This window comes from Marmota flaviventris, chromosome 12 (genome assembly GCF_047511675.1).
Source record: "Marmota flaviventris isolate mMarFla1 chromosome 12, mMarFla1.hap1, whole genome shotgun sequence".
In the NCBI taxonomy this organism is placed as follows: Eukaryota; Metazoa; Chordata; class Mammalia; order Rodentia; family Sciuridae; genus Marmota; species Marmota flaviventris.
Genome location: NC_092509.1, coordinates 300,997 through 589,354, shown reverse-complemented (window position 1 = coordinate 589,354; position 288,358 = coordinate 300,997). Strand labels below are relative to the sequence as shown.

The 288,358-nt window shown below is 39.5% G+C and overlaps 1 protein-coding gene, 1 long non-coding RNA gene and 4 pseudogenes across 2 annotated transcripts; 4 read left to right on the top strand and 2 right to left on the bottom strand.

Moving 5' to 3' along the window:
* The first annotated feature begins 24,605 nt into the window (after positions 1–24,605).
* Positions 24,606–35,489, top strand: LOC114083926 (uncharacterized). The gene is made up of 4 exons (XR_011709281.1): positions 24,606–25,151; positions 29,688–29,830; positions 34,608–34,726; positions 35,254–35,489. It is a non-coding gene; the product is annotated as an uncharacterized lncRNA (long non-coding RNA).
* A 22,744-nt stretch (positions 35,490–58,233) lies between these two features.
* LOC139707865 (tyrosyl-DNA phosphodiesterase 2-like) lies at positions 58,234–66,013 on the top strand (annotated as a pseudogene).
* A 37,661-nt stretch (positions 66,014–103,674) lies between these two features.
* Positions 103,675–186,156, top strand: LOC139707864 (ubiquitin carboxyl-terminal hydrolase 31-like; annotated as a pseudogene).
* A 7,867-nt stretch (positions 186,157–194,023) lies between these two features.
* On the bottom strand, positions 194,024–204,997 carry LOC114083518 (protein transport protein Sec61 subunit alpha-like; annotated as a pseudogene).
* Positions 204,998–215,245: 10,248 nt separating this feature from the next.
* LOC139707863 (transcription factor JunD-like) lies at positions 215,246–232,771 on the bottom strand (annotated as a pseudogene).
* On the top strand, positions 232,770–272,306 carry LOC139707862 (kanadaptin-like). Its single transcript, XM_071619776.1, is given in 5 exon segments — positions 232,770–232,808; positions 233,909–234,015; positions 270,002–270,069; positions 270,072–271,796; positions 271,799–272,306. Coding segments are annotated over 5 exon segments (2,322 nt in total). The 3' UTR covers positions 272,182–272,306.
* Positions 272,307–288,358: the final 16,052 nt, after the last annotated feature.

Below are 288,358 nucleotides of genomic sequence, written 5' to 3'. Positions count from 1 at the left end.
CACTTCTTATTTGACTATTTATAAACTATAATTAAATGTCAACCTCAGTACCTCCAAAGAACTTAAGTCTCATTCACCTTTCTCATTCATAGTGCTTTATTTTTTAAGTAGGTAGCATAAATTTTAGTTTGAAGAAGAGTACGCGATTTAAAGCCATTCAGTGTACTTTAGAGGATCCCAAAAACCTATGGTTGTGGTTCTTAAACACCCTTACCACTGAAAGATCTAGATTACAATCCAGGTTGGACACTGATACTGTGCTTCCATGGGAAATGGTTTCTTGGTTGTGAATATTGTCTTTCCCTTTCCCCTATACTCTTGGAAATGTGTGCATTGTGTGAAGTTTTAGAATCACTATTTTCAACACAGTTAGCATGGACCCATTTGTTAATAGAAGGAATCTATATTCTGAAAAAAAAGACCTAAGGCCTAAAGAAGTGATAAAATAATCCCTGGAAAAAATAACAGTCATCCATTAGATTATTATTTTTTAAATACTAAGAATAAGTTTAGTTAGTAATACATTACCAAACTAGGAAAAGTGATATAAATGCAATTTTAATTTTTAAAGTTGTTTCTGATTACTACAAAGAGAGTATAAAAAGCTGGGTACATGGGCTGGAGTTGTGTCTCAGTTGTAGACTACTTTGCTAGAATGTGCAAAGCACTGAGTTTGATACTCAGCAATAAACATAAAGTTTTTTTTGTTTTATTTTTTAAATACATGAAAATGGAATGCATCGCAATTCTTATTACACATATAAAACAATTTTTCATACCTCTGTTTGTATATAAAGTATGTTCACATCAATTCCTGTTTTCATATATGTACTTAATTTTTTGAGAGAGAGAGAGAGAGAGAGAGAGAGAGAGAGAGAGAGAGAGAGAGAGAGAGAGAGAATTTTATTATTTTTATTTTTTAGTGTTCTGCGGACACAACATTTTTTTTTGTATGTGGTGCTGAGGATAGAACCCCAGCTGCACGCATGCCAGGCAAGTGCACTACCACTTCAGCCACATCCCCAGCCCCATATATGTACTTTAGATAGTAGTGTCTATCACATTCCACAATCCTTGCTAATCTTTACACAACACTCCTACACTGGCCACTTCACATAAACTTCCCTCAGGGATTCAATGCATTAATCAAATAGATTTTATTCAGCCTATGCAGTGCTGTTGGAATGGCTATTATAAAAATCTAAAATTGTCATGTGTGGTGGCATATGCCTGAAATTCTAGAAGCTATGGGAAATGACACAGGAGAATTGTTAGTACAAAGACAGCCTCAGTAACATAACAAGGCTACAATCAACTTAATGAGAGTCTGTCTCAAAATATAACATAAAAAAGAATGTGGATGTATCTCAGTGGTATGCAACTCTGGGTTCAATACCCAGCACCAAACCATACAAAACCAAGCAAATATCTCATAATTAATAGGGATTCAAGGGTACAAAATATGTAAAAATATTGGTGACAATATAAATTTAATAAATATATATATTTTTTTTATAAAAGTGTTAAGGTTCTTTAAAAGCCCCAATTAAAAATGCCACATAATCCACTAGGAATAATTTGGGGTAGCAGTGCAAAATCGTACATGCCTGTACTCCCAGTGGCTTAGGAGAATAAGAGGTAGAAAACTAGGGATTTATTTTCAAGTTAAAGACCAGCTTCAAGAACTTGGCAAGGTCCTAAGAAACTCAGTAAAACACTCTCTCAAAAATAAATAAATAAATAAAAGTGTTGGAGACTGGGTATGTAGCACACTGGTAAAGTGCCCTGGGGTTAACCTCCAGTATTTAAATAAATAAAAAATAATAATAATAATTGTCATTAAAAATGCCATACAATCCAGTAATAATAACAACTTTTGGTATGTATGTAAAAAATTTGGAATCCTTTTGCTAAATATATTGCCACACATCTATTTTTTTATTGCACCTTTGTTCACAGTATCTAATAAAAGGAAACAAATAAAGTACCTTTTAGAGAGAAAGTATATCAGAAAATGCCTTCCAGTTGCAAAGCATCCAATTAGTCCATCCCTTCAGAAGCTACACACTTAAAATTCAAAGTGGTCCCTAGAAGACAAGACTCAGAGAGTGGTGTTTTCTAAATACTCCAAAAAATTTGGAATCTCTGGGAACCTTGTTTCAGATATTCTAAAACTCAGAACTAGGTCATAAGGGAGGTCAGAATGAGAACACAAGACATAGTAAATTCTTTAATGTGGAATCTTAACTCAGACACTGACATAACCAAAAGCAGAGTTGCAGATAAAAAATAGATTCTGTTTCACTGATTTCTGGGTTATGGATTCAAATCAAATATATATTAGAAAAAAAGTTAAGGCTACTGGTTAAAATCTACATAAAACAGGTATTAAAAATGTACCAGGTGCTGGGTGTGTTAGTGCAAGCCTGTAATCCCAGTTGCTGAAGAGGCTGAGGAAGAATTATCAAAATTTCAAAGCCAGCCTTAGCAGAAGTGAGGTGTTAAGAAACACAGTGAGATCCTGTCTCTAAATGAAGTAAAAAAAAAAAAAAAAAAAAAAATCCTGGGGATTTGTCTTAGTAGCCAAGTGTTCGTGAGTTCAATCTCCAATATCCCCCATGAAAAATGTACCAGGGGGCTGGGGCTGGGGCTCAGTGGAGCTCACTTCTCTGGCACATGTGAGTCACTGGAATATAAGGTCTATCAACAACATTATATATATATATATATATATATATATATATATATATATATATATATATATATATATATATAACCAAGATATTGACATGGACTTTGATCTAAATTGTGTGTAATTTAGCCCTTAAGATTGAAGTTGGTTGGGGCTTGGGATGTGGCTCAAGCGGTGGTGGGCTCGCCTGGCATGCGTGCAGCCCGTGTTCGATCCTGAGCACCACATACAAACAAAGATGCTGTGTCCGCCCAAAATTGAAAAATAAATATTAATTTTTAAAAAAAAAAAATCTCTCTCTCCCTCCCTCTCTCTCTCTCTCACACACACTCTCTCTTTAAAAAAAAAAAAGATTGAAGTTGGCCAGGCATGGTGGTGCATGCCTGTAATATCAGCTGTTTACAAGACTGAGACATAAGGATCATGAATTCAAAACCAGTCTCATCAATGGTGAGGCACTAAGCAACTCAGTGAAACCCTGTCTCTAAGTAAAATACAAAATAAGGGTATGGATGTGGCTCAGTGGTAGAGTGCCCCTGACTTCAATCCCCAGTCTCCCCCCCAAAAAAATGGGGCTGAGTAAATAGCTCAGCTTGTAGAGTGCTTGCCTTCTAAGCATGAGGCCCTGGGGTCAATCCCCAGTACACACACACACACACACACACACACACAGAGAGAGAGAGAGAGAGAGAGAGAGAGAGAGAGAAAGAGAGAGAGAGAGATTGAAAGTGAATGTAATTTAAATTCAACTTAGTCCCACTTTTATTTTTTTCCTGTCACACCAGAATAAAAGAGTTTCCTGAAATATTTGGAATGTTTGTGTGGGTTATTTATTTATTTATTTTTTATTTACTTATTTTTATGTGGTGCTAGGATCGAACCCAGGACCTTGCACGTGCTAGGTGAGTGCTCTACCACTGATCCACAACCCCAGATTGCCTGACCATAAATAAATAAACAAACAAACAAATTAATAAATAAATAAACCCTCAATTGATGACCCATTACAGTTTTTAAAAATCCTTAATTGGGACACATAAACCTCATTTAGGAGAGATTCATTCTTTTTAATGTCACCTACTTTTAGTCTGCTTTCTTCTCATATGAAAATCTCAGAATAATAAATTAAAATCTTTTAAAAATGCCCTCCAGATCTTGAAGAAAAACATTATAAATGATGCATACATTTGAAATAAAACATGGGAAAATGATTAATAATGCTGAAAGTGGAGTTTTGAGATTAACCAAAATTTCTCAGTTTGCAAATTGAATCTGAGTGCTTGCCTCATAAATTTTGAAGAAAAAAAAATCCATTTAAGCAAGAAGAAATAGAACGCCCACCAGGTGGTATGAGGAATGATACCAGGAAAAACAAAAAACAAAACAAAAAAAAACCCTCATTTTTGTGTGCCATCTTAGATGGTTTTGGGCAGAACAGGAAGCATAATGCATTTAGAATAGGCTTTGGAAAAGGCATCCTGACTACTATATGGGTTCACTTTCATTCTTTCTATGACCCATCTTTTTTTCTTCAAATTCAATCAGGGATCACCCCTGGGACAAAGGACTTTGTTGAAGGTGTTCCCACAAGTGGGCTTCAAGGTCTTTTACATTTGAAATAGGCCTTAATGGTGCTCATTAACATCTTTAGGTTAGCCACCAGGTGTGTTTGAGTGAGGCCCATTATCCACATTACATGGTCATTATACTATCTATTCTATTTTATACTTATTTTCTGTGAACAGAGAACCCTAGTTTTGGATATGGGAACAGAGAGCTAGAAAACTAGGGGTTTATTCTAAGACCTATGGAGAGCTAAACTGAAGTTTTGGATTTCAGATTTTGGTTTTGGATTTGAGATACTGCTTCTGCCACATTTAAAAATCTCAGGACTCATGAAGAGAATGAGTTAAAAGCCAGCATCATCAAACTTGTGAGGCCCTAAGAAATTCAAAGGGACCCTGTCTCTAAATAAAAATATTAAAAAAGGGGTGGGAATGTGAATCTGTGGATGAACACCTCTGGGTTGAATTTATGGTGCCAAAAAGAAAACAACATACACTCAATAATAATAATAATAATAATAATAATAATAATAATAATAATAATAATAATAAAACAAACAAACAAGCAAACAAACCCTCATGAGTAACAAGCCCTAAAATTAACAGCCTCTCTCATGCATGAATACAATAAATGGATTTGTAGTTCTCTCCTGGTAATTATCTCAGTCTTCACTATGAAATCTGGAGACATGCTGGACTCATGGCACATGGAAGCCCACAAAGGGCTTTAGAAAGAAGCTGAAAACACCATACAATTATGGAATAAAATCCCCAGGTTTTCAACTGCTGATCTAAGCCTCACTAAACTAGTCAGAGGTGAAGGCTAAGATACCACAGAGAGACCCTCTGGCCACAAGACTCTGGAGAGGACCACGAGGAGTCCCTAGCCATGACTGCCAGTTTCCACCATTGCCACTCCTGTCAGCTTTAAGCCCCCTTCCTACACAGACTCAATATAACAAGGCGGGTTCCAGACACCAAGGGAACAGAAGATTGTGGAAGCCCTCCCCCTCATCACTGGCTGCATGAGGATTGGACAGTTCTCACCTAAGTGACTGATTGGTCAAGGCTTCAGGCACTGCCTCCAATCTGAGCCAAGTGGGCACAGAATCAATGTCTGAATGACAGGCTGCTCCATTGTCATTGTTAACCAACTACAGATCAGGACTGAGAATATAGCTTAGTCAGTAAAGTGCTTGTTTTGCTTATATAAGGCCATGGATTCAATCCCCTGCACTACACACATACACTTCCACCAAAAAAAATACATTAAGCAACGGACTTTGGGGACTAGGGTTATGGATCAGTGGTAGAGAACTTCCCTAGCATGCATGAGGTACTTGGTTGAACATGAAGCACCATATTAAAAAGCCACCCAAGAGGGGGATGTGGCTCAAGCTGTAGCACACTCACCTGGCATTCGGGCGGCCCAGGTTCGATCCTCAGCACCACATACAAACAAAGAAGTTGTGTCCGCCAAAAACTAAAACTAAATATTAAAAAAAGCCAACAAAGAAACTACTAATAATACTGTGTCCATCTACAACAAAAAAAATTCAAGAAAAAAAAAATTTGTATTGGACTTGTGCACCCTCACTACAGAACTCATAAACACTTTTTATAAATAATATATACATATATGTCTTCAGAAAATGTATAAAATTCTCCTGTGATGTCTTTTCAAGTAACTTATATTACAGGTATGCTTCACAACCTGAAATCCTCCCCACCTCACTTATTATTATTATTATTATTATTATTATTATTATTATTATTATTATTATTTAAGGCCTGTTAATTGCATTAAATGCCTCTGTATGGGGTTATTTTAAGGCAAAGTTTTCTTCCAATAATAGGACCTCGCCCAGCGAGAAATGTATTGACACTTATAACTGTTTATAAGGTTAAATCAATTTATGAATAAATATGTGTATATATATTTTTATGAAAATGATATCACAATTACTTTAATATATATTTTTTTTAATTTTTCTATTCTTTGTCTCATAAAAAAAAAAAAAACAGTTTTAACTTTAAACTCTTCAGCAATGTTCTTATATCCCTTCCCCCAAAAATGTGACTCACAAGTATAATTCAAATTATTGAGACTCATAAATTTTTGATCCTTTATTTTAACTAGTGAAGTCTAAAGATTTTCTTTTTATTTTCACCTTTAAATGAAGCCCACTTTTTATAGCTTTCTTGTTGTGTAACTGACATTTAATATTTTGTAATTTTTACCCCCATTCTGATCACTTTGGACTATTGATGTTTTGATGGAGGGGATCTCAAAGTGGTCATGCACAAGGTAGGAAATGGATATAGTAAGATATAAGACTGGTGATTGCTGAGTATGTAGATTTTGCTATACAAAATAAGTATTGGTGGATGATATGGGGGTAGGGAGAAAAAGAGCAATGAAAAAAAGAAGAAAAACTTGAACAATAGAGGGGTTCACATGCTACAAGTCTACAATGATAGCATGAATATAGAGGGTAGTGTCCTTGGAAGCAGCAATAAAATTTGAGGGAAAGAAAAACGTAATTTTTTGCACAGTTCCCAAGTGAGAGAGCCAGGTGAATGGGTTCTGTGTTCAACTCTTCCCACCTAGGAGTGGAATTTATAGTTCATAGGGTATGTCTCAGTAAGTAGTAAAACACCATTTCTATGTACCTTTACATTTTTTCATGGCTACAAGCTGACTTTGACAATTCCAGTCACATTACATCTTTGCACTTGTTAGCTATTCATTAATTAATTCATTCATTACATTATTTATTTGTTTTTTACTAATTCACTTTTTCTTTAGTTGTCATTGTTTTTACATTACTGGTGATTACATAATTGCATAAATATTCTGAAGGTTGACTTTTGGTTAAATATTGTTTTATGTGTTTATTCATACATTTACTTATCATTGAAATGTTTTTCCTTTACCAAGCATGCTTTATATTAGACCTCAATCTTCATTTATGAAGACTAGATAAAATCACATTATTCCAAATAACTCAAGGATTTATCATCTTTGCAGAACCCTAATCACCTGCTAAAGTTGACCCAGTCTGGGTCATCTAAAAGCTGTGTCAAAACTCCTTTTTTCTTATATACACTTTAATAAAGGATTTCTCTCTCACTTTTATATTTTGGAGAGTAGACTAACTTCCCAAGCAGTAGTTAATAACCTAGACGAGTTTTCCAACTAGCTCACTATTACGTTTAAATTATTTAATCCTTGACACTAACTGCTGAGAGCCATAGCTAAGTAAGAATGACTCATGGCAATTTCCTTGTCAGCTTACCCCATGTTGCTTAGACAGAGGACTCTCCATTGTGGAAATGGGCTTGCCTTGGACCCAGGTCATTTGCAGTGACATTGCATGTATGTTTGAGTAAGGTGACCCTGCTCAAGGACAAGGATGGATCCGGGTTTAGGGAGAATCCTGCTGGATTAGGGTGGGTCCAGGTTTAGGGTGTATCCTGCTGGGAATAGGGAGCATCCTGCTGCCTCAGGCGCCTACTCCTTGGGTTTAGGGCGGTTCCAGGTTTAAGGAGGACCCTGCTGGGACTAGGGCATATCCTGCTGCCTCAGGCCCAGCCCACTCCTTGAGTTCCCTTTGAGTTCTCACGGGATTCAGAGAGTATTTTGGGATGCAGAGCCCAGTGGAAGTGCTTTTTCCCCAGAACGTGCGTGTAGAGTGCTGGTGACAGTTCAGGAATAAAGAATTGCTGTTTGAATCTACAAGGCTGTGAGTGGCTCGTGATTTTGTGCCCAGGCAGACTGCGGCAACTAACAGTGCCACTGATTTTTTTTTTTTTAATTTTTGCAAGATCTCTCTCTCTCTCTCTCTCTCTCTCTCTCTCTCTCTCTCTCTCTCTCTCATATGACAAATTGAAATCAGATATGCTTTTTTACTAAGAAACACTCTCAGCCTTTAATAAAATATTCTATAAAAAAAAAATGGTTTCACTGATTTTCTTAGAGCCTCACTAAATTGCTGAGGCTGGCTGAATTTAATCTAATATTATAGAAGTTTGCAATATATATATATATATATATATATATATATATATATATATATATATATATATATAGAGAGAGAGAGAGAGAGAGAGAGAGAGGGTAGTGTTCATTTGACTCTTTCTCTTGGGGACTGTGCCAGAGTTACCTTTTTCTTTCACTTCTACCTTATTTCTGCCTCCAAAGAAACTACCCTTTACCCTCATACTACCATTGTTCCACCATTAGACTTTTTAAATCTGAACTCTTGAGTTGGTCATTCTTTCTCTCTTCCCTTCACAGCACTTTTTTCTCTACCCGTACCTATTCCACCAATACTTTTTCATGAATACTCAATACTACATACTCAGTATCCACCAAGGTCACATCTTGATCCATCCCTGTTCTGTCTTTTCCATGGATCACTTTAAGATCCCCTCCACCCAGATATCAATAGTCCAGAGTAAGGTCAGGGAAGGGTGTTATATATACAGGTTTTTAAAAGTCATTTACATAACAATAAGCCTATTAAAATTAGGATGTATTTTGTCTTAGGTTAAAAAAGAAAATCTACAGACTGCACTGTTATACTGAATTGTTTAGAATTTATTAATCTCAATAATTTAGAAAAAGAAATTCTATAAAAAGGAGAATAAAGGAAAGAACATAATATATAAAATTGACAAATTTGAGGACACACCAAGTGTACATATCAAGGAGTATCATATATCAGTGCTTTCAAAAGACAAATTAATTTGAAATAAATGTAGTTAATGTGAGATGTAGTAATCATTTTTTAATTATATATAATGGTAGTATACATGTATATGTACAAAATGCATCTCATATAATTATGAGTATACATTGCAAAAAATGAACTCTACAGTATTTATTTAATTTTTCTGACAACAGAATGCATTACAATTCTTATTACACCTATACAGCACAATTTTTCATTTCTCTGGTTTTATACAAATTATATTTACATATATTCACTTCTTCATACATACACTTTATATAACAATATACATCATATTCCACCATCATTTTTAACCCCATGATCCCTCCCCTCGCCTCCCAACCCCCAAAAGGTCATTTTGATAAACAATGATATATGCTATAAAGTTATAGAAAAGAGTATATACCTTATAATAATATGAAGAGATAAAGTTTTGTAACTAATACATAGAAAATAATAATAATAATAATAAACTTGCCATTTAGACATTAATAAATTATACACCTAGCACTATTGACATCTTTTCCCAAAAAATTGACATCTTTTCCAAAAAAAAGGGGGAGTTATTTGTGGGGGAAAATGGTATTCTATGCTTTCTTAGTATCAAGAATAAATTATTTTCAGAAGTAATATATATTTCAATATAAAAATAAAATAGAACCAGGTTCCATGGCACACACCTCTAATCCCAATGGATTGTGAGGCTAAGGCAAGATAATCCTGAGTTTAAAGCCAGCCTCAGAATCATAGCAAGGCCCTAAGCAACTATGTGTGACCCAGTCTCTGTGTGCCCCTGATTTAAATTTCCAGTAAGAAACAACAAAAAAAAGAATACAATGTTTTGATGAGGACACAGAACAAATTATCATGAACTAAAGATGGAGTAGAAATTGCTGTTATTTCATCATGAAAACTGTATATATATATATATCTCATCAAGCAGCTTAGACCTGTAGAAATTATAGTATGTGTGTACAACGACAGTGTACAAGTATGTGATAGCATAAGACTAGAGCTATACTTGTCAATACAGTAGAAATGTGCAGCCTAGGAGGAAAGAGGAGGTGATTCAGAAAAATAAAAATAATAAAGTTTGAGGAAAAAATGGTTCTGGAGCCCAGAAAGATTTTCGGTTTAATTAGAGTACAAAATACCACATAAGTATTATACTGAAGTTACATCTGTTAAATACATCACATGTATAATGGATTTCAAGGAAAATATGTGGAACTTATCACAAACAAAATAAAAATGTACAAAAGCACATAAAATAACGTGTGTAAATAAAACTAATCATTACAAAGACAATTATTTTAACTCAATTTAATATATAATATTTTCCTATCAAAATTTTAGCATGTTTTTCTTTAAATACAAGGAGAGAGCTGGACCTGTTGGTGCACAATTGTAATCCCAGTACCTTGGGAGGTGTATTGTGAGCTCAAAGCCAGCATCAGCAAAAGTGAGGCCCTAAGCAATTCAGTGAGATACCGTGTCTAAATGTCATACAAAATATGTTTGGGGCTGTGGCTCAATTCCCCTGAGTTTAATTCCAAGTACCAAATAAAAGAAAAAAAAGAAGGGACCAAAAAATTATCTTAGAAATAAAATATATGTAAAATACCCCAAAACCTTTAATAATAAAAAAAAATAATATAGTTATTGTTATGACACACATTTAATGTATATTATGAAACTATATTGCAATAATACAGACCAATATATCATAATATAAAACAAATCTGAAACCATATTTAGATCAATAATATTGTTAAGAGCAATAGAAAGGCATATGTAAAACCGACCATATGAAAAATAATATTAGACGTGAATGAATGAATCTATCCAACCTAAAGTTAGAATTGGGACATAGAGGCAAAGTTCACTGTTAGAGTGTGTGTGCAGAATGTGCAAGATAGTCAGCTCCAACCTTAGCAACACTATAAAAAGCAAATATTAACAGGGAATGATGTTGAAAATAAAGCAGAATATTAAATGAGACACTCTCCCTCCATCTATAGATAAATTTAAGGAAAAAAAAAACTACTGTGAGTATCTCTTTGGCAAAATCATGAATGAGTAGAGAGATTTAGATACACTGGATATTAGTCCGGTCTTAAGTAATGTACCACATTTGGGACAAAATTCCCAATTACCATCATCACCTCTAGTGAACAGAAATGTGAGAGAGGTTCTGAGGATGTTGCTCAGTTTTTAGAGTGCTTGCCTTGTATGCAAAATCCCTGGGTTCAATCCCTAGCACCACCAAAAAAAAAAAAAAAAAAGAAAAGAAAAAAAAGAAGGAAATATGAAAGAAATGATACAAAAAAATGGTGATATCTAGGAGCCATAAAATTTTTCACAAGTGTTTCATCAGCTGTGACCAAGACACAAAAATACCCAAATATCAAAGCTGTCAATTTATCTAAAAAAAAAATCTGCCAGCATATTTTCCCAATTGCTGTTGCTGACAGATGAAGTTCACTCCAGCTTGTATTATAGGTGAAATAGGGAGGAATCCAGTAAACTACTCTAAGCCTGACTGAGATTTTAGCACTTCCTGAATCCTGCCCAACCCTGATACACTAGTAATAAGGCCAGAACTACCAATTCCTCCTAGAAAAAGTTTTTTTTTTTTTTTTTTTTTTTTTTTTTTTTTTTTTTTGTGGGTGTGTGTATGTGTGTATTGAATGTTTCACATTTAACATATTTTGTTTATGTTACTATGTCCTGGATACACTAGTAATAATGCCAGAACTACCAATTGCTCCTAGAAAGTTTTTTTTTTTTTTTTGTGTGTGTGTGTGTGTGTGGATGTGTGTGTCAATGTGTGTACTGAATATCTCAACTTTAACATATTTTATTTACCTTACTATGTCCTGAAGTTCCAAACTCTAGAACAAAAGGTGACTGAGCTAATGTAAATCTCTGTAGATTTCAAACAAATGAATTTACATCCTTTTCCCAGCACTTTTATGAACTATGATACCAAACAGCTGTTCAGAAAGGAGCTTAAAAAACAATGATCCCTGTTTATTCCAACAAATCTTTACAGAATAGTCCTACATTGGCTACTTCATATGAACTTTCCTCAGGGATAAAATGCATCAGTCAAAGAGATTTTCTGTAGCCTGGGCAGTGTTGTTGAAAAGGTTATTATAATAATCTAAAAGAGCTAGGTGTGGTGGCAAATATACTAGAGGCTGGAGAGGAAAGTCAGGAGGATTGTGATTTGAAAGACAGCCTTAACAACATAGAAAGGCTATAAGCAACTTATTGAGATATTAGTGATATATCAAGGTCTCAAAAAAAAAAAAAAAAAAAAAAAAGAAAAAGGACTGGAGACATAACTCAGTGGTAAGCACCCACGGAGTTCAATTCCTAGCACCAAACCACACCAAACAAAACAAATATCTGAAAGATAGTAGGGACTCCAGAGTATAGGTGTATATGCATAGATAAAAATTTTGGTTACAATATAAAGTTAATAAAGATACTTTTGAAAAAAAAAATTCATGGTTCTTTTTTTAAAGAGGGAGGGAGGGAGGGAGAGAGAGAGAGAGAGAGAGAGAGAGAGAGAATTTTAATATTTATTTATTCATTTTAGTTTTCGGCAGACACAACATCTTTATTTGTACGTGGTGCTGAGGATAAAACCCAGTGCCACATGAATGCCAGGCAAGTGCACTACCGCTTGAGCCACATTCCCAGCCCCTATAATGGTTCTTAAGAGCTCAAAATAAAAATGCCATATAATCCACTAATAATAATTTTTTTTGAAGCAGGGTATCATTGTGAATGTCTGTACTCTCAGTGGCTTGGGAGGATGAAACAGGAGGAACTTAAATGCAAGACCAGCTTCAGAAACTTGGCAATGGCCTAAGTGACTCAGTGATATCCTGTCTTATTAAAAAAAAAAAAATAGGGATGTAACACAGTGGTAAAGTGCCTAAATAAGTAAAAACAAATAACAATAACAATTATTGGTTTTAAAAAATGCCCTATAACCCAGTAATTATGATTCTGGATAAATATCTAAAGAAATTGGAACACTTTTGTTAAAGATATTACTTCACTTCCATTTTTATTGTAGGTTTATTCACAGTATCTAATAAAAGGAATCAAATGAAGTGCCTTTTAGATGCACGGTATCGATGAAAAGGTTTCTTCTAGCTGCAGATCATCCATCTACTTGCCTTAAAGGCTGCATACTTACAATTCAAACTGTTCCCGAAAAGGCAAGACTGAGATATAGATTCTTCTGAATACTCCAAGAAATTTTGGTACCTCCGGAAAAATTCTGTAAGACTTTTCCAAAATTAAGGAATACGTAAATTTTGGAGTTTGGAATGTGGACAACATAGAGTAAATTCTTCAAGGGAGAATCTTAATTCAGACACTGTGATAAGGTGTCTGGTCTGGGGAAGAAAGAGGAAGTAAAATCAGAGTTTGAGATAAAACTAGACTTTGCTTCACTGATTTCTAGGTTATTGATTTAATCCAAACAGATATTGGAAAAGGGTTAAAGCTACTAATTAAAATTTATGTAAAACAGGTATTTAAAAAGTACCAGGAAAGAGCTGAAGGTGTGGCTCAGTGGTACAGTGCTTGCCTAGCATATATGAGGCTGTGAGCTTAATTCTCAGCGCCCCATATAAAAAAATTAAATATAAATAAATATTTTTAAAAATACCAGGTAAGGATTTAGGGTTGTTGCTCAGTAGTAGAGTACTTGGATAGTATGCATGAGGCAGTCTGTTTGATACTGGACCCACATTAATAATAATAATAATAATAATAATAATAATAATAATAATAATAATAATAAAAAATATATTTTGTTCATCCACAACTAAGAAAAAAATTATTTTAAACAAGTACAACAGCACTATGGCCTGTAACCTTCTAATTATTTGTGTTCTAATTAAGCCCTTGCAATTCAACTTTCTTGTTATTTAAATTAAAGTCCAGTTCCACTTTTATTTCCTGCCATACCAGGTCTAAGGAGTTTGCTTGAATATTAGGAATGCTTCTAAATGTCACTTTAATAAAGTCGTTTTACATATTTAAAAACTCAGTTGAAAGCAAACTTGGTGGCACAGGCCATAACCCCTGTGGCACAGAAGAATTATACATGGGTATCATGAGTTCAAAGCTACCCTCAGCAAAAACAAGGCACTAAGCAACTGAGACCCTCTCTCTAAATAAATACAAAAAAAGGACTGGGGATGTATCTCAGTGCCCCTGAGTTAAATACCTGGTACAAAAAAAAAGAAGAAAAATGAAAAAATTCACTTAAGGACAAATACATTAAAGAAACAAACAAACAAACAAACAAAAAAAAACACCTTAATTTTGGACAAATTAACTACACTATTGTGAGGATGGCCTTAGGCCTGGCCTAAAAAAACTCCATTTTAAAAACTTCAGTTTGAAACATGCAGTCCCACCAGGCATGCCTAAAGAAGCCCTGAAGTATTGCCTTCAGACATAAACAAATCACTTCCCCTCACCATAAACAGAGTGAGGCCTCTGGCAGGTTGTCCTCACCTAATAAGAGGGAAGGGTGAGAAGACCAAGGTGCATACCACCAGACCAGATGTTTCTGGCCCTAGAGTAAATGATGTCATGGAAAAATCTGGTGGTAACTAACAAGGATTGAAAAAAGGGTAAAAAAGCTGCAAAATTTAGTATAAAGAGTAGAGCAAATGAACAGATGTTCAGCCAGCTCAATAAAAAATGCACTTGAGCTGGGGAGGCTGATGAGGTCTTGGAATGACATCTCATCACTTCTCACCATTTGTATTTTCCTCGCCACTCTTAAACTCTACAGCCACACCTTTGTGAGAGGGGGGAAAGGTAAAAGACTATATGATGTTCTTCTCATGTGATGAAAACTCAATTTCAGTGGGGAGAAACCCAATGGGGAAAATAAAACCAAGAGGCAAGATCTCCCACACACCCAAAATATATACTTTTATGAATAAAAATTTTATCAAAATTACTTTAAAATTTCATTTAACTTTTGTGCTGTCTGGTCTTATGAGAAAGCAAATTTTATTTTAAACTTCTAAGCAATGTCCTAAGGCATTAAAATTTTCCCAGAGGGAAAAACAATATAATGCATTAGTATAATTTAAAAATTTCTAGTATTCATAATAAAAATTAAGAAGGACAGCTTAAATCAATTTAATAACTTAAACCACTATATCCAAAATATTATTATTTTTGAAAATATAAATTGACTAATAAATAAATGTATTTTTCAAGCTTCATCCTAAAATTCACTCTTGACGTCTCAGGGATATCTATGTTCACCACAGCTATATTATATGTTTGAGATTCATAAATACCCTGACCTCAGCAAGGTGAAAAAAATGGACAACTCAGTTCTGTGTCATAGGTTTTGGAATAAACATACCAAACAACATTCTCTCAGGGCCAAAGAACAGGAGAGACTCTGCACTTTGAGAGAGAAGCCATCTACAACTCAGAAGTGTACAAAAGTGGAAACTGTTTCTCACAGGATTCTGGGCATTGGTCCATTTTCATTTTAGAAAGCATACTTTAACCAAAAGAGGTTGATATCACTGGAGAGAAGACTCTAGGTATTCAGATCATCAGTAACCCAGAAACTAGAGTCTAAATATTTAAAAAAATTTATTTTGCAGTTTTGTCTTTAGCCTAATGCAGGGTTGTTATTTCAATTTTCTTCTTTAGTATGGGGTACTCTGAGAATATCATCAAACATTAAAGGCATAGAAGTCTATACATATTTCCATATAATTCAATAAAGCCTGTCAAGAGATTAAAGTTTAAATTTAAATTAATAAATATTTAACCAGAACCTATAAGGCACATTATGTTTTTCACATAACTTCTGTTCCACATGTGATTGAATCCTGGCATTCGGCCCATGTTTAGTGAATTAGATATCTATCACTGAATAAGAAGAAACCATATAAAATTATTGTCTCAAGTGTGGGCTTATCATCAATTAAGCCTGGGTTCATATGGGATCTTTTTACTGCATTAGGTGATAGTTGGTAAGGTTACTGAACTTCAGAGGGAGATATGGTTGTCAAAAAAAGCACCCTTCTTCTCAGAATCAAATAAATTAAGGTGGGCTCATTCTCATGGAGGTGACAGTGTTATGAAAGTAAAAACAAAGTATTCAAAGTGTTTCCTGACTAATACATTTTCATAGTCACAGATTTACATAAGTCACTCACAAAAAATAAGAGCTCAGATCCAAAATTTGTGAAATATACTCTGCACTTTGGCTACAAGAGGAGTAAAAACACATTGTCAACTTTATGTATACAGATAGGGCTAAAGAATTGCTAATATGTTGACACTCGGTATCATTCTGTTTTTTTGTAATGGATGAGGTTTACATAGCTGTTCAGTGTGAAAGAATATTTGAAAGGTCTCCTGAATATTAACTTTACTGGAATTCAGGATCAATTCTCTGTGACTCCAAAGCCACAACTCACATCCTCTAGACTACATGAATTATAAATCTTTCATTATTGTCTTAGAAGTTAGATAGTGGCACAATAAAGCAGAATATTTTTTTTTGTACCAAGGACTGGACTCAGAACACTTTATCATAAATCACATCTCCAGCCCATTTGTTTTTAAAGACAAGCCAAGTTCTTGCTAAGATGCTTAAGGCCCCACTGAGTTGCTGAGTCTAGTCTTGAACTTAAAATCCTTCTTCCTCAGCCTCTTAAGTCACTGAAATTGCAGACATACATTACAATATTGGCTCTTGTTTCCTGGTTTATGAATAGGCATAATTGAAATGATAAGCAGAGAAGCAGCTATTATAATCACCCCTTTATTCTGGCTTAATTCCTAAGGTTTAAATATTGAAACCCATATTTCAATGTATACTGAAGGTAACATTATCTATTATAGTCAACAGTCTGTTGATCTCCATCTTATCCAGACAATTATTTACTGCCTAAACTTGATTTAATTTGAAAATGTTACTCAATATGTTTGAACTTCTGGTTTTTCTTCTGGCATTATTAGGATACTAGGTTCAAACCATACAGCCTATGGAAAATTATGGTGTGCTTATAGCTAAAGAGAAGACTATATGATAAATAAAATTTTAAACTCATGAGGATGAGTTATTTTCTTTATTTTTATGTAACCTTGGTGAATAAGATACAGAGTACACAACCAAACCAAACCTTAAATATTTTAAAGTAGGCTCTAACTCTAGTTAATAAAGAAAAATATCAAATACAAAAAGTTGTGTTGCAAAATCACATAGCAGTTGGTTTGTTATCAGAAGCACAGGAATGGGTTTCTGCCATATAATAATATCAGTATGACTTCAATACATATGATATCTTTAGATGCAGCCACACAGCAGTTGATCAATGATAAGTTGCAAGAATGATGAGCTTGTTTAGATACCATCTGGAGATGGCTTTTAGTAATCCTAGACAGGGGGATTGTGTTCTAGTCATATCACAATACAGCATATTTTTTGAAGCCTGTGGATGCAGAGCTCTTACCTCCTTGCTAATAGATCATTGCAGAAGACTTCAGGTGTGTAGATTTTTTTGTGTGTGTGTGTGTGTAGATTTTTTGATGATGAAACCTATAAGAGTGGATCATTGGAAAGGCCAAACATGGCTATAGCTACTCTGTTGTTGATGCTTCCAAAAGGTTATTGTTATGATGATGATGATGATGATGATGATGATGATGATGATTATAAGTATTATTATCATTTATTTAAGTAATGAATACCTTGATTAAGTGTATACATTTATTGTCATAAACATTTTTTTTCTGAGCATGTCTTCACTATGTAAAATATTGATCATGCACCTTTGTTTTCTGGCCTATATATGAAAGGGCCTATGGAATGATGCAGGATTCTGAGGGCTGAATGCTCTGGGCTACCTGGAGCTATTGTTACCTCTGCATAAGCATGACTACACTGCCAACTCTTCCTCACATCTCTCAATTGCTAGAGACCAAAATTTTACATCCTGGGTCTCAACACCCACACAGCAACTCGCATAGTCTTTAGGATATTTGCAGGTGAGAGATATCTCAGTACTGATAGATTAATGGAGATTTTTAGGGGAGTAGTGGCAACTATGGACACGAAGAAGCATACAACACTTTGTTGCCTCAGTCCAATTACAGTGAACTCCTGTGGAGAGCTTTTACATAGTGGGATTAGTTCCTTGTAAACAGAAATAAGGATTCTGACTGCACTGTGTGCAAACACAAACCTTGGAAGTTGAACTATCAATGAACTGCTGAAGCCCAGGCCTCAGCCCCTGGCCAAAGAAAAAAGTGGCAGCAGTGGCATAGATGATTTGGAGAAGTAGTCAAATGAGTCATGTGCAGTTGCTGTGGCCATGGGATGAATGGTTTCTATAGATCTGACAGCAAAAACTGATGCAAGTGTATGAGAGACTACCAGAATGAGAAATTGCAAAATAATCAAGAAGTATAGGAATCCAAAGTATATCCAGTAGAGTAAGATCTCTGTATTTTGAAAATACCCATCAACCTTCTCCATTGTGATGATTGAGTCTGGGGAGAAGAAGAAGGATAAAGGCCTTCAAGTCCAGTCAATGGATGATGCATAAAATGAAACAACAGCAGCCAATGGCTCCAGTGAACAACTGGCATAGCCAGCCCAGGTATCCAAGTTTACCCCATTTTACCTGTTAAGCAGAACTGGTGGACTTTTAAAAATAATTTACCCAGGTGGCAAGAGAGCAAGATTATTATTTTTTGTCTGTAAGAATTAGAGATAAACAGCGTTCTGTGTTGCACCTTAAGAATGGAGAGGTTAGCATTGCTCCTTACAGTTGAAGTTGTAAAATGCTCAATGCCATGAGGCATTTAAGGACAAAAAAAGACCAAGTATGTTAGTACCTGGCCAGGCTTCCAGAGGGCTGTATTTTTAGCAAGTAACCAAGGTCATAAACACTCATATTCAATCTATGTACTCAAGGTCAAAAACATTTGTTTGTGAGCATGCTCTTACATCAGTAAAATGTTGTTGATATGCCTTCTTTGTCTGACCTGCATAAAAAAAAAAAAAAAAAAGTTGTATTTAATAATTTGGGGGGCTGAGGGATAGAAGCTAGAGTTTGGTTATGGGCTATTGCTGCCTTCAAAAGTAGCATGCCTACCATCCCAAAAGTTCCTCACATCTTCATTCAACTGCTTGAGCCCCAAACCTTGCTTTTTTGATATAAGCTCCTGCACAACAGCCACAGATGTGAAATCATTTTAAATTTGAGACTATCACAAATCCTCTGCTTTATGCAAGGGGTATTGTGTTGTTTTGTAGACATACTCTCAGATAAAATTCATATAGTGGATATTTAGTATATTATTTATTTTAGATTACACATATGGCCTTAATGTTGTCTCACCCTCACTTTTTTAATGTAGTGTTTCATATTGTCCATTTACAAAACTTTTGTGATACAGATACAGTCCTTTTGTTGCAGTTTCCATAGCATCCTGCATTTTCATCATGACTGAAATGAAATATGGCTGTTTTCAAATTTCTCCTGATAAGAAATTTTAAAAATATTGCTTGTTCTTGATTTTTCAATTCAATTTTCAGCAATTTCCCAAGTTTATTTTAAATCCTTGCTATTAGCTTTAGATGTTTTTCTCAAACATATTATCCCCATTGAATAAAAAGTTCATCAGATGTAAAAATTTTGGTTTTCTTTTTTTTTTAATTCTTTCTTTTCTTTTTTTTAAGGGGAGAGGAATGAATACTTAACCCAGGGTAGTTCTCCTAAACCCCTATATCATCAGGCTTTTTAAATTGTATTTTATTTTATTTTTAGTTTTCACACAAATTCTTGCTTAGTTTCTTAGGGCCCTCTCATATTATTTAGGCTGAATTTGATATTGTGATTCTTCTGCTTAAGTCTCCCAAATTATTAAGATTGCTGACATGAGCCACATATGTGTGTAACCCCCCTCCCCTTTTTTAATAAATGTCACTACTTAAAAATGTCACTACTTAAAAATAATGATGAATCATGGCTTCTTAGAGGAAGTAAGTTTTGCCTTTGGGTCAGGCATATTTGATCTTGATATGTACTTAAAAATTGTGGGCACACAACAAAGCATCTTTGTAAGATCCTGTTTCAAAATAAAAAAAAGAAAAGAAAAAAATTGAGGATATAGCTCAGGAATATTAATTCTCTCAGTTTAACCACCTGCACTACACTCATATAAACACACACACTCACACACACACACACACACACACACAGTACTTGTGGGATTTTGAAAATATTTTTTAACACTGAACAGCTGTATTAACCTCATCTATTACAAAAGGCAGAATTAGTGACATAATATCATGGGTCCTTTAGCCTTATCTGTGTACAGAAATTTGGTAATGTGATTTTACTCCTACTCTAGCCAAATGCAGAATGCATTCTACAAACTTTGGGTCAGGGCTCTTCTTCTTTTTTTATGGCTTTTATAAAGTTGTGGCTATGAAAGAGTACTAGTCAGGTACCTAGTCAGGAAATATTTTTTAATGTTTTTGCTTTTGCTTTTAGAATACTGTCTCCTCAATGAGAACAAGCTCACCTTAATTTATTAGATTCTGAGATATCATGTGAAGAAGATTCAGGGTGCTTTTTTTTTGGCAGCCAGATCACCCTCTGAAGTTCAGTAATCTTAACAGCTAAACATATGCAGCAAAAATATTGCAGATGAATGCAGTTCAATCCAAATGTGAACTAGTAAGTTTTAGAGTGACTTCTTATACAGTTATAGAAAACAATATACCCACTGGAGGGAGAATGTCAGGTTTTAATCATATGTGGTACAGTGAATATCTGGAAAACAGCAGATATCTTATAAGCAGTATTTTAATTTCTTTTATTTAAGTTCATATTCCCAGCCCTGATCCTTAGTCTTTTAACAATGAAAATGGACCAGCTTGCCTTTTGGACTTGATTCTGGGCCCACTTGGCTTAGGTTGGAGTCAGTGCCTGAAGACTTGTCCAATAGTCTCTTAGGTGCCATTCTTTTAATCATTTTGTAGGCTTTCTGTCATGGATCAGGAGCCTAAATTTCTGTGCTAAGAAGAAGCTGAAAACAAATCACAGGGAGAACTCTGAAAACCCTGAAAGCAAGAAAATGATAAGTGTGCCTTGTTATCTTGAGACTGGATAAGTATGTTGTTTGAAGCTGGCAAGAGTGGCAATGGCGGAAAATGAAAATTGTGGCTAGGGACTTGTTATGAGGGGGCAACAATTGTGGTATATGCAGTACAGGAGAGAAATAAAGAATTTCCATGCACTTCTGCCCCTTTCAATGCTTTATTCATTCAATTACTCAACATAATTTCACTCTATAGGTTCTTAATCAAGAAAACAACAATTCTTAATGCTAGGTACCACAATAGACATAATCCACTCACAGCTAACAATTATAAATTAATTCTAAGCACTGTAAAGCACACGTAATAATGACAGGCTAATTACAGACATTCCCTCTGCATGCTAAGTTCAAAAGTCTCAAGCCTTAGGCTTTATGTCCAGCATATGCACACTCACTCAGACCAGGGTGATCAGGACAAAAACCAAGGCAGGGCTTTCCTGGTGTGGAGCAGATGACTGGTTGAGGAGAGGATGATAGGGAGAAGTTGCAGCTCTCACCAGGGTCCAGACAAGGGCATAGAGTTGGAGAGTGGTGAGTATTATGCAGAGGATCAGGAAATGAAGACAACTAATGTGATGTCAGGTCCTCATCAGGCTATCCATCTCAAGTGCATCTTTGTTTTGGCTGGCTGAATCCCTGTTCATTAGCTGTATTATTTACATAAAATTTTGGGCTTTTTGACCCCCCTTGCAATCTTCTTCTGCTACTACCACGCTTATCATTATCATTTACCCTGGGGTCAGAAACATCTTGTCTGGTGGTCTCCACCCTGATATTTTTTGCCTTTCTCTCTTATCAGGCTAGGAGATCCTGCCAGGGGCTTCATTCTATTTATCAGGTTGAGGGGAAATAACTTGTTTGAGGCCATACTGGAGTGCTCTGTACGTGTGTGCCTGGTGAGACTGCAGGTTTGAAGCTAGAATTTTTAAAATAGAGTTGTGTAGGCTCAGGCCTGAGGCCATCTTCACAGGACTCCTCAGTGGGTCTCTGTGGCAGATCAACCTCCATCCCCCCCCCCTTACTAGTCTAGTGAAGCTTAGATCAGCAGTTAAAAACCTGGGCATTTTGTTCCATAATTGTATGGTGTTTTCAGCTTGTCTCTAAAGCCCTTTGTGGGCATCCATGTGCCATGAGTCCAGCATGTTCCCACATTGTGTGGTGAAGACTGGAATAATTATCTGAAGAGAACCCCAACTTCATTTGTTGTTTCCATGCACAAGAGAGATTGTACTTTTAGAGCTTGTTATGGAGGTTTTTTTTTTTTTTTTTAATGTGTGTGTGTGTGTGTGTTTTGTTTTCTTTTTGGTACCAGGAATAATTCAACCCAGGGGTGTTCTGCCACTGAATCACATTTCCCAGCCCTTTTAAAATATTTTGATATGGAGACAGGGTCCCTTTGAGTTTCTTAGGGCCTCATTAAGTTGCTGATGCTGGATTTTAACTCAATGCTCCTCATGACTCCTGAGCTTTTTTAATGTAGGGGAAGCAGTATCACAAATTCAGAACAACAATATAAATTCCAGAACTTCAGCTTAGCTCTTCCTAGGTCTGAGAATTAACCTCTAGTTTTCTAGCTCTCTGTTCACATATTCAAATCTAGGGTTCTTTTTTCATAGTGAAATAGTATAAAATAGAAGGGATATTAAAATTACAGTGTAATCAGGATAATGAACCTCATTCTAACACAGCTGGAGGCTAACTGGGAGATATGTTAATGAGCACCATTAAGGCCTATTTCAAATGTAAAAAACCTTAATGCCCACTTTTGGGAATACCTTCAACAAAGTCCTTTGTCCCATGGTGAAGTTGCAAGAGGAAAGATGGGTCATGGAAAAGATGAAAATGAACCCATATGGTAGTCAGGATGCCTTTTCTAAAACCTATTTTAAATATTTTTTTCCATGTCTGCTGCAAAACATCTGTAAACTTTTAAGATAGCACACAAAAATGAGTTTATCTGGTATCATTCCCCATCCCACATGGTGGGAGTTCTATTTCGACTTGCTTAAATAAATAGATTTTATTCTTCAAAATTTGTGAGACAAGCACACAGATGCAATTGGCAAAGTGAGAAATTTTGTTTCATCTCAAAACTCCACTTTCAATATTATCAATGACTATTTTTCCCATATTTCGTTTCATTTTTCTTCAAGAACTAGAGAGCATTTTCAAAAGATTTGATTTATCATCTGTGTAGGAATGGTGGAAAAGCTCCATAAACTCAACAAGCAGAACTGTAGAGGCCTGTTACAGAAGAGAAGGGGGAAGGGGGAAGAAGAGAGAGAGAAGGGGGAAGAGAGGGGGAGGGGGATGGGGTAGAGGGAGAGGGAGAGGGTGTTGATATTTATGAGCTCAACGGGGATGAGGAGGAGCAGGGGGGAGTGGGCTCTTACTTCTTTATTGGCTGAGAGTTCACGCCACTTTGGGGATTTGGAGGTGTGCCATTGTGCCACTAAAAGTTCACGCCATTCAGTGTCATGGACCTGAGCTCCTGGAAGAGAAATGCTCCAGGCACCATCTTTTTTTGAAGAGAGAGAGAGAGAGAGAGAGAGAGAGAGAGAGAGAGAGAGAGAGAGAGAAGAGAGAGAGAGAGAAAGAGAGAGAGAGAGAAGAGAGAGAGAGACAAAGAATTCTTTTATTTTTATTTTTATTTTTTTTTAGTTTTCAGCGGACACAACATCTTGTTTGTAGGTGGTGCTGAGGGTGGAACCTGGGCCGCATGCATGCCAGGTGAGTGCTCTACTACTTGAGCCACATTCCCAGGCACCATCTTTACCAACAATCCAAGCTTTTTAAATATGAATAAAGCAGAATAAAATTAGGTGACATTAAAAAGAATCTCTTCTAAATGAGGTAGTGTAGTTTATGTGTCCCAATAAAGGTCCTCAATTCATTTTGTTTTCATATGTAAGACCTTTTAATTAAAATGGCCCTGACCCATAGAAACATTCCAAACATTTCAGTAAGCACCTTTCTCTGGTGTGGCAGGAAAATAAAAGTGGGACTAACTTGAATTTAAACGACATGAAAGATCAATCTCTCTCTTTCTTTCCTTTTTGTTTTTTTGTTTTTTGTTGTACTGGAAATTAAACCCAGGGCCTCATGCTTAGACGGCAAGCACTCTACCAGCTGAGCTATATCCCCAGTCCCATATTTTGGGAGTCAAAACCAGGGATTGAAGTCATGGGCGCTCTACCACTGAGCCACATCCCTACCCTTATTTTTTAAATTTTTACTTAGAGAAAGGTTTCACTGAGTTGCTTAGCTTCTCACCATTGCTGAAACTGACTTCAAATTCAGGATCTTCCTATCTCAGCCTCTGAAGCAGCTGAGATTACAGGCATGCACCACCATGCATGGCCAACTTCCATCTCAAAAACTAAAGTGCACAGCAAATTAGGTCACAGGCTGTGACAGGAGTAAAACATCAGGAATGAAGGGTCAGCATGGATCAGCAGAGAAACTTGTCTGGACTTGTTTGGACTTTGCAGTAACTCAGTGACTTTTTAGTGCTGGTCACAAGATGACCAGAGAGTGTGTCTATGTTAGATAAGTAGATGATGTAACCTTTTTGAGTGTGGATGATGTAACCTTCTAAGTTGTGGTCATAGGATAACAAAGTAGTCAGGCAGTATGCTTATGTTAGATAAGTTAGGTATGAACAACTTGTAAAGTATATAAGCGCGGGGGAAACTCCATGTAATTGCTCACAACTAACTCTCGTCGCCTGAGAGTAAGATCGTGCAGTTGTGTGCCAGCCACCTCGTGTATTGCTTTGTGTGGTGTGCGAATAAACCAGCATTTCAAAAGGCAATCGAGTTCGTGCTTGGTGTTCGCGTACGTCGCGGTCCAGGGTCCAGTGCAGATATCCGGAAGGGAACTCCTGGTAACCAGACAAGGCTGAGAAGCTGCTCGTGACAGTTGGCGTAGTCGGCAGGATACGGAAGAAGAGCTCCGGAGCAGGTAAATATAACCCACATGGCAATGCACAATTTCTTCCACTGAAAACCTAGAATGACCGTGATCGTCCGGCGTCTAGGTTGAAGGTGGAATGAAAGGGGAGTGCCCCCACCAAAATCCTTAGGAGGACGGTGGTCCCTGTGCATGGGGTGGCTTAAGGAAAGGATAGAAAATTGGGCACTATATAGCTGGCATCAGGGAATAAGTCAGATACCTTATAAGATAGAAACAAACGGGTTTATTGCTTGGAAAATTCATATAGCTAAACTGAGGATCCTCTTAAAAATAGCAACATGGGCTTCAAGGAAGTAATAAAAAAATTTAGGCAGAAATGTAAAATAGGAGAACTAAAGCTCGAGCAAAAGGAATTAAAATCTCAATCGCCATGGCGAGGTATTGAAAGAATTGTTCAGGCAAAGATGCCTGAGTTCCAGAAAGGAACCACAGTTGAGGTAACATTAAGTAATCCTCAGACCGTCAAGCCCATAATGGAACAGGCTGACAAGAAAGAAATCCCGGGAATATTATGTAAAATTATAGATGATATAGATGATGACAGGCTAAGAGGCAAAAGGTTAGTAAAAGAAGCCCTTAAAAATGGAAGTAATAACCCATTTTTGAAAGATATATTGAACCAACTGGAAGTTCCTGATAAGGCCAGCATGCCAGTTTCAGTAATTAAAACATCCACACCCGGACGGGGACGCCCAGATGGGTTGGAACAAGTTATTGAAACTAGGGACTTAACTAGACCTGAAATGGTTCAGTTAAGGCAAGATTTTTCACAGAAAGGTCAGACCGATGGAGACTTTTTGTTTACAATTCATAGTAAGGGAGGCGAATCTATAAGACTCGCAGGCAAGGAGATGCAGGTGGTTAATATCCAGATAGACAATCCGAGTGTTGCGGACACTTTAGCAAAGATTATACAAGAAGAACCTGACAGGGTACGCACACTTTGGGATTGGATTGCAATAGCCTGGGCAGAGGCCATCCCACATATAGATTGGGGTGTCTTTGAAGGCCAGGTACAGTGGAAGAATCCCAGTGAAGGGATTAAGATAGTAAAGAAGTTAGCTATTTTTAGCAAAATTTATAATCAGTTTCAAGGATCCCCGTTAAGTGCTCACTTAACAGCCGCGCTTAGGAGAATAATTATAAAAGGAGCACCAGAACAGCATAGAATGATGTTGGCAACCATGCTAGCTGGAGCCAACACCCTATGGGATGTAGTTGAGTTCTTAAAACAGCATCGAGAATTACAACAAGAGCACAAAATGTCATTTCAAGCTGCAATGTCATTTCAAGCTAAAGCCCGAAACCCAGTCTGCTTTCCAACGAATAGTAACTGAAATATTAAATGTTACCAGACAAATGGGAACAGTCAATGTTTCCAGACAAAAAACTTCCGTTTGGGAGGCCCGTCTGGCCAGCGGAGCCTCCCAAGAAACAGAAATATGTTGGGAAATGGCAAAGACTGGAGAAAGGTGCGACCAGGACAAGCCTGGACACAAGGAAATGTTGCTGTAAACAACAGGCAGATAGGAAGCAGAATGAAGCCACAAAGGCCGGTGCCGCGAGGAAATCAGGTGCAGGGCCAGAGAGGAAGGTTTGGTTTAACAATGCCAAGGTTTGGAACATCCAGATGGCAAAACGGCCGGACACCCGGCCGTTCATACAATTAAAATTTATAGTTGATAATCAAGAATATACAGACTCCTTCCTGATAGATACGGGAAGCGAGGTAACAATAGTCAGAGATGATTTTGTAAATAATAAACCAGCTAAAGAAAAAGTTATAGTACAAGGAGTATCTGGACATAGGGCAGAAATGAGAAAAGAATGGGTAACATTTAAAATATATGATTTGGATTATACAATACAAGTGTTGGTAGGCAAAGTTCCACATGGAGTATTAGGAATTCAGGAAATCAGGTTATTATATGGTGAATGGTTACCTTTGAAGAGATTAAAGTGTTTTGAAACAAAAATTTTAAGTCAAGTAAAGATTGATCCAGTAAAATTGCCCAATACTCCACCAGTGTTTACTAAACAGTATCCTATTAAAGGAGGACACGAAGAGATTAGCGCCACAATAAAGGAAATGTTGGAAAAAGATATAATAGAAAAGGCATCATCATTTAAATATAACAGTCCAGTATGGCCTGTTATGAAACCTAATGGCAAGTGGAGATTGACGGTAGACTATAGGAATATAAATAAAGTAACCCCTTCTATGCCAGGTACTCTTCCAGATGTAGAGTCTATTTATGCTCAAATTAGGAATTTTTCACCTACTTGTTTTTGTGCTATAGATTTGAGTGATATGTTTTTCGCTATCCCATTAGATATTAAGAGTAGAGAATTGACTACATTCACTTGGGAATCAGTACAATATAGGTTTAAAAGGTTACCACAAGGATATAAAAATAGCCCAATTATAGCACATGTAACTTTACAAGAAACGTTAAAGGACTTTCAAGATAAAGGAACTACTAAGTTATGGTCATATGTAGATGATATATTAATTGCTGGGAAAGATATGACCGAATTAAATAAGGTAAAGGACGAGGTAGTTACATTATTGAAATCAAAAGGATGGTCCATCAATCCTGATAAAATTCAGGGTCCAGCCACGTCAGTTAAGTATCTGGGGGTGGTGTGGACTACAGAAGGACCTAAGGTTCCAGATACAGTGATAAATAAGATTTTGGCTTTACAGTCACCAAAAACCAAGACAGAGGCTCAGCAGGTGATGGGCATTTTGGGATATTGGAGATTACATATCCCATATTTGCAAATGATTCTGGCTCCAATACACAGGGTATGCAGGAAAGTTGCAGACTTTGTATGGGGACCGGAACAGAAAAAGTCATTAGATTTAGCCAAGGAATATGTTCAGACATATACCCAATTGTATGTACCTCAACCTGGTGAAGAAATTATAATTGATATAATATATGCCAATGACTTTGGAAATTGGGGCATATATACTAAAAGTAATAGTCAGACTAAACCAGTTGGGTTTTACTCCAAAAGATTTCCTTTTTCCGAAAACAAGTACTCTTTCTTTGAAAAAACAGTGTGGACAGCTTATACGGCAGTACAAAGCCTAGGTTTTGTTTTAACTAATAGAATAGTTACATTAAGAACTCAGATACCAATTTTGGATTGGGTACGAACTAAGGAGGAAGACTTTAGAGGTTTACCCATGGAACAAAAAGTGTTGAAATGGAAATGGTATTTGTTAACTATAATTAATGATGCAACAGTGTCAGGGAATAATAAGACATTAAGGTTATCAGAATTAGTTTTTGCTCAGCCTATGGTAGAAGTACCGGTAGAGGTTAAACAACCAAAGACACAACCTATTGGAAAATGGGGGGCAGTTGCTTCTCATAAAAATGCATGGTTCACAGATGGATCAAGTAAAGTAGTAGGAAATATCACTAAATGGAAAGCTGTGGCATATCGACCAAGTGATAAAAAGATCTTAGTAAAGGAAGGCTCGGATGCCTCAGCACAGTTAGCAGAGCTCTGTGCAGTAAAATTGGCCGTTGAACAATCTATCCATGAAAAGAAAAAGTATATACACGTTTTTTCGGACTCATGGGCAGTTTGTAATGGTATTGCCATATGGTCTGCAAAGTGGAAGGAATCTGATTATAAAATTAATGGAAAAGATGTATGGGGAATACATATTTGGAAATTTCTTGCGGAGGCACCTGTACATGTAAAGATAGCGCACGTTGATGCTCACACAGGACGTACAGATGAAATATCTAAATTTAATAATGTGGCAGACAAATTGAGTAAATTTGACTCCGAAGGGCTAAAATTGGTGAATAAGGCCCCTTGGAAAATATCAGATAGAACAGATACAAAGATTCGGTTGAAACGTGACCCAAATTGGCATATAAAACTTCCTGAATTGAATGCTGATATTTCGGATGATGAGATCCGACAATTGCATAAGGAATTAGGACATATTGGAACACATGGAATGTTCCAGTGGTTTCAAAGAAGAAATATAAAAGTCACCTGGGGAGCATGCAAGCGTGCGATATCTGGATGTGAATTATGCGCATCCTCGGTACAACGTTTCCGGAGGGATCCACCCCATAATAGGCCGTCACCAAGAGGATTTAATGAAAAGGTACAAATTGATTATATTGGTCCTTTGCAGAATGGAAAATATGTGTGTACTATGGTAGATTGTAGTACCGGATTGGGACATGCATGTGCAAGTAGACATGCAGATCAAAGCTCGACTATAAAAACTATTTGGAGCTGGTGTGCAGCATATGGATGTCCTTGGAATGTGACTTCTGATCAGGGTTCTCATTTTACTGGTAGAAATGTTCAGAAATTAGCTGACGTTTTAGGAATTAATTGGGATTTTCATTTGGCCTATAACCCACAAGCAGCAGGAAATATTGAAAGGTTCAATGGATTATTAAAGACTAAATTGTGGCAGATAGGACAAGATGTGCCATTTGACAAGGCAATACTGATTGCAGTTTTTGAACTTAATTCTAGGCAAAGACTGCACAGGAGATCACCCTTTGAGGAAACATTTCAAAAGGACATCGATGTGCAGGCAGACGGGGACCCAAACCCAGATAATATAAGACCATATAAGGTGTGGATACGTAACAGAAAAGATAACTCTGTGATTAAAGGTGAGATTGTATCACACGGACAAGGAAATACCCTATGGGTATCAACTGGAAAAGGGGACCTCAGATTAGTAAAAAGCCAAGATGTTGTCACTAGGTAAACGTTTGTGTGTTTTGTTTAACATATGCTTTGTTATCCTGATTGTATATTCTTGCTTGTTTTTGGGTGGATATTTTCATTGTAACGAATGGCAGACAGCTCTTTTGAATGGTTCTACTTGTTTTAATCATAAATTGTTGGTACGAGATTTGCTACCCTGTTATGTACTTAATTATACACTATGTTTCTGGTAATGGCACCTAGGACTTTGTTACTTTTGCTATTTTTGCTACTTTTGATAGCCCTACAGTTCTATCCAGTAATGGGAAATCAAACTACAACTCCCACTACTTTTACTACTACAACTCCATATTATTTTGGTATCAGGAACATTAACCTGACCAAGTATTCTTACAAAGATTGGATCTTCAATTATATTAATTTCACTCATTCACTTCAAGAGTGTAATAATTCTTGTGCAGTAATACCACAATATTGGAGAAGTAACAAATTCCTACAAAATTTTACTGCTATTAGATACCTGTTTTATCATAATTATGCATTTTGTCACCACTATAATAGATACATTGCACCTAAGGAGTGTAATAATTTTTGGGACATTAATACAACAAGGGTATATAGCCCAATGTTTAGATCTAGTGCTGATGGAGGCTATTCTAACTTGTATGAGATTAATCCCCTCCGTTGTCATCTTGTACCTGGGATTATGGATATGTGGTCTTATAAGCCACATTTTGTGTATTATTATAGGAAACTTGGAGGCAAACCTTTAGTTAAGAGCTATAATGCTACAGCAGCAGTGCTTAATAATCCAAACCTTACTGTATATACTTTTGAGGAATCTACAGAAGAAAATGACTTTACATGTATAAAAGCAGCAGAAAAGGATGTTGCATCACTGCCTTTTCAGGTTTGGGTGTCCAACAAACAGAATGATTATAATTTATTCGATTATGAATATGAAGAATATGACTATTCTTCATATGATGATGGAGAAGAAGGAGGTTCTGATGAATTTACAACTACAACCCCACGAACAACTACGTTGGGGATAAATTTGTTGCCATATAATGATTCTAAGGAAATGTTGGATGAGTGGAAAAGATTGCCTAGACATTTACAAGGAGCTAGGCCGTTGCCTAGATGGCCGCAAGTTTTAGTTGAACCCTACGGGACATGGTGTCCAAAAGAGTTACAGCAGTATCTAGATTCCATGAGCACTAAGCAAAGGAATATGTCTATATATATTGAAGATGTGCAAAGCAGAACTCATTTGAATTATACCCATTATGTTTCTTGTGTAGCGGATTTTCCTAATTTACCTATATATGGAAAGTTCGAGATCCTACAGAATCCTGATAGATCCTTAGAAATACGGAACCAATCTTATCTTACTATAGATAATTGGTGGAAAGTCAATACCTTAGGTACCGCCACTTGGCGATCACCTGTTGTATTGACCGACCCTTTACCACAGCCATTTACCCATAACTTGGTTAAACCAGTGGCCGCGCCTCCTAAATTAAAAGACAAAATCGGGTATGTTTGTATCCGCAGCATTTTTGGAGATATGCTTAACCGAACACAGGGACAAGCATTTATTGGTAGAGTTTGCTTCCCTGTTGATTCAACCTTCCTTAAGTGGTGCCAATATAGATATTATTATAAAATTGGTAATTATTCATCTGTAACTTATAAGATTCACACACAGGCCTGTAGGCTGGGCCCGACTTACAGGACGACTGGGGTATTACATCCTGAATTTGGAATGTTTAATCACTCTGGATGGCTATTATTTGAAAACAAAACAAGGAGGTATGTTTTTAAAAATGCCAATAATGAATGGGACCTCACAGAGATTGTGGGTATCCCGAAATTGGGACAGAGAGTGCATAGTCCAGGGTTACATGATTATAAATTCACCGTGGACAAATACATTGTTAACCAAACAGTATGGAAAAACTACACACAATATTATAATATATTTAATTGGACATGGTGTTATAATTTTAGTAGACAAAATTGTGTACAGAATCCTTTTCATGCTGTATATCTGAATGCCTCTCATATGCATCTTGAGGTGAATAATACGTGGCATAGGTTTGATAATCAGTCCTGGCAACCTGTATTGGTTATCACACCCAAGGATATTTTGAATAAATATTTTTATAATGTCACATTTTTGCAAGTAGATTATACTTATAATGGATCCAAAGGAGAGTCTTCAAAGTGGCCTTATTATAAATGCCAAGACTGTACCTTTAAGTTTTATGATAATTTCTTTGGGACTTTGATTCCCGTGTTTAATTTGAGTGATGACAAAATCAGAGTGAATGTCCATAATATGTCAATCCCGATGGGAGTTGATTCTAATTATGTGGACACTAAAAATGTTAGTTTAGCTATGGAAAGATCTATTTGCAGATGGTTTCCACATTCATGGCAATATGTGATTGGTATCCATAGGTCTATTATGCATAATGATTCCACGTACTATGATATCCCTCTTGATGTGAATATAACTGGAAACTTTTCCAAACACTCTGAAGGTGGAAAAGCTTTTTTGGATACTCAGGATAAACGCGAAAGAACCTATACTCTGAAACCATATGTATATTCTCTTAGTTTTGTACCACCAGATTTGGATGAAGTTACTTTAGTGAATTACAAAACAGAAACTTACCTGGTAAATGCTGATGACTACTGGTCATTGAAGACCGGGTGCCCTAGAGCACAGCTCTGGGATACTATAATTAGATACCATGTGGATATAGCAGATAGAAAAACTCTGAAATGGTGGTTGACACAAGGAATGGATTTCTCTACTTGGTCTAGTAAAATATATCCAGGAAAATTACCTTATTACTGGTATATGTTATTACCAGGAAGTGACAATGAATGGAATCTTTATGATATTGTAACACATGATGTTTTACATAATAATACTGATGTGTTTGATGCACATGCAGGTAATCATATTATATATAGTACAAAGATGGATATGCAGAGATGCTACATGGAACCGACCTCTTTGAATCCTTGTTTAATCGATAGAGGAGGATTTAATGGAACCAAGGGATGGGTTACTGCCCATTTCCCAAGAGCGGTCCTCTTCCCACGCAAGGAAAAGGACGGTAATTTTATGAAGACTTTAGAGGCTCCAGGATTTTTACCTTTATTACATCAGCCAGTTAGATTTTTGATACAACCACAAGTACAGCCAATTGTGTTACGATTGTCTGTTAGTGATTTGTTGAAAGGTGAAACTGTATGTCCTTCTTTTGAGTCTACTGTGTTGCCAGATTTGTTTTATTCAGTTCAAAGAAATGCAGCAGGACGAAGACCTTTGCAGTTCGCAGCGATTGGCGCTTTCCTGGCCGGAGCAGCTTTGGGGGCAGCGATCGCTGGAGCAATGACGGAGGAACTTCGAGTGGAAATTTCAGCTCTTCGAGGACTTCAGAATAAACAGAACTTTGTTATCTCACAATTATCTAAAAATCTGCACTCCGCATCTTTACTTATGGAAAGACTTTCTGCAGAACAGGAACTTTTGAAACATCATGTTGATTCACTAAGTAAGGTGATTGAGACTATGGATGCATCATGGAATGTACGTATGAAACAATTGGAGGCAACTCAGGAGTGTGAACATCTACAAGCAATGATCACCGCGGGATTAGAAGAAATAAGACTGTTATTTAGAACCGGCATAGGCATGGAAACTGCATCAGCTATAACCATATTAGATCCTACAAAGGATTCTTGGTGTGAAACTGGTGTTTGCATGATTAATTTATGGCAAATGTCGACATCTAAGGTTGTAATAGGATATCCAACTAAGGCTATACCGAAGAAAATTGGTAAAGATTGGATAATACCGTTTGATAAGTTTTATTGGTTAAAATGGAACAATATATCATATTATGTGCCTAGTGAAGCCACTTATGCTATAGGTAAAACAACTATTATAGCATATGATCTTTTCTCAGATGAACCTAGGACTTCTGATATAACTATATCTATGCCTCAGGCTACTTTGTTAGATCTTGGGAATTTTAATATGTTGTCTTGTTATCCTGAACCTTACACGGTTCGACGATGGCAAAACATTTCTTATAGTGATTCTTTAAGTTTGAATGCTGGTTGTCATGTACATACTAATGTTATGATGATGGAACATATGAATCTAACTGTTAAGAAACATCTATTTAGGTCTAAGAGTTTTACTGCTACGCAAAACTTACGAGTCCTGACTCAGGTGGTTTATATGTCTAATCATACTTTTGGGCTACATTCTTTTGTACCCCAGCCACCTCTGTCAGAAGAATATAAAAAGATGATGAAAGCAACAGAGGCAGCTAAGTCCATCTATGCTTCATTGGGAAAGGAAATTGAGACAGTACATAATCAAACTACTGAACTTCTCCAAAGATTTTCAGGTGAAACTCATAAAGTTAAAATGTTGGTTGATTCCGGATACTTGATTCCGCGTGACTTTCAGTATACTTATGATTGTAGTTTTGTAGGTTTCTTTAGAAAATTAGTTCATGCAGATGTGAGTTGTATTATGAGATGGAATCCTTTCCATTGGATTAAGGAAGGATTGCTATATGTATGTTGTTTTGTATTATTAGTATTATGCATTAAGGTTTGTTTAAAGATTAATAAGTCTGCAGGAAAGAAAACTTACATTAAAATGGATAAACTTCAACATTACAGAGACCATGAAGCGAAAGGCACTAAGAAAATTAAATCCAAGAAGGAGAAGGATGGCAAGATCGAGGAATTATTCTGAACAGTTGCACTATGCAAATTGTCATCTTTGCATCGAATTTCATGTAAATACATGGTTTTTATATAGTGCATATACACTGTTTGGGCAGGAACGTTTTTCTCTTTTATGTAGACTAGTAACCTTACGCAGTGGACCATGGTGTCCGCTGGATAATAATTTGGAGGGTATTGTACCTTCTTTATGTGTATTCTTAAATCATGTTTGGAACTGTATTCCTAATATTAATTCGCACTGTAATGTTTATTGTAGGTATGATGTACACTCGTGTGTTAAGGGTTTATTTGGATTGTTCACTGAAGTAATGAAGTCTGATCATGATTTGTTGACACAGCAATCTAATGCATTTGCTTTTTACATTAATGGGATTATTTCCCTTAGCTATGATAGATCATTGTTGTTTAGTGATGAGTTATTATGTAGGAGTTTTGCGCAATGCAGACGGAGGAAGACGTATAACCCTAGATCTTTGTTTGATATATGCTTAAGGAATATCTGTAAGCCTTATTTTGTTAAATTGTGGACTTATGTCGATTGTCACCAAAACTTACCCAGACTTGGTTAACGTTATAGAATTTCTTGAGGAACTATGTCTGTGGACCAGATAATCATCAGACGGATATTAGGACGCAAATTGAGGAACGACCTGTTGTTCCGGAAGGATCGCATGACTCCAATTCCGATGTTCTTGGAAAAAGATGTTGACTATCCATTTATGATAGTTCACAATATGGTGATAGATTTATCGTTAGTGAAGGATTTGAATTTTGATGTTTATTCACGACTGACACATCCTTTTGTGCCACATGTGAAAGCTCCCTTTTGCTGTGAGATTCGTACTATGATTGCACCTTTTCTACACTCCTGTGTGGTTGGTGGCTGCATGGATGCCGTGGATTGCATCTTCCAATCTGAAGATTGGCTCGAAGGGTTGCGACAGCCCATACGTCTCCCCGAGGACGGGCAACTTCCGAATGGACGACCTAAGACAGGGGACCGTACTTGTCGCTTTGATACATCGGCACCAGCAGTACCCTCGGCACCTCCGTATCAAGGGGGTGGAATGACAGGAGTAAAACATCAGGAATGAAGGGTCAGCATGGATCAGCAGAGAAACTTGTCTGGACTTGTTTGGACTTTGCAGTAACTCAGTGACTTTTTAGTGCTGGTCACAAGATGACCAGAGAGTGTGTCTATGTTAGATAAGTAGATGATGTAACCTTTTTGAGTGTGGATGATGTAACCTTCTAAGTTGTGGTCATAGGATAACAAAGTAGTCAGGCAGTATGCTTATGTTAGATAAGTTAGGTATGAACAACTTGTAAAGTATATAAGCGCGGGGGAAACTCCATGTAATTGCTCACAACTAACTCTCGTCGCCTGAGAGTAAGATCGTGCAGTTGTGTGCCAGCCACCTCGTGTATTGCTTTGTGTGGTGTGCGAATAAACCAGCATTTCAAAAGGCAATCGAGTTCGTGCTTGGTGTTCGCGTACGTCGCGGTCCAGGGTCCAGTGCAGATATCCGGAAGGGAACTCCTGGTAACCAGACAAGGCTGAGAAGCTGCTCGTGACAGGCTGTCAACAAATAGGTACACTATGAAAAAAACTATTTTTTAGTTGTTGATAGACCTTTATTTTATTTACTTATATGTAGTGCTGAGAATTAAGCCAAGTGCCAGACAAGTTAGCTACTGTTAGACCAGGACGCAAGAAAAGAACACCGACTCCAATTAAAATCAAATTAAAGCAAGCTTATTATTTCGACCGGCTGGGCTGCCTCTCCCTCCCAAAATGGTGGGAACAAGACACCACCCCAGCTTTCCTGAAGCCCAGCTTTATAGCCCAGAAAGTTACACAAAGGGGGGTCACAGATAACAGAACTCTGACAAGCATCACACTAATGGTAGTTTACATTTTTTTGCTGGCCCCAACATCAGAATTTATGAGGACCATTAGAGCCTCAGAGAGGGTCGTTGTCTGGCCAGGGAAGGCCAATATTTATGAGGTGTCACTAAGTTTCAGAGAGGGCTGCTATCTGGTCAGAGAGCCAGGCATGGGTGAGTTCAAGGCACGGGCAGGCATTTCAAGCAGGTTCAGAATTTGCAGTAATTTATAGTAAAGCTGAAATTATCTTTTCATGGTTTTGTGGCGAGATGCCCAATTTTAAGAAAAGATCAGGTTGGGTCTATCACTACCACTGAGCTCCAGCCCCAGCCCCCTGGTACATATATATATATTTTTTTTTATGGTGGATACTAGAGATTGAATTTAGGAACACTGGACTACTGAGACTCAGTCTCAGGGTTATTTTTTACTTCATTTAGAGATGAGATTTCACTGAGTCATTTAGCACCTCACTTTTGCTAAGGCTGTTTTGAATTTTGATCGTTTTGCCTCAGCCTCTCCAGCAACTGGGATTACAGGCCTGCACCAACACACCCAGCCTTTGGTATATTTTCAATACCTATTATAAATAGATTTTAACCAGTAGCCTTAAGTCTTTTCTAATATATGTTTGGATTGAATCCATAACCCAGAAATCAGTGAAACAGAGAATCTAGTTTTATCTCCAAAACTGTTTCTTCTATTAGAGTGTCTGAGTTAAGATTACCCATTGAAGAATTTACTGTATATTGTGGTTTCATCCTGACCTCCCATATGTACCTCGTTCTGAGTTTTAGAACAGTCTGAAAAAAGGTGCCCACAGATACCAAATATCTTGGAGTACTTAAAAAACACCAGTATCTGAGTCTTGCCTTCTAGGTACCAGTTTTAATTTTAAGTGTGTAGTTTCTAAAGGTATTAGTTGAATAATCAGCAGCTGGAAGGCATTTTCTGATAATACCTTCTATCTAAAAGGCACTTAATTTGTTTCCTTTTATTAGATACTGTGAATGAAGATACAATAAAAATAGAAGTGCAGCAATATCTTCAGCAAAAGGATTTCAATTGCATTACATATATACCCATATTTTTTAAATTTATTTTGAATTTAAATTACATGCAAGTTCAATCTATCTCTTTCTCTCTTTTATTTTATTTATTTGCTTATTTGTGGTACTGAGGATTGAACCCAGGGATTAACCCATGGGCATTTTACCAATGTGCTACTGTAAGGGTAAAAGAAATTGAAGTTAAAGCATAAAAGTTAAAGGGTAAAAGACCGGGTGTTGTAAAGTTTCTAAGCTGCAAGGTCTGAGTTAAAATGTAAAGGATTAGGTATTGTTAGGTTTCTATGCTACCTGCAAAACCTGAAATTTCTGTAGCTGTTAAGACAATGCTTGGAACTGCCCAGTAAATATTTCCCCTGACTATTTGGATTGTTTAATAAGGGCTCTGTGTGGTCGCACATAGGCATTGCAGGGCCTGGACCAATCAGTTTAAATGTAACCCCCTCCTTAGGAATGACCTATCACTCCAGCCTGACCTGTTCCCGCCAATGAATGAACCAATCATGTTTAGGAGTTGTTGTTCAATTTTCCCGCGCCTCATGATGATTTGTTCTGATGTATACAAAGCCATCCGCCTTCCCCAAAAAGTGTACTTAAGCAGTGCTCAGCCCCTGCTCGGGGCTCTGGGCTGCTTTCCCTTCTTGAGTGGGCACGGAGCCCCAGCATGCTGATTCAATAAATCCCCCTTCTGCCAATTGCATGAGTGGTCACTTGGTGGTCTCTTTCTCCAACGTTTCGCGGGACCCTTACACTACATACCCAGTCTCCACCACTTTTATTTGTTTATTTATTATTGAGACAGGGTTTACTGATATGCTTAGGACTTTGCCAAGTTTTTGAGTCTGGTCTCTAACTTGAGATCCTCCTGTCTCACCCTTCTAAGCCACAGAGAGTACAGGCATGTACAACCTTGTAGTAGTACCCCAAATTATTACTAGTGTATTATGTAGCATTTTTATTTTGGGCTTTTAAAGAACCTTAACACTTTTATCAAAAATATATTTATTAAATGTATGCTGTTGCCAACATTTTTTACATGTTTTTGTACCCTGAATCCTTATGTTTATTATTTTTTTTAATTTTTGGTTTGGTGCTGAGTATTGAACCCAGGAGTGCTTTCCACTGATACACATCCACTGTCTTTTTTATGTTATATTTTGAGACAGGCTCTCACTAAGTTTCTTGGAGCCTTGTTAAGTGAATGAGGCTGTCTTCAAACTACCAATTCTCCTGCCTCATTTTCCTGAACTTCTAGGATTCCAGGCATGTTTCACCACTCATGACAATTTTACATTATTATAATAGCCATTCCAACAGCACTGTACAGGCTGCAGGAAATTCATTTGATTCATGAATTAAATCCCTGAGGCAAGTTTATGTGAAGTAGCCAGTGTAAAAGTGTTGTGTAAAGATTCCTTGGGAATAAACAGGGATTTTTTTTCTAACCTCTTTTGTGAATGACTGTTGGAAACCATAGTCCATAAAAGTCCTAGAAAAAAGAATGTATATTTATTTGTTTGCAGTTTACAGATATTTGCACATGCCCAGTCACCTTTGCATCTAAAACTTTAAACTTCAGAACATAGTAACTCGAACAAAATTTGTTAAAGTTGAAACAGTGCACAAACAAAAATTTTAGGAGCAATTGGTAGTTGTGGAGTTATTACTGTGGTCAGCAGAGTTGGGCCAGGGCTCTGGAAGGTCTCACTCAGGGTATTGGTGATTTACTTTATTCTACATTATTACACCCACAATACAATACTCCCAGCAATAGTAATTGAGAAAATATGCTGATAATGTCTTGAGCTAAACTGGCACCTTTGATATTTGCCTACTTCCCTGCACTGATCCCAGCTGAGTAATTAACATGCAACCAGAATGTGAATAGGGTATTTCCTGGGCCTATTGTTTTGGGGTCAGCTCCTCCATTAGTGTGTGGGGGGGTCTGAAACCAGGCTGGTGCAAGTATTTTTGTATATGTTCCTTTGCTCTGGCTGAGATCTATCATTTTAAATGACAAAAGATTTAGAGTAATGTGCTCGGACATATTTTTCATACACTTCACAGTTTACATCAAGAAGAAGTGCCGCAGTCTGTCTGGGCACAAAGACTTGTAGGTTCAAACAGCAACACTTTATTTCAACTCTCACCAGCATTGCACACGTGCTTTTTGGCCAACACCACTCACATGGCCCTTCCAGCAACCCCCCACACTGCAAATCCCTCCTCCGGCACTTCCCCAAGCAATGGGCACTCTCCGGGAATCCCCAGGAGAACTCCAAAGTAGAGCAAGAACTTCAAAGTAGCGGGCGCCCAAGGCAGCAAGAGCCACAACATTGCCTGACAGGAAAGGTCAAATATACAATGCAATCAATCCAGCATCATAGCAATTGGATATAGCTTAACTCAAATCATCATCTCAATGGTTCCCTGGCATAACCTTTCAAACATTCCCTGTCACCTTTCAAACATTCCCTCTGGCAAATGCCAGGCATCATTCTGACTGGCTGTGGCTCTCAACAAAGAAACAACAGCTGGAATTTATCTCAACACCCCTTTACATACAAAATATAGGTTGTCATTGAATATGTTGGAAGTTTAATCAAGGATTATTAATTAGAGAACAGGCTGATCTAGAGAGAATGTAAAGTACCACCAAGTGCTATGTTTTCAAAACAAAAAGAAATGTGAGATATATAGACATGCAGAATAATTTTTTTAATTTTTTCTTTGTTTATTTTATTTCATTTTTAAATAGAAAGCAAATAGAGGAAAAAGGAGACCAAGGTGGGAAATATAATTACTGGCAGGACTATGAAACATTAAAAAATAGAATCTAGATTTCAGAAAAGAAAGATTTGACATATTGTATTTGGAGATGTGGATGGCATGAGTGTCCATGATAAGAATGTTGTAAGCTTCTGAAAGAAAATTGATATGGTGAAAGAAGCTTCTGTAACCCAGATCCTTACTTAAGCCATTTTCTGCCCCCCAAATAAGCCATGCTAGGTAAACCACTGTTTGACTCTACTGCTGAATACTGAATAAAGAAAAGATTGCCAATGAGAGGTTTGCTTCATACCTTCCACCTTTGTCATGTTTGTGTCATTTATGCTATTGTTAATCAATCCAAAATTATACAAACAGTAATGACATTTCAGCCCCTTTGAAATTTGTCAGTGAATTCCTGACCACTTTGATGGAGGCTCACAGCAGGCCTATCAGGTGCCCTGGAGAAGACTTGGACCTGAATGGCAGCATTAGAACCTTATTTTCCTCCTTCTGAAATTAATCAATATTTTGAGATGACTTTCTGGCTGGAGGCAGAAAACAGGAATCATTTCAGAAGAACTGAGTCAGCTCAGAAATGAGTCAAACCTAGCTGGGCACTGGGCTCAGTAGTTGACTGGTCACAAATATCTGCAGTGGCCTCATGATTGGCAGCCTTGCACAAAGAAAGATCAACCTTGGTGCTTTCCCAGTTTCCAGGTAAGTCACATGGATCCCAGGCATTGGGCACTCATCTGCCTTCCTAAAAAACCTGCAAAGCCACTATCCAGTTGTTCATTCTTAATAGTTGCTGAACACTCTGTGCTTTTCAAGGCGAATAAATAAATAAATAACAGCATCATGACTGCTCACCCCAGCCTGCTTGTTTTTATGCAAACAGAGTTGATCTGTTTCAAAACAAGCTAAGTGGGGCTGGGATCCTGGCTCAGTGGTAGAGCACTTACCTAGCATGTGTGAGGTCCTGGTTTCGATCCTCAGCATCACATTAAATAAATAAGTAAATATATTGTGTTCATCCACAACTAAAAATTATTTTTTAAAAAGAGGCTAAGTGTTCTGTCTTGCTCCCCAAGTGGTGCAAAAAGTCACATAATCATTAAGAGAGACTCAAGGAAGACGCAGGCAGGGGGAGCCAGCAGGAAGAAGTCCACAGCTGAGGAGGGTCTGACTCCTGGTGCTCAGGAATTTCTAGAGGGAAGAAAAGGAACCCAGCGCCTCTCTGTGAACCGTGCCCCGGGCGGCGGCGGCTGGGTCCCCTGTCAGCCAAACTGGACGGGTTTATAGAGGGTTTCTCGAGGTCCCCAGTCTTGGGAAGGCAGTGTCCCCCTCTTGGTCTTTCTTCTTCTTTTAGTTCACTTGGGTCTAGGGTGGGCAGCAGGCGAGCAAGTTGCCTCGGGAGTCGGAGCTCGCCCACACCAGGGCGGGGGACAGGCCCGAGGGCAGCAGAGCCTGGCAGCAGGGGAAGCTAGAGCTCCCAGTCCCCTCTGTGGAGAGGGCAGGAGGCCTGTATTGACTGTGGGCTGTGCTCCGGGCTCCATGCACCAGGCCTCGTCCCTGGATCGCTGGGCTCTGTGAAAGAATTCCCCACGCAAAGACACTTCGCCGGGAGAATTCCAATTTTATTGCAAAAAGCAGTGTGCTTATATAGAACTAAGGGGGAGATGGTAGGGTTTAGATAAATGGCAGGCAACCCGTTTATTGGCAAGTTCTTTCAGATATCAGCTCCAGAGCCCAGGAATTAGTTCTCATTGGGGCTAAGGTTCCCCGCCAGCGAGGTTTGAAATTGGCGCCGGTGGGAGAGTTCACACGGGCGGGAACTTTTTGCGCCACTGCAGAAAAGAAGAAGGTAGGAAGAAGAGGTGCTTAGGCGCCATGTTGGGTTTTTTTTCTCTGGGGTATGGCTGCCGTTTATACTTTTCCCAACATTCCTCCCTTTTTGTTTTCTTAGGAAGTGGGAAGCCGTTGGTCAGATCCGGCTGCTTCCTGCTGTGCGGGGGCGCTGTGGGGCCTAGAAAGGGAAGTGGAGGAATGTTGGGGGGGCAGGTCTGGGGATATCATGGCAGCCAGAAATAAAACCCAGTGGCTACAGACAGCTAATTCCGTAGGGGTGAAGTCTGTGAAAGTTCCCTGAAGCCACAAGTTGTCGATGGCATCGAACCAGTCCTGGATGGAGGAGATTGTTGGTATCAGCCACTGGTCCTGTAACAGAGACTCTAGGAAATACTGGAAGCGTTGCCTGGACATGGCGTCACCAGCACCTGAAGAAGATCAGAGCGAATAAAAACAGAATGAAGATAAAAATTAAAGCAAAGGTCAATTTTTGGCAGAAGTTCCATGTTGGGGGACTGACAGAGAAGAGGCCAAGGGCCATGAGGAAGCTTAGAAGGACATAAAGACTCATGAATCCAGGATGGCAGATTAAGAGGTTCTCCAAGCTCGTTGTCTCCCGCTGTCTGATGTCCATTGCATTCCATCGTGCCTGGTAGTGAGCTTCAGCACTGAGTGAACTGTTCTCTTGGAGATGTTGGGGGTTCATCAGTCATCAGAGGCTGGTAGTGCCTAAGCAGAAGCTGGTTGAAAGTTTTATTAGAATTTTTTTGCAATTGGGTTTGAAGTAAGTTCATTATACAGGGCAAGAGAGCACAAAAAAGGAGCATCCCAATAAGGGGCCCCAAGATAGGTAGTAAGTACGTGGCAAGAGAGGATTGGAAGAACCCCGTTATGGGATTAGAGGAGGTGGGTTTGAGCAGTTGGGTCGATAATTCCTGCAATTTAACAACATTTTTTTCTATTAGCCCAGACTCATTAACATAGTAGCAACATTCCTCTCTGAGGAACAGGCATGTACCCCCTTTTTCTGCAGTGAGAAGATCAATCGCCCTTCGGTTTTGTAAAGCCACTTGTGCCAATGAAGTAACCTGCCGCTGTAAGGAGCCCAGAGACTCAGCAGTGGTATCGAGTGCTTCCTGCAGTTTTTGTTGCAGGTCATTGGATGCCCACAGAGCATGACCTATAGCTCCACCAGAGAGTCCGAGACTTGCCACTGAGGTTGTTAAAGTGAGGCCTACCAGAACCGGCAGAAAGACTGCCCTACGGGTGCGGGAAGGTAGGGCCAGCTGCCGGAATTTGGTGGGAGTATACAAAGACAGCTGAGGAACTACAGTAACCAAGAAACAGGTGCCAGAGACATTGATTGTTGAGGTACTTAAAGACCCGTTACACCAGAGGAAATGTCCAGGTTGCATAAACGCAGGGCTCAATGGGGTGTTATAGCTCAAGGAACAAATGGGTAAAGGATTCATTGTTGGCAGGTGGAAACAGATGAAAGGACATGAAGTATTGGTGGAATAACTTTCCCACAGTGGGATACGTGTCACATGTAGGGGTTGTCCTTTCTTAGAGAAATTGTAGGTTTTTGCTGAAATATTTCCTGCCGCTAATGGGACTGCTGCTAGAAGTGGACGACTAAGTGAAGCACAGAGAAAGCACTGAGAAGTAGGCACAGAAAGAGGGGTGGAGTTTAATAATCGAAGAGTTTGGTGTAGCAAATTGAGCCATGTGGGAGGGGGGCCTAAGGGGGTTGAAGGCTCTGAATCTTCTTTGGATGGGCTATGGATAAGATCTCGAAGTTTTGATTCTGACTCCTTGATGTGTTCGACTACCTGGATGGTTGCTTTAGGTGGCGTAATCAGGGTGCGGCCAACAGTCATCCACCCTGTGGGTCTGGCTGAGGTTGTCCGAGCATAGACAGCAAACTCAACATAGTCCCAACGTGTGACCTTGGGGTCAGGTATATCTAAAGTATACCATCCATTGTTATCGGATGAAGAGCCTTTATGCCACTTTAGGTAACTAGAAGTCCACCCTTCAGGGTAACCAAGTGAGTGGTAAGAATAGCTACCACGTTCATCATGGAACCTGCATGACCAATAGGGGCACCCATTATATATCTCAGGCCACCAATGACAATAGTCTTTGGTTTGATCAAAAAGGAAGCAAATGAAAGGCCAGTTCCAGCTACCAGGGACGAAGGTCCTTGAAGGTGACAATTTTAGGGAAATAGAGGTGCAGTTGTGGATGAAGCAAGTAGTTGCATCCACTGCGCGGACCTTCTGCATGCCATGTTCTGAGTATCATTCCCGAAGAGTGAATAAATGCATGGTAGGAGAGGAGGGTAAAGGCCAGTCCCGACAGAGAACAGAAAATAAGCAGAGCACAAAAAACAAGCAGAGAGAGAAGACTAGGGTGTTGGGAGAGCTCATTGTGCCTTCTTTAAGAGGAATTGGGCTGTGGAGAACACCGTGTGAGCCGCAACTTAAAGGGGTGAGATGGGTGTGGAGAGCAGGAGTAAAGGGGAGGTTCAGGAGGTGATTCTTGGAGTTCCTCTGGGGTGGTCCTGTCGTCAGCAGGTGGGGCCTCCTGGTGATATTGCTTCAACCTAGAAATGTGAATCCAGGGAGTGAGACGGTTGTCTGGTAAGGAGAGTTTGGCGGCGGTGGGGGTACAGAGAATGACAGGATAGGGGCCTTCCCATTTTGGGGCAAGAGGCCCTTTCTCCTCTGGGGTGTTATAATAGACTAGACTCCCAGGTGTTAAGGGAGGAGTGTTTGGAGAGGAGACTGGGTCCGGAAGAAGCCAGTCCTGATATTTCCAGAGTTGCGAGCAGAGATGAAACAGGAGAGGCAAAGACAAATCTCGGGTGAGAGGTCCTTGTGAAACGACCAGCCCAGGGGGTATAAGAGGTCTTCCATACATTATCTCAAAGGGAGACAGTAAAGATGGTTTCTTAGGGAGAGCTCTGATTCGAAGCAAAGCCAAGGGAAGGAGTTTGACCCAGTCTAAGTGTAATTCCATTGTCAATTTGGTAAGGACTTCCTTTAGAGTACGATTTACCCTTTCCACTTTCCCTGAAGCCTGGGGGCGATATGGACAGTGGAAATGCCACTTGAAGGAGAGGGCTTGAGAGACCTTTTGTGTGATCCTAGAAATAAACTCAGGGCCATTGTCAGATTGTAAGGAAGTGGGCATACCAAACCTGGGGATAATGTCTGTCAGTAAGATTGAAGCTACAGTGGAAGCCTTTTTATTGGAAGTGGGAAATGCCTCAACCCAACCAGAGAAAGTGTCCACAAAGACAAGGAGGTATTTAGTGCGCCATACTGTGGGCATGTTGGTGAAGTCTACCTGCCAGTCAGCAGTGGGAATGTGTCCCTGGGCTTGGTGGGAAGGGAAAGGTTTGGGCCTTAAAGGAGTATGAGGGTTGGTCCGCTGACAGATCTGACAATTAGAGGCTATATTTTGGAGCATGGCTTTGTCAGAGGGGGTGAGGGAGAAGAAGCTCTGTAAAAAGAGGGTTAAAGACTGAGAATTGGATTGGAATAGAGTATGAAGGAACTTGAAAAGATCCTTGTTCTTACTGGAAGAAGTAGGGGCTTCAGATGAGCTGTCTAAAGTGGCCATTATATGTCCTCCAGGGGGGCCATAATTGGAAGTGGTAGCAGCTATTCATGCCGCCTGGTCAGCTTTGGCATTGCCCTCAGTGATGAGAGAGCCGTCCTTCTGATGGGACCTACAATGGACAACTCCCAACTGGGTGGGTAAGTGGGAGGCCTCTATCAGATTGGTTATAAGAGCCGAATTAGTGATCGCATTACCTTTGGTGGTAAGTAGGCCTCGCTCCTTCCATATTGCAGCATGGGATAATAAGATATGGAAGACATATTTTGAGTCAGTATAAAGGGTGAGGGATTTGCCTTGTGCTAGAAGGCAGGCACGAGTGGCTGCTATAAGTTCAGCCTGCTGGTTGGTAGTTCCTGAAGGCAGAGCTTTGGCCTCTATAATCTCAGTGGCTGAAACTACAGCATATCCAGAGTAATGAGTGCGTTCTGCCTAAAGGAACTGCCGTCAGTGAACCAGATAAGGTCAGGCTTGGTGAGTGGTCCCTCAGAAATGGAAGAATTACAGGGGAGGAAATCATCTAAGGTTTCCAAGCAATTATGAGTTGGTGTGTTAGACGTGGGAGTCATTGGGAGCAGTGAGGCAGGGTTCAGTGCAGAGCAGGGGAGGAAAATAATATTAGGGTTTTCCAGAAAGGAAGTGAGGAGCGACAGAACTCTGGATGGAGGAAGGGTTTGAAGGCCCTTATAAGCTAAAAGATCCTTCAAGTGATGTGGGGAGTGGATAGTTAAAGGGGCCCCAAAAGTCAGCTTAGAGGCTTCTTTGTGTAAAATTTGTCCAGCAGCCAGAGCTCTTAAGCAAGGGGCCCACCCACGGATGGTAGGGTCTAGTTGCTTGGACAAATATGCCACAGGTGTAAATGTAGGCCCATAGTTTTGACCTAAGACCCCAAGTGCTTGTCCCCCTTTTTCATGGACATATAGATGAAATGGTCTTGAAAGATCAGGAAGGTGAAGGGCGGGTGCCTTTAGGAGGAGTTGCTGAAGCCTGCAGAAGTGGTAGTTGGGGGAGGAGGCAAGAGATTCACTAGGGGGTGTGGTGAGCCACTTCTGCCGTTTCTGCAGGCTATGGTCGCCATTACAAGATGACGCTGGCTCCACTGTGGTCTGTGACAAACAACTCCTTATCTGGGAGAGTTGGCACATGATTTTTCACCACCCTGTGAGAAAGCTCCACGCGGCAGCTTTGCATTGGGGCTTGAGATGCTTTATTAAGGCTAGGAAGGGGCATCCGAGAAAGGAAGAAGAAATATCACGGACCTGAATAAACTGCTGAAAGAAGATTCCTGAGTTGCGTCTTCCTTGCGGGCAAGGGGTCGCGACAAGTGGTGCCAAGACCCGGGAACCAGAACTTTCAGCAGTCAGGGGTGGTGCACCGGTTAGTCCCAGGTAAGTGGGATCCGCGACCAAAGCGGGGTTAGTCCCTAGTAAGTGGGACCCGCGACCAAAGCGGGGCAGCTCCTCTGTAAAGAAAGAGAGCATTACATTTTATTGCAGCTGCACTGTGTACTTTCGCTTTTGTTTTTTGTGCTTCTTTTGTTGTTGTGTCATGGGTGCCGCATCTTCAAGTCCGCTTCTCCTGGCCCTAGATGGCCTGTTGCGTTCCAAGGGCCTGGAAGTGAAACATAGTACTTTACAGAGATTTTTACAGAAGATAGATATCGCTGCACCGTGGTTTGCATTTTCGGGCAGCCTTACTGTACCTAGTTGGGATAAATTAGGCAAAGATCTTGACTTTGCTTCTGAGCAGGACATATTAGAGGGTGGGGTGATACCCCTTTGGAAAATGGTCCGTAGTTGCCTTACAGATGGCAGATGTCAGGAAGCACTGACTAAAGGACAGGAAGTTTTAGAGCAATTACATGAGGAGAAATCGGAGACGGCAGAAAGTGAGGTGACTCGGGAGGATGGGAGTGTGCGGAGCGTGAAGCAGGGGAGGAGACGGTTGTATCCAGATCTCAGTACGCTGCGCACACCCCCATGCGAAAGTGGGTCAGAGGAGGAGGAGGATGAGGAGGAAGAGCTCGGGAGGCTGTCTCGTCAGCTAGGGAGTTTAGCTGTAGGAGAAGGGAACAGAAATAAACAGGGGCTCAAGAAAAGCGATCCCCCGGATCCACCGCCGTATGGTGGGGGTGTTTCGGGGAGAGCTTTCCATGCCCAAACATGGAGGGCTGTTAACACTGAGATGGGTCTTGCTTATCCAGTTTTTCAGGATGACAACAGGGGAAGAGTCCATGAACCCTTAGATTTTAAAATTGTGAAGACCCTGGCGGAGTCTGTGCGCACTTATGGGGTGGATGCCGCCTTCACGCTGACTCAGGTGGAGAGTCTGTCTAGATACTGCATGACTCCCTCTGATTGGGCTAGCCTTGTTTGGGCTTGTGTTTCCCCGGGTAAATATTTGGACTGGAGAGCATTCGTGCTAGAGGGCGCAATAGAGCAGGCCGCCCAAAACCATGCTGTGGGACACCCCCATTGGGACAAGGATATGCTCTTGGGGCAGGGTAGATTTGCAAATCAACAGACAGGATTTCCTCTTGAGGCATATGATCAAATTAACAACATTTGCATTCGGGCATGGAAGTCGCTTCCAAATAGAGGAGAGGTGTCTGGTAATTTGACCAAGATTCTACAAGGCCCTACAGAACCCTTTTCAGATTTTGTAGCAAGGATGGTGGATGCCGCTGGAAAGATTTTTGGGGATCCTGATAGAGCCATGCCCCTTATCAAGCAATTGGTCTTTGAGCAATGCACCAAGGAATGTAAAGCGGCAATCACTCCTTATAAAAATAAGGGCATAGAAGCATGGATGAAAGTGTGTAGAGAGATTGGAGGACCTTTAACTAATGCAGGTCTTGCAGCTGCTGTCCTTCGGATTGCAAAAGGGGGCAGTCCTGGTGCCGGAACATGCTTCCATTGTGGTCAACCCGGTCATTTCAGACGTGAATGTCCTAAAAAAGGCAATTTTACTGGACCCCCTCACGGTGGCCCTTCCAATGGCCTTCGTCAACCGGGGCTATGTCCAAAATGTAAAAAGGGGAAGCATTGGGCAAAAGAGTGTAGATCAGTGAAGGACATCCATGGACAGCCTATTTCAGCTGGGCCAAAAAACTGCCGAAGGGGCCCCCGACCCCAGGGCCCACAAATATATGGGGCAGTGGAGAATGTCACACCTGAACCCGAGACATGGCCATCTCTACGCCATCCCATGAGACGCGGAGAGCCACTACAGGTGCCGCGGGATTGGACCTCTGTTCCACCTCCAGACTCGTATTAACACCTAAGATGGGAGTCCAATTGGTGGAAACTGAGTTCAAAGGGCCTTTACCACCTGGCACTGTAGGTTTGCTAATTGGACGTGCATCCTCTATCTTACAAGGTCTTCATGTCTTTCCTGGAGTCATTAGCCCTGATACTGTAGGGGCAGTAAAGGTTATGGTGGAGGCTCCAAGGGGCATTGTGTCTATTTCCCCAGGAGACCGGATTGCCCAATTGCTAATTCTACCCAGTCTGCATACCCGCTTTCCTGCTGATTCCTTTTTAAGGACAAGTGATGAGATTGGAGTCACCGGAGGGAATTCTGTTTATTTGTCCTTAGATATGAATGACCGTCCTACTTTAAACTTAACCATAGAAGGCAAATCAATTTTGGGATTACTAGATACTGGAGCAGATCGTAGTATAATTGCACAAAAGGACTGGTCAAAGGGGTGGCCGGTGCAGCTCTCAGATCAATCGCTAAGAGGTTTGGGATATGCCCAAGCCCCTCAAATCAGCTGTAGACATCTATCTTGGAAGGACCCAGAAGGACACAATGGCACCTTTCAGCCTTATATACTTGATTTACCTATCTCTTTATGGGGTCGTGATCTGATGAAAGACATGGGGTTCACTCTTAGTAATGACTATTCCCCAGTGTCTCAACAGATTATGCAAAATATGGGGTATAGGCCAGGTCTAGGACTAGGAAAACATCTACAGGGGCGTAGGCATCCTGTGCAAGGTCATCAAAAGCTTAACAGATTTGGTCTGGGTTTTTCCTAGGGGCCACTGGGGCTCAAATACCCATAACATGGCTCACCGAGGAGCCTGTTTGGGTGCCTCAGTGGCCTCTTCCCTCGGTTAAATTGGCAGCAGCCCATAATTTAGTCAAAGAACAACTTGACTTGGGTCACATCCAACCTTCTACTTCTCCATGGAATACTCCCATATTTGTTATTAGGAAAAAATCAGGAAAGTGGCACCTACTGCATGATTTACGAGCAGTTAATGCTCAAATGCAACTTATGGGGCCCATTCAAAGAGGGCTGCCTCTGCTCTCCTCTATTCCTCAGGGCTGGCATATTATTGCTATTGACATTAAAGACTGTTTCTTTTCTATTCCTTTGCATCCTAAAGACTCACAGCGTTTTGCCTTCACCCTTTCCTCGTGTAACCACGAGGAACCAGATCAAAGGTTTGAGTGGGTAGTGTTGCCGCAGGGAATGGCTAATAGTCCCACAATGTGCCAGATGTATGTGGGGAAGGCACTCGCACCTCTCAGACATAAGTATTCCTCCATCAAGATCATTCATTATATGGATGATGTGTTATTGGCCGCTAAGTTAGAGCAGACAGTTAATGAGGCCTATAAAGAATTAGTAAAGCTGTTAGCTCAATATGGGCTACATATCGCACCTGAAAAGGTTCAAACGGGGAATTCTATTGAGTATTTGGGAGCAATACTTGGGTATGACAAATTGAAACCACAAAAAATCACTATAAGAACTCGGGATCTCCAAACGCTGAATGATTTTCAAAAACTGCTGGGAGATATTAATTGGATAAGGGGATATTTACATATTCCTAATGGTGTGTTCCAGCCTTTGTATGCTACCCTTAAGGGTGATCCAGATCTTGCTTCTCCTCGTAGCCTCACCAAAGAGGCTAGAGCGGCCCTTATAACAGTAGAAGAAGCTATACAACATGCTACTCTATGCAGGCTCCAGAGTGATAAACCTTTCCAGTTATGTGTGCTTGCCACTATGCGGCAGCCTACTGGAGTACTGTGGCAAGATGGGCCTTTACTATGGATCCACCCACATATATCCCCAGGAAAATCCTTAGAATACTATCCTGATGCTGTTGCAGCATTAGCACTTAAAGGGATTCAACAAAGCATTCAATTTTTCGGACAATCACCTTCTTCTCTTATTGTACCCTATACTAAGGCTCAACTTAATGTTTTGTGTGCTACTCTAGACAACTGGGCTATTCTATGTTGCTCGTTTCAAGGGGATATTGATAATCATTACCCTTCCCATCCATTACTCCATTTTGTTAAAGAACATCCCATCATTTTCCCTAAGGTAACTTCACCCAATCCAATTCCGGGGGCTGTTAATATTTTTACTGATGGTTCCAAGTCTGGAATGGGAGCTTATGTAATTAATGATTCTCCCCCTGTTCAGCATCAATTTGCTCCTGGAAATCCACAATGGGTGGAACTGCAAATTGTTATTGAGGTTTTTAAACAGTGTTCTTTTCCTTTTAATCTTATCTCTGACTCCATTTATGTGGTACAAGCACTCAAAGTCCTGGAGGCCGTGGGAGCTATTAGTAATGCCCATAATGTATCTGCTTACTTTAATCAGCTTCAACAGCTTATCTGTAGCCGCACTGCTCCTTTTTATCCAATGCACATCCGGGCTCACACCTCTCTTCCTGGTCCGTTATCACAGGGTAATGCCTGTGCGGACTCAGCCACTAGAGGCCAGTTGATATGCTTGGCTTCCTCCTTAGAGGGGGCTAAATTATTTCACCAGAATTTCCATGTTAATGCTTTAACGCTGCGCAGGCGTTTTTCCATTTCAAGAGCGGATGCTCGTCAGATAGTATTACAATGTCCCCATTGTGTCACATTTCTTCATCCCCCTACTTATGGAGTGAACCCACGGGGATTGAAGCCATTGGTTGTCTGGCAAATGGATGTGACGCACATACCTGACTTTGGTAACCTCAAGTATGTACATGTTTCTGTTGATACGTGCTCTGGAGTTATTCATGCTTCTGCTTTATCGAGAGAAAAGGCACGTAATGTTATTACTCATTGCCTAGAAGCATGGGCAGCATGGGGGTGCTCCTGCATCCCTAAAGACTGATAATGGACCTGCTTATACTGACAGACAATTTACATCCTTTTGTTCTACCATGGGAGTGCAACTTACTCATGGTCTGCCTTACAGTCCTCAAGGACAAGGCATTGTTGAGCGTGCTCATCGCACCTTAAAGGAAACTTTACAAAAACAAAAAGGGGGAATAGGAGCTGAACACACTCCTAAAGAACGCCTGTCCTTAGCTCTCTTTACCATTAATTTTTTGAATTTGGATATTCATGGTCGCTCTGTGGCTGATAGACATGTGTCCCCTCAGCCCTCTGTGATTGGCTATGTTAAGTGGAAGGATGTTCTTACGGGCCAATGGAATGGCCCCGACCCCGTGCTGACATGGGCACGAGGATCTGTATGTGTTTTTCCCCAGGATCGCACGGAACCGTTGTGGGTCCCTGAACGCCTGACAAGAAGAGTCTTGACATCAACCGACCAGCAACAAGAGATACCACAGCAATCCTGTGATGAGGATCTTCACTCTGCTACGTGCTCTGGTTCTGGTGCTGGTGCCGATGGCACAGACGACACCAATGCAGTGGTGGGCAGTGGCACGGGCTTGGCCAATGCCGATGCTGGTTCATGGTAGTTCTAGTGTCCTCCCCACTCTTTTCTCTACCTCATGTGAGATGTCTGCTCCCTGTGCCTCTCCTAGAGGGGACATGGAGAGCATTTTTAATCAATCTCAGGTTAATCTCACAGGAGTTTTTTGTTTCAGCCTTGGAAACGCTAATTGCATTAGCCTTAAGACCAAAAATTTGACTAACTGGGAGGACCCATTGCGGTCCAGTCAGGTCTCAGGGAGTATTACTAGTGCCGTACTGAGCCAAGTAGTTTCGGGGAAGCAATCAGGTTCAGGGACCCCTGCAAATAGCTCTGCTTTAAACATAACTACCTTGGCTATGATCTCCAAATTACTAATCCCAGTGCCTCCTTCTTCTAATAGTACTTACAATGCCACTCATTTCAAGGCCTCTCCTTACTGTACCCCTAATCTTGGTTTCCCCCCAACATTTATGCCTTGTCAGGATCATTCTTGGGAGAAACTTCAAGTTGCTAAAGGTTTCTCCTTTTCCCCCTCTCTTAAGAGGTATGTTTATAACTTTAACAACAGTGCCAACTCCTCTACAGGAGTAGGTTGGTCCTGGTTTCAATGGCTGATTTCCAATGAGAAGGGGGCCTCAGCCGATATTTCTGCATTGGCTCAATTGCTGGGAGCCAAAAGCTGGCTGGCTAATGTTTCTGACACTGTTAGGGAGAGTGAACGAGGTAGGAGACTTACATCTGTTTCGTTCAACTCTTTGCTATATAATGCCACATTGCCCCCTGCAATGGTCTGGGTCCAATCCCCGTTCTTGCTCCTTTTGGCTAATAACACCTCGTCAGGGATGCTGGATTGTTCTAGTGTTACCTGTCTCTTATCTGAATGTTGGAATGGTTCTTGGACTGTAGCAGTGGTTATAAAAATTCCAACTTTTGTCCCAATCCCAGTCTCTGCGGACCCAGATAAATTCCCCATTGTTGAGCTACTTAGAGTCCGCAGGGATTTTGGAATTACGGCAGCTATAGTGACAGCTGTGGCAGTGTCTGCTGCTGCAGCGGTTATGGCTGGAGTGGCCATGGCCAGTCAAGTACAAACTGCTGCTGCCATTAATCAAGTTGTTCAACAAACTTCCACTATACTTGAATCCCAAAATACAATTAATCAACATATTTTGTCAGGGATTTTAGCTGCCAACCAAAGAATAGATTTACTCCAAGCTCAGGTAGAAGAATTGGCCGACTTGGTGCTTTTGGGTTGTGTTGACCAACGTGCACATTTATGCATAACCTCTGTCAGATTTAATGATTCCAGGAATGCCTCCCGCATCATTGGCGAATATTTGGCCGGAAATTGGTCCATGGCAGCGGAAGACTTGATCCAGTCTCAACTAACCCAGATAGCTGTCTTGAACAGTACCCGTGTCGATCCCGTGACTTTGGGTCAATTCACCGATTGGATATCTTCTGCTTTTTCCTTCTTCAAAGAGTGGGTGGGGGTAGGCATTTTTGGTGCAATGTGTTGCTTCGGTATGTTCCTCTGTTTGTGGTTTCTCTGTCGCCTTAAGGCCCGCAGTGCTCACGATAAGGCTATGATTATACAAGCTCTTGCAGCTTTAGAAAATGGCAACTCACCTCAAGTCTGGCTTGCGCATCTTAAGCAGTAAACCTTTGACATGGTCGTTACACCCCAAGTTTTTATAACATTGCACTGGGATCAACATGACTTTCCTTGTTATTCTCTTAGTGTTGGAAAGCCCTTGCACTCTGCCGGTCTTACTGCCATTGCACGCAGATGGGTTTCCACACTAGTGCTTTTCTATCCTCTTGAAGTTCGTGCCTTTCTTTCAGGGTGCTGTCAACTTGTTTGTCATTATAAACAGCCACAGTTCAGCCTCAGCTATCCCCCTTTGTCCACCATCGTCACGATACAGGATGCGAGGCAAGGCACTGCACTTGAGTGATCCTTGACGTGGACCTCAAGGAGAGCATGTCCTATTGCATGCGGGTTAGACGCGTTCACGCCCCGCCCCACGAAAAAAGGTGTCGGCTGATATGGCCTCAGATCTGGGGAAGGCGCCTCCTTAGGACTGAGTCATACTATGCAGCCACTTCTGCACAGTGGGATAGGACCTCTACTCTCGCCTGTATTGTTTTAAGAAAACAGAAAAGGGGGAACTGTGGTGAGCCGCTTCTGCCGTTTCTGCAGGCTATGGTCGCCATTACAAGATGACGCTGGCTCCACTGTGGTCTGTGACAAACAACTCCTTATCTGGGAGAGTTGGCACATGATTTTTCACCACCCTGTGAGAAAGCTCCACGCGGCAGATTTGCATTGGGGCTTGAGATGCTTTATTAAGGCTGGGAAGGGGCATCCGAGAAAGGAAGAAGAAATATCACGGACCTGAATAAACTGCTGAAAGAAGATTCCTGAGTTGTGTCTTCCTTGCGGGCAAGGGGTCCCTTTGCTAGGTCATACAGGGGTTTGGCTAGAAGAGAATAATTTGGGATCCAGGCCCTAAAATAACCTGCTAGTCCTAGGAATGATAGTATTTCGGCTTTCGTATGGGGCACTGGAAGATTAGAGAGGAGTTGCCGCCTATCCAGTGTTATTTCCTTTTTCCCAGGTGTAAGACGAAAACCAAGATAGGTGACAGAAGACTGGGAAACCTGGGCCTTGTGGGGAGACACCCTATATCCCTTATCTGCTAGGAAATTGAGAAGCTGGGCGGTGTGGGATTGAGAGTGTTCCCAAGAGGGACTACATAGAAGAAGGTCATTGACATATTGAAGGAGAGTAGAGTCAGGACAGGTGGGGTGAAAGGATGTGAGGTCCTGGGCAAGAACTTGGCCAAAGAGATGGGGGCTATCCCTGAATCCCTGTGGGAGGATAGTCCAGGTAAGCTGACGAGAATGGCGGGTGTGAGGGTCAGTCCACGTAAAAGCAAAGATATCCTGAGATTCTGAGGACAAGGGAATAGAAAAGAATGCATCTTTTAAATCTAGGACCGAGAAGTGGGTAGTAGTAGCAGGGATCTGAGAGAGGAGGGTGTAAGGGTTGGGCACTAGCGGGTGGATGGGGACCACAGAGGAGTTGACAAGGCGAAGGTCTTGAACCAGCCTGTAGGACCCGTTAGGTTTCTTAACTGCCAGAATGGGGGTGTTGAAAGGAGAGTGTGTAGGCCTAAGATACCCCTTTCATAATAAATCCTGGATGATGGGTTCTAATCCGAGGAGGGCTGTGGTTGTGAGTGGATATTGTGGTTGACTAATATATCTTGAAGGGTCCCGTAAGACAATATGAATAGGACTGCATTTAGCCATAGAGGGTGTAGTTGTGTCCCAAACCTCAGGGTTAACTGGTTTAGATAGTTGTGGAAGAGTGCGTGAAGGAGGTGTATCTGCCCCTAGGAACATCATGAGGAAATGAGAGGTAGGAGAAGTGTGGGGTGATATGTGAATGGTGACTTTCAATAGTGAGAGTATGTCCCTTCCCAGAAGGGGAATGGGGCAATGGCTCATAACGAGAAAGGAGTGTGTGAAGGACAAAAGGGATCCCTGCATATAACATGATAGGGGGGGGGGTTTCGAGGGAAAATCTGTTTACCTCCTACCCCGACAATAGGAGTTTTTGAGGGTGTGGTAGGACCCCAATACGGCCTCAGGACTGAAAAAGCGGCACCAGTATCCAAGAGGAAGGTAATGAAGCGTCCATCCACCAGGAAGGTGACCCTAGGCTCTTGCTTTTTGATGGTAATAGTCGGGAGGGAAGGCCCAGGGCTCCGTCAATCCCCCTCTGCCAAGCCCAGGAGAGGCTGGGGTTGCCGGGCAGCTGACCAACCTCCCTTCCGGGTTGTTGGGCAGTCTGCCCCCCAGTGTCCCCTTTGATGGCATTTTGGGCAGGGGTTGGAGGGTGTCCTCGGCGAACGACAATCCCTGGCCCAATGTCCCTCCTTACCACATTTGAAGCAAGCTCCAGGGGGTGTCTTACTAGGACAGCGTGGTGATGACCTTCTCTGAATGACCTGGGCCAATATTTGGAATTTGGCATTTTCAGCCCTCTGCCTACGGTGTTCACTTTCATCTTCTCTACCATGAAAGACCTTGAAAGCGACAGCGAGGATTTTGGTCTGAGGAGTAGCAGGGCCCTGTTCAAGCTTTTTAAGCTTGGCTTTAATGTCAGGGTAGCTTTGGGCCAGAAAATATGTCATTAAGACATGACGGCCATCAGGGGTTTCTGGGTCAAGGTTTGTGTACTGTTGAAGGGCCTTGGTTAGTCTATCCAGGAATTCTGAAGGTGTTTCCTCCTTCCTTTGAATGATCTCCTGCACCTTTTGAAAGTTAACAGCCTTGCGGGTGGCCTTTTTTAGGCCCGCCAAGAGGCAGGATGTAAAAAGGTCACGAGACTGTAAGCCTTCAGGGGTGTTGTAATCCCATAGGGTATCCTGCTCTGGGACAGCATGAGGGCCCGTGGGGTGGTTAGGATTGGTCCTATGATTTTCATCAGCATGGGCTTGGGCTAGCTCCCAGACCCGTCGCCTTTCCTCAGGGAGAAGTGTATTGGCCAAGAGCATGTAGATGTCATGATGAGTGAGGCTATATGCTTGTAGGACCCATTGAAACTCCCGAATGTAAGTGGTGGGGTCAGTGGTGAATGAGCCTAACTTCCTCTCTAGCTGAGTAATGTCCGATATGGAGAAGGGCACGTGGACTCTGATGACACCCTCGGGACCAGCTACCTCACGAAGGGGTGCGATTGTCTTGGGGGTGGGAAGGAGTCCCTTAGACCTGGTAACAGGAGGACTGAAAGAGGCAGGCGGCGGACAGGAAGGAGAGGGAGGGGAAGGGAGTGTCTCTGTGGAGGAGGAGGAGGTGGAGCAGGCAGAATAGGGTGGAGAGGAGGGGGATGAAACGGAAGGCTGAGGATCTGTGGAATCAGGCAGAGGAAGAGGAGGGTATAGTGGGAGAGAAGGGGCAGATGGGGCTGGAGGATAACGTGGGGGTTCATCTGCTGGGTCAAATGAGGAAGAATCTGCGAAGTCAGGAGTAGAAGTAGGGGAAGAGAGGGATTTGCAAGCAAGGAGGACCTGAGAGGGAGGGCAGGAGGAGCAGAGAGCAGGGTGCTGTGCGAGAAGGCTAAAACCTTCAACACAGGGAATCTCCCTCAACTTTTTCAGACGCTGGCAATAGTTAAAAAGGTCCCAGAGGAGGTTTGGATCTAAGGAGCCTTCTGGAGGCCAATGATTGCCATTATCCAGTGGATATGTAGGCCAATCTTGGGTACAGAATTTGATTAGAAGTTTGGGCTTGATGTCTGGTGTGAGGGAGAGTGTCGCCAGATTTTTTATTAAACATTTGAGAGGTGAGGCTTCAAGTATAGATGAAGAGGTGCCCATAGTCACAGGGAAAGATGGAAGAGAGAGAGAGAGAGAGAGAATAAGAGTAAGCAAGAGAGACAAAGGGAAAACCCGGGCTGGACCGGCTTCCAGGAAGCCCAGGGCGAACGGGGGGTCAGGTGGGCGTCCCCAAAATGACCAGCCATCACGAGGAAATACAGAGGGCACTACCTGGTCATCACCAGTGAAGTGCGATCTGTGAGACCCAATGGGGTCGGAGCCACGGGCAACCTGACGTCAGGAAAGTTTTCGACCGCAGTGGAAGAAGTCAGTAATGAAAACAGAACTCCGGCTCCGGCAGAACGCAGTTCCAGGCCGGGAGTTCAGTTTTCCCGAGCAGAGAGGCAGCTTCAGCCAGACACAGCAGCCCCGCAGGAAACAGCAACTCTTAGCCGGCAGCGTCAGTGGCAGCGGAGGAGGGAAAAAAACCACAGAGCCTCTCGTGTAAACTCAGAAGCCTCATGCCCCAAAGGGAAACGGATCACCAGAGGGTCCACTTCAACCAGTAAAGGTCTTAGTGGGGTGGATTCCCTCTCCCCCACCGGGCGTCTGGAGTGTGCCGGACGATCACGGTCACAAATCCAGCGATAGCTCGAAGGGAGTTGGCGAGCCGGGGTCAGGGGATCCTTACCACGCCAGATCAGTGTGTTGAGTGCAGGCAGCCGAGTCTGAAAAGAGCGGACCAGGGCGGAGTGTCTCGGCAGAGCGGGGACGGGGCTCTTGTTGGAAAGAGCTCACCCGTATCCGAGTCACGGCACCAGAATGAAAGAATTCCCCACGCAAAGACACTTCACTGGGAGAATTCCAATTTTATTGCAAAAAGCAGTGTGCTTATATAGAACTAAGGGGGAGATGGTAGGGTTTAGATAAATGGCAGGCAACCCGTTTATTGGCAAGTTCTTTCAGATATCAGCTCCGGAGCCCAGGAATTAGTTCTCATTGGGGCTAAGGTTCCCCGCCAGCGAGATTTGAAATTGGCGCCGGTGGGAACTTTTTGCGCCACTGCAGAAAAGAAGAAGGTAGGAAGAAAAGGTGCTTAGGCGCCATGTTGGGGTTTTTTCTCTGGGGTATGGCTGCCATTTATACTTTTCCAACAAGTAGCTTATACATGTTTGGAATTTTTTTTTAATTTTAATATTTATTTTTTAGTTTTTGGCAGACACAACATCTTTGTTTGTATGTGGTGCTGAGGATCGAACCTGGGCCGCACGTATGCCAGGTGAGCGCACTACCGCTTGAGTCACATCCCCAGCCCAATGTTTGGAATTTTTAATTCAAGCCATTTTTTTTATTTATTTGAGAGAGAATTCAACATTATCTTTCTGTTTATTCAAAAAATAATAATCTTGATACATGTGAATTATATAACAAGAGATGCCGTAATGTAATTTTATATGTACAGACAGTCATTAATAGAAAATTAATATAAGCAATTTCTTGCCAAATTTCAGACTTAGATACTTTCTCAAGCTCTATTTACTAATCCTGAGGGATTACATAACTAAATTATAATACAAGTAGCAAATTGGTAGTCAATTCAGTGATTAAAACCACCAGCTACCAACAATTATCTTTATTAAATTTATACCTTATTAAATCTAATTGCAAAGTAGAGTGTCATTAAACATATAAACCTTTCCAAGTCATAATATTCACAGTGTTGTTCAACAATTTCATCACCATCTTGCAAAATAAGAATGTTAATTTCTGTTCTTTATCTGGTATGTCTATTATCAGAGAATACATAAGTTACTCTCTGAATTTTAAATTTATTCAAGTTAAAACTGTTTATTTAAATTCATCATTTAGAATATATTTCAAGTAAACAAATCTAACAAACAAGTGTATATAAAGCCTGACTCTTCTGTTTATTTTTTTTTAAATGAAAGCATTAGAAAATAAATTCCACAGATCCAGCAATGAGTGTCACTCAGCACCACAAAATGCTCTGCCTATCATGATAAATATGTTACATTGAGCCTAATATTCAACATCTCAAGAAATTTAAGCAAAAATGTCACAAATTTTTGCTTGGATATAATCCCAGATATCTTCCAATCATAATGTCTGAGGTGAATGTATTCTTTGATGAAATATCCATAGGTTGGTCAAAGTAGGTTTTTTCTATGTATCCAAGATATCCGAATCACAGGTTTCCATAGCAATTCACAAAATATACCACCTGAACTCTTCAATTTCAATATCAATTTAGTTGGTACTTGGCAGTGCTCAGTTTAGGCTTACTTTAAATATACATTTTAAATCTACAAGCATATTAGTAAGGAACCAATTTGTGAGTGGTATGCACAAAGATAATCTCTTCATAATCACTAATTAAGTAATATTTTTAATCTTCCAAATTTCATAATGGAGATTGTAGTCAATGCAAGTCTCTTTCATTGATTAATTATTGAATTACTGAATTTTCTTTGAATAGTAATAGTAAATAGCAGTAAATCACATGTGTTAATGCTTACATATAAAATCGTATTACCCTGGAAAACAAAAAAAAAAAAAATATTTTAACTATTTTTATATTGTTTTGTTACAGAATAGTTTTTCTTCTCAACAACATTATTTTTAGTGGACATACATATTGTTATGTAGGCTCTTTCAAATGAGTGGGACTGAATCCTTTTACTAGTCTGTCACATAAACTTTGTGACCTAGAAGCTAAATCTGCCCCCCAAAAAACCTTTTTGTCTAATTTCACAAAAACACTGCATGGACTAGAGGGACTATTTCTTTTTTGCCTGTACTTTACACACACACACACACACACACACACACACACACACACACACACACTGATATACCTAGCCTGGTTCTCTCATTAGATCAGAAGCCAGATGTCACAAGTTATGAAGGATTCATTTCTGTTTTCTGTAAAAATATCAGGATGTCTGTATGGCCTGGCCATTAGTTGATGTTGTAGCTGATTAGAATGACTGCCCATGCCCTGAACTCACCCATGTCCGGTTTTCCCTGACCATATAACAACCCTTTCCTAAACCTTAGTGATGCCTCATAAATTCTGGCCTTCCCTGGCCAGAAAACGACCCTCTCTGAGTCTCTAAGATCTCCATAAATTCTGATGCCTGGGCCAGCAAAAATGTAAACTTGTGTTAGGCTCCTCAGAGTGTTGTTATCCGTAACCTCCCCCCCCTTTGTGTAATTTTTTTTTTTTTGGCTATAAAACTGGGCCACAGAGAAGGCTCGCCGCTGTCCTTGGCTCCCACGATTTTGATGGGCAAGGCAGCCCGGCCGGTCGAAATAATAAGCTTGCTTTAATTTGATTTTAATTGGAGTCAGTGGTCTTTTCTTGCATCGTGGTCTAACAACACACACACGATGCATCATTTTAATTGCAATATAAGTACACAAACCTTAAATAAGCAGTTTATTATTTATTTATTTATTTATTTATTTTTTACAAATGAATATGCCTATGTAGATGCACAGTCAGGCTAGTACTTCACCATCCCCTGTGCTCTAACTCATCCAGGGTGCCTTCTCCCACATGCAGGCATTGTTCTACCTTTTATCCTCATATCTGTGGCCTGGACTTGAACTTCTGATGAGGAGATTAATAGTTTTTCATTCTTACAAATTTTATGGGAGGTATGTATTTGTATATCAACTTAAAAATATAATTATATGACAACAAAAAGTTCAACTTCATATGTTAAATTACACATATATATTTCAAACCAGCATTGTTTGCTTTGTGATCTAAAAGTTTTAGGATTTTTGTTTTATTCTTGGTCATTTGTTCTTAAAATAAACTCAAATTCAGAAATTGTTGTGAAGTTTTTCTCAGGAAATATCAAAGAAGGTAAACAGGAAACAATGTTTCTAAGGCCATCTTTTAAACTACATCAATGTGAGGATACTCTCAATAGCTGCTGTAGATAGGAAAAAAATTTAGTTATTCAGCAAAACTATTGAAAAAGTATAGCAGATACTAATCGGGTTTCTGTGCTCATTTCAGTTCTCAAAACAAACTGGCTTCAATATTTAAAATTAGGTTCTTTTATAGTCTAAAGAGGTGATAGTAATATTTCCCTTATCAAAATCATCTGAGCCAATATCATATTTACCATAACTTATAATAAAGAGCACTAGGAATTCAGTTATGTAGTTGATAAATTATGATAAATCCAAGCTGAGTTTTGTTATTTATAGCTCCAAGTATACTTCTGTGAAGACATAAAGCAAATGTTTGGTCATATAAGAATACAAGCTAAATCATTTTAGTTAATTGCAGAGACAACTTTCCCACCTATAATTTAATATAACATAAGCTCGTAGAGAGTATTGCTATTGGATCTGGAGGAAAGTTGTTTGAATTTAAATGTCAGCTTTGTAGCTAATATCCATGTGAACGTGTGCAATTTGCTCAATTTCTATTAGTTTCATCATCTTTTGCAAAATGGTTGCTATGTGAAAAATACCTATTTCATGTGATTGTTGGAAGCCTTCAATAATTCATGCAAATTAGCACCTGGCCTGAAAGTCATTAATATTAGCTATTATTATTTTCATTGTTGATTTTGCTATTATTACAAATATAGGGGTTTCTAACAATGTGCAACATCAAAACAATAATAATAATATTTTAATATTCACCAGAAGTCTCAATTTTGCTATATTCAATAACTAAGTTGATAAAAATTCCAGAGGAATTGGCAGCCTCTAGACATACTACCCATCTGTCTCTCTAGATTCTCTAGGCTTTATGTTGTATCAAGTCAGATCATCAGAATGGAACATACTCGGACTATAATACTTTTGCCCCCTTCAGAAATGTCTTCACAGAGCTCAATTTGGCACTATGCCCTTGGCTTCTTCTCGAAGGTCAGTGTATGAAATGCCTATATAAAGAATGCCTCTGCTCTTTTTGTAAAAGTGCTATTGAAGATACTGTCCATTCTCATGTTTAATGTTTCCTAGACAAAGACTTTGGTTATGAATTCTTCTTAGTGCTAAATTTAATGATTTCAGTATATCTATTATTTTGTTTTAAAGTACCTCATCCTTTGGGGAAGCAGGAAGGTCTTTAATAATAAATAGAAGATTTCTTTCAACATATACAGTTCTAGAAAATGTTACCAGCTATTTTTTTTTTTTTTTACCTTCTTCGTCAGGGAAGAACAAAATCAAATAAATTAATTCCCCCTTTTCTGTTTCAAACTTAAAATGTTATCCCAGTAGACAATATTTGCATGTAAAAGGAGAGTCTACTAGAGAGAGAAACAAGTTGTAACACTGATAAATTTTCAGGGCACAGACACCTCTGAAGGCAGAGGGGTTCTCAGATTCTATCAACTCACATCATATGAATCTGAGCTTGGAAAGTGGCAGACCTCTAACTGTTGTTTGCTCTGCACAGTGTTTTAGAAGACATTGTGTGGGGCAGGTGTTACAATTAGCCCAACACAAGCATTCAGGCACCTATTGTCAGTCCCAAGATCCTTTCCCTATTTAATTCTTCTCTATTATCAAGGTCATGTTCATCAATGGTAGAATCTGACATGAAGAGTCCCTATTGCATTACTTTAGGCATAAGAGTTTCTTGCACATTTGCATAAAAGCTTGCAACACTTGGAGCAAATATTTATGAAGAGCTAAAAAGGGCATAGTAAATAGGTTTATGCAACCATCCCTCAGTATTTTCTTGTTGAGGGCCACAGCGGAGTCAGGATGATGCATGGCATATTACCAGAAGGGAGTGGTTGAGAGGTGACCCCAGCAAGCCTTTGAGATGATGATGGTTATGTTAAGCTGTGTATTCATTGTATATTTGACCTTTACTGTCTGGCAATAGGGCGGCTCTTTCTCTGAAGCCATAAATGATGACTGCATCTGCTTAATAGTCTTTTGTGATTCATCAACCTTAATTTCCCATTTATTTTCTTCTTGCTCCACACTTCTCTGAAGCTTCTGTAAAATTCCTTCTGTTTCTGCAAGGAAAGATTTATGTTTTTCACACTCTAGCTGTAAAAGTGTGTGCATTTCATCAATAATTCTTCATGAGGGGGGGAAGAAGATACCTGTTAGTAATTTTGTTCCTTAAGCTGCTCAATCTGGGATGGAAACAATTTGTTTTCATCTTGTACCTCCTGTAACAGCTTTGTTTTGCTAGAAAGGTCGCTCTCCCTCTCTTTTAGCACAGCTTCTACTCTCTTCAATTCATTTTCCTTCTCTTTCAACACAATTTACAACATCAGTATTAAAATGTTGAATTTTACATTGTCTTTACCACTTTGATCTTCTGAACAATTTAATTGAGCAAAATGAGGTAAAAGATTACATGTTTATTTCATCTTCAGAAATGTAAAGGTCTGATCACTCAAACAGTTTTTTATTATAAAACTAAACTCTGAAGGTGTCTATAGAGTTGGCTTTTTTAATGTTTTTCTTTAAATCAGTAGTCTAACAAGGATTAGAAAAGACAAAACTCTGTTCAGTGTTTCTGACAAAGTAGAAAGGGTGAAAACATAAATAAGGCTTTAATAAAACATAAATAAGGCTTTAATAAGGTGTCGCTGCTGCTGGCCTGTGTTGACCTAACCAGTGAAGAAACAACTGATTCCACTAGTTCAAAAATCCACCCATCTGAAAGTTCTCAGCAAGAAGATGGCAGCATGTTCTTTCTCCTTACCTGGAATATTGATGGGTTGGATTTAAACAGTCTGCAGGAGAGGGCTCATGGGATGGGTTCCTACTTAACTTTGTACAGCCCAGATGTAATATTTCTACAGAAAGTTATTCCCCCATATTACAGCTATCTGAAGAAGAGAGCATGGAGTTATGAAATTATTACAGGTCATGAAGAGGGATATTTCACAGCTATAATGTTGAAGAAATCAAGAGTGAAATTAAAAAGCCAAGAGATTATTCCTTTTCCAAGTACCAAAATAATGAGGAACCTTTTGTTTGTTCATGTGAGTTTGTCTGAAAATGACCTTTACCTTATGACTTTCCATTTGGAGAGCACCAGAGGACATGCCCAGGAATGAATGAGTCAGTTACAAATGGTATTAAAGAAAAGGCAAGAGGCTCCAGAGTCACCACGGTGATATTTGCAGGAGGTACAAACTTACGGGATCAGGAAGTTACTAAATGTGGTGGCTTACCTGACAGCATCTTGGATGTGTGGGATCCTAAAAGGTCCATCAGATCCAAATTCACCCCGCATGTTAACACCTGAAGCAAGAAAGGCATTAAAAATCATTGAAACACATATGGAAAGTATGCATTTGGATAGAATTGATATCAGTTTATTTTTCAGAGGAGCAGCAGAAGAGGGCCCCATTATTCCCCTGTAAGGGCCCAGCTAACACCGGAGGAAGAGACCACCAAGAGACTGACTTTATGCAATAAGCAGGAGGGGGTTTATTGAGATTCCAGCATGCTGGGGCTCCGTGCCCACTCGAGAAGGGAGAGCAGTCCAGAGCCGGGGTTGAACAATGCTTAAGTATACATTTTTGGGGGGAGGGCGGGGACTTTACATACATCACAGTCTCCTTTAACAAATCACCATACACCACGGGAAAGTCAAACAACAATTTTTAGACTTGATTAGTACATACATTGGCTGGAACAGGGCAGGCTGGAGTGATAGGTCATTCCTAAAGAGGGGGTTACATTTAAACTGATTGGTTTAGGCCCTAAGGTGTGTACGTGCTGGACTGCACGGTTTCTGGGGAGGGGGTTGTTTTTACAGAGCAACCAGATGGTTAGGGGAGATTTCAACATACATTTCAGTGGCTTTTCCAGGAGTTGTTTTTAACTTCTACATGAATTGTAGGTTCCAGGAAAACAGAACTTAATTTCACTTCAGGAAATTGCAACTTAACAGAACTTTAAAAACTTCACAGAACTTAAAAAAAATCTTAATCTTATCCTTTACATTTTAACTCAGGCTTCGCAGCTTAGAAACTTTACCCTTTCACCCAAAGTTTGGACCTCCTTGGGTTGGAGAAACTGGACTGTGGTAGATTTCCTAGTGATCACGGGGTCTTCTGTGCAACTTAGATGTGATATTGTGAAATGTTTTCACATATGAGTTTAAATGTTTTGAGTAGACTTCTGAACTTTTTGCAAGTATTGTTTCTACCTATGTGGAAAGGTAAGTTTTATATAGATGAATTAATATACTGGAAAATTGTTTCAGAAAAAAAATAGATTTTATAGTATCTAATTGTTCAGTTTATTTAGATAATCTATTCTATTTCATTAATATTATACTTAATTCTTCTAAATAATAAAACATGATTTATTTGGATAATTTAATATAACCATCGTGCTATTAAATGATTATAGATTAACAGACTGTAAATATATTAAATCATCGCAGTGAGCCTTTGGCATGCAAATAGCCCTCAGCCATTCTCAGGTACTGGGGGCCTCCAGGACCTGCTGCTTCTTTTCGGCTGGACTCTGAGGGCCTGGGATCCATGCGGGGCCTGGAGTCCAGGGGGACTAACACACCCAGGTGCCCCTCGCTTGGCATCCAAAGGAAGGAGGCCCTTGCTGGCTGCCCTGGACGGGTGGCATCCTTGGGATTAGGAGCACCACACGTTGGGCCTCACGCCCAGCCACTCTGCCTGGTGCCAGGCTAGACCCACCCCTTCCCACCCTGGCGCCTCGGCCTCCCACCAAGGGCATGCAGCGGCCTCCCCAGAACCCAGGGTAGCTACAGAACCCAGTGCCCACCCTCCCGTAGGTCTTTAGGGCCACACGTCCCCTGTGACAGAACCAGCCTGTGCCAGCAGGCAGCCACGCCCAGCCAGGTGTGGGGACAGAAGCCAGGACATGGTCACTGTATTCACCACCTCTCCTAGGCCTTGTGCTGGGAACTGGACACCAGCTGGGCCACATGGGATGGGTGGCAGGGTGGACAGCCACCAGGGAGACAGGACAGTGCATGTGCGGTCATGGTCCCCCGGCCTGGGAAGGTGGAGGCCCATGTGGGTGGGCATTCCCCCGTGCCCTACCTCCCTGAGCGCTGGAGACCAGGCCACACATAGGACCTCCAGCCCCGTGAGCCTCTGCTCACCCCGGGGCCACAGCCTGTGCTCCAGAGGGAGGAGAAACTGTCAAACCCTGCAGCTTCAACCAGGAGCCATGGATGGGGAGGCTGAGGCAGGAGGAGCACAAGGTGGAGGCCAGCCTCAGCAACATTGAGGCCCTGAGCAACTCAGGGAGACCCCGTCTCTAAATAAAACCCAAAACAGGACTGGGGATGGGGCTCAGGGGTCGAGGGCCCCTGAATTCAATCCCAAGCACCAAAAAGAAAAAATATGCAGCTTTCAGGAATGCGATGCGGACCAGCCATATGCCACCCCTGTGTTCCTTGTCGGCCTGCTCTGGTCACCGCTTCTCCCTGTGCATGGGAAGAGGCCTGATAGAGTTATCAGGAGGCCACACATGGGCCCTGGGAAATGACAGCTCTGAGCTTTTGTTCAGAAGGGACAGAAGGACCAGAGGCGCCCAGCGCTGGCCCGGGGACCAGCTCTGACTCAGGGCCCTGCTCACGACAACTGTTCCCAATCTTCTAGGGAGCAGAGCAAATGTGGCCCACCCAGGGAACGGCCATGCCCGTCCCTGTGAGGGACCACGATTTATGAGGCCCTCTCCACCCCAATAGGCCCTGATGTCCCGTCCTTTAGGGGGCCGTCTAGTGACATCAGGCTCTGGGCCTTGACTCCCCTCAACCTTCATTTCCTCCAAAGTGGAAGAAATGTCCCTCCATGTCGATACCAAGACTATGGCATCTCCCCTGTGTCCTCAGCATACACACTGGTGACGGTGACACTCGGCTGCAAGGTCCTGCCTTGGTTCAGAGCAAGGCCTGGCCCTCCCATCGATCCTGAGTGGGGATGGTCTGCAGTCTCCAGCCTCCAGGAGTCACATATCTCAATTAAAACCAGACCAGTTGGACACAGACTCAGAAGAAAATGGGGCATCACACACCCTGTGCGTAAAGAGGCATCAAACCCCACCCGTGGGCATGGTGACAGGACCCAGGCTAGATCCTGGGGGACTTTCTCCTCTCCTAATCCTGCCGGCCAACAGATCTGGTGTCCCCTCTGCTCCAAAGCCCTTCTTGCCTTTAAAGGCTGGATACCTGTGGAGCATGATGGCGCATGCCTGTAATCTCAGGGGCTCTGGAGGCTGAGGCAGGAGGACAAGTTGGAGGCCAGCCTCAGAAACTCAGCGAGACCCTGTCTCTAAATAAAATAATAAGAAGGGTTAAGGATGGGTCTCAGTGGTTAGCACCCCTGGGTTCATTCCCTGGGGCCAAAAAAATAGGAAGGGGGAGTGTTTTAAGCAGAGAAAATAGGAGGCCTGAGAGAAAAGGCCCAAGTGGGGACATAGCACACAGGGCAGGTAGACAGGTCACAAGGATCCTTGCAGACAGGGGGATGAGTTTGGATTGTATACTCTTTTGTGGGTACCTGGGGTCCATACATACTGAGCCCCATCCCCAGCCCTTTTTTTTATATTTTATTTAAAGACAGGGTCTCGCTGTGTTGCTTAGGGCCTTGCTAAGTTGACGAGGCTGGCCTCCAACTTTCAATCCTCCAGCCTCAGCCTCCCCAGCTGCTGGGATGACAGGGGTGTACCCCCAGCCCACCTGGATTGTGTCCTTTACACACAAGAGAAGGTAGATGGCAGTTTAAGTTGGGGAGTGGGGTGGCCTGAAGCATCTTTTGACAGTTTGTTTTGGCTGTCTGTGGACAGTGAATTACTGAGGGCAACTGGGAGGCTCTTTGGGAAGTGGCTGTCACTGTGGCAGCGGGAGAGGACAGTGGCTGGGGGCACGGTACTGCGCTGCTCCAGAGTACAGGAGTGAGCTGGGCCACGGAGGGCGGCACTGGCCACAGGAGGACTGGGCCCTGGGCTTCCCAGGTCCTCAGGGCCGTCCTCCAGCAGGCCCCGGTTCAGCCTCCTCCCTCTGGGTCAGCTCCCTCGTCCCCGGGCCTGGGCGCTTGTGAGAGCAGGCTCTGGGTTTCATCTGCACAGAACAGGGAAGCCTGCTCTTGAGCGTCCTGAAGAGCTGGAGCCATGCCTACCCACAGCGGAGGAGGAGATGGAGGGGAGAAGTCTTACCCTCCTTATTAGGAACTCTATGGATGATGTCTAAAACCCGGCTTAACACAGAAAGCCTTACAACAAACATGTTTTCAAAATTATAGAAAAATGATCAACTAAGCCAGGATGATGGGGAGGCTGAGGCAGGAGGAACACAAGGTGGAGGCCAGCCTCTGCCACTTAGCAAGGCCCTAAGCAACTCAGGGAGACCCTGTCTCTAAATAAAATATAGAAAGGGCTGGGGACGGGGCTCAGGGGTTGAGAACCCCTGGGTTCAGTCCCTGGGACCAAAAAGTAATCACCAACGACCACCCCCTCAGTTGGGGGAGGGCTGTCCCCTCCATTAACATGGTGCCTGGCACCGGGTAGCCATTTGGGAAGCGCTGATACAACACAGAACAGACAGACAGACGCAGGCCAGAGCCATTCCCTCAGACCCCAGACCCCAGGCTCTGGCCATGTGCCCAGAGGATGCCCGAGAACAAGCTCCCACCCAGAGCCAGTGCCTGGGGAGGCCCCTCCAGCTGGAGGCCAGCCCAGGAAGGCGGCCTCATCTGTGGGTTTAAAGCAACTCAAACAAAATCTGCTTCAAGTCTCAGCTGGTGTCTGGGCGCTCCGTGGAGCACTTAAGATCTAGAGCTGATTGTTTTTCTGGCAATGACAAAGGCAGGTGGGGAGAGGGGGGTGTCCTGTTTCCAGCTGTTTCTGGAACCTTCTGGAAAGGTCTGGCGGGAGCTGGAGCCAAGGTGGGAGGGGGCTGCCGGGGCCTCAGGGCTTTGTCATCCTTTCCTCCCTGAGACCTGCTCACCTGGGTCAGGAAGGGCACAGCCCAGGGGACAGGCCCGGCCCCTCGTCCCTGCACATAGGCACTGAAGCACTCAGACAGGACACGTTCACCGGCCTCTCTGGCTCCACTAGGGTTTGGTGGGTGGACGTGGGAGTGGACCCAAGGTCAGCTCCTCTGGCCCTGCAGGGAGGCCTGGAGCTGGTGTCCCCATCCAGAGAACTGGATGGTAGAATGTGCCTGTGGGACGCAGTGAAAATCACGCCTGCACATGGCCAGCCCAGGACATAGTAGGTGCTCACTAAATGGAAGAGGCTCCAGATTTGGCTGGTTCTCCACAGGGACAGGGTCCCCTCCCTGGGGTGCTGTGCTTCCTCCTGTGGCCTGTGTCCAGGATGACGACCACAGCGAGGGTGAGAAGATTCAGCCAGAGTGACGCCTTGTGCACCCTGGGGGTGGGGACCTGCCACCTGTCACTCTCTCAGGGAGTCATCTCATCCAGACAAACTCCTCCAGGCTGCCCTGGTATAGCCACGAGCCCCCTTCTGTGGAGAGCAGGAGGGACATGACATCCTTGTTTATTTCTGTTGTGACAGTGATGCAGAGTGGTGGCCAGGATGCCACTTCTACCCCAAGAAGTTCCCACACAGGTGACCCTGAGTGACACGTACATCGGCGCTTTATGTACCTGCCTCATGGGCCAGGTGCCCTTTCACAACCTCCCTGGCCACTGCCACCTGCCTTCTGTCCCAAGGAGATGGGGACTGTGTCGCAGAACTGCTACAGGAATCCAGCCAGAGTGTGTAGAAAGCCCTCAGAGAGCAGCTGATAGGAAGCAGAGGCCACCAGAATGCCAGCTCTTGTCACTGAGATCTGTGGAGATGATGCTGTGGGTCATTTCTATCTTCCTCATTTTCACTTCTGTCCTCTTGGTTTCTCTGGTCCAGGGGATCAGACCTGAGGGTGCTGGGCACTGAGCCCCACCGCAGCCCTTTTTCTATTTTATTTAAAGACAGGGTCTCGCTGAGTTGCTGAGGATCTCGTTAAGTTGCTGGGGCTGGCTTTGAACTCGAGATTCTCAGCCACATCAATGTGCACAGCAGCTCAATTCACAACAGCTAAGCGATGGAGCCAGCCTAGGTGCACTTCAACTGATAAATGGATAAAGAAACTGTGGTCCGTATACACAGTGGAATATTACACAGCCTTAAAGAGGGATGAAATGATGGCATTTGCTGGTAAATGGATGGAGCTGGAGACAATCATGCTGAGTGAAATAAGCCAGTCCCCAAAACCAAAGGCTGAGTGTCCTCTCTGATATGGGGACAATGACTCACAATGGGGGGGGAGGATAGAAGTTCACTGGATGAGATGCAGAGGAGTGAAGGAGGGAAGGGGAGGGGACTGGGAGAGACAGGGGAATGAATAGATGTCACTTTCCTATGTTCACATAGGAATACATGACCAGGGATACCCCACAGCAGGTCCAGCCACAGGAGTGTGATGTGACACCCCATGTAGTTGTGACATGGCAGGATGCATGCTGCTGTCATGGATAATTAAAAAAGAACAAATATAAAACAAAGAAAAGAGATTAAATTTTTAAAAATAAAAGAAATCACAATCCTACTGCGTAAGCATCGCCGGCCACTGGGGTTCCAGGCGGGCCCAGCAGGCCCAACTCTCCTTTGTCTGTTATCTTCCCAACTGGACTGAGACGGTTATTTGATGATAAATTTTAAAAACTCCATAATAAGAATCATCGTGTCCTAAAATACTCAGGTAAGAAACCTGCAGAGTCTCCAACCCCCAGTTCACCGTCTCAAACCACCTCATAGATGAGCCTCGCCTGGTGACCAAAGAGTGTCCCCACCTGCCCTGTGAGGAAAGGACTCTTGACCTGTCTGTGGTCCCCACTGCCTGCCACCAGTCACAACTGTCATGATGACACTGGGTTGTCCCTAAGGGTGACCTGTTCAGAAACTAGCCACAGACAGGTGACCTCTGTGAGCTGGCTGACCAGGCTCCCTGAGGGCTTGGGGAGTAATTTCATGGGAAATGGGGCCAGCGGGCTGGGCACTGGGGTGAAGGGTGTAATCCCAACATCTGGGGAGCCCTGGGGACCAGTTATAGGTGTGAGTGGGCTGGTCCAGGAGGACACATGGAGGAGGTCAAATGCCTAGGCCAAAGCCAGGCACAGTGCTACACGCCTGTAATCCAGCAGTTTTGGAGGCTGAGGCAGGAGGATCGAAAGGTGGAGGCCAGCCTCGGCAACTCAGCAAAGCCCTAAGCAACTCAGCGAGACCCTGTCTCTAAATAAACAATAAAAAGGGCTGGGGACTGGGATCAGGGGTTAAGGGTTCCTGGGTTCAATTCCTGGGACCAAAAAAAAAAAAAAATCAAATCTGCGGTCCCCAAGGCCAGGCAAGGCAGGCTCCACAGGCCAAGCTGGGGAAACGCTAACCAACTCCAAGAAGTAATTTTCAAAAGAAGAAACAGTCAGGTTTATCTTTAGGTATCACCTGTGCACGCCACCAAATCAATATCCTCAGGAAGTAGGTTAGAGACAAAGGAAAGAATTTGACTCTTCCTGGGGGCCCCAGACTGGAAAAGCGATATCTCAACACCAGAGATATTGGGAAGATAAAGTCAATTGTCCCCACAGCCTAGCGGTTTTTCCTTCTGCCAAGAGAGGATCCCCCCATTCCTGGAGTCCTCCCTACCCGCCCAACCAGGGCCACTTCAAAGTGGCAGGAGCCTAATCGCACAGCACAAGAAAATAAAAGACCTAATTAACCAAAACAAAAAGTCAAATAATCCAGGGGAGAACAGAAGCAGAAATCTCTATTTTCAACCATTCGATTTCCTGTATGTGTATAAACTGTCCCTCGCCAGTGCCAGTTTTCTTCCAGTGCAGGTGTGGCTCAGGCCAGGCAAGGCCATGGCTTCTGGAATCAGAAAAGGTGGGCAGGGTGGCCCCCATCTGTCATTCCATCCACTTGGGAGGCTGAGGCAGGAGGATTGCAAGGTGGAGGCCGGCCTCAGCCACTTAGTGAGACTGTGTCTCTAAATAAAATAAAAAAATAGGGCTGGGGATGGGGGGTCAGGGGTTGAGGGCCTGTGGGTTCAATTCCCCCAAATCCTCAAGGTCAAGAGAAATATGGCATCAAGCTCTAAGGCAAGGGAGCCTCAGGCCCAGCCTGGTGGAGACTCCATTCATCAGGGCTTCAATTATGGGCTGTTTCCGGGGGACACCTGCCCAGATCCTCCTCCAACCTGCATGGAGTGATCTTGGAAAACCCAGGAGATGAGGATGGCAGACCAAGAAGCTGCTGGGGGAAAAGCTGAAAAACAACTAATTTTAAATGATCACAGCTTTGCCCCAAGTTGGGCCCATAGCTTCCGACTTTGATCCTGACCTTCCAGCCAAGTGGGGGCCTCCACCACAGAGGCTGTGCGTTCTTTTTGATTCCTAGCAGGACTCCAAAAATATTCTTTGATTGAACATTTGATATGTTCTGTTCTCAAGGGAGAAACCCAGGGAGAAGAAAAATAGGCTGCAACAGGATTAAATATGACTACCTGTGTCCATTTGTCTTTCCTGTGGCTTCCTGATGGAATATTCTGCAGGAATTGAGACTCAAGGCTGCAGTGGGGACATGGGGCTACTCCCACACTGTCACCCAAAACAAAGCAAAGCGAAGTCACCCGCTGTGCAGCGCCTGGAGAAAGTGCTGCCCAGGAAACTCGATTGCAGTCTCCTAGGGACAGTGGAGGACACCCTACATGGGAAGGATGACGGTGGTGGGCGGAGTGTGATCAGATGCCAGAAAACTCACTCAGGTTTGGAGGGGCAACTGCAGGAGGCTGCCTCCCGGACAGGGAGGCCCTGGAGCAAGTGACTCTAGGGTCAGGCCCTGTGACGCTTGATGGTGGAGAACATCACAGAAATGACACTGGAGAAAAGAAGGTTCTGGTTATGGAGGTACCTTTTAAAGATATTTTTTGTACCAGGGATGGAACCCAGGGGTGCTTAACCCCTGAGCCCCATCCCCAGCCCTATTTTGGATTTTATTTAGAGACAGGGTCTCACTGAGTTGCTTAGGGCCTCACTAAGTTGCTGATGCTGGCCTCCACCTTGCGATCCTCCTGCCTCAGCCTCCCAAGTCACTGGGATGACAGGTGTGTGCCTTTTAATGAAGAAAAGGCATCAAGTGTCCCTCACTGGGTGTGCACACAGGGACAGGGAACTCAAGCCTGCAGATTAGGAGCCAAAGACACTCAGATGAAGAGGGCACTTCCCCTTGACACACACACACCTTTCAATGTGCCTCAATATCTCAGGATGAACACGTGGTCAGCACAACTTGACACAGGTTCCTGCAGCCGGGGGCAGTGGCGCACCCTGGAATCCTAGACTTGGGAGGCTGAGGCAGGAGAATCACAAGTGGGAGGCCAGCTTCAACAATTTAGCCAGGCCCTAAGCAACTCAGCAAGACCCTGTCTCTAAATAGAATATAAAATAGGGCTGAGGATGCGGCTCAGAGGTTGAGTGACCCTGGGTTCAATCCCTGATACCCCCCTCCAAAAAAAGCCTACTGGCCATGGGAGCCCAGAGCACCCTGGGCTGCACCCCCTCCCTTGGTGCGTGGAACTGGCCTCACTAGAGTCCTGGGTATTTGGAGGTTGCGGTCTTCAGATCTGACATCTAAGGGCAGGTTTCGCCCCACTCGTCTTCTGACTCAGGCCCCAACCTTTCCCAGGAATAGGCCAGAGGCCGCAGTGACAGCAGGTCCCAGCTGTGGGTTGGGACAGAGGTGCCCTGGTGACCAGAGGGGTCCTCTCATTCCTGCTCCTCAGGTGTTGGGGAGGTGGCCCGCTGGCTCTGGGCAGAGGTGGCCCTGGGTGGGCAGGTGGGGTGGCCGAAGGGCCTGATGACCACATTCATCTCCCAGAGGAAGTTTTAACGAGTGACCCATCGCCCAGGGTGGGCAGTGTCTCCATCCATTACAGGCAAGACACAGCCTGGGGGGGGGGGGGGCAGGGGATTTGTCACATCTTACTGTGCTGACACGCCATCTAGCGGCCATGACAGCACCCCTATTTTTTGCACCATTTCAGCTTGACCCTGAAAAATGGTTGTGATGTTTAGGTGAAGGGGGGCTGGTCCCCAGAAGTGGTTGAGGCGGTCACAGCTGGGCCCAGGCTCTGGGGTGCCTCCCAGCACGGGACTGGATGGCCCATCAATCCCAGCTTCCTGCCTGCTCTCAGGGGCCCCTGTAGGAGTGGGAACCCAGAACAGGAAGGGCTCTTTTTTGGCACCAGGGACTGAACTCAGGGTCCCTTACCCACTGACCCCATCCCCAGCTCTTTTTATATTTTATTTAGAGCCAGGGTCTCACTGAGTTGCTCAGGGCCTCTCTAAGTTGCTGAGGCTGGCCTCCAACTTTCAATCCTCCCCCCTAAGCCTCCCAAAATGCTGGGATGACAGGTATTTGCCACCCAGCCAGGCTCCTTTCTGTTCTTGAGCCTCAGTTTCCCCATCTGTAAGATGGGCCTCTGTCTCCTATCACTGGAGTTGTGTGACCATATCCCATGGACCTGGGAGGTGATGTGTGACCAGCCACCCAAGCAGCCTGGATTGAGAGGAGCCCCCAATCCAGGTCCCTCCCAGGAAGAGGACTTGCCAGTCTGTCAACAAGGAGACCCCCTGGCCGGTTCCCCTCCCAGTGATAGACCCAACCTGATTTTCTCTCAAAATTGGGAGCCATCTTGCCACAAAGCCATGAAAAGCTAATTTCAGCTTTACAATAGATTACTGCAAATTCTGAACCTGCTTGGAATGCCTGCCTGTGCCTTGAACTCGCCCATGTCTGGCTCTCTGACAAGATAGCAGCCTTCTTTGAAACTTTAGTGACCCTCACAAATCTTGACCTTCCCTGGCCAGATAACGACCCTCTCTGAGGCTCTAATGACCTTCATAAATTCTGATGTCGGGGCCAGCAAAAAATGTAAACTACCATTTGTGTTCTGCTCCTCAGAGTTCTGTTATCTGTAACCCCCCTTTGTGGAACTTTCTGGGCTATAAAGCTGGGCTGCAGGAAAGCTGTGAGGCTCTTGTTCCCACGGTTTTGGTTGGGAGAGTCAGCCCGGCCAGTGGAAATAATAAGCTTGCTTTAATTTGACTTTAATTGGAGTCACTGCTCTTTTCTTTTGTCCTGGTCTAACTCCACGTTATTCACATGGCTTCTGACCTTCAAATTCCCTGTGTACTCTAGCCCTTGTGATTAAATTTTCCTGTAGTTTACAACAAGTCTAGTCCCTTTATTATTTTTCTTTACATCACCACATAAATGTTTGCTGGAATGTTCAGAATGATTCTACAGGTCATTATAATAAAGTGGTCTCACATAGAGGGGAAAAAATCTTTAATTGGGACACCTTAACTATACTATTTTACTTAGAAGAGAGTCATTATTTTTTAATGTCACCTGATTTCCTAATTTTTCCTTTTTTTATTCTTATGTGAAAGACTCACAAGGGTAAAGCAAAATCTTTTAAAACTGGCCTCCAGATTTTGGAGATAAAAACTACAAATAAGGCACTCCTTCAAAATTAAACATGGGAACAAATAATTGATCATTTTGAAACTGGAGTTTTGAGATGAAACTTAATTCCCCATATAACCAGTCTTCTCTGGGATCCTGACTCACAAATTTTGAAGAATAAAATCTATGGACACTCAATGAAAATAAGAGTAAAAAGAATATGATTTATTTAAGCAGGAGAAAATAGAACTCCATGATGTGAGAGAGGACATAATCGCTGAAACACCCATTTTTTTTGTGGCAGCTTTGGAGTATAGGTATGGTTTTGAGAAGAGCATGAGGCAAAATCTACTTAGAAGAGATATTGAAAAAAGCATCCTGGCTACCACCTGGGTTTACATCTGTTCTTTCTGTTTCTCATCCTTCTTCCTGTAACTTCCACCTAGGCTCATCCCTGGGACAAATGATTTGGTTGAAGGTATTCCCACAAGTGAGCCTCAAGGTTTCTTTACATTTGAAATAGGCCTTAATGATGCTCATTAACATATCTATCCATGAGCCTCCAGGTGTGGTTGGCAGCTCTCCATTATCTGCTTGATCATTTTACTATGGATTCAATTTATTTATTTATTTATTTTTAAATTTTGCTCTTTAATTGGTAACTATGTAGAGTAAGAAAGACAGGCTGGGGATGTGTCTCAAGCGGTAGCGCGCTCGCCTGGCATGCGTGCGGCCCGGGTTCGATCCTCAGCACCACATACAGACAAAGATGTGCCCGCCAAATATTAAAAATAAATATTAAAAAAAAAGACAGTTCACTCATGGGGTGTTGGAGAAGTAAACCATAATAATAATAACCCACTTGAATCAAAGTGTGAAATATGATATATCAAGAACTATGTAATGTTTTGAACAACCAACAATAAAAAATTAAAAAAAAAAATTAGAATAACTTAACTTGTACAATGACACCAGGTGAAGATATTATTCATAATTGGCTAAAGAGACAATAATCAATATAGGAAGCAGAAGGGAAATAAGTGACAGAACTTCAATTATTATTATTGACTCAATTTATCCTCAATCCAGGTGAGCAGGGAACCCTGGCTTTGGGAATGTGAAGTGAGAGCTGAAAATTTAGAGATTTATTCTCAGACCTATGAATAGCTAAACCGGAATTCTGGATATCAGACAGCTGTTCTGGACTTTAAATACTGCTCACCCTAGATATAGAGAATTCAGGTGGCATGAGAATGGTGAGTTCAAAGCCAGCCTTACAACTTACTGGGGCCCTAAGCCACCCAGTGTGACCTTGTCTCTAAATAAAAATATAAAAATGGGCTGGGGTTGGGTGTCAGTAGATAAACATTTCTGGGATTAATTACTGGTCACAAACAAACAGTCATATATATATAAACAAAAACAAACAAACAACAACAAAAAAAAAAACCCAAATCAAACAAACAAAAAAACTCAGGAGGAGCAAAAACATGGGTTCTTAAAATCACAGCTTCTTTCCTGAAGAAACACAGGCAATGGAGTAGGTCTCCTATCTTGATGACTCTTTCAGTCTTCACCACACAATCTGGGGTCAGGCCAGGCTAGTGGCACATCACAAGTGGCACAGAGATTCCCATGTAGGAATTCGGGAAGACCCTTAAAACACCATACAGTGATGAGAAAGAATGCCAGGGGTCTCCAATGCTGATCTGAGTTCCATAGAGTAGTCAGAGCCAACTGAAGACTGAGTTGCCACAGAGAGTCCTTCTGGCCACCAGACACTGGAGAGAACTCTGAGGAGCGCCTGGCCACCAATTCCAGTTCCCACCATTGCCAGTCCCACTGGCTCCATATAGCCTCCCTACCCAGTCTCAGAATGTGAACACACCCTTACCATTTCCTGGCTTCCAGTGTGCTTACTTCATTTTTCTTGATAGTTTCTTTCATCTGCTGTGCAGTGCTGAAACCTGGGGCTCCTGATCTAGGACTGGAAGCATAGAAATGGTTTCAAAAAATGGCAGCCTCCAGAAACAGGAGAAACAGAAGATGGTGGAAGCCCACCCCTCATCACTGGCTGTATGAGGACTGGACAGTTCTCACCTAAGAGACAGATTGGAAAGGGCTCAGGCAGTTCCTCCAAACAGAGCCTAGTAGGCCAACTGTTTGAGTGACATTAAACTGGATCCAACACAGAAACAATTGATGTCAGAAAGACAGGGTCTTGGCTGCTCTTTTTTTTTTTTTTTTTTTTTTTTTTTTGTAGATAAAAGACTGGGGGGGGGCTAGGGATGTGGCTCAAGTGGTAATGTGCTCTCCTGGCATGCGCAGGATGCTGGGTTCGATTCTCAGCACCACATAAATAAAGATGTTGTGTCGGCCAAAAACTGAAAAATAAATATTAAAAAATTCGCTCCCTCCCTCTCTCTCTCTCTCTCTCTCTCTCTCTCTCTCTCTCTCTCTCTCTCTTAAAAAAAAAGACTGGGGATCAACCATGTGCAGTGGTGCATGCCTGTAATCCCAGCAACTGGAGAGGCTGAGGAAGGAGGATTGTGAGTTCAAAGCCAGCTTCAGCAATGGTTAAGAACTAAGAAATTTGGTGAAACACTATCTATACATAAAATACAAATATGGCTCAGGATGTGACTCAGTGGTCATGTGACACTGAGTTAAATCCCAAGTAGTAAAAATGAATAAATAAATAACACTGGGATCAGAAACATGGATACTCACTACAGAGCCTGATGAATACAGATTGATGGATGGATTGATGGATGGATAGAAACATAGATAGATTCCTGGGGCAGCTCCTCTAAATCTCCTGAGATTGATTTTCAACTGATATTACAATAATGCTCCACAGTCCTGAAATATTTTTTTTTTATTTGTTGTGAATTGCAATAAGGGTCTTAGGATGGAATTCTTTCATGGCAGTGTTTTCTCACAATACACAGACCCACCTAGAGAGAAGTTCATTTAAATTTATCAATGTATATAAGGTTAAATCAATTTGTGAATACATATGTATATATTTTTATTTAAAATTCACAATTTCAAAATTTTCTTTAATTTTTTCTGTTCTCTGGTATTATGAGAAAACATCTTGAGATTTCTACTCATAAGTAATTCCCTGAGGCAGCCATGTCCCTACTCCCCTAAAAAAATGAGGCTCAAATAAATTTTAATGTTTCTAGTATTAATATTAAAATGAAAAAAAAGATGTGCGGTGCCAGGTCTCTAGATCTGTCAGTATCCCAGACTGTGGAGTATAAGCAATAAAAAAAAACCAAAAAACTTATTTGCAATTTTGCCTTGAGACTAATGGGAGGATAATGCTGTCTCCCCCCCACCTTTGGTATGGGGTACTATGAGAATATGAACACAAATTACAGGCATAGATATAGATATAGATAAAGATAGAGATAGAGATAGATATTTTTCTGTAGCTCAATACAGCCCATCAAGAGAGTCAACTTTAAATTTAAATTAAAATAAATTAAATCTGTATTTCTGGGGTCAAGCCCTAGCAGAGATCCAGGGGTCCTGAAGGATGAGTGGCTTAGGCGGAAGAAGAGGAGACAGGACTAGAGTTGCAAGTGACAAGGGGCCTTCAGAAGTGTGTGCCGCCCCTAGAGGGCCCTTTATTTTATACCTTTTTACAGGTGTGTTTTTTTTTTTTCATGTAGTTAATGGATAGCTTGAAAGCTCAAAATTTCTTTGATTTATATTATTTCTGAGAGTTACAATCTTTTCAGACATATATTAATTACCTAAGATGTTGAGTATATTGTTTAAAATACTTTCCTATAACATTTGACAATCATGATTAAGCTTTTATATTTTCACCTCAATCACTAGACTACACAACTGGACTACAGGTAACTCGATCTACTATTAATTTTTAACTTTAAAACATACCTATAATCATATCATTAACCTTTAACTTTAAAGCTTACCTATGACTATTGGTAAGATTTCTTACTTCCAAAGTCCCAATATAACACACTTAAAATAGTGAAATTCTATTACTTAAAAGCCTACTACTCTGAATTGCCTCTAAAATATATGTATATTAATTTTATATTATTCTATTTTTAATTTCCAAGACAATTTCCTTTTTTTCATATGACCTATTTAACTGCTTTCTTAAACAGTTTCTTTGATCCTTGATCAAAGTGCAATGATTCTTATGTCTTTGTAATCTTTAACAAAAGATCAGGGTCTTCACCTCAACCCATTTGCCATTAATATTAACTATGTGTTTCCCATTTTTATCATGAATTCCTGTGTAAGGCCAAGGGGGGTCTGTTAGTGGGGGGAATGTATGTTGCACAGGTTGTAGCTTTAGAATGGGGGGCTTAGTGTAAATTGTTAAGCTTTTCTCAAGAACCTTAATTTACAATGTTTCCTGGTATATTTCTTGAGGAATAACACTATCGTTTGTATCCTGAGAGATATCAAAACACATCTCCAGGCATGTCTTAATTGTATCCTTAGTCTCATTCTGGGAATTTTCCTGCAATTTCAGACAACACATGGTTTTATTATTGATTGATGTGTACCCTATTATCCATATCATGAGTATCATAAACAACACACATAACCGTCTCCATGGTTCCAATTTCCAGATGGTGTATCCCTGCCACAGTGTCCCCCATGCTGTGACCCTGTCAGATGGAGGGAACATCTTCACCACAGTATCTATGATAAATCATCTGTTTTCCATATGACTTCTGTGCAACTTGTGGTTAAATCTTGGCATCCAGTCTATAGTGAGTCAATTTGTTGTCACTGGATAACAAGTCATTCTACAACTTATTGGCTCACTCAACCCCTGAGCCAAATCCCCAGCAATACTTTATATTTTAATTAAAGAAAGACTTTCACTGGTTTGCTTAGCACTTCTCCCTTGCTGAAGCTGGCACTGAGTGCACGATCCTCTTGCTTCAGTCTTCCAGGACCCTGGGGTTACAGGAGGGCACCCCTGCACTCAGCTCTGTTCACATTTTTAATGCCAGCATTCCTTTTGCCTTATCAACTATTTTTTATGCTATATTTCAAATGGATGCAGTATTTCTTATTTTTCTCCAAGAACTCGATGGCAGTTTCAAGATTTTTTGCTTTCTCTTTGTGAGCATTACACATGAGAGAAAAGCAGATACGATGAGTTTATTAGAAGTGACGTGAAGGAGGGAAAATGTGACACTTTGAAGGGAGAGAATGTGTGCACTCCAGTTTTATTGGAGATCTAAAATAAAAAGATTCCAAAGAGTCCTGTCCAGATACACTTCTTGATTTTGGACTGACAGCCTCTCTCTCACCGCCCTGGTCCTTGAGCAAGGTCACCTTAGATGCACTGTCACTGCAAAATGGGGTGTGATGCTTGAGGCTGAATTTAAAGTTCTGAAACTCCTCAGTTTCTCATGTATTTCATCCTGTTGTTAAATAACAGACATCACATTGTTCCACTTGACTAAATGTTTTATGTAACAGTAAAACATACTACTGAGTAAATAATACTGTAGCATCTCTTAATTCTTTTACACATTTTAATAAAACTTAAAGTGGAATATAATTTGCATAAGCCAGATCATTATATTTTTTTCTGTTTGTATTTATGGTGAAATTATGAGTTATAAGAATCCCATGAGAACTCAGGCAGCAGGATACACCCTAAACCCGGATAGTCCTAAACCGGGAACACCCTCTGCCCCAGGAGCTGACATGGGCTGGGGATGTCTCCAGGCCGCAGAGGAGGCTGGGAGTCGGGGCCTGGCCGCGGTGGGGATGGGACCTGGGGCTTGGTCGTGTAGGGGGCAGAGAGCCCAGGTCAATCCGAGGAGGGGGCAGAGGGGGCGGGGAGCCGTGTCCTGGTGTGGGAGGGGAGCCAGGGGCCTGGCTGTGGTGGGGGCGTGGAGCCAAGGGGCCCACGCCACGGTGGGCCAGGGAGATGGGGCCGGTCACAGCGGGGGCGGGGAGCCTGGGGGCCATGGCTGGAGGGGGCTGTGGGGGCGGGGAGTGGGGGAGCCCTGGCGGAGGTGGGAGCAGGGAGCTGGCAGGGCCTTGTTGGGGGCTGGGAGCCAGGGGCCGGGCCGCCATGGAGGCGGGGAGCTTGCAGGGCCGTGCCCTGGTGGGCCAGGGAGATGAGGCCTTGCTGCTGTGTGGGCGGGGAGCAGGAGGGGACGGCCAGGGCCTGGGCTGGGTGGGGGCGGGGACTGGGGGCCAGTCCGCATAGGGTGCAGGGGCCTGGGGCAGCGCTGCAGTCGGGGCGGGGAGCCAGGGGGCGGGGCTGCTGTGGGGATGGGTACTTTGTTACTTTGCTGAACTCTTAAGATCTTTTCAGCTCAAAATTGTATTTATGGAGTTTTTGATGTCTAAAAACTGTTTCTTATGAAAAGAACCAATTACTCTCAACTTATCTTTTATTATAATTATTCCTTTTTACATGGGATAGAAAAAGAAATTATTAAACTTATTTGAAGACTTCCGAATAACATTTGGTTATGCAGTCTGCCTATTTTAATGTTACTATGACTTGCAAAATTGAAAACTGTGGAGGAATTCTAAGTTAATGGAAAAATCTCTAAACTTCTTTAAGGATGTTCATCTCAAAATGTGGTTTTAAAATTAGGCATTTCACCATCTGACACAAGAAGAGAAAGAAACCAAATTGTAGAGAATCAGATGTGATTACTGTCCTTGATGGCATCTGCCTGCAAATGGGATATTCTGTCAAGGTAACAGCGGATATGATTGAAAACAAGATGTCTGCTGCCCTTGGGAGGACTTACTCACAAATGGGATGTTCTGCCAAGTGCGCTAGGAGGGCGCTGAGAAAAATTTTATTATCTGTTCTTAACAAAGAGCAGAGTTCAGCATGCTCCAGGCCGAGAGTAGATTAGCCATGAAAAGGGGGTCACTTCTGATTAGAAAGTAAAACTTCTGTGTGCTATGTTTAATTAGCTGAAAGACCTGGTTTATTGCTGTTGGGAGGCTGCCTTCTTTGTTCACAATACTATAAAAAGATTGCTTGTGTACAATAAAGGACTTTTTTCTGCTGCTGCTTGGCTTGCTCTGCTGCTTCTTTCTTTCTCATGCTGACCTGCAAGTGAATTACTGCAACACCGAATAAAATACTAGCAAACTCTGACAGAAACTCTTTCCAAAATTAGACTTACTAATCTTCACATGAGACTCCATTTTCTACAGAGGGCTTATTCTTTAATATACAAGACTCCCTCTCCTCCCCACTAAACTTACTTATAAAATTACACTGGTTTCTTGGGGCTTCTGCCCAAGTTTCTTCCTTATGAACCACTGACATTTCTGCAAACCTCCTCTAAATATTGTGAGAGATAGAAGTGGCTTTTTATTTGGAAAAGTAGTTGTGATTTAGGATTATCAGTGAAAGCCCGTGGGGCTTTATTGAATCATGTCAACAGCTGTCTGTAATAATGCATACTTTGCTGGCCACAACAGAATGTATAAAACAATGTTATGAATTGGAAAAAAATATGTTTTTTTCATAATTTATCAGCATTATTATGCCACAGAATAATGCACTCTTATCAATAATACAAAGCTCTTTGTGAGCATTATGTGTTGTAGGTAATAATTCAGTCTGTTCTCTGGCTTGCCAGGAGAGTTGTAAAGCAGAATGTATTAGCTCACCTTGTGATAATAAATCACTTTAGTATTTCCGTAGGCTCTAGCTAACATTCACTTCTGAGGTCTTAAAGAACAGTGCTCTAAATGGTTCTGGAAGTGTTTATACTGGCTCTGACTCTCCTGGGTAATGTTTCAGTGAGTGATATGATCAGATAACAAGTGGCACTATTTCTCAAGTATCCATATTGTGATATCTCCTGTAGTTTTATTGCCTGGAGTAGTTGATTTTGTCTTAATTGGATCTGGAGTTCTTTGTGTCTATTTTTAATATGATTTTTTAAAAGTGGTTTATAAACTTGTGCACTTGTTCTAAGTGATATCACCCTTTTTTCTTAGTTATCTTTGCATGGATCAGAAATCAATAAGTCCTCACTGTTCTTGTTTTATCCTCTTGAAAAAATACAGACACCCGTATAGGAAATGTTTCTCTTGAAACTGAAATAGCCATCAATTCATCACCACTTCATGTGTTCCAAATGGTAACAAGACATCTGCATTGGTAGCAAATCACAATTGATTATATAAATAGAATTTAGAGCAACATGTTTACATAAACTTTGTGAGAATAACCAAGCTGTGTGTATTGATTTCTCCTATAATAACAGTAAAGGTGGTGATTTGTGCATAGGAAGAAAATCTCTGACATTAAATCATTCTTTTGGCTGAGAACATACAACTGAATTTTAACGTGTTACAATTTTCTCACAGGAAAATAAGAAATAAATTTATAAGAAGCACTTTATTGAAGGTAATAGCTTTTCTAAAAGAGGTAAAACATTTCATTTTGTTTATATTTTCTTAAAACTGCGTAGACTAATTCTGAGAATGTACTTAAGCACTTTCTTTTTTATATACATTTTTGGATGTTGATGGGCCTTTATTTTGTGCATTTATTTATATGAAGTACTTAGATGGAAACATGTGCCTCAAACATGCTAAGCAAGTGTTCTACCACTGAGTTACAATCCCAGCTCCAGGCACAAGCCCAGGTCTTTCAGCTCTTTCTTGATGTGTAGAATTTCTCACCCATGCCTCTGCTGTCTTGATCTAAGTATCCATACATTTACTTCACACTGATACAGTGATTGGATTCACAAACACAGTACCATTTACTGCAGCATAACAGCATGGTTTATAACTTAGTCCATTTTAAGCATTCAAGCTAATTAGAGTCACACAACTATTATAATAGTGCCTTTTAATCCACTGGTATATTAACCTATATAAGAGGGGTGGGCTTTTTATATACAAAAAAATCCTGAAAAATAGTTGGACTGAAACAGGTGGAAAATAATAGTTGAGGCCCACTGCTCTTTTTGTTGCACTAATATTAATGCAGAGACCATTAGGAGCAGCACACTAGCTGAGCTGAATAAAGTTGGCCAATTTCTAAGAAAATCAGAATTCATATAATACAGGGCCTTCTAGACCACATCAGGTTGACTCCTTTGGAAAGCAAATGTGTAAGCCATGCAGCTCACAAGACATGACATGGCTCATCCACATTCCACATGGCTTGTGTGGCCTCTGTTCAGCACCAGAAGACCCTCAACACTGGCTCCCACAGAAGAGATTGCTGCAGTGAATTATTGGGATTAGTAAAGTGTAGTGAACTATGGTGACAGCAATTTTGAAGAGAGATTCCTTCTGTTTGCTTCCAGCAAAAAGACAGTAAGGAAAATATGAGTGAAAAAGTCATTTTCCATGAACTCCTCCTTGTTTTGCTTTGTGAGCATACCCTATAGAAGAAAATAGAATTCTGACTGTGGGGGGAAATCTGGACCTCCAGTGATTGTTATAGAAGAATAGGAAATGTTGACACCAAGGGTATGCTATCGAATACTTAGCATAGAACTGCCTACTTCTTTGAGAGAAGGCTCTGTGGTAAATAGAAAATGCTGGTCATATCCTTTCTTTTGGATTCATGAAGCCTAGAGTTTTATTTGATGCTTGAGATCCATTGTGCTTTGAAATGTAATGCTCTTAGCATCCCTGCCATAGGTTAATATGAAAGGTGATTTAAAATACTGTGGTGGGCTAACCTCCATTGATTATTTTGATGGGAAACATTTTGTAATAAAAAAAAATTAAAATACAAATACTCTTTAGTAGGGAATTTTATACACCATTGAGTGGAGGCTTTCTTAAAATGATTTTTGTCGGACTGCCCTCCGACAGAAGTTGAGGAGAATCACTAGACCAGCTAGTGAGTGTCTATGGGCTGAGGGAGAGGGTGAGTGTCGCGACCCAGCCCGCCACCCTGCCTGGCAAAAATCACACCGAGTTGGGAGTTGAGGACTTATATAGAGAGAGGAGAAGGAGGGGGGGCAAAGGCAGGGGCCAATCAGAGATTGGAGAGTCCCCCAGGTTGGGGTAGCTTAGGCACCCCAGTTACAGAAACAGAGCCCCGTTACCCTAGTTACAGAAACAATACCCCATTAGGTATGTGTGCCCCATTGCTGGGGAGTTATTCTTTGTGTTTGTGGAAGCCATATCTTCGGGCCGTTCAGGCACGTATATGGAAGCCATTTCTCAAGCTCTAACTGTCATATACATGGAGAATCACAAAACCAGAATCACAAGACTGGGGATTTCTTTTTCCCCAGTGATTGCACTTCCATGGTCAGCAGAGGTCCCAACAGATTTTATTCAAACACATCTTTTATTTCAAATATATAAATAACTGGCTTTTTAAAGTCCGTCATGTAAAAAAATTCAGATACTTTAAAATAAAAGTAAACAGGTAATTCACACCATATTTTCTACAAAAAATTTTATTTACCATTGTGTTTAGAAAAATGTAAAAGAATTAAATTATTTCACATACATATAAAAAGTTAACCTTAGGTAAAACATATATACATTTATACATAGTGTTCTGGAGTGTACACACACATTCTAAAATATATAAAAGATTTCATCAACTTGGAGAAAAATTCCGTAAAGTATCTAGTATTGATATTATTTAATGAACTTTCATGGAAAAGTAATTACAAAATCATGTCTAAACTTATGAGAAATAGTTTCATGTGTTGATCTCTATCCCAAGAAAATAAGTTTTCAGAGGTTTTTCAGAGGATAAATAACCTGTGATTCTTCACAGTCTTATCATGCATTCAATACTTTTCTTATTTCTAGCCTGGATACTGTCTCTAGTACTTAAGACATTTTCTTCATATGTAAATTACTTTTCCACTTCTACCTATTTTGATTTCTTAAACACTCTTTGTATTCTGTTTTACTCTCTCTCACTCAAAAAATTGATTTAAATGAAAGAATATATTAGTTTTTAACAAATTTATATATTTTACTTGCTTCAAAAGTACTTGCTTTTTTCATAATATGTTACAGTTATTACAAACTCCACAGTGGGATATATAAAACGTTTTCAACATATACAAATATGCTTTTAATATATTTTTTGATTTTTAAATATTTTATTTCCTCTGCATTTGCTCACAGTCTTTTATATATTAACTTTTTAGATTTTATTTTAATTTGTTACATATGATAGTAGAATGCATTGTAATTCATATTACACATATAAAGTACAATTTTTCATATCTCTTGTACACAACATAGAGTCACACCATTCGTGTCTTCATACATGTACTTAGGGAAGTGACATCCATCTCATTCCTCCGCTTTCCTATTGCCATGGCCACTTTTTTGCCCTTCTTCCCCACTGCCTTATCTAGTGTTTGTCTATTCCTCCCATGCTTCTCCCTCCTCTCCATTACAAATCAGAAATTTTATTAACAGAGAAAATATTCAGCATTTGGTTTTTTGGGGAGGGACTTACTTCACTTAGCATTATACTCTTAAACCTCCATCCATTTACCTGCATATGCTATGATTTGATTCTCTTTTAATAATGAGCGACCTTCCATTTTGTATAAAAATGAAATTTTCTTTATCAATTCACCTACTGAAGGGCATCACAGCATAGTACAAAGATGCAGCTACATCAATGTTTATAGAATCACACTTCAAAAAATGCTTTTAACTACCAGGTTATATATGAATTTTCTAAAAATCTGATATAAAGATATAAAAATTCTACTTTACATGGTTTCTATTGAACATTGTGGATGTGTAACGTGTTGAATAATTTCTTATACATTTGTTATCAGAAATACTATTATTTCTTCTAATAAAATGCTTCTAAAATGAAAATACTAAATGGAGAAGCCAATAAAGTAATAGCCTTGCCTCATAACTTATTAGGTGTAAGACTTTGTGAATATTTTAGTATTTTTTAGGTGTAAAATCATAGCTAGATTTTAGTTTAACCTAATGTTAGCTTTTCTTACTTAGTAACTTTATAAACTATGTTAAACTCTGGGAATCTTATCAATTTGATCATCTATCAATCATTTATAATTGCTCTCAGATTTCCTGGAAAACTTGAACATGCCCAATATGATTTTCCTATCTTATATGTTATGAAAGGATTATTCAGTTTCCTAATATAAAGTAGCCTTTAAAAACAGCAAGAGCTCTATACCATGTAGACATGTAGTGGTCATAACTATTGAGAACAGAACTACATGAAGCTTGGTTTGTATACTCCATCAATTCAAGTTTTATTAACAAGGAATAAGACAAAGTTTTTGTACCATGAAGAAGATCTCATAGCAGGACAGGTAGACACTGCAGTCACTTATCTCCATGAAGTCGCAATATCACATCTGCTTATCACATCCACTACATTTGCAAAAAGGCATCTCATTACACCAAAACTGGTATATGAGATGTAACCTCACTTAGAGTCTCACCAAGCCCAAAAAATTTTGAACACCATACATGGGAGGGAGGAAGCCAGGACCAGATCAAACAGAAACTGCTGGCATTAAGACCTGTAACCACCCTGGTGATGTAGCTGAACCCAAAGAAAGATCAAAGCACGAGTATTAGGGTTTAGAGATAAGCCTGCAAAAGGCTTAATTGTTCTAAGGCAAGGAAGCAATGTAAACCATAATTGTAACTATGCAGTTATAAACCACAATTTTGAAGAGAAGGACAGAAAAACAGGCAGAAGAACAGAATTAAAGAACAGGATAGAGTTTTTAACTCATAATACAAGGCTTGACAATCCTTACCAAAGGGGTGAAGATGTTCCAGAAATTGTCCTTTATGAAGATAATTTGTGGAAGGAGTGAGTTTTTTTGTTTCTGGAGAAAATTTGGGCAGAAAGTGTAGAATAAGAGAAGGACCAGCAAAAGCACAAAAGTCACAGAAGGAAGTCTAGTAAGATGTTCAGTTATAGGGCTGGGGATGTAGGTCAGTTGGTAGAGTGCTTGCCTCACATGCACAAGGCCCTGGGTTCAATCCCCAGTACCACCAAAAAAGGAAAAAGATCTTCAGTTACTAATTTTTATTGTGTTTATCATGATGTCATGTAGAATTATTATTAGTATTATTAAAATCAGGAATTGAACCCACAGGTGCTTAACTACTGAGCCAAACCCCAGCTTTTTTTTCTTTGATACTGAATCTTGCAGAATTTCTGAGACTGGTTTTGAGCTTGCAATTCTCATGCCTTATCCCCTAGAGCCAACCAATATTACAGGCATTCGCCACCATATCCAGCTTAAAATTTTATTAACTGATTTTATTTTTATATATCAGGACTTCATCTGACAATGATTGTATTTTCTTTTACTAATGTTTGAACTCACTCTTTTTGTAAATATTATATCATCTTGGCATGAGTGGAATGACTCTACAGTTCTTGAAGTGACTCCCTAAGTATGGTCAAGCATAATATCAAATCTTTGATATTGTTCCTTAAGAAATTTGGAAAAGAATGTGGCACATTAAGTGAATATTTTAATAAAATTAAAAAGCCTTGAAAAATATGTCCCAGAGACTTGTGTTTCAATCCATTAGGAGTAATGTTTTAGATTGTATAGTTGAGAAAATAAATGCTGTTTAGAACCCACATCTCAATGATTTATTTAATCAGTGTTTATTTCCCACTCTAAAAAGTCTAAAGTGAACAAAATCTAATGGTCACACAGGTCTCCTGGGTGGCTTACATCTGAGGTAGTTCTCAAAACTCTGGGATTCCTGCATTTTATGGGTTTTATGGATCATTTCCCCTCTACAATTTGTTAGTATCACAAGAGTACATATCCCTATTAAAAATATCCATGTTAGTCTCCCAGGCCTTAGAAACCTTCACTTCCTGGTGGTGTGCTCTGGGAGAGGCATGCACCTTCAGGGTCAATTACAGCCTTCAGCAAACTTGTTTGTGCTACTTGCCATCTTGAAGCCTTTTTCCCATCATAAATTATACTCAGAAAGTTATTTTGTGTATGGAGAAAAACTTGAATTTTTCTTTAACTTGCCTCTTGGCTGACTGATGTCTCTTAACCAGTGATGAATTTCTATTAATAATTTACATGAATAATAAATGACAAAGCATATTTCATAAGATAAAATTATAAGAATAGAATGAGTCATTAAGCCTTCATTAAGATTGCCAAATGAGAAAGAAAATTAATGTGTTTTAAATATTTGTCATTTAAAATTATTGTACTTAAAATATTATAGCAAATTGGGTAATTTTAAAACTAAGTTTCTTTATCTTAATACATATGATTGAAACTTTATAACTTAAAGATTATTTTTTCAAACCTGAGCTCAATGAATTACAACTCACTAGGTGCAAAAATCAAAAATTAGGCAGAGAATTTGTATATTAAAAACAAGAATAGGGCTGGGGATGTGGCTCAAGTGGTAGCGCATTTGCCTGGCATGTGCACAGCACTGGGTTCGATCCTCAGCACCACATACGAAATAAAAGATTTTGTGTCCGCAGAAAACTAATAAATAAATAAATACTAAAAATTTCTCTCTCTCTCTCTCTAAAAAAAGCTTAAAAATAATTTAAAATAATAGATGGCTATTATAAAACCTGGAAGATAATGTTGAAAAGATTCTTCAGAGAGAAAACAGAAGATAAGTCCAGAAGAATAAATTTCCCTAACATATTCTAAAATGAGAATATGTAAGAGGGGAAATAAATCATGAAAAAGGAGAATTTCCTACTGCTGAGTGGAAATGTAAATCTTCAAAGAGTTTAGTCTTCCAGAAAGGAAAAAGTGGTCATGAGTAGTGGTGCCAAACCCACAGTTGTCCCTAAGTTACCACCAGTCTCCCTGTCTAAAGACACGGGAGAAGTTCTTTCAAGTTTTTTGAGATAAGGTTTCAAACTAAAATTCCAAGCCAGTCAACCTTTCTTTAAACTAGGAGCTAAACATAAAGACCATGGTGTCTACACAGACTTCATATCCTGTGATATTACTGTGTATGTGTTTTAAACAATTTCATCTGTTGCCTTATGAATTTTTAAAAATGACTGTATTCTGGGGCTGGGGATGTGGCTCAAGCGGTAGCGCGCTCGCCTGGCATGCGTGTGGCCTGGGTTCGATCCTCAGCACCACATACCAACGAAGATGTTGTGTCCGCCAAAAACTAAAAAATAAATATTAAAAAAAAAAAAAGACTGTATTCTGTAATGGAGTCCTTTGTAAATTACCTGATAAATATTGAATAAGAAAAAGTTATCCACCATAGCTAGAATATCAATTAGGACATGGTGAAAGGCATTAAAATTAGCTAATCTAGTGAACTAGAGGTGAAAGGGTCTCAGAAATGAATGTAAATATGCTAGTTTACATTTAACTTCTGGATTCTTACCATGTATCCATTAAAATATAAGATTTGAAGAAAAATATTTCCCTAGACAGTGTGTACTAGTCTGCCCTTTGTCTTGGCTAAGGGAGGTCAGACCTCATAGACCACCTCCATTCCTCCTTGAGATAGCCCTGCATGCTGTGTGGTCCTGCACTGGCTTTGGCCTTGTTCTTCAGTTCCTACTGCCCTGTAGCACTTTTTGCTCTGACATTATTCAAATAGTGCTTTTCAAAGCCTCATTCTGGGTGGTTCTACACATTCTATATTATGAGCAACAAACAAACGATGATCACTAATTATTGATGAACTTCTAAGGCAAATTACTACTAAAAATAGACAAAAAGAGATTTTTTTAAACTGTTTTAAGACCTAAATATAATTACTCAAAAACTTGTTCTTCATTGTTTTTGTTTTTGGTGTCACAGTGGAAAGATGTGAGAGAGACACATGGACAGACACAGGGGATGTATAAAATTTTCTGAGGTTAAACCTTGTTGTGCACACCCATTTCTCAAGTCTATACTTGGAATTCTGATTTCTTTTCTCTAATATACTAAATCATTAAGATTTGGTAAATTAGAATACTTATTAGTTTTGACTTTACATCAAAATTGATTCTAGATATTTTCTTGCCAAGAATTTATTTATTTCATGATCCTCAGATTTTTGAGGCTTACTTAATATTCTTATCATCTTTCTCTTATGCTTGCATTACTCAGAGACAAAATTGCTGTAGTCTTTCATATGTATTTCTTAAGGGTAAAAACTTCAGTGTATTTGTTGGGTATCAAAAGTATTTTAATTTAATCTCATGGTAAAGTAACTCTAAATACTCCTTTCAATGTTTCTACATTTTCAAATTGAGGTTTCTTTAGAGCATATTTTACTGAGTATTTATGTTTCACAATAACAGACTCAGAAATTTCAGTCACTAAAAGCCATTTATTTACTGAGATATGTACAATTTGAATTTTTAATTTTTGTGCAGCTACAATAATATTTGATAATAATATTTATGATACTTTCATGAATAAACATATATTACAAAAATAGATGTATTTCACTATTCCTTAATAAAAATGTACATTGTATCATTATTTAAATGTTTATTTTCACCTGAGTATATATTACCAACATTATTATAAAATAAATCATATAAGATTTATTATTTTATATTTATTTGTTTGTGACATATTTTGTTATTATGTTATTGTTATATACATATTGATGGTTAATATATTCTTAAAAGGAAAATGCTATGTAATAACTGTAGCATTCATACTTTAATTTTAAAGAGTTTTTTAACTACCCTTTTAAGACATATTTTCTTTTATCTTCCTAAAACCTTCTAGAATGTGTAAATTTATAAATATATACATTAAAGAACAACATTACTATGGCAATAAGTAATATATCAAAGTGACAAAACCTGATAAATTCAGTGCTAGAATTAACACTGTTTTCCTGAATTGTAGGTTAATGATGTCTCTAATGCAGATAGTAGGCAAAACATTAAAATAACTAAATAATTGTAATTGAAATGATTCAGCAAACTATTTGACATGCCCATATATGTCCTCAATTTTAATCAAATATATATTAGATTTACTTCATAATATCTAGGTTAATTTATTCCTTTATGATCATTATCTCTTCTTTGAGAAATGATCTCTAATAAAGATCCTCATTTGGCCTCAGGATATGTGTACAGTAAGAAAAAAAATCTCAAGAGTTCTCCCTATTATATTCATAATAAGTTTTTTACATATCCCCAAGCCTTTCACATACTGGTCAGTCACACACAGCAAGCAATATGAAAGAAAGATTAACTAAAGCGATTTCTACAGGCCAAAAAGAAGATGATTTGGCTCAAATCCATAACAACTGATATCCAAAACTCCAGTTTGGCTATTCTTACATCTGCAACAGAACCAGGATGCTTTTTTCAATATCTATTTTATTATTGCCCTTTGCCATATCATGAAGTTCTATTTTGTTTTTTGAGCTCATACAGACCTAGGTTAATGTTTTGCTGATCAGTTCTATTTTTTGACTATAGAGTTTTTAAACATTGCAATGGAGATTTCACCTGTAAAAAGTTAAGGCCTTTACTATAATGTTATGTGTTGTATGTATTATATTATGTGTGCACACTTGTGTTTTGTGTTATATGTACGTATGTCCATATATCATATATGATGAGCGCTCATGATAATATGGATCCAAATATTTTTTTTTCACGTGATTCATATGGTTTAATTTAAATTGGGTAAACAACTGTTGAGGATTGTTTTAATATGTAAACAAAAAAGAAGGTTAACAGATCTGTTTGTTTACTTTCACCTTTCCTTTTCATTATATTTAATAATTCTCTTAAAGATAATGTAAATTGTTAAGAAAATTGTTTTCTTTTAGTGCCTTCTGTAATGTTACATAATTTTTTCTTTAGCCATTATTGCCAGAATTCCTATCTTCATCCCAGTGCTGGTGAAGTCAAAGATAAAACCAATCTACAGCTTCTACAATAGCCATCACTGAACTGCTTGCAGAACTTGCCTGGACACATTGTGAGCTCACCTGTATGCATTTTGAACTATCTGTTGGTGCAGCGACTTGTGGTAGTGTTGGGGTATTTTTGCTGATGATGTCACCGGTGGTACAATTTTTCAAAGGAGCCCTCAATTGGCTTAATGTCATGGCATTTTGCATCCTCCTCTACTAGTGATGGTCTAAAATTTGGGGGCCAACAGAGGTGAGGCAAAGAACCTCACCCCCCCACTGGTGCAAAGGCCTATCCACAAGTATAGCTGTATGCTGGACCGGTAGTCAGTGACGGGTATGATCCAATTGCAGTGGTACCAACCTAAGACAGGAGGCTGATGCCTAGAGGTCAGTTCATCCGATGACGGGTAAGGACCATATGTTGAATTGGACTGCCTAACAGGCACGGTCCCTAAGCCACATGCTTGTTGTTTAAACAGAGAGGGGGAGATGTTGAGAGCCACAGCCGAAGGGGCCCCAGCAAACTTCCAGCTGCCAGCAATCCAGCTGCCGGCTGATGATTGGCTCACAGCGGCCCCAGCAACATCTAGCTGATTGGCTCCTCGGCCCCAGCAACATCTAGCTGATTGGCTCCTCTGCGGTGATGCTCATTGGACTGTTTCCCTGCCCTTTCAGACCACGGAGCTGCTCATTGGGGGACTTTTTGGCTCTGCCCACTTGACCCAGCCAATCGGCCTCAAGAGCAGGAGGATTGTGGGAGGTGGAGAGAAGCTTGTGGGGGGAGAGACAGGCTTGTGGAAAGCCGGTGGTGGCAGTTGAGGCTCTGAGGGGAAATAAATATGTCTTTTTAGACCCAGAACTTGAAATGACACTGGACTCAAGAGATCAAGTTTATGAAGACAAAAGTTATGTGTTTTGGCTTCTATTTATCTGCAGAATAGCTGTCAAGTTGAAAGGGATTGTGTGAGAATGGCCTTAGGCCTGAGCCTAAGCAACTCCTGTAATGCCAGATTCATAGGACCCCAATAGACCTGCAGGAGCTGAATCTGATGCAATCACACAACACTGTTTATAGTAAGCTCAAGCCTGGACTCACAACCATTTCAGATGCAGTGGTCCCAAAGAGTGAGTCCTGACCCTTTGTCCAGTGAGGATTAATAAGATTTTTGGGGATACCATATTCATCACAACATCACACAGCCAATCATTTCACATCACAGGAAAGTCAAACAACAACTCTTAACATTGATTAGCACAGTCATTGGCAGGAACAAGTTGGGTAAGGGTGATTGGTTAGTTCAAGTGGTGGATGCATTTGAACTGATTGGTTTCGGCCATGAGGGGTTGCAAGAGTGCATATGATAAGCTTGCCTAATCATGTTACTAATCACCAAAACTACTGGGAAGATCACCTGGTATTTCAGGTATTTTCTCTGTCTCACACGTTTTGTGGTAGCTAGGGGGTTGCTATGGGTCCTAACCTAGTGTAACTGAGTCAGGGTCACCTGGCATGGAAGTTCTCTCCAGTTATTTACAGACAAACAACTCAGCAGGGTGGGTATGTGCCTAGGAGCACTCTGGGTTTTTCCAAGGACAAGGGAACTCCCCCATTTGGACAGGCTTTGCTCTCAGGTAGAGGCTGATTTCTCAAAGATGGAGTCACATTAGTTTCTCACTCCATTTAAAAAACTCCAGTTTGAAACCTGAGGTCATTATTAGAGGTCATTTATCACCAGGCACACCCACAGAGCCCTCTAATATGGCCTCAGACAAATTACTTCCCCTCACCCTGATAAACTGAGTAAAGCCTCTGGCAGGCTTTCCTCTGCTGATAAGAGTGAAAAGTGAGACTATCAGGATGGAGACCACCAGACCAGATATTTCTGACCTCGGGGTAAATGATGTCATGGAGAAATCTGGTGGCACCTGATAAGAATTACAAGGGGTGGTCAAAAAACCCCAAAATTTAGTATAAAAAATAGAGTGAATAAACAGGCATTCAGCCAGCCTAAACAAGTATGCACTCGAGCTGGAGAGCCTGATGAGAACCTGCACTGACATCCCATCACTTGCTATCATTCTCCTGATTTCTCTGTGTGATCCTCACTGCTCTCAAACTCTACCACCTTGTCTGGAACTTTGTGAGAGATGCAGCTTCTCCCTCTGACCCTCTCCTCAACTGGTCATCCACTCCACACCAAAAAAAGCCTGTTTTGTTTCAGGACCTGATCACTGATTTCTGAGTGAGTATGCATCTGCAGGACATAAAGCTAAGGCTTGAGACTTTTGAACTTAGCATTCAGAGGAAATGTCTGTCACTAGCCTGTCATAATTAAATGTGTTTTTCAATGCTCAGAATTAATCTAAAATTATTTTCTGTGAATTAATTAATCTAGAATTGCTTGCTGTTAATTGATTGTCTCTATTGAAGTGCCTATTATTAAGGATTGTCATTTTCCTCATTAAGAACCTATAGAGTAAAATGGTATTAAGTAATTTGAGTGAATAAAGAATTGAAAGCAGCAGAAGCATGTGGACATTCTTTATTTGTCCCCTTGACTGCATATGTCACAAATTTGCCCCCCTGGTGATAGGTTGTTATTATTTTTAAAGTATCAAATTAAGGAATTCTTATCACTAAAGATTATTTTTATCTTCAATTCTAAATTTTGAGTTAATTTTTGGCATTATCTCTGTCCTTTTACTGTTATTGTTACCACTTTTTACTGGTAATGAGGCCTTGCTTCCCCCATGCTGAAATATAACACCAGAGAAGCACACCAAGGCATGTTTAGAGTGGAGAATTGAAGCATTATTAAAGGACAGCAGAAAACACTTCTCCCTGGAGAAAGAAGAGGACTCAATGAAGTGACACCTCCTTTCTCCACAGAAAAGCCCTCTTCACCATGGCTTATTTGGGGACTGTCAGCCAAAGAGTCTCTGCAAAAAAGTTCAATGTAGATAAACCCTATTTTTGTGTCACCCTGTTTACTTGGCCACTGGCCGAGAAGATACCAGCACTCCAGGTGCTGGACACCCCCTTACTAGTTTTTCACAAAAGTATCCAGTAGAGTACTTTGAATAAATTTGCAAACAAGGCATCTGGCCATTGAGCTGAGCTTCACAGAGATGTCTGCATTTTTAAGATAAGTTACAAATGGGCTCCATGGTAACAGCTGGTAGGGGAGGGAAGAAAGGGGAGAAGAAGCTCTCCCCTTCTCAAGTGTTGTCCTTGAAGGGTTAATTTGCCCAGAACAGTGAAAGAAAAAGCTGCTTTTATGTGAACTTCTGCAGACTGTGAACTTCTGAGCCCCTTCCCTTACATGCTGGGTATAAAACTCTGAAACTCCCTGAACTCGGGGTTCAGGGGATTGATTGATTACAACAAAAACTGTGCCCTCTGAACCTGGTTGCAGCCAAATAAAACTGTTTCCTGCTATCTTCAGTGCCTTGCCTCGTTTTTCCCTACAACAAACTGGGGCACAGTGCTGGAGGGAGTTCTGTCACGTGTGGTGAGTCAGGGTCTGCAGGAGAAAACACCAACTGGGCTGTTACCACATACATCTTTCCCATTTCAGGGTAGCAACCTGATTCTGAGCATTGCCTCGAAACCTCTTCCCACAACAAAATGCCTATACATATAAGAGTCTACAGGCTGCACCATGTCAGTCACATGTCATTTTGAAGCCAATGGCAGATCCACATATCCCCACCACAGATGTTTTATCACACACTTGCACTCCACTGCTCCAGGCCCAGTTCCCAGCGGGGTCCAACTCACTGGCATCTCTGTTCTACACCATTTTCATGAACTCCAGTCAAAAAAGGCACTCTCTGGCTCAGTCATGATGAGCAACAGGAGATCCTAAGGTTCTCCAGTGCTTCCTGGTAATGGGAATTTCAAAAATTTCATGGTGTCATGTAGCCATCATTCAGGGATGAAGTAGGTGGCACTGTGGGTTTTGATTCATTCAGGAACCAGTAAGTGGTGAGGAATCTCCTTTCAATGAAAGCTCTGAAGAAGTCACAAAGGCAAGGCTTCCCAAAAAGCAGCCAAAAGTTCACATGAAGCCAGGCCCATTGGGATCTAAAATGTGAGGTCCATGTGTGTTTTGGCTCTCAACTATGGCTGACAAGGCTTTCACAAAAAATCATATGATTCCCAGTTCTGTGGAGAAAGCCACCCTGGGCCTAAATCTCAGTTTCCAAGGGCACCTCTCATGCTTGGCCTTCCCAAATCCCAACACAATTCATGGCAATACTTCTCTGAGGTCAGTTCCAGAACTCAGTCTCTAATGGGAATCACACCAGACATCAAGCTGAGGTTGGCCCACTCATCTCTTCCAACCACCACAAAAATGATCACAATTCCAACAAAAAACACTCCCAAAAGTCCCTCATCTTCTTCCATATAAACACTCATCATAACATTCTGGCTGGAGGTTTCCATATGGGAAGCAGTCCTCGATGGTGTCCAAAGTAAGCTCCCATGCCCTCATTTGCCTAAAGCCATGGTGGGCTAGACACCCTTCTTGAGAACCATAATAGATAAAATGAGCCTGCAGTTAATACTGCTCTGCTTCTCAAATTAGATGCCTACTGACTGCTGGGGGTAGATTCTTTATGTGTACTGGAGTCATAGAATAAACCAACCACCTCTGTGCTAGCTACTGCAGGGCTTGGAACAAACCGTTTGACCCAAAGGATTCCTATTCTCACTTCAAGGAGGTCAGGAGTCTTACAAGAGGAAGGCAAGAGACTTCTTCCAAAATTACTGCTTTTATTTTGTCATTTTAGTTTTGCATGGACACATGGCATCTTTATTTAGTTTCATGAGGTGCTGAGAATCTAAGCCACAGCCTCACACATGACCAAGAGGCTGATTAAGACATATCCCCTTACAGAACACTTTACCTAAAAGCCACAGATGAGGCCTCTTCATTTCCGATTGAAACTGTTTTCTTGAGGATTCATAAAGGGGTGGCCTGAGACAAAGACCTTCCTGACATTCAGGGGAACAGATCAATAGGTAAGAAAAAAGCCTGGGGACAGACTTTTCCACAAGATGAACACTATGGCACTGATAGCTCCTGATCATGCTACTTGGGTTGCTATGTAGTCAAGCAGGGTTTCTCCACTGAGAGCCTTACCAGTCACAATGATTTCTGAGTTTTCTGAGATGCTTGGAATTCCATTCAGCAATCCAGTGAATGGCTATGTCACAGAGCTTGGAGGTGATACATATCTTGGACACAAACCACAAGCCCCTTCTGAAGAGTGGCCAAAATTCAGAAAGAATACAGAAACTTAGGAACATAGTAGGTGTTGCTTATCTGCAAGGCAAACAGCAATCCATTCATATATTCACCAGGAGGAGTTCTGGGAAGCTTTCATTTAGACAGGCACATCCACTGATGCATTTTTTTTACTGTCTACTACCACACACACAGTGGGATACATTGACATAGAAACACTCACCTTTAACAAAAGGACTCACTAGTAAATTCACTGTTTACTATTGAATACCAAACAAACTGTATTTCCTCTGTATTCTCAGAACATGAGACAAAACCAGAAATTCAAACACACACCCACAAAGACACACATACACCACTCTGGAGTTAGTCTGCATCTATCCAAAGTGTCCTCTGACTAGTGGGAGACAGTATGTTCCCCAAGAGTGGCCTGTCCTGTGTTAGCTCTGGTCTTCTTGGCCAACTCTGTGAAGTTGTCAGGAGCCAGCAATGAGCCAGTACCTTCCTTCTTAGGAAAGGCCCCTCTTCAGAGCTTTCCTGGTATTTGGCCATCCCCACATCAGTAGGTGCCAAGAAAGAATGACTCTGTCCTTGGTAAATCCAAACAAGTGAGCCCACAGGGATGGGACTGGCTCTGGGTGCCTCGCTACATGGATCCCAAGTAGAGAGTTCTATCACCAAGGAAGTGAGGTGAGGTCACTTCCTTCAAGGAAATAAATGAGGTCACTGCCTTGACAACCACTTTGTTTTAACAGTGGTTTTCAAGAGTCCCATGAGATGGAGGCTGCCCCATCCTCCTGTGACATTTTCACAAGTTATAAAAGTATATATACCATTAGCACCTGGGATCAGCTATTCCCACAGGCCTGGTTTGGTCCATATTGCCTTCATTGAGAAGAGAAAGGCTGATTCAGGCACATCCCTTCATCCTGACTGGGTTAATTGCCATGGAAGATGACTTTACACCTCTCAGGTCCTACATAGCTGCCTACATCCTCTCCAGGGATCATTTTTACATCTACCTTTGAGGTTCTCAACAGGTGTAGGATCTTGTACATACCTGTATTGCAAGATCAACTCTGTACTTGCTCTTACATGAAATTAGATTGAGGAAGCAGAGTATGTTTAGGGTTAATATCATGTTCAATTTGGGTTAGGAGTCATTCTGCTGGATGAGAATACTGGTATTGAGAAACTGAGATTTTTATCAGAATGTATAGGTGAAATGTAAGTACAAAAATAGAAAACTAGGTAAGATCTGAAGCACAGAAAGGCATTGGGCCCTTGATTTGGATACATAGTTTTGAATTCACTTCTGCACAGATATATCATATAAATCAATATACAATGGCATAGGATCTGGTAGTTTGGATTATTGAATATAGAAGAGAACATCCATTGAAATAGGGATAGTAGTGTTAGCATTGCAGTGTAGGTTTAGGATGAAGAGTGAGTTTAGCATTTGGAAAAAAATTTCTTTTGCAATAGGGTTTCTGTTAGAGAATGAATGTAAATATCAGCACACAGGAAGAGTCAGCCACAAGAATGGACTTGGGAAACTGTAGGAAAATAGATATCAATATAGACGTTAGGCGATCGGGAAAAGTATAAAGTGAGTGATAGGATTAGGGATATATTCAACAGGGGGGAGGTTGAATATATAATCTTAGGAAGAAACAAATATATAGTCACCATTAGGATTGAAATTTGAAAGCATTAGACAACATAGATATGGATGTTTTTAGTAATCCATGCTGTCATTAAAATTAAATCATTAAATCATTAAAATTCTTTGGTAGAATCATAAGACTGGATTCCCCCTATAGTACATATTCTTCATCTCATTTTTGAATTTCCCTGTGAAATGTTCCAGTGTCCATTCATTGTATTCAAGATAAAACTCAAAGAATTTATCTTGTTCTGAAAAGGTTTTCTGAGCATATTCCTTGACATGAACTGAATCATCCATTACCACTAGTGGACACCAGTGCTGAATTAGATAAGCTGGCTTCACAGGCTCTGACCTGGAGCACCCAGGCCTTAGACAATTTTGTTTGACAGCTGGGCTGGTTTCATCCTTTTTCTTCTATGTCTGCCTCTCAAAATTGACTCTTCATTTGTGACCAAATTCAAAATCCATCTTCTTGAATTGGCTTTGTAAAACTACAGAGGCAAAAGGAGCTTCCCCCTTTCTTCCCTCCTGCTAGCAGATTGCTAGAAACTCTGCTCAACAAATACATCCATTCAAGCCCCAAGTGCTTTGGGGATTTTACCTCTTAAGGCACAGGATGATTGTTGGCTCCTATTAAATGTTCACAAACTATTTGTTGAATGACAGGTTAATATGTTTGAAATTATGTTCTCTTTCCCCAAACTGACACTGCTGACAGGTCCCATCTTCTCACGTAATCACAAAACAGGTCCCCATCAGGGCATAAAGCCTGAAGTCTTTCCTCCCCTACACTGTTGTCATAATGATCTCTCTGAAACAGAAATCTGGATGTGCCATGCCATTTTAAAAATTGCCATCATCCCTCCCTCATTTAAAGGCTGAATTCCATAGGCTTCATGTGACTTCTAAGGTCTCATGATTTTCTCTTTTTTTCTGCAGCCAATTATCTGCAACTTGGAATTATGTGCTTCCCATCAACATCAGGGAGTTGCTTCTTACACAAGTGCCCCAAAGTCCTGCATCATTCAAAAGTTTCATTATTTAATAAAATTTCTTCCCTGTGAATAAATCTAAACTGTATAGATGTCATGGCATTCTGGAACAGTAGATTCACCTTGGAGGAACACATTTCACTCCACATGCCTCTGCCCAGAAGCTCTGTTATTAGTTCATAGCAGACATTTTCTTAAATCTACAGAAGAACATGTGATAGTGGATTGGTGAATTTCTTCCTTTTATTTTATTACATTCAAATCCTGTTTCAAAGTTTGAGATTTGGAAACATTACCCCAGACATTTGCCTGAGCCCTAGTAGCACTATTTAATAAAGATTTTAGTTATGTTTTTATAGTGTACAGGAAATTTGTAGAGTCGTGATTATGATTCATATGCCCCACCAAAATTCATGTTGAAATTTAATACCCATTGTGGGTTATTAAAAAGATAGAAATTTAATCCTTGTATGGGATTCGGGAGGTAATTAAGATTAAATGAGGTAATAGGAGTAGAATTGTAACAAATGGGACTCTGCTTTTAACAAAAAAGAGGCAGAGAAACCTGAAATGGTACATTCTGCCTCATCCTGTGATGCCCTACACCACTTTTAGAATCTACAAAAAGGCTCCAACAAAACGAATAACTTTTCCATTTGATTCCCAAAACCATGAGCTGGGAAAAAAAAAAAAAAAAAACTTTACTCTTTTTATAAATTACTTTGTCTGTGGTATTCAGTAATAGCAACAGAAAATGGACTAAGATAATTATGCACACTAAAATTATAGAAAAAAAAATCAACAAATGCATTCACAGAAGTTTGAAGATAAACTTTGAAAAAGGAAAGGAGAAATTTCTCTGAATCAGCTAAAGTGGTAACATGAAATTGTAGAAACTGTTAACAAGGTTAAAGTTAATAATCTTTTACATTTAGGAAATTTTTCACCTTTCAGTTTCTATACATAAAGTAATAATTTATTAATACCTCTTAAACTTTGTTACTTTAAGTCTGCATGTCTGGATTTATAGAAAATAAAATGGCATTGTGTTTATATTTTCCTAGTACTTCTTGCCGTGACGTTGTTCCCTACTGCCTGGGGTTCATCTCAAACATCCCACTATGCCACATGTCATCCACATTTCCTGATTCCTCTGTCACTCAGCAGGTTTTCTCCTCCATGCTGGGTCCGTTATTTGTTCTTGTGTAATGTGTCCCCATGCATAGCTTTGCCATTAGATTCACACCCACCCTACAGTGAGGATCATTTACTCCTTCTTGCTCTCTCCATGGTGAATGCAGTGTGTGGACATATGGATTCAGATAACACTGTTCCATAATGGAGGTCGCATGATACAAGTGTGTTAGTCAGATTTTCCTAACTGTGGAAAACCCTGAAATAGCGTTGCTTGCTGGCTTGGGGCCACTGGGGTGTGTGGGGCGCAGAGCCTCAGAGCCAATGAGGGCAGAGGGCGAGATGCGCTGGAGGCCATGGCGGGTCCAGGCGGGGAGGTGGGCGTGGTGAGGAGTGTCAGTGGCTGCCACCATGTCCAAGGTATGTGTGCTCCGGAGGGCCGGTGGTGGCAGGAGAGAATGAGAAGTGCTCCCTCAGCAAGGGGTGTTCTGGAGTGGCCGGCGGTCGCGCCCTCCTCGCCCTCTTTGGCACGTTTGGTGGGCAGCTTCCAAGCTGTGTCCTCAAGATGCTGTCCATGCTCTGGCACCTTTGCTCCCAGGGCAAAGCCCGGACCACAGCGGCCTTCACAGCTGCTTCCAGCCAGGGCCCACAACTCGCCCGCCAGCCCGCCTGCACCAGGAGCCAGTGCCCGGAGTGAGGGGGCCGCAACCACACAACGCCTGATCTGAACGCTGTGCTGCAACGCCTCAGCAGCACCGAGCTCTTCCCAACCACCTGGGCTAGGCCAGTACCGGGCGGTGCAGACTGAGCCCTACCGGACGTGCGCAAAGGGGCCATGGCGAGGTCACGGAGCAGCTGGCGCACCGGGTACACCCCTAGACTACACCCCGCAGCACAGCCGTGATGTCAATAGTACTAGGTCAGGGCTGGGGATGTGGCTCAAGTGGTACCGCGCTCGCCTGGCATGCGTGCGGCCTGGGTTCGATCCTCAGCACCACATACAAACAAAGATGTTTGTCCGCCGAAAACTAAAAAAAAAAATAAATATTAAAAAGTTCTCTCTCTCTCTTTAAAAAAAAAAAGAGTACTAGGTCAAAGAACGCACTGCAGGATTGGGAAATCCGAGCATGATGCCCAGGAGTCTCTGCTGTGGCTTTTGTACCTAGTTCATGAAGAACTTTATCCTTCTGTAAATCAGAGTGGCCATCCTCCTCTGAAGCCTCCATCAGAGACTGATGTCATACCCTAGGGACCATCTTTTCCTGAGTGTAGCACTTTTGTACAAGAACTTTTTCAAGCCCAGTGCAGATCTTCTTTGACATGTACTCATTGTCAGAAACAGAGCAACACTTTAGATCTTTTCCTCTGCATTTCTTTGCCAATTTCTCTAACCCACATAAGACCTCTCCATTTCACTGTAGTGTATCAAGGGAAATGTCCTCATTACATGAGGATTGCTGTGGCTGTGCCTCTGTTTGGGACTGTTGCCAGACTTCAGGAAGCAATATCTATGAAAACAAAGATCCCCACTGATCAGATTGTGTTGACAATCTATGATGGATTCCACCTTTCCTTTTGTGTTACAGATGACATGGAGACAGGCCATGAAAGTGAAGGCATTTTTGCTTTGAGACTCCAGAAATATTTTGACCTGAAGGAATTCTCAAATAGGAATTCACTTAAACAACAATCTCAACCACTTGAAGTTTGGCTTGGATCATCAGACTGTCTTCCTGCACATAAACAGCAGCAAAGCAGGGGAAATTGGACCTGCCCACCACCAGAGCAGGCAGTGACAAGATTGTCCTGCTGGTGTGTAACTGAGCCTGCATTGGGCAGCACAGGAAGACTGTCTTTTATGCTGCATTTAGAGAAGATGATAGCATGGGACCTTCTGCAGAAGAAAATTTTGGAGAAGATGAAGTATTTCCTGTTTGCACTCAAGTGTGTCCATTCAGTTTGCATGTGGTCAGTTTTGTGGGAATTACATACTTGCTGCCCCAGGAGGAACAGCCCCTGTGCCACCCAACAGTAGAAAGAGCATTAAAACCTTGTGGACCAGGTGTCACTGCTCATGTGAAGTTAGTGGTAGGATGGGACAAGGAGACAAAAATTTCTTATTTGTACACACTGAAGATGAGTATATCCCAGATGCAGAAAGTGTCTGCCTGCAGAGGGAGCGGCATCAAACCTCAAACCTGCACTTTATCCCAGTGTTTCCAACTGTAAGCCAAAGAGGAATGACTGGCCCCAGATGATGCCTGGTGTTGCCCACACTGCAAGCAGCTGCAGAAGGGGAGCATCACACGGAGCCTGTGCACTCTGCCTGATGTGCTATACACCTCAAGAGCTTTCGAAAGGAAGGAGACAGAAATGTGAAACTTCAGAACATGGTCAAGTTCCCCTTGACTGGCCTGGACATGACTCTTCATGTGGTCAAGAGAAGCCAGAGCAGCTGGAGTTTGCTATCCCATTGGTCCCCATGGAGGCAGCCCTATGGACTCAGGAGGGACCCTGAGGACAACATCTATGACCTGTATGCTGTGTGCAATCACCATGGCACCATGCAAGGGGGGCACTACCCAGCATACTGGAAGAACTCCATGGATGGCCTCTGATATTGACAGTGGCTTCAATGACAGTGATGTGCAGCAGCTCTTGGAGAACAAGGTGTGCACGCAGACAGCCTATATAATCTTCTACCAAAGCAGACAGCCATCCCATTATGGTTGGCTAACAGCTCAGTAGCCGGCTCCACAAGTTCTTCCCTGTGCAAGCACTGGGTGAGCCAGCTTCCAGGGAGCAAGCAAGCAGGTGTGACTTCAGCGGCCTCCTCCAGAGGCACCTCCCTGCCTCGCTCTTCAAGTCCATGGAAATGACCGGGGAAAGGAGTGAACATGATGGTGGCTTTTCAAGTGAGCCATTTTTGAGGAGTGTCCAGTGGCAAAGCTTATCCTCCAGATCATCTGTGACCAGCCCCTTGGCTGTTAATGAAAATTGTGTGACACCTTCTTGGTACCTGTCTGTGAAGCTGCAGATGTGCTCCAATTCTCCTTCCCACTTCTCAGGTTGAAGCCAGATTTAAAGATAGGTAGTTAGTGTAGTTAGGTAAATCGGGTCTAATATTGAGTAAAATTGAAAATGAAGGCCAAGTAGAGAATGGAGCCACAGAAAGCAGAGCAGCACTTGGGAAATTGAAATGTTAATGTTCCCAAGGCCCAGATCCCATCCCAAGGAAATGTTAATGAAGCAGCTCCAAGCAAACAGGGAGATGCTAATCCAAAAGTCCTTCCTGGCCAGATTACTCCTTTGGCCCACCTGCTCCCCACCCTTTGGGCCTTCCCACCTACAATCCATCACTGAAAGGTAATAGAACAAAGGACAGGAATGCTGACAGAAATGCGGGAAAGCTGAATGAAGACCTTAGTTATAAAAGAGGGAAGACCTCCCCTCTTCCATGGATTCCACCTCTTGGGTCTCCTTCTTCCTCTGGGAGAAGTCTTTTCTGCTGTCCTTATTTAAGCTTCTACTTTCCACTCTAAACTTGCCTCAGCGTGCTTCTCTGGTGTTATACTTCAGCATTGGGGAAGCAAGGACTCATCACCAGTAAACAGCGGTAACAAGGGGACTCTCCAATTCATAGCTCTGCCTCCACCTTAGAGAAGATCCGGGAGGCAGTGGATGACAAGGTCTCCATCTCTTGCCTTGGCAGCTTGAGGAACCTTTCCAGCAGTTATCAGGAAACAAGTGATAGTCGCAGTTGACAAGAGCACAAGGCTGTGAGCTGAGTCCACCTGGCTGTCAAGGAGGGCGTGTTTAGAGATGAGTCAGATACCCAAAAATTGAACTCCAGTGTTCAATTTTAGATACACAGAGCAAAAACTTAGCCCAAGGGGATCACTTACCACCTGTCTCCAATGCATTTGATAACAATAACCAGATTGCTTACATGGATCATAGTGATCTCATGGACTGCTCTCCAGTCAAAGAAGTGAAACCCCCAGGCCACCCAGGCTTACTCAAAAATAGAACCAGAGAGCACAACCAAGAGGTCTCCCAGCTCCAAAGGCATTTCTGAGCCAGGTCAAAGCTTGCAAAGGGGAGAGCATCTTTGGCAAGCCAAGAATCATCTCTTTCAAGTACATCCCCTTTTTCTCCTGTTCCTTCCAAAGTTTCTCTAAAGCCTTCTTGCTCTTGAAGCAAAGCAGGTTCTTCCAGGGCCCATGGAAGGCATTCATGCCCTGCTTCTACCCAGCCTAAAAAGAAGTTATCCCCCCAGTCCCATGATTCCTCATCATCTCCCTCACCACAGAAGCAGAAGTCAGCTTCTGCCCTCGATTACACTGTCTCCTCTACATCTGCCAAAAAAGCCTCATGCTCTGCCAGCAGGGGCCCCTTCCCTTCTGGGAAGAACAGGACTTCAGAGTGAACCGTGAGTAGGGAGGGCTCCAGACAAAGCCTGGGTTCCCACAGAGCCAGTGTCACCTCCATCTCCAAACCCAGCTCCTCTTGGGTGAGCCAGGCCAGAGCCGGGGAGGGCAGAGGTGAAGGCAAACATGTACAGAGCTCCTCTGTGGCCACCCTGCACCCTGCCCCCCCAGCCCAAGTGTGCAGTCTGGTCTGAATAGGGACAGCAAGTCTGAGGATAGGGGGCTGTCCTCCTTCAAGTCAGCCTTGAGATACAGGAGACTAGGCGGTCGATGGACCTTGGCAAGACAACCTTGCTGTCTAAAAAGACACGTGGGAGCCCTGTCAAGTCGGACAGTAAGAGTGCCAGGGATGACAATGCTGAAAAAGGCCACCAGCCTCCGGGCCCCCAGCAGCCAAATGCACATGCAGTTGGAAAGGAGCAGCTTGTCTCCAAGGACCCTGCCCCCACTGAACATTCTCTGCTCTCTGCTCACAAGGCCATGTCTTCCCAGCTATATTCCGGACTTTCCCATCTCCCAGCAGCAAGCAGCCTGATGAGGAAGCCTCCAAAAAGTTTCCTTCTAGCACGCAGACCTCTGCATGGACTTCTCAGAAACCTCAAGGTCGTTTCTGCAGCCTAAGTGTTCTGTCTGTAAAGATGTTTATTTATTTAGCAGCCCTCCTCTCCCACCAAAGCCCTCTATGCATTTGTTTTGTTACTTTTTGGTTATGTGCCTGATTGCGTGTGCATGCATGTGTGAGTGCGTGAGTGTATGTTTGTATACAAGAAGAAGTAAGTTGTAAATTGTTAAAAGAGTCACCTTATCCTGCCATTGAACCAAGTAACAGCCATAGACAAAACATTGATACCAGGCTAACTGGAGTCATTATAGACAATGCCTGGACAGTCCCTTTACCAATTGTATATATTTCTTTCTAAAGAACTCTAATGGCTCTCACTGGACACTAGGGTCTTGAAACCTGTGAACCAGTTAAGCTATCATTAGTGTTTGGAAGGGTGGATTATTTGACTTGGGTTTCATCTGAGCAGCATTTGTCCACACTGTGGATTGTCGAGTAGCACCAGGAGCACTAAAAACTGGGACAATAACATATTAAACAAACCGAGGGAAAAACTGTTGCTTTCAGCACTTGCACTCCGTTTACCAGTCTTTGTAAAGGGAAATATTTTATCACTAATGTTTCTCAGGTATTTACACTCAGCTAGTCCAGGATGGATGTGTATCAGTAAATGGATTAAAGAGAAAAAAACCTGAAATAAATCAATTTAGAGGAGAAAATTTTCAATGTGGTTCATGGTTTCAAAGTTGACAGACCATGGTCAGTTGGTGCTGTGGCTTTTGGGTCTATGATGAATCACAGAACGTCATGATATGGAAGACATCAGGAAGCAAAGCTGTTCATGGCAGCTGGGGAAGCAGAGAGAGGAAGAGGAGCCGTCAGGCTCCTAATATTTCCTTTAAGGGCTTGCTCCAAATAACCTGACTTTCTCCCACTAGGCCCCACCTCCTAAAGGTTCCACCATATCCCAATAGCACCACTGGCTGGAGACCTGTGGACATTCAAGATCCAAAATATAGCAACGGGTATTTTGTACTTAAATATTTGCTAACTCTAGAGGTGGAGATCATGGAGAAGAGGAACTGGTACCCTAGGTCTATAACGAAAAGCTTTGTACATAACTATGCCCAATGTATGTCAAAAAAGTGCAATTTGCCTTATGCAAAAAAGACCTCTTCATTTATGTCATACTTCTTTTAACTCCCAGGTTACATATCTTTGGGCTAACGTATTCAACCAGAAGAAAGTGGATTTTTTTTATGCTAGATTAGTTAAGAACTGATATAATTAGAATGTAAAGATATTTTTATTTGGGGTTCAGTTGTTTCAAGTTAGATGGCTTGCCCAGGAAAACAATGCAGGAGATTTTGTCCTCCACTTCACCCCAATTGTATGGAAAAAAATATTATTTTTTAAATTAAAAGTTGAACCCACAGGCAATCTACAGCAGGTATTGAAAAGTCATTATGAGACACCAAATTGCAGTTGTTTTTTTGTGGTTTTTTGTATCATTGATTACTGTGGAATTTGATTTGAATGTTTGAAATATAAAAACAATATTTAAAAATAAACATAAAATATTCTTTTGTATTTTAAGGTAATTTGAAGGCTCATAGCCTGAGGTCATAATACACAGTATAATTACCTCATATTTTTTAGCAGAATATATGGAGGATGAACCAGAAGATTTCTGAAATTGTGTATTTTTGTGGCTGGAAAGTCTTGATAGGTACATCATTGTTATTAATGGAAAAGACTGACTAAAAACAGCAATGTTCTGTAAGTTGTATGTAAGTGAACAAATCCTTTATTAACCAAAAATGCCCTGTGAAACCAGGGATGGCTGAAATACATTATACCGAGACTCTGGAAATCTCAGTTCTATTTTTTACCTTTAACTAGTAACTTTCTCTAGCTCAATAAATCTCTCTCTATTTTTTTTCTTGCTTTTCAAACCAGAGGAGCAATACTTCTTTTTTTTTTAACTTTCTGGATTGTTCTTCAATTTGACTGAAATAAAACATGCAGAAATCTTTCGGAATGTATTGCAAAGCATACAAATGGAAGTGAATAATCTTTGATAACTTTGACACTCTATTTCTTTCAAATGCTGTTCTAGCTCAAAGCGGGTAATTTATCTTTCTTCAATTAACTTTGGTTATATGTCCATTATCTCCCTACCATTCAGAAGCCACACTTCATCCATTATTGGTCTCTTGTTTAAGTCTTTAAAAGTTTTTATTTGTATATTGTTGTGTGTTGATCCAATTGATTTTTATTCTCATTTAGTGTAGTTTCATGTATAATTAAACTGTTATAAATGTGTCCATATTGGAGAGTGTACAATGTCCCCAGACCTTGTTCTTAGCCATATATTATTGTAAACTCAGTTCTTCATGAATTATATGTAATATTAATAAAATTGTGAATGATATTCAATATGATTTTTGTATGGATTCCATGTATAAGAATCCCTATTGTAGCTGGTAAGACAACATTTAATCATAAGAAACTTAATCTTTACATACAACCTTATCAGTTTACCTCTTATTAATTGGTCCACAGAAAATAAGACTATGAAACATAGCTCACTAATTATTTTGTCATAAGTATAAGACCTCACTCAACCTTGACTCCACATCCATTTCTCAGATTCCTGCCCTGAAATAACACTACCTATAAAATAACAGTGATGTCAGAAATTTACTAATGTACATGAAAACACTGATCATTGATCTCATTCAGAGAAAAATGAAATGTCTCCAATGAGGCTGATGTCTAGAAGGCTATTATGCACACACAAGAAAGATAAAGCTCTTCTCTCATGCAAGAGCTAACTTTAAGTTTGTGGAAATTCAGTCTATTCAAATCACTAGGAAATGTTAAAATGTTAAAAAATTAAAATGTTAAAATTTGTAATTCAAGATATGAAAATCTGGGGCTTATTTTCTTTATCTATGTCTTTCTTATAACTCATAATTTCACCATGAATACATACAGAAAAAAAATATAATGATCTGGCTTATGCAAATTATATTCCACTTTAAGTTTTATTAAAATGTGTAAAAGAATTAAGAGATGCTACAGTATTATTTACTCAGTAGTATGTTTTACTGTTACATAAAACATTTAGTCAAGTGGAACAATGTGATGTCTGTTATTTAACAACAGGATGAAATACATGAGTGTTAACATATAAACAAATATTCAGTTATAAGGACATATTGAATACATAACGTAAATATAGGTAAAAACAATGCACTATAAATTGGGAATGATGGTCCATGCTTGTAATCCAAGCAAATTGAGAAACTGAGGAGTTTCAGAACTTTAAATTCAGCCTCAGCAACTTAGTGTGGTTTCAAGCAACTTAGCAAGACAGTCTCAAAATTTGAAAAAGTGGGGAGAGGGCTTAAGAATGTGGCTCAGTGTTTAAAAATCCCCAAATATAAACTGAAATACAAAAAAAATACAGTTTAAAATGTTACAATTCAGTGTTAAACATCAAAAAAAAATAGATTTCATATAATTCTTTTCTCCAGTATTCAAAAATGAAAATCATAATTTTTTGATTTAGAAAACAAAAATTATATGCTTTCAAAGATGAGATTTCTGCACTATGCATATATGATATTTATGACTGATATTTCTACCAAATAACTTGATAATGCTTAAAAAATTTAAGCAAAAGTTAAAGACAACTACTTATTTTCTATATTTAAATGAGTAATGTCTTTTACTGACCCTCATATACATCAAGGTGTAATGTAAAATAATGACTTTACTATACTCTCACATTTGTCAAAGTGTTTATTATAAATGTTTCACTTTTATATAAGGCATACATTTTGGACAAAATCTGTTCAATGTTCACTACTGGTATGAGTTTTCAGATGTTCAATGAATTCAAAATTTGAATAAGTTTTCAAAATATTATTTAACTTTTTAGGGTTTCTGGGCACAATGAATTCTCCAAAAATCAGTAGTTTTTAATAATCATATGGTTATGAAATATTTTTTTCCATTTGTATTTTCTCTAACCAGTATGTATCCACAGGTGCTGAGTATTGGTGAATAAATTTTGGAGGCATTGTCACATTGTCAATTTTCACATTTCAAAACTTTGTCTCTTCTATGGTTATTGTGGTGAGGATTAAATGTTGACTCTTTCTTAGAGGAATGGTTTGATGGTATCATTTGTAAATCTTCTCTCCAGTGTGTTTTCTCTGATGTCTAGTAATGTATGATATATAATTGAAAATATTTCTACATTCTCTACATTTATGTCTTCTTTCCAGAATAAATAGCTTAGTGGTGAAAAAGAATTGATTTCTTATTAAAAGCTTTGCTACATTGTTTTCATTAGTAGGGGTTCTTTTCTGTATAAATTCTGTTGTTAATGAGGTTTAGTTTTTCTTTAAAAGTATTATCACTTTATTTATATTTCACATTCACCAGGGTGTCTTCTGCTGTGCTGAATAAAGTTTTATTTTTTATTAAATGTTTTGCCACTTATTCACATTTGTAGGGCTATTCTCCAGTGTGAGTTGTGATGTGGTGAATAAGGCCTGATTTATGGCTAAAAGCTTTGCCACATTCCTTATATTTATAGGGCTTTTCTCCAGTGTGAATTCTGTTGTGGCAAATAAGGGTTGATAATTGAGTAAAAACTTAGTCACATACTTTGCATTTGTGAGGCTTCACTACAGTGTGATTCTGCTGTGCAAATAAGGTGTGACTTTCGAATGAAAGCTTTGAAACATTCTTTACAATTGTAGGGATTCTCTCCAGTGTGAGTTCTTCTGTGGCAAATAAGATCTATTTTTTTGACTGAAAGCTATTCCACATTCTTTACATTTGTAGGGCTTCTCCCCAGCGTGAGTTCTCTGTGGCAAATAAGGTGATTTTCAACTGAAAGCTTTGCCATCTTCTTTATATTTGTAGGCCTACTCTCCGGTGTGAGTTCTCCTGTTGCAAATAAGGTGTGAATTTCTACTGAAAGCTTTGCCACATTCTTTGCATTTGTAGGGCTTCTCTCCAGTGTGAGTTCTGCTGTGGCAAATAAGGTATGATTTTCGACTGAAAGCTTTGTCACATTCTTTGCATTTGTAGGGCTTCTCCCCAGTGTGAGTTCTTCTGTGGCGATTAAGATGTGATTTTTTACTGAAAGCTTTGTCACATTCTTTGCATTTGTAGGGCTTCTCTCCAGTGTGAGTTCTTCTGTGTTGAATAAGGTATGATTTTTGACTGAAAGCTTTGCCACATTCTTTACATTTGTAGGGTTTCTCTCCAGTGTGGGTTCTCCTGTGGTAAATAAGGTCTGTTTTTTGACTGAAAGCTTTGCCACATTCTTTACATTTGTAGGGCTTCTCTCCAGTGTGAATTCTCCTGTGGCAAATAAGGTATGATTTTCGACCAAAAGTTTTGTCACATTCTTTGCATTTGTAGGGCTTCTCCCCAGTGTGCATTCTGCTGTGGTGAATAAGGTTTGATTTTCGACTGAAAGTTTTGTCACATTCTTTGCATTTGTAGGGCTTCTCCCCAGTGTGCATACTGCTGTGGTGAATAAGGTGTGATTTTTGACTGAAAGCTTTGCCACATTCTTTACATTTGTAGGGCTTCTCTCCAGTGTGAGTTCTGCTGTGGCAAATAAGGTGTGATTTTTCACTGAAAGCTTTGCCACATTCTTTACATTTGTAGGGTTTCTCTCCAGTGTGAGTTCTGCTGTGGTGAATAAGGTGTGATTTTTGACTGAAAGCTTTGACACATTCTTTACATTTGTAGGGCTTCTCTCCAGTGTGAGTTCTACTGTGGCAAATAAGGTGTGATTTTTTAATGAAAGCTTTGACACATTCTTTACATTTGTAGGGTTTCTCTCCAGTGTGAGTTCTGCTGTGGTAAATAATGTCTGTTTTTTGACTGAAAGCTTTGCCACATTCTTTACATTGGTAGGGCTTCTCTCCAGTGTGGGTTCTTCGGTGGTAAGTAAGACCTATTTTTTTACAAAAATCTTTGTCACATTGTTTATATTTGTAGGGCTTCTCTCCAGTATAAATTCTCTGGTGATGAACAAGCTCTGAATTTTTATATGATTTCTGGTGTTCACTCTCACTTGTAGTTTTCCATATTTTCTTTTGATGTAAATAGTCAAGATTACAACTTCTATATTTTACACTTATCACTTTATGAAATATATGTTTTATAACCTTTTCTGGTGAATATTCTTGGGTGTCTTGAGAAGCCATGACTGAAATAAACAAAAATTTTAAAAAAACAATACCTACTAGAGTGGGATAAATATACTTTGCATACATAATGTGAAATTAAGGTAAAATAAGTACATCAGGAGTGTAGCAGATTAGTATGTTCAAAGTCATCATGAATTAAAAAATATATCAGTTCAATAAAAATGTACAAACACAATTAACTTGAGAATATTACCCAAATTCTTTTAGAGACCACAGTATCCAAGAGGAGTACATCATTAAGAAGAGTAATATAACAAAGAGAAGTAAAGTATGCTATTTTTATCATCCACAGCCTTTTGTCCTCCATAAGATAGCATTACATATTTAGGAAATATCTAGCAGCTATCTTCACTCTCAGTAGAATAAGAGAAATGTAAAATGTATACAAACATTTGTGGCTTTTTCAAAGAGTGTCCAAAACCTGGTTTTTGTCTACCATGACATAGAAATGTGAAAATAACTAGTAAATTTTGAGTGATAATACCACAAATAGTCAATAAGGGTAAAGAGGCTATGGACTCTTAAAACCAAATATGAACAAATTTTACTAAGAAATATACACATACATGTCTATAAAATTTTCCATAAAAACATTTTAAAAGACTATAAAAATGTTGCATAGTCTATGCCATAATACTTGGCTGAAGTCAACACTTGACAATCAAGTGTAATAAATTGATTTTCATATTTGTAAATTCATGTGATATGACAATTTCTTTCATTGACAAATACAACTTTGTTTATTTACTAAATATATCATGGTATTTTATACTATATATAAAAGATAATATGACTAAACAGAATGAATTAACACAATCATTATTTCATATAATTATCAGTTTTGTTCTTACAAGGTATTGTATTCCTTCAACTAGTATTTATGAAGAACATAATACACTCACCATTTGATAAAACAAAACTCTTGACCCTCTTTATGATCAATAAAACAAAACTATGGAAACTTTGACTATAATATCAACCCTACACAAAACACAGTATCTGGTGAGCACAATTTTACTCACTAAATTACTGACTTCTACATGTGAATCAAGTGCTCCTGCAACTTAATCTCTGCCTGCCACATTTGACTTAATGCAAAGTCCTACATGTATTTCTTAAAACACTTTATGAGACAAAATATTTTCATTACTAACTAATAATAGTATATAAGTACAATATTTTTACTCATTTGATCATTGATGGGTACATACATTGAGTGCCTACTTTTAATACTGAGAACAATGTTTGCACTAAACACAAAAGCAGAGGTATCTCTTCAATTTTCTGATTTAATTGTTCATAGATACATATTTAGTACTGGCATTTCTGGATCTTTACATCATCAAACTTTTAATTTTTCATGTGTGGTGCTTGAAAAAATTCTATATCACTGAACTATAAGCCTTTTTAAAATTGTTTGAGTCATGCTGTTTCTAAATTTCTGTGACTTCCCTCAAACATGAAGTACTTTTGCATGGCCTCCCAATTAGCAAATATTACAAGGATTCAGCACTGTTCTTGTGTATTTTTATTTTTTTTAAAGTTTTTATACATTTTTTTCCCAAAATTTACTATATAATCTACTGTTGGCTCCTTTAATGAACAAATAAAAAACAGTACAGCAAATATAAACAAAGATTAGAATGGCTTAATCCAAGTAACAAAAGAAGAAGAAAAAAAACATTAAGAACTGAACATTAGGGTACTGACCATTATGAATTACTCAAAGAACACTAAATAACTATTTAAAGAAAGTTTAGAGAGTAAAATTGAGACCAAATAGTAATATAATTGGGCACAAATTGTGTATGTTTATAATTTTTAAGAATAAATGACATGGGGATTCCTAGTGTGCAAAGCTGAAATGTTACCAATATGGGAGAGGCTTATCAAGCAGGACCAATGTTAAGACAAGTCTAAGCAACTTGTGAAATACTGGAAAAATTCAAAACTTATAGGATATATAAAGGGAATATATATATATATATATATATATATATATATATATATATATATATATATATATATGTGTGTGTGTGTGTGTGTGTGTGTGTGTGTGAAAAGAATCCAAGCATACCACAATAAAAAACAATGATCCAGAAATTAAATCATTAATCAAAATAGAAAATAATAAGAAATATAGAAAACAACTTACAAAATAGAAGTATAATGAGCTATTCACTTCAAAATATTTATGATTATTAAAGCATTGTTGCAAGTCACAATACAAAAGAAAAAAATTGACTAACAGAATTGAATCTAAAAACAACAACAAAAACAAAAAAACAAAACAAAACAAAACAAAACTGCCAATTCAGTTCCAGCAGAGAGCATGGAAAGAAACCAAACGTAATCTGCTCCTAGAAGCCTTATTTGTTTAAAGATGGATAATGCCCCTGCCTTTACATCTCATCCTTTTGCACAATTTTTAGTCAATGAGATATAGTTTTAAATAATGAAATTTCTCATAATCCTTTTGGAGGAGCTATGGTTGAATGAGCAAATTGTATCCTAATACTTGCCTTTTAAAACAGAGACAAACAAAGATCTAGCCTCTCTCATATTAATATGTATTAAATATTGTTTTATTTACAGTTAAGGTGCTCAATATACAACATAAAGTTAATAATCAAAATTGGTCATGTGCATTCAATGGACATTTTATTCTCAAACAGCCATTACAAAAAAAAAAAAAAATGTAATATATAAGATTCCACCTGACCAGCATGACAAGATCCTATGCCTTTGATCATGTGGGGAAAAGCATGAACTGCTATACTTATGCCAACATGTCCTGTTTGACTCTAGCTTGATGTATAAAATATAGGAATGTTGAATGTACATCAGAGACTTCACAAGCTGATTCAAAAGTTTCATTTAACCCTGGAAGATAAGAGTCCCTTCAAAGAAGAGAATAATCATTCTCCTCAGATGAGGAGCAACATTAAAAGATGAACACAAGACACTATAATTCCACTTACTTGGAGGGATATAAAACCATTAACAGCCTTAGCTCAAAAGGTGTTGGCTCAAATAGGTTAGAATGTACTCCGGATAACTTAGTTACTGCTTTGATTGCTAAACTCACGCAAAACTCTGTAAATGTTTTGGTCTCAATAACAATGTTACTCATTTTTTGTACATAAGCTGTGGGAAATTCAGTACTGTCAGATCCTGGACTTCTACAACCCATTAAAATATCTTGACTCACTTGAATGAAATTGTTACTTGCAAAAATTTCTCACGGAATTCATTCTTTTCTTAGCAGAATAACTGTGTCCTTACCATCCACATAGTATTTAATAGGTCACCATCCTATGCAATTTATTTATAAAAGATCTATACTTCTTGATAAAAACTGTGATAATTCAGTAAACCTTCACACTAAGGCAGAATTTGATGCTTTGACATTCTCCTTAGAGGGTTTTCCTGGACTAGGTCTACGGGCTTACAAAACTATTATGAAACTCACCTATCCTATCATAAAAAGTATTAGCCATGCCTCCATGGCCATTAATATGCTTAATAAAGAATAAAAACAACATTGTCAAGCCATACTTGACATTCATGCTGCAATTGATTGTCTGGTATTGCTACATCATAATGGATATCAGAAGTTTAATAACATGTGTTCCTTCAATTTAAGTGATAATAGTAATTTTATTTCAAAAGAGTTAGATTACCTTAAAGATATCATTAATAAGGTCCAACATGATGATTGATGTTTAGCCTTGTTAGATTGGATAATTTCATGTTTAATCAATTTGATCTGGGTCAAAAAATATTCATAGGTGGATGTTTACTGATGTTGGCACTTGCTGTTTTCAATGGCTGCCTTATTTTTTGCCCCCACGAGCATTAAGAAGATAAGTAATATTATTTATTCAAAAGGCCTTAAAAAAGGAGGGGAGGCTGTAGGTATTCTGACTTTGGAAATAGGCAGGAAAGGGTAGGGGTGATGATAACTGGAACCCTGAGTTCCACAATAGTAATGCCTGGCAGTTTCTCCTTGAAGCTATTAAGACAACTCTACAGGTGCACTATCTAGTTTCTGTGGTAATGTCCTTAGGGAGAAGGGGCTCTATGTTTGTAGTAACTGTACCTTATCTTCATTAGCTAGCACTTGGGGTTAAAATAACACTAGGTTATAATGTAGTCATGGTAACAGAAGCTATGTAATTTTGGGGTATACTATGTGCAGCCATGAAGAGGAGTGGCAAGTTTTTTTCTTTGTTCCTTTTCACTGTGAGTGTGTCTCTCTCTTCTGTTTGCTTCTTTACAGGTTTCCTCACAAGATTTGTAACAGATCATGATGGCCCTCAGCACAAAAGGTAAGTTTTGGTGGTTAATCTGAATAAACTGGGACATCACTAAAGAAGAAAACAGAGGACTACAAAAAATTTGAAAATGTAATAAATGTAGGGCAGTATGTGTTCAATGATTACAATCAAAAGAAATAAAGCTAAGCATCTGAAAATTTTTTCTGCTGAATAACTACTCTGCCAACATTTTTTAGTTTGGTTTTCTCCATTTGAACGTCTCAGCTGTGTCCCCTGTTATGTGTAGACTACAATAGTTACATCACTAAATTATGCTAAGTACTACTTATCTAAAGTGGAGAATGTACAACACACCAAGAAAGAGAGAGATTAAAGAGTAAAATAATATAAAGAGTACAATATCTGTACTAAAAATGTCCTTTTTATTTGAAACACAAATCTGAAACTCATAGAGAAGTTCCCAGAAGATACAACAGAAGTAAATTAAATAATAATTATTAATTAAAAATTTTAAAGGGAAATTAAACTTACCAAGGAAGGCAAAGTTTCTATAGTTCTCTAACATCACATCTTTATATAAGTTTTTCTGAGCAGGCTGAAGGCATCCCCACTCTTCTTCAGTAAAATCAATGGCTATATCCCTGAATTTTAACAGGTCCTGAAATAAGAAAACATAAATAAATAACACATTGACCACATGAACATTTGCACAGTCTGTAAGGTAATTGAAGTTAAAATGAGAGTTAATATACTATCATGTAGGTGGTGTTTTGGAACACAATGATACTATTATCTACTTCTGCAGATAAACTGATTTAAGTTCAAAAAAGTATATATACTCTGCATTTATGAAACACAATATAAAACTCAGGCATTACCACAAAATATATATTTTGTAATTTTTTATATTATAATCTATATTACACACATTGTTCAGATGAGAAAATAATGGTAATTAAGAAAGGGAATGATCAAATTTTAATGCACAACCACTAATCAGAGATTTAATAAAGTGTAGAATCTCATTTCTTATTTCTCTGATGGATCTGGCTATTCTGAATATGTATTGAAATCTCTAGTAATTCCAATACCAATGACATAAGAGAAATTTTGAAACATAACAAGGTAGACAGACCACTTAATGGAAATATTTAACAATGAATTTAATTTCAAACATTTTATGGTATTTAGTATGTTATTAATATAAAAAATAGCAAAAACAATCCTGTTTGGATTTTCCTTTTTATAATTTTAACAATTTATAACATACAAAATAATAAATACATATATATAAAAACTTTGATTGATGTATATATTGTATGATGTTTATAATAAAATATACATGTAGCTTTACAAACAAATATAATTTTTTTTTTATTTTAATGGTTCTTTCTAGTTCTACCTGATAGTAAAATCAATTTTTATGGCATTATGCAAGCATGGGATACATCTTATACTAATTAAAATCCTGTTCTTTTTGGTGGCTATCATGGTAGGCTGAGTATATGTTAGAGGATAGAAATATTAAAGACATATATGTCTTTAATATTTCTATCCCTTTCCCTTTTGTTTATTTATTTATTGTTTACCATTGTGCAATCTACTGATCTTTTTTTCTTACCCTTCCCCACTTTATGAGCTTTAGATTTCACATATCAGCAAAAACTTTCAACCTTTGGTTTTAAAGAAATGGTTTGTTTTACTTAGCATAAAATCTCCAGATTCATCCATTTACTGACAAATGTCATAAAAGCATTCTTCTTTATGACTGATTCATAGTTTATTGTGTACATAAGCAACAATTTTTTATCCTGTCATCACTGAATGGACCCATTCATCATTGAATGGTTGTATTTATAGCTTAGCTATTGTGAATTGTGCTGCTATAATCATTAATGTGGCTGTGTCAATGTGAGTATGCTGATTTTATATTATTTGGGTATACACTGCAAAGTCGAAAAACTGGGTAAAATTGTGGTTCCATTTCATTAACAATATCTATACAGGATATTATATTTTACTTAGACCTCCATAGAGCTGGAAAAAAAATGGAATTCATCTAAACCTGAGGTTGAAATAAAACATACAGAAAAAAACTTAGTAAGCCATAAAATGACTAGAATTTATTATCAAATCATCCATTCCAATGAAAAGTAAATTTTATAAACTAAAAGTAAAGAAAATCTTAAGCAAATGAGCAAAATTAGAAGCTATTAAAGATGAACATAGCACAGAGAGAGTTACCAATATCAATGTTGGTGCTTTTAAAAAGCAAATGAGCCCGGTCTAGTGATGGACAACTTTAGTTCCAGTGACTGAGGAGGATAAAAAAAAGGATCATAAATTCTAAGACAATATTATATACAATATATATAGTATTGAACAACTTAGTGAGCATTTAGCAACTAAGCAAGACTCTGTCTCTAAATAAAATATAAAAAAAAGGACTGAGGATGTGGCTTCATGGTTAAGCACCCCTGAGTTCAATCTTCAGTACAAAAAAAAAAAAAAAAAGCAGATACAACTTAAAAAGCACAAGCAAATTTGAAAATTCAACAAAGAAAAATTATCTCAAATATACAGTATATAATTTCAAATATATGCATATATAATAAATTCTCACTTGATGGAAATACACTCAGGAAAATTTATCCTAAGAATCTTTTGCAATTTTCCAATTCTCTGAGTGTAATGACAAGAATCTAGATGATATAGACAAGTACATGGCTAAAACTTTTGATATATCCACTGTTGTACATAAAGTCTACTGCTGACCGAACTACCATGATGCCACATGATTGATGTTATGAATTTAAATCAATCAGGGTAAACCTCATAATAAAATAAATGGTGGAACTTCAGAAAACAACAACAAAACTCTTAATAAGTCTCTTGTTACTTAGGCAGTTATACATAATGAAGATTACTGTGCATAGAAGAGAAAAAATGGCATTCATTTCAAAGAAAGATGCTAGGATATTGGGAAAACAGTGTGATAATAAAATGCTATTTTATCCCTTAACTCAGAAATTATAACAACATATTTTGACACATTAAATGCTGAATATAAGTTATTAATAAATAATACTGAAATATGTAAGAAAGTACAAAGCTCAGGGTTTCATACAAAAGATAGGGTGCATATGGTGGTGCACACCTGAAATATCTTCTATTCTGGAGGCTAAGACATGAAATTGAAAACTTATGGCCAACTGAAGAAATTGAGCAAACCCCATCTGGAAATAAAATTTAAAATAGAACTGAGAATATGCTCAGCAATAGGACACTTTGGTTGAATCCCTAATATCACAAAAGAAAAAAAATAGTTTATTTGTTTTCAAAATTATACAATATAACAGTTTTAAACTTATGAATTACAAAATATTAATACAAAAAAAATCTATTCATCAAATTATTACGTTAAAGGTGCAAAAGTGACAAGGTAAAAAAAAATAATTTCCTCACATATAATCGAATGCTTATAAGAAGAAAAAATAAAACATATTGCAAAAGAAAAACAGAATAAATTCTTGAAGAGCCACTTTAAAAGGGATGTATCTAAGTGTTAAATAATGATAAAAACTCAAAATCATATCATATAGATGAATTAAATAGTATTGATGAAAATGTGGAATAAATACATTCACAAAAGAGGAAAATAATAATTTAAACTTTTATTATCCATTTGTAGAAACTATTTTGTAATGAAATGTATATGATACACTCACACAAGAAACAGAGACTAAAATTAAACCAACTGTAAATGAGAATACAGCCATATTCCTCCAGAGTTGGAACCAAGGTGCATGGTTAAAGAGAAAGAAATAATTATTAAATTTTATAAAAAGTAAATTCTAGGAGCTAGAATTTTTTTGATGTATTATATCCAGTTTGACAAATACTATAAAATACAATGTATGTTTTTTGCCGATGTCACATGAATATTGCATTTCATGAAAGTATAGTTATAAAAGGAATATGCAGTATTTGAGAAAATAAAAATACAGAAAATCACATAAAAGACTCAAATATTTAACATTTTTACAAAAGATAAAATTATTATAAAAGTGACCATTTTCCCAAGTTAATCTATAATAATAACTGGTCAAACTATTTCCATGCTTTACTTTTTGTTAAAGAAGAAATCAAAGCAAAAACTTCTAAGATTTTCCTGGAAATTTAAATGTATATAAAATATGCCTTATTACTGGAACAAAATGCCCAAATCCAGTGTTAATATGAACAGAGGAAGATTGATTAGGGTTTGAAATATATTATTTAACTCTAACAGAAAGTGTATGGTGTGTGTGTGTGTGTGTGTGTGTGTGTATGTTTTTTCTCCAGATCCAAAGATTTGAGTCTATTATTTAAATTGATTAATGGTATATTTCTAATTTTATGACATGGCCATAGACCCAACGGCCTTAAGAGAATGGGCTTGAAATCAAGATGAACTGTTTTGCTATGCATGATGTCATATACCTGTAATTAGGGTATTTGAAATTTTGCTTTTTTAAAAATACTATTAAAGCACAAGAAATAGAAACAAGAGTCATTAAATGGGATGAATTCAAACTTAAAACATTCTTCTCTGCAAAAGAAACAATCAGTGAGGCAAAAAGTGATACCAGAGAGTGGGAGCAAATTTTTACCACATGCACATCAGATAGAACACTAAATTCCAGAATATATAAAGAACTTAAAAAACTTAATACCAAAAAAACAAGTTTCCCAATCACTAAATGAAATGGGCTAAGGAACTAAAATAAGTAATCAATCAATCAAAAAAAATCCAACATCTCTAGCAATTAAAGAATTGCAAATCAAAACTACTCTAAAATTTAATCTCACTCCAATCAGAATGACAGTTATTAAAATACAAGCAAAAATATATTTTGGTGAGGATGTGGAGAAAAGGGCCCACTGTTACACTGTTGGTAGGTCTCTAAATTGGTGACACCAACCTGGAAAAGAATAAGGAGATTCCTTAGAAAACTTGGAAAGGAACCATCATTGACCCAGCTGTCCCACTCCTCAGTTTAGACCAACAAGAGCTAAAAACAGTATAATACAGTGGCTTATCCACATCAATGTTCATAGAAAAACAATTCACAATAGGCAAACTATAGAACCAATCTATATGCTATTCAATAGATGAATGGATAAAGAAAATATGGTTTATATACACAGTGAAATATTACTGAGCATTAAAATAGAATAAAATTATGGAATTGGGAAGTAAATGGATGAAGTTGGAGAATATCATGTTAAGGCAAGTAAACCAATCCACTAAACCAAAGACCTAATGTTTACTTTTCTAAGTGGATGCTGATCCAAAATGAGGGAAGTGTGAGGTAGCATGGAAGAACTGAAGAAACTTTGAATAAGACAAAGGGGAGGGAGGTGATGGGAGAAGGTATAGAGGTAAGTAAGATAGTGGAATGAGATGGAAATTTTTTGTACACAAAGTAGAGGTACACGGGTTTTGTAACTATAATTTCGGTATAAGAGAAATAAAATTTTGTGCTCCACTTGTGTACTATGAAGTTAAATGCATTCTGCTCTAATAGCAAGTTAGAACAAATTAATAAATTAAGTGATTTTTAAAAATTCAGGAGAGAGACTTGCCTTCCCCTAGACCTATATATAAACATATATTCTATATGTAATATGCACATTTTAATGTATATAATTTATAAACATTTTTTCATATTTTTATCATTTTTTTTAAATAAGTAACAACAGAAGCATTACAATTCTTATTCCATGTATAGAGCACAATTTTTCATATCCCTGGTTGTATATAAAGTATGGTAATACCAATTTGTGTCTTCATACATGTACATTTGATAATGAACTCTATTACATTTCACCATCCTTGTTAATTCCCTGCCCCCTTTCTTTTCTTCCCATCTCTCTGCTCTATCTAAAATTCATCCATTTCTCTCATTCTCTCCCTCCCTACCCCATTATGAGTCAGCCTCTTTATATCAGACAAAACATTTGGCATTTTTTGGAATTGGCTAGCATCACTTAACTTTATATTCTCCAATGCTATCCATTTACCTACAAATGCTAGATATGATTGTGAACCTAGAAAACTCAAAAAGCTCCACCAGAAGACATCTAGAACTAGTAAATAAATTTAGCAATGTAGCAGGATATAAAATCAACACCCATAAATGAAAGGCATTTCTGTATATTAGTGAAAAATCTTCTGAGAAAGAAATGAAGATAACTACCCCATTTAGAATAACTTCAAAAAAATAAGATACTTGGGAAGCAACTTAATGAAAAAGGTGAAAGATCTAAACAAGAAAAACTACAGAACCTTGGAAAATGGAAAGATCTACCTTGATCATGAATAGGCAAAAATAATATTACCAAAATGGCCATACTACCAAAAGCACTATACTGATTTACTGCAATTCTGATCAAAATCCCAATGGCATTCCTCATAGAAATAGAAAAAGCAACCATGAAATTTATCTCAAAAAAATAAGTGACCAAGAATAGCTAAAGCAATCCTTAGCAGGAAGAGTGAAGCAGGTGACATCACTATACCAGACCTTAAACTAGACTACAGAGCAATGGTAACAAAAAAGCATGGCATTGGCAAAAAAAAAAAAAAAAAAAAACAGACTGGAAGATGAATGGTACAGAATAGAGGACACAAAGACTAACCCACAAAATTACAATTATGATATATTAGACAAAGATGCAAAAAATATGCACTGGAGAAAAGATAGCCTCTTCAACAAACCACTATCTCTAACCATGCACAAAACTCAACTCAAAGTGTATCAAGAACCTAGGAAATAAACCATAGACTCTGCATCTAATAGAATAAAATGCAGGCTCTAATCTTCATCATGTGGGATTAGTCCCCAATTTCCTTAATGACAAACATATAGCACAAGAATTAAAACAAATGTTCAATAAATGGGATGGAAACAAACTAAAAAGATTATTCTCAGCAAAAGAAACAATCTGTGAGGTGAAGAGAGAGCCTACATCCTAGAATGAATTTTTTACCCTTCACACATCAGATAGAGCACTAATCACTAGGGTACATAAAGAACTCAAAAAGCTAAGCAAATAATAATAATAATAATAATAATAATAATAATAATAATAATAACAACAACCACCATCACCACCACCACCACCACCACCACCACCACCCAATCAAGAAATGTTCCAACAATCTTAACAAAGTATTCTTAGAACAGAATATACAATCAATCAACATTTTTTCTATATATTTGATTGGTTATGGTGCTCCCTCTACAGGGCCAAGCATAGTACTGGTGCAGTTTCTAAGGAAGGGAGACATGAGCAAGAAGTGTTATCAACTCTCCTTTATAAATTATCAAATACAATTTTCTATGTCATTTTCTAAACATTGCTGGACATGGGGAATATAGGCTTGAATCAGAGAACATTTTTATTAGAAACACAGTGTAAAAGAAAGAGAAAAAACAAAAACAAAATTATTTGAACCACATTGAACCATAAGAGAAATGGAACCTGGAATTCAGAAAAGAAAGATTCAAACTTTTGTACTTGGGAATGTGGATGACATGGATGCCTAAAGTGAAAAGGTTATTACAAACTTTTGAAAGAAAATTCATGTGAGTAGCATATAATGGTTAACCAATTAGAATCTGCACAATGTTTTCCAGGGGCTTTGTCAGCTGTGCACTATAGTGTAACATACAGGTATTCATGGCCTCCATGAAGAGCATTATTCATCTGTGCCTCTAAAATTATTCCCACAGTACAGATGAAAAAAATATGGGTATCTGGATAGTAAATGGCAAGTCAACAGCCCACAGAAAACTACCCAGAGACAGAACTGTATAAAATTTCTTCAAAGACCATCAAGGTATTGTTAGCTCCTGACACAGGAATGTCAGTCTGGGGAAATATTATTTTCTCTCCATTTTGAAGAGAGTGCATTGAGCATACATTTCAGGGGAAACATAAATACTTTTTTTTCTTTCATGTTAAGAAACTCTTCAGAAATAGAGCTTACAAGAAAGATTTCTTAGAGGGGTAAATGCCTGGAGATTACAAAAACAACAACAACAAAATATCAGTGGCCCTGAGTGACTCAGTAAGGAAATAAATCTAAAAGGATTATTAGAAACTGAAAAGCAAAAAATACCTATTTCTAAAAATAAATATATTCATTAGTTTCTATCTCCACAACATATCATTAAGTAAACAACAAATTATGTATGAATATTTCTAGGATTGGCCAAATTTTATTCCATATGATTTTATATTAAACCCCCAAATCCAGATAATAGAATTCATGATTCACTGCCAAAATATTACAGAAAAAAAATTTAAGGACTGGATGTTTAGTAAATATGTCATTTAACAATTTTATTACCATATGATTTTAAACAAATTTATTCATTTTCCTGCAGCTATAGTGTAGAGAAATTTCTTAATTAGTTTTCCTGTACTAATTAACAAAGATAAGCCCTATAATCCACTTTAAATTACCTACCCTTACAATCATACAAGAAACCTATAATAAATGATGAGGAAAAAAAGGCAATTTTAAAAAATAATTTAAACCTTTTTCTTGAAATCAATCTCTAGCTGCATTTTTGGATCCTTTTCTTATCTTTTAAGCCAAAAAGATATAAAGGACAGAAGTTTGAACTACAAATTTATACATGAGATATGTTTATTAACTATAAAAATTCAAAATCTTTATAAATTTAAGAAATACACAATAAAAACCTATCATGGGAAAAATTAAGTAATGTTGATGAACATTTAAAACAAATGAATAACAATTAACTCGAAAGGAGTTTAAATTAGTATCTATTTGTGGAAACTATTTTGCTATTGAACATATATGATACTCCCCATCACAGAGACTTACTGAAATTAGAGCATATGTGATCATGAGAACATAAAAGTACTCAATGGTACTCACCCAAACACTTGAAGCCCAAGGGCATGGCTCAATACAATATACTTCTTGGAAGGGATAAATAATAATCTGTAGGAAAAATGGTCACTAGGACCAGTCACATTTCATAATATATCCAGTTTTAAAAAGAGCATAAAACACTATGTATAAATTTTACATAGGTGCCTTATGCAAGTAGTATTTAACATGTGTACATTTTTAACTTATGAGAAAATAAAAGTCACAAAAAGCACATAAAAGACTGAATTATACATCCCATCTATAGAAGATAAAACTCATCATTACAAAGGTGATAATTTTCCCACAAATTAACCCACAATATATCTTACCAAAATTGCTATGTACAAATATGAATATATCACAGTGAAGTCTACTTTTATTTGTATTCTATGAAGCAATAATAAAAAAAGAAACTATAAATAAATATACGATAGAAGAATGTAGGAGAATAGGGAAAGGGGAACTACTGGATACTGAAGGGGAGCAAATTATATTTCATTTTTTATGGTTATGTCAAAATAAACTTGACTATTAAATACAACAATAATGCAATAATAATTTAAAAAATCAACAAGATTTACTTTAAATGAAGTAAGAAACCAAAGCATGAATTTTTAAAATTCATCTACAAAGTTATATGAAACTTTAGCCAAAAACTTTTTCAATTATAAGAGAAAAAAAAAAGAACTTATCATGACCTACTATTCATATTTATTGTGAAATTATAATATTACAATAATCATCAAAGCATCAAAATAGAAATAAGATCTCCATATGAATACATATGTATGTAACAACAGTATGCTTTATTGCAATAGCAAATTCTAGATAAATCAAACCATAACAAAAATAATCTCAGCAACATAAATATAAACCTGTTAGGGCAGTTTACTGGTGAAGAGTCCTTGCTTCCCCAATGCTGAAGTATAACACCAAAGAAGCATGCCAAGGCAAGTTTAGAGTGGAAAGTAGAAGCTTTATTAAAGGACAGTAGAAAAGACTTCTCCCCAGGGAAAAAAGGGGACCCAAAGGTAGAATCCATGAAAGGGATTTTTTTTAACTAAGGTCTTTTTAGCTTTTTTATAGCTAAGGTCTTCCTTCAGCTATCCCACATTCCTGTCACATTGTGTCCTTTATTCTGTATTCTTGCAATGATGTAATGTAGGTGGGAAGGCCCAAAGTGTGGAGGACAGGTGTGCTGAAGGAGTAATCTGGGCAGGAAGGGCTTTTGGATTAGCATCTGCATGTTTGCTGTGAGCTGCTTCATTAAACTTTCCTTGGGATGGGCTCAGGGCCTTGGGGACATTTTCAATTCCCCTTATCTTGTACTCCATTCTCAATTATGGTGTTCATTCTTGATTTTACTGGATATTAGACCCAATTTACCTAACTAAACTAACTACCTATCTGTAAACCTGGCTTCACTACCAAGGATATGGCTAAGAAGTACAGTATCCCTCAGTTCACCTAACTTTAACAAAATAATAATAATGAAGAAAGTAAAAATAAAAGAATGTCAAAATTAAAATTAAGGGAAATTAAGTACCCCAAAATGACAGCTCCTCTCCTGCAGGAAAATGGCCCTTGGAGATTTGATTTTGATAATTATTCCACCTGTCAATCTCCAGCATCTGGGCTGCAAGAACATACCTGCCACATAGTATTTTATGCAGATGCTAAGGATGCCCTTTGAGCATAAGGAAGACAGCAAAGAGTCTCTGCTACTGACATGTTCCCCACCTGGTTGGAAAGTAGGACTAAGGACATAGTGGCCCAATGGAGGACTTAAGCTTATAGACTCCAGAGACTGCCCAGAGTACCAATCTGTTAGCTCCTGTTTTCAACATAGCCAGTCTTGTGGTTCCAATAGTCTTTCTCCCCCAGCCTCCCTTGCTAGGCCAGTGCACACTCACCATTTCCTGGTTCTCAGGAGTAGGGTTACTTGGGATCCTCAGTTCCTGCACAACAGAACAACCTGTGACTCTGAAGTTTCAGGCTACAAATGGCAAAAATGGAGGACTCAGGAGATAAGAAGTGAAAGCCCACCCTCCTCCTCCCTGATGATAGACAGGATTGGACAGTTCCTACAAAATGCTCTTGATTGGAAGGGGCTTCAGATCATGCACACTGAATCTGAGAGAAGTGAGCCCTTTTTTTGTGACAGGGAATATTATCCAATACAGGCATGAATAAGGGCTAGAATCTCAGGTCGTTGAGTGCTGCTTTTTTTTTTTTTTAATCTGAGAAACATACCCCAGAGTCTCAGGCTGCTGTTATTTTAAGGCAAGGTTTTGTTTTTTGTTTTTTTTTTCCGTAAGTGGAAACTAACCCAACCAACAGAACATTTTCATTTAAATTTACATATAAGGTCATTTCAGTTTATGGATTATAAATGCTTGTATATTATTCAGGAATTAATATAAAATAATGATAATAACTATCAAATTTTATTTATTTTTTTGATCTCTGTTCTTTTTAGGTGACAAATTGAACTTTGAACTGGGAAGAAACCCCCTAAAGTAAAAATGCCCAATAAAAACAACACATAAGTGGATGGGATTGTGCCTCAGCAGTAGAGTGCTCACCTCCCAGGTGCAAAACCCTGGGTTCAATCCTCAGGACCACATAAAAATAAGTAAGTGAAATAAAGGTATCATGTCAAGCTACAGATAAAAAATACATTAAAAAACATAAGGTAAAAGATGAGAAACCAGCCTCTACCTCAGAGCAAAGACTGTCCAAGGAAGGGGGCGTGACCCTTTTTCTTTGAAAGTCACTCAGAGCACCCCTAGGCACATACCCATCCTGCTGAGTTGTTTATCTACAAATGACAGGAGAGATCTGCTGTGCCTGGTGTCCCTGACTCAGTCAGGGTAGGTGGGGAACCATAGGAACTTCCTAGCAGCCACCAATCAGCATGAGACAGGGAAAATACCTGGGATGCCAGATGACCCTTCTAGTAGTTTATGGTGGTTGATAACATTTTGGGAAACCATATAGTTCAGCACATACTCCCCTTGTGGACTAAGCCAATCAGTTCAAATGAATTCCTATCTTGTAGTAACCAATTACTCTTACCCAACTTGTTCCCGCCAGTGAATGTGCTAATCATGTTTTAGAATTGTTTATGATTTTCCCAAGGTGTGTGATGATTTGCTAAGAGATGCTATGATGTATGTGGGGTACCTGCCTTCCCCAAAGAGTGTATAAAACTGCTGCAAACCCCAGTCTTAGGGTCTCTAAGCCACCAGTTGCTGTGTGTGTGGAGGACTGAGCTAGCTTGCAATAAACACCTCTTTGCTGCTTACAAGGATCTTGGTCTCTGGTGGTCTTCTGGGGATCCTGCATTTGAGCATAACAGTCTCTCCTGAAACCAATGGGAAAAGAAGACAGGACTCCAGTTCTCTAGGACTGCAGTTTAATAGCACAAAAATGTTGCAAAAGGGGGGTGTCTTGAGAACTTACACAAATAACAGGATTTTGACAAGCATAACACAAGGCAGGTAGTAAGCTAATGGTCTAAGTGGTTCAGCACTTAGGGAGTAAGTTTACATCACAACATCAGAATTTATGATACACCACTAAAGTTTCAGAGTGAGTTGTTATTTGGTCAGGGAAAGCCAGAATTTATGAGTAATCAATAAAGTTTCAGGGAGGGTTGTTATCTCATCAGGGAAAACCAGACATGGGTTAATTCAAGGCACTGGCAGGCATTTCAAAGCAAGTTTACAAATCACAGTAATTTATAATGAAGCAAAAATTAACTTTTCATGCCTTTGTGACAAGATGGCTCCCAATCTTAAAAGAAAATTATGCTGGATTTTTCACTTGCTATAGCCATACAAGAATGAGCATTAAATTATTAATATTAATTACTATTTTTTAAAAGACTGAATAAAATAGAAACAATATATTTGTTATTAAATGCATAAAAATTTTGATTAATATATTGATAATATAAACATGGAAAATTTTGACAATGATAAAAAGAAATTTAATATAAGGGCTTCAATATTATAAGTTCTCATGTTCAGTGGGTCAGTCCTTCAATGACTTTTTCATTTTTTAGGTTATTTTGAATTATACTTCTGCAAATGTTTGTTAAGTATACAAATTTAAATTTTGTATTTTGTAAAGAAAAAAAATGGCAGGTTTGAGCTCCTGTTAGGATTTTAAAACTTATAAGCCATGTGGGGCATCTTAGCACTTTTTTATTTCATATTTGCACACAGTCCAATTCTAGAGAGGAATGAGTTGGAGATATAGTCTACTGTATTGAGCAAAAGATAAATTGCCTTAGGCTATTTCTAAACCTTTTAACTTTTCTAACTTTTCAGAATTTTTGGTAATTAAAAAAAATATTTATTTTAAGAAATGAATTGTTTGAAATTAATTATTTATCTTTCTGCATTATTTTTCACTTTCATTGATTTTTTAGAAGAAATAACAGAATTCCAAAAGTGTTCCATGTAAATTTAGAGGTATATTTCTAATGATCAAGATAGAAAGCAGAAGCAAAACATCTATTTTGATGGTTCTGCCTCAAACTAGAGAGTTACTTAGTTATTTATGCTATTATTCACTAGGTTCCTGAGGTCGCAAAAATCACCAACCAACAAAGAGAAAAGTCTTTTTAGTTTGTTTCTCACAACCAATTCAAGCTAAAATACACTAGTGTCATTGTAGTTTTAGACCAAAGTGTGTTTCTAAATTATATATACACACACACACACACACACACACACACACACACATACACACACATAAATATATAAATAAATATGAAATAAAATATGATATTAGATTTTTTTCCTGGATCATCATTTGTACATATTTCCCTTTAGACACAGTTCTGAGAACAAAGTGTCACAAATAAGACATGGATCCTACATTGCTACACAGAGTAATTATGGCACATACTAAGAGCTTGGTATAAAACTTTGCATACAGACATAAATAACTAGAAAACACCATAGAAAATTATACCTAAATGCTAAGCAGCAAATTCGTAGACTTTAAGTATATTAAGAGACAAGTTATCATAGCAAATTTTACAACTCAGTTGCTCCTAATATACAGAGATAGAGATATTTATTAAGATATGGTTTTATGAAGATTTTTGGTTTAAAAAAGAAAAGATCAAATAATGTAGGTGATTTAAACATGAGTAATAATATTTTTTCTGCATTCAGTACCTTTTTCTCAGATATATGAATTATAATTAATTCCAACCAGTAAACTGCAGAAATAGTGTAAAGATTAATCACTATGAATAAATCTACTTAAAAAGAGAACCAAAACTTCCATTCCTGTCCCAATGTTTATTCCTGACACAAAGACTGCTTATTTTGAACCATTTCTGTAGATATGATTTTTTTATAATAGATATTTTGGTGATTTTTTGCATACTACTTAATATATTTATGCTTTACATTTTCCCTTTTGTCCTAATTTACTACCTATATTCTGAAAGAAAAAATTTCTAACTCCTAAACTCCCTTAATATTTGAGCTATCTTTTAATTTTTAAGCTTATATCATTTTTATAATGAATACTGTGTCTTCAGTAAATAAAGACTATTATTATGCACCTGGCTCATTTACAGAAGTTTTGCTGTGTTCTTTGGTTTTATTTACAGTGAATTTAAAAAAAAGGTCAATGTTGAACCAAAACACAAAGAAAAGACCACCAACTCCAATTTTTAAATCAAAATTGTATTGTGTACACAAAAGCTGGCCAGGACTGTCTCTTATAATATCCCATGCTAGAGATCATCCTCCTGATCTTCAGGAAAAAGTTTTTACAGCACAAAAAGTTACAAAGGGGGTGGGAGTCTAGGGTACTTACAGCTAACAAGATTTTGACAAGCATAATACAAAGGCAGATAGCAGGTTAAGGATCTGTATGGCTAACATTTCAAGGTAGGGAATAAATTCAGTTCCAGACATTAGAATTTATGAGTTGCTACTGAGATTTAGAGAGAATTGTTATTTGGTAAGCAGTAGCCAAGATTTATGAGGCACTGATAAAGTTTTAGAGGGGGTTGTTATCTGGTAAGGGATATCCAGGCATAGGTGAATTCAAAACACAGGTAGAAATTCCAAGCAAGTTTAAAACATCAAAATATTGTCAGGCCAAGGAGAAATTTTAGTTTTCTTACAGAAAACAGGAATAAACTTTTTAACCTCTAAAAGCTCTAAGAGAATTTTTTTTTTTTTTTTTTTTTTTTTTGTATTTTCTCACATCTAATGGCTTCTGGCATTCCTTTGTTTGTGACCATAAATGCATATCTTCTGTGTTTATGGGACTCCCAAAACAAAAAATATATAGATAAGCCCTTCTCATAGGGAAGATGTTTCTAACATAACAAGTAACTACCCTTTAACCTCACAGGGTCTGACAATCATATTATAGAATATGAAAGACCCTCCAATATGCTTGTTCTTCCAATCATTTTTTGCAAAGATTGACAAAAGTCATTTCATTGCAGAGAATGAGTGAGGTTTGTCTCTGCTCTGCAGTCCAGAACAGGTGGTAAAAGAGCCCCCAAAGTGAGTTTAGGACAGGGCTTTATATGATATAGCTGACAAAATCCTAAAAACAAAAGAAAACATAAATTCAGAGAGAACCATACCCACATAATCTCATTTGACAGAATCAAATTCATAAGAAAAATAGATGACAGAGGCATATCTAAAGGGATTTAACTGTATTTTCTTTTTCTAAATTGCTATTAATGTCTCCCACAATTATAGAGTTCTGGAACACCTCAGTTACTACTTTATCATTACCTTCTACCTACAATGCATGAGGCACACTGAATTTACCCTCATACTCATGTACTTATCACTTGTTTTTTTCTATAGAAATGCATATGTATATGAATATATTTTTCCCACATTTCCAAGATTCTACCCTGAAAATTCCTGTGATATCACTTCCCTGAAATGCATTTTCATTATTTCATGTCACTTCATCTAATTATTCCATATTATGTGTTGGAAAAGATGAGACAACTCTAAGGCCCTTCTTATTTGAATATTTATAAAGTATAATTAAAGCTCAACCTCAGTACCTCCACAGAACTTAAGTCTCATTCACCTTTCTCATTCATAGTGCTTTATTTTTTAAGTAGGTAGCAGAAATTTTATTTTGAAGAAGAGTAAATGATTTAAAGCCATTCAGGGTACTTTAAGGGATCACAAAAATCTACGGTTGTTGTTCTTAAACAACTTTATCACTGAAATTCTGGATTACACTCCAGGTTGGACACTGATACAATGCTTCCATGAGAAATGTTTTTTTTTTTGGTTGTGAATACTGTCCTTTCCCTTTTCCATATAGTCTTGGAAATGTGTGGATTGTGTGAACTTTTAGAATCATTATTTTCAACACAGTTAGCATGGACCCACTTGACAATAGGAGACATCCATATTCTGAAAAAAAAGAAGACCCTTCACCAAGCCCCAAAGAGGTGATAAAATAATCTTTGGAAAAAATAACAGTCATCCATTAGATTATTTTTAAACAATACTAAAAATAAGTTTAGTTAATAACACATTGCTGTACTAGGAAAAGTGATATAAATGCAATTTTAATTTTTAAAGTTGTTTCTGGTTACTAAAAAGAGAGTATTAAAAAGCTGGGTACATGGGCTGGAGTTGTGTCTCAGTGGTAGACTACTTTGCTAGCATGTGCAAAGCACTGAGTCTGATTCTCAGATATACATATAAAGAAATTTTTTTTGTTTTATTTTTTAAAAACATGACAGTGAAGTACATCACAATTCTTATTACACATAGAGAAAAATTTTTCATACCTCTGTTTGTATATAAAGTATGTTCACATCAATTCCTGTCTTCATATATGTACTTTAGATAATAATGTCTATCACATTCCACAATCCTTGCTAATCTTTACACAACACTCCTACACTGGCTACTTCACATAAACTTGCCTCAGGAATTTAATGCATTAATCAAATATATTTTCTGCAGCCTATGCAATGCTGTTGGAATGGCTATTATAAAAATCTAAAATTGTCATGTATGGTGGCATATGCCTGAAATTCTAGAAGCTATGAAAAATGATGCAGGATAATTGTTAGTTCAAAGACAACCTCATTAACATAACAAGGCTACAATCAACTTAGTAAGAGCATGTCTCAAAATATAACATAAAAAGTAATGTAGATGTGTCTCGATGGTATGCTCCCCTGGGTTCAATACTCAGCAACAATCAAACAAAACCAAGCAAATGTCTCATAAGTAATAGGGATTCCAGGGTACATAAATATGTAAAAATGTTGGTGACAATATAAATTTAATAAATATATTTTTTATAAAGGTGTTAAAAATATATTTTTTATAAAAGCCCAAAATAAAAATGCCACATAATCCACTAGTAATAATTTGGGGTAGCAGTGCAAGGTTGTACATGCTTGTACTCCCAGTGGCTTATGAGTATAAGAGGTAGAAAACTAGGGGTTTATTCTCAAGTTAAAGACCAGCCTCAAGAACATGGCAAAGTCCTAAGAAACTCAGTAAAACCCTCTCTCAAAAATAAATAAATAAATAAAAGTGTTGGAGACTGGGTATGTAACGCACTAGTAAAGTGCCCTGGAGTTAATCTCCAGTATTTAAATAAATAAAAAGATATAAATAATAATTCTTGGTAAAAAATGTCACAATCCACTAATAATAACTCTGGATATATATGTAAAGGAATTGGAATCCTTTTGCTAAATATATTGCCAAACATCTATTTTTATTGTATCTTTATTCACTGTATCTAATAAAAGGAAACAAATGAAGTACCTTTTAGATAGAAAGTATATCAGAAAATGCCTCCCAGCTGCAAAGCATCCAATTAGTCTATCCCTTCAGAAGCTACACACTTAAAATTCAAACTGGTCCCTAGAAGGCAAGACTCAGATAGTGGTGTTTTCTAAATACTTCAAAAAATTTGGAATCTCTGGGAACCTCGTTTCAGATATTCTGAAACTCAGAACAATGCCTTATGGGAGGTCAGAATGAGAACACAACACATAGTAATTTATTTAATGGGGAATCTTAACTTAGACACTGTCATAACTGAAAGCAGTGTTGGACATAAAAAAATAGATTCTGTTCCACTGGTTTCTGGGTTATGGATTCAAGTCAAATATATATTAGAAAAAAGTTAAGGCTACTGGTTAAAATCTATGTAAAACAGGTATTAAAAGTGTACTAGGGGCTGGGTGTGTTGGTGCAAGCCTGTAATCCCAGTGTCTGAAGAGGCTGAGGAAGAAATATCAAAAGTTCAAAGCCACCCTTAGCAAAAGTGAGGTGCTAAGAAACTCAGTGAGATCCTGTCTCTAAATAAAGTTAAAAAAATAACCCTGGGGATGTTTCTTAGTAATCAACTGTTCCTGAGTTCAATCTCCAATATCCCCCATAAAAAATGTACCAGGGGGCTGGGGCTGGAGCTCAGTGGTAGCTCACTTGTCTGGCATATGTGAGGCACTGGGTTCAATTCTCAGCTCCACATATGAGTAAATAAAATATAGGTCTATCAACAACTAAATATATATATATATATATATATATATATATATATATATATATATATATATATATATATATATGAATGATATATTTTAAATAATGTACCAAGTTATTGACATGGACTTTGATCTAATTTGCTGTGTACTTTAGCCCTTAAGATTTAAATGGGCCAGGCATGGTGGTGCATGCCTGTAATATCAGCTGTTTACAAGACTGAGACATAAGGATTATGAATTCAAAACCAGTCTCAGCAATGGTGAGTCACTAAGCAACTCAGTGAAACCCTGCCTCTAAGTAAAATACAAAATAAAGGTAAGGAATGTGGCTCAGTGGTAGAGTGCCCCTGACTTCAATCCCTGGTCGCACCCCCCAAAAAATGGGGTTAGTAAATAGCTCAGCTTGTAGAGTGCTTGCCTTCTAAGCATGAGGCCCTGGGGTCAATCCCCAGTACAGAAGGAGAGAGAGAGAGGGAGAAAGAAAGAAAGAGAGAGAGAGAGAGAGAGAGAGAGAGAGAGAGAGAGAAAGAGAGAGAGAGAGAGAGAGAGAGAGAGAGAGAGAGAGAGAGAGAGATTGAAATTGCATGTAATTTAAATTCAAGTTAGTCCCACTTGTATTTTTTCCTGCCACACCAGAAGAAAAGAGTTTCCTGAAATGTTTGGAATGTTTCTGTGGGTTATTTATTTCCTTATTTTTTTTTTTATTTTCTCATTTTTATGTGGTACTGAGGATCCAACCCAAGACCTTTCATGTGCTAGGTGAGTGCTCTATTACTGAGCCAACCCCAGCCCCTTCTGTGGGTTATTTTAATAAAATGGTCTGACCATAAATAAGTAAACAAACAAGTAAATTAATAAATAAATAAACACTCAATTGATAACCTATTACATTTTTAAAATTTCTTAATTGGGACACATAAACCTCATTTAGGAGAGATTCATTCTTTTTAATGTCACCTAATTTTATTCTGCTATCTTCTCACATGAAAATCTCAGAATGATAAATTAAAATCTTTTAAAAATGCCTTTCAGTTCTTGTAGAAAATCATAAATAATGCATCCATTTGAAATAAAACATGGGAAAATAATGACTGATAATGCTGAAAGTGGAGTTTTGAGATGAGCCAAAATTTCTCAGTTTTCCAATTGAATCTGGGTGCTTGTCTCATAAATTTTGAAGAAAAATATCTAAGAAATAGAATTCCCACCATGTGGTATGAGGAATGATACCAGGAAAAAAACCTCATTTTGGTGTTCCATCTTAGAAGTTTACTAATGATTTTGGGCGGAACACGGAGCATAATGCATTTAGAATAGGCTTTGGAAAAGGCATCCTGACTACCATATGGGTTCACTTTCATTCTTTCTGTGACCAATCCTTTTTTCTTGGAATTCAATCAGGATTTACCGCTGAGAAAAAGGACTTTGTTGAAGGTGTTCCTACAAGTGGGCTTCAAGGTCATTTACATTTGAAATAGGCTTTAATGGTGCTCATTAACATATCTTTCAGTTAGCTACCAGATGTGTTTGAGTGAGGCCCATTATCTGCATTACATGGTCATTATACTATCTATTGTATTTTATACTTATTCACTGTGAACCGAGAACCCAAGTTTTGGATATGTGAACAGAGAGCTACAAAACTAGGGTTATTTCTGAGACATATGGATAGTTAAACTGAAGTTCTGGATTTCAGATTTTTGTTTTGGATTTGAGATACTGCTTCCCCTACATTTAAAAATCTCAGGACTCATGAAGAGAATGAGTTAAAAGCCAGCATCATCAAATTTGTGAGGCCCTAAGAAATTCAAAGGGACCCTGTCTCTAAATAAAAATATAAAAAGGGGTGGGAATGTGAATCCGTGGATGTACACCACTTGGTTGAATTTCTGGTACCAAAAAGAAAGCTACACACACACACACACACACACACACACACACACACACACAAAATTAAACAAACAAACAATCCCTCATGAGTAATAAGCCCGAAAATCAATAGCCTATCTCATGCATGGTTACAACAAATGGATTTGGGGTTCTCTCCTGATAATTATCTCAGTCTTCACTATGCAATCTGGAGACATGCTGGACTCATGGCACATGGAAGCCCACAAAGGGATTTAGAAAGAAGCTGAAAACACCGTACAATAATGGAACAAAATGCCCAGGTTTTCAACTCCCGATCTAAGACTCATTAGACTAGTCAGAGGCAGGTGAAGGCTAAGCAGCCCCTCAGAGACCCTCTGGACACAAGACTCTGGAGAGGACCATGAGGAGTCCCTAGCCATGACTGCCAGTTTCCACCATTGCCACTCCTGTCAGCTTTAAGCCACCTTCCTACACAGTCTCAAGATAGCAAGGCACACTTACCATTTCCTGGCTTTCAGGGTTCTCAGCGTTCTCCCTGTGGTTTGTTTTCAGATTCTGCATGGCACAGAAACCTGGGGTCCGGATCCAGGACAGAAAGCCTACAAAAAGATTGAAAAAATGGCCGGCTCCAGACACGAAGGGAACAGAAGATTGTGGAAGCCCGCCCCCTCATCACTGGCTGCATGAGGATTGGACAGTTCTCACCTAAGATACTGATTGGTCAAGGCTTCAGGCACTGCCTCCAACCTGAGCCAAGTAGGTGCAGAATCAAAGTCTGAATGACAGGCTGCTCCATTTTCATTGTTAAAAGACTATAGATCAGGGCTGAGGTTATAGCTTAGTCAGTAGAGTGCTTATTTTGCTTATCTAAGGCCATGGATTCAATCCCCTGCACTACACACATACACTCCCGCCGGGGTGGTGGGGGGGAATAAGTAAAGGACTTGGGGACTAGGGTTATGGTTCAGTGGTAGAGTGCTTCCCTAGCATTCATGAGGTACTAGGTTGAACACCCAGCACCACATTAAAAAGCCAACCAAAAAACAAACTATTAATGGTATTGTGTACATGCACAACAAAAAATATTCAAAAAAAAAGACTGTGTATTGGACTCGTGCACCCTCACTACAGAACCCATAAACCCTTTTTATATATAATTTATACATATATGTCTTCAGACAGTGTATAAAATTCTCCCGTGATGGCTTTGCAAGTAACTTATATTACAGGTATGCTTCAAAACCCTGAAATCCTCCCCATGTCACTTCTTCTTCTTCTTCTTCTTCTTCTTCTTCTTCTTCTTCTTATTATTATTATTATTATTATTATTATTATTATTAGGTCTGTGAATGTGGTTATTTTAAGGCAAAGTTTTCTTCCAATACTAGGACCTATCCCAGAGGGAAGTGTATTGACACTTATAACTGTTTATAAGGTTAAAGCAATTTGTGAATAAATATGTCTATATTTTTTATTTATGAAAATGATATCACAATTTTTTTAATTTTTTTAACTTTTCTGTTCTTTGTCTCATAAAAAAGTTTGAGCTTTAAATTCATTAGCAATGTCCCCACATCCCTTCCTCCCACAAAAGTGACTCACAGGTATAATTCAAATTACTGAGACTCATAAATTTTGGATCCTTTATTTTAACTAGTGAAGTCTATAGATTTTCTTTTTATTTGCACCCTTAAATGAAGCCCACTTTTTATAGCTTTCTTATTGTGTAACTGACTTCTAATATTCTGCATATTTTGCCACCAATTCTGATTACTTTGGACTATTGATTTCTTGATGGAGGGGATCTCAAAATGGTCATGCACAAGGCAGGAAATGGATATAGTAAGATGTAAGACTGGAGATTGCTGAGTATGTAGATTTCATATTACAAAATAAGTATTGGTGGACTATATGGGAGAAGGGAGAAAAAGAACAATGAAAAAAAAAAAACTTTAGCAATAGAGGGGTTCATATGCTACAAGTCTACAATGATGGTTTGAATGTAGATGGGTTGTGTTCTTGGAAGCAGCAATAAAATTTGGGGGAAAGAAAAAGGTAATTTTTTGCACAGTTCCCAAGTGAGAGAGCTAGGTGAATGGGTTCTGTGTTCAACTCTTCCCACCTAGGAGTGGAATTTATAGTTCATAGGGTATATCTCAGTAAGTAGTAAAACACCATTTCCATGTACCTTTACACTTTGTCATGGCTACAAGCTGACTTTGAAAATTCCAGTCACATTACATCTTTGCACTTGTTAGTTATTTATTCATTAATTAATTTATTCCACTATTTATTTGTTCCTTTATTAATTCACTTTTTCTTTAGTTGTCATTTTTTTTTACATTACTGGTGATCATATAATTGCATAGATATTCTGAACGTTAACTTTTTCTTAAATATTGTTTTATGTGTTTATTCATACATTTACTTTTCATTTAAATGTTTTTCCTTGGCCATGCATGGTTTATTATAGACCTTAATCTTTGTTTATGAAGACTAGATAAAATCACATTATTCCAAATAACTCAAGGATATATCATCTTAGCAGAACCCTAATCACCCAATAAAGTTGACCCAGTCTGGGTCAACTTAAAGCTGTGTCAAAACTCCTCTTTTTTTCTTATACAAAATTTAAAAAAGAATTCCTCTCTCACTTTTATATGTTGGAGAGCAGACTAACTTCCCAAAAAAGCAGTTAATAACCTAGATGAGTTTTCCAACTAGCTCACTATTACTTTTAAATTATTTACATCCTTGACACTAAGAGTGTCACTGATTACTTTTTTATTTTTGCAAGATCTCTCTCTCTCTCTCTCTCTCTCTCTCTCTCTCTCTCTCTCTCTCTCTCTGTCTCTCATATTACAAATTGAAATCAGATATGCTTTTTTGCTAAGAAACAGTCTCAGCCTTTAATAAAATATTCTATAAAGAAAAATGGTTTTGCTTATTTTCTTAGACCCTCACTAAGTTACTGAAGCTGGCTAACTTTAATCTAATGTTATAAGTCAGCAATATATATATATATATATATATATATATCATTGTATACTCACCAGTAGTGTATACACAATAACAGTAAAGCAAAACTGAATAAAAAATGGAATGAATGAATGAATGAATAAATAAATAAATAAATAAAACAGATGAAAAAGTACAAAGATTTTATGTGATTAGAATTGTCAAAGGTTGATTGTGGCCACACAAATTTTTAAAGCTAATTGGTAATGGTTTTATACTACCTACTGAAACATACACTATGAATTATCAATTCCAGTCTAAGGTGGGAAGAAATAAACACATAACCCATTCATCTGATTCTTTCTCTTGGGGATTGTGCCAGAGTTACCTTCTTTTTTTCTACCTTATTTCTGCCTCCCAAGAAACTACCCCTTGCCCTCATGCTACCATTGATCAACCATTAGACTTTTTAAATCTGAACCCTTGAGCTGGTCATTCTTTCCCTCTTTCCTTTACAGCAGTTTTTTTTTTTTCTCTACCTCTATCTATTTCACAAATACATCCACCAATATCACATCCTGACCCATCCCTGTTCTGCCTTTTCCATGGATTACTTTGAGATCCCCTCCACTCAGATATCAATAGTCCAGAGTAAGATCAGATTAGGGTGTTATATACGCAGGTTTTTAGAAGTCATTTACATAATAATAAGCCTATAAAAAGTGGGATGTATTTTATCTGAGGTTAAAAAGAAAATCTACAGACTACACTGTTTAATTGAAGTATCTAAAATTCATTAGTCTCAATAATTTGGAAAAAGAATTCCTATAAAAAGGAGTGTAAAGAAAAGAACATAACACAAATTTATATATCCAAAGAGTGTTATATATTGGTGCTTTCAAAAGACAAATTAATCTGAAATAAATGTGGTTAATGTGAGATGTAGTAATCATTTTTAAATTATATATAATGGTAGTGTATATGTATATCTACAAAATGCATCTCATATAATTAGGAGTATACATTTCAAGAAATGAATGCTACAGTATTTTTTTTTTAAGTTTGCTGACAATTTGAGTTTGCACACTGGTATCCTCACTGGGCTGGGAGCAACTTGAGGCCTTGTTTATCCTGTGTCTGCTGAGAAGCTTGACACCAAACAGGCCCTCCATAAACAACCTCTAATGGTAAATAAGAAAAGTCATGAAAGAAACAATGAATAAATTCTTTGCAAGAACAGCTGTGCTGTAGCAAGGAGTGGACCTGGGATGGCTTCAGGTCAGACCCCAAAGTTAAGGCCCTAAATAGCAGAAGAAAATCTTACCTACAATAATTAGATTGTAAAATCCTAGACTTTTTCAAACCAAGGTACATGCACACAGTTAGATCAGCAGCATACAACTTGTCTGAATATCTGCAAATTGTGGATTTTTCTACAGCTTAGTGTGGCACCAACTTCTAATGAATTATAATCATGAATCCTAACATGAAAATACAGACTGGACTAGTCTCTTTTAGAACTCTGTTTGTCCAAATGAAATATCTGGAAATATGGCAAAGCTTTTTGAATTTGATGAGCTGAGTGGCATTGGGGCTTTCTTCATCTTTCAGCTGCAGGTGGCTGTTCACCAGCACACTATCCTCATTACCATGTCTGTTAATGTTTGCTCATTTGGCATGTATTTATGTGGCATTTATTATATGTCATTATTATATGTCACTGACATGTTTTTGCAAATGTCATTTTTGTATTATATTACTTCTTTCCACCTAAAGATTGGAAAGAGAATAGGAGAGGAAATAAACCACCATATGAATTACCAGGAGTAGAACCACCATTATAATCAACAGAGGAATGATCTTGGTCTTCTTGTGGTGTAGAGAGTACAGCCAGCCACCAACCGTGGTGACATGAAAGGTTCTGGCTGCATATGTGTGGCCTTCCCTAGATTGCAGAAAGCATGATTCTAATATCTCAGATAGTCTTCCTGATGGCCAAGAGAATCACAGTCTTTTTTGTAAATGGTTTTATCAGAACATGGCTGTGCTCACCACAGATACTCTGTGCTGCTTCTGTAGCCCAGTCACACAGCACAGGCCACATGGTCTACTGAGACTTCATGTCCAGTACCTCAAGGAGACATTCATTGACCCACTTTGAAAAACAAAGCCCATCAACAGGATTGCTTTCCCTATGAGCCAGTAAAAGGCTGAGAAAAGAGCTGTAGCACTGACCTTGCTTGGGTGAGAGAGCCTAAGAATGGTGGAAGTGAGACTGAGCTGGAAGGGCAGCCCCCCCCCACGTTTTCTTTATTTATTATTTGCTTTTATTGTTTAAATGCATGAGAGCATAATGCATCACGATTCTTATTACACATATAGAACACAATTTTTCATATCTCTGTATATAAAGTATGTTCACACCAATTCATGTCTTCATACATGCATTATGAATAATGATGTCTATTACATTTCACTATCCTTGCTAACCCCCTGCCCCCTTCCTATGCCTCCAACCCCTCTGCCCTATCTAGAGTTCATCTATTCCTCCCAATCTCCCCTCCCTACCCAATATGAGTCAGTCACAGTCACGTTATATCAGAGAAAACATTTGCCATTTTTTTTTTGGGGGGGGGGGATTGGCTAACTTCACTGAGCATTATCTTCTCTGACTCCATCCATTTACCTTCAAATGCCATTATTTTATTCTCTTTTATTATGAGTAATATTCCATTATGTATATATGCAACATTTTGTTAATCCATTCATCTACTGAAGAGCATTTAGGTTGGTTCCACAGTTTAGCTATTGTAAATTGTGCTGCTATAAACATTGATGTGGCTATGGCCCTGTAGTATGCTCTTTTTAAGTCCTTTGTGTATAGACTGAGGAGAGGGATAGCTCGGTCAAATGATGGTTCCATTCCAAGTTTTTCAAGGAATCTCCATAATGCTTTCCATATTGGCTGCACCAATTTGCAATCCTACCAGCAATGTATGAGTGTGCCTTTTCCCCACATCCTCACCAACACTTGTTGTTGTTTGTCTTTATAATAGCTGCCATTCCGACTGGAATGAGATTACATCTTAGAGTAGTTTTGATTTGCATTTCTCTGATTGCTAAAGGTGATGAACATTTTTATATATTTGTTGATTAGTTGAATATCCTCTTCTGAGAAGTGTCTATTCATGTCATTCTGGGCCACCAGTCTTCCTAATGCAGCTCTGTGTTAAGTTATTTCAGTGTGCATCTGCCCTGTCCCCCAGGGAACCAGGGAAAGGTGCCAGACTGAGGGCTTTGGCATCCTGTGTTTTCATTGAAGGCTGATGTCTGGGTCAAGAAAACTACAGCCACAGGTTTGTCTGGGCCCTGTGTGGACCAACTGAGGGGTTTCCTTCAACAGGAATCACTGGGGCTTTCTCAGAGGCATCTGGTCATACATTTGTTCCAGTGGTGTTCCCACCTTCTGCTCAGCCAGATCATCCTGAGAGCCACAGGAGTTGGTTTTCCTACAGGTCCGAAGATATGGAGGGTGGGTAGCATAAGGGGCAGGGGCCCCATGTCAGGGACTAGAAGGAAATTCTCCTTCAAAGAATAGCCTGACAGCCCCCTGGGAGACATCCTGCAGCTACCTATCTCCCTGGAACATCCTGCGGTTATCAGGATCATCAGACATCTTGCAGCTGGCAGTTTTACCATCCACATCCAGCAATTGCTGATTAGAGAGCTTCCCCATCCCCAGCATATAAATACCCCTGTGTGAACAATAAAAATTTGTAGCTTGATCAGAATTCCTGTCTTGCTGTCATCCTTCTGTGTCTCTTGTCCCTTCATTCCTCCCCATCTAGGTTCGCTGCCCACGTGGATGTGTCCTGCTGGTCGGGACAGCCCCACTTGGAAGACACAGCATAGAGATGGAAAGCAGTGGAAGGACTCTTGTAGATGTGGCACCTGATGCAGCCACACCTCCTCCTGGATGGTGGTCTGGAAAAGGCAGGGGAGGCTCAGGGTCCCATTGCTACATGGTCAGAGATATAGAGGTGATAGGGATACCAGGGCTGGAAGGAGGGTGAGGGCCTGGGATGAACATGGAGTGGGCAGGGCAGGGGAGCTCAGAGCCTCATTGGAGAGGCATCATCTTCATGCATGTGGCCATACCTGCCTCTTGCTATGGCCTTTTTGAGGACACCTCATAACAGAATTCATCATTGTCTGGGAGTCCTAAAGTGAGAAAATCACAGGTGGACACAAACATATCACCTACTTGGAAGAGAACAGTGCCTCAGAAAACATTCATCATCTGGGTGCATAGTCCAGGGAAGTGTCCCCTAAAGAGTGTCCAGGGGCATGTGTCCTCAGATCCCTCAAGTGCCTCAATGCACAGCTGTCAGGCAACTGAGGACTGATGAACCAGAGCCTCCAGGCAGGGCCACAATCGTTCCTGTGACATGTTCTCTGGGCTGATACCATGTGCCCAGCCTGGAAGTCTGCTGTTAGGAGGGGCTTTGGACCTGGCCAGGGCCATTCTGGGGAGACACAAACACTTTCTTTTGTTTCAGTCTTCATCCTTCCAACAGAGTGAGTTTTTTTTTTTTAATTCTATTTTTTTTTCTTTGCAGCTTTGCTCACCTGCTGTTTCTCTCCATGTGGGATGGCCATCTGAGGGTTTGGATAAAATGTAGCAGAAAGCATGACTTTTGACCAGCAGCTTCTCTTCTTTGAGGGAAAACCTGAGCCTGGAAGTCAGAGAGCACCTGGCAAGCAGAACAGGTTCCCTTTGATTATTAAAGCTGTTCTTCCACATGGCTGTGGCTCCTGGCGTCCAGCAGGACAGGAGAACACAGGCTGTGCCCAGCACCAGATGGTTGCCTGCTAGCATGGCCTTTGGTCAAGTCTTCATGGACATTTGGTCAAGTCTGGTCACCTGTCGTCATTAGTTTAATTAACAAATAAATTTATTTGTTAATTAAACTTTATTTTTAAGCAGCATAGGCAAAAATTACCACACAGCTATCTTAGGGTTACCAGTGTTCACATGACACAGTGATCTCTGAATAATTTCTGAGAAATGAAGCCACATTGCTGTTATCAGAGAGATGGGTAATAGCTAGTTGTAATTATACTTTACAAACTCATTATTTGACTATATTCATAGCAAGGTCCCCAGAGAGTGTTTCCCAGATGTGGCTTCACTATATGAGTTCATAGCAATGTAGAAGGTGACTCCTGTCCCCACTGCCTTCCTCTTTGCAAATTTTCTCAGAATTTGAAACAGTCCATGGGCTTATATCCAGCACATGGTGAAAGAACAAGACGATGTTTGCCCAGAGCATGTCACCAATCACTGGCACCAGTGTAGGAGCAGAAGACACATATGGTTGGGATGTGTGCCCCTCCTTGAAACCATCCTTCCAAGAACCCACCAGGAGAGGGTGATATGGATGCCTATGCAGTTTCCCTGGCCATGCTTTTGAAGAGCCCAGCCTGCAGCAGCCTCGTGGAGGGGTGGAGACAGTGTTAATTCCAGCACTCTGCCAAAACCACAAGGAAAGCATGAGGATGGACGCTACAAGCTATGGGCCTGCACACTCTTGCATCAGGGATAAGGAAGAAGCACAGGGAAGTGTCCTGGTGAGGTGGCTGGGAGGTAGCAGGATGCTGCCAGCTTCCTCAGGTTTCCTTCATGGCCTCCAGCCCTTGGCCTGTGTTTTCAGTCACAATTCACTCAGTGAGAGGGTTTTCCTCTGGCTTTGTCTCTGATGTGCAGTCACAGTGTAGATAGAACCAGGAGGGGTCACAAATCTCTGGAAAAGAGCACCTGGGGTGGCTGGGGTGTACATGCACTGAAGAACTTGCCACAAGGCACACAACACTGGCCTCACATATGACCCACAGAGCCCTTAGTAAAGAATGAGTGCTGCTTTCTCTTTCTGCTTCTCAGGAATTGTTTTCGAAAAATCACATTTTGGGCTCCTACTGAACTTCCTGATTCTGGGATGACTATAACCCACTTCCTTAATGACACTGATGTGCCCAGCTTGTCAAGGGCTTCTCAGGGAGACCCTGAGAACTAATTTTAGAACCTCTCTCTGGCAGTACACTACATGATATCACCCCAGAGGGCATGAAATTGGAGTTCTGTGATGGCCTTGCATCCACTCAGCTAAAGGGGACAGAGGTGCAACCCCTGGCCCCCCTCAGTAGGAAGGAGCCAGGTCGCCTGGATAGGCAGGCAGGTAACCGGAGGAGCTGATCAGTGCCATGTAGTTAAGGTAAATTTTTCTTTGTAGAAACATCAGGGAAGGCCTCAAGAACACAGCATTTCTATGATATGATAAAACAGCAGCATAGGGTCTGAAAAGCATGGGCCCATCCTCCCCTTCTACCTGAAGGGGAACCACCATGTTCACCATGCAGGACCTGGGGCCCTCTGACTCTGTTCAGTGTAGGAAAACCCCAGCGAAGTAGGCTGTGAAACCAGAAATCTGCTTCTATAAGCACACAGGTTACCTCAATGCAGGAAAGCCCTGAACCCACTACATTGTTTAATAATAAGTGGTTTTCCTAAGGACTTATTAAAGTAAAAGCAGAAAACATAGAAGTGGCAAGTTTATGAGAATCTGTCTAAGAATTAGTTAATTCTGATGATCTTGGGGGAATCTGAGCATAAGATAAGGGGTTGGCATCCATGCTAGTGGAAATGAGGTTGAGGGGACTTGGGTATTTAAAGAAGATATTTCTGAGATTACTTTTAATATCTTAGTCCTGGAGCCTACTTAGCTTTCTGGATTTTTCTGACTCAGGAAAAAGCCAGGTAAGTATCTTGAGAGTGTCCTACATGTGGTACCACTGACATCTTCTGGAAATCAAAACTTTGTGAGATGGACTTCAACTCTACCACTCTGAGAGGAATCCACTCCATGACTAGGATAGTATATGAATGGCAAAACCACTGGGTCCTGCAGACATGACTGTGGCTGGTGGACTTTTCTGCCTTGATCCATGACTCAGGATAGCAAACAGGAAGCCTTCCAGAATCCTTCAGCCTATGTGCAGTAGTCAAACTAGTGCTATTTTAATCAAGGAAAAATAAAGTCATAATAGATTCAAAAGATAAATGTAAGCTGCTGATGTCTTAGGGCATCTTTTCAAGATTCTGCAACAAGCTTCTAATCTACATTAAGAGTGCCACCTCCGCCATACCACTGAGGGACCACAGAACCTGTCCCTCATCCCCTCCAGGGCATCCCCACACTGGGATGCTCCCACAGATACTCTTGTTTTTAAAACATGCTAGAAAAAGAACATGGTCATTCCCTGATCAAATAACTTCTTTATCAATTTTAAAATCTATGCTCACTATTAATTTTGGATGCTTTCCAAGGCCCCCCACAGGTTAAATTTTACTCTCATGTCTCTGAGAAGTGTACTAAATCTTTTCATATTGGGAATTTATTCTGGACTTTAAACTTGGGTAAATTAAAAACTAAAGAAAACTTTTGATAAAGCTAGCTAATCATGATGACAGAGGATGCACTCAGTACCACCCCAGCAGGTACAGGGGATCAAGACCAGGTCCTCCAGGCAGTCCCTGCATCACCCTGCCTCCTACCTTCCCTTAGCCCTGCCACCACAGAAGTCTTTGACATCTCTTACCTGGAATCGGTGGACTTCAATATAAGTAGAATAACCAGCGCTGTGATCCTCAGAGACTAGTGTGGCCATTCAGTGTCATGTTACTGTGTTTCCTTTGGTTTCTGCATACATTCAACTGGACATATAATGGTTGCTAGTTTGGGGCCACTATGAATAAATCTGCTAAGGACATTCACTTACAGAGGTTTGTGGAGAATCCATTGCCTTTGGACAAATTACCAGGAGTGCAATCCTAGGTCACATTGGTTGCCTATTTCATGTTCTTTTTTTTCCTTTAACTTCCCCACTGATATCCTGAGTGGCCACAGCACATCATGTTCTCATCATCATGAATACCAACTCTTGGTAGGCTCCTGATTTTTAACACTTCCCCAATTATTAGGTTACTTCCACTTTATTTGTGAAATGACAGACACAATCTTGCTATTGTGATATTTTCATCTTGTTTTGTTATGTGTCCAACTTACTTGTGTCCTAACCCTTATATTCATTTAGTAACATTCTATTGTAACCTGAATTATGCCACACTACTTGGCACTATTTAGGAATAGTGGACAGTCCAATATCTTTCCCCATTTATATGTAGAATTTGGGGAAATAAGAGCAATTTTTTTAGTTTATATTTAATTTTTGTGGTAACTGCTGTCTAACCATGTGATTTTGAATGACAAGTATTACTTAAAATACCTGTTTTTTTTTTTTGTTTGCTTGTTTGTTTTGTTTTTGTTTTTGAGGGTGGGTACCAGGGATTGTACTCAGGGTCACACAACTATTTAGCCACATCCCCATCCCTATTTTGTATTTTGTTTATATTTTCAGACAGGGACTCACTGAATTGCTCAGTGCCTCACAGTTGCTGAGGCTAGCTTTGAACTTGTGATCCTCCTGCCTTAGCTTCCTGAGCCATTGGAATTATAGGCATGTGCCACCATGACCTGAAAAATACCTATTCTTTACCTCAATGGCTATTTCCTCTGAATCAAATATTGAACATATTTTTGTTTGCTCAAGATAAGCTGCTCTCTCAAGTGTATTCTCAGCCACATTTTATACAAAATCTTATAAAAGAATTTCAAAAAAGCTCTGTATATCTTTTAGATTCAGCTACAAGTGATATGAACAAATGTCAGGTGTGCAAATTAAAGCTCACAAAGAACAAACAACATTCAGAAATCCAGATCTAGAATTCTTTTGACTATCTAATGAACTATCTACAATTTATATTATGTCTAATACAAACTAGTCATCATTTTTCAATTTATAGATATGTTTCCAATTTATACCATCTTGCTGCAGAACAGTTATAATTATCTCAGGTACGTTAAGTGACTTCTCCTGTAGAAAGTACTAATAATCTTGAAAGTAGGATTTCATTTGGTTATCTACCATTGATCCATAATTTACTGCTTCTGTGTGCACCTGGATGCCCATAAGAAGACACACTGAATAAAATCAGAAATAATGTAGTCACTCATTTATTTAAAGATGTTACTACATATTGAAAGTATTTAGTGTCTTTTTAATAATTTTTAATTTGGCATGATGTTTCCATTTTAAATTATTTTGGAGTTTTTAAAAATATTTAAGCAGTGCTTTTAAAAAAAATCTCTATTTAGGGGCTCGAACTGTGGCTCACTGGTAACAGACTTGCCTGGCATGTGTGATGCACTGGGTTTGATTCTCAAGAACACATATAAATAAATAAATAAATGAATAAATAAATAAATAAATAAATATTTAAAATGGGCTATCAACAAATAAAAAAATATTTTTAAAAATATCTAAGTAATATCAAATGAGGTTGTTATAATTGCTGGGTGAATGAAGCAAAGTGCTTCAGGAGACCATTGTATTTGTCATTTCCACACTGTTATTGAAGGCGTAGAGTGATTTAGACATAAATATCATAGGCATTAAAGAACTTTTTAAACATTAACTTCTAATTTCTACTGCTTTTCATTCTAGCTTTATTATATTATGTCTCTATGAATACAAAGAAACATGTACTTGGTACTAGTTTGCATTCAGTCCACCATTTCAAGAAAATTGTGACTGATGAGTATATTAAAACTAGTCTATTTCTATGTATGTCAAGAGAATGTTTACTTAGTATCATTGATTTTGGTGCAATTGAGTTTGTGTATTTGAATTTTCTACATTTGTGAACTCAATTATCTCAGAGTACTTTACGATAGTAAAAGACCATTATACTAGAGGTCTTTCTGCCCCTGCTGTGTGTTCTCTTTCTTGTTTGCCTATGTTTATCTGACACCCATGACCTATACCTTAGATGATTGTGATTTTGAATATATATATATATATATATATATATATATATATATATATGGAGAGAGAGAGAGAGAGATAGATATATAGATATATAGATATAGATATATAGATAGATATTATGAAAAAACATTTATGTTACTTGGATTCCTAGTTTGGTATAAATAGTTATTGGGAAGTAAGTATTTGTTTCCTGGTTGAAGAGGTGAGAAGTTTTTTCTCCCCCATGGAAACCTAACATGATGTTCTTCTCTTGCCAGAGACTTTAAGCAATAAGGAACTAGAATCTCCAGAACCACAGCCAATAAACTTTATACATTAATTGCTTTGGGCATTTTGTTATTTGGACAGACAGCTGATAAATTCAAAACTTAATTAAGCAAAATGGTATATCTCCAAAATAATTCTACTCCCTTCATTAGTTTACATTGTATTACTTTTTAAAAAGTACTTAATTATCATTATGTTTTCAATTTTGTTAATATAAAAATTTGTGGAAATTTGTTTTCTATTTTGTTATATAAATATATACATAATAACCTTGATTTTTCTCTTGGCCCACAGCATCTAAAATATTTACTATTTGACATTTTACAAAATGGTTACCCATGATCTAGCAATGGATGATATTCCATCTTAATTGGTGCCTGTCTGGAAACCACAAATTACCCCAAACCTGGAGAGCAATCTGTTGAATTGTAATCCATCTCCAGATAGTAGGTGTAGGCAGGGGAGCGCTAGGGAGAGGTGTAAAGACCATAAACTGAGCCACAGCCCATGGAGACAATGCTGCTTTTTCTGAATATTGTATGGAATGATGGCTTTGTGTAAGGATAGGACAGAGATATATTTTTCTGATGCCTGCATAGAACCACATGGAGACAAGCAGTTGAGTACTGTCTCACTAAGAGGTCAGTTTCTTAAGGGTAGGAACAGAGGGATCTTTTTATTGGTTTCTCCAAGAGACATAACCTGGAACATAGTGGATTTTTGTCCCTATTATTCTTGGTTTGGGTTTTTTGTTTTGTTTTGAATACTAGGGATTGATCCTAGAGAAAATTAACCACTAAATCAAATACCCAACACTTTTTATTTTCAGTTTTGAGAGGGTCACACTAAATTACTTAGGACCTTGTCAAGTTACTGGGGATGACTTTAAACTTGTGACCCTCCTGCTTCCAGATCCTTAGCAGGTGGTATTACAGGTACATGTCACCTTGCCTAGTGCACATTGTGAGTGTTTAACAAACACAATATTAATGAATAAATAAAGACTTGATGAGTTATTAGGTTTATATGACCTGAGTAAAGACCTCTGATACATACTCCAACTCTCTTTTCCAGACAAATTTTAATGGTATTGACCAAGCTGTGCTCCTCAAGATGCTAAAAGGTAGGAAAAAACCTGGTGCTCTGGTGCATGGTTGTAATTTCAGCGGCTTGGGAGGCTCAGGAAGGAGGATCATGAGTTCAAAATCAGCCTCATCAAAAGTGAAGCTCTAAGCAACTCAGTGAGAGAGACCCTGTTTTTAAATATTATAATAATAATAATAATAATAATAATAATAATAATAATAATAAGGCTGAGCATGTGGCTCAATGGTCAAGTGTCCCTGAGTTCAATCACTGGTTTAAAAACAGTAGAAAAAAAATTTGTTGGTAAATATATTTTGAAAATACTGAAAGTCATGTGCCACTAGTAGTTCAGAGTACATAAGGGCTCTAAGACTTTTTCTTATATTTTTCTCCTCACACATCTCTTTCATTTTTACAGTTTCCAAATGCCACTATTCCCAAAAATTTGGGGAATTAAGTAATGAAAATTAGACTGGTTCCCAGCTTGTTCTGCAACTGGTGCAAGATTAAGCTATCTGCATACAATTTAATCCAACTTCCCTCAGGTTTCCAAATTCCTGTTGTATGATGCCTCTTCTACTATGTTTCTAAACTTGTCCATTTATAATTTTGAATAAAAATCCTCTTCTTCTTGGGATTTTGGTTGAGGAGGTAGGAAAGTCCAATGTGCATGTGCCTGTCAGCCATTTTTATATGGAAGGGTAATGAACCCAGACTAATTCCATCTTAAGTTTGAGAGTCATCTCATCACAAAGTCATGAAAAGCTAATTTATCTTTTACTATAAATTACTGTGATTTCTGTACTTGTTTGGAATTCCTGCCCATGCCTTGAACTCACACATGCCTGGCTTTCCCTAATAAGATAACAAAACTCTCTAAAAACTTAGTGGCACCTCATAAATCCTGGCTCCCTTTGACCAGATTAAAAACACTCTCTGAATCCTCAGCAGTGCCTCATAAATTCTAATTTTAAGTTCTGAATTTACTCCCTACCTCGAACTATCATGTCATGTAGATCATTAACCTGCTATATGCCTTTATATTATGCTTGTCAAAATCCTGTTTTCTGTAGTTGTTAAGACACCTCCATTTGCAACTTTTTATACTAAAAATCCTTATTCTTGGAGAGCTAGGAGGCTGATATGTAGCTCAGGGTAATCAGGAGAGACAGTTGCTGGCCAGCTTTTGTGTACAAAAATACAAGCTTGCTTTAATTTGATTTAAAATTGGAGTTGGTGGTCTTTTCTTTGCATCAAGATTAAATATCTGGATAACCCAGTGGGATAAGACCACCCAAAATTATGAAACTGAAATTTCACTCTGGGCTTCCAGGACTGGAGTGCTGCCCCAGGGAGTGTGCATCTTGAGAAGTTCCAAGGCCCTGGTGTGTGCCTTTGGTGCTTCAGATGGATGAAGTAAACTTCCACACTAAAACAATTAGCAAACATTTGGTGAAGGAGGCCTTCATGGGTAAGTGGCTCACTTATAACATTTGGTATTCAGCTAAGAGAGATCTCTTCTGGGGACAGTGAGATGCCTGACGAGTCACATACACACTCCTGTTCAAGACAATAGTGAAATGTTGCACTGTTTTCGGATATTGGTTGGTAAGAATTTTTTTGGGGAGGGAGGGAAGACAGAGAGTTGTCTGATGAGACAAAACACACTCCTGTCTAGGACAGTAGCAAGATATCACACTGTCTTCTTTTATTGGTTTGGTGGAGACAGAGAGGGGTCTGATGAGGCACATTGGTGCTTCTGTCTGAAGCATTAGCAAGACATTGCATTGCTCCCTGTGTTTTGAGGTCTGCTTCTTGTACTCCTGTGATTTGTCATGTGTTCTACATGTTTTTTCTGCCCTTTCATTGTGCATCTTCTCTAGTAGAAACTTAAGAAAATTGAACAAAAAAATGGGTAATAAGTAAGCCTGATATTCCTTTGAGCTGTGTTTTAGGGAACTTTGATAAGCTTTACTCCTCTTTGTTAAGCAGGATTATGAAAACAATGTCTCCTTTTATTTCTCTAGATGGCTGCCCTTGAGTACACCCAGTGCAGGAGGGAGATGTCTTCTGGGAATGTAGAAAATCAATCTCTCCCAAATTAACAAGTAAATTCTAACATGCATTTAGGGCATGCTGGAAACACTTACTGAAATATAACTCTTGAAAATTTATTTGGAAACCTCTAGTCCCTCCTGATCAAGAGAGTCAGAGCCTTTGGAAAAGGAGTCTCCCGTGGTTCTTATTTGCTAGTAAAGCAATAAGCCCTCTATTTTCTTTTTTTCAAAAGTGTGTCCTCAATATTAATTTGGAATTTGTTGGCTTTGGATAGGGACCAAGCTTTTTGTTAGAAACTTTGACACACCAGGTGGGACTCCAGAACAGCTCCCACTTCCCTTACTAGGGAAAGCTTAGTACTCCAAGCAACTGTATTTCCATGCCAGAGGATGTAAGATGTTGAGAGCTGACTCTTGGAAAGGTGGGAGACAGGAAAGTGTGTCTGGGGTTAGATTGAACTTTAAGTAAAGAGAGAGACTGAGGAACTTCCAGAATCTGCCAAAGACCTTTTTGCTTCAGGGAACTGCCACCTTCTTTCCTTGTACTGTAAGGGTTGATCCATCTTGGACTACTTAAAAAATTAAAGAAAAAAAGAAAGAAAGAGAATATAACAAAATTGCTACACAGAGACTCCTGATTTTCCATTTCTTGTTTCCAATTGTAAGAGCATCTGATACACTCTTTGGGAAATTTTTGGTGCCACTGATGTAGGAGTTATGTTAATTAGGATTTGGCAACTTGAAGATATTTTTCACTCCCTGGTCTGTCTAATTTGTCTGTAATTGTGTTTTTCTTTGTATCTGTTTCTGGCCCTTAAGACATGGGTCATAATGTGTTTATCTTATAGATTGTTTTTTTGAAAACAGTCTTGGCTGAATGAGTCACCTACAGATATAAACATGTCTAAAATATGTTTTACTGTAACAATCTGGTCTTTGAATGGTTTTCTGAAATATTGTACAATCTTGCATTTGGGAATTGGTTTGCCAGAGGTAAAATAATTATTAGAAACACTAGCAATTTAGATTATAGGGCTAAAAAAAGACATGAGATAATTTGTAAGAAACATCCAAGTTCCCTCTGTTCACATAGTTAGACTTCACAAGACAGTTTAAAATCTCCCATTACTGTCCTTGTGCTCAGATGTACTCAATGTATTCTTTATATTGAGATATTTCAGAACTTGTGCCAAATGCTTGACATCATCTGAAAAGATGTTATGCTATTACTTAGCCAAACTTTAGCCTCAAATGCCCCAGGTATTTTTCTCCTTCTCTGTAGGGAGACAGAAGCCAATTTTCTCTTTAATACAAGTGCCAGGTTTACTCTCCCTCAGTTATGAATAGGTTTTGGAGAGAGATTTAACCTGTTTGACACTGAGAGAGAAAGACTAAACCTAAAAATGGTAACAAAAAAGTGGAGCTGCTCAACAGCAACTGGCTTATCTCCGTAAGAAGCTTAACATTGTAGTCTTGTTCTCAAAGGCAAAAGAAAGTAAGGTACCATAATTTTAGACATCCAAACCTGTCCAATTACCAACTCGGGGGTGGGGGGGGGGGAAATTCCTCAAATTCCTTAGGCATGAAGTTTCTGCTGAAAAAGGCAGTTTTTCCTAGCTCATTTAGGACCTCTGTTAGGACTTACATTGAAATGCAAATAGAAGCTCACTAGGAGACTGGTCTCAGACACTTGATAAAAAGTAAAAGTGTCTTTTACCTTAACTTTTACTAGACTAAACAAAAAGTAAATTTTATAATACTTTACTGATTCTGGCTGGTCTTTTTTTTTTTTTGGTTTCTTGTTTTTTCCTTACATTCTGTATTTTTTTTTTTTTTGGTCTCATGATTTTAATCTTAATGACTTAGGTTAATGTTTTTCCAAACAGTCTTATTTTTTTTTATTCAACTATGGAATTTTTAAACTTTGCAATGAAGATTTCACCTGCAAATAGCTACAAGGCATTTACTATTGTGTTATGTGTGCACACTTGTGTTTTGTGTTGTATACTTATATATGCATATATTTATACACAAAGCCTCTATTGTATATTTATTCAAACTCTATCTGAAGGAACAAGCATTAATCTTTTTCTTTAATTTCATTAATTCAGTTAATTTCATTAATTCAAATGAAAGTTAATCTGAGTTATTTTAAATAATCAATTATAGCAATATATCTTACAGTAATTTAAAAAGCTGAGATGCTATAACTGTATTTGAATTCTTAGAAATGTCTATTACAACTTGCTGAAAGACACTGGTGCATCTGAAAGTTCTTTGGCAAAACAAAAATTAAGTAAACATTTTTAAAAGGTGCACTTTTACTGTGGGGAATAGAAAGATTTGAGACAATAAACATAAATGTTAAAAATACATTGGTGGGCTGGGGTTGTGGCTCAGCAGTGGAGCACTCACCTAGCACATGCAAAGCCTTGGGTTCAATCCTCAGCACCACATGAAAATAAATAAAGGTATTGTGTTAAACTACAACTAAGAAAATAAATAAATATTTTTAAAAAATTGTTTTCAGTATTCCAGGGTTCTACATGCATGGATTTGACCAACTACAGATAGAAAACATTTTGGAAAAACACGCTTTTGTTCTGAACATGTACAGACTTTTTGGAGGGTAATTATTCCATAAGTAATTCAATCTCACAATTATTTACACCATATTTATACTATATTAGATATTATAAGTAATCTAGAGATGATGGAGAGTATTTGGAACAATGGGTATAAGTTATATGCAAATATTGCATCATTTTATATAAAATAGTTTAGTATCTGCAGATTTTGGTGTCCACAGGGGTTTCTGAAGCCAATTTCCCACATACACCAAGGGACAAACAAATATGCAACTTACTAGGATATTGTGTTATATGGTAGGGTGGCAGGACAAAAATATTTAGCCTCTAAGTTAATATAACTGTATTTTTGCCTTAATTTTTAAAAGAAACAAACAGCCTCTCCCAAGTAGGAGAGTAATTACTACTTTATATAAACACAATTATGTTTTTCTAAAATTTAAATTATAAAAATTATGGCATACCCAATCTAACAATACTTTGGCTTTACTGAATATGGAGTGAAGACAGAGTTGGGAGCACAGTCATCTCAAAATTAAAGAGTAAAAATATCAAAGTTGAGTTCTGGCAGAGAGTGTGGTGATAAAGAGGAGTGCGGCCTGATCCCCTGGGCCCTCTGTGCCACCCCTCCCCCCCTACCTCCCCCCCCCCCCCCCCCCCCGCGCCCCAGGCAGGCGGTTGAGCTGGGGGGCCCAGGGACAGGACATGGCCTCTCCTGCAGATCCCGGAGCTCCTGCTGCCAGTGCCCACTTGCTGGCCCTGGCTGTGAAGGACGGGTGAGCCTGCCACACAGGATGGATGACCTGATGGCGGCGACTTATCTGGCCTGGACTGAGGGCTGCGGGTCTCCTGGCTCAATCCTGCCCGTCCCAGCTGAAAGCCGTCACCAAGGCCGTGTCGCCTTTGGGTGGCGGGCGGGTGTAGCATGGGGAGAAGAATGGCGGCCGGCCCCTGGAACACTGCAGAGGCCGGCAGGGGCTTCAAGGTGGCAAGAAGGAGGATGGACACCTGAAAGCTGGGCCTCACGTTGGACAGCGGAGCCGCACAGACCAGGGCCCTCCATGAGCGCTCAGTGCCAGCTCCTCTAGACCGCACCTTGTCTGGGCCAACAAAGACCAGAACCGTCCTGGAAGGTGAGCGAAGCCCCAGAAGGCAAGGAAGGGTGGAACAGTTAGCGGACTCCGGCGGTTGGTGTTCGTTCTACCAAAGAGAGAAATGGTAGAGTCACAAGCCACATCTACCCAGTTGGAAACGTGCACCACCCTTTGGGAAGATTTCCTGGCCCTTTGAAAAAGGCCTGTGTATATAATATGAAAAAGCTGCTCTCAACTTGCCCCCCAACCTTTTAAATCTTGTGCTGCATCTGGACATTCTAAATGTAAAGAGGATGCCTGAAGTATGATAGAGTTAGAAAATAACGTCTTGTAAATGTCCATTTGTTTGAAAAAATCAGAAATGCCTTCTGGAAGTGACTTTGAAATGAATTTGTTAGACCACCTCTAGGAGCAACACTTGTCCACATTTGTTCAGTGGGTTGTTGGACATGGAGAAGACTGACCATGAGAAGGAGGTCATGTGCCAGACTGGTTTTATGTAAAAGACATTTTTTGTATAATAACCATTATTTTGTGTTTGCATTTTATTCCTCATTAGTGTATATATAGTTGAAAATGATAAATACTTTTTTAAAAAATATCTAGGCTTTCTAGATGTTCTAAAGTGTCTGATATATGTTAAAAGTAGAAGTGGTAAAATATATGACACATTTTGTAAATTTCTTTTGTTAAAATTCTTATGAAATGGTTTCTTTTTTTGTGTGGGGGGGTGTGTGCAATAGCCAAACCCCTGTTGAATAGTACAGTTGTGTGCTAGTCCTGGGGAGCACCGTGCCAGTGTGCTTACCGAGAGCCAAGAGTTGTCTATGGGTTTTGTTTTACTTTGCTGTGTATATAGTGTGTATATAAAGGACAAATGAATCCTCTTAATCTACATCTAGTCTTCTAGATGTTAAAGAGGTTGCCAGTGTATGACAAAAGTAGAATTAGTAAACCAGTTTTGTATGTTTTGTGTTAGAATTCCTAGGAAAGATTGTCTTCTGAAAATTTGAGCATTATAGCCCACTGGGTCGGTGAAGGGCCAGAATGCTCATATTTTGAAGACATTTTCAAATTAGAACTTTTGTTACATGTGTGCAGTGTATTCAAGACTGTCATGTACATAGTGGACAAATTGAGTCCTTACTTGAAACGTCTAGTCTTGTCTAGATGTTTAGAAGTGCCCGATGTATGTTAAACGTAGAGGTAGTAAAATATCACTTTGTAAATATCTTTTTTGCTAAAATTCATATGAAATAGTCTTTTGGGAATGGAATTATTAAACCACCTCTGTGAGCAGTATAGTACTGTCTGTATTTGCTCAGTGATGTGGAGGAGGTGGGAAGGAAGCAATTGCAAAAGTTTAGTGTGCTCATATTTGGATATTTTCAGATATCAGTTTTCTGTTTTGTACATTTTGTTTTTGCTATGTATATAGTGTATATAATGGACAAATAAGTCCCAATTTTGCAACATCTAGTCTCTAGATGTTAAAGAGGTTGCTAGTGTATGAACAAGTAGTTAGTAAAATTAGAAAATTTTGTACATTTTTTGTTGAAATTCATAGGAAAGCTTGTCCTCTGTAAAAAGACTTTTAGATATGGATTTGTTCGACCATCTCTAAGTGTTACATATGCCTGTACTTGTCCACTAGACTGAAAATAGAAAGAAATTAGGAGGGAAAGGTTCAAGGACAAAATGGTCATATTAGAAGATACCACACATTTAACCATTGCTATGCATGCAATTTTATTTACCAGGGCTGTTTGAATAGTGGACAGGGTCTTATGTGGAATATCAAGTCCTTCTATATATTTAGAAGTGCTTGATATATTTAAAAGTAAAAGTAGTAGAATTGAAACTTTTTGTAAATAGCTTTTAAAAACTGATGAGAAATATTGTGTTTGGAATTGTTAAACCACATCTTAACCGAATGCTGTCTGTTGTACTTGTTGATTGGGTTGAGGGAGGTAGGAGGGAAGAAGTTGCAAAAGGTGTTTAACATTTTTAGAGTGTACTAGAAAACTTCCTTGCCTTGTACCACCATGCATTTCATTAAACTTTGCTGTCCTGTATATATTGTACATATACTGGACAAAGGAGTGCGAATTTTATAGTATCTAGTCTCTAGATATTAAAGAGGTTACCAATGTGAAAAAAAAGACAAGGTCTCACTATGTTGCTTAGCACATCACCGCTACTGAGGGTAGATTTGAACTCATGATCCTCCTGCCTCAACTTCCTTGTCTCTGGAATTATGGGCATGTACCACCATGCCTGCCTCTCTTTATTTTTTGTTTTGATACAGGGTCTTGCTGAGTTTCTGAGGCTGGCTTTGAATTTGTGATCCTTCTGCCTCAGCCTCCTGAGTTTCTGGGATTACAGATGAACACTCGCACTTCCAGCCTCTCCTCTTTATTAGAATAATGCAGATGTTAGTTGGGCACATGATGTCCAACATGATGCCCACTAGAGTCCACATTTCTCACAATTTCTTTACAGTATGGTGTGGCCATGTGACTAAATTTCAACCAATGGGATGATGCTAAAGTTGTTTCAAGAAAATTCTAATGTCCCTCAGACTCTGTTCTCCTTGCCTTTGGCTAGATATAGGCTCACTTGGATGATTAAGTATCCTTGGCCATGGCCATGAAGATGAGGCCAAAATTTTACCAGATTCTAGAGAACACAATAGAAAGAATCTGGGTGCCCACACAAGCTCTGGAGTTTGCTCTGATTTTCTACCCAGTCCTGAACCACACGTGAGAAAATAATACAATTCTCATGTGTTCTAAGATCTTAGCTTATTGTCCATTAGCTCCTGGAAGGAAACCTGCTTGCAATCCCTCTGCCATAACATCCCAGCTCCTAAAGGTCTTTGGTTCATTCCTCCTGCCCCCACTCATCAAAATGTGGTCCAAATCCCTTTTGGTTTTCTTTCACAAAATTGAGAGAGAATGGATGAAAAAAAAATGTGAACTACAAAGAATAGTCAAAGGAATCCAAGAAATGAGGCATCAACTGATTAAGTTTATCACAGCAATGCCTCACTCCACCATGACCATGATCAGGAAAGTCTAATTGGGGGCTAGAAATTTAGAGAATATGAAATTTAAAACAACCATGACAAAGAATGGTAAAAATTTAAATGTTCTAACGTTTATATACATAGCATATGTGCCTCCAAATTGATAGAGAAAACAAAGGGTTTGGGATCTTCCCACAGGAGCTTCCAGGGGGCCTGTTGTTAACATCCCCCTCTTTGTGATTCATAGATGGAAAATCAAAGTTGGCTTGAGGGTGTGTTTCAGGGCCTCTCACATGAGGCAGCCCAAATTCCAGAGCTCCAGGCCCTACACTGGGGACTCATCCATGGACTTGCACTTTTTTATGGGCACTTGTAAAATTTCCAATTAGTACAGCTTTGTGATCACTTTATGGAGTTTCTTGTTACCCAGGATTCAGGCTGCTTCTCTCCAACCAGCATCATCGTATTTCCTGCCTTTTCTTACCTGGACTTATTGCCATGCTATTTCTTTCTTGATAAGAACAAGGAAAATTACCCCCAAGCTTTTGGAATTATTTTTCTTTATTCTGAGTTTAGTTAAGAGTGACTTGTGTCACCCTTAGGCCATTGCCAGAGTCAGGTGATGAGTCAAAGAAATAACCTGTGACCACATATGTCCCAGAATCCAGTGGGAATTTCATATTTTTAAATCTCAAAGTCTCATAATCTCTTAATTATAAATATCTTTTGCTTCCACAAGCATTAAAAAAGGAATTTTGAGGCTTCTCTTGCCTACAAAAGACTCAGATAATAATACTTAATGTCACTTTGCAGATCAGTGCCAAAAGTCACAAAAAGTGTGAGGCCAGGCAAAGTGGCCTGCAGTGATGTTCACCCTTTGTGGTCATGTCCTCAGTGCCTAGGGTATCAGGGAATCCTCAGAGTAAATTCAAGGCAGCAGGATGGAAACATTCTGGAGCATTGGAAGCTTGGGTTTAAATCCTGATTCTGTCCACACTGACAGCAGGACCCCAGGCAATGACCCCAGCCCTCTGCCAAGAGTTGTGTTTTCTCATCTTTGAAATAAGTTAACATTTCCAAATTGGTCAATGTCACTATAAGACATCTAATGCTCCACGAAGCAAGAGAGTAAATGTTTCAGGTTAGGAGATATATGATCTCAAGAATGGCCATTTTCCCATTTTAATTCAAAATCAGTGTTTTCTGACACTCATTCCTTCAAGTTCAGAGATGAACTGCTCTGTGAGGCATTATCTCCATTTTATACATAATGAAACTGAGTCTCAGAGAAAGAAGGGACATTGACTGAGATCAGATAGCTGGTGGCTTGATGTGATATTTTTCTCCAGAATGCTCACCACCCCTTCAGCCAGGCTTGGAAACCTGTTCTCTCTCTCTCTCTCTCTCTCTCTCTCTCTCTCTCTCTCTCTCTCTCTCTCTCTCTCTTTCTCACACACACACACACACACACACTCACACAAACACACACACACAAGCACACACACACACACTGCTTGGACTACAACTTCTTAGGGTTTTTCTATTCTCCTGTGATTATATGTATCATGTACACTTCTCACGTATTTCCACCCAAATATCCACTTATCTATCACCCACTAAACTCCATGAGAGACGGGGCCTCCCCACACTTTGGCATTTTTTTTTCCCCCAGGTCCTAGATGCTCTTGGCCAAGCAGCCCTACCCTGGTACCCAAGTGCTTTGGAGAGCCTGGAAAGCGATAGTGTCCTAAATTCACCTACCATCTCCAAATCTTTCCTGCTTCCCAGCATGACTCCAATGCAGAGCCCTTTATCCCTTACTTAACCACAACAAGATCAGAAGACCACCAGCTCCAATTTTCAATCAAAGCAAGCTTGTATTTATGTCCACTGACACTTGCCAGGACTGTCTCTCCCAAAAACCCCAGGCTAGAGACCAGTCCCCCAACTCTCCAGGAACCAGGTCTTATAACACAAAAGTTCCAAAATGGGTGTCTTGAGAATTGACAGTTCAGGATTTTTACAAGCATAAAACAAAGACAGGGAGTAGGTTAATGATCTCCATGGCTTCATATTTCAAGGTAGAGAGTCATTTCAGATCCAAACATAAGAATTTATGAGGTGTCACTGAGGTTTCAGATAGTGTTGTTATCTGGTCAGGGAAAGCCAAGAATGGGTGAGTTCAAGGCATGGGCAGGGATTATGAACAAGTTTAGAAATCACAGAAATTTATAGTAAAACAGAAATTACCTTTTCATGATTTGTGATAAGATGCCTCCCAAACTGAAGATGGAATTATGCTGGGTTCACCACTTTTGCACGTAAAGATGACTGACTAGCCCATGCACATTGGTGTTTCTTACCTACTCAACCAAAATCCAAAATAGGTGAGGATTTTAATTTTTTTTTAGTTGTAGTACACACAATAACTTTATTTTTTAATTTATTTTTATGTGGTGCTGAAGTTTGAACCTATGGCCTTGCATGTGCTAGGTGAGTGCTCTACTACTGAGCCGCAACCACAGCCCAAGAAGAAAATTTTCTTTAAAAGGTATAAATGCACAAGATTATGAAGATAAGAGAAGAGGCAACATACAACAGAAATTTCAAAACTTGAGGAAACGTGGATGAAATGGAATGGAGAATGTTCAATCTTGCATCAGCTGCAGGGCAACCTGGGAACCAGTCTGATTTTCATTATCTGAATCTCCAAACTCTTGGAAATTGTGGCATTGGGAAGATGTGTGAGGATGAAAATATTAGACTGTAACAGAGCCCACCTGTACTCTTAACAGCTAGTAGCACATGATTTATCAGGCCCATTAATAAGTGAGCATATTTATTGGGACTCTCCAGAAAAGGATTTCACTATGTAGTATTTTCAAAATATATTTACCCACAAAATTTTTATATTTATTTCTTCTTCCTCCTCCTCCTCCTCCTCCTCCTCCTCCTCCTCCTCCTCCTCCTCCTCCTCCTCTTCCTCTTCTTCTTCTTCTTCTTCTTCTTCTTCTTCTTCTTCTTCATCTTCTTCTCCTTCTCCTTCTCCTTCTTCTTCTTACCAAAGATAACTCAGGGGCACTTGGCCACTGAGCCACATACCAAGCCCTATTATGTATTTTAATTAGAGACAGGGTCTCACTGAGTTGTTTAGTGCCATGTTTTTGCTGAGGCTTGCTTTGAACTCATTCTTCTCCTGTCTCAGCTTGTCACTGGAATTACAGGCATGCACCACCACATCATGATTTTTCTACCTTTTAACATCTTGAGGAACACAGCTTGGGATATACCATTAAAATTTGTCTGGAAATTGAGATGGGAGTATTTATCATAGTTCTTTACTCAGGTCATTTAAATCTAATAACTAAGGGAGGCATCACTTATTCATTAATAGTGGGTTTGTTAAATACCCACAATGTGTACTAGGCATGGTAGCACACCCTTGTATTCCTATCTGCTAGGGAGGCTGAGGCAGGAGGATCATAAGTTCAAAGCCAATCTCAGTAACTTGACAAGGCCCTAAGTAATTTAATGAGACCATATCTCAAAAAAAAAAGAAGGGTTTGGAATCTGGCTTAGTGGTTAAGTGTCCCTGGGGTCAATTCTTGTTATGCAAAACAAAACAATATGAAAAAACCCTAACCAGCAAAAACAAACCACTATGTTCCAGACTATGTGTGTTCTTTAAACCAAGAACAAGATCACCCTGTTACCATGCTTAGAAAACTGACCTTCTAGTGAGAGAGTAATCAATGCCTGTCTCCATTTGGTTCTATTCACATAACAGAAGGATCTATGCCAGTCGTGTTCTTCTACAAAGCCATCTCTCTATAGATTTTTCAGGAAAAGTGCATTGTCTCCATGGGCTTTGGCTTAGTTCCTGGTCTCTGCACCTCTCCCTAGTGCTCCTCTGCCTCCACCTCCTATCTGGAGATGGTTAACAACTGATAGACTTGAACTCCAGTTTGAGGGCAAAGTCGGGTTCCCAGTCAGGCACCACTTAAGATGGAATATCATTGATTGCTAGATCATGGGTAAGCAGGCTCTTTCTGTAAAAGGCCAACTAGTAAATATTTTAGGTGCTATGGTCCAAGAGCAAAATCAAAATTATTATGAATAGATGTATGTAACAAAATAGAAAACAAATTTCTACAACTTTTTTTTATATTAACTAAATTGAAAACATAAAAATGATTGAGTACTTTTTTTTATAATACAGGTAACCTAATAAGAAGAGTGGTATTATTTTTGAGGTATAACATTTTGCTTAATTAATGTTTCCATTCACCAGCTGTCTGTCCACATAAGAAACTGGCCAAAACAATTAACTTATAAAGTTCATGGACTATTGTTCTAGAGATTCCAGTTTTTTATTGCTTAGGGACTCTGGCAAGAGAAGAATATCATGTTGGGATTGCATGAAGAAGCCAAACTTCTTACCTTTTCAGCCAGGATTCAAACAAAGAGCAAGAGGCCAGAATCCCACAATTTTTTAAGACCTGCTCCCAGTGATGTAAGGATCTCCTACTAGGCCCTTTCTCTTAAAGGACTTCTTACCTTCAAATGGTTTTATACTAGAGACCAAGACTTTAACACACAGACTTTGGGTGGACAGTAAATCACTGCAGGGATCAGTGTGGGTTTTTCTATCCAGTTGCAAACTTCATCTATAAAAAATTATTCTTAGTGCACAGGCCTTACAGAAACATACAGTAGACCATGGTTTATTGACTTCTGTTGTATTAGGTTATTTTGTGTTAACCATAACACAATTATCTGAGACTGGATAATTTATAAACAATACAGGTTTATTTCACTCATGGTTAGGAAGGCTGAGAAGTTCAAGATCAAAGGGCTGCTTCTGATGAGGCCCTTCATGCTGCATTATCCCATGGCAGAAGGCAGAGAATAATAGAAATCACTCAAGTCTTACTTCTTCTTCTCATAAGGACACTGATCCAACCATGGGGGCCCCATCCTCATGACCTCATCTAACCCTAATTAACTCCCAAAGACTTCATCTCCAAATACCATCTATGTATGAATTTGGTGAAGTTTCCAAATAATGAACTTTGGATAACACTTTCAACCCAAAACTCCTTGATTCACTACCTACCTGTCTAACATAGCTCTGGCTTATCCTCATGTCACTCCACCAGACCTTTCTTCTATCTAAATCCCTACCTTCTACCTACTCCCTCATGTCTAGATTCAACTCTGGGAACACTGTTCATTTAGTATATGGACATTTGACTTTTTTTAAAAAATCCAAGGACCTTCATTCTATCATGCCATGAATTCTTAGGCAACAGAGTCCAGCGACTCAAGCAATTTCCATTGATTCTCTCTGTCTCTCTCTCATCTGGGTACCAAGGTTGCACTCAGGGGTGCTTAACCACTGAACCACATCCCCAGTCTTATTTTGTATTTAATGTGGAGACAGAGTCTTACTGAGTTGCTTAGCTCCTCTCCTTTTCTGAAGCTGGCTTTGAACTCAGAATCCTCATTCCTCAGCTTCCTGAGCTGCTGAGATTACAGGCACCACTGCACCCAGCTCCATTGGTTCTCACAGAAAGTGCTGTTCTCGGTGGAGCAGACAGGGGTTTCTACTAAACACAGCCCCTTTCTCTTTTGTCTTCTTATTTTTCTTATCTTTTTTTCTGCACCCATTTCAAGAAGCTTTCTCAGCTCTTAGAGGGCTTAATGGGTTCAAGATAAACATTAATTTTTTAGGCAAGAATCTTGCCTTTAATTTTCTTGTCCATGACATTATGCACAGCAGGCAGGGTAATTTTATAGACTTTTCCAGTTTTACCACAATCACATTTGTGGGTCACTCCTTTTTGAATAGTAGCCATTCCCTAATGTTTGCTATATCACCCTTCTTACAGATTTGCATATATGTGACCAAAGGAATGACTCCACACTTGCTAGAAGATCTAGAGAACATCAATAATGTTCCTCTCTTTTTTCCCTTTTTGTTCTTTATACTGAAGAATTACTGGAAGATGTTGGTTCTGGCCAAGAAAAGAAGAAAGTATATGAATCTTGTTGATCTAAAATGTTCCTACCTGCTGCAGGGGTCTGCTAATCTCATGAACTGAATCTTACCTGCTATATGTGTGTGGTCTTTGAGCTAAAAGTGTTTTTGTTTGTTTTTTAGAAACAGCTTTATTGATATATATTTCACCCATTTAAAGTGTGCAATTCTGTGGTTTTTAGTGTATTCACAGATAAATGCATTTGATAATTCCAAGGATAAACTTCACCACCTTAACCTGTAATCCCTCACTCCCTCACCCTCCCAGGCCTAAGCAAATGCAAGTCTGCCTTATGGACCCCTGAAAAATGATTGAATAATGAAAAGAAGAGATATGTACAGTGGAGCACACCTGGAGTCACAGTGACTCAGGAGGCTGAGGCAGGAGGATCATAAGTTCAAAGACCTCTTGGGTATCTTAGTGAGACCCTAATCAAAAAAAAAAAAAAAAAACAGGTAGGGGGATATTTTAGAGGTAGAACATTTTTGGGTTCCACACTCAATACTCAATACTAGGAGAAAAAAACAAAAGAAGAATATTTTATGATGTGGGACAATTATATGAAATTCACATTTTAGTATCCACAAATAAAGTTTAATTGGAATACAGTTGTCCCATTCATTTACATGTTTGTGGCTTTCATGCTACAAGGCTAAGTTGAGTAGTTGTCCCAGAGATTCTATGGCCCATGAGCCTAAAATATTTACTAGCTAGCCCTTTGCAGAAAAAGTATTCTGACCTCTCTTTAGGCAAAGCCAAGGGTGGGGTTACAGAGAAGAAAATGGGCAGGATTTCTCCCCCAGATTAGTAGGCCCTTTAGGAGAGGTTTCTCACAGGGGAGGACAAGGAGGCTCTCGTGGGCTAGTGCTCTTAACCAGTAGTGTGGGGGGCCTTCGCTCTAATGCTCTTTCCTGCACCTCATTTAAGCAAATTTGGTTTAGTGGGTCTGAGGATGGACCCAGAGTCTGCCTTTCAATAAACACCTATAATTCAAAGGTGTGGGAGGGATCTCCAGGGCACACTGATAAGTGCTGTCCTCTGCAAATGCACCCAGACCTGTAGCTCCTCTCATGGGTTCAAGGACATTCCATTTCTGTTCTTGGAGGCAATGACCCTACAATGTGACAAATGCCACTCAGCTGTACAGTTGTGTGTGTAGTTGAGGGGAGCCCAGAAGAGGGCTGCTAGAGTGTCCTGTAGGAGCATAACCATGGGGAAGAGTGTTCTGAAGGGATCTAGTTGGTCTTCATGGTGAAGGTGCAAGAGGTGGGGACTAGACATGGCACAACCTTTCATGTCCTCAGCAGCCAGGCTATTGAAAGTGACTGCAGACTCTGATCAGTCATTGAGCACCTGGCTGGGGGCTGGTAACAGTTTTGTTCTTATTGAGGGTCCCAGATTTAAGGGTGTGGCCTACAGAGCAATGATTGTTTTTCCAGGGGAGAGGGGAATGGCATTTCTGAGGGCCAGACAGGGTCAGACTGACTCATCAGAAAAAATTCTCCTCCTCTTTCTTCTTTAGATTATATAAAATATCAAATATGCAGAAAAATAGACTGGAAAATTATACACCTATATATTTATAGCTTAGAAAAAAATAGTCAAATTTTGCCATTCCCTTAATTGTTTCTTTCAATATATCTCTCACTTTTTTAAGATTATTTATTAAGCCTGGCACAGTGATGCTTCCCTGAATCCTAGTGATTTGAAAGGCTGAGATGAGAGAATTGCAAGTTGGAGGCTTGTTAAACCATGATGCCAAGAAAAGTCCACTGACTCCAATTGAAATCAAATTAAAGCAAGCTTGTAATTCTGACCAGTCAGGGCTCTCGATCCTGAAAAATGTGAAAACAGAAGACAGTCCCACAGCTCTTTAGGAGCACAGCTTTATAACACAGAAAGTTACAAAAAGAATGGGGAATGTCTTGAGAACTTACAGATAGCAAAATTTTGACAAGTATGACACAAAGGCTAGTTAATGGTCTGCTGTCAGCACTTAGGAAGTGAATTAGATCTCAACATTGGAATTTATGAGGCACCATTAGAGCTTCAGAGAGGGTTGTTATCTGGCCAAAAAAAGCCAGGCCTGGGTGAGTTCAAGGCATGGGCAGGCATTCCAAGCAGTCATTTATAGTAAAGCTGAAATTAAATTTTATGCTTTTGTGGCAAGATGGCTCCCTATCTTAAGAGGAAATTAGACTGGGTTAATCATGCTAGCATCAATCACTTAGTGGAACCTCTCTCAGAATAAAAAAGGAAAAAGGCTGAAGATGTGCCTCCGTGGTTAAGTACTTCTAACCTAATGTCCCAGCTCCTCCCAATGTATATTAAAATTGGTGTGTGTGTGTGTGTGTGTGTGTGTGTGTTTGTGTGTACAGTTCTATGAATTTTAACACAGAATTTTTTTTAACACATTTTAGTACATGTATAATGAGGTTATGTAACAGCTTCATTACCCAAACAACTCCTGGGTCCAAGTCCTCTCCAGATATCCTGCTCCCATTGGTAACTCTTGGCAACCACTGCTTTATTCTTCACCCATATTGGGTTCTCTCTTTGGGAGTGTCATGCAAGTGGAGCAACACTGTATATCACCTTTTAAGATCAGGTCCTTACATTAAAAATAAAAATCTTGAGTTTAATCCAAGTTGTTTGTATCAGTAGCTCATTCCTTTTTATTTATTTATTTATTCTTTTACTGGGAATTGAACTCAGGGGCATTCAACCACTGAACCACATCTCCAGCCCTATTTGGTATTTTATTTAGAGACAGGGTCTCACTGAGTTGCTCAGCACCTCACTATTTCTGAGGCTGGCTTTAAATTTGCCATCCTTCTGCCTTAGCCTCCTGAGCTGCTGGGATTTTAGGCCTGCACCACTGCACCCAGCTTGATTCCTTTTTATTGCTGAATGTTATTTTGTTTTATGAATTGGTCACAGTTTTCTGTTTGTTTGTTTGTCTTTGTTTTAAGTTTCATTTGCCTCCCAGAGGAAATTTGGGTTGTTACAGCTTTTGGCAATTATTTATACAGATGAAATCAACATTTGTTTACAGGTTTTTATTTGAAGGTAAGTTTTTCTTTCTCTAAAGTAGACATCCAAGAATACTTATTAAAAACACATGGTAAACATATTCTGAAATTTATAGAAACTTGGTAAAAAAAATCTGAGGGTGTAGCTTGATGGCAGAGTACTTGCCTAATATACATAAAGCCTTGGATTGGATTGCCAGCACAGACAAAAAAAAAATGAATAAAAACAAAAACAAAAAAATAGCTCATGAATTTCAGGTTAGTGATTTCACAGAAAGAGGAAAGAGGGAGTCATTATTTAAGGGAAATGATGGAGAAGTTTGCAAATAGAGAGAGATCATAGTTGTATAACATTGTGAATGCAATAAACACCATCCATTTGTTCACTTTAAAATGGTTTTTTGTAACTGGGTGTGGTGGCACATGTTTATAAACCCAGCACATCTGGAGACTGAGGCAGGAAGATTGCAAGTTCAAGGTTAGCCTAAGCAACTTAGTGAGGCCTTTAGCAATTCTGCCAGATCCTGTCTGCAGAAAAAAATAAAATTGGCTGGCAATGTGGCTCAGTGGTTAAGTGCCTCTATGTTTAATCTCTGGTACCAAAAATAAAAATTAAAAAAAAAAAAGAAAAAGAAAAGAAGAAAAAAATAAGTTAATTATGTTATATGAATTACACTTCAATAAAATAAAACCACATTATTCTAACAAGAACTGCAGATTATACTTAATGGTTATGTCTCTCAACTTGCTTTTATATAAAACAAACTCTCCTCATGCCAACCACTTTATTTTCTTGACATTTATTTTTGTTAATTAATCTTTTAAAAAATAGTGTTCAGGGTTGTGGCTCAGTGGTAGAACGCTTGCCTAGCATGCACAAGGCACTGGGTTCGATTCCCAGGCACCACATAAATAAATAAATAAACAAATAAAATAAATGTATTGCTAAATAAGTAAATAAATGACAGTGGAATGCAATACAATTCTTATTACACATATCCAGTACAATTTTTTGTATCTCTGGTTGTGTATAAAATATGTTGACACCAATTCATGTCTTCATACATGTACTTTGGATAATGATATCCATCACATTCCACAATTCCTGCTAGTCCTGTTCCCCTATCTCTCCCACCCACTTCTCTTGAAATTGACCTTAAAGAGAGACTGGACCAGTTTTCCTTTGGAAATTGTGCTTTGTTTTCTTTTCTTATTTAACTCTCTCCCTCTTCCTTTGACCTTGTCATCTACTTAGGTGAATCATTTTGGACAAGGACGTTTTGGGGCCATGTGGGGCACTCCATGCAGCATCTCATCAGGAAGCACCTTATGTGGGCACCCTATGACTTTTGATGCAAAGTTGATCACTAGATTATGACAAGGGAGGCCAGATCACTTTGCAGGCAATGTAATTGTTTCTCTTTGGCACAGGCCAGAAATTGGGGGTGGAACTCAAATCATGTGAACATCCAGTTTCCTAGAAGAATTCTAAATCTCTTCAACAGCGCTACCATGTAAATTAATAAATGCAACTGATAAGTAAGGTTTCAGCTCCCTGAAACCTTACTCAATAATTTGCCCAGCAGGTGTGATGGCACACATCTGTAATCCTTGTGGCTCAGAGGCTGAGGCAGGAGGATTGCAAGTTCAACACCAGCCTCAGCAACAAAGCAAGGCCCTAAGCAACTCAGTGAGACTGTGTCTCTAAACAAAATTTTTAAAAAAATGGCTGAGGGTGTGGCTCAGTGTTTCAGGACCCTGGGTTTTATGCTTGGTACCCAAAAAAAAAAAATAAAACTTAAAATTAAAAAAATAATAATAATTTGCCCAAAGCACAGAGAATTGAGAATTTGAGATTCTTACTTGTACTGTTTTTCTTCTGTTTAATTTTCTTTTAGTAAGCTCCATCTGTTTACTTCACAGGGCAGACACAGTGTTCCTTTCTGAATGCAGGCAGTCCTGGAGGACCCTGCCCAAAGCATAGACCTCTGAAGGCTCCAGACACAGCCTGAGACCCTGAGGGGCTGACAGTAGCTGGGGAGAAGGGACTCCCTCAATGGGCATGATGGTAAAATCCCCTTTCCTCCCCCATCCTTCTCTTCTAGACTTGTGAATCCAGCAAGAAAATCTGACCAGATTCTCTCTAAGAGTGGGGGAATATAAGAAAAAAAGTTCTCACATCTGTTGAGAATTAATCTGTGAACTATTTAACCAAACGTTGGCTTATTCTGTCCTTGGATAAGGTGGATCCAGCAAAAAGATGAGAAAACTGGGAGGCTATTCTTTTAAATTACATCAGAAACGGGCTTGTTTCTACTGCAGAGCTCAAAGGGTTCTGTCTTAGAAATCACATTACCATCAGCTCACTCAAAGACAAAATTGAGTGCTTTCTTCTGACTGGGAGTTCAGGTATTCACAAGGATAGACAGATGATATATAGATATAGATAGATGATATATAGATATATAGATATGTGGATATATACATACATAGATAGATAAGTAGATGGTTAGATAGATATAGATATAGATATAGATATAGATAAAGCAAGAGGTATTTTAAAATAAAGTGCAAACATGGCAGGCTGTCTGACCTGAGCCAGGGCTATAGCAAGGATGATTATGGAAGAAGAAATGGTTTGTTTCACCATCACACAGAAGTTTCTAATGGTTCTTCTGCAGGGACATCACCTCTTATTTTTCCAGAGACCCTGTGTGAAGACTTCCAGAGCTGTTGAGGACATCCAAGGCAATCCTTCCTGCCCCAGCCCCCACTTTGAGTACAGAATTTCTTCTTTCTTGGCAGGATGGGCCAGGAAGAATTCTAGACAGATAGGGCTGGCCAGCCAGCTTCCACTGGCAGATCAGAGTCATTACAAGGCCACCAGGCCTTGGACAGAAAAGTTGGGGTCCAGGCTTTGGATACTGCCAATGGACCCACCTTCTTTCCTGTTCCTCTTCTGATCACCAAAGATAGAAGCAGGTTCTATCTCCCTTTCCATGACACAGGTAAGCCCTCTTCCAGTCCCACCCAGGCTGCATGGGAGGTGTCATGAACACCAGAGGGAGTTGGAAGTCTTCCATGAATGCCTTCATTGACTCCAATAATAACCTCTTCTTTTTGTGCCTCAATTTCCACATGGGTCAAAGGAGCTGGATAAGATGATCTTCAAAGCCCTATCAACTCTGCACATAATAGTGTTTGTTCCTAAGATTCCCTGGATTTTTTTCTTGACATAGATTATTTTCAAGAAGCAATTTTCCCTTCTTCTCCCAGAAAAATCTTAGCCATATGTTTCTGATCTTTTCCACACCACCTTCTCTGGACTTGTCTCACTGAATCTTTGCTTTTTTTACTCAAGTCCCTGGTGGCCAGAGCTAGTAAGGTCTTGTCTGCCTGCTCCCCAGGACCCACTTATCTTATATTCCCATGGAACACCTTCCCTGGTGAGGGAAAGACAATGGTGCCCCCTCTCTTTGAGCATTGGCTCAGTCCTGGGCCCCAGGCTGGGCTCCTTCATTTGGGTTTGTTAATTCATTAAATTTTGAAAGTATCTCAGAGCCACAGAGAAGTCAGTTCAAATGAGGAAACTGAGGCTCAGAAACCATGGCTTGTGCAATCTTCGAGATTAAGAAAAGGTGAAGCTGGGAATCCAACTGCATCTGTTTGGCCCTAAAGCCAGATTTTATCTTTTGCATCATGTAACCACCTGGCTTCTTCCTGGAGGAAATTCCTGTCTCAGGGACAGGGTGGCCAAATAGCAGAGAAGGCAGAGCACAGAGTGTTGCTCTGAAGAAACAAATACATCTCAGGTCAACAGGAAAGGGAAAAGGACACACTCAAGTCTCAGAAACTGGCAATAATCCACTTGAAGCCAAGGATCCTGGCATGGGACATCACACCCAGTCTGCTCCCCACCAAGCTTTGTCAATCTGACTCTTTAGGAGGACTTTGTACCAAATTCTACAAGAGCCCAAATGGCAGAGTGCAATGTGCCCTCATTTCCATCACAGAGGAGCTGTGGGAATTTGGATAAGTTCCTCCCATGCTCAGAAACCTTGATTTATTTTCATGAGTAATGAGTGTGAGACTCTGCACCTATCTCAACAGATTATGGTGGGCAGCAAAACTGAACAGACTTCTCTGATTCAGATGTAAAAACATACATATTATTGTCTTTCACTCATGGCACCCACACATCTCAAGCATCACCTGTAGCAATGCCTGACAGACATTTTTGAATCTCTACCTGTCACCAATGTTGAACAGTCCTTTAAAGCTTCATGAGTATTTCCATATTTTCTAGTCTGTAATTCTCCCCACAGACCTCTCAGTAGGCAGAGCTGCTCCTGTCCTTGGCTGTAGTTCACAGATTTAGAAACTAAGGCCCATCATTTATGGTTCCCAGCTTGTTGAAGGGTTGACTTGGAGTTGGAGCCCTCTGTCAACATTTCTCCATCTTCTTGTCATTTGGAGAGAGCAGGCTAGTAATGACAACTCTACAGCCATCTGTGGTCCAGATGTGCCCAAGAACCTCCTCGACCCCGTGTCCCTCCACACCGGCCACGTGCCTGAGTTCAAAGCCAGCCTCAGGACTGAGCATGGAGGCTAGCACACAGGTAAGCCCTCCTGAGGCCACCAACATCCTGAGGGCTTCTGGTCTTCTTTCCTGTTTTTTTTGTTCTTTTTTGGTGTGTGTACTGGGGACTGAACCCAGGGATGCTTCACCCCTAAGCCCCACCCCCAGCCCTATTTTTTATTTTATTTAGAGACAGGGTTTCACTGAATTGTTCAGGGCCTCATTAAGTTTCTGAGGCTGGCCTCCAAATTTTGAACCTCCTTCCTCAGCCTCCTGAGCTGCTGGGATGACAGAATGTGCCACCATACCCAGCTCTGAGGATGCATGGATACCTGCAAATGTACCATGACCCCAACTTGAGTGGGACTCACCCCCAGAGCAGTAGCCTATATAGGCATCTTCCTCCACAGCGCACTCACCAGTTTCCCTTCAGTTTCACCAGCTGGGCACAGTCCCTGGGGACATGACTGCTGGGAAACTGGCTGCAGAATTGGATGATTTGGAATTTGTTCCTCATGGTCATAGGATGCTGGCTTATTTTTGTGTCTTCAATGACATTTTGAAACCAAGGTGGTTCAGAGTTCTTTACAAACATCCAGTCATGAATTCAACTTTATTAAGGCCAATTAATCCTGGATTCATTATAAATTTGCCCAGAGGAAGTTATTATACTTTCCCCTTTGATTGGAATTTGGGCTTTAAAGATGCTTTCAGGAGTGAAATGGAAATTTCTCTTTTCTCAGAGGGGACCTACCTTGCCAGCAATTGCCATTAACCCTGTGTGTTCCTCAGTGTGTCATACACCAACCTCTGAGCAGACTGTCAGGCCTCCAGCTGAGCTCCCTGTCACATCCAGAACTGAACAGATCTGCTAATGCCACACTGAATCAAAGGTGGAGGAAGTCTGACACAGTGGCAGAATCTCATCCCAGCAGGGCACAGTGGTGCTCGTCTGTCATCCAGGTGGCTCAGGAGGCGGAGGCAGGAGGATGGGCAAGCAAGTTGGAGGCCAGCCTCCACACCTTAGTAAGACAGTGACTCAAAATAAAAACACCAAAGAGAGCGAGGGATACAGCACAATAGTAGAGCATCCCTGGGTTCCCTCCCTAGGACCGCAATCAATGAGATAACCTGCCGCTGAATTTGGTTTACTAATACCAGATTTTTGTTTGAAATTTGGTGTCTATGTTCATGGGGATATTGACCTGGGTTTTTGTTTTGTTTTGTTTTTCTTTGTAGAATCTTTACCTGATACTGTTACCAAAATGATGCTGGCTTCATGGGAGCATATTAGAAAACATTTCTTCCTATTTATTTATTTGGTAAGAGTTTGAGATGCATTTGGTTTCATTCTTGGTTTTGGCACCGGGGTTTGAACCCAGGGGCTCTTAACCATGGAGCTCCATCCCAAGCCTTTTTTTAAATATTTTATTAAGAGACATGGCCTCAGTGCCTGTGGTCTGCTGGCAGAGGCAGGGCAGGTGTGACTCCCAGGCCACGGAGTTCATCCTGGAGGCCGAAGAGAACATGCTCTGCTCAAGGGCAACGGGCACAAGAAGAAGGAGTTCATCTAGGACGGGACATTGCATGACCTGTACATGGCCCACGCCAAGGCCCTGGGAACCAGTGGTCAGGGCTGTGCTGTCCTCCTGGAGGCCCTCTGGGAGGCTCAGCAAAGAGCGACATGAGCTTTGGCATCTTTGTCCCAATGTCCAGATGCTGTCACAGCTGATCTCTGGGAGTTGTCTGCCCCTGGCCACCTGCCAACCTGCTGGGGGATGCTCTCCACCCCAGGCTGGGGGTTCCTGGTGGGAGCCTTCAGAGGGCCCAGACAGCCTCACGGAGGCTCCAGTCTCTGCAGAGCCCGAGCCCCGAGTCCTCCAGCTCCCAGCTGGTGCTGCTCTGGGCCCCGCTGAACAGAGAGTCAGGTTTGCTCTTCATCCTGAAGGGGGCCTCCTCCTCCTCCCCTCCAGGAACGGGCTTTCTGCTGGGAATCTGGTTTTGCTTTTTGTCCCTGGGAGCTTTGACTGGGAGAGGCTAGAGACTCTTGGGATTGGAGTTTCTTCCTGGAGTTTTTTTTTTTTTTTTTTTTTTTTTTTGTACTGAAGCTTAAACCCCAGGGGTGCTTACCCATGGAGCCCCATCCGCAGCACTTTTTATATTTTATTTAGAAACAGGGTCTTGCTGAGTTGCTCAGGACCTCACTAAGTCTCTGAGGGTGACCTCCAACTTGTGATCCTCCTGTCTCAGCCTCCCAATTGTCAAGATTTTTAAAGACACGAGCCACCATGCACGACTCTGCTTGATTCTTACAGGACAGGGGAAACCTCGACGGAATCCCTCTGAGTTCAGGAGCCCCTCATTTTTCCCAGGGGATCTGGAGTTGAGTGACATCAGGGATCCGCAGGAGGCAGGAGGATGGGCTTTGGTAGCTGCCTTAGAAAGTCCTCTCTCCTACAGGGGGGACAAGATGTCCTGTCCATGATGGGCCAGTTGATGAAGCCAAAGAAGACAGAGATCACAGGGAGGATGCGTGGCAAACCCTGAGCCCAGAGCCGAGTTGAGGCCCTGCCTCTGACATGCTCCTGGCTCTGAGAGCCCCCCACTATGTGGCTCTGAGCACCCCCCACTATGTGGCTCTGAGTCTTCACTCCCTTAGAAGCTGTGGCCACACTGTGTGCTCTGGCCCCACTGAGGTCAGCATCTGCTTTCTTTGAGGTCACGGAATGGTGCCCACTTTGACACCAGGCAGTGAGTCTCCCTTGCTCCTTTGTGGACTTATTTGTTTTTTATGCTGGTGATTGAACTTGGGGGCCCTCGACCACTGAGCCCCGTCCCAGCACTTGTATTTTTTATTTAGAGATAGGGCCTGGCTGAGTTGCTTAGGCCCTTGCTAGGCTGCTGAGGCTGGCCTCCAACTTCTGATCCTCCTGCCTCAGCCTCCCGGGCTGCTGGGATGACAGGCATGTTCCATCGTGCCCAGCTCTTCCCCAATTTTATGTCCTTCTTGGGCCCATTACCACTTTACTCCCTGAAAATGTAAGTTCAACATGAATCCACTGTTGCCTTGAGGCCTAGCAGCAGCCTAAGCTTCCTCCATAAGTGGCCAAGAGCAGATCTGTCTCTGAACTGGGTTCTGACAGCCCTGTTCTTTGGGAACAGCTCCATGACAGGGGGTGCTAGTTTGGAAGGTGAGGGCTGGGACCTGAGGCAGGTCTGCTGTTCTGCAGGGGCTGGTGGTTCTGGGGGCCGAGGCTGAGCTGGCTCTGACCCTCCTTGCTCAGGTTTCCTGGGAAGAGGATTCTAACTGCACTTGATGGAAAGTTAATTAACCTGAGCATTGTCATGCAAGGCCACCAAAAGGGCTCCTTGACTGAGTGCAGCAGAGGAGAATTTGCATATGAAAACACATCTCTCTGGGGCTCCCAAGTGGGGTATCTTGGCATCATGCTCAGGGCCCTGTGGGGTGGCTCCTGGACACTGCACCCCACAGCTCCACAGAAGGCTTTTTGTGGCATTTTGGGGCGATGATGCCTGTTTTCTTTTTTTTTTTTAGATGGGGGCACAGGGATTCAACTCAGGGGTTCTTGTACCCTGAGCCCCGTCCACAGCTCTATTCTGTATTTTATTCAGAGACAGGGTCTCAACTGAGTTGCTCAGGGCCTTACTAAGTTGCTGAGGCTGGCCTCCAATTTGTGATCTTCCTGCCTCAACCTCCCAGGCTGCTGGGGTTATATGCATGTGCCACCACACCTGGCATGATTTTTGTTTTCAAATGATGACACCAAACTTGGAATGGGTCCAGTACCCAGCCTGGGGTCAACGAGCCAGTAGGAGAATCAGGCTGCAGGGTTGGGTCTGGAGGGAATTGAGGCGGCGAGAAGAGAGCAGGTGACATTTCCCTGTGCTGGCTGGGACCCTGTCCGAGGTGGGATCAACAAGATGGTAAACAAGTACATCAACCAGGGCATGGCTGAGATGGTCCCCAGCATGCTATTCATGGAGGAGGAGCACATGCTGGACTTCAAGGGCTTCACCTCCCTGCACCGAGCTCTGGAATCTTCCATCCCCCCCATCATGATTTTTGCCTCCAACTGAGGCCACTGTGTAATCAGGTAAGTGCTGCCAGATGTCTCTGCTCCCCTGGTCTGACCCCACCCATGATGTCACAAGTCAGGATGGGACAAAGGGAGCACATGTTGCCCCTGGGAGGAGACAGCAGGGGGACTAAAGGCCACAGCTGCCCTATCCCTGATGGGGAGGATCTCCGTGGGCCTCTGAGGCTGGACATTCCTGTGGGGAGCAAAGGCCTGAGGAGGTGGGGCCGCTCTGGTTACCTGAGTGTCAGCTCCCTCACAATGGCTCCCAGAGGCCAGCAGAGCCCGGTTCATCTTTAATGAGGACACTGAATGACATTGCACCTTGTCCCTTGTCATAGGTGGGAACACAGATTTGTCTCTGAATTTGTTCTCCTTAGCTCCCCATGACAGCAGCGTGCATCCTGCCACATCACCTACATGGGGTGTGACTTTCATTCCTGTGGCTGGCCCTGCTGTGGGGTGTCCCTGGTTGTGTTCCTATGTGAACATGAGAAAGTGATGTCCATTCATTCCCCTGTCTCTCTCAGTCCCTCCCCTTCCTTCCCTTTGTCTTATCCAATGAAATTCTCTTCTATTTTCCTCTATTGTGAGTCAGCATCTGCATGTCAGAGAGGACACTCAGCCTTTGGTTTTAGGAATTGGCTTACTTACTCAGCACAGTCCTCTCCAGCTCCATCCATTGACCTTCAAATGCCATCATTTCATTCTTCTTTATGGCTGAGTAATATTCCACTGTGTATAGGGACCACAGTTTTTTTATCCATCCATCTGCTGAGGGGCACCTAGTCTGGTTCTGTAGCTTGGCTACTGTGAGTTGAGCTGCTTTAAACACTGAGGAGAATGCAGGTCTCTCCAGAAACAAAACCAGTAAGGACAGTGAGACCTTCCTAGAGACATAGTGGGGCCTCTGGCCCCTGCCTGACCTCAGCTTGCCTTTGAGTATAGCTGCTCCAGGCCGTGGGGACAGGGGGTTTGGTGCAGAATGGCTTGGACACATCTTTAGCACAGTGGCTCCACATGGATACATGCTCCCCCCCCCATTCTGGGGAGCCCTGCTCACAGCCCCCCCCCCCCCAGTGTCCCTGGCCTGGCCAGCAGGTGTCTTCAGAGGATGCTGCTCTGTCCACCCTGAGCCCCAGAGAAAGCTCCACAGGAAGGTGGCTCTGACCCGAGAACCTGCCTGTGGGGATGGAGCCACGTGGTCTCAAGAATAGGACTCTAGTGCTTAGTCCTGGGGCTGTTGTCCAGCAGCACTGAAGGATGTGGCCGCTGCCCCCTGAGCCCAGGAGCAGGGGCTGTGACCTGGTGTCCAGGGAGCGTGCAGCCCAGAGGCAGGCTGGGCAGTGACCAGGGCTGGACTGGGACAGGAGCTGGGGCTCCTGGCAAGTTGGGGTTGGGGCGGGGGCTGAGGAGTATCTGGGACATGGGCACACTGTGGACGACTCCTGACCTGCTGCCCTCAGGCTGCTCCCAAGGGGACCTTCCAGCTCCCTGCCCCGCAGACCCACATCTGACCCCGGGGCTCATGAGGGACAGGGGGAGAAGGGACAGTGTTGGCTGAGGGCTTCTTCTCATGGCTTCCCACATGGGCCCTGGGGGGCACTGGGACGTCTTGATGTGCTGAGAGCCTGTGGGGCTGTCCTGACTCAGGGACCTGCCCAGGCCAAAGCCAGCAAGTGTCCACCCCAGCACCACCTGGATTCAAGGCCCATCCCCCACCCAATGCATTTAGATACAGAGTCTTGCTGAGCTGCTTATTTAGCACCTTGCTTTTGCTGAGGCTGGCCTCCAGGTACGATCCTCCTGCCTCAGCCTGCCAAGCTGCTGAGATGACAGGCTTGGGCCACTGCAGCATCCAGTCTTTTTAAAAACTCTTAGGTCGTGAGTCTGGATGACAGCCTTGGCCTCCTCGTTTCCTTCTGTGTGGGGCTAAGGAGGGAGCCCAGAAGCGCCATGCCAGGCCAGCTCCAGGCCATAGGCATCAGGCCGTAGGCAGTGGTGTGGCCTAGTCCCAGTGGGAGCCTGTGGCCCAGTCCCAGGTGGGGCTTTGAACAGCCCTCTGGAGATGCAGCTCCTAGACCCTGGCAAACTCCAGTAGCACTTAGTGTGGCCACAAAATCACAAAACTGCCACCACAGTTTGTTTTAGAATGCTGCCACCCCCATCCCCGTCAGCCATCCACAGTCCCTCTGCTGCTGCGCCCTGTCCATCACCAGACCTCAGGCAGCAAGAGGCTGCTTTCTGTCCCTTAGCCTTCTGTGGCTGTGTGTGGGGTGTGACTGACAGGCTTCACCCCTGTCCTCCATGCCCTTGAATCCCCCGTGGCTAAGGAGCGCCCACTGCATGGGGCCTTCACCAGCTCAGGGATCTGGGCACTCATCAGCCCAAGCCCGTTGGGGGGGTTTGGCTGTGGGACTGACACTGCCGCAGACGTGTGGGGACCGCAGTTTCTTTCTTTTGGATCTGTGTGGAGGGGTGGAGCTGCTGTGTCACACGGCACCTCTGACCTTCCAAGGAACTGCCAGTAGGATGGCTTTATTGCCACACTCCTACCAGGAATGTCTGAGGGTCTTGGTTTTTCCACGTACCACTTGACATCTGTTACTGTCCACTGTATATGTCCTGGTGGGTGTGCGGTGGCCTCTAACTTGATTTGCATTTGCCAAGGGCCAGCGAGTCTGTATTTTTTGTGTTTTACTGGCTATTTTTATATCTTTGTAGAAATATATCTTTGTATCCTTGGCCCTTTTTTATTATGTTATCTTTTTATTATTGAATTGTAAGTGCTCTTTACATAGTGTGGATACTAGACCATTTCCACGTGTTTGATTCATGAGTATTTTTTATTCTTTGAGTAGTCTTTTCAGTGTTGAACAGAGTCTTTGACATAAACGAGTTTTGAATTTTGATCTAAAGCTCCAGTTGATTGTGCTGGAGGTGTATGTGGCTCAGTGTAGAGTGCTTGCCCAGCATGCCTAAGGCCCTGGGTTCCACATCCAGCATCACATACACATACACAGTTTATCTGCTTTTTCTTTTGTGTTTTTGGCCTCATATTTAAGATATCATTGTCCAGCCAGGAACAATGGCGCACACCTGTAATTCCAGAGGCTGAGGAGGCTGAGGAGGCTGAGGCAGGAGGATCATGAGTTGGAGGCCAACCTCAGCAAGGCCCTAAGCAACCCAGCGAGATCCTGTCTCTAAACAAAAATTAAAAAGGGCTGGATCTGTGGCTCTGTAGTGGAGTCTCCCAGCATCAAACAAAATCAACAAAGCAGGGGTTCTCTGGGGCCACCTGAGGATCAGTTTATTACCTGTCCCTGACTATGCTTTCCTTGGGTCACCCCCTAGCTCTCTGTGGCTGTCAGTGCCCCCTTCCCAGTTCCCAGTGTCCAGTGTCTTGTCTCAGACAAGCGTAGGTGACGGGACTCCTCTTGGCCTTCACAGGGGCACCGAGGATGTCCCCTCTCTCCACCGGATCCCCCTGGACCTGCTGGACCATGGGATGACCCTCTACACTATGCTCTGCTCCCCCGCAGGAGATGAAGCAGGTGCGCCCCTGCCGCTGTCCCCCCCCCCCGCCTTCACTTTGGGCCCCTCACCACCCTGGGCATCTCCTCTTACCCAGAGGCTCTGTCCCCTCGTCTGCAGGGTGGGTTGGTTACAGGGACATTGTCCAGTGTCCCAGAGCCTCCATTCACCTGGGTCTTGCCTGTTCTCACCTTTAACCCCCTTTGGTCAAGTTTGAGGGAGAGAATAAAAAACAGGGACGTGACAACAACCAGGGACTGAACCAGGGCCTTCGACTCGGAGCCCATCCCCAGCCCTGTTCTGCTTTGATTCAGAGACAAGGTCTCACTGAGCTACTCAGGGCCTCACTTTTGCTGAGACTGGCTTTGAATTCGTGATCCTCCTGCCCCAGCCTCCCAAGTGCCTGTTCTCTGAGCCCAGATGAAGGGCTTTGCTGGGGCACCTTGGAGCAGTGGTGGCCTGCATAGAGGGTCACTTCCTGGGGTGCTTGCTGGCCTGGTCACCTGGACCCCATCCTGATGGTCTTGCAGGGCCTATTCTGTTTGCAGGCCCCAGCATGCCCCGCATCCCTGGATCCCTGGCTCTGACCCTCTGGACAGCCGGTGGGTGGGCTTGGACATAGATGTCCCAGCACCTCTTGCGATAGCTGCAGGGAGGACTGGGTGTCCCTAATCCCTGCATCTCCAACCCTGTAGTGTTTTGATGGCTTTAATTGAAGCCAGGGATCCTTGAGAGTTTGTTCACGAAGCTGCCAGAGTGAACAATCCCCATGGTGGATGAGGCGCCAGGCCCAGGTGATCTTGGCCACACCACACGCCACCTCATCGCCCCGGCCCTTATCACCCAGCACCCAAGGGACCAGTGACAGGTGTCACCATGACAGATGACACGGCCCTTCTGATGCTGTGTAGGCTGCCAGATTCTGGGGACACCTTCTGATTTATTGGACTGTCATGTTCACCTCACAAATAAAAATGGCTCCTCTCGGTCCCAGGCTGTGGAAAGAGGCTGGAGCCTCAGGGACCAGTGTTCTGGGACAGAGGGGGACATTAGGTACTCTTTAGTCAGTGAGCAGGACACTGGCCGTGCAGCTGGTCCGCGTCCCCTGGAGGGTGCAGCCAACCTCCTGCTCCCCAGTCCAGCAGTACGAGATGCTGTACAGTGTCATTTTAAAGCACTGTATAAAGGAGACATTTGGGCCCTGTCACTTCTTTTTGTACCAGGCATTGAACCCAGGGTCACTTAACAGCTGAGCCCCCTCCCTAGCTGTTTTTCTATTTTATTTAGAGACCGCATCTCACTGAGTTGCTCAGGGCCTTGCTAAGTTGCAGAGGCTGGCCTCCACCTTGCGATCCTCCTGCCTCAGCTTCCTGAGCTGAGATTACAAGTGTGCTCCACTGTGCCTGGGGTCCGGTCACTGTGGATCATGTTTTTTCTCCTCTGAAGGATCATTAACATCTAAGCCCAGATGGAGGGAATCCACATCAGTAAGGAGGCACTCAACCACGTGGGGAAGATCGGCACCAAGACCACTCTGAGGTGAGGCAGTGGCCTCCTGGCCCCAGGTGGAGGCTGACCAGGGCTCAGGCTGTCTCTGGGCTTCCAGGTGTGACAAGTCCCAGGACACAGTGGCTTAGACTGCTGAGCGTCTGAGGTGGCTTGTGAAAGTTCGATTAACGAGAGAGGTCCCCCTTGTCCTGCAGCTGACACTCCCTCTGCAGGAAGTCACTAACTCTGCCACCGTCTTCTAGGACAGGAGATGGACAGAGCCAGAGCCTGGGCTCTGTTGGGGCCTTGCCAGCCTAGCCCCTCCCCTGGCCCCTGGCTCCTGTCCAGATGCACTAGGACAATGGGCTCTCCAGACCAGGAATTGTGTCCCCGACAGTCTGTGAGGCCCTGGGACCCATTTCCTCGTCCCCCATGTGTCCCTGGGGTTCAGCTGAGCCTACAGCTGAAGCCGCCTTGGCTGGGTGGTGGCTTCAGTGACTTTTAACCTTTCTGAGCTGGAGACACATGGGGCCTTGATTTTGTTGATTTATTGTGACATGGGGCTGAGAAACAAATCCAGGGCCTTACAAGTGCTAGGCAGGCGCCCTACCACTGAATTCCATCCCCAGCCCTCTTTTGCATTTTATTTAGAGATAAGATCTTGCTGAGTTGCTCAGGACCTCGCTAAGTTGCTGAGGCTGGCCTCCAACTTTCCATCCTCCTGCCTCAGACTCCAGAGCCCTTGAGAAGCCACTGTGCCCGGCTTGAGGAATTTCTAGACTAGGGTGAAGATGTGAGGACCAGAACTTATGTCACACTGGTGGCCTCCATGATGGGGCTGTGACTGTGATGTTCCCAGTCATGGAAGCTCTGTCCTTTGCTGGCTCCACAACAACCAGACAGAGCCCGGAGGGGGCCCAGCTGGCAGAGTCCTGCCATCCGTGGACCTTGGGGGGACCTCTGGGTCTGGCTGGACTCCTGGCCCAGCTGTCCACTGCAGGTCCCTTGGTGCAGCTGCTGACTCCAGCCAACCTACTGGCCAAGATAATCAGGAAGGACAGCATCGAGCAAGAGCCCATGGAGGAGACCAGCGAGCTGTTCACGATGCCAAATCCTCGGCCAAGATCCTGGATGACCAGAGGGACAAGTCCATGAAGGGACCCTGGTGGCACTCCATGGAGACTGCGTCCCCACGAAGGCAGCATGCCTGGCCTGGACCGGGCCTCCCCTCTCCCATGAGCTCTGAAGTGTGGTTAGTTCTGTCTGAAGAGATTTTTTGTTTTGTTTTAAATTCTAACTTTTGGGATTGCTTTCGTCGAATCCTCCCTCCCCTGAGGTGTTTTCAAATAAAATCTTAAATGTTATTTGGACGACACCACCACTACCCCTCCCCTCCCTCCTCCCCCTCCACTCCCCCTCCCCCTCCTTCTCCCTCCCTCCCTCCCTCCCTCTCTCTCCCTCTTTAAAACTTTTTTTTGGGGGGCAAGGAATAACTGGGATTAAACCCAAGGATATTTTTATTCAGAGACAGGGTCTCACTGAGTTGCTCAGTACCTTGCTGAGTTGCAGAGGCTCACCTCCAAATTGCGATCCTCCTGCCTCAGCCTCCCAAGCCACTGGGATGACAGGTGTGTGGGACCATACCCAGTTGGCCATATCTTAATTATCTACTATTGTGTGTGTGTGTGTATATATATATATATATATATATATATATATATATATATATATCAACATGGCTCGAGGCCAAAGGTGTGGGTTCTGGGCACTGTCCCCAGGAAGGTTGCCTCTGTGTCCCCCACTGTGCGCTTTTGGGATTTCTCTCAGGTCAGGCCCTGGGACAAGCTCACTTGTCGCAGGGTACAGTGGGGGCCAGGGTGAATCCTGAGCTTCACCTCCACCTCTGCCCACAATCTCCTTGTCCACTCCGTCCCATGTCCCCACACCCTGGCAGCTGAGGTCCTGCCCATGTGGGGGATGCCTCTGTGTGCTCATGCACACTGTACTCGGCCTATTGAGAAGGAACCTTCTGGAATGGCCAGCTGTAGGGGCTGCCCCCTCCCACTCACTCATTGGTTCTCTAACCCTGAGATGGTCAGTGATGGGGATACGCTGATGGGACCAGGAGCTAACAGAAGGCTCTCAATGGCCCAGCTGGACCAGTCTGAGCAACCAGAGAGAGTCATTTTGGGTTGTCACCCAGTGCACAGTGATACGAGTCATGCTGACATCAGAGGAACTTGGTCAACACAGGGGGCTGGGCTAGGCCACCTGCAGGTTCCAAGTCAATGAGGTAAATGTGCAGCCCAGGACACAGAGCCCATGACACTTCCCTCCACCGGTGGACAGAAAAGGAGGGACCATGTGGGTCTGAAGCATCCCCTCAACCCAGCCAGGAGGTGGCTGTCAATGTCAACTGGACACTTCCACAGCAAGCACCTTGGCAGACACAAGGGTACAGTGAACTCCCCACACCCAGGGTCCCGGTTACGCCATGAGCTCAGCTGAGGGACACAATCAGAGCAACCTACCAGTCCTCCCCCAAACTGTTGAGATCACCAAGGACAAGGGCCATTGAAGAAAAGGTCACAGCCTAGAGAAGCCTATAGAGATGGGACAATAAGGCCCCTGGCTGGGATTTTAGGACAGAAAAAGGGGCATCAGGTAAAACGGAAGGCAGTGGGTGCAGGTGGTGACTGGGTACCCACTACAAAAGATGATGGGTGACACACAGGAATGCACTGCCACTGTCACACTGCTCTGCAAATCTAAAACTGTTCTAAAATTTTAAGTACCCCCCCTTTGTGGCACTGGGCATCGAACCCAGGGCCTCACAAGGTCATCAAAAGTTCCAAGAAGGTGTGTGCAGTGGGGCTGGCCTGTCATCCCAGCAGCTCTGGAGGCTGAGGCAGGAGGATTGCAATTGGAGACCAGCCTCAACAATTTAGCCAGGCCCTAAGCAACTCAGTGAGACCTGTCTCTAAATATAATATAAAATAGGGCTGGGGATAGTGCTCAAGGTTGAGTGACCCTGGGTTCAATCCCTGATACCCCCCCAAAAAGATGGAAGCCGACTGGCCATGAGAGCCCAGAGTGCCCTGGGCTACACCCGCTCCCTTGGTGTGTGGAACTGGCCTCACTTGAGTCCTGGGTATTTGGAGGTTGCTGCGTGTCTTCAGATCTGACCTCTAAGAACAGGTTTTGCCGAGGCCCCTCCTCTGACCCAGGCCCCAACCTTTCCCAGAAAGAGACCAGAGGCCGCAGTGACAGCAGGCCCCAGCTGTGGGTTGGGACAGAGGTGCCCTCATGACCAGAGGGGTGTGTAGTCTTCTTGTTCCTTCTCCTCAGGGCAGGTTGGGTGGCCTGGATCTCCTCTGACTCCCCGGCCGCCAGGCCTGATGGTCACATTCATCTCCCAGAGGCAGTTTTTCTAAGCGACCCCTCGCCCACCGTGTGTGGGGGGAAGTCTCCCTCCATTATGAGCAGGACACAGCCGCAGGAGCGGGAGCAGGGGATTTGTCACATCTTATTGCGCTGACCGCCACCTAGCGGCCATGACAGCACCTCCATTTTTTGCGCTATTTCAGCTCTAGCCTGAAAAATGGTTGTGATGTTTAGGTGAAGGGGGGGCTGCTCCCCTGAAGTGTTTGAATTGGTCACACCTGGGCCCAGGCTCTGGGGTGCCTCCCAGTGCAGGATTGGGTGGCCCATCAATCCAAGCTTCCTGCCGGCTCCCAGGAGCCCCTGTGGTAGTGAGAACCCAGGACAGGAAGGGCTTTTTTCTTGACACCACAGACTGAACCCAAAGTCCCTTACCCACTGACCCCTGTCTCCAACCCTTTATATATATTTTTTTAGAGCCAGGGTCTCACTGAGTTGCTCAGGACCTCTCTAAGTTGCTGAGGCTGGCCTGCAACTTTCAATCCTTTCCCCTCAACCTCCCAAAATGCTGGGATGACAGGTATTTGCCACCCAGCCGGGCTCCTTTCTGTCGTTGAGCCTCAGTTTCCCTATCTGTAAGATGGACCTCCGTCTCCTATCACTGGAGGTGTGTGACCATAACCCATGGACCTGGAAGGTTATGTGTGATCAGCCACTCAAGCAGCCTGGATTGAGAGGAGCCCCCAATCCTGGTCCCTCCAGGAAGAGGACTTGGCAGTCTGTCAACAAGGAGACCCCCCTACCGGTACCACCCTCCCCTCCCAGAAGCTGGGCTTAGAAGAAAGATCTCTATTTCGGGGATAAGAACCCAAGGCCTGCAGAGGGCCTCAGAGCCAAGAGGAGAGGATAGGATCAGGAGAAGTCACCAACTCCTCCCAGTATCCCCACTGGGAGAAAGACCCTGCCTGCTGCCCCGGGGCTGCTCTGAGGGGAGGGAGCAGTGACCTCCCTCGGTCCCAGGCCTCGGGGAAGCAGAGCCAGGATGGAGGGCATTGGCCACCCCTCTCCCCGCTCACCCATCGGTCAGCATCGTGCCTTGTCCCCTCCCAGGGCAATTCACCAAACTGCCACCTCCCACTTGGAGGACAGCGGGGACAGCCAGGTGCAGGGGGCCTCTGTCACCCTCATCACGCGGTAGGCGGTGATCAATAGGCGGGGCGATAAGATGAGCTAATGGACGCCCAAAGATTGTCCGCTCTGTCACCTGCATTCACCGTCACCATCATGCCGCCTGCTTGCAGGTCTGTGCTGTCAGCCTCATGTGATTAATGGGGACACCAGCGGCCTTGGGGAGGGATGTCGCTGGATTCCGTGCGGAACACAGGGGATGCAGGGCGGATTTGGGCCTGGGGAAGCGCAGGGGGACCCCTAGGGCTCAGCTCCCGCATCAGGCTCACCCAAGGACCAGAGGGACTTCAGCAGGGGTAAGGGCGGGAGCACAATGACAACCAGGCAGGCTTCGTGACCCCACCCCTGCCTGCAACAGACTCAGCCTCTAAGGCCACCATCATTGTCCCTTGCGGACCCCTTTCAGACTGTCCCAGTCATTGGAGAACACCAGGTCCTAGACGGGCGCCTGTCATCACAGGCTGGAGGCTGTGGCTGGAGGACGGCAAATTTGAGGCCAGCCTCGGAACTTAGCAAACCCTGTCTTAAAAGTCCAAAAGGGCTGGGACGTGGAGCAGTGGCCAGCGCCCCTGGGTTCAGTTCGGTCCCAACCACAGGGGCGAATCCCACACCCACGGCACCCGCACTTGACAGACTAGGGGCAGCTCTGGCCACTGGCGTGCACTCTTCACCTTAAGAGGGAACTTGTCGCACTCAGGACGCCGTGGCAGTGGCAACAAGCTGCCAGGGTCCCCGGACTCCCGCATATCCCACCCGACTCTGACGCATTCCTCCAGGCGACCGGGTGATCCCTGAGGTGACCTGTCCCCTGGGCGGCGTCCCTGCAAACCAGCGGCTTGAGCCTTTGAGCCTGAGACCCATCATAAGGCGTTCCCTGTCATCCCATCAACCTCTGCGCTGTCCATGCCACTTCCAGTGTCCTGCATTTTGGAACTGCACATGCAATTCCTTGGTCCCCGAAGACTTCAGGATACATGCTGTCACCCAGTGTTCAGCACTTTCTTTTTAATTTGTAGGGACTGGAGATTTAGCCAGGGGTGGTCGATCACAGAGCCACATCCCAGCCCTATTTTTTGAGACAGGGTTTTGCTAAGTTGCTGAAGCTGGCCTTGAACTTGCAATCCTCCTTCCTCAGCTCCCCAAGTTACTGGGATTAAAGGTGTGCACCACGGGGCTGGGGTTATGAAGGCTCTTAACCAAGTCCTTGTAGGCACGATTCTTTTCAGAGTTGAGCAGAGAGGGCATGTGTCAGGGTTTTTAGCCCCCTGTTTTCTGCTGACCTGTGGGAGAAATGGGGAAAACATGCCCTGACTAGGACAAGCCAAGAGAGGCAAAGGTCGACTGGCTGCCCACACCCAGCCCTCCCTCACTGGAGGACAACCAGATTTGCCAGGGGACCAGTCAAAGCAGGATCTCGTTTACTGAGGAAGTACACACAGCTAATATACCGCACAGGAGCCAATCAGGATAAAGGTCACAGGGGTGGAGTGAGTTCACATGTCCACCCATCCCATGGTCTGTAAGAGAAGGCACAAGCTGTCCATGAGGGCGAAAGAGTCCTGGACCTTCCTGGAGGTGGTCTGTTTTTCCGTCACTACCCACAGCACTGCCTCCTGGCTGATCGCCAGGCGCCATCCCAGCCACATGTGAGGCCCCAAGATGGGAAGCGGGCAGCAAGTAATGCCCTACAGGCATGCACCTGTTCTGGCCTCATGGAAACTGCTAGACCTTTCCTGATTCTGGTCTATTTGCTTCTCATCCAGGCTTTAATGCTTCTAGAAAAGACAGATGGGTGATGTGGCCCCAGAAGTTTTGGGGCAAGGAGTGAGGTGGGTGCTGGCATAGTTAGGGCACCCCTGGGAGCCTCCAAGGAGACACATTGGTGGGTGTGGTGGGTGCTGAAGCTTGGGCCGGTGTTTGATGTCCCTTGGACGACAGTCCTTGGATGGTGCTACATGCTCAGGCACCGGCCCTCATCAGGAAGCTGTGCAGTTCACGTGGCCACCCACCTGGAAGCTGAAACTGGAGGCTCATGGGTACTATGCTTGTGAGGACCAGGCCAGGCAAGAGTGCAGGTGGGGGTCAGTGGTGGAGGGAGTCGTGGGAAGGAAACCCAGGAGTTAAGAGCCAGGGGTGGCAGCTGACGCCACCAGGACCCCTCATTTCTGACCTCTAGCAGGTCCCTGCAGGCAGGGGCCTGGGGTAGGCAGAGCCTGGAGCTTGGCCTCCCAGCTGCCTCCTGGCCTTCTACTTCCCTGGGCCTTACTTTTTTCACCTGTAATATGGCGACCAGCTGCTTCCTCCGGGGCTCCATGGTTGAGCAGGGATCACATGGAGGAAGTGGTGAGCAGAGTCTGCCCCAGGGGGGAAGAGCCACCTGGCCACTGAAGTCAGCGGCAGACACTAGGGGTGTTTGAAGGTGGGGCCTGAGCCCCAGTCCACTCCCCCCACCCCCCCCACACAGGTTACCTGACAATGGGTTCCAACTGCTCTGCTGTGAGGCAGATTTTCAGTGGCCCCAGGCACAGCCCCAAGTCCCCAGGGCAGAGAGAAAAGGCCAAGCGCTTCCCAAGGCAGGAGGTTCCTGACTTGGGGTTTTGATTTTTCCCTGTATCATGGACTGAACCCCAGGGCTGCTGGACCACGGAGGCCCACCCCGGCCCTTTTCACATTTAGACACAGGGTCTCGTGAGTTGCTGAGGGCCTCACTAAATTGTTGAGGCTGGCCTCCAACTCATGAACCTCCTGCCTCAGCCTCTCGAGTCATTGGGATGCAGGCGTGTGCACAAGGGGAAGCTCCCAGCAGGAGGAAGGCCAGGCTGCAGGCCAGTGCATCTCTGGGGATGAGCCTGAGCAGAAATGACACCGTGAACCAGCAGTTTGTAAAAATTTGCCTTTATTTATCATTTATCCATTGTATCTCAGTTATGCCATTTTGGTGTCCACAGTGACAGTCCCCTGGAAGCTGGGTCAGCCCCTGCCCAACAACCTATTGTGATCACTGCCCACGGACTGGAAGCCCAGGCCATGTGGGGATAGCAGAATGGCAAGCTCCTCTGAAGTCTGATGCTCTCCAGGCACAGCCTGGGAGCCAGGGACTGGGCCTACCTGCCAGAGGCCATGGAGTCCCTAGCAGTGGCCTGGGAGTCCCTGCTCTCTAACAGGAGCAGGAGAGGTATGGCGGAGGCCCCCTTGGGTTGGGAGGTAGCTGGTGTTGGTGTTGCCCTACTGGGGACTGGGTCTAGACAAGGCCACATGAGAGAAGGTTGCTGGGCCCTGGGCTGGGCCGAGGCTCCTCTGGTTCTTGTCCCAGGTCTCTGGGACAGTATGCCATCTCTACTGAGCCATGAGAGTGCCCATGGAGAATTGGGGCACCCTCCCAAGGGAGACAGCAGCTGAGTCTGAGAGGGGCTGCTGAGAATTCCAGAAAGGTCCCCAGCTTCATGTTCTACATCACCTGTCACCATAGACATCGTTGTCTTTCTGTCTTAGACACCAGAGCATCTTCCCAGAGACCCGAGCTCCTGACCCTGAGCTCAGGCCCTGAGCCTGAACCTCCCCTCCCAGCCTCTTTATGTGGTGAAGGTTGAATGTGGTGGTGGCCGAAAGAGCTGGTGGCATCTTGCTGTCCCCTTACTTGCATTTGGTCCCTAAGTGCAGTCAGAACATTCTAGAAACACAGGGAGAGACAGAATATGTCCCTTCCTAGGGGCGCTGGGGCAGCTGCACAGTGAGGACAAACCACGGCTGGAGTCTGGACAAATGGACGTGGCGGGGTGGTCCCCTGAGGGCACCGAGCTCAGCCAGGCGAGGGTGGAGATGGCAACCCCAGGCCTCCCCCGGACAAGGACAAAGCTGCCTGGCCATAAGGTGGCCATGAGGCGGCAGGGATGGCAGTCCTGTCTCTGCCCCAACATGAGGCCCATCTGGACACTTGGTGGGAGATCAGCTGCCCACAGTTGGGCAGGGAGCTGTGTCATCCGGAGCCCAGAGGACCCAATGTCCCCCACGGAAACAGTCTTCACCCAGATAGTGCCACCGCTGGTGATGATGGGGACAAGCTGGTGACGCTGTCCATGTCCCCAGAGGAGGTGCGACCACCCTAAGGCCACACATAGAGATTTTGTGCTTCCAAGCAGAGTCAAAAAGCCACCTTTGTGGGTCCAGAGATGCCACGGTGGCTGCACACATCACTGAAGGTGGGAGGGGAGGCCAAAACCAAAGTCAGACAGAAAATGGGGACAGCACTCCCCGTCCCTGTCACGGCTGCAGCTGCCAAAGCCAGAAGGAGGAGAGAAGCTCCGCCGAGGGTGGCCGCCCCACGGTGCAGAGGAGGGGCAGATGTCAGCCAGATGACGATGTCCCCATGTGCTGCAGCACCGCTGCCCCCGGCCACCACTACCTTCCGAGGCACTGCCGAGCCTCCTCCCTGGTCCTTGGGTAGGCATGGCTCTCAGAAAAGCAGGGTGCCCATACTGCCCACCTCGCTCAGCTCCTTGATGAAGATCTCAAAGGACTGGGAGATGTTGGTTACCACCAACAGGATCCCCGTCCCCAAGGAGATGGTGCCCAGGAAGGCAGCCATGACCGAAAGGCCCCAAGGCACAGTCTCCCAGAGGCCGCCACCATGGGGATGTATCTGGGGTAGGGCAGGTGGTCAGCCCTGGGCCACCACAGAGCCCCCAAACTGGCCATCAGTCTTGCCCATGACTGAGACCAGAAACTCAGGAGGCCCCACCACCTCCCTGAAGCATCATCTGCTAACAACCCTGTGTGCCCCACTAATGCTACGGGACCTAGTCCCTGCTAGGGGACTGCTACTAGTCCAAACTGAAAGGCTGCCAGATGCAGTGGTCCACACCTGTCACCCCAGTAACTTGGGAGGCTGAGGCAGGAGGATCACAAGTTGGAGGCTAGCCTCAGCTACTATCCAAGGCCCTAAGCAGCTCAGTGAGACCCTGTCTCTAAATAAAATTTTTTTAAAAAGGGCTGGGGACATGGCTTAGGGGCCAAGTAACCCTGGGTTTGGTCCTCAGTAAGGGGGTTGAGGGACTCGGACATGACTCTTGAAATGGCCACTGTCCCTACCAAGGACTCGAAAGCAACCTAGAATTTGCAACTGTGGCTTTTTCTGTCATTGCTTCTTTCAGGAAAGGTCACCAAGTGAGAGCCCACAGGACAACCTGGGCTGTCACCTGACTTTGTAGACACAGCCCTTCTCACTGTGGCTGCTGCCAAGTGGCACAGGAAGAGCTAAGAAAATGGCAGAGGGAACCAGGGAGGCTGGGGGCAGCCCTCAATCCAGGACGAGGTGAAGCTGCAGCGGGCACTCCTCCTGCCCTGGGCACCTGCACCCTGGGGCCTCTCCCACCCTCCCTTCTCTCCACCCCAAGGTGACGGCCACACAGGTCACCTGGCTGTGGCTCAGCTGGTCTCTGGATTCCTCTCTGCTGTGGTCTTGTCTGGTGGAACTGACCTTCCCGCTTCAAACATCACTTCAAACTCTGACGCTCTGCTAGCCTCTAAGCCACATCAACCATCTGTCTTTTTTCGGTCATGGGGATTAAACCCAGGGGTGCTCCACCCCTGAGCCCCATCCCCAGCCCTTTTTTTGTCTTTTATTTAGAGACAGGGTCTCATTGAGTTGCTTAGGGCCTCACCAATTTGCTGATGTTGGCCTCCACCTTGCCATCCTCCTGCCTTGGCCTTCAGGTGTATCCCACAGAGCCCGGTGCTTCAGCTCAGGTCCATCTGGAGACCCACTCTGTGCTCAGAGCCTGGGCACCTGCTCCTGGATGCCTAGGGCAGCATCCCACCAGCATGAGCAGAGGTGAGGGTCCCCTGCTGCCGGAACCACCTCTACAGAGCCCCATGCTGCGTCACCAGGCTGCATGCTCCCGGCTCCCTGCTGAGGGCGCCAGGCATCTTATTGCATGTCCCCAGCATCCAGCACTTAGCAGGTTCATAAATATCCAATGACACAGGGACCTTGCCTACCCTGTGATCCGAGAATAAGACCCATGGACACTGGAGACCCCAAGGCCCACCAGTGCTCGAGGCCTGGGTGCTGCACATGCCGACTGGGGGTGGGTACTACACTCACCGGTTGAGCTCATGCACCAGGATGTCTCCCGGTGGCCCCGCATCACCCTATGCTGTTCCTTCAGCTGCTTGGACACATGCATGATGCCCAGAGCAGAGGATGTGCTCATAGATGTGTTTGGAGGGAAAGATCTCGAGCTGCTGGACACTGAAAGGGCTCTTTCTGCAGCTCTACATCTTTACATGGACTTTAAAAATGCCCTAAGTGCTGGGGGTGCACCCCTGTCATTCCAGCAGCTTGGGAGTCTGAGGCAGGAGGATTGCAAGTTGGAGGCCAGCCTCAGCCACTTAACAAGGCCCTGAGCAGCTCAGCGAGACACTGTCTCCATATGAAATTTAGCAAGTGCTGGGAGGTGGCTCAAGTGTTAAGTGTCCCTGGACCAACAAGGTGTCATAAGGAGAAGACCAGACAAGATGTGGTTTTCCACTCTGGCTTCAGGTTCTCAGACCTGCTACTGATGGCTGAGCTTTGTCCATCTGTCCTTAATGCTCTGAACTGTCTAACCAAGGTGGGTGGCCCATCTGCATGTCACAAACCACCACTGTGACAAAGCAACAAGCCAAGTGACACTTTAAGAACCTCCATTTATACTTATGTCATTGGCAGAGGAGCCCGAGACCTCAACCTAGGTCTCAGAAAACAAGGCACAGGAGCCCAGCATGAACATGAGGTACACTACCACATGGACAGGGTCCTCCAACATGGAGCCAAAGGACTCCAGTGGAGACAGGTAGTAACACAGACTACCAACTGGGTAGGCACAGGCAGGGCCTCCAGAAGATGTGTCCTGGGAAGAAGGAACAGAAGGTCTGGGATGCTGAGTCTACTGAACCTGAGCTTCGAGATGAACCCAGAGCAGACCAAAACTGTGATTGCAGCCAGGCACAGTGACACACACCTATCACCCCAAGCTCAGGAGGCTGAGGCAGGACGATGGCAAGTTGGAGGCCAGCCTCGGTCTCTTAGAAAGGCCCTAAGCAGCTCAGTGAGACCCTGGCTCTAAATGGGGGTTGAACAGGGCTCAGGGGTCAAGTTCCCCTGGGTTCAGTCCCTGTTACAAAAAATGTCCTGCACAGAATTTGGGAAAGGACACAGGGGAGGAGATCTGTGCATGAGACATTTGGTCAGGAGCAAGACGCACAAATGCTGAGCAGCACCACCCACTCTGTGGCCAGGAGAGGCTCCCCAGGAACATTTGACTGACACACCAGGTGCCCAACAGGCTGACAAGCAGGTGCCCACTGAAGTGGCCTGACAGCATCTGGGAGATGATGTAGAGGTGGGGACCAGGGCGGACTGCAGCACCATCAGGACGTTGAAGATGAAGAAGAGCTCAATTGGGTAGGTGTGGTACTGGCCCTGGTAGTGCACAGTCTTGATGGGCAGGTCAACCCGGAAGCCCTGAGGACAAAGGCCAGAGGCACGAAAGGTGGCACCAGCTCTGGGGACCCGACTTCTGACAGTGCTGGAGAGCACCTGCCCCTTCCCTCACTCCCACTGTGCTTGGGGCACACACAGAAAAAAAACGCAGAAAAACTGGCTTCAAATGTACTAAAGTCCACTTTATGGCCATTTGTATCTAAACGGGAAAAAAAAAAAAAAGAAAAAGAAATTATAATGAAGCCAGAGACAGTGGCACAGGCCTGTCATCACCAGCAGCTCTGGAGGCTGAGGCAGGAGGACTGCAAATTTTGGAGGCCAGCCTCAGCAACTTAGTGAGACTATGTCTCTAAATAAAATATAAAAAGAGCTGGGGATGGGGCTCAGGGGTTAAGTGCCCATGGGTTCCTTCCCTGGTACCAAAAAATAAAGAAAAAGAAATGCAGACTTCCTGTGCTCACGCTGGACTCACTTGGAAATGGATGACCACAGCAAGGCAAAGATGGAGGCAATGAGGTTCATGAGGTCGGGGAGATTCTGGCAGGAGAAAGCCTCTCTAAGGGCTCAGTCTTTGTCTGTGTGCGTGGCCCAGAGATGGAACAGTGCAACGATGGCACCCTCCAATTCCATGCCTGTTGGCAGAGGAGGACACAAATGTGAAGGGAAGGACAAGGGGCTGGACTCTGCTGGGTCTTAGGCCTCCTCCTGGCCAAAGCAGAGTCAGGAGAACAGAATCAGCCAGGAGACTCAGCCAGGAGACTCACGGCACCCACAGTCACGGGGTCACGGTCTGGATTTTTTTGGCACCAGGGATGGAACCCAGGGGCCCTAGGCCACTGAACCACACCCCCAGCCTATTTGTATTTCATTCACAGACAGCATCTTGCTGAGTTGCTGAAGCCTTGCTGTAGCTAAGGCTGGCCTCCAAGTTGAGATGCTCCTGCCTCAGCCTCATCAACAGGCAGAAAGGTGCCTGGCCTGAGGAATAGGCAACACACTGACCAGGAACACTGAAGCACAGGGCGCCAAGTTCTGAGCACTTCAGAAATGGCATGAGACTGACTTTAGGACAAAAGCACAGTGGGAAACACTGTCACCATGGCCCCTGCTGACAGGTTGGTGCTTCCCTAGACATGGCTTTCGTGGGCAGAGTGGCTAATGGCTGGGGACTCAGATGTCCCAGTCTCTCCCTGGGACAGCATTTTCCTGTCACCCCAGAGTTGGGACAGCCGGACTTGCATCACCTTCTGGACGGCCACTCAGATGGGCCATCTGTCCTGTAGACCACATGGACGGGATGTCTGTGACAGAAATGCTGTCCTAGCTTTCCCTGGCCCCCTGGCATCCCTGTGGTGGTCTTCTGACAGTCGCTCTCCCTGCTGCCTCGCTGTGTGGGACAATAGCTTATGTCTCTGTGGTCAAAAATCTGGAGACATGAAAGCTTGAGCATTTTGTAAAGGAGAAAGTTCAGCAATCCCAGGGACTTGTCCTGGTTTCTCTTGCCACCAGTGACCTCTCAGAACTCTCCTCGCTTGCTCCACTGAGCCATGCACCGACCCTCAACACACAAGCTCATCTCTGCCCCAGGGCCTTTGCACCTGCCAGGTTCTCTAGATGGACCCGTAAGACTCTTCCCCAGTCGCCCCATCTTCCTTCTCTTCTCTACTCTGACCCAGGACCCTGGGATGACACTGACGCTCACACATCTTATGTTATATCCCTTTGTATTCTTAGCACCCACAGAAGAGCCTGGTGCTTTACAGCACCTGCCTGACAAGTGTCTGGAATGAAAGGTGGGTGACAGCAGTGGCAGGGTGAGGGCCTTATGAGCATTCTGAATGTTTAATGTGGTCATTTCTTGCAAATCACTACCCCCTTGTCTCTGGGAACTGGGTTGTTTCATGCTCTAGTGTCACCCGGGGGGCGAAAGCCATGTGATGTCTCCACCTCCCTCCAAGCCTGGACTGTCCCCCACCTCAGAGAAGAATGACCAACTGCACTCTCCACCCTAGGGGCCCTTCCACACCCCACTTTCCAGGTTGCAAGCTGAGCCGTGGTGGCACTCCTGGTAACAGGAGACCCTTCCAGCTGCAAGCTACCTGTGCCTGCTCCACCCTCTTCTTGCCCATCCTGGTGGTGTCCCTGTGGCTCCACCATTTTGGCTTCTTACAGCACCACTCAAAGCCCCCCAGGTAGACCCTCTGCCCCAGCCAGGTTCCGGAGGTGGCCAAGGGCAGCCACCTCCAAGTCTTGGTTGTCTGTTGCCTTCATCTCTCACTAAGTCCTAAGGCCCTCACTCTGATGTCACACTGGCTGGCTCAGGCTGGATGGCTGTGCCACCATTTTCTCAGCCTGTCTCCCAGGGACAGCAAATCATTCCTTCAAAAACTGTCCCCTCACTCACCATCCTGCTCCAGAGCAAAGTGATCCTCTGGCTGGCTGCCACAGCCCAAGCCTTCACTGACTGGTCCCCTGTGGCCACCACTGCTCCCACTCTTTTTGAAGGCAGCCCTCCCAAAAGCCAGGAGGTCTTGGCAGACTCCCTAACTCCTACCCAGATTTCACAACCACATCCACAGCTGGGGTCCAGCTGCTTTGCACCCCCAGATCCTCAATTCACCTTAGATTTTCTGAAATTCTAGGAAGAGTCTGGTGTCACCTTTGCCTACTGTTCTGTAAGTGTTCCCGACCCTCCTACCTGAGGTCCAGTCTTTCCCATGGGATCTTCTCAGGCACCCTGCAGGGACTCATCTTCAGTTTCCTCAATTTGATGACATGGCACTGGAGGCCAAGAACCAACTCCACAGTCAATTCCAAGAAAACACGAAAATGCACACAAATATTTTCCATGAGAGACTTCCCAGCAAAAAACCGATTCAGGGATCAGAGGCCAAAAGAAAAAGAAAAGAAAAAAAGTCAATTTCCCTCTCCTAAGAAGTCTCACATGTTTTTCAATTTTTATTTTATTAAGATTTGTAAGCCAGGTGTCATGGTGCCTGCCTGTAATTCCAGTGGCTCTGAAGGCTAAGGCAGGAGGATTGCAAATTGGAGGCTAACCTCAGCCAAATTGGGGCTCTAAGCAACTCAGTGAGACCCTGTCTCTGAGTAAAATGCAAAAGAGGGTTGGGGACGGGGCTCAGGGGTTAACTGTCCCTGAGTTCAATCCCCAGTGCCTTCCTCCCCAAATTGGCAATACTGCAGGGTGAACCCAGCAACAGTCATTCTACCCATAACTGTTTTGAGACAGGGTCTCACTTATTTGCCAAGGCTGTCCTTGAACTTGTAATCATCGAACTAACTGCTCCTTGACTGAACAAGTGGTTTGGTGTAGAAATGTCATTTTTAGAATCTTATTCGCTAAGAACAACTGCTAAAATATGTGCAGATGATTGCCCAAGGATATTCACTTAGATGCTAACTGTGACTGAGAAAGGACTGAAATGTCCACCAGAAGACAATTGGCTAAAATCAACACTTCTTTATCCTTGCAGTGCAGGTTCCTGCTAAGAAATTTGAGGCAGAATTACTCTGTGGCATGTTAACTGTCCTTGAAATATTCTTATAAGACATGAAAGTTTAGATATCATTTTGATTGTAAGTGTTGTTGTTATTGTTGTTGTTGTTATTGTTGTTGTTGTTGTTATTATTATTATTATTATTATTATTATTATTATTATTTGGTACTAGGGATTTACCTCAGGATCACTTAACCTCTGAGCCGTGTCCCCAGCCCTTTTTCTATTTTATTTAGAGACAGGGTCTCACTGAGTTGCTTAGGGCCTCACTAAGTTGCTGAGGCTGGCCTCCAATTTGTGATCCTCCTGCCTCTGCCTCCTGAGCTGCTGGGATGACAGGCTTGAGCCTCTGCACTCAGCTATAATTTTAAACATTTGCACACTGAAAATTCAGAAGAAATGATTATGAAACAGTCATTTTTCCACAGGAGAATACTCTGCATACATGAAAACTTCCTGCAGAGGTACCCAAAGGGAGGCAGGCCCTTACCTTGGTCGGTTTTGATGGTGGTGGGATTGAAGGCCTTCCCCAGGATGGTTTCACAGATGTTGTTTGAGGTGGAGAGGGAAAAGCCAGAGCCCAGGCCGTGCCCTTTATAATGAAGCTCATCCAAAAGGAGGACGATCAAGTCCACCACAAAAAAAACTGCAGAATTAAAATAAATTAATTAATAAAATTGGACTCTGCGTTACTGGCCCCAGCGCCCTGGTTCCTTCCATCTTCAATGTCAGGGTTCTCTGCTATGAGGGCCAAATAGGAGACCCTTCTCAATCAGCCTCACGGGAATTCAGAAGCCAAAGCCAGGGTCTTTTGATTCTCTATTATTTATTTAAATCTATTTTTTAGTTGGAGGTGGACACAACATCTTTATTTTATTTTTATGGGGTGCTGAGGATGGAGCCCAAGGCCTCGCATATGCCAGGTGAGCCTCTACCCCTGAGCCCCAGCCCCAATATTTTTTTTGTTTCTTAATTGTTTTGGGGTTTGCAGGTGGACAGCATGCCTTTATTGATTTCAATACTTCTCTTTGTAGATGGGCGCAATGTCTTTATTTGATTGATTTCTTTTTGGGCGGTGACCAGCCTCCAACCCGGGGCCTTACCCTGCTCAGGCCAGTGTTTAGCCTTGAGCCCAGCCCTGATCCTGGCCTGGCCCCAGCTCTGGCTGAGTACTGCTGAGGAGGAAGAGGGACAACAGGGTCACTCAGGAAGCGGGGCGAGAGTGGGGGTTCACCTGAGTGGTGATCAGAAGGCAGATCCCAGAACCCATCTTTGAGGGGTCCCTGTCCATGCCTGTCATCACATCCATAATGGACTGGCCGATGGTGACAATCATGCCAAACACTAGGGTCCTAAGAAAATCTTGAGCAGAGTGTGGCAGGAACACAGATGGCAAATACTGACACTGCCCACGGGAACCTTGGTGAGAAGTGTCCAACTGTCACACGTCAAAGCGCATGAGAACTCAGAGGCTTTCTAGTGAAAGCACCTTTCATCTTTTTTGTGGCTTTAGGGATTGAACCTAGGGCCTTTCGGACGGTAGGCAAGTGCTTTACTAAACCTCAGACCAGTCATCCTAAATTCTTTTTTTAAAAAATTATCTTGAATTCTTAATATGGAAAAACATTTTTAAAAAATTGTCAAGGGTAAGGAGAAAACTTCTGGGGCTGTAGCTCAGTGGCAGAGGCACTGAGTTCCATTTTCAGGTCTGCAAAAAAAAAAATTAAAAACAAAGAGAGAAAGAGAAAAAAACACCCAATTTGGGCTTTAGAAAAATAATGCAAATTTTTTGTTTGTTTGTTTTTATTTTGGTACTGGGGATTGTACTCAGGGGCACTCAACCACAGAACCTCATCCCCAGCCCTATTTTGGTTTTATTTAGAGACAGAGTCTCACCTAGCTGCTTAGGGCCTCCCTGTTGCTGAGGCTGGCTTTGACTCACAATCCTCCAGGATCAGCCTCCCGAACTGCTGGAATTAGAGGCGCGCACCACTGCACTAAGCCAAGTATATTTTAAAATGTCAAAAATAAAAATTAAAAAAAGAAAACCACTTATTAGTGTTTTAGAAGGATAATGCATTAATTTAAGGCATTGAATAATAAATGCATTACTTAATATTTAATAATGCATTACTTAATTCATTAATGATTAATGCATTAATACATAAATATATTCTACAAACTTGATTTGTGTCTGAAACTCACAATTTAAGTTAGATGGATTTCTCACTGAATTATTTAACCTACTAACTTAAGATCTCTAAGACATGCTGTATGGAAGATGGCAGAGTAGAAAATTGTAAATATTGTTTTCTAAATAGCACATTCCAGTTAACAGAGGCTAGGCTTGGCTGACTCTGAGGCTGGTCCCCATTATTGGGGCTGCCTATCATTTGATACAGCCAATACTCTTAACCTAGTTTAACAGCATGTAGAAACTGAGACTCCAGAACTATTATCCACATTTCTTCCACATCAAAAAAACTAATCAACAGCAGAGCTGGACTGAGAGGATCACCTTTTTGCTCATTAAATCCTTTTAAATACAGAAGAAAAATAGCACTTGCTAAATAACTACCATGTGTTAGGCACTGTGAGAGTGATTATTTAATTTAATCCTTTTTTTTTTTTTTGATACTGAGGACTGAGCAGACGTGCTTCACCCCTGAGTCTCATCCCCAGCCATTTTTTATTTTATTTAGAAACAGGGTCTCATTGAGTTGCTTAGGGCCTCACTACGTTGCTGAGGTTGGCCTCCAAATAGTGATCTTTCTGCCTCAGCCTCCAAAGCTGCTGTAATTAGAGGCATACTCCACAGCATCTGGCTTTGATTGAATTCTTATGACAGCTCTGAAGTAGATGTCACCTCCTTCGTGAGGTACGTAAATCATGGCTGGTGAAGGGGTGACCTCCATGCACTGATCCTTCAAGTCCATCCTCTGGGGCATTCCTGCCCTCCCCTGCCCTGCCTGGCCTTCCCCCATACCCAGCACCTCCCAGAAGTGCTCTCTCACTAACAGGCCATGGAGCACCTACAGGGTCGGCAGGCAAAGCACACAGGCCAAACTGGGCTGTTTTAATGCCCCCAATTTTGGAGCCAATTCAAATTCTCAACTAGACACCAGAAATGTACCCATGATCTTTCTTAAACTTCTGGGCTCCCGTTGAAGAGGGCTTGGTCTTTTGGGGTGTCACCCACTTCAATCATCTTGGTGCAAGCCAAGAGCTTCATGATGAGGCCCAAGGTGACCATTGCATTGATACCCAGCTCCGTGAGTGTGCCTAAGGAAATGGGCAGCCACAAAGCCCCTGTGAGCTCAAGAAAGCAAGACATTATTTAATAAAATGAACCTACAGAATTGAATGTGACCCCTTCTCCACTTTGGATGGGCTTCAGGTTGCTGGCAGCAATTATAGCATAACCCCCCAAAACCAAAGATAAGAACACAACTGAGTCCCTCTGTCGAGCCCACCAGACCCCATGTCATTCTGTTTGGAAAGTCACGTACCCCTCAAGAGCCTGCTGCATTCCCATCCCCATGGACAGATCCATTCTAGCTGGACAGAGGACAGAGAGGCCCGTCCTTCATCAGTTCATAAAACTGCAGAACATTCCAATGATGTCCTGAGTCTGCAGATGGGGCTGGCACATTTGGATCTAGTTGGGAATCAACCTTCCCTTTCCATCATGTTCAGATGAGCTCTGATTCTGAGTGACTGGAACCCCATTTTTAAACCGTGTCCATCAAATGCACCATCAACATACACAAGAAAATCGTTTCTAGACCCACAGGTGACTGGTTAGATTCGACCCTCCACTGTCACTCGTGGTTTTGATCCATATATTTCACCTGTAGATATGAAAAAGATGCAGCTGAGAAACCAATAGAGAGTTCTAGAGAGTATTCCATGTGGACTCACCATCTCATTTCAGGGATTTCAAACACTCTAGTTTTTTTAAGTTTTCAGAAATTCTCAAGCAGAGACTTATCTTGCTCTTCCAGGTTTTGTATTGCATTCAAACCCAATTCTAAAGAAGATGGTGTTGCCCAGGCTGAATGCACCATTGATCAGGCTATTTGACGTGGCACATGCAGACTTTCCAGGCCACAGAGCTGCCCATTCTCTGAGCTCCACAGAAAGGCTGTAATTCAACTAAATGGTGCTGGTCAAGCAGAGAAGAGGCAGAGTGAGTCTGAGCCTCCCTCTGTTGGAGGCCAGAATCCCTCACATCCAGTAGAAAGGGTCCACAGAATCTGAGGCCATAATACCAAACAAAGGATCTGGAAACAAGTAGAAACCAAAGGAGTGGCACATGGTTCCCCCCTCTCCCCCTTGCCCCAACAACAGCACAGGAGACCGGATTGACCTGACCGGAGACTAAGAAGATGAAAAGAGGGATGGCTCTCCACAGCACCTTCTCCTTCAACTGGATCTGCAGAAGAGGTAGAATCAGAGGACATGAAGTTTCCCAGTAAGTCATTAAAAATAGAGTCCCAGAGACACTTTCTCTGATCACCAAGAAAGGCCAAGGTGGGCTGGGGGCACAGCTCCATGGGGAAGCACTTGCCGAGCATGCATGATGTTCTGGTTTTAGTCTCCAACAGACAACCTCCCCCAAAAAAGAGAAGAAGCCAAACCGTGCACCAAGCAGAGTCCTGAAAGGTGAGTCTCATGCTTTCTGTGGACAAAGCCAATGAGAAGATGTCCGTAGGTGTCACGTCTGGGAATGCTCATATTATACAGCATCATGATCTTCCCACTGCTTAAGTGAGTTCAATGGCAAAGCTGTACTCTTAACCATTGATATGAACAGTTTAGATCCTCAAGGAGGGGCAAGAGGAAGGCAAGTTCAAAGACAGCCTCAGCAAAAGTAAGGCACTGAGCCACTCTATGGGACCCTGTCTCTCAATAAAAAACAAACTAGGTCTGGAGACATCTCTCAGTGAGTGGTTGCTACTGAGTTCAATCCTAGGGATAAGTAAGTAAGTAAGTAAGTAAGTAAGTAAGTAAGTAAGTAAATAAATAAATAAATAAATTCTTTCTGTTGTTGATATTTTTAAAATAATATTTAATCTTTATTTTATTTACCTCTTCTCTGATGTTTAGTATTTTTTCTTCTACTAGTTTTGGGTCAGGCATGTTCTTGATTTTCTACCTCCTTGAAGTGGAAGTCTTGGTTGTTTTCTTTTTTGATGTAGGTATGTACTGATCTAATCTTCTTAAAATTGCCTCTGCTCTATGCTATATGTTTTTTTTTTTTTAATTTTGTGTTTCTATCATCATTTTTCTCAAGAATCTTTAAAAATTTCCATTCTATTTATTCATTGACTCCTGGCTATTTGAGAGCTTGTTGTTACATTTGCAGACATGCAGGATGTTTCTGAAGTTCTGCCTGTTGTAGGTTTCCAGTTTTATTACATTGTGTTCAGAAAAAAAGTTATTTCAAATGTTTTTTAGCTTCTAAAATTTGTTAAGGTTTGTTTTTTGACTTAATCTGTTGTCTATTCTGGAGAATGTTGTTGGTACTGTTGTGAAGAATTTGTCTTCTTTTGGTTTTTGTCGGAAAGTTCAGTTAAGCCTATCTGCTCTTCAGTGTACTTTAAATCCTGTGTAAAGAAAGAAGAAGAGACAGAAGCAAGGTGCAGAGGCAGAATGACAGGATGGTAGAAAGTCTCCTTGTTCAAGCTGCCAGCTTTACTTATAGTAGTAGGTTACCTTATGGCACTGGCATCAGTAGTACACTGTTGTTCATTGTGCCATTAGACTACAGATTTAGCAACATTATGCAGCTTCTTAGATAGTTACCTACTAAGGTTGCAATAGGAGACTTGTGTGGCTCTCAAGTAAGTCCATTGTTTAAAGTTACTATTATGTGGACAGCTTCAGGTGCAGCAGAGCTTGGCAAAACAATGTGGTTGTCTAAAAAGAGAGTCCCTCCCCAAAAGCTAAGTGCCTAAGGTCAAGGTTGAGGCTGATAAGATTCTAGCAAAGAGCTTCCTCATGCAAGGCATTGCCACAACAGCTAGGAATTGCACATGTATTAGTTATCTTGCTGGTTTCTGAAAGAAACTGCTGAATATTCCAAACATAGGAAACAGGGTGCCTGTTACCTCCTGGGAGTTTGCTCACCAGAGGAATGCTGTCCTTATATTTCTATGGTCAAAACACTTACAATCCTGTGTCTCTTTTTTGATGTTTTTGGATGAAAGATCCATCCATTTTTCAAACTTAGAAGTCCTCTATTAATATACATTGAAGTCTCTCTCTCCATTTAGATGAAGTAGTGTCTGTGTTATGTCTATGTGTTGTAGTATTATGTGATTTTATATGTATACTTATATTTTCTTGCTTAATTGAAACCATTTGTCATTATATAACGACTTTTGTCTATTTTTACTTTTGGTATTAAGGTCTATTTTTTGTGATTTAAGAAAAGCTACTTCTAGTTTTTATTTCCATTTTCTTGAGATATCTTTCTTTTATTCTTCACTTTTATCCTATGTGTTTTTTTAGAGGTGAAATGAGATTCTTCTAGGCAAAATATAGATTTTTTTGTTCTATGTATTATAGAACTTTATGTCTTTTTACTGGAGAATTTACCCCACTAAGGTTGTTCTTGACAGGTGAATATTTACTAGTGCCATTTTGGTTAATGTTTACTCCTTGTGCTGTGTGACCATTCTTCCTCTCTTACTGTCTTCTATTTTTGTTATCTTGTAATACGTAGATTTGTATCACAACTCTTTGAGAGTTGAAAATTAAATGAATATGTAAATCTAATTGATATAGCATGTGCACAATCAAATAAATTAAAAGGTCTGAAGAGGCTTAGGCTTTTTACCTGTGACAATGTCTACCCTCCTGACAAATACTATTTACTCTTTTATGTTTGCATTTTCTTTGCTTATTATTATTATTATTATTAATATTATTATTATTATATTATCATTTTACTAATCTTTATACATCTTAATACTATGCTTTAAAGAAATATGCATTTATTTAAAATATGTTATAAGTAAATAACAATGGTTATTTAGGGATCAGAACACTAACCTATAAATCAGTTGAAATAAGAAAAATCTTATTTTAAAGCTTTATATATCAAAACAATAACATTAATATAAGAAGAAATGAACGTTTTGGTTATTGGGGTAACTGGATATGATTGAACACTTAAAAGAATTTTTTGTAATTTGATTGAATTCCAACTGCATTAAAAACTAAAGTCAGCCAAGTGTGGTGGTTCACACCTGTAATCACAGCACTTCAGCTGGCTAAGGCAGGAGAATTACTTGGTATTAAGGTGTAATTTTTGTGACATAAGAATAGCTACTTCTGTTTAATTTTTGTGTCCATTTGCTTGAGATAACTTTCTCTTATTCTTCACTTTTGTCCTATGTGTTTCTTTTGGAGGTGAATTGAGATTCTTCTAGGCAAAATATATATGGTTTTTATTCTGTCAAAAATCAGTACCTTTTGGTGGTTGATGCTTTTGGAAGTGCAAGGATCTCACATTAGATTTCTTGGTTCCTCTTAAGTAGAAGGGAATGGGGGACTTGACATCTCTTGGAATCCTAGCATGCAGAGCAGGAGGTCACAGCTACAGGGTGTGATGATCACCCCCCAACTCTCTGTCCAGCCAGCTGTCTCTGCACAGTGTTGACTTAGATGAGCCATTTGGAATGGGAGTCATACTGGGGGTGCTGGGATTTTGATTTCTCCTTATGTAGCTTAAAATTTTTATAATGAACACCAATCCTTAGAAATAAAAATATTAAAGACTATTGAGGGGAAATGTCCACTAGGTGTTCATCTAGCTGTTCCATCCAGTGGGACAGAGAACTGCAGGATGGGGACCCATGAAGGGACCCCTTGACAAGCATCTTCAGAGCCTCAGACAGTGGTCCAAGCCCAGGCTTTGGAGTCAATGGCTTGATTTTATATAAGTCTGTCTATATACATGTTTGTGTGTTTGTGATTTTTACAAAATCTTTTCATAAAATAAGTTATAGATGACCGAATCACACAAGATGTTCCTGAGAGACAGACTAAACCTTCCCTGTGTTCTTTCACTTTTCAGTTAACCCTTTAATAGAAGGAGAGGAGAAGCTAACACCAAATGGCGGTGAGGAGGGGCAGCTGCACTGGCTAGTTGCAGAGGTGCTGCATGGCCTGGTGAGGACCGGCCGGCAGCTGCCTCCTTCTTCTCAGCTCAGGTGTGAAGTGTAAGCCCACTGGGAGACACAGCCTGATTCATGCCTCATGAACCATGATGTGCTGGCTGTCTTAATCAGCATTGAGTTTTGGTTCCATGGCCAATGGCTAAATATTAACAAAAAGCAACTGGGTTCGTCAAATTGATTGACAGGGTGGCCCTCCCCTGTTTCATTAGTGATTGCTTCCATTTGGATCTGGGTGGTCCCTAGAGGCCAGGTGTTGATGGGGTTCCTAGTCTGGTGTTGATGAGGTGGGGAACCTTTGGGGACTTTGCAGAAGGTTCTAGATCATGGGCCTTGAGGGAGGCTGCAGGAAGCCAGCTCCCTCCTCTTCTTTGTTCAGGGAAAGAGTGAGTGGACATTTTCTCTACCCCACGCTCCCTGCCACAGGGTGCTAACTCACCACAAGCCCCCAAACCTGACCACAGTCTAAATCCTCAAAAACTATATGCTAACAAACCCCTTCTCTCTGCAAGTTGATGTCTCAAGTGTTTGTTCCAGCAATGGAAGCCAACGAACTGTCACCATGTTGTCTGGACTACAGCAGCAAAGAGAAACCCAGAAGGGAGCTGAGGATGGATTCCAGATTTCCAAACATGGTCATATTTCCCAGCGCATGTTGCACCAGGGCAACAGCATGGGGAGGGCCTGTCCTCTGCAGAAAGCCTGGGCTTTGCTTCCCCTCTTTTCTGTGGACAACAGAGCCTTCCTCTGCCGCAACCAAAGTGCTCAGAAAAGGAGGGCTTTGAACTATGGGTCCTGGTGGCTCACCTCCTGAGGTCTAGGTCCAACAGCCAGACAAGGCAGGGAAACACTTGCCCCCACTGGCCAAAGGCACGTGGCTTCCATGCAGAGAGCCATGTCCTCTGTCTTGTTCCCTTGGCTTCAGATTATGTGTTCTGAGCCTTTCCAATTTGCTTCTTTGTACAATCTTTTCTCTTTTGGCAATGCAACCATTTGTCTTCTGGTTTCATCTTTATTACTCACATTCCCTCAGGATGAGTATTCATTACAATATTTTAAATTAAGACCTGCACTGCCCTCCTAGCTGTGTGCATCAGGGCTCCCCACACAACACGTGTAATTCTTATCACAGGATTTCAGGCAGTTTGTACATGATATTCTATTAAAAACTCAGTTCCACTCAAGGTTGTCACAACCCAGGGATCACAGCTTCCTTCCGGATGATGTCCTGAGATACATTCACACATTCCTGTTAGCAGCAAGTTTCCTCCACAGGCCTGTGTTTCACATCTCATTTGATATAAAAATGCAACAGAAGGCATAAAAAGAAGCAGTTATTTATTTACATTATGGAATGGATTCTAGAGGGATACTAGATAAGCATAAATTATCACACCATAGCCACAATCCCTGCCCTTCTTCAGCCCGGGGGAGGAGGGTGAGGCCAGGAGCTGTCAATCACACAGCTGTTTCTCAGTCACTTCTAAGAATTGCAGACTTTGCTCTTAGAAAACAACAGTGACAACCACCTCCAAGAACTTGTGTGGTTCTCTGCATTTGAAATATTACCATTTGACCAAATATTTCAACAAAATTCCCTCTGAATGGAACCTGGACACCATCACCTACCTAGTGTCCCAGGATGCAGGGACAGATGGCACCCACAGCATGCTCTGCGGGTATCAGGACCCCTGACACTGTGGGGACTGTCTGGCTCACTCTCACTCAAGTCCCCATCAGAGTTCATGGCCCCCCAGATCCCCTCCCACATTCCATCCCAGGCCTTCAGCTGAGGTTGATGGGAACCCCTGACTTCAGTGTGGGCTATGGTAGTTGCTTAGGGGATCACATGTCATAGTTATATCCCCAGGGCCAGGGATGACCAGGACTTGTGCTGGGCCTGTCTGGGAAGAAAAGCTTCTATCAGAGTGACCACATCAGCAGATGGATGCAGATGTAGTCAGTTTCCATCCTCCTCCTCCAGGGTGCAGAGCACCTGAGAGGAATACAACCATGGGAAGATGGGGACAGACTCTGAGGAGAAGGTTGGAGCCCCAATCTAACACTCCTTTTGCCTGTCCACGATGAACTCAACCTGCCTGTTAATTAAAACAATCAAAGAAGGCTTGGTGGTTTTCCTAGCCTCAAACATGCCTGGCCTAGGACTGGCCCTCAACAATAAATTTGCACTGAAAATTAATAATTTCCAACAACATTGTTTTTCTTTTGTTTCTTTTCTTTTCTTTCTTTCTTTCTTTTTTTGTATATTTTTTTTTTGTGTGTGTGAAGTGGTGCTGGAGTTTTCCTACAAAAATCAAGAAAATCTATTTCTACAATTTTCATGATCTTTTTAGAGAATAGTGAACATAAGCCCTTAGTGAATAAACTAATATGTTATTAAAAAGATGTTTATACATCAATAAAAAATGATTATTTATCACTCTGCTCCATAGGTAGTAATTCTTTGAATACTAAGGAAAATATGTTCTAAACTTATTTCACTACAAATAATCATGAGAAAATTATCTGAGATTTTTTAAAGTCCACCTAACTTCCAGTATGCTACCTATAAAATGAGATTACTTTTTTTTTTCTTACCCAACAAATCTCTGGTTGAAATAAATGAAGATAGTCCAAGTAAAGAGGTATACTGATACACATTAAGGGGCAGATAAATTGTGGGTGATATTACTTAGAAACACAGTCCTATTGATCAGATAAATACTAGGCATTTGATGAGACTGAAAATTCCATATTCTTTCTCCATATTTTCTTTATAACTTAATCCTTCCCATGTAGATCTTTCATTTCTGAGCTATGGTAGTTACTAACACTATCCTACCAGAAACAGATAACAGGGTCCATGAGTCATTTCTGTCCAGATCAAGTTCCATTATGCTCACAACAATATTTAGTAGAGTTGGGATTGACCAGGGCCAGCCAGGGCCTTCTTTTACATTTCTCAGCCAAGGTTAACAGAAAAGAGGTTCTCATTTTGGTTCCTAGAATGGGAAAGAGAAAATCCTGCATGATTGGCATCTACAGTTCATTTTTTTCACAGTTCTTAAACTACCTGCTCATGGCTAAGCTGAACTGTACAGTAGCTGAAGAAATTATCTTCAAGCACAGATTGGTTCATAATGACAATGTATATCTGCGAAATATTCAATTTGATGAGGTCAAGAGAATCAGAAGATGGACTACAATGGGAAGGGGTAATTGGAAGAAAAGCTGGCTTCCTCAGAAAGAAGGTGCTTTAACCTGTCTTCATTCCCAAATGAGAAAAAAACATTAGTCAAATGTGTTCCTTCCTTTCTCTCTTCTCTACTTTCTTCCTTTCTCATTTTATTGGTTATTTCCTTCTTATCTCTCACTCTCCATCCCTTCTTTGATTTCTTTCTAAGAGAAGATGTCTCAGTTTACTCTTCATATTTACTTCTCACAAACTAGTCATTTGGAAAATAAAGCTCTATGGGAGCCATATACATTTATATTAGGTATCGTTACTCTGAATTTTTTTTAGTTGAAAAATATATTTTAAGAGTATACACACTCACATAAAACATTAGTGTTTTTTGTTTAATTTAATTTCTTATACAACAAATCATACATGTCCAGGGTCTGGTGAGAAGCCTTAGATTGTTTTGCTAGGAATACAACCAAAAACAAACAAACAAACAAAAATGGCAACAGTAATAAAGTCCAAATTATTTTCTATTACATTACTGACTTTTCTGTAATAAGAGCAGTTTATAATAATTTAGAGAAAGTTATTTTATCTTTTCCTGATAAGTATTCAAGCTTTCAAAGGAATTTTCACTGATTTTCTTCACCCAAATATCAAAAGATGATTTTGTTCACTGAAACTTTAAAGAAAAAATGCATTTCAAAGACATTTTAAATTCATTCAATGAATATCAACAGACTTTGGATGTTCAGGTAAAGTAAGCATTTTCTATAGAATTTTTTTTTTTAATTTTAAAAGAAAAAGGTAATTGGATCATCAGAGTACAGCTTTGCTCCAAATATCTGAATCCACACATTGATGTCAGGATGGCCAAAGCTGGGGAAAAAATGAAATTTTTCTTGAAGAAACTCAAAGCCCTGGCTACCTATTTCTTTGTATTCATGTGTCTTTCAGGCACTGAGGGACTATTCTGGAAGAGGCAGCAGAGTTAATGAATATTGCAGCATTATTCAAAGTGTAGCCACTTATCTGAAAAGACTTTCTGTTATTACTGAGTTTATTCATGGGAAATAGTCATTTTTCTTCTTGGTCATAGATGTGTCAAAAACAGTTTAACAAGTTGAACTTGACAGTTTTTTCTACCACAGCCTGGTTTATTAGTTTCCCTTGAAATGAAGCATTTTATTAAATTTATTAAAAATATGTGTGTAAACTATTATGTTCTACTCTGTCCTCAGCAGCAAGAGAACTGATGATCTATTTGCTTAACTTTGTTTCTTTCTACAAAACATCTCTAGGCTTCACATTTGGGTTTCCAGCTAAATTCAGCATGATGTTTATGATAGGGCTCCTTTTATTTCCCTATTTCTTAACACTGTAATAGTATCTTATATTCTCCTACTCTACAAATACCTAAATATCTTAGTGTAGTAATTATCCCAATACACACAAACACACACACACACACACAAACACACACACACACACATGAAAAATGTTGATTCCACCTTTCGTGGAACTTAGCTTTTAATTCAGAAGTATTTCATAATCTTCATCCTGCTCTCATGGGGGCTCTGTCACTTCCCTTGACTGATCCTCTTATGTTTCATTTATTTCAAAGGTTTTGACATTTATTTCAGGAGAATTATGTCAAGAGTATGAATGACATTACACTCCATTAGCAATAAATTGGATAATATTGGAGAGTTAGAGTGTTAAAATATTTTATCCCATCATTTCATACTTCCATGTAGAAACTCTGATAGAAATTATAGCTACTTTAAGTGTTGTATGGATCAAAAACTTAAGATGTGGACTAAAAATTTTGAGTAAAATACCCAAATTGAAGTCATGGCTGTGTTATTTAATGAAGTTTTAACAAGTGACCACAAAACACTGGACACACACACACACACACACACACACACACACACGTGTTTAAAGAAAGGAATCTTGGAGGTGTCAGTCCTCTTCTGGGGAAAACAAAAAATGTTTAAAAAATATTGTTATTGAGGACTAACATTTGTCAAAGCAGGCTAATGTTAAGATAGGCATTTCTCCTCTAAAGTTTTGAGTGTACTACATTAATTCTCTCAAGGAAGCATTTATCACAAGCCTAACAACTAAGAAAAAAAAAACATTATCAGAAGAATTCTCAGCCCAGTTCTACAAGAAATTGAAAAAAGAATGAACACCAATTTGTCTAAAATTATTTTATGAAATAGAAAATAGCAAAACTTTCTAACCTCATTCTATGAAACTAATATCAACCTGATGCAAAAACCAGACAAAGACACATCAAGGAAAGAACATTTCAGGCCAGTATTCCTGATGAACAGAGATGTAATAATTCTCAATAAAATTATGGCAAACAACATACAAAATCATATTAAAAATATTGTACAACATGATCAGTGGGCTTTGTCCCAGGGATGCAGGGTTGGTTAAACACATGGAAATCAATAAACATTTTTTAAGTAAATAGATGTAAAGACAAGAATCAAAAATAATTATCTCAACAAATGCAGAAAAAGCATTTGACTAAATACATGGTCAAAACACTAGAAAACTATATATAATAGAAAAATATCTTAACACTACAAAAGCTGTTTATGGTAAACACAAGGGAAATCTTCTTCTTCTTCTCCTCCTTTTTTTTTTTTTTTTTTTTGAGTAAGGAGATTTTACTGAAAACAGAACCAAAACCGGACAAAGGATTACAAACAGGAATGTGGACTCCTCACAAAACAAAAACAAAAACAAAGAACAAAAAGTGTCCGAAGGACAAAAGGGGGTAGCGAGAGTGAGAAAAAGGGTAATTTTTTTTCCTTCCCATTGCTTTTAAAAAAGCCAACACAAAGAAACACACGCACACACAACCCTTTGTTCCCGAGTAGAAACATAAATACGGAAGAATCTAAAACTCTGTTCTTCTTTCTTCCAAAGGCAAAAAAAAAAAAAAAAAAAAAAAAATGTAAAAGAAAAGTCAGGCTGAAGGCTGTGCCGCACAGAGCCCCTTCCGCAGCAGTGTGTAGAAGGGGCGGCTAGGCCCTGGGTTTGTGTGACACCTGGCGGCAGCGCGGGGAACAGAGGCAGTACGAGGGGGTGTCATGCGCTCTCCCTCAACCCCCCAGAAGCAGGGGGTCCAGCTTGTCAAGTCCAAGGCGCCCTCTCCAAGTCCTGGGCACCCTCTTGGAGAGGGTCGCCAGGGCAGCACCATACCAACTCCTGGGAGCTCATTCCCCGCCCCCTGCAAGCCCGCCCCTCAAGAGGAGGCGGGCGAGGATGCGCCCTGTCCTTGGGCTCAGTACCAGGGCACCTAGTGCTGGGGTAGAAGCTGGCGGCTGCTGTTGACATGGCTGAGGACTTTCTGCTTGAGCTGCGCCACCTGCTTGGGCAGCAGGCTCCTGGAGGAAGCCAGGTCCTGTTCTGGCTCTTGAGCTCTTCTCTTTCTTCTCCAGGTGAGAGATGCTCCAGCTTGCCCTTGGGGCACTTGGAGGCTGCGATATTGTTGAGCAGCTGCTTCGGCTCAGCCTTTATGAGCTCCTGCATGTCCACGTTGATTGGTGACAGCAGGCTCTCTCCGAAGCTTGGCAAGTTGGGCACCATCTGTGGCTTTCCTTGAGCACAGCTAGGCACAGCGGCCCCAGTAAATCACTGGGTGGCAGCGGCTGTGGGAAGGTAACGGGCTAGGAGGAGAAGGCGACAGTGGCAGCATCCCCAGCACCCCGGGCGCCATCCTTGTAGTGGCTCAGGTTTAGGAAGACTGGTGCCAGCTGGGAGGGTGGCGCGGATGCCGTGCCAGAGGGTCCTCCTGCGAGGCTGCAGCAGCAGCTGGGCTGCACCCAGCCAAGCTGGTGCTGCTTGTTCAAATCCTCCAGGGCCTTGACAACGTCCTCGGTGAACTCCTGCTTCTCCCTGGCCACCATCTTGGGTAGAAGAACTGCGTGCTCCTCAGCGTGGTTGTGACCAGCCCGTTGGTCTGGATGGTTGGTCAGCATGGTTGGACCAGCCCCAGGTCGGGCTGGAGAGCAGGCTGTCGTGGCGACTGCTGGGGGTGCAGTCTGCGCAGGGGGGCCAGAGGTGGTGCCACCACCACTTGTTTGCTCAGGCTCAGCGTCAGCTGTCATTCTTCACCACTCTGCCTGCGAGGCTGTTTGGGGCGCCCCAGTGACAAGCGGGACAGGCACGCAAAGTTGCTGCTGCTGCCACTGACGCCATTGCCCAGGCTGCTCAGCGCCTCATCACCTTAGAAGGGTGTTTCCAGCCTCCGCATCACCATTGCGCCCTGTGCGGGAGGACTGTCCATGGCCTCCCTGGGGGCTCACTCCCCTCCCCTGCCCATTCAGCCCTGTGCCCACCCAGGCAGTGGCCGCTGCACCTGGGCCTTCTGTGGCGGCTCCTCGGAAACATTATTCTTAAGGGAGAAAAAATTAAAGCATTTCCTCTAAAATTCAAAAAAAAAGGCAAAGGATGCCTTTTTTTTTTTTTTTTTTTTGCCACTTCAATTCAACATCATCCTTGAAGCTCTATCCAAAACCTATGTTTCTATTCATTTATCTTTATTAAATAAATGAATAGATAAATGAATAGAAACATAGGAAATCAAACTATCACTATTTACAAATGACATGATTCTATATTTACAAAATCCAAAAAAATTCACTTGAAAACGTTCTTGTCTAATAAATTCAGCAAAATAGCCGAATATAAAATAAACATCCATAAACCAAATAAATTTCTATATTCAAGCAATGAATTCAGTGTAATAAAAATTAGGAAAACCACCCCATTAACAATGGCCTCAAAAAAAGAAAAAGAAAGAATAAAATAAAATACTTCTGAATCAATCTAAAAAAAGAGGTAAAAATACCTCTACAATGAGAACCACAGAACACTAAAGATAGAAATTGAAGATCTCCCATGCTTTTGGTAGGAAGAATGATCATAGTCAAAACGGCAATACTAACAAAATACTTATACAGATTCAGTGCAATTCCTTTTAAAAGTCCAATGACACTCTTCATAAAACTAGAAAAAGCAATCGTGAAATTCATTTAAAAAAATAGGAGAGCCACAATAGTCCTTCTCAATAAGCAATTCTCAACAAAATGATTGAATCAATAGACATCATAATACTAGACCTTAAACTATACTACAGAGAAATAATTAAAAAAGAAAGAAAGAAAGAAAAAGGAAACCCCATATCAAAAGGCATATAGACCAATCCATACTAGACAAAGGTGACCAAAACATAAATTGGAGAAAAGATAGCCTCTTCAACAATTGGTGCTGGGAAAACTGGAAATCCATATGTAGAAAGATGAAATATCCTGCTGTACAACACAAGCAGATGAAGTTGCTATTTTTTCAATCTAAAATAGAAAAAAAAAGAAAGAAGAGCATAAGTTTGTGAGCAAAATATACAAAGAAAACACAAAAGAAACACTTTACAACATTGCTTTAGGAAATGTTCCTTTGGTTATGACATTAAAAGGACAGGGAAGTGAACCATAAGCAGACAAGTATAATTCCATTAAACCAAAAGCTTCTGCACAGCACAGTAAAGCATGAACAGGGAAAAGATTCAACTGTTGGAATGAAAGAAATTACTTACACATTACCTGAGAAAAGTATAAAATCTGAAACACAAAATAATCTCTATGAAAAATCATTAAGTGAGCTGGGTACAGTGGGACATACCTTGAATACCAGTGGTTTGAGAAGCTGAGGTGGGAGGAACACAAGTTAAAAACCAGCCTCATCAAGTTAGCCAGGCGCTAAGCAACTGAATGAGACCATGTGTCTAAATTTATATATATATATATATATATATATATATATATATATATATATATATATATATATATAGAGAGAGAGAGAGAGAGAGAGAGAGAGAGAGAGAGAGAAGCATGTTGTTTGCAAAGAAATGTAGCTAAGAGAGAGTTGAGTACAATGTGACCATGTCTTATTCACCAGTAAGTAAAAAAAGGGAGCATGATGAAACCCGGGGAGACCACACCTTAATGTTCAACCAGAATTAGATTCAAATACAGAAAGAAGACAGCTTTGTCACCCAAGGTACTTCACTGTGTTAACCCACCTCTCCAGCTGAGAATATGAAGGGAAAGGAAAAGTAGGGTGATCCACAGTCATTTTTCTTCCATTTCTTTCAAACTCATTAACAAACTAGCTGGAGAAATTGTTCACAGTTATCAAGTTGTAGTAAAAACAATTGCATTGGTTCTGTGTAACATTCACTGCTTTGGTATTAATGAACACAACATGGATATGTAAGCTCTCCAATGTGACTTGCTCATAAGTTTCCATATAGAATTGATATGGCATACACAAAGATGAATGTTAGAAGTCTTGATAAAAATTTAAAATTCTGTAATAAGGACAATTAAAAGAAAGACAAAATTTACCATGACATGTGAAGAGATCACAGAAGAAAGATATAGATTTCTGTGACATGATGTCAATTGTAGAGGTCACCTGATTTTATGCAGGGAGTCAAAGTTTTCATTTTGCATTGGGCCTGACAAATTACACAAGTTTCCCTAAAAATACCAGTAAAAATGTGTATATTTCCCTGGATAAAATGATGATTCTAGGATCTGGTAAGATAAATTAAAAAATGAACCTGAATATAGTAGGAGAAAAAGAAGGAAGAGTAAGAGGAGAGTCTCCCAAGATGTCCCACATGTGGATTCCTGACAAATGACATGAGAATTAAAGTAAAAGATCCTGAAAGAGTGAAAGCTGGAAAAATATGAGCAATAAAATAAAAACCATTATCAGTAAATTATAAGTGAAAGCAACAAATGAATATATATTTACTGATAAAACATAATTGACTTCATTGATAATAAGTGATGGGAACAGACAAATATTTCATATAGAAGAGTTCAAAACAATGCAGGAGAATAGCATCCCCTCCTGCATGTGGAGTTTAGTATCCTTGTCTTTTATGGGTGGGCAGATTCAGTGACTTGATTGCAACAAATAGTGAAGGAATAAGGAAAATATTACATTCCCAAAGGATGAAGCTGGCACAAACTACCTTGACAATGGATGGAATGTAGCGCTTCAAATATTTCAGTGACCATCAGATAAGCTCTTTATACTTTGAGAACAAGGCATTTCAAATGCATACTATTCCTTCCAAAATTATTTAATAAGTTCTCTTTATAGGTGACTAACAATAACCATTTTCACAAGCAGGAAACAAAACAAAAGTATACTCTCTCCCTCAGTGTTGAGTGCCTACCTTTCAGTGATCAAATAGAATAATTAGTTTTAATTTATTTTTAATTAACAAACATTTATTGCACATGTTAAGGAATTGAACATAATATTTCCAATGCAAGGCACACAGTTATCATATCTAATTATCCATCTTCTACTTTCATCCCTTGCCCTGCCCCAGCACCCTTCCTACTCTCCAGAAATCACTATGGGGCTTCTATATTACTTCTAAAAAATCAACTCTAGGGTGTAGGTGGAAAACATGGTAATAGAAAAAAAAAATTCTGCAGCCACAAACATTTGCAGAAATAAACTCTTCCTACATCTCAGAGGCCATTAATGTTAACACCTGGCTGAGTCTCCCTTTATCTCATTGTACACAATCAGAAAAATGATCTCCAGCTATTACCTTCACTATGCTGACCTTAATTTTTCCATAAATCTTCCATTTGGCTTCCCACCACCTGAGGACAGGGGCTCCACTGAAATCATCAGAAACCACTATGGCACCAAATCACAAGGTCCCTCCTTTATCACCCTGTAGTTCACTTTTTAGTGGCTTTTAGAACAAAAGGTTCTGCCTTTCTTTTTTAAATCATCTTCTCCAGAAATCCATGTCATTAAATTTCCCTGGTTTTCTATCTCCTTAACTGGATGCCCTCACTCTCTGTCTCCTTCATATAATTTTCTTCACCAATGCTAAATATAGGAGTGTCCCCAGCTCAGAGAAATGCTCCCTCTACTTCTATATCTTCACCCACACCTAGGGTCATGCTCAACCTCATTGCAGTATTTTGCACATTCCCACACCTTCCAAATATTCATTTTCTTCCCAGTCCTCTCCTCTCACATTCAAACATGTTCATGTGGAAATCAAGGAGAAATCACAAACATCAACACAAAAGCCTTCTTTGAGACTAGCCTCATGTGGTTTTTCTGCTCCATACAGGATTGGGTATCAGTAACTACCCTAGAGTGCTCAAGTCAAAAATTCAGCAATTGTCCTTGATCTTTTCACCATTACACTCACACCAATCCATCCCCAAACCTGCTTATACTAAAGACAATATTATAAGCATATATGTGTGAAAGAGTGATACATGTACTCCAAATTATTGCTTTATAAGTATATAATTATATGTACATTAAATGTCTATAAAATATATAATTATAAATAAATAAATCAGTTTAAGCCACTTTTATTCCTGTTACCAAGTCATGCCATCATATCATATAATACATATTCTATGGATAATCATATCCATGGGGACAAGTTCTGCTAAATAGGCACAAATCCTCCCCATATTGAGGGACTTAAAAGATGCTTTTGCCAAAAAACACTGAATATTTACTTAGGCCTAGAGATGCCCAATGGACAACTACAAGTGAGATAACACTTGGCATCTCTGAGATATATTTATTCTATTTAATGGCTTATAATATCCACAGCATAGAAAAGAGAAAAAAATACCTGCAATATTAGTAAGAACTCCTGAAACATCCCAGGAACAACAGGTGTAGAAAGAGGCCATGACTGAATTGAAACTCTTATTCCACTTCTGAATAAATTTTGAAAAAAAAAATATATGTGTGTGTGTGTGTGTACACACACACACACACACACACTTATATACACACACATACACACACATACATACACTGGATAGTTAGTGTACTCCCTTTCATAGCTGGATGATTAATTTCATACATACAATTAATGAATATTTGTAAGAAACAAAATTAAAAATCTGATTATAAAACAAATACTGAAGGGCTTTCTAAAATGTTTCTTAACCAAGCCAGCCAATAAGTAGGCAGATACTTTGGTGGACACTAGGAAAAAAAAAGTCAAAAGTAGAGTTCTGACGCCGTCTAGTGTCTCATTAGGAGTTAGCACTTCTAACAATGGGAAAGTACACACATTAAGAAGAACAGTAAGTACAAGTAGGGATGAGACAGGAATTCTTGAAACCTCAGAGAGGGGTGGGGAGATGCAACTCTAGAAGCCAGCAAGGGATGGATCCTTAAGGAGGCCTTTATCTCACAGGTAGAAAAGGATTGGGGCAGATAAGTGACATGGTGAGGGGTGTGTTTTAGAATAATTGAGAAGGTAAAACATTGCCATGGATGGTAACATTAGATCAGATGCCTAAAGGGTGTCAGTACTTCATGTCCCTTTAGTGCCTGAATTTTTGCTTCAGACCAGGGTAAATGGTCTGAAGCAAGAATGAGAGCAGAGATTCCCTGCTGTTTTGAACATATCTGTGTCCTCTTTGCCTAGAACAGAGCCTGGTACTATAGTTTTATTTTAAAATGCGAGGGGTTATGTTTCCATATATAAAACTAAATGAAGGCTGTGGTTTTTCATAGATGTAGAGTGTTCCCCTATTACACATAGGCATTGGGTTCAAGCTTAACCATCACATAAAAATAAAATAAATGTATTGTGTCCACCCACAACTAAGAAATAAATGTTTCAAAGAAAAAAAACCTAAATGATAATACTGTCAAAATAGATGCCCTGCCCCATCCACGCCAAACTGCATTTCAGAGAATCATGAAGCTGGACCAGCCTGAGAGGAAGGCATCACATCGTGTTCTACTTTACAGATTTAGGGAGTTTTCCAAAGTCGCCCTGGGAAAGGGTTAAGGCCTCCTCCCCCATCTATGTTTTTTTCACTGCCTAGGTGCTAGAAAACACTTCCTGTGCCTGAGTGAGTGAGTGAAGTGGGCTGTGCTATCAAAACTAGGCTCCAGCAAGTTATGGCTGAATCACAGGCTTACCCTCTCTGGACCTCAAGGTCTCAGTATGTACACAGCAGGCACTAAGAGAAGTCTCTGTGAACATGCCAGTAAAATTATTGTTCCCCAAAAACAAAGTGTCTCAGGTGATATCCCCAGGACCTCTTCCAGAAACCCCATGGAACCCAATCAACCTGAAATATAAAAAAGTGCACAGCATCCCATGAGAGGGAGGAACCAAGAAAGGCTGTGCTGTGGCATCTTCAGCCTCCCTCCATTGCCTCAGTGTGTAAGAGGGAAAACTGAGACCCCCAATGGAACAGACCCTGAGGTCACATTTCTATCTCAGAGCCCAAAGATCCTGCTTCCCCACTGGCTCCACAGTGTCTCCTGACAGAATTTCCAGATGCCTCACCTGACTCCAGTTGCCTCCTTTGGACACACGTACCATGCCCTCTGCTCCTGCACCACTGCGCCTCCTGGTTCCTAGGCTGTGCTCACCTAAGGAGTGCTGGATGGGGGTGCTGCCTCCCACATGCTTCCCCTGTCTCCTCCCCACCCACTGTTGGGTGGGCTCCACTCACTCAGCCTGACTCTGCCTCACCAGCTCTGCCCAACATTCAAGCCCCACTAGGTCCTCTCCACTTTATTTAAATGGGCTCCACCCAACATCTTGCCTCTTACCTGCTCTCTTATGTAGAGCCACATCCACTCCATCCACTTGATCCTCTGCATTCTGTCCACGTGGCTCAGCCTCCACTGACATATTTAACACTCTTGGATTGCAGGGTTTTCCCTTCAGTTCTGGAATATTTGCAGTCTGGCTTGGCCCAATTCCACCAATATCCAATAACAAAAAATGGCTCTGCTCTTCTTCATTAGCCATACATTTCCATCAAGTTCACTCCTACGGCAGCCTCCCTGTGTCACCTGGCCTCTCTACTGCTCCTTGAAAACTCTATCTGAAATGAAAAAATGGGATCTTGCAGAGATGCCCATGGTTGTGACATCACTGAGTCTAAGGGACAATTACCTTTGGGCTCTGGTCACCTTTGAACCCCACATCTTTAATGTTTGACCTTGAACAACTCTGCTAACCTAAGTCAGAGTATCTCCGTTTACAAAATTCAGCTGATGATAATACTTTATTTACATAAACGTGAGCACTTTTCAACACTATCTGTGTATTATGGATGCAGAAGAGGCACTGGCAAGCAACTAGCAAGGTCCATGCCCTATACGTGAAAGAGCCCAGCCAGAATTAAAAAAGCATGTTTGCAAAGGATATGGCCTTCTGCTCTTTAGCTCTGTGGCCTTAAGCACCTTCTCTTACCCTTTCAGCACAGGATGGGCACAGCTACTTGGCAGACAAGAGTCATCTGTGATCTCTTCTCCAGCCAGCTGGGGCATCTCAGATGGGGGAGCATAAGTGTCTGACAATGGCCATCTTTCTCAAGGTTGAGTCTCAGAAGAAAAGCCTCTTTATAATGACTTATGTATAACTATTGTTTATTCTGACAGCCTGACTCAATGCTGTAGAGATAGGGCAGCAGTTGGGGACTTGGGTTTCAAGCTGCAGAAACTAAACTGGGTGCTTTTAAAAAAATGCTCTAGATGACACTGGGGAGGTCAAGGGAACCTGATGGCAAAACTCAATAAAACCAGGAGCTGGGTTTTGCCAGATGATCTCAGTGCCCCAAACCCCTTTATAGTCTTTCCTGGAACCCACAGATATACAAGCACACTGGAAGCCTTTTTGCTGTTGCTTTGGTGCTGCTCAGATTCTTAGTCTTCAGAGAAGGGGGCTGGTTGGCTTGGTATAGGTATTGGCTGAGAGTATGAATTCTTCACATTAAAGTAGGTATTGAAGGATGAGTTGAAGTATGCTAAAGAACAAATGGAAGGACATTATAGGTAAGAACACCATTTGTGACCTCACAATGAAATTTGTGTCTTTTCAGAATCACACAACCACACCATGCCAGGTGCTTTTCTCATCATGTCATTCAATATCCACAAAACTTTCAAAAATAGTGCCATATTTTGGGAAACTGTTTGCATTGTTCTACAACAATGCTAAAAGCTCCTATAAAGAATTCAAAATATACAGTAGAATACTGAAAAACTGGCCAAAGATTGGGAATCTTGCCAAAACCCAGTGCCCCAAACACCAAAATTAACATTAGGTAGTATCATTTCTCAGGCCTTTTTAGTCACATACATTGGAGGGTAAATAAAAATGCAAGGGTGGGTAGAAAGAATGAAAAGAATTTTATTAAAATGGGGTTAAATGTGGGCTGGGTTTGTGGCTCATTGGGAGAGTGCTTGCCTAGTGCACATGAGGTGCTGGGTTATATCATCAACACCACATAAAAATAAATTAAATAATGGCAAAAATTATAAAAAAGTTATTAAATATGAAAATAAACCATTTTCACTTGAATTTAAGGAAAAAAATCAGTAAAAGAGAAGTAGTTGCTAACATGACATATTTATTTTGTGACCAAAGTGCTTGTTTGATATAAGAATACACTTATATTGTGTTTAACAATGTGTCTCAAAAGTTAAAAAATAACATTAAAAAAATATGAAGATGAGGCTCAGTGGTATGTGCCCCTAGATTCAAACCCTTGTACAAAAAAAGAAAAAAAATTGTAGTTCCTTTTTATTATGTTCCATATTGCAATTTTAGCATTCATTTTCACCTATAGTGGAGGCTGTGAAAAGTCAGTTTCTCACACATATGTCCATTTCCACACCTGACATTTTGCTGTCAGGCTATTGTTTTATGTCAAGGTCCATACTTTACCTGCCACCTCACTTTAATTGATTGTTTTTCAAATCCTAGGTTTCTCTGGAGGCAGTTTTCATCTTCAGTCCTTGGAACCTGGCTTCTTCCTTCTGTGTTCATTTAGATTCAAGTCTTTTTTGGAGAAGATCCACTTCAAAAAATGGGAACAGTAAGGCTTGCTTAAAATCATTTTCCTAATGGCCCATCAGTGCAGGAATTGAGATTGGGACCAGTGTTAGCCTGTTGTGGAACAGTTCTCAGGAGAGCCATGGGAGCCCTGAGATTTTGGACTTGAATGTTGGCATCAAAAGAAAAGATACTCACTCTCTGAGAACATTCTGGGGCAGGTGAGAGATCCTGGAGATGACTCAGGCCTAACTCTGCCCCAAGGGCTCAGATTAGGTAAAGTCAAGGTTTTGTCTTGTACTTTCTTTCCATCCCCAGAGACCTGAATAATAATTGGTGAAAAAGATGGCTGGTTCTCTTGGCATACATTACTCCTGTACCTGTCAAAGAAGCCCAGTGGTTGGTATTCTGGGCTGCTATGGCTATCCAGCTATGCCATCATGCCCCAGAACCCTTTCTGTTTTTCATTTTGCAATCTATTCAATACAGCAATCAGGGGAAAGGGAAGAAGGAAAAAACAAAGATCTAGAGGCCCAGTTGCTTCCACTGATATCTCCTTGGCCAGCACAGAATTATAGAGACCCCTACCTGCAAAGAATATTGGGGAATACAGTTTGTTTTTTACTTTTAGTTTGGGTTTGGTTCTGTTTTTGGTTGTGGGGACTAAACCTGGATTGCTTAAGCACTGAACAACCATCCCCAACCCTTTTTATAGTTTAGAGACAGCATCTCTCTAAGATTTTTAGGGCCTCACTACATTGCTGAAGCTGTCCTTAGACTTGGGAGCCCCCTGCCTCAGCCTCTATAGTCACTGGGATTATAGGCATGTGCCACCAGGCCTGCATTGCTTTTTTTTTTTACATGCTGGAATTGGATCCTGGGAGGCCATCCTTACATGTGGTTTGAGTTACCTCCCTGCCTGGGTGAGAGGTGCTTAAACACAGCCTGTGTTAAAAAGCCTTCCCCACGATTTCCTAGTCCAAGGGCTTGTCCGTGCTGAGCCGTGCCTGGCCACTGACCTGAAGACCCAATTTCCGGCCCTGAACTTGGGATGCTGCCCCCCTTATCCTTCATTGGATGGGATTTTCCCTTGAATTTTTTGTTCCCCAATAAAAGCTCACTCCCTGGCATGCTCTCACTCTCTCGCTAGTCTTTTCTGTAAACCTCGCCACCACATTAGGTGGCTGGAGGCGGGAACTAGGAGAAGCCGTCTTGGAGCTGTGCTAAAGGTAATGAGAGTCTCTTTAATTTAAAACTCACTAGCAATTTCTTATGCACCAAATCTTCTTTCATGAAGCTCACGCTGGTCACGTGGCAGAGGAACCCAGAGCCAGTCACATGGGAAACACTCGTTTTACTACTGAACTGAACTTTCAGCCCTAAACCTGTCATTTTGAATTATTAGAAACCCATTTTATAAAATATAAGGTCCCAGTGAAATGAATTAGTGATACCTGGACCTGGACCTTAAAAACCAGTTGTGCTCAGGTGGCTTAGTACAGGCTCAGTGCATAGTCACTCGGTGGCATGAAAGAATGGGCATCAAGTGAGGAATGGGTCCTCATGGGCTGTTAAAGGAGAAATGCTGGATAGGTGGCCAGGCTGAGATATTGTTCTTTCATATGTGTTAGGGTGGTCATCCCAGATAGAGAAGGGGTACAGGGTGAGTTCATTTGGGTGGTTACCCACTGAGATACATCACCAGTTTTTTAAATATTTTTTCATTGTTGATAGATCTTTATTTTGTTTATTTATATGTGGTTCTGAGAATCAAACCCAGAGCCTCACACATGCCATGCAATTCAATTGTGCTACCACTGAACCACAGGCCCAGCCTCATCCCTAGCACCTTTTATTTATTTATTTGATTTGGCCCTTCTGGGATTGAACTCTTGGATACTCCACCACTGAGCAATATCACCAGCCTCATTTTGTATTTTATTTAGAGTCTCACTAATTTTCTTAGTTCATCACCATTGTTGAGACTGACTATGAACTCTTGCTCCTTCTGCCTCAGCCCCTTGAGCTACTGGGATTACAGGTGTGTGCCACTGTGTGTGGGTCCCCTTTTCTTTCTTGTTTTTTTTTTTATTATTTTGATAAAGGGTTAAATTATTTCTCAGGAACTCACTAAGTTAATGAGGCTGGCTTTGAACTCTCAATACTCCTGCCTCAGCCTCCACATCCACTGGAATGAAAGGCCTGTGCCACTGAGCCAACTCTAATACAATTTTTAAAGTTATTTATTCCATGGTAACATGGATCTATTTAAACTTGCAATCAAAAAACATACATATAATATATTCACTTATTATAAATAATTTTTTAAGAATTAGCATATGCCATTTTTATAAAAATAGATGTCACAAAAATTACTCCCATTGACCAAATGTGACCCATAAAATCTTGAAAACATGGATATTTGATTTATATATTTTTATTCTTTTTACAGATTTATTATTATAGACAAGTTCAAAACACTGAATGAGTGAATGCAAAGAATTATGCCAAGTTCCAAAATTACTAATTGAGGATAATATTTTTTTCCTAGTAATGACATTTATTTTCCCACAAATACTGCATCTGGCATTTATGTGTTAAAGCTAAAAAGTTGATTACACAGAAACTGAAACAGAAATGCTTCCAAGATTTATGATAAGAATGAGAAAGAGATTGATTGTGTGTAAGGAGTGCCAAAATCAGTTAAGACCAGAAAGTAACTCTTAGGTTTTATGGCACAATAAGGTGATTACGTTCTATAATAACTTCTTAAACAAATCAAAATAGCCAGAAATTTGCAGATTTCAAACAAAGAATAATAATTTTAATTAGATGAAAATTACCCCGATCTGATAATTTCACACTATATACACATGTTGAGTTACAATAATGGGTCTCATATCCAAGTACAAATAGTAGATTCCAGTTAAAAATTAAAATAAACAGAAATCAACTCTTTGATGTTTTAACCAAATATCTACATCACCTCAGATTTTAAAATGGTATCCTATGTTCATAAATATTTTTTTCTATTTTGTTTTTTCTTACTATCCTGTCTTTTATATCTAAAAGGTCTAAAGAGTCATGGAATGATTTAGCCTCATCCACATGGTTTTCTGATGACTGCTATTTTTTTTCAAAACTTGTTTACACTTTATTTTCTTATTTTATTTTTTATATGGTGTTGAGGATTGAACACAGTTTCTCACATGTGCTAGGCAAACACTATACCACTGAGCCACAGTCTTAGCCCTGATGCCTGGTATTTAATAATATGTGGCTTGAAACAATTTAAAGTACATACCTACTATTTCAGACACTTGACTTAAAACACAACATGCCTTGTATAGAAACTATTCTATCAGATTAACATCAAATTTTCTGTATCAATTTTATGTGTGTTTTTTTTACTGAAGAAATACATTGCTTCCTACAAGCAGATGAATATTGGTATTTTATGGAAGTTCATCTTTTAGGCTTGGGCCCAATTCTTGTTCTTTAATTAATAACATTACAATGAAATGACTTTGAGTCTATCTGAACTGTGACTTTAATTACAATCCTTTATTCCAGATGATTGAGGAGAAGACAATAATAATATATTTCTACTGATATTCAATAGCTGGACTTTGGTCACTTAAGATATTTTTTCTGGTCATAATAATAACATATATACAAGGAAGATAGCTACATTGGGGATTCAAAGACAGGCCTAAAATACTGCCAAAGAGCTTTCTACACATATTGCTATAATATTTTAACATTATGAAAACAGTTTGAAGCAAAAACATATGTAGCCATTATTAAAAGAAAAAATTTAAATCTATTAAATCACATATATGAGGAATTGCATAATTAAAACATAATGGCCAGCATTTCTACTGAGGACTTTTTATTTCAGAAACCCATCCATATTTGATACTTGTTATTCTTTCATACACAATATCTCTAGAATATATGTAATGTGACTCCTTATATGTCATACACGATGATCAGATTTAGCATCAAGGTAACACTTTAACTCAATAAAAGATTATAAATACAAATTAAAAAAATCACTAGAGGGCATGATTTTCAGTGTCATATTAGATAATTTATTAAAGGCATTAGTTCTTGTAATAAATGTCAAAAGACAGCACTAAAAAATACATCCATGTGCACACCTACTACATTAAGATGCATTTTTGAGAAGGCTGCAATTCTTTACTTTTGTGCAATCCTTACATTTCAATTCACTGAAAATAATAGAGTTTTCAATATGTTCCTACTGCTTAATCAAGAAGAGAAAGATGAAATCAAAGTAACACACTACCACAGAAAACCTCAAGATGAGATTATATCAAGAACTATTTTGATAATATATGGTAATTCTGAATCTATAAGAAAGCCTATGTACAGTGGGAGCACAACTACCATTACATAATCCAGATATAATTCGGTAATAATATTGGAATGGCACCTGGAGGATATTAGAGGGACTTGATAAACGAAGTGAGAAAATGTGTTTTGGGTGAATCCACATATATCCCTGGTAAGAGGATAGGCTGAGCTTGATGAAGATGACACTATTTGAAACAAAGGCTTCTTCTTCATTTTCTCCTAAGATATATACTATTAATATGGAATATGAAAAAAATGAAAAAGATCAACAAACTATATTATTTTATTAATAAAAGAAACATTTTCCTCTGAAGTTTATTTTGAGATTTCAGCTAACACCATAATTTTCTTCTGAAACTTCACATTCCTTTTCTAGCACAAGATCTAGCCCAAGAACTTTACCATTGGTTTCTTGGCCCTAATACATCTAGGTTTGCTAATAATTATGGGGATCATAGTTACAGATGTTTTGTCTCATAATTTTTGAGATGACATCAAATAAAAATTAATAATCTACTTTCACAGTTTTTTGGGGGGTGCTTCTCCATTTGTACCACCTTCCCACTGAGTGTTCTCTATGACATCACCTTCAGCCCCAGAAGCTTCTGCTTGGCAAAGTTCAACCATCAATTCTCACATCAGAGCCTGTGATTCCTTGTTCCTTGTGGGTATTCTACATGTTTTTGAATGCTTGATTCTCATTGTCTTCTACTGCCATCATCAATGTGACCAAACATGATCTTGTATTCACTAGTGTATGCTGAACAATTGTACTAATGTATTACTTTCTAAGGCATTTATTTTCAATATTGGGGGTGTTCCAGGAAGTCTTTTTTCTAAGGCTTATGTCCTCAGGTCTTTCTAAAAGTCAATAAATAGATAAAACTCTAACTAAAAAATAAATAATGTTATCACTATTAATACATGAACATTAAAATAAATAAACAATATTTTAAACTCTCAGCCCATAGGTGTAAGGACTTAGATAACATAGATCAATTTGGTGGAAGACACAAAATACCAAAATGCATTGTATCCTTGGTGATCTTTGTACTGGGAAGAAATTATTGTTTTCAGCATTGAGTAGGACACTGCTGTTTTCTTCTGTAACCATGACATGGTATAAATCATATGTAAAAAGAAAAAAAAATAACAGAAATAGGAAATGGTTCTCTCAGGAAAAAAAAAAAAGAAAGTACAAGCACATTGTGATAATGCACAGAATATCCAAAATGTGGCCTCTGCATATGGGGCATCTACAGAAAGAATGAACTTGTATACCTGCTGGGAGAAAGAAAAATGTTGCAACCCTCCAGCGAATTGGGCTTTATTGTTTGAAAGTATAAAAAATAGCCATTGATAAAGCAATATTTCTTGCAGGACTGAACATTGAATGTACATTTGCAAGAATATAAAATAGATTCCCAGAGCTATTCAATACAGAAATATTGTTAAGTAATGAAATTCAGAAATAGCCCGAATGTCCATCATTTGTTTAGTTCCAATTTCATCTATCTATTTCATGGAAAGTTAAGATTTTTGCATATGTGGAGTGTTTTCCAGGTTGTTTCATTGAGTAAAAAATAAGGGGCAGAAAGCATATACAGGAACACTCCCTTTTGGGTAAGAAAGAAATTTACATAATAACATATTACTGTTATTACCTCCTACCCAAAAAAAAGAAACAGTAAGAATATATACTAGAAACAATTAAATCAGTTGTTCATGAAGGGCAATGTTTAAAGATTAGTGGGGATGGAATATAGGTGAGTCTTCAGTGTATTTTAATATGGGTTTATATTTGAGCCACATAAACAAAAAAACATGTTCAAAACAGAATTAAATCAAAGGACAAAAATCAAGCCCAACAGACAGGTAAGAGTCTGACAACACAAACATGAACCATCCTATTCTGTGACTAATTAATTTCTTAAGCTTGCATGATTTCCAGGATCTTTTCTCCAATGTGAACAAAATGTTTACCTAAAGTAGCAATGCTTGCTGTGATGTAACATTTACTGATCAGTAATTGGCAATAAAAGATCACAGGATTCATATGCAATGTTTAGTGTCAGCAGATCAAGGGACAAGATGGGTTTTATGCTTTCTCCATTAGACTGGAGTTTACAAGAGCAGTGGCCACTTCTTATCTAGTGTGAGCAGCGTGGTGAATATATAGATATGACTATTAATATACATTGAAGAATTCTTTGAAAGTTTAATGCCAAGAACACAGAGAGGACTTGACAGTTACTTTCCGGTCCAGGTTTCAGAAGCTTAGCTATACACACTTGGGGGAAAATGACCAGTCCTAGACCCTGTGTGAGTATGTATTTTAATGTTGTGGTAGTTTATCATGAGCCTAGGCAGACAAAGGTGGGGTCCTGCAGGTTATTAAGTCATGGAATAGGATTATTGTCATTTATTAAAAGAAAGTTACAAAGAAACTTCTCAATTTATCCTGTGAGGACAGAGATGGTGTACTTCCTTACTCTCATCAAGCTGCTATAATAATCTATGGTAGACTGGGTGGTTTATAAGCCACAGACACTCATTTTTCACAATGTGTAAGATCAAGGCACAAGGCAATTCAAAGTTTGGAAAGGATATTTCTAATGGGTAGAAGCTTCTGGCTGTGTCATCATTTGGTGGAAGAAGCTAGCTAGCCTGTAGCACTGTTCATTATAACATTAATTCTACTGATGAAGTCTTCAGCCTCAGGACCTCAACTCCTCCCCAAAGACTCACCTTCTAATACCATCACCTTAATGGGGAGGAGTTCAACCAAGTTACCCAAGGGGACACAAACCTTCAAATTAGAGCTTTCTATGAAAAAGCAAGTTCTCAATAGTCAACAAACCTGTTAGAGACTTGATCTTGGACATCTGAGCTTTCAAAAGTCCACAAATGAATTTTTTTTTTTTTTTGCTTGTAAGGTATATGTTTCTAGTACTCCCTTAGAGGAGTCCAAACAGACTAAAATATATTTAAAGTGATAATTCTGTCTTTTCAATTGTTCCTTCAATATGAACTCTTCCCTGAATTTACACAGGTTATCAACTCTCTGGGCATCCCTCCATGTATGTGCCTATGTACATGCACATACAACAGCAAGGAGCTTGGGGCTTTCCACCAAGCCCAATCCTCATATTCTGCATTTCTACATGTCAAATTTGGGAACCACCCACTTGGCCCCATCCCTTCAAGGCAGGCAAAGGCCTTCTGTGGTGTTACTCTCTGAGCTACCTCCTTAAGATAGGAGTGAAGCCTCCTTCTACCCTGCACTCTGAACTCTGCTCTCACCTCCTCACTGGCCCTGCCTATATCCTGGTTAGAGCCAGGCCTTCCATTGCACCTGTACATCATTTTCCTGCTCTATGACCTGATCATTATGTGCCAACACTTTACCATGCTCATCTGTGCATTTTGTCCCTCTGTTCCCACAGCAACAATGAAGCTGCCATTTGCTAGCTGTGTGACCTTAAGCAAGTTAACTCGACACAGCTGAGCATTCCTGTCCTGCAACATGGGTGTAAACATGGCTTCAACTCATGGAGTTCTTATTGCCAGTGAAGAGGTCAGGGATAAAATTCTCAAAAACAATAGTCCAGTACATGGTCATCAATTGCTCCTGATGTCATTAAGTGTCACCATTACTAGCTGTCAATCCCACTTCACAACATGGGAAACATGAATCCTTTAAAAGGAAAAAAAATAAATAAATAAAATAATTAAGTTCATGTGGCCAGTGGGCCCAGGTTTGCTCTGACTCTAGATTCCCTACCCCCAACCAGAGCTCAGGGCAGAATAAATACAAAGGTGCCACATGAGGAGAGGATTAATGTAAAGCAGATAAAGGCAGTTTCATGAATGGACAAAAGGGAAAGAATTAAGGGAAGGAAACAAATCCTATATCTGACACTTGGAGAATCAGGAGATTTTACCTTCACATTGACTCCCTCCTCTTGAGAACAAAACTGTAATGAAAACAGACCACTGAGACAGGTTAGTCATCAATGCAGACAATAAAGGACACTCTGGAAGTTACCAGGCTGGTTGGTGCATGTACAAATAGTCAGAGCCATGGATTGGAAGACCTCAAATGGTTCACATGAGACCTTTTGCTTCCTCCATCTTCATTCCCTGGTTCACACAATGGCAGGCTGAGCTTGGACCCTGAAGGTCCTGTGTGCTGGCAGGTGATATTCCCAGAAAATATCATCTACACATATTTTCACAAGTTTACTCATTCTACTCAGCCATAAACAAGAATGGAATTATATCATTTGTGGGAAATGAATGAATCTGGAGAATATAAAATTAAATGAAATAAATCAGATGCAGAAAGTCAATTGTCAAGTCTTCTCTCTCACATGTGAAAGGTAAAAGAAAAATGGAGTTGAAAAAAGAAGTGGATCTCAAAAAAAATTGGAGAAAGAATAGTTGAGTTTAGACTGATGGAAGAGAGGATAATAGAGATGATTCAGGCACTGAGAAATGAGACTGGTCAATGATGTTATGCCCATATATGTATAGGTCACAATTGAACATACTAAGAAAATAATTACAATGTCCTAAATTAAATGACATTTTTGGTACCAGTGACTGAAATTCAGCAAGCTTCACCATTGAGCAATATCCCCATCATAAGTCCTATTTTTGTATTTTTTTAAACAGGGTTTTGCTAAGTTTTTCAAGGCTTTGTCCAAAGACCTAAAGCTGGGTGCCCACAAAGCAAAAATACAAAGGACTGTCATCCCCCTGGCTTATGGAACACTCACTAGGCACTAAGTGCTAACTATCTATGACTTCATTTAATTCTCACTATAGTCTTGGGAAGCAAGTGGCATTATCCCCATCTTAAAGATAAATAAATAGGAGAGAAATTAAAGATCTAAGGAGAGAAATTAAAGATGTATTCAAGCTAAGTGAGGTGGCACATGTCTGCCATCCCTGCAGATTAGGAGCCTAAGGCAGAAAGATTGTGAGTTCAAAGCCAACCTCAGCAAAACTGAGGTGCTAAGCAACTCAGTGAGACACTGTCTATAAATAAAAATACAAAGTAGGACTGGGGATAAGACTCAATGGTTATGTGCCCCTGAGTTCAATCCCAAGTACCAAAGGAAAAAGAAACTATTCAAGCCTCCATAAATATATAAAAGCCAGAATACATATGTATGATATGTACTCAGGACCTTGGTCCATTAAAATTTATATTATACTAGTCATAACATCTAGGAACCTCCCTGCAAGCTTAATAAATCCAATGCTTGAGAGTACTCAGCAGAGATTTTTTTTCTCTGACTGGAGCTAAAGTCCAGGTATCAGGGTGATTGACTCTACTGCTCACAATTAGAGATGCAATCACTTTTATGTTAAAAATCAGGGAAACTTAGACAAAATGATTGGATTCACCTGCTCAATGTTGTGCATCAAGTCCACAGGAAAACCAGGGTGTGTGTCTGTACTTCTGTAGTTCTCCAAAGAGATCTCTGTGGCTCCAAACAAAAGAAGACTCCACAAAGCTGAGGGGACACAAGCCAACCCCTCTGCCACAACTCACCCCACAATACTCCCAGGGAATAAGTGTACATAGAGGAGAGAATTCCAGGTAGTAACTTGGTGATCAATGGACAATGCCACACAAGGAAATAGGGAATAATCCAATCCAGCAAAGGCAGAGGAGTGGCTGGGCCAGGATGGGGGCTGGCATATAGGATAAACTTTTCCAAGGCACATGAAGCCCAGGGCTTCCTCCTCCACAAATGAGCCTTGCCTTATCACACATATGCTTGTTCAACTATTTATGCCCTTCTCCTATTTTATTTTTCTTTTGCACATGGCATTGAAGGTCTCAAGATTTGGCATTTCTTATAAATTTTTTTCTGCAGCTTTCAAACTACTCCAAATTCAACCATGTGGAAAATTACCTGTAGGCCTTACAGGTTTTAATTGATTTTATTATCATTTAATTCAAGTTTCCAAATCTCTCTCAAAATACATTTTTTTTCATTTTTATGATACTTAATACTCTTCACACATTGACAATGGTTGTGATAAAGCAGTATCTTCTGACTCCAACACTGGAATTTCAGTGACCTGCTTGAAATGATTGTACTTTCTTTTGATTCTAAATCACAAGTCTCCATTTTATTTTGTATGCTTTATATAACTTTATATATAGTACAGACAAGACTAAGCTAATATTACATGGTTTGTCTCAGAGAAAGGGCAGGCCTCCCTTCTACCTCCGTTAGTGAATATGATGGCTCATCACAGGTTCCTTAGGGTTGCCTTTCAGCATGGGCTCTGACACAGCTCCATGTTCAATCTTCCTGTGATCTCCTCAGCATGTAGCCTTCTGTTGTTGTTGTTGTTGTTGTAGTTCTTCTTCTTCTTCTTCTTCTTCTTCTTCTTCTTCTTCTTCTTCTTCTTCATCTTCTTCTTCTTCTTTTGAAATTTCAGATTAATTTATTTAATTAATTATTAACTTTAATTAATTAATTATTAATCATTGATTAATTATTAATTTTAATATTTTACACAGAGCCTGAATCACAAAAAAAATCCATTTTAGAAATGGTGGCATGCAGAAACAACACTACCCAGAAACCAGGTGCTTCATGTGAGAAAAAGCTAGGGAAGAGGAGCCTATCACACATGATAGAGAGAGGACCCTCAGAGCCATGGTGTAACCATGGGAGATGCCAGAAATCCCTCACCCCAAATTGGAGGCATTGTAAATTGTTTAATTTGACTGGACTAATTTGATATTATGATCAGAGTAATAGCAATTTTGTTTGGACATGATTCCAATTGAGATGCCTTTCCAAATATGTCCAGAAAAAAATTTGGAGACCAGCTCTCCCAGGATTGCTGTTATCCACAAAAGAAGAAGTAAAATTAAGAGACAGCTTACGTGTTACACTGGGAAAGCCACAGTTCTGTGTTTTCCAGGGAGATTTTTGTCATATTTCTCTAGACAATAATATTATAGGCCTGCAGAGACAGAACTTAAAGATGTCTTTCCTTAAAACGTGCAACTCTTTAGGCTATTACCTGCAAAACATCATCCTTTGCCTCATCCATCTGGATAAGTGCCTCTGCATTCTTAGATTCAGAAGTAGTGTGCAGTTGGGTCATGGAAAGGCTGTGGAATGAGGAAATTTTAGCATACTAGTGAGGTTTCTTGTAGATGCAGGAGAGAGACTTCAGCTCCAATAATTTTACTCAATCCAGAGGACTGTGTTCTGTATGGCACATTGAGGATATTTTCTTCTAACAATGTTTGCTTCTTTAATTTTATATCCTCCTAAAATGAGTCATTTTTAATAGGTAATAATGATTAATTTTAGTTTTCCATTTGTTCTAAGTTTAATGAGTTCTACTGATACAACTTACGTATGGAATGTCATCTACAGATTTTAAAAATTACTTATTTGTATACATATTATAAAAGAAGACATGAGTTTTAACTTGATATTTTATAAATTTTTATTTTATTTTATTTTCATGTGGTGCTGAGGATAAAACCAAGGACCTCACATATGCTAGGCAAGTGCTCCACCACTGAGCCATATCTCCATCTGTAATTTATCATTTTTTATAAACTTGCTTCTGTAATATTAAAAAAATAAAATAGAACTACTATTGATGTGAATTCTATAATTTGAGTAATTATATATTTTTTTAAATTTTAAGAATGAAATGATATTCTATGTTCAAAACTTCATTTCATAGAGGGCAATATAACAATGCCATAAACTAATTATATTTCTCATAAAGTCTTTGGATCCAATTTAACTCAAAAGATTAAAAATTTCCTGATCCTGTACTCTTTCAGTTAGGAAATGACAAATGAGAGAATCATGATAAAAGGGTTTGGAAGCACACTAAATATTTTTGAAAATCAAATGAATGTACTAGTAATTTCCCATTCCCGATTAAAAATAAACAGGAATATAATTTCCAAGTTTAGAGGAGGAATATTTGTGTTCATTCATTCTTTATGTATTAGTTTCATGTGTGTATATATATGTGACTATATACATACATATATACCCTTTGCCATTTCTGTCACAATGAAAATGTCTGAATCTAATTTTTCTTAAAGGAACATTTAGGTCAGTAGAATCCCATTCTACCCTGATCACTGTACTTAAATTTCTGATTTTTTTACAAACTCGGTTGTTTGTAAGTTCTTTTTTTGCTTGTTTGTTTGTTTGTTTTTTGTCTTTAGCATGAACAAATAAGTGTAAACATATCTCTTTCTCTGGTCACTGAAACACAAAGAACAAAATGACAAAGGAAAGCCAAAGTTTTGGGGAAGTAAAGCAGGACTTGAATTTTACATAACTACATCAATCAGAGAGACAGACTGCACTTTAGGACTCCTTGGGTTTCCCAGTAATGACAGCTTGACATCTGTGAATAAGCACCTGTCTGGCTTCCTATTTCTTTACTTTAAGTTTAAACAGATCTTAACTTTATGATCCATATAAATTTATTGATCTTCAACTATGAGAAAACTCTAAGGCTAGACTCTGGAATGAGGAGTTCTTTAAGCCACTGTGCATTTTCTAGCTTGCATGGTAATTGCTCTCTAATTTAGAAACTGTATGATTACCAAGAGTTTTTTTTTTTTTTTTTTTTTAAATTCTATAAATAGAAAGAGGCATATAACTCATATAAGCATATATTACATTAATACATCTAAATACATGAAGCACGTGAGATCACAAAACAAAAATATAGAACTAAAACTCCTCACAAAGCTATAAAATGTGCTGCAATTACAAAGCAAAATAACTGTCTTTTAGGTCCAAAGCATGTGTTTTCAAAGTCCTGTAGCGAATAAATGTCTATACCTTCTTTATTCCAAATTTATTGCTGTGCATGCATTATCGTAATTTGTTTGAAGGATCATGTGTTGATATAGTGTTTCATTTCAAAAAACTCTCTTAAAAGAACTAAGAATTTTTCTTGTAACATCATCCATAACTAATTGTATTAGTACCATAGTTATATGGTGAATTTTGAGCCTATTGGAGAAGTTTGATTAAAATTTAAAAATTCTGTGTCACTGAAAAGGTAGGAGATATATTATATTAAAGCTGACCTTATTGTTTAGGAAAGAGAAATCTGTCAAAGGAAATATATCCAGGTATTTGGTCATTTTTGCGGTACTGATCTGTGTATAATAAGTAAAATTTAATTTTATTTGCAGATTTATGGAACTGTGCTTCAAAATAAATGTGCCTTGAGAAATAATATTAGTGTATTTAACCTCTACATCTATGTCTAGAAAATTTACATAATATCATAAAAATATATGTTTTGTGTATAAATGCTATTCACTGTATAGTGTTTTGAGGAGATTCATGGATTTGGTATTTTTGCTTCAAATATGTTTTGTCAAAAATAAACAGAACTTGGTTATAAAGCTTTTTGTTTTATATTATATCATCAATTTATGGTGAAATTTTTATTCTCTTTCAAGCACAACTATATATAAAAAATAGTGATTCTTTTTTTTTAGTGTTATGTTATCTTCCAAAATTCTTATCCTTTGTGAAAAAAAGATAATTTTGTAGTGCAGAATTACATCCTAATAAAGCCTATTTTATTTCCTCCAATTTTAATCATGGATCTAAATTTATATTTAAATGTATTGAAAATTTTTGATTGTGTATTATAAGCCCATAAACTAACTATTTTACATAGAGATCTGGATCTTCAAATATACAAGTCTATTTTACTGACAATGAATTAAAGTAACAGTAAAAGAGAAGCATAAAATGAGACAAACCTCCACAATGAAAAGAGGAGGTAATCTTCAGTGACAAAAAGACTTTAAAGAACTTCTGGAAATGTTGTGCATCAAGTCCACAGGAAAACCAGGGTGTGTGTTTTTATCCAGCCTCTGATGCTGCACAAGATGAATGAGGACTGAGTAAAATAGTGGTTTCCAGTCACCATATTTTATCTATCAATTAAACACCTTCTGGAAAACAGAAAGTCTGGAAGTAGATGAAGGATGCATTTGAGTTCTAATTAGGGCTTTCCAGGAGGTGGATTAAGACCATGACTAGGCACCTTGGAAGTCCATAAGTTAGTGTGCTTCAGATCAGCACAATGGAAATAAAGGGAAGGAAGCACATTTGCGTACACAGACTCTGGGGTTGCAGTCTAATCTCAAAGGAGGCTTCTGCTTACTCAAAGTGAAATTATGGATCTGTCTTGCACTCTTGGATTTTCATACTTGAGACATGGAGTGTGATTTACATGAGTCTCAAACGGTCTTGAGTTTAGGAAACCTTAAATGGTAATAGCCAGAAAAACTATCTTCTACTAATGAAAATATTTTGAAAAGACCACTTTCAGCAATTGTCTGGGAAATGAATCCTTCAGTCCTAATGGTGCCATAAAGCATAGTTCCCTGAAGTAACACCACAAAAACTCACTTTTCAGTCTAAGTTCTGTACTTAGTTTATGGTACTGGTGAGACTCTATTCCTGAAGAAAACTTATAAGAATGGAAAACAGTGCAATTAATTACAGTTTTGACAGCTGTGTAGACTGAATGTCAAATTAATAGTCATCTTTTGTCTCTTCCTCTGTTCAATTTAGACCCACTAAACATACTTCTTTTGGTCTCTATACTCATCCCCAAATCATTTGAGGCTCCTCACTATAATTTTCTCAAGACACAACTACTGCACTGATCCTTTTACAATTCATGTATGGAAAGTGAATACTAAAAAATAGAGAATTGGATCATCTGTTTTCAAATTGAATCATCTGATTTTTATCTTCAAATATACAATAGATTTTTATATTTGGATACAGTGGATACCATGGTCACAGACCAATAGTAATATTTTTATTTTTGTTAAGTGTGGTCTGATTCAATTTTAGGCATGATGTATTGGCACTTTATTAGTGGTACTTGCTTAGCATTGCAACATGGAATCAATGTCCTTCTGGTGAGGAGAGTGAATTGACCTACCTAGGATTGTAATTTCTCCTCTTGCTTTCTGTTTTCTTAGTACATAGAATTTAGAGTCCTCAGGTGCAGTTTAAATTTTAGTTGGAATTTTGTTAAACATCCTGTTGGTAAAGGGTCCTCTTAAATAATTAGGATTTCTAAAAGTGGAGGATGCAGACGCATGATGTAAGAAAATATGATTGCCAAGTGCATTAATAGGAGTGATGGTGAGTTAAGACTCTTAAACTTTGACACTCTGGTTCCTGGATCTATATATTGTGTCTCTTGGTAGCACAACCTGATATAATGATGTGAAATTTAAGAAGTGTTAGCAACACCATCACCTGTTCCAGAATTCTACCAGGCCAGCAGCTTTTTGTTTCTATTTTTTAGATGATAATACAGTGGATACCATGGTCATAGACCAATAGTAATATCTTTATTTTTGTTAAGTGTGACCTGATTCGATTTTAGGCATGATGTATTGACACTTTATTAGTGGTACTTGCTTAGCATTTATTGTCTGTAAAAACAAAATTAAAAAAAAAATGTTTGGGTTTTTCTGGTTAAAATTATTTCTGGGTTAAAAGACATCCACTTGTTAATTTATTATGAGAAAATGAAGAAAAGAATGATGCTTTAACAGGAACCTAGAGATAGATCTCTCCTCCTAGCTGGCTAGATATTTGGAAGAAGCATTTGATAGATAAAATATGGTGACTGGAAACCACTATTTTACTCATTCCTCATTCATCCTGTGCGGCATCAGAGGCTGGATAAAAACAACTAGCCAAGTCCAGTTGTCGACTAGGTTGTCTTGTACAATGTCCATGATGTATGTGCTTTGGTATGTGATAGCATGAAATCCCATTATATTTACACTTCATTGTCTCTCTCAGAGATCCGTCCTTATTACTGTACCCCCCAAATTTTATAGTCTTCAAAGTTCCTTCTAAATCCTTGACCAAGTCTTGATTTCTTCTTATTATTTTATGTACCTTCTTATGTACCTTCTTACCTGAGGTAACTTATTTTTCCACATGAAATTAAGGATGAAGTGTGCTGCCAAGTATTATGCTCTTTAGAAAGAGTTTTTTTTTTCATTTTTTATTTTTCAAGGGTAATCCTGAAAGATACTGTACAATGGTGTTATTTTATTTCACTTCACTTCTAAATGAAGATAACTCATATTTATTTCTAGTAATATTTTGATAGAGGTTGGCCAATTTCCTCTTCTATCTGATTCACAAAAGGGACCTTTTCCCAAAGAAAGAAATGAATAGGTGTTGTATCACACCTTTGCTCTGAAATTGATTGGGGTTTTCTGAGAAAGAGTGTAACTTCAGTGACTATCTTCTTGGTTAGTTATTTGCTTAGTTATTGGTCACTATCTACAAATGTGACCTCAGGTGAAATGCCAAGGAAGATAGAGAGTAAAATAAGTAGAAGTTATCAATTGATTATACTTTTGTAACTGAAGTAAGGTTTGTGAAGTACTATATGACTTGCATATTTCTCTGCCTTCCATTTAAAATCTTTATTTTTATGTATCACAAATAAACTTCTAAAAATATAATTTACATCTATTATTTTTCTAATCCTGTTCATGGTTTCTCTAATTTCATGATTATATAAATTTTTATAACTGACACTAACTTGATAATCTGTGTCATTTCCTGGTTTACAAACACTTATTGATTTTTGTCTCTTTTTAGTTATAATTGGCCTCCAGTGACTAAGGGAAGCCTGCTCCTTAGTCAGACTTCCAGTCTGCTCCCCCCCAGCCCTGCTTCAGCCTCTCAGCTTCCCAGACCCTCATTCAGTTGGTTGTAAATTTTTCCAGAAGCTGTTTTACTGTCTACTTTTCAGGACAAAAAATAAAAATCATAACTTAAAAAAAGATACTTTAGGGCTGGGGATATGGCTCAAGTAGTAGCGTGCTTGCCTAGTATGCATGACACACAGGGTTTGATTCTCAGCACCATGTGAAAAAAATAAAGATATTGTGTCCACCTAAAACTAAAATGAATATTTTTTTTAAAAAAAGATACTTTAAAAAGTAAAATGTAGAGGGAGAAAGTAGCAACATTTTTTTTTGTAATTAGGCTTTTTATTTATTTATTTATTTTTATTTTTTTTATTATTAGTTGTTCAAAACATTACAAAGCTCTTGACATGTCATATTTCATACATTTGATTCAAGCAGATTAATAGGCTTTTAAAAAAATTTTTAATATTTGTCTGATTTCAATGTGGGTCACCCACTAACACTTCATCAAAATAACAGTTTCTTTTCTGAGTTCAGGTGACCAAGGAATAGCCACACCCTTGGAACAAAACAAAACACACACACACACACACACACACACACACACACCAAAAAAGAGAAAAAAAAAACAAACAGAATTATCCTTAACCTAACTTTTTATATGATGTCTCAGATCCCCTTAACTTTGCACATTAGCTTCTTTGTTCAGTTGAATTGTAACTGCTTTTTGTATTTGGAACGATTGTGACTATTGAACTTGAAACATTTTATTCTGGGCATCTTGGTGGTTTCTGGTGAGGTTACGTGGGTGAGAGGGTGAAGGGAAAGTGAGGAATTCTTTCCTATTATAACATGAAGTTCCCCCCACAGTCTGTTCTCAGGTGCCAGACCTCAATTATTTCTTACAGTGGTATACTTTGATTATTTTTACTTCCCTTTACCCATAAGTTTTAACAGCATTTTATCAAACTGTGCTTATTAAGATTCATTTTTTAAAATAAAGTTATAGTTTGCCTAACCAGTCTGCACTTATTGCTTATGGTTTCACTCACCTGCTATGCCTGTTTTTGGTCTGAAAAACAGATATATTATTTTCCATATTTTATCCATTTTCCTACATGTATATACTGAAAAGAAAATTAGGTCTGGAAATATTCCATTTTGATTGAATACAATAATCAAGAAAATAAATTTTAAATATGCTAAATATATCTCCAGATTTTCTCAAGTAGCTATGCTTAAAACAAAGAAAATATCCTGAAATGAAAAACCATGGTCAGCTTCAAGAAAGCAAGAATAAAACCCAAGAATTTATCCTTAATGATGGATTATGTATGATAAATACAATATAAGCACAAGAGTTAAAGGAAAAATAGTATTCAATCTGGTATTCTAAAATGAAGCAGATCGTCCATCAATGATAAATAAAAATAGATTTTCATAAATAATAAAAATCTAAAAAGCTATTTCCCATGCCTCATTTCAAAGAGAGTTACTCAATATAGAAGAAAAAAATTTTAAAAAGAGAGCAGAGTTGGTGGACAGAAACAGTGGCTCTAACTGCAGAGCTCAAGAAAGTTATGCTTATTCTGCAGTAGACCTTGAAAATAGTTTTTTAGCATACCTCAGTCCTACCTTTAAAATGATGGTTTAATAGAAATATTAGCTAGTGAGTAGTCAAGTGATTGAATGTAGCAAATGTTAGAAGATTCTAGTGGTCTATTTTTTCTCACCATAAAAAAAATGTATATTAGAAAATACAGGAAAAACAAATGATGAAAAAAAGAAAGTAAAAACATACTAAACACAAATAATGGAAAGCCAAGTTCTGTATATGAAACACAGTAAAATGTGCACTTTTTGTAAAATTTAATGGGAAAGAAGAAAGTAGTACTGATTGTTCTTGATGGTAAGAACATCCCTCCATGAGCAGCATTCATGTCCTGATATTGGATGTCAGAAAGGCTAATAAATTCGACAAAGAAATCATTCTTAATTTTGGTGTGTGTTTTGTGATGAAAAGTATCTTAAAGTCAAATTTGTGAAAATGCTTATGGGTTTTTAACCTTCATAAATTTTCTGTAGACAAAGAATGCAACACATAATTATTTTTTAAAGAGAATAACTGAGGAAGCATGAACACAGGGACTTGTAACTATTAAAAAATAGAGTGGGTGTGGTGGCCTGTACAGATGCTGATACTCAGAAATAATAAAGTGTCCAATGTAAATTAAGCAAGAAATCCCAGAACACATACCGTAAATGATAATCAGTTAAATGCTAAATCCTTTTAATATTTGATTAATTAGGCCTGAAGAAAAAGAAGTGGCCCCATAAGTTAAATTGGTTTTCCTCCCTCTCTCATTGCAATTATAAAAAAATAATGGGAACACCTAAAACATTGTGTAGGGTCTTCTATTTATATTTCAATATTATGATCAATATAATCAAACAACTCATAGTAGATATGGCTAAATTTAGTTTCCTTTTAAAACTTTACATAGTTGCAGATAGAGTGTAGGCTGCTGATCTGGGTGTAAATTTTGGAAACTACTGTTTTATATGGCACTGGGGATTGAACTCGGGGTGCTTTATCACTCATATATATATATACAAAATTATTTGATATTTTATTTTGAGACCTGGTCTCACTTAGTTACCAAGGCTGGTCTTGAAGTTGTGATCCTTCTGCCTCAGCCTCTATGATATTTAGGATTACAGGTATGTACCACCACATCAGGCCTGGACACTACTTTTTTTTACATGCATCTAATAATCAAAATTATTTTAAATATTTTTGCATTTTCTTTGGTATAAAATACTCAATACTATCTTACTAAATTGGTTTTGACACTAATATTTTTTTTGAAAAGGCAAATATTCATGTTGAGTAGTTATACTTTTTTTTTTCTTACCATAACAAGATTTACTCATTAGATTCTATCCTGAGTTAGCAAGTCAATTTCATCCGTGTTTTAGAAAAAACAAATTGCTATAAATTTTTCCGGTAAGTGTTTTAATCGAAATACCTTCCTCTTAGTCATAATCAAAAAAAAAAAAAAAAAAGATAGGAGAAAATTTAGTAAAGTCAAAAGCTAAGATCCAACATTTGGCCAGTTCTTGTTTCAACCAGATGTTTATGATTTGATTGTTTCTCTTTTAAATTTCTTCTTCTGATTTCTCTGATGGCCTTTTCTATGATATTTAATAGTCAGCTTCATTTAAAAGCACTTGCTTATGTGAAAAGTGGATACTAAGGGAAATAAATATCTGAAACAAATTCATAGTACTCAATATGTTTCTCATGATTATATACAGTTTCCTCCCACCATTCTGTGATTTCAATTTATAGAGCTTTAAATGACTTCCATTCCTCACTATATTTCACTATCAGCACATTCAGAAAGAATTTCTCAACAAATTTATATTAAATAAGTAGCAATTTCTAGAAAACCAGATATAATTTACACCTGTGAAATTAAACAATATATGTGGAAGTTTGCTAAAGAATACTTGGCATATTCAAAGAATAAAATGAAGAAATTTATCAGAATTATTGCTTTCCTTTAAGTGATAGGGCACAGTTTATTGACATGTTGTTTCAAAAAGACATTAACATTTTCCTCAAGAAAAAAATAGTTGTGATTCTTTAACATAAATTTTACTTGATTTTTTTTAACTTTTACCCATTTATCTTGCACACTGAGAAGGTTTCTGCTGGGGTAAAACACAGTGAGATACTGATCAATCAATTGTATTTTCAACTAATGTTGTAAAATGCATCTCTGACACATTTGCTTGTTTTCATTTTATATAATAGCATCATGCACAATCAGCATGAGAAGAGTTTGCTCATTAATTTTGGTATCAATAGTGGGTTAGGTACATTGAAAAGATGTTGAGAAAATTACATCTACAATGGTGGAATCTCCCAATTCTTTGTTTTCATCTTTCCTGTGGTGCTTCTGCTCTTGATATTAGTATGTTAACTTTAATTTGCATTGTCCATACAGTTTCTTAAAACATAAGACACTTAGAATTGAGGAAATCACACATAGTAAGTTTATTTCATAAACTGATATAAGACTCAATGAAAGACTTCAGCATTATTAATGTACATTTTATCAAAATTCCATTATATTACAATGGTATATACAGTATTAAAATTTTATATAGCTAAAGGTTTTTTTTTTTTTTTTTTTTTTTTAAACAATGAATGACAGGCACGCTAAGCAAGTACATAGTTCGAATTATTCATTTACTGAGCTTCATTCATTCATAATATAATAGTTGACAAAAAACACATCAGAGTGTCTGTTTTTGAAAAAAATTGTTTGGTGAATTACTAACAATGCAGCACGATTTTTAAATTTATTATTGGTTCATTATACCCGCATCTTACTTACATAGTAAGATTGTTATAATATTCAATAAGTTGTAGCTAAAATCATGAAATACCACATACCATATTGTACAGATTATATAAATGCTCTTATTATTTCTTCATTCTTTTTCACAAATATTTGTCAGGCACTTACTATATGCTAATTTGAAATAAGTTCATGATAATTATTTCAGATATTTTTTAAAAAAAAAAACTGCAAGACCTCATTTGAAAAGAGCAATATAGATTTCAGAAGTAACTACTGCTTCTCTAGTGAATAATGTGTATAGAAATCTGCTAAGGTCTCGGGGTATGCAAATATATTTGAGATGCATCAGAGAGTACATATGAAAAAACAGTACTATTTATTATGTTATTTAAATAAAGTGAAATATCATACCAAAGGTTAAAAAAATTAACTTTTGGGAAAACAAAAGCAAAAGGGTGCACTAGTATTTGAAATAAGGTAATAATAATTTTTACTATAATTTGTTGTTTCTGAGTCTCATTTCACTCTTTAATTATCTATCCATTGTGTTAAGAACCCCTAGAGGTGTTAATCTATATAAGGTACATAAATTGTGGTGTGAGGTGTTATTGGAAAATATTAGCATTCAGTGAATAATGTTATCAATTTTCTGTTTTGCAATATTAAAGAACTATTTCATATTTATTGCAATGGATAGTTTTGTTTAAAGGGAACAGTCATTTTTCAATGTAGAAATTACTAAGAAAAATTTAGGTGTTCTCTAAAAGTCTGTAACAACCATATTTGATGAACTTTGTGTCATAATGTATAAGAAAAGTTGCTTCCCTACCTCAAACCAGACATCATTGGAATAACCTTGTGTAGTATCAGCACATTCAAGTTTAGATGAGGACTTTTGCTTCTTTTCTCCTTTTACTTCCCACCTACAACATGGCTTATATTTCATAAGCATATTTCTATCTTTGTTCAACCTCTCACACATCTCAGAATTCACTAGAAGGGATCCCTGACAATCTAGAAACAAACATATCTGAGATAGTGTATAGATTAATATATGAAGAAGTTCAAGAAAATATTGATGTGGCCATGAGATGGTGTGGTAACTATATAGAAAGCTAAAAATTGAAATTGAAAGAAATATATTACTCCTGAGAATTACTATGAATCATGTAGTATTTGGAAGCAGATATTTTAAGTAGGAAACTCTTGAGACTGATGTCCACTGCATCTTTTATATGAATATTTGCTCTGCTTTTGAGGGCCACCAGATTTTAGCCAGTAAACTTTTGGCTTGATATAGCATAATCAGAAAGCCCAGCATTCTGTTTTTATACTTAGGCATGGTTTACTAAATATTCATTGAGTTTTTGCAGACTTTTCCCTTATTTTAATATAACTAGCCTATTAGTCTTGTCACATTCAAATTCATTCATTCTTCAAAAAGTAATTTAATTAAATTCCCTATTCTCTTTAAAATAAAAAAAAATCAACCTAAAATAATTTCTATACTGTAAAGCATTTTATTGTAGTATCTAGAATCTTTATAACTACTAAGAAATGGCATTCTATGTCTCATTTTTACCATTGTCTCTCTAATATTACTTTCATTATAATTTGAGTATGTCCCCCAAAAGCTCATGTGTTTGGAACTTAGTTTCAAGGGGAGAGAGTTGGAAAATAGTGGAATGTTTAAGAAGTGAGATCTAGTAAATTGTGGTTAGATCATTGGGGGAGATGTTCTTGGAGAGGGTTAATGTAACTTTCATGGGGCACAACATAGTTCTTATTAAAGCCGGTTGTTATAAAAGAGCAAGTCTTTTTTCTGAATTTCTCTGACTTCCTGTCTCATTATGTTCTCTCTACCTCTCAGATGAGCCCTCACCATAATTCCACCTCATGTGTAATGCAGGTGAAGGAGCTGTCACAGGAGCTGAGAAGTTTCTAATACAGTGCACTTAAATCTTCAGAACTATGTACTCAAAACTATATTTTTATTTATTTATAAGTTGTAGTTGGACAAAATACCTTTATTTTATTTATTTATTCATTTTTATGTGGTGCAGAGAATTGAACCCAGCTTCTTTCATGTGACAGGTGAGCACTCTACCACTGAGCCACAACCCCAGCCTCTCAGAAAATATTTTTATGCATTTATATCTCTTTTTATACATTGACCTGCTTCTGGTATTTTTCTATAACATTATAAAACAGACTAAAATAACCTCTGTGTCTTATTTCTAAAGAAGACAGTTGAGACTTTGCAATGTATTATCAAAAAATTTGGTAAAAGCTTTAGAATAAAAACTGTTATACATTCACTAAGTGACTTTAGTGAGTGATTAAATATCTTTGTGTCTAAGGCATCTTACTATGAGAGTGAGTAGAACATCTAAGATTACATTTTAAAAGCTCTGGTGTAGTTTAGATGGTAATGGCTTAGCATTTCTGATTCTTATTTGTTTTTATATTTCAAAGGTGATATCTTGTATTTCTTATATTCCTCATGGTGCTTAGGTTAATGTATTGCCATTTACTTTGTGACTCAAATATGTGGAATTTGTTTTGTTTAGTAAAGCAAAAGCAAGAGTGGTACTTCAGAATATAGCAAAGACTATTTGAGAATGTTTTTATTTTTAATGGGAAGAATTGTCTCATTGCTAATGATTATAGAGGGAATTTACATCTTGATGACACCCATTAATCAGAAATAGTCTGAATTGACTAGATCAAAACCATTAGAAAACCATGAATAAAGAGGCAGATTAAAAAAATAGGTTTGTCCAGCACCATTTTGAGTCTCCTATTAGAGTACAAATTATAGTATTTTTTTTCTTCTTACCAGTGAAAGGACTTAAACACATGTAGCTGCATTTTACGCCTCCTGTAATCATACAAGTCACCATCAATCATAATACCATTGTAGGAAGAGAAATGTAGATCTTCACAGGCAGAACAATCAAATACAAAAAAGCAAAATTTGCCTTATGCAAAAAAAGACCTCATTATTTATGCCATACTTCTTTTAGCTCCCAGGTTCCATATCTTTGAGCTCAAGATATTCAACCAGAAGAAAGTGGATTTGTTTTTTGCTAGATGAGTTAAGAACTGATATAATTAGATTGTAGAGTAAACATATTTTGATTTGGGATTCAGTTGTTTCAAGTATGATGGCTTGCCCAGGAAAGCAATGCAGGAAATTTTGTCCTCCACTTCACCCAAATTGTATGGAAAAATTACTATTTGTTTAAATTAAAAGTGGAAGCCACAGGCAATCTACAGCAGGTATTGAAATTTCATGATGAGACATCAAACTGTAGTTGTTTTTCTCATGTTTTTGTATCATTGATTGCTGTGGATTTTGAATATTTTAAATATAAAAACTATATTTAAAAATAAACATTAATATTCTTTTGTATTTTAAGGCTCATAGCCTAAGGTCATAATACCCAGTATAATTACCTCATATTTTTCTAATGTAATCCCAAGACAAAGGAGTTGGGATATATTTTTCATGAAAAAAAATTATTTTTACTAACTAAAATTATGTTGTTCCATGTATCATACTTTTCTATGCAGTATATGTTTGGCCTTAAAATTAATAGAAGTAAATGCCTTGATCTGACTACCAAAAGGTTTATATTATCTTGTCCTGGTGAATATTGTGGCAGAATATATAGAGGATGAAACAGAAAATATCTGAAATTGTGTATTTTTGTGGCTGGAAACTGTTGAAAGGTACATCATTGTTATTAATGAAAAAGACTGACTGAAAACAGCAATGTTCTTTAAGCGTACATACGTGAACAAAGTCTTTGTTAAGCAAAAATGCCCTGTGCAGCCAGGGATAGCTGAAATACATTATACTTAGACTCTGGTAATCTCAGTTCTTTTTTTTTTTTAAACTCTAACTAGTAAATTTTTCTAGCTCAATAAATTTCTCTCTATTCCTTTTCTTGCTTTTTAAAACCAGAGGAGGAATACTTGTCTTTTTTAACTTTCTGGATTGTTTCCCCAATTTTACTGCAATAAAATATGCAGAAAACTTTTAGAAAATATTACAAAGCATACAAATGGAAGTGAATTATCTTTGCTTACTTTGTGACTCTTTTTCATTCAAATGTTCTTGTAGCTCAAAGTGGGTAACTTATCATTCTTCAATTACCTTTAACTGATTATATGTCCATTATTGCCCTAGCATTTGGAAACCACACTTCATCCACTATTGTTCTCTTGCTTAAGTCTTTACAAGTTTTTATTTATATATTGTTGTGTGTTGACCCAATTGATTTTACTTCTCATTTAAAGTAGTTTCATGTATAATTAAATTGGTATAAATATGTCTATATTGGAGAGTGCACAATGTCCCCAGATCTTGTTCTTAGGCTTTTGTTGCTGTAAACTCAGTTCTTCATGAATTATATGTAATGTTAATAAAATTGTGAATGATATTCAATATGATTTTTGTATGGATTCTGTGTATAAGAAGCTTTTACCCCATTGTACCTGAAAAGCCAACATTTTATGATAAGAAACTTAATCTTTACATACAACCTTCTCAGTTTACCTCTTACTACATGGTCCTCAGAAAATGAGACTATAAAACATAGCTCATTGATTATTTTGTCATAAGTATAAGGCCTCACTCAACCTTGACTCCACATCCATTTCTCTAATTTCTGCCCTGAAATAACACAACCTATAGAATAACAAGGACATCAGAATTTACTAATGTACATGAAAACACTGATCATTGACCTCATTCCATGAAAAATGAAATGTCTCCAATGAGGATGAAGTCTAGAAGGCCATTATGCACAAAAGAAAGATAAAGCTCTTCTTTCATGTAAGAGCTATCTTTAAGTTTGTGGAAATTCAGTCTATTCAAATCACTAGGAAATGTTAAAATGTTAAAAAGTTAAAATTTTAAAATTTATAAATCAAGATATGAAAATCTGGGGCTTATTTTCCTATATCTACATCCTTCTTATAACTCTTAATTTCAACATAAATACAAACAGAAAAAAATAATGATCTGACTTATGCAAATTGTATTCCACATTAAGTTTGATTAAAATGTGTAAAAGTATTAACAGATGCTAGAGTATTATTCACTCAACAGTATGTTTTACTGTTACATAGAACATTTAGTCAAGTGGAACACTATGATGTCTGTCATTTAACAACAGGATGCAATACATGAGTGTTAACACATAAACAAATATTCAGTTTTAAAGACATTTTGCATACATAAGTTAAATATAGGTTAAAAAATGCACTGTAAACCTGGTATGATGGTCCATGCTTGTAATCCAAGCAAATTGGGAAGCTGAGTAATTTCAGAAATTTAAATTCAGCCTCAGCAACTTAGTGTGGTTTCAAGCAACTTAGCAAGACAGTCTCAGAATTTGAAAAAGTGGAGAGAGGGCTTAGGAATGTGGCTCAGTGTATAAAAATACCTAAACTTAAACTGAAATACACACACACACACAAATAAAGTTTAATATTACACTTGAGTGTTAAACATCAAAAATAGATTTCATATAATTCTTTTCTCAGTATTCAAAAGTGAAATAGTAATTTTTGATTTAGAAAAACAATTATATTCTTTCAAAGATGAGGTTTCTTCACTATGCATATATGATATTTCCACAAAATAACTTGATAATGCTTAATAAATTTAAGCAATATTTAAAGACAACTACTTGTTTTCTAAACTTAAATGAGTTCTGTATTTTACTGATCCTCATATACATCAAGGTGTAATATATAGATAATAACTTTACTATACTCTAACATTTATTATAAATGTTTCATTGTTATATAAGGCATACATTTTGGACAAAATCTGTTCAATGTTCACTACTAGTATGAGTTTTCAGATGTTCTATGATTTAAAATTTAAGTACATTTTGGAAATATTATTTAACTTTTTAGAGTTTCTGGGCATAATGAATTCTCCAAAAATAAGCAGTGTTTAAGAACATGTAGCTACATTTTTTTTCCATTTGTATTTTCTCTAACCAGTATGTATCCACAGATGCTGAGTATTGCTGAATAAATTTTAGAGGCATTGTCACATTGTCAATTTTCACATTACAAAATTTTCTCTATGCCATGGTTATTGTGTTGAGGATTAAATGCTGTCCCTTTCTTAGAGTAATGGTACAATGGTCTCATTTGCAGAGCTTCTCTCCAGTGTGTTTTCTCTGATGTCTAGTAATATATGATATAAAATGTTTCTACATTCTCTACATTTAGATGTGTTCTTTCCAGAATAAGTAGCCTAGTGGTGAAAAGAATTGATTTCTTATTAAAAACTTTGCTGCATTGTTTCAATTTGTAGGGGTTCTTTTCTGTATAAATTCTGTTGTTAATAAGGTGTAGTCTTTCTTTTTTTAAGTGTTTACTTTTAAGTTGTAGTTGGACACAATACCTTTATTTCACTTATTTATTTTTATGTGGTGCTGAGGATCGAACCCAGGGTCTCAAACATGCAAGGCTAGCACTCTACCACGGAACCACAACCCCAGCCCCAAGATAGTCTTTCTTTAAAAGTATTATTACTTTATTCACATTTCACATTCACCAGGATATCTTCTGCTGTAGTGAATAAAGTTTTATTTTTTATTAAATGCTTTTCCACATTATTCACTTTTGTATGGCTATTCTCCAGTGTGAGTTCTGTTGTGGTGAATAAGGCCTGTTTTATTGCTGAAAGCTTTGCCACGTTCCTTATATTTGTAAGGTTTCTCTCCAGTGTAAATTCTTCTGTGGCACATAAGGTGTAATATTTGAGTAAAAACTTTGTCACATACTTTGCATTTGTGAGGCTTCTCCCAAGTGTGAGTTCTGTTGTGGCAAATAAGCTGTGATTTTTGACTGAACGCTGTGCCGCATTCTTTACATTTGTAAGGCTTCTCTTTAGTGTGAGTTCGTCTGTGGCAAATAAAGCCTGATTTTTGAGTAAAAGCTTTGCCACATTCTTTATATTTGTAGGGCTTCTCTCCAGAGTTCTGCTGTGGTAAAGAAGGTCTATTTTTGACCAAAAGCTTTGCAACATTCTTTACATTTGTAGGGCATCTCGCCACTGTGATTTCTGCTGTGGTGAATAAGGTTTGATGTGTCACCAAAAGCTTTGCCACATTCTGTACATTTGTAGGGCTTCTCTCCAATGAGAGTTCTTCTGTGGTAAATAAGGTGTGATTTTTGACCAAAAGCTTTGCCATATTCTTTACATTTGTAGAGCTTCTCTCCAGTGTGAGTTCTGCTGGGGCAAATAAGGTGTGATTTGTGACCAAAATCTTTGCAACATTCTGTACATTTGTAGGGCTTCTCTCCAGTGTGAGTTTTTCTGTGGCAAATAAGGTTTTATTTTTCACCAAAAGCTTTGACACATTCTTTACATTTGTAGGGCTTCTATCCAGTGTGAGTTCTGCTGTGGCGAATAAGGTTTGATTTTTGACCAAAAGCTTTGCCACATTCTTTACATTTGAAAGGCTTTTCTCCAGTGTGAGTTCTGATGTGGCAAGTAAGGTATGATTTTCGACAAAAAGCTTTGCCACATTGTGTACATTTGTAGGGCTTCTCTCCAGTGTGAGTTCTCCTGTGGCAAATAAGGTCTGATTTTTGACCAAAAACTTTGCCACAATCTTTACATTTGTAGGGCTTCTCTCCAGTGTGAGTTCTGATGTGGTAAATAAGGTGTGATTTTCGACCAAAAGCTTTGCCACATTGTGTACATTTGCAGGGCTTCTCTCCAGTGTGAGTTCTTCTGTGGAAAATAAGGTCTGATTTTTGACCAAAAGCTTTGCCAAAATCTTTGCATTTGTAGGGCTTCTCTCCAGTGTGAGTTCTGATGTGGCAAATAAGGCTTGATTTTTGACCAAAAGCTTTGCCACAATCTTTACATTTGTAGGGATTCTCTCCCATGTGAGTTCTCCTGCGGCAAATTAGGAGTGATTCTAGACTGAAAGCTTTGCCACATTCTTTACATTTGTAAGGCTTCTCTCCCATGTGAGTTCTGCTGTGGCAAGTAAGGTGTGATTTCTGACCGAAAGTCTTGCCACATTCTGTACATTTGGAGGGCTCCTCTCCAGTGTGAGTTCTGCTGTGGTAAATAAGGAGTGATTTTTGACCAAAAGCTTTGCCACAATCTTTACATTTGTAGGGCTTCTCTCCAGTGTGAGTTCTGCTGTGGCGAATAAGGTTTGATTTTTGACCAAAAGCATTTCCACATTCTTTACATTTGTAGGGCTTCTCTCCATTGTGTTTTCCTCTGTGGTAAATAAGACCTTTTTTTTTACTAAAAACTTTGCAACATTCTTTATATTCGTAGAGCTTCTCTCCAGTATAAATTCTCTGGTGATGAACAAGGCCTGATTTTTTATACGATTTCTGTTGTTCACTCTCACTTGTAGTTTTCCATATTTCCTTTTGTGGTAAATAGTCAAGATCACAACTTTCATATTTTGCACTTATCACTTCATGTAATATATGTTTTAGGCCCTTTTCTGGTGAATATTCTTGGATATGATTAGGAGTCATGGCTGAAATAAACAAAAATTTAAAAAAATAATACCTATTAGACTGGGATAAATATATTTTGCATACATAACATGAAATTAAGGTAAAATAAGTACATCAGGAGTGTAGCAGATTAGTAAGTCCAAAGTCACCATAAATCCAAAAAATATATTAGTTCAATAAAAATGTACAGAAAAAAAATTACCTTGGGAATATTATCCAAATTCTTGTAGAGACCACAGTATCCAAGAGGAGTACATCATTAAGATGAGTAATATAATAAAGTGTAGAAAAGAATCTTTAACACCCTTTTGTCCTTCATAAGATAATATTGGGTATTTAGGAAATATCTACCACCTACCTTCACTGTCAGTAGAATAAGAGAAATGTAAAACATATACAAACATTTCCGGGTTTTTCAAAGTGTGTCCAAAAAATGATTTTTGTCTACCATGACATAGAGACATGAAAATAACTAGTAGATTTTGAGTGATAATACCATAAATATTCAACAAGGGCAAAGAGGCAATGGACTCTTAAAAAGAAATATGAGCAAAAAATTTACTGAGAAATATACATATATGTAAATAAAATTTTTTGTAACAACATTTTAAAAGACGATAAAAACCTTGCATAGCCTGTGGCCATAATATTTGGATGAATTCAACACATGACAATCAAGTATAATAAATTGATTTTTATATTTTTACATTCGTGTGATATGAGAATTTCCTATATTGACAAATACAACTTTGTTTATTTATAAATATATCATGGTAATTTATACTGTATATACAAGGTTAAATGACTAAATAGAATGAATTAACAATCATTATTTCATATAATTATCAATTTTGTTCTTACAATGTATTGTTTTCCTTCTACTAGTATTTATGAAGAACATAATACACTCACTATGTGGTAAAATAAAACTCTTGACCCTATTATGCTCAATAAAATAAAAATATGGAGACTTTTACTATAATATCAACCCTACGCAAAACACAGTGCCTGGTGACAAAATTTTGCTCACTAAATTTCTGACTTCCACGTGTGAATCAAATGCTCCTACAACTTAATAATTCAAAGTCCTTCATATATTTCTTATAACACTTTAAGAGACAAAATGTTTTATAACTAAATAATAATAGTATATAAGTACATATTTTTAAACATTTGACATTGATGGGCACACACATTGAGTCCCTAGCTTTAATACTGAGAAAAATGTTGGCACTAAACACAAAAGCAGGGGTATCTCTTCAATTTTCTGATTTAATTGTTCATGGATACATACTTAGTACTGGCAATTCTGGATCTTTATGTCATCCAACTTTTAATGTTTCATGTGTAATGCTTGAGATTACCCAAAAAATTCTATATCACAAACTACAACACAAGTCTTTTTAAAATTGTTTGAGCCATGCTCTTTCTAAATATCTGTGACTTCTCTCATACAAGACGTACTTTTGCATGACCTCCCAATTAGCAAATATTACAAAGATGCAGCACTGTTCTTGCCTATTTTTATTTATTTAAAAGTTTTCATACTTTTTTTCCCAAAAATGGAGTATATAATCTACTGATGGCTCCTTTAATGAACAAATGAAAAATAGTACAGCAAATATAAACATAGAGAAGCATGGCTAAATCCAAGAGACATAAAAACAAAAATAAAACATTAAGAATTTAACATTAGGATACTGACAGTTATGAATTACTCAAAGAACACTAAATAACTATTTAAAAAAAGTTTAGAGACTGAAATTGAAAAATATTAACATCAATGAGCACAATGTTTATGTGAATAATTCTTTACGAAAAATGAGAGGGGCATTCCTAGTGTGCAAATCTGAAATTCAACAAATATGGTAGAGGCTTATCAAGCAGTACCAAGTTTAAGACAAGTCTAAGCAACTTGTAAAATACTGTAAAAATTAAAAATCTATAGGATATATAAAGAGAAGTGGGATATATATATATATATATATATATATATATATATATATATATATATATATAGTGTAAAGAATCCAAGCATGCCACAATAAAATAACAATGATCCAGAAATTAAATCACGAATCAAAATAAAAAATATTTAAAAATTACAAAGTAGAAGTATAATGATTTATTCACTTCAAAATATTTATGATTACTAATGCATTATTGCAAAACACAAAACAAAAGAAAAAATTTAATAACAGAAATGAATCTAAAAAAGAAAATATCAAGTCAGTTCCATCAGAGAGCATGGAAAGAAACCAAGCATGATCTGCTCCTAGAGGCCCTATTTGTTTAAATATGGATAATGCTCCTGCCTTTACATCTCATCCTTTTGCACAATTTTTAATCAGTGAGATATAGTTTTAAATCATGAAATTTCTCATAATTTTTTGGATGAGCTTTTGTTGAGTGCACAAATTGTATCCTAATACTTGCCTTTTAAAACAGAAACAAACAAAGATCTAGCCTCTATTATATTAATATGCATTAAATATTGTATTATTTACAGTTAATGTGCTCAATATACAACATAAAGTTAATACTCAAAATTGGCCATCTGCATTGAATAGACATTTTATTCTCAAACAGCCATTACGAATAAAATTATGTAATATATGAGGTTCCACCTGACCAGCATGACAAGCTCCTATGGTTTTGCTCACATGGGGAAAAGCATAGACTGCTACACTTATGCTAACATGTCCTGTTTGGAATCTAGCTTCATGCTTGAAAAATAGCAATTACAAATGTACATCAGTGACTTCACAAGCTGATTTCTAAGTTTCATTTAACCCTGGAAGATAAGAGTTCATCTTCAAAAGAGGAGAAACATTAAAAGAGGACCCCACAATACTTAAATTCTAGTTACTTGTTGAGATATAAAACCATCAACAGCCTCAGCTCAACAGGTGTTGGCTAAAATGGGGTTAGAATGTACTCTAGATAACTTTGTTACTGCTTTGATTGCTAAACTCACACAAAACTCTGTAAATGCTTTGGTCTTAACAACAATTTTGCTCTGTTTTTGTACACCAGCTCTGGGAAATTCAGTACTGCCAGATCCTGGACTTCAAGAACCCATTACAATATCTTGACTCACTTGCATAAAATTGTTATACACCTGCAAAAATATCTCATGGTATTCATTGTTGTCTTAGCAGAATAATGTGTCCTTACCATCCACATAGTATTTAATAGGTCAAAATCCTGTGTAATTTATTCATAAAAGATCTATTCCTTTTGATAAAAACTGTGATGATTCAGTGAAGCTTCTGTCTAAGGCAGAATTTAACGCTTTGACATTCTCCTTGCTGAGTTTACCTGGACTAGCTCTATGGGCTTAAAAAACTACTATGAAACTCCCCTATGCTATCATAAACAGTACTAGTCATGCCTCCATGGATGTAAATATGCTTAATGAAGAACAAAAACAACATTGTCATGCCATACTTGACAATTATGCTGCAATTGATTGTCTGTTATTGTTACATCATAAAGAATATCAGAAGTTTAATACCATGAGTTCCTTCAATTAAAGTTATAATAGTAATTTTATTTCAAAAAGCTTAGATTACCTTAAAGATATCATTCATAGGGTTCAACAAGATGATGGATTTTGGACTTGTTGGATTGGTTAACTTCATGTTTACTCAATTTCATCTGGGTCAAAAATATTCATAGGTGGATGTTTACTGATGTTGGAACTTGCTGTTGTCTATGTCTGCCCTATTTTTTGCCCCCACCAGCATTAAGGAGATAAGTAATATTATTTATTCAAAAGGCCTTAAAAAAGAGGGAGGTATTAGGTATTCTGATCTTGGAATAGACAGGAAAGTGTGGGGGTGATTGTAACTGGCACCCTGCGTCCCACAATTGTAATGCCCAGCAGTTTCTCCCTGAAGATATTAAGACAACTCTACAGGTGTACTATCTAGTTTCTGTGGTAATGTCCTTAGGGAGAAGGGGCTCTATATTTGTATTAATTGTACCTAATCTTGGTTAGCTAGCACATGGGGTTAAAGAAACACTGGGTTAGAATGTAGTCATGGTATCAGAAGCTATGTAATTCTGGGGGATTATATGTGTAGCTGTTAAGAGGGGTGGCCAGTTTTTTTTTTTTCTTTTTTCCTTTTCACTGTGTGTGCGTTTCTCTCTTCTGTTTGCTCCTTTAAAGTTTCCTCACAAGAAGATTTTAAACAGATCATGCTGGCCCTCACAACAAAATCAAAGTTTTGATGGTTAATCTGAATAAACTGGGACATCACTAAAGAAGAAAACAGAGAACAACAAGGAATTTGAAAATGTGATAAATATAGGGCAGTATGTGTTCAATGATTACAATCAAAATAAATAAACCTAAGCTTCTGAAAATTTCTTCTGCTGGGTGACTACTCTTTCAACATTTTTTAGTTTGGTTTTCTTCTTGACATTTGAATGACTCAACTGTGCCCGCTGCTATGTGTAGTCTACAATAGTTTACATCACTAAATTATACTAAGTACTACTTATCTAAAGTGAAGGATGTGCAACACACAAAGAAAGAGACAGATTAAAAAGTAAAATTATATATATATATATATATATATATATATATATATATATATATATATATACACACATATATACAGAGAGAGAGAGAGAGAGAGTAAAATATCTGTACTAAAAATGCCCTTTTTTTTGAAACACAAATCTGAAACTCATTTTTATAGAGAAGTTCCCAGAAGATACTTTGCAACAGAAGTAAATTAAATAATAATTAGTAATTAATAATTTTAAAGGGAAGTTAAACTTACCCAGGAAAGCCAAGTTTCTATAGTTCTCTAGCATCACATCTCTATATAAATTTTTCTGAGCAGGATGAAGGCATTCCCACTCCTCTTCAGTAAAATCAATGGCTATATCCATAAATGTTAACAGTTCCTAAAATAAGAATAGGTAAATAAATAACATATTGACCACAGGAATATTTGCACAGTCTGTAATGTAAATACAGTTGAAATTAGAGTTAGTAGACTATCATGTAGGTAGTTTTTTGGAACACAATTATACTATTATTTACTTCTGCAGAAAAAGTAATTTAAGTTCAAAAAAGTATACATAATCCACATTTATGAAACACAATATAAAACTCAGGCATTATCACAAAAATATATATTTTGTAATTTTTTATTTCTTGATCTAAATTATACATATTTTCAGATGAGAAAATCATGGTAATTAAGAACGGGAATTTTCAAATTTTAATTGTACAACCACTAATCAGAAATTTACTAATGTGTAGAATCTTATATGTTATTTCTCTGATAGAGCTGACTATTCTGAATGTGTAGTGAGATCTCTAGTAAGAGAAATTTTGAAATGCAACAAGGTAGGCAGAGCACTTAATGGAAATATTTAATAGTTTATTTAAGTTCGAATATTTTATGGTTTTTATGTATGTTATTAATATGAAAAATAGCAACAACAATCCTGTTTGAATTTTTCCTTTTTATAATTTTAACATTTTTAACATACAAAATTATATATATATATATATACACAAACTTTGATCGATGTGTATATTGTATGATATTTATAATAGAATATATATAGAATATATATAGAAACAAATTATATTTGTTTGAAGATATATATATATATATCTTCAAACAAATATAATTTGTTTGTTTTTTTTATTGGTTCTTTCTAGTTCTACCTGACAGTAAATTGATTTTTATGGTATTATGCAAGCATGGGATATATCTTATCCTAATTAAAATCCTGTACTTGTTGGTGGCTACAATGGTAGGATTCACTTACAGATATATAATATTTCTATCCTTGTCCCTTTTATTTATTTATTTATTTATTTATTTATTTATTTATTTACTTATTTATTTTTGTTTACCATTGTGCAATCTACTGATCTTCTTTTCTTACCCTTCCCCACTTTATAAGATTTAGATTTCACATATCAGCAATAACTTTCAATATTTGGTTTTAAAGAAATGGTTTGTTTTACTTAGCATAAAATCTCCAGATTCATCCATTTCCTGGCAAATGTCATAAAGTCATTCTTCTTTATGGCCAATTCATAGTTTATTGTGTACATAAGCAATATTTTTTATCCTGTCATCATTGAATGGACCCATTCATCATTGAATGGTTGGTTTTATAGCTTAGCTATTGTGAATTGTGCTGCTATAAATGTTAATGTGGCTGTGTCAATGTAGTGTGCTGATTTTATGTCCTTTGTGCATATACAGTGCAGTCAAAAACTGGGTAAAATTGTGGTTCCATTTCTTTAACAATATCCATACAGGTTATTATGTTTCACTTAGACCTCTATACAGCTGGAAAAATTGGAATTCATCTATACCTGAGGTGAAAATAAAACATACAAAAAAATTATTAAGCCATAAAATGACTAGAATTTATTATCAAATCGTACATCCCAATAAAAAGTAAAATTCAAAAACTAAAAGTAAAGAAAGTCTTAAGCAAAAGAGCAAAATTAGAAGCTATTAAAGATAAAGATAACACAGAGTTACCAGTATCAATGTTGGTGCTTTTAAAAAGCAAATGAGCCCAGTCTAGTGATGGACAACTGTAGTTCCAGTGACTGAGGAGGATAAGAAAAAAGGATCATAAATTCTAAGACAATATTATATATAATATTGTCTTATATATATATATTGTACTGAGCAACTTAGGGAGGCACTTAGCAACTCAGTAATACTCTGTCTCTAAATAATATATATATATATATATATATATATATATATATATATATATATATATATATATATATATATAAAACGACTGAGGATGTGGCTTTATTGTTAAGCACCCCTGGGTTCAATCTTCAGTACAAATTTTTTAAAAAGCAAATACAATTAAAAAAGCACTAGCAAATTTGAAAATTCAATGAATAAAAATTATATCAATTATACAGTATATAATTGCAAATATAGGCATATATAATGATTTCTCACTTTATGGAAATACACTCTGGAAAATTTATCCTAAGAATCTTCTGCAATTTTCCAATACTCTGGGTGCAATGATAGAATCTAGATGGTATAGACTAGTACATGGCTAAGATATTTGCTAGATCCATGGTTGTACATAAAGTCTACTGCTGACCAAAATACCATGATGCCACATGATTGATGTTATGAAGTAAAATCAATCAGGGTAAACCTCATAATAAAATAAATGGTGGAACTACAGAAAACACCAACAACAAAACTCTTAAAACACGCCAAGATATTGGGAAAAGAGTGTGATAATAAAATGTTATTTTATCCCTTCACTCATAAAACATAACAACATATTTTGACACATTAAATGCTGAATATAAGTTATTACTAAATAATACTGAAATATATAAGAAAGTACAAAGCTCAAAAGTTTACATACAAAAGGTAGGGTTCATATGATGGTGCACACCTGAAATATCTACTATTCTGGAGTCTAAGGCATGAAGTTCAAAATTTAAGGCCAACTGAAGAAATTGAGCAAACCCCATCTGGAAATAAAATTTAAAACAGAGCTGAGAATATGCTCAGCATTAAGACACTTTGGTTGAATCCCTAATATCACAAAAGAAAAAAAAAATAGGTTTGTTTGTTTTCAAAATTATACAATATAATAGACTTAAACTTATGAATTACAAAATATTAATACAAAAAAATCTGTTCATCAAATGATTACATTAAAAGCTGCAAAACTGACAAGTTAAAAATAAGCCCTAATTTCCTCACATATAATCAAACACTTATATGAAGAAGAAATACAACAGAATGCATAAGAAAAAAAATTCTTGAAGAGTCACTTTAAAAAGGATATATCTAACTTTTCAATTATCATAAAAACTCAAAATCTTTAGAAATTAGGTAACATTGAATAAAATCACATCATATAGATGAATTAAATAGTATTGATGAATATGTGGAATAAATGCATTCACAAAAAAGGAAAATAATAATTTAACCTTTATTATCCATTTGTAGAAACTGTTTTGTAATCATATGCATATGATACACCCACAGAGGAAACAGAGACTAAAATTACAGCAACTTTTCATGAGAGTACATCCACATTCTTCCAGAGTTGAAACCAAGGGGCATGGCTAAAGAGGAAGAAATAATTATTAAATTTTGTAAAATGTAAATTCTAGGAGCTAGAATTTTTGTTGATGTATTATATCCAGTTTGACAAATACTATAAAATACCATGTATGTTTTATGCTGATGTCACATGAATGTTGCATTTCATATGCAGTATTTGAGAAAATAAAAATAAAAATACAGAAAATATTCAACATATTTACAAAGGATAGAACTATTATAAAAATGATCATTTTTCCCAAGGTACACTTTAATAATAACTGGTCATAATTTTACCATTCTTTGCTTTTTGTGAAAGAAGAAATCAAAGCAAAAACTTCTAAAATTTTCCTGGAAAGATGAATGTATATAAAATTAGACAAGTACTCTCTCACATGTAAGAACAAATGTACTAGTGATCATTACCTGACACTAATACATGTTATAATACTAAAACAGTGTAGTAATTTTAAGATAAAAAAAAAATCACAATACAGAAAACTACATAGGGCAGTTCATATGTATGCAAATATCTTTTTATTGTTCATTATTATAAGTATATAAATCAAAACATATCAATAAAATATTTAATGTTAATGAATGCTACAATCCAACTTCAAGGTAGATGTTAGAATAAAAGGTATAGATTAAAAAAGCGACTTGTGTGCAGAATGTGTGTGACACTGGAATTATACACAAGCATCCACCAAAGAGCAGATATAAAGAGAGATAATTTTAAAAAATAAAATAAAAATAAATAAAAGCAGAATATAAGCCTACCTCCATTTATGGATACACCAAATAAATATATACTCCTGTTTTGAGTCCTTCTAAAAACTGTAAAGGAATTAGAGGCACACAAATTGGAAAACTGAAAAAAAAATATCGACCAAGATGAGATAAGTAGAATGCACTTGAAGATTTTTCTGATTTGAGCAACATGCAAAATTACTGGAACAAAATGCCCAAATACAGTGTTAATATAAATAAAGGAAGATTGGTTTGCATTTGAAATATATTATTTAACTCTAAATTGCCTGTAGTTTAAATGCTAATTTATCTGTACACACAGAGGAAGGAATAAGATATACATGAGTATTTACTCCAGGGGGAAAAATAAGTGGTTTTCTATGGCCATGCAAGATCTATGGGCTTTATTCCATTAGGCCAGAGTGGAAGAGATGTTAAATCTTAAGGTAATCCCTTAATTCCTTAGAGGGATTTGCCAACATTCTCTAAAAATGCAAATAGCTGTTGCTGACAGTTGAACTATATCTAGACAGTACCAAAAAATTAACAGGGAAATACAGACCACCACTGAAAGCCAAAGTGGCAGTTCAGCACTTCCTGATGTCTCTCACCCAGCTCACTTTACTAATAACACCAGACCTAACCAATTCTTTCTGTAAGTAATTTGTCCCAATATTAACTTTTTCCATTCAATGGACTACATCTGAAACCTCAAACATTGAAAGCACTGGTAACTGTGGAGGTGCAAATCTACCTAGATCAAAAAGGAGTGTTCTCACATTTGTGTGAAAACATTGCAATGGGCTAAAATCTCAAATATTAGTGCAGAAAAAATGGTTACAATCACAGATCCCTCGTTATTTCTAAAATAGGTGCACATCAATTTTTTTTTCCAGTGAGCATAAGGCACCCTGGAATCTAAAAAGCTTGCATCAGAATTTTAGTGCACCATCCAACTATAAGATCTTCTGTATGAGCACAGCTGTTAGAATGGCTACTCTCAAAAAGTGGAATAGTAAGTAGTACTTCAATTATATGAATATGGAAGAAAGAAACACTGTGCTAGACTATAAAATTAGTGAAGACATTTTTAAAAAATGGAAGTTGAGAGTTCTCTCAGTTATTTATTTGAGAAACTAAGCTCTCTACATTTATATTGCTCTTGAACAAGAAAAGCCCCAAGTACTGGTCTGGACTTATGAGAGGCATTAGATGTGCCAGCTGAGGGATCCTCATATTACATAGTTCTGAAACACAGTTCCAGGAGAATACCAGAGTAGGGAATGAGAATGCTCTCATATACATTCCACAAAAGGAAATCTGAGCATAAAGACACTCTGACAGGTTGTCTCCCTTTGGAGACACAAAGGAAGAATAGAAACACATGAGTTTTCCAATATCAAGTGATTCTTCTTTACTTTTCAATCATGTAAAATGCTCATAAACAACAACAAAAAAAATTTTGCTTTTGATATTTTTCTATGGTACTGGGGATTTGAAACAGCAGCATGTTAATTCTGGGCTACATACCCAGCCATGTTTTCAAATTTTGAGACAGTTTTTTCTAATTGTCTAATTAGTCTACCTAAGTTCCTGATGTTTACCTGGAAATTGCAATCTTACTGACTTAGCCACTTGAGTCTCTGGAATTAATATGCATGAATCATTGCACCCAGAGAGAAAAAATACTTTAAAATCTCATCCAGTTTTTGGTATAACAATTGAAAATACCATGTTCATTTGAAATGTAATATGGGTAAAGAAACTGATAGTACTGCAAAAAAGTAACTGATAATACTGGGAAAGTGGGAAGTTGTCATTGAACAGGAAGCTAAAATTTTATGTATAAATACAACTCAAAATACTGGAGCATAAATTTAAAATCACACTCAGCAACTGTTTGAAGATAAAAAAAAAATTAAAAGTACCAGGTATGTAGCTAAGTGGTACAGTACCTCTGGCTCAATCCACAATACCACAATCTCCAAAAAAAAAGGAGAATGAATTAAGGAAGAAAGAAAAACTGAGATATCTATAGAGTATCTCACCCCACTCCTAGAGGAAAAAATACATGGAGTTGTTATTGGGATGATCTCCTCACTCCAGAATCCACAACACAATGTGAGAAGATTCGGAAATATTGCCACAAATGTTCTCACATAGAATTTAAGGTAGGGGCTGAAGATATTCTATAGGATACTATAGAACTTCCAGTGTCTACTGTTAATATATGGTCCAGTTGACTGGCCAGTGGAAATTCATGGCTGACCTTTCTCAGGAGAAGACACAGGATTGCAGAAACTAAAGATTACACCAGGGATTCTAGTCAACCATAGCCAGTTCCCACCATAGTTAGTGCAGCCAGTTTCAACCAGACTCACCATCCAGTCTCAGGATTTCACTGCACACTCATCATTTACTGTATTTTTAGGAACCACATGTCCTCTCTATAAATCACAAAGTACGTATACAGGAGAAAAAATAAGGTTCACTGAACATAAGTGAGAAAGCCTAGAAATGGATACCCACTCTGGCAGACTTCACACCAGATGGTCCCAACTTGCTTCTCTTTACTGAATATGTGTACATTGGTCAATGCTTATATAAGGGGTCCCGATTAGACACAACTTATGTCTTCATATGCTCAATCTGAGCCTAGTGAGTTTTTTTGAGAGTCAGGAGATAACCTCAAATCCAGAAATAAATGATGTCTAATTGTAGGGTCTTGTCTGTACATTTATTTATTTATTTATTTTTCTTTTGAGGCTCTGGGAATTGAAATCCAGATCCTCAGGCTGCAGCGAAATTAAGGCAAGGTATCCTTGGAGAAGTAAAATCCAGCCAACCCAGACAAGCATTTGCATTTAAACTTCCATATGAGGCCTTTTGAATTTGAAGATTATATATGTAAATATATTATTTATTGATGGAAATAATACAGTGAAAATCTTGTAAAATTTCAGTTAACTTCTCTTGTATGGAAACAGAGTGAACATTAAAATTATATGAGGTGGAAAGATAATTATTTTTTAGAATTCATATAAAAATAGTAAAAATTGAATTTTATAGTATAACCCATAATTTCCACTATGTGAAAATTACCATTGTGAATTTAAAATATTACTAATAAAGTATATGTAATTTTGGAACAGCACCCTCAAAACCATGTCAAGACTCCAGAAAATCTCAGTTCACAGAACCATATTTGAGAGTTATGCTTGTCCTGAGTTCAGGAAGATGAAGGACATGATCACTTCTTTTATGCTACAGGTGAAAGATACATTTATTTTTTTTAACCAATATTTCTTTTGACATATAAAAACTAGAGAGAAACTGCCCTGAGTGAGGGCAAGGAGATTTAACCAGAAAGTGTATGGTGTGTGTGTGTATGTGTGTGTGTGTGTGTGTGTGTGTAATAATAATAATAATAATAATAATATATGTTTTTCCACAGATCCAAAGTTTTGAGTATATTATTTAAATTGATTAATGGTATATTCCTTATTTTATGTCGTGGCCTTAGACCCAGTGGCCTGTCTATAACATTTTCTTTTTCTTCCTAGGATGAAAGCCCCTTAAGAAAGTGGGCTTGAAATGAAGATGAATCGTGTTGCTATCATAATGTCTTACTGTAATCCCAAGTAGGGGATTTGAAATTTTGCTTCTTTAAGAATAGTACTAAAGCACAAGAAATAGAAACAAGAATCACTAGATGAGATGAATTCAAACTGAAAAGATTTTTCTCAGCAAAGGAAACACTCAGTGAGGCAAAAAGTGATACCAGAGAATAGGAGCAAATTTTTACCACATGCACATCAAATAGAAACCTAATTTCCAGGATATATAAAGAAGTTAAAAAACTTAATAACAGAAAACAAATTTCCCTATCCTTAAATGAAATGGGCTAAGGAACTGAAGAGACACACTTCTTAGAATATAAACAATCAATCAATAAATAAAAAATGTTCAACATCTCTAGCAATTAACGAATTGCAAATCAAAACTACTCCAAAATGTAATCTTATTCAAATCAGAATTGCAATTATTAAAAATACAAGCAAAAATATATGTTGGTGAGGATATGAGGAAAAAGGCCCACTGTTACACTGTTGGTAGGACTCTAAATTGGTGACACCAATCTGGAAAAGAATAAGGAGATTCCCTAGAAAACTTGGAAAGAAACCAAAATTTACCCAGCTATCCCACTCCTCAGTTTAGACCAACAATAGCTAAAAACAGCATAATACAGAGGCATATCCACATCAATGTTCATAGCAAAACAATTCACAAAAGGTAAACTATAGAACCAATCTATATGCTCTTCCCTAGATGAATGGATAAAAAAATATGGTCTATTTACACAGTGGAATATTACTGAGCATTAAAAGAGAATAAAATTATGGAATTGGGAAGTAAATGCATGGAGTTAGAGAATATCATGTTAAAGCAAGTAATCCAATCCTCGTAAACCAAAGACAATAATGTTTTCTCTGCTAAGTGGATGGTGATCCACAATGAGGGAAGTGGGAGGTAGCATGGAAGAAATGAAGAAACTTTGAATAAGACAAAGGGGAGGGAGGTGATGGGAGATGTTATAGAGGTAGGTAAGATGGTGGAATGAGATGAAAATCTTGTTGTACACAAAGTAGAGTTACATGGGTTTTGTAACTATACTTTCTGAACAACAAGATAAATAAAATCTTGTGTTCCATTTGTGTGCTACGAAGTGAAATGCATTCTGCTCTATTAGCAAGTTAGAACAAATTAATAAATTAATTGATTTTTGAAAATTCAGGAAAGAGACTTGCCTTTCCCTAGATTTACATATATATATATATATATATATATATATATATATATATATAATGTATATAATTTATGAACAATTTTTTTCATATTTCTATCAATTTTTTTAAAGAAATGACAGCAGAAGCATTACAATTCTTATTTCATGTAGAGAACACAATTTTTCATATTTCTCGTTGTATATAAAGTATGGCGATACAAATTTGTGTATTTGTGCATGTACTTTTGATGATGGTCTCTATCACATTCCACCATTCTTGATAATCCCCTGCCCCCTTTGTTTTCCTCCCACCCCTCTTCTTTATTGAGAATCCATGGATTTCTCTCATGCTCCCCCTCCCTACCCCATTATGAGTCAGCCTCCTTATATTTGGCATTTTTTGTTTTATTGGAATTGGATAACATCACTTAGCATTATCTTCTCCAATGCTATCCATTTACCTTCAAATGGCAGATATGATTATATACCTAGAAGACTCAAAAAACTCCACCAGAAAACTTCTAGAACTAGTAAATAAATTTAGCAAAGTAGCAAGATATAAAATCAACACCCGTAAAGCAAAGGCATTTCTGTATATCAGTGAAAACTCTACTGAGAAAGAAATGAAGAAAACTACCACATTTACAATAACTTCAAAAAAAAAAGATATTTTGGAATCAACTTAATGAAAGACGTGAAAGGTCTATACAAGGAAAACTACAGAAACCTAAAGAACAGAATCAAAAAACACCTTAGAAGATGGCTTTCCATCTACTTTCCATCTACTTTGCTCATCAACTATCAAAACTATAATTATTATATATTAGACAAAGGTGTCAAAACATGCACTGGAGAAAAGATAGCCTCTTCAACAAAACACTATCTCTCACCATGCACAAAACTCAACTCCAAGTGTATCAAGATCTTGGAATTAAACCAGATACTCTGTGTCCAATGGAATAAAATACAGGCTCTAATCTTCATCATGTGGGATTAGGCCCCAATTTCTTTAATAAGACACTGAAAGCACAAGAATTAAAACAAATAATCAATAAATGGGATAGAATCAAACTAAAAAGTTTATTCTCAGCAAAAGAAACAATCTGTAAGGTGAAGACAGAGCCTACATTTTAGGAGGCATATTTTACCCCGCACATATCAGATAGAGCACTGATCTCTAAGGTACATAAAGAACTCAAAAAAACTAAACAAATAATAATAATTGTGATGTTTATGATGATGATGATAATAATAATAATAATAATAATAATAATAATAATAATAATAACCCAATCAAGAAATGGGCCAAGGATCTGAACAGAGAGTTCTTAGAAGAGAATATACAATCAATTAACTTTATATATATATATATATATGATTGGTTATGGTCCTCCCTTTTCAGGACCAAGAACAGTTCTGGTTCAGTTTCTAAGGAGGGGAAACACGAGCAAGAATCATTCTCAACTCTCCTTTATAAATTATCAAATAAAGGCCAGAACTGAGTGGCGACTTTAAGAAGCCAGCCCTGCCGGCGACCCCAGCAGTGCGGAGTAAGGCTCCGCAAACCCTGAGGAGGTGAAGAAGGAATGGCCCACGGAGCCGCGGGACTCTGACTCTATGGAGCCCGATGTTCCGCCTCGGCGGGACAGCGGAGAGACTAGAAGTGGAGAGACTAGGAGTGTCCAGGAAGAGCAGCTGCGTCCCCCCACCGCGGTTTCCTACCCTGGTGGCCCGGCTCGAGCTCCGCGGTACCGAGAGCCGCCGTGGGGCAGCCCAGCCACGGCCCCCTATAGCCTAGAGACCCTGAAGGGCGGCACCATCCTGGGCACCCGTAGCTTAAAAGGGACAAGTTGCTACCTTTTGGGGAGGCTGTCTAGCTGTGACATGTGCCTGGAGCACCCTTCGGTGTCTCGGTACCACGCGGTGCTCCAACACAGGGCGTCCGACCCGGACGGAGAATGCGACGGCCACGAGCAGGGCTTCTACCTCTACGACCTGGGAAGTACCCATGGCACGTTCCTCAACAAAACTCAAATCCCTCCCCGCACCTATTGTGGAGTCCATGTCGGGCACGTTTTCCGCTTTGGTGGTAGCACCCGGCTCTTTATCCTGCAGGGACCAGAAGAAGACCGAGAAGCAGAATACGAGTTAACAGTAACACAGTTGAAGGAACTGCGCAAGCAGCAACAGATGTTGTTGGAGAAGAAGATGCTAGGAGAAGATTCAGATGAAGAAGAGGAAATGGATAACACTGAAAGGAAGAGGAATACTAGTAACCAAGATGATGATATGGGTTGTACCTGGGGAATGGGAGAAGATGCTGTAGAGGATGATGCAGAAGAGAATCCCATTGTCTTAGAGTTTCAGCAGGAAAGGGAAGCCTTTTATATAAAAGACCCAAAAAAGGCTCTCCAAGGTTTCTTTGACCGAGAAGGAGAAGAACTAGAATATGAATTTGATGAACAGGGACATAGCACTTGGCTCTGCAGGGTGAGATTACCTGTGGATGATTCAACTGGGAAACAGCTGGTGGCTGAGGCCATTCACTCAGGAAAGAAAAAAGAAGCAATGATTCAGTGCTCACTGGAAGCTTGCCGGATCCTTGATACTTTGGGATTGCTGCGGCAGGAAGCAGTATCTCGGAAAAGGAAAGCCAAGAACTGGGAAGATGAATATTTTTATGATAGTGATGATGACACATTCCTTGATCACACTGGCCTTGTGGAGAAGAAGCATCTTAACCGAATGAAGAAGGCTGGGAAGATTGATGAGAAGCCAGAGACCTTTGAATCACTGGTTGCAAAGTTAAATGATGCTGAAAGGGAACTCTCTGAAATTTCTGAGAGGCTCAAGTCCTCAAGCAAAGCTCTGTCAGAGTCCCCACCTCAGGATTCTTTAGATGCATTCATGTCAGAAATGAAATCAGGGAGTGCATTAGATGGTGTGTCCAGGTAGAAACTTCATCTCAGAACTTTCGAACTGAGGAAAGAACAACAGAGGCTTAAAGGGTTAATAAAAATTGTAAAGCCAGCAGAGATTCCAGAACTAAAAAAGACTGAAAGTCAGACTACAGATACAGAAAATAAAGCTAAGAAACTTACACTGCCTCTCTTTGGTGCTATGAAAGGAGGAAGCAAATTCAAGTTAAAAACTGGAACAGTAGGGAAATTTCCCCCCAAGCGTCCAGAACTCCCTCCGGCTCTAATGAGAATGAAGGACGAGCCTGAAGTAGAAGAGGAGGAGGAAGAAGAAGATGAAGAAGAAGAGAAAGAAAAGGGGGAGCACGAAGAGAAAATGGAAACAGCAGGTTGCCACAGGAGATAGAGCCAGAAACTTCAGTGCAGGAAATGAGTTCTCCCACAGATCTCACATGTTCTAAGGAAACAAAAAACCATGAAAATATGTCTCAAATCAGCCACATGGAACAGAAGAAAAATTATCAAGAGATTAATGAAACATCTTCATCCTGCAAAGAACCATCAGCACCAAAGAATGAATATGAGAAAAGCAGAGATGAATTGAAGAAAAAGAAAGCTCCTGGTCCAGGCAAGTTTCCCCCCACACTTTCTTCTAAATATCCCGAAGATGACCCAGACTACTGTGTGTGGGTTCCACCTGAAGGCCAAAGTGGAGATGGCAGAACTCATCTTAATGACAAGTATGGCTATTGATTACATCAGAGTCCCAGAGGAAGATCTTGTGGACTATGTGACATAGAGTATTTGGAATAATATGTGAAGTTGAATGGCCAGAGAAGTTCAGATGATCTTATGTAAAATCTGGTGACTGACTTTTTCTTCCATGCTCTTGGCTTCTTGAATTTATCTTGTTATCCAGTTCTCCTGATTTGGGAATTTATGTTTAAAAGTATTTATTTTTGTATATATATATATATATATATATATATATATATATATATATATATGTGTGTGTGTGTGTGTGTGTGTGTGTGTGTGTGTGTGTGTGTATGAAGGGAACCCTATATTTTGAGAAATAGTAAAGTGAGAAACAGGGATGCTATTATAAAATGAAAAGTCAAAGTGCCCCTAATACTGATTGCCTGTTTGATTTAAGATTTAGGGACTGTGGGTTAGAGGTGTAGCTTGTCTAGCATGCTTGAGTCCTTGGGTTCCATCCCCAGAAACACAATTTTAAAAAAAAGATGGAGAATTGTGCTTTCCTAAGCATTAGGCTATGTCTGGCAGTTAGGGTGTAGAATTCACTAATATTGCTTCCTCAGATGTGAAATATGAATATTTCATGGATCTGACTCTGGATGTCCTTGTCATTCTTAGAACTAAATTTAGATTGACAGTGAAAGTTTCCTACTGCCTCCAACCCTAATCCTCCCTCTACATTTGAGAATAGACCCTGACTTATCAGGACAAGGTTAACCATAGAGAGCACCATCTCATATACTCGGGCCCCAGTCTGATAAAAACTCAGCCCATTGAATATCTTGGCTCTGACTAATCAATTAGTCATCCTCCTCTTACAGAAGGGTGCAAATATTGTTATGGAATGAAAAGTTGAATGTGTTCCGCCCAATGTGTGTTTTCTCACCTCTGTGTTTTCCTCTTGGGAACAAAGAAATGTAAAAAGATGTCTTACTCCACCCGTTTTCCCCATGATTAATGCCTCACTTTACTTCCATAGATAGAAAGCGGGAAAGTGAAGGGATGCAGCAAGGTAGAGAGCATTTGGGTTAGGCTTAAGGCAGACATTGGGGAGAAATGCTGTGGCCCAGCCAGAGAGTGAATGAGACTGGTTGCTTTTTTATTATGCATTACGCAGTATATACAACAGTAGGCAGGAAGAAGTAATGAGCCATTCCAGTTACCATGACAGATGGGGGAAGTTCTGGTCTACTAAAAGTAAGTCCTTCATCTTTCAAAAGAGAGTGTTGGTACTCTGAGAAACGTACTTTGGACTTCATTCAGACCAATAGGGAGAACTGATTGATGATATAAGAAGTGTCAGGAATTTGGGGGCAGTGTTCATGACATTTCGATTAAAACAATGGACAGAGGTCTGAGCCACATCAGTGGTCTTTGCATATGAAATTCTATTCAAACACAGTTGTATGTGTGAGCCTAATATTTGAATGGTAAAAATATATCTGCTCTGGGTGAAGTGAAGGTGCAGGGATTGGAGCTACTACACACACACATCCTCTCCTCCAGTGACCCTAAGGAATCCCAGGAGCTATAGGAGGATAGACAGCTTTAGGAGGACAGATTTCTAAGGTTCTGGGAACAGTAGGTATGCTTTCGTGTCTACAGACACTGAAAGCAAGTGGGATTCCACATGCCAAAATAAAATTTAAATATGTAATTTGTGGGCAGTGGACTTGATTTAAATGACCTACACATGTTTCTTAGCTGCCTTTTACTAAATAGAGACTGGGAATAGGACTAAATTCTCTGAGTCTCAATTTTGTTATCTCAAGCAAGTCTAGCAAAGCTTCCTGCTCCTAGAACCTCAAATGTACTTAAGGATTGGATGAGATGATGGAGGTGGATTTAGTACAGGACTTTATAGATGTTAGTAGTTGTTATTTTAAAAAGGGGACACAAGCCAGGCATGATGATGCACACCTGTGTAATCTCAGCAACTGAGGAGAAATTTAAGTTTTTAGTTACAGTACTTGGATCTTAACTGCAGACCAATTGAAGCAGAATCCCTGAGGTGACCCCTTCTACAAGGGGTCTCTGATGTACAACCCAGGGTGACAAACCTCAAGAGTACTTTTTTCCTTCAGCCAATTTTTTTCTATAAGGGCCAGGTATTTTAGGCTTCGTAAGCTGTATGATTTGTTGCATGCAACTACTCAGCTCTGCTTTTGTAGTACACTTGTAAATAGCATTAACAATATATGAGTGAATGTGACTTCTTTCTAATGTGTTTATTTATAAAAACAAATAGCAGGCTGGTTGGCAGACCCCTGGTCTAGACTGATTCATCTTCAAGGTCTTATTTGGTTCAAAATGTTCCCTTATACCTTTTTTTAAAAAAGCGTGTCCCAGTTCATGCATATTTGGAAGATTTGTATTCAGAATACCAATTATCTCCTCCTGAATATATGGGTTGCAGTTTATGGTTACCAGAAGTTAAAGTAAACCAGTCTCTCTGCCACGCGACCAGCGCGAGCTTCATGAAAGAAGGTTCGGTTCATAAGAAATTGCTAGTGAGTTTTAAATTAAAGAGACAGACTCTCATTACCTTTAACACAGCTCCAAGATGGCTTCTCCTAGCTCCCGCCTCTAGCCACCTAATGCGGTGGTGAGGTTTACAGAAGAGACTAGTGAGAGAGGGAGAGCATGCCAGGGAGTGAGATTTTATTGGAGAACAAAAATTCCAGGGAAAATCCCATCCAATGAAGGTTAAGGGGGGCAGCATCCCAAGGTCAGGGGCGGCGATTGGGTCTTCAGGTCAGTGGCCAGGCACGTCACTGCACAGACAAGCCCTCGGACCTGGGAAAGGGTGGGGAAGGCTTTTAACACCGCTGTGTTTAAGCGCCTCTCACTCTCCCTCTTGCCAGGGAGGTAACTCAGATCACGTGCAAAGATCGCCTCCCACAAGGCTCCTTTTCTCAGAAATAAAAGTAATGTTATTTAGTCATTAGAAAAAAAAATACTTGGTCGCAGCAGGAACACAATAGTTAACTGCAACCAGGGTGTCCCTAGTCAGCTGTCCTGGACAGGAATTCTGAAACTTGAATTCTCCACACTCAACCTATAGTGTGGAGAAAGAGTGAAAAAAGGTGAGAAGACTCGGGGACCAATTAGGAGCCAGTGGCAGCAGTCCAGCTGAGAGATTATGATGGCTTGAATTCAGTGGAGATCGAGAAGGAAAGAGACACATGGATCTTAGCAATATTTGTAAAAGTAGAATGACTTAAGTTGAGTGGTGGGGGGGGGGTTGTGTAGGGTAAACGAAAGGAATCCAGGAAGATTCCTAGGCTGCTAATTTCCACATCTGAGTGGATGATGGGTCATTCATTGAGGGGGGAAATAAGAAGGGCTGGTGTAAAAGTGGAGGGGTCATGAATTCAACTCTTTGAGGCACCTAAATAAAATGTCCACCAGGCAGTTGAATACATAGGCTTGGATCTCAGAAGAGAGGGCCTAGGAGCAGTTATGGCTGTCCAACAAATGAACCTCAGCATTGGGATGGGGAGATCCAGTAGGATTCATTAGAATCTAGGTGACCGACAGGAATTATGCAGAGAAACCACTGTCTTGGGCAGCTGATCTTCCTATCTTGGTGCAGGGAACAAATTTTTTTCCTGGTTATAGGTACTCATTTGTTGTAAGAAAAAGATAAAGTGTGGTACCATGTGAACAGTGGAGAAAAAATGTCAATGCATGTATTTAACATCAAAATAAGTCTCTTGATTCACTATAGGAATTAGGGGCCTAAAACTTACCTAAAAGGTCAAAACTTTTCTTAATTGTTTTTTTATTTAAAATTTCCAAAAGTAGCTAAGATTTATTTAATGTCCCCAGTGTGTCAACACTATGCTAACTGCCTGTATGATTCATTTAATCTTAGATCACTGAAGTAGTTCTATAGTTGAGGAAACTGAGGCCCTGAGAGTTAAGACTTGTCTAAGGCCACTCAGTAGTCTGTGAATTAGACTGAAGCCCAAACAGTCTAATATCTAAGTCCGGCTCTTAACCCTCCAGTACATTGCTTTAACATTTTTAATATACTGTATTTTAATTTTTTTTATTTTTTTAAATATTTATTTCTTAGTTTTAGGTGGACACAGTGCCTTTATTTTATTTTTACGTGGTGCTGAGAATCGAACCCAGTGCTTCACACATGCTAGGCAAGCGTGCTATCACTTGAGCCACATCCCCAGCCCAATATACTGTATTTTTTACAGAAGTATTAGATTCACAGCAAAGGTGAACAGAAAGTACAGACTATTTCCATCCATGCCCTGTGCCCCACACATATAGTTGTCCCAGTCCCCACCAGAGCCTGCATTTGTCACACTCAAACCTACACTGATATGTTATCACCGAAACTCCATAGTTTACTTTAGGGTTCTCTCTTGGTGATGCACATTCTGTGAATTTTGATAAATGTAAATGACATGTACCCACTATTACAGTACCAAACAAAATAGTTTCACTGCCCTAAAAGTCCTGCATGATCCACCTGTTCATTTTTCCCTCCCCACCAATCCCTGGCAACCACTGATCTTTTTACTGTCTCCATAGTTTTGCCTTTTCTAAAATGTCATATTTGGGTATTACCTTAATTTTTAAAAATTCCCTAAATAATTAAACAGGCCTCACAGAAAAAAAAATATCAAATAAATTATCTATGTCACTTTCTAAACATAGCTGGACATGGGAAATATAGGTTTGGAGCAGAGAACATTTTTATTAGAAACACAGTGTAAAAGAAAGAAAAAAAAACATAGTTATTTGTACCACATTGTACCACAAGAGAAACGAAACGTGGAATTCAGAAAAGAAAGATTCAAACTTTTATAATTGGGAATGTGGATGACATGGATGCCTAAAGTGAAAAGGTTATTGCAAGCTTTTGAAAGAAAATTCATGTGAATGGCACAGTGTATTCCAGGGGCTTTGTCAGCTGTGCACTACAGAACATACAGGTATTCATAGCCTCATGAAGAACATTATTCATCTGTTCCCTCTAAAATTATTCCCATAGTACAGATGAAAAAACATGGGTATCTGGATATTAAATGGCAATTCAGCATCCCACAGAAAACTACCCAGAGACAGAACTGTATGAAATTTCTTCAAAGACCATCAATGTATTGTTAGCTCCTGACACAGGGATGTCAGTCTGAGGAAATATTATTTTCTCTCCATTTTGAAGAGAGTGCATTGAGAATACATTTCGGGGGCAACATAAAGACTTTTTTTTTCTTTCATGTTAAGAAACTCTTCAGAAACAGAGCTCACAAGACAAGATTTCTTAGAAGGGTAAATGCCTGGAGATTACAGAATTAAAAAAAAAAAAAAAAAAAAAAACATCAGTGGCCCTGAGTGACTCAGGAAGGAAATAAACCTAAAAGGCTTATTAGAAACTGAAAAGCAAAAAAAGTAACTATTTCTAAAAATAAATATGTTCATTAGTTGCTATCTCCACAACATGTCATTAAGTAAACAACAATTTATGTATGAATATTTCTAGGATTGGCCAAATTTTATTCCATATGATTTTATATTAAATCCCAAAATCCAGATAATAGAATTCATGATTCTCTGCCAAAAATATTACAGAAAAAAAAATTTTTAAGGAGTGGATGTTTAGTAAGTATGTCATTTAACAATTTTATTACCATATGATTTTAAAGAAATTTATTCATTTTCCTGCAGCCATAGTGTAGAGAAATTTCTTATTTATTTTTCCTGTAGTAATTAACAAAGATAAGTCCTAGAATCCACTTTAAATAACCTACCCTTACAATCATACAAGAAACCTAAAATAAATGATGAGTAAAGAAAAAAGTCAATTAAAAATAATTTAAACCTTGGTTTGTTTTTTTTTTTTTTTTTTTTTTGTTTTTTTTGTTTTGTTTTGTTTTCAAATCAATCTCTAGCTGCATTTTTGGATCCTTTTCTCATCTTTTAAGCCAAAAATATATAAAAGACAAAAGTCTGAACTTCAAATTTATACATGAAATATGTTTATTAACTATAAAAATTCAAAATATTTAGAAATTTAAGAAATATAAAATAAAAACCCATCATGGGAAAAATTAAGTAATGTTGATGAACATTTAAAACAAATTAATAATCATTAACTCAAAAGTAGTTTAAATTAGTATCTATTTGTGGAAACTATTTTGCTATTGAATATACACGATACTCCCCATCACAGAGACTTACTGAAATTAGAGCATATGTGATCATGAGAACATGTAAGTATGCAATGGTACTCATCCAAACACTTGAAGCCCAAGGGCATGGCTCAATACAATATACATCTTGGAAGAGATAAATAATAATCTGTAGGAAAAATGGTCACTGGGGCCAGTCACATTTCATAATATATCCAGTTTAAAAAAGAGCATAAAACACTATGTATAAATTTTACATAGGTGCCTTAGGAAAGTGGTATTTCACATATGTACATTTTTAGAAACAAAATATGTAGAACTTATGAGAAAATAAAAGTCACACAAAGCACATAAAAGACTGAATTATACATCCCATGTAAATAAGAAAACTCATCATTACAAAGGTTATCATTTCCCCCAAATTTACTGACAATAGATCTCACCAAAACTGCTATGCACAAATATGAATATATCACAGTGAAGTCTACTTTTATGTGTATTCTATAAAGCAATAATTTAAAAAACTATAAATAAATATATGATAGAAGAAACTTAGAGAATAGGGAAAGGGGAACTACTGAATATTGAAGGGGAGCAAATTATATTTCATGTTTTATGGTTATGTCAAATAAACTGACTATTAAATACAACAATAATGTAATAATAAAAAAAATCATCAAGCTTTACTTTAAATGAAGTAAGAAACCAAAGCATAAATTTTTAAAATTCATCTACAAAGTTATATGTAACTTTAGCCAAAAATCTTTTCAATTATAAGAGCAAAAAAAGAACTTATCATGGCCTACTATTCATATATATTGTGAAAATATAATATTACAATAATAAAGAATCACAATATAAATAAGATTCCCATATGAATACATATGTATGTAAAAACACTATGGTTTATTGCAATAGCAAATTCTAGATAAATCAAACCATAACAAAAATAATCTCAGCAACTTAGCTAGGACCTTTCTCAAAATAAATTTAAACCTGTTAGGGCTGTTTACTGGTGAAGAGTCCTTGCTTCCCCAATGCTGAAGTATAACATCAGAGAAGTGTGCCAAGGCAAGTTTAGAGTGGAAAGTAGAAGCTTTATTAAAGGACAGTAGAAAGGACTTCTCCCCCGAAGAAAAAGGGGACCCAAGAGGTAGAATCCATGAAAGGGATTTTTTTTAAACTAAGGTCTTTTTAGCTTTTTTATAGCTACGGTCTTCCTTCAGCTATCCTGCATTCCTGTCACATTGCTGTCCTTTGTTCTGTTTTCTTGCAGTGTTGGAATGTAGGTGGGAAGGCCCAAAGTGTGGAGGACAGGTGGGCTGAAGGAGCAATCTGGGCATGAAAGTCTATTGGATTAGCATCTCCATGTTTGCGGTGAGCTGCTTCATTAAAATTTTCTTGGGATGGGCTCAGGGCCTTGGGGACATTTTCAATTCCCCCTATCCTGGACTCCATCCTCAATATGGTGTTTATTCTTGATTTTACTGGATATTAGACCCAATTTACCTAACTACACTAACTACCTATCTGTAAATCTGGCTCCACTACCAAGGATATGGCTAAGTAGTACAGTATCCCGAGTTCACCTAACTTTAAACAAAATAATAATAATGAAGAAAGTAAAAATAAAAGAATGTCAAAATGAAAATTAGCTAGCTAAAAAAGGAATTTAGGTACCCAAAAATGACAGCTCCTTTCCTGCCGGAAAATGGACCTTGGAGATTTGATTTTGATAATTATTCCACATGTCAATCTCCAGCATCTGGTAAGACACTGGGCTGCAGGAACACTCCTGCCACATAATATTTTATGCAGATTCTGAGGATGCCCTTTGAGCATAAGGAAGGCAGCAAAGAGTCTCTGCCACTGACATGTTCCCCACCTGGTTGGCCAGCAGGTCTGAGGACATAGTGGCCAAGTGGAGGAGTAAAGCCTGCAGACTCCAGAGACTGCCCAGAGTCCCAATGTGCTAGCTCCTGTTTTCAACACAGCCAGTCTTGTGGTTCCAATAGTCTTCCTCCCCCAGCCTCTCTTGCTAGGCCAATGCACACTCACCATTTCCTGGTTCTCAGGAGTAGGGCTACTTGGGATCCTCAGTTCCTGCACAGCAGAACAACCTGTGACTCTGAAGTATGAGACTACAGATGGCAAAAATGGAGGACTCAGGAGATAAGAAGTGAAAGCCAACCCTCCTCCCCCCTGATGACACATGATTGGACAGTTCCCACAAAAAGCTTTTGATTGGAAGGGGCTTCAGATCATGAATCTGAGAGAAGTGAGCCCTTTTTTGAGTGACAGGGAATATTATCCAATCCAGGCATGAATAAGGGCTAGAATCTCAGGTCGTTGAGTGCTGTGTTTTTTTTTTAAACTGAGAAATGTACCCAAGAGTCTCAGGCTGCTATTATTTTGAGGCAAGGTTGTTTTCCCATTAGTGGGAACTAACCCAACCAACAGAACATTTTCATTTAAACTTACATATAAAGTCATTTCAGTTTATGGATTATATATGCTTGTATATTATTAAGGAATTAATATAAAATGACAATAATTATCAAATTTTATTTATTTATTTTTTGATCTCTGTTCTTTTTATGTTACAGGTTGAACTTTGAACTGGGAAGAAAACCCCTAAAGTAAAAATGCCCAACAAAAACAACACATAAGGGGCTGGGATTGTGGCTCAGCAGTAGAGTGCTCACCTCCCATGTGCAAGACCCTGGGTTCAATCCTCAGTACCACATAAAAATAAATAAGTGAAATAAAGGTATTGTGTCCAGCTACATCTAAAAAAATATATAAAAAACATAAGGTACAAGGTGAGAAACCATCCTCTACCTCAGAGCAAAGACTGTCCAAGGAAGGGGGCATGACTCTTGTCCTTGGAAAGACACACAGAGCACTCCTAGGCTCATACCCAACCTGCTGAGTTGTTTATCTACAAATAACAGGAGAGATCTGCTGTGCCTGGTGTCCCAGACTCAGTCAGGCTAGGTGGGGATCCATAACAACCCCCTAGCAGCCACCAATCAGCATGAGACAGGGAAAATTCCTGGGATTCCAAATGAAACTTCCAGTAGTTTATGGTGATTGATAAAATTTTGGGAAACCATATAGTTCAGCATATAATCCCCTCATGGCCTAAGCCAATCTGTTCAAATGAATCCCCATCTTGTACTAACCAATCATGCTTACCCAACTTGTTCCCACCAGTGAATGTGCTAATCATGTTTTAGAGTTGTTTATGATTTTCCCAAGGTGTGTGATGATTTGCTAAGAGATGCTATGATGTATGTGGGGTTCCTGCCTTTCCCAAAGAGTTATAAAACTGCTGCAAACCCCAGGCTCAGGGCCTCTAAGCCACCAGTTTCTGTGTGCCTGGAGGACTGAGCTAGCTTGGAATAAACACCTCTTTGGTGCTTACATATTGGTCTCTGGTGGTCTTTTGGTGGTCCCGCATTTGAGCATATCAGTCTCTCCTGAAACCCATGGAAAAAGAATTCAGCACTCCAGATCTCTAGGACTGTAGTTTTATAGCACAAAAAGTTACAAAAGGGGGGTGACTTGAGAACTTACACGAATAACAGGATTTTCACAAGCATAATACAAAGACACATAGTAGATTAATGGTCTAAATGATTTAGCACTTAGGGAGTAAATTTAGATCAAAACATCAGAATTTATGATAGACCACTAAAGTTTCAGAGTGAGTTTTTATTTGGTCAGGGAAAGCCAGAATTTATGAGTCATCACTAAAGTTTCAGGGAGGGTTGTTTTCTCATCAGGGAAAACCAGACATGGGTGAGTTCAAGGCACTGGTAGGCATTTCAAGCAAATCACAGTAATTTATAATGAAGCAGAAATTAACTTTTCATGCCTTTGTGATGAGATGGCTCCCAATCTTAAAAGGAAATTAGGCTGGATTTTTCACTTGCTATAGCCATGGCTTTTAACGTATATGTTTCATACTTTCACAAGTATGAGAATTAAATTATTAATATTAATTACTACTAATTTTTAAAAGACTGAATAAAATAGGAAATTAGATATTTGTTATTAAATGCATAAAATTTTTGATTAATATATTGATAATATAAACATGGAAAATTTTGACAATGATAAAAAGACATTTAATATAAGGGATTCAATATTATAAGTCCCTCATGTTCAGTGGGTCAGTCCTTCAATGATATTTTCCATTTTTTTAGGTCATTTTGAATTACACTTCTGCAAATGTTTGTTAAGTATACAAATTTAAGATTTTGTATTTTGTAAAGTAGAAAAATGGCAGATTTGAGCTCCTTTCAGGATTTTAAAACTTATAAGCCATTTGGGGCATCTTAGAACTTTTTTTTTTATATTTGCACACAGTCCAATTCTAGAGAAGAATGAGTTGGAGATATAGTCTACTGTTCTGAGCAAAAGAGAAATTGCATTAGGATATTTCTAAAGCTTTTAACTTTTGTAACTTTTCAGAATTTTTGGTGATTTGAAAAAAATTATTTATTTTAAGAAATGAATTGTTTGAAATTAATTATTTATCTTTCCTGCATTATTTTCAGTTTCATTGATTTTTTAGAAGAACTAACAGAACAGAATTCCAAAAGAGTTCCATGTAAATTTAAAGGTATGTTTCTGATAATTGAGATAGAAAGCAGAAGCAAAACATCATCTAGTTTGGTGGTTCTGCCTCAAACTAAAGAGTTACTTATTTATTTCTGCTATTATTCACTAGGTTCCTGAGGTTGCAGAAATCACCAACCAACACACATAAAAGTCTTGTTAGTTTGATTCTCACAACCAATTCAAGCTAAAATACACTAGTATCACTGTAGTTTCAGACCAAAGGGTGTTTCTAAATAATAAAAATATGTATACATAATTATATAAATAAATATAAAATAAAATATAATATTAGATAGATTTTTTTTCCTGAATAATCATTTTTACAATATCCCTTTAGACACAGTTCTGGGAACAAAGTGTCACAAATGAGACATAAATCCTACATTGCTACACAGAGTAATTAAGGCACATACTAAGAGCTTGGTATAAAACTTAGCAAAGTGACATAAATAACTAGAGAACATCATAGAGATTTATACCTAAGTGCTAAATAGCAAATTCATAGTCTAAGTACATGAAGAGACAAGTGATCATAGCAAATTTTATAACTCAGTTGCTGCTAATATACAGAGATAGAGATATTTATTAAGAGATGGTTTTATGCAGATTTTTGGTTTAAAAAGGGAAAGATCAAATAATGGAGGTGATTTAAACATGAGCAATAATATTTTTCTGCATTCAGTACCTTTTTTGCAGATATATGAATTATAATTAATTTCAACCAGAAAAATGCAGAAATAGTGAAAAGATTATTCACTAGGAGTAAAACTACTTAAAAAGACAACCAAAACTTCCATTCCTGTCCAAATGTTTATTCCTGACAAAAAGACTGCTTCTTTTGAACCATTTCTGTAGATATGTTTTTTTTTTTTTTGTAATAAATATTTTGGTGATTTTTTGCATATTACTTAATATATTTATGCTTCACATTTTCTCTTTTGTCCTATTTTACTACCTATATTCTGAAAGAAAAAAAATTCTAACTCCTAAACTCACTTGATATTTGAGATATCTTTTAATTAATTTTTAAGCTTATATCATTTCTATAATGAATACTGTGCTTTCAGTAAAGAATGACTATTTTTATGCACCTGGCTCATTTACAGGAGTTTTGTTGTGTTCTTTGGTTTTATTTACAGTGACATTTAAAAAAAGGTTAATGTTAAACCAAAACACAAACGACCACCAACTCAAATTTTAAATCAAATTAAATCAAGATTGTATTGTGTACACAAAAGCTGGCCAGGACTGTCTCTTACAAGATTCCATGCTAGAGATCATCCACCTGATCATCAGGAAAACGTTTTTACAGCACAAAAAGTTACAAAGGAGGTGGGTGTCTAAGGTACTTACAGCTAACAAGATTTTGACAATCATAATACAAAGGCAAATAGCAGGTTAAGGATCTATGTGGCTAACATTTCAAGGTGGAAAATAAATTCAGCTCCAGACATTAGAATTTATAAGTTGCCACTGAAATTTAGAGAGAATTGTTATTTGGTCAGCAGGAGCCAGAATTTATGAGGCACCAGTAAGGTTTTAGAGAGGGTTGTTATCTGGTAAGGGATAGCCAGGCATAGGTGAATTCAAACACAGGTAGAAATTACAAGCAAGTTTAAAACATCAAAATATTTTCAGGCCAAAGAGAAATTTTCGTTTCCTTACACAAAACAGAAATACACTTTTTACCTCTAAAAGCTCTAAGAGAAGACTTTATTTATTTTTGTATTTTCTCATATCTAATAGCTTCTGGCATTCCTTTGTTTGTGACTATAAATGCTTCTCTTCTGTGTTTATGGGGCTTCCAAAACAAAAAAAAATATATAGATAAGCCCTTCTCATAGGGAAGATTTTGCAAACATAGCAAGTAACTACCCTTTAACCCACAGGGTCTGACAACCATATTATAGGATATGAAAGACACTCCAATATGCTTGTTCTTCCAACCATTGTTTGCAAAGATTGACAAAAGTCAATTCATTGCACAGAATGAGTTAGGTGAGTCTCTGCTCTGCAGTCCAGAACAGGATGTAAAAGAGCCCCCAAAGTGAGTTTAAGACAGGGCTTTACATGACATAGCTGACAAAATCCTAAAAACAAAAGAAAACATAAATTCAGAGAGAACTATACCCACATAATCTCATTTGACAGAATCAAATTCATAAGAGGAACAGAGGACAGAGGTAAATCTAAAGGGATTTAACTATATTTTCTTTTTCTAAATTGCTATTAATGTCTCCCAGGATTATAGAGTTCTGGATCTCCTCAGTTACTACTTTATCATTACCTTCAACCTACAATGCATGAGGCACACTGAATTTACCCTCATACTCATGTACTTATCACTTATTTTTTTTCTATAGAAAAACATATATATATTAATATATTTTTCCCACATTGCCAAGATTCTACCCTGAAAATTTCTGTGATATCACTTCCCTGAAATGCATTTTCATTATTTCATGTCAGTTCACCTAAGTATTCTATATCATGTGTTGGAAAAGTTGAGACAACTCAAAGGCACTTCTTATTTGACTATTTATAAACTATAATTAAATGTCAACCTCAGTACCTCCAAAGAACTTAAGTCTCATTCACCTTTCTCATTCATAGTGCTTTATTTTTTAAGTAGGTAGCAGAAATTTTAGTTTGAAGAAGAGTACGTGATTTAAAGCCATTCAGTGTACTTTAGAGGATCCCAAAAACCTATGGTTGTGTTTCTTAAACACCCTTACCACTGAAAGATCTAGATTACACTCCAGGTTGCACACTGATACTGTGCTTCCATGGGAAATGGTTTCTTGGTTGTGAATATTGTCTTTCCCTTTCCCCTATACTCTTGGAAATGTGTGCATTGTGTGAAGTTTTAGAATCACTATTTTCAACACAGTTAGCATGGACCCATTTGTTAATAGAAGGAATCTATATTCTGAAAAAAAAGACCTTCACCAAGGCCTAAAGAAGTGATAAAATAATCCCTGGAAAAAATAACAGTCATCCATTATATTATTATTTTTTAAATACTAAGAATAAGTTTAGTTAGTAATACATTACCATACTAGGAAAAGTGATATAAATGCAATTTTAATTTTTAAAGTTGTTTCTGATTACTACAAAGAGAGTATAAAAAGCTGGGTACATGGGCTGGAGTTGTGTCTCAGTTGTAGACTACTTTGCTAGAATGTGCAAAGCACTGAGTTTGATACTCAGCAATAAACATAAAGATTTTTTTTGTTTTATTTTTTAAATACATGACAATGGAATGCATCACAATTCTTATTACACATATAAAACAATTTTTCATACCTCTGTTTGTATATAAAGTATGTTCACATCAATTCCTGTCTTCATATATGTACTTAATTTTTTTTAGAGAGAGAGAGAGAAAGAGAGAGAGAGAGAATTTTATTATTTTTATTTTTTAGTGTTCTGCGGACACAACATTTTTGTTTGTATGTGGTGCTGAGGATAGAACCCTAGCTGCACGCATGCCAGGCAAGTGCACTACCACTTCAGCCACATCCCCAGCCCCATATATGTACTTTAGATAGTAGTGTCTATCACATTCCACAATCCTTGCTAATCTTTACACAACACTCCTACACTGGCCACTTCACATAAACTTCCCTCAGGGATTCAATGCATTAATCAAATAGATTTTATTCAGCCTATGCAGTGCTGTTGGAATGGCTATTATAAAAATCTAAAATTGTCATGTGTGGTGGCATATGCCTGAAATTCTAGAAGCTATGGGAAATGACACAGGAGAATTGTTAGTACAAAGACAGCCTCAGTAACATAACAAGGCTACAATCAACTTAATGAGAGTCTGTCTCAAAATATAACATAAAAAAGAATGTGGATGTATCTCAGTGGTATGCAACTCTGGGTTCAATACCCAGCACCAAACCATACAAAACCAAGCAAATATCTCATAATTAATAGGGATTCAAGGGTACAAAAATATGTAAAAATATTGGTGACAATATAAATTTAATAAATATATTTTTTATAAAAGTGTTAAGGTTCTTTAAAAGCCCCAATTAAAAATGCCACATAATCCACTAGGAATAATTTGGGGTAGCAGTGCAAAATCGTACATGCCTGTACTCCCAGTGGCTTAGGAGAATAAGAGGTAGAAAACTAGGGATTTATTTTCAAGTTAAAGACCAGCTTCAAGAACTTGGCAACGTCCTAAGAAACTCAGTAAAACACTCTCTAAAAAATAAATAAATAAATAAAAGTGTTGGAGACTGGGTATGTAGCACACTGGTAAAGTGCCCTGGGGTTAACCTCCAGTATTTAAATAAATAAAAAATAATAATAATAATTGTCATTAAAAATGCCATACAATCCAGTAATAATAACAACTTTTGGTATGTATGTAAAAAATTTGGAATCCTTTTGCTAAATATATTGCCGCACATCTATTTTTTATTGCACCTTTGTTCACAGTATCTAATAAAAGGAAACAAATAAAGTACCTTCTAGAGAGAAAGTATATCAGAAAATGCCTTCCAGTTGCAAAGCATCCAATTAGTCCATCCCTTCAGAAGCTACACACTTAAAATTCAAAGTGGTCCCTAGAAGACAAGACTCAGAGAGTGGTGTTTTCTAAATACTCCAAAAAATTTGGAATCTCTGGGAACCTTGTTTCAGATATTCTAAAACTCAGAACTAGGTCATAAGGGAGGTCAGAATGAGAACACAAGACATAGTAAATTCTTTAATGTGGAATCTTAACTCAGACACTGACATAACCAAAAGCAGAGTTGCAGATAAAAAATAGATTCTGTTTCACTGATTTCTGGGTTATGGATTCAAATCAAATATATATTAGAAAAAAAGTTAAGGCTACTGGTTAAAATCTACATAAAACAGGTATTAAAAATGTACCAGATGCTGGGTGTTTTAGTGCAAGCCTGTAATCCCAGTTGCTGAAGAGGCTGAGGAAGAATTATCAAAATTTCAAAGCCAGCCTTAGCAGAAGTGAGGTGTTAAGAAACACAGTGAGATCCTGTCTCTAAATAAAGTAAAAAAAAAAAAATCCTGGGGATTTGTCTTAGTAGCCAAGTGTTCGTGAGTTCAATCTCCAATATCCCCCATGAAAAATGTACCAGGGGGCTGGGGCTGGGGCTCAGTGGAGCTCACTTCTCTGGCACATGTGAGTCACTGGAATATAAGGTCTATCAACAAATATATATATATATATATATATATATATATATATATATATATATATATATATAACCAAGATATTGACATGGACTTTGATCTAAATTGCGTGTAATTTAGCCCTTAAGATTGAAGTTGGTTGGGGCTTGGGATGTGGCTCAAGCGGTGGTGGGCTCGCCTGGCATGCGTGCAGCCCGGGTTCGATCCTGAGC